This window comes from Aquarana catesbeiana, linkage group LG01 (assembly GCF_042186555.1).
Source record: "Aquarana catesbeiana isolate 2022-GZ linkage group LG01, ASM4218655v1, whole genome shotgun sequence".
Classification (NCBI taxonomy): Eukaryota; Metazoa; Chordata; class Amphibia; order Anura; family Ranidae; genus Aquarana; species Aquarana catesbeiana.
Genome location: NC_133324.1, coordinates 956604329 through 956892686, shown reverse-complemented (window position 1 = coordinate 956892686; position 288358 = coordinate 956604329). Strand labels below are relative to the sequence as shown.

The following is a 288358-nucleotide window of genomic DNA, read 5'->3' as shown; positions in this document are numbered from 1 at the left end:
GGGCAGGTACCCGGGCTTACAGGATGTCCTGAGGCAGGCCAGGAAAGTCTGTGTGCATTTCCGCTGGTCATATAATGCCAGTGCTCGACTGGTAGACCTCCAAAAGGAATTTAACCTGCCCAAGAACCGCCTAATCTGTGACATGCCCACTACGTGGAACTCAACGTTGGCCATGCTACAGCGGCTGCACACGCAGCAGAGGGCCATCAATGAGTACCTGTGCGACTATGGCACCAGGACAGGGTCAGGGGAGCTTGGTTTTTTCCCCACGCCAGTGGGCCATGATCAGGGATGCATGCACCGTCCTGTCACCATTTGAGGAGGCCACGAGGATGGTGAGCAGTGACAGTGCATGCATCAGTGACACTGTCCCCCTTGTCCACCTGTTGGAGCACACGCTGCATGGAATAATGGACAGGGCACTTGAGGCAGAACAGAGGCAGAAGAGGAGGACTTCCTTAGCTCTCAAGGCCCCCTTTATCCAGACAGTGTTCCTGCGTGCCCGCTGATCACACAGGAAGAGGACGAGGAGGAGGAGGATTGTGTCAGTATGGAGGTGGAACCTGGCACTCAGCATCAGCAGCAGTCTTTAAGGAATTAGTCCCAAGAAACACTTGGACTTGTACGTGGCTGGGAGGAGGTGGCTGCGGATCATGTCATCCTTAGTGACCCAGAGGACGCCGGACCAAATGCCTCAGCAAACCTACGCTGCATGGCCTCCCTGATCCTGCAAAGCCTGCGGAAGGATCCTCGTATTCGTGGTATCAAGGAGAAGGACCAAAACTCTCTGGCAACCCTCCTTGATCTAGGTTACAAGGGTAAGGTTGCGGACCTCATCTTGCCGTCGCAGAGGGAGCAGAGGATGAAACATCTTCGGGAGGCCTTGCAGAAAGGTCTGTGCAATGCGTTCCCAGAGACTGGGATGTTACAAACTCCTGTTTCTGGACAACGTGTTGCTGAGGCTTCGGTCAATCAAAGAAGGAGCGGTGGAGAAGGTGGCCGTCTGACCGATGCATTCAGACAATTTTTTAGTCCGCAGCCCCAAGGTATGATCGGTTCCAGCAACCATCGGCAGCGTCTGTTTTACATGGTGCAGGAATACCTAGGGGCAAGATCTGACTTGGACACCTTTCCCACCGAAAATCCTCTGGGTTACTGGGTCTTGAGGATGGATTATTGGCCAGAGCTTGCACAGTATGCAATTGAGCTACCAGCCTGTCCTGCATCCAGCGTTCTTTCGGAACGCACATTCAGTGCTGCTGGAGGCTTTGTAACCGATCACAGGGTGCGTCTGTCCACTGACTCGGTCGATCGACTGACCTTCATAAAAATGAATCAGTCTTGGATCACCACCAGCTACCAAGCACCTGATGCTGATGTAACCGAATCATTTTTTTTTTGAAATCTCAGATCCCTTCAAAGACTGCCTATGCTGATGCTGAGTGACTATCCTGAGTAATTATCTTCTTCCTCCTCAATGATCATGCTGATAGCTTGTAAGAACATTTTTGGTTCTGGGCGCCGCCACCAGTGCCTAAGGCCTAATTTTTCAGCCCCTGTTTAACAGGGGCGTGTAATTACAATTTTTGATGCAATACTTTGCAGCAGGGCTTGTTCCTGCGCCCACCAAGATTAACTTTGAGGACTTACAGTGTTGTGCCACCAGCACCACCACCAAAGGCCCAATTTTTCTGGCCCTGTTCAACAGGGGCATGTAATTACAATTCTTGATTGAATATTTCACAGCAGGGCCCGTTTCTGCACCCACCAAGATTAACTGTGAGGGGTTGCAGTGTTGTGGCACCAGCACCAGTGCCTAAAGCCCAATTTTCAGGCCCTGTTTAACAGGGGCATGTAATTACAATTTTTGATCTAATATTTCACAGCAGGGCCCGTTTCTGCGCTCACCAAGATTAACTTTGAGGACTTACAGTGTTGTGCCACCAGCACCACCACCAAAGGCCCAATTTTTCTGGCCCTGTTCAACAGGGGCATGTAATTACAATTCTTGATTGAATATTTCACAGCAGGGCCCGTTTCTGCACCCACCAAGATTAACTGTGAGGACTTATAGTGTTGTGCCACCAGCACCACCACCACTAAAGGCCCAATTTTCAGCCCCTGTTCAACGAGGACATGTAATTACAATTCTTAATCTAATATTTCACAGCAGGCCCCGTTCCAGCGCCCACCAAGAGTAACTGTGAGGACTTACAGTGTTGAGGCACCAGCACCCCCATTACCAAAGGCCCAATTTTTCTGGCCCTGTTCAACAGGGGCATGTAATTACAATTCTTGATCTAATATTTCACAGCAGGGCCCTGTGAGGGCTAACAGTGTTGAGGCCACAACAACACCTAAGGCCCAACTTTCTGCTGAGTATATAGGGCAGGCCCCTTCTTTCAAACATCCAACTTACAAACGACTCCTACTTGCAAACGGAAGGAGACAACAGGAAGTGAGATGAAATCTACCCCATAGGAAGGAAAGTTCTCTCCTGTAATGCCCCATACACACGGACATTGATCGGACATTCCGACAACAAAGTCCATGGATTTTTTCCAGCGGATGTTGGCTAAACTTGTTTTGCATACACACGGTCACACAAAGTTATCGGAAAATCAGATCATTGGAAAATGTGTAATGGAGCACACACACAGTCAGAATTTCCGACAACAAGGTCCTATCACATATTTTCTGTCGGAAAATCCGACCGTGTGTACAGGGCATAAGAGTTAATATGGGAAAAACTTTTCTCATTTCCCCTGATGCTTTATCACCAATCCTTGTTTCACTAAAAACCCCAAATTTTCAAAAAACATTTGTCATTGGGACAAAAAGTGAGGTGAAATCTTCTGAAGAGGAGCACAGACAGCAAAACAAATGTCACAGGGGTGATAACCCTTCCCTATGTTTTCCAAAAAGCTTAAAAACAGATTTTTTGGCTGGAGCTACTCTTTAAAAATGTACCAGTTCAAAATTACAAACAGATTCTACTTAACAACAAACCTACAGTCCCTGTCTTGTTTGCACCGCCTGTATACTGCTGTTCAGAGTATATAGGGCCTTGGGGCCCCACACCTTTCCTTTTTTCTATTTGGGTGCGGGGTTCCCCTTAATATCCATACAGGACCCAAAGGGCCTGGTAATGGACTGGGGGGTTACCCATGCCGTTTGTCTCACTGATTTTCATCCATATTGCCAGGACCCGACATTACATTAAAGCCGCAAGCAGTTTTAAATTACTTTTATTCCTTTAAAAATGTCATTTTGTGGAGGGACTGTTCTAAGCACGGGAAACACGCGCCACTTTACAGGCATACTATAGACACCCCCCAGGTACGATATTTAAAGGAATATTTCACTTTTTTTTTACTTTAAGCATCATTAAAATCACTGCTCCCGAAAAAACAGCCGTTTTAAAAAGTTTTTTTTGCATTGATACATTGAACCTGGGGCAGGACCCGGGTCCCCAAACCCTTTTTAGGACAATACCATGCAAATTGGCCTTTAAAATGAGCACTTTTGATTTCGAACGTTCGAGTCCCATAGACGTCAATGGGGTTCTAACGTTTGTGCAAATTTTCGATCCGTTCGCAGGTTCTGGTGCGAACCGAACCAGGGGGTGTTCGGCTCATCCCTAGTCATGTGTCTATAATATATTAACAGACAGTTTAAGCATGCAACCTTAGTGACAACATGAACAAATAACAACATAAATTGTTGATAATGAGTACTAGGGTTGTCCCGATACCGATACTAGTATCGGTATCGGCACCGATACCGAGCATTTGCCCCAGTACTTGTACTGGGGCAAATGCTCCCGATGCTTCCCCCGATACCTAGAGGACAGCTGTGATCGGCGCGTGGGGGAGTTACAAGATTCTCCCCCAGCGCCTTTCACCAGCTTTAGTGACATACAGCGGTGATCGCTCACCGCTGACTGTCACTGCATCCTCCTCCATGCCCCCTCCTTTCCTCTGTGCCTCTCCGCTGTCCCCTGCATTCCTCTCTCCTTATCTGTCCCCCTCCGTTCTCCCCCTCCGTTCCTCTCTCCTTATCTGTCCCCTCCTTTCCTCTCTTATTATCTGTCCCCTCCGTTCCTCTCTCCTTATCTGTCCCCTCCGTTCTCCCCCTCAGTTCCTCTGTCCCCCTCCTCCTTCCTTTGTGTATGGATAGAGTCAGCTGACTCTGTCCATTCACATAACTGAAACATTGTAATCTCCTGTGATTACAATGTGTCAGTTTATGAATGGAGAGGAGCCGCTGTCTTCTCTCCATTCATTCTCAGTGCAGCTGACGCTGCAGAGAAAGGGACTGGGGAATCTTTATCCTCTGTCTCTTTCTCTGTCTCAAGGGGGAGATATCAGAGGTCTGTTAAGACCCCCTGATATCTCACCAAAGCCCCCCAAAAGGGCTGATTAAAAAAAACAAAAACAAAAAAACAATAAAGAATAAAAAAATATTATTGTAAAAAATAAAAATTGTAAAAAAAAAACACACACACATACAACGTTCACCCCCCCCCCCCAAAAAAAAAATAGCAAAAAAAAAAACTGTCACGTGACATTAAAAAAAAAGTATCGGTAATCGGTATCGGCGAGTACTTGAAAAAAAGTATCGGTACTTGTACTCGGTCCTAAAAAAGTGGTATCGGGACAACCCTAATGAGTACATATGACATGTGTACTTACATGTTTTCTGAAACTCTCATATGCATAACATTCAAACAAGATATTAAAAACAACAAGAAAGTTGGTTGGAGTTGTGTCTTGGATCTGTCTTGCTACGTTTTTTGGTGTCACGCTAAGTGTGAATGTGCTTGCTGAAGAGTGGCCAGATGAACCCAGTAGTAGTTGTAGGTAAAGGTGTCTATGTAACACAGCACAACTAGGGTGACCACACTATTGGGCTCTCACCGCTGATAAATAGTGGTTACTTACTCCCTGCCGCTCCTCTGCTTAGGAGGCTCTAGCTGTAGCCTGTAAAAATGTGAAACAGTCCCTGGGAAAATCACCAGAGTGGACAACCCAGGGAAAAAGACGGCTACTAATGGTCAGAGAGGGCAATAAGAAAGAAGTGTGTAAAAAACAATACCAAATTTTTATTAATTTACCAAAACCACATTGTATGTAAAAACATGTTGCTTCTCAATGGAAGCCAAGAATTCTCGGTCCCCCGTCACCAACCATAAAATGGTACACCAGGAGAATCAATAACAGATGGTGCACCAATGAAACAGACAAACTAACAAAGACTAACAAGACAAATCATACACATTAAATAACAAACATAGAAAACATGCAGTGCAGGCGCCTGCAGTGATCCACACATACATAGGAACCCCAAATGGCTTAACGCCAATAAATGTAGTTACCAATATACATGAGAGAATACACAGGGGTGACTGTGCATGTGTGGCCCCCGGGGGAAGCAATGAAGCTAAATCTGGCTAGTGGGATAACCTCATGAAGGATAGGACCACAGAGGGTAATTCGTATAGGGGTAACAGATAGCGCAGACTAAAGGTCCTAATGGGACGTGCTGAAGTTGTTCAGAGTCACACTGGTTGCATGCTGTATGGCATATCCCAGGGCTAAATAATTCCAAAGAAAGGCTCCTATTGCAATGATGTTCCCCTAGCTGTAGGCGTGGATCTAGCCAGTAATTAGTCAGGCTGTGCCAAAGTGACAGTGGTTATTGGACAAGTTGCCTATACCAGAAAACAGTTCAAAATGGTATTATGCCATATAGCTTTTCGGGCCATCATCAACACAAGGTGTGCCCTAATAACATGTCCCTTTGGAGCAAGCTGTCACGGGATCTTGGTCAATCCTCAAGGCACACAGCTACTAACTAGCAGAGTTCCAATGCAGAGATACAATGAAATATGCATAGATGTTGCAGTGTAACGTTACCGCCTTCCTTCTCGGTGTGAGAGCGAACGCTTCGGAAGTATAGGGAGCTCATCACATTCCCATCCGTCTGAGGGGGGTAGGTATGTTGGCGTCAGTAGATCTAACGTCCTGGATGTCTACCCGCTGTCAGTAAGTTAGTCGGCCGTGCCGCGATGGAGTTCTGCAGCAGCTAGTAGCTTTACTCGTGACAGCTTCAGCTGTGTGGGTGAAGACGTTTTAGTAAGAGGCTTCTCCGCTTCACCACTTCCTAGGATGTTCGGGGGAATCACTGGAGCGGCGTGCGTGCACTGCAGTTACGTCAATGCGGTGCACGTACGCCGCTCCAGTGAACATACCTACCCCCCTGCTAGTTAGTAGCTGTGTGCCTTGAGGATTGACCAAGATCCCGAGACAGCTTGCTGATCTTTCCCCTAGCCTGACATGGAGACGAGTGAGGGGAAGATGGCCTCCACCTGTCTCCATATCATTACAGGGCGGAAGCGACGTCAAAATGTCACTTCCGCCCATAGCTCTTAAAGGGCCATTTTTTTGTATTTTTTTTTTTTGCATTTTAGTGTAAATATGAGATCTGAGGTCTTTTTGACCCCAGATCTCATATTTAAGAGGTCAAGTCATGCTTTTTTTCTATTGCAAGGGATGTTTACAAGGGATTTTTCTTCACTAAGCTATCGACTAGCCGGCTCAAATCAGTGTAGAAGGAAAGAGGGGCACTGACCCTATAAGAGTTTTTCCCAACTGTTCCTAAGCCCTTCTCCTGGGTCCTCAATGGCTGCCTCTCTACAGGCTCCCCCCACTTCACCCTGGCAGTCACCCCTTTGGCTAGGCATACATCTTCTTCCTGGAAGCAAACGGATATTTCTTCCTGCCATTCCAACAATACCCAGTCTTGGTCGAGGTCGTGCTCAGCTTCCATATCCACAATGTAGGCCCCCTGCCCTGGGGCTAGGGCTCTCATCCACTGCCAAATCTCCCTCTCAGTGCATTCACTTCATGGGATCTCTAGGACAATGCTTCTTTCCACATGAGCTCCCTGGGCTCTACTCAAAGCGACTGCAGTCACAGAAGCTGCCTCCTACATGGACTGTGGCTCTTGTCTAGGTTGACTAGAGCCGGCTGCAGAATAAATCCTGGATGAGACCTCAAATGTAGCATGGTCCCCTTAAGGACTTCTTGGATTTACCTGTTCATCTGCATCACCATGACCGAGTGAACCTTCCAACCCACCTGACACTCTGGGTTCAGACATCTTTCCACAAGCACCTTTAAATGACACATTACACAAGTCAATATATTTATGGCATCTCAGCTTTTACTGGAGTATCAAAGTAGTATTGGATTGTAAAGAAGGGCAATAGATCAAATGAGACCTGAATAACAGCAAAGACTCAGTAGAAGAATTTCCCCAAAGACAGCTTAAGAACAGAAAGATACAATATACATATATCAACAATGGTATACCACCTGTAGAATGACCTGAAGGACAATGAAGGTACAGTACACATGGAGGTACAGTAGTGGGGCAGATGAGAAAGGGGGAACATTAATGTGGAAGATGAGCAGGGGGTTACAGTGGTGGGACAGAAGAGCAGGGTGGTACAGTGGTGGGGCAGATGAGAAAGGGGGAACATTGGTAGGGCAGATGAGCAGGGGGTAACAGTGGTAGGAGAGAAGAGCAGGGGGGTATAGTGGTGAGGCAGATGTACAGGGGGTTACAGTGGTGAGACAGATGAGCAGGGGGTTACAGAGGTGGGGCAGATGTGCAGGGGGTTACAGTGGTGGGACAGTAGAGCAGGGGGTACAGAGGTGGGGCAGGTGTATAGGGGTTACAGTGGTGGGACAGAAGAGCAGGGTGGTACAGTGGTGGGGCAGATGAGAAAGGGGGAACATTGGTAGGGCAGATGAGCAGGGGGTAACAGTGGTAGGACAGAAGAGCAGGGGGGTATAGTGGTGAGGCAGATGTACAGGGGGTTACAGTGGTGAGACAGATGAGCAGGGGGTTACAGAGGTGGGGCAGATGTGCAGGGGCTTACAGTGGTAGGACAGAAGAGCAGGGGGTAAAGAGGTGAAGGCAGAGATCCACTGGGCTGAATGGCTTAAGTAGGCAGGACTGACGAGCAGGATATCATCAACAGTCGAGTAACTGTGGAGAGATAGGAGCTGGCAATTAGCCGACAGCTGAGTGGCCAGCTCTGAGAAACAAGGGCTGAGCCCAGCCCTGACAACTGCTCACTTCTGCACCTCCTGCACTCCTCTTCCAGCACTGTTCATCTCTGCACCCCTCTTCCAGCACTGCTCACCTCTGCACCCTTCTTCCAGCACTGCTCACCTCCGCACCTCCTGCAACCCTCTTCCAGCACTGCTCACCAATGCACACTTCTTCCAGCACTGCTCACCTCTGCACCTCCTGCACCCCTCTTCCAGCACTGCTCACCTCTGCACCACCTGCACCCCTCTTCCAGCACTGCTGACCTCTGCACCTCCTGCACCCCTCTTCCAGCACTGCTCACCTCTGCACCCTTCTTCCAGCATTGCTCACCTCCGCACCTCCTGCAACCCTCTTCCAGCACTGCTCACCAATGTACCCTTCTTCCAGCACTGCTCACCTCCGCACCTCCTGCACCCCTCTTCCAGCACTGCTCACCTCTGCACCAACTGCACCCCTCTTCCAGCACTGCTGACCTCTGCACCTCCTGCACCACTCTTCCAGCACTGCTCACCTCTGCACCTCCTGCACCCCTCTTCCAGCACTGCTCACCTCTGCACCTCCTGCACCCCTCTTCCAGCACTGCTCACCTCTGCACCCTTCTTCCAGCACTGCTCACCTCCGCACCTCCTGCAACCCTCTTCCAGCACTGCTCACCAATGCACCTTCTGCACCACTCCTCAAGCACTGTTCATCCCTGCATCTCCAGCACCCCACTTCCAGCACTGCTCACCTCTGCACCTCCTGCAATTCTCTTTCAGCACTGCTCACCTCTGGACCTCCTGCACCCTTCTTCCAGCAGTACTCTCCTCTGCACATCCTGCACCGCTCTTCCAGCACTGCTCACCTCTGCACCCTTCTTCTAGCACTGTTCATCCCTGCATCCCCTTTAACCCTCTTCCAGCACTGCTCACCTCTGCACCTCCTGCAACCCACTTCCAGAACTGCTCACCAATGCACCTTCTGCACCGCTTCTCCAGCACTGTTCATCCCTGCACCTCCTGCAACCCTCTTCTAGCACTGCTTACCTCCTGCACCCCTCTTCCAGCACTGCCCACCTCCTGCACCCCTTTTCCAGCACTGCTCACCTATGCACCTCCTGCACCCTCTTCCAGCGCTGCTCACCTCTGCACCCTTTTTCCAGCAGTACTCTCATCTGCACCTCCAGCAACCCTCTTCCAGCACTGCTCACCTCTGCACCTTCTACAACCCTCTTCCAGCACTGCTCACCTCTGCACCTCCTGCAACCCTCTTCCAGCACTGCTCCCCTCTGCACCTCCTGCAACCCTCTTTCAGCACTGCTCACCTCTGCACCTCCTGCAACCCTCTTTCAGCACTGCTCACTTCTGCACCTCCTGCAACCCTCTTCCATCAGCACTGCTCACCTTTACACCTCCTACAACCCTCTTCCAGCACTGCTCACCTCTGCACCTCCTGCAACCCTCTTCCAGCACTGTTCATCCCTGCACCAATTGCAGCCCTCTTCCAGCACTGCTCACCTCTGCACCTCCAGAACTGCTCACCAATGCACCTTCTGCACCACTTCTCCAGCACTGTTCATCCCTGCACCTCCTGCATCCCTCTTCCAGCACTGTTCATCTGTGCATCCCCAACACCCCTCTTCCAGCACTGATCACCTCCTGCACCCCTCTTCCAGCACTGATCACCTCTGCACCTCCTGCACCCCTCTTCCAGCACTGCTCACCTCTACACCTCCTGCACTCCTCTTCCAGCACTGTTCATCCCTGCAACCCTCTTCCATATAACTGCTCACCTCTGCACCTCCTGCACCCCTCTTCCATATAACTGCTCACCTCTGTGCCTCCTGCACTCCTCTTCTAGCACTGTTCATCCATGCAACCCCTGCACCCCTCTTCCAGCACTGCTCACCTCTGCACCTCCTGCACCCCTCTTCCAGCACTGTTTATCTCTGCACCCTTCTTCCAGAACTACTCACCTCTGCATCTCCCGTACCCCTCTTCCAGCACTGTTCATCCTTGCACCTCCAGGACACTGAACAATAGAGATTTTCACATTTGAAAAGTTACCATGTTTATCAGATATTAATAGAAGTTCACTGGTTGTAATTTATGTTGTCTGCAATTACCTTTTAACTTTTAATTATTATGGTTTGAAAACATCTCACTATCCTGCAGTCCTGACACTGAAGAGTACAGAAGCATCTTGGCGATGATCACAATTGTTAAACAGATCAACGAGGACCCCAATTTTCTGCCCAATCTTACCCTGGGCTATCATATATTTAGTACATGTAATGATCAAATGAAAACTTTGGGATATGCCATAAAGATATTGTCTGGAGAAAAGGAAGCTCCTAACTATTACTGTAAAGGACGTGGAGAAGTGGCTGGTTTTATTGGTGACAGCTCTCGCAATACAAATCAGGCGTTGACCCAGTTACTTAGTCTGTATCAGTATACACAGGTAAGTAATCACTTCATTATATTATGTATGGAACATGGAGGGTCCAATAGATGGCTTAGTACAGTCTAGGTGGATTTTTTGTAGCTTTCCTGTTCTAGAATGAGTGCAGGTCAAAATAAACAGAAATCTGAATATTTCAGGTCCACAGAACATTGTAATTTGGGGAAATTATTCAGTGACCATTATCCACAAATCCACTGGGTCCCAGAACTTTACTTAAAGCAGAGGTTCGTCGAAAAAAAATACTGCAGCTACTGACTTTTAATATATGGACACTTCCCTGTCCAGGGAGCCCGCGATGTCGGCAGCCGAAGCCGATCTGTCCGTCGACTCTCAGCTGCTTCCGCCACCATCCTCTGTAAGGGAATGACGAAGTGAAGCCGTGCGGCTTCACTTCCTGGTTCCCTACTGCGCATGCGCGAGTCGCACTGCGCATCCTCTCTGGTCCCTGCTGTGTTCTGGGACCTGTGTGTCTCCCAGAATACAGCGGGGGAGGACAGAGTAGGCGCCGGAAGTGGCGTAGGTCACCGCAAGTGCCGCGGTGATCTATGCCAGGAAGTGGGAGCAAATACCTGTATTAGACAGGTATCTGCTCCCTCCTCCCCCCTAAAAGGTGCCAAATGTGACACCGGAGAGGGGGAGAAATCCAAAAAGTGGAAGTTCCATTTTTGGGTGGAACTCCACTTTAGTTAAAATAGTGAATCGCAACCACGCCCAACTGAGCAGCGGGGTGTATTAATGAGTCAATTAGGTGAACATAATCAAAAGTGAAAACAATCTATATAATCTAGCAATATGCAAAGAAAATATATATATATATATATATATATATATATATATATATATATATATATATACACATAAATAGTGACTGTTGCTAGTAGATTCAAGTCATTAAATCCAAGAGAAAAACTCTTCTAAGTGCACATGTCTATATCTTCATAAGTGACAAATAAGTGATCAAGCACACCACCGTGTCCTCCACCGGTCTCTATATGTTCTCACCTCACATGAAGACCCACTATAGGGTCTAATGGCACCTTCCCCTCAGGGGTATAAATCCAGCAATCTGTTATTCCTCTATCCTCATAAGAACTCCCAATCACTCAGATGCTGTTCCTCGTAGTTATATGTCATAAGGGCAGGAAAAAACTCAACATTTTTTACCGTTTAAAAACAACTTTTAATAAAACCTCAGTAAAGAACTCACATTTACAGATGCACTGTTTCCTGATGCATGCAGATAAAGCACTTGTATGATAAAGATCGACAATCCCTGGATCACTGAAACATCTACAGATCCTCGGCTCTGTGTCCCCGGGCGGCTCGTGAACTGCTTCCTAGATGGATGTAATGATGTCACAGGCTCCGCCTCAACGCGTTTCCTCACTGTGCTTGTCATTATATCAAGAGGTCTAAGTGTGTTAAGCGGCAACTATTCACATGTGCATTAACTTATATAGTAGCGCAGAAGTCATTTTCAATTTACTCTACTTAATTGTTTTATTTGCTTTTTTTTTTATATCAAATCTTTTTTTATTCTTATAATGCATGTTCAATACAGATGAAAAGACAATAATCTTTGACCAAGTAAACAACTTAGAAAGAATTTACCATCAGAGACAAAGAGAGACATAAACAAATAGAAACAACATCAAGAACTCATATAAAATTAGCCACACACACCAACGTTAAACACTAAACATACACCTCACTTTAATTTCCGGTTGGTTTTACTTTGTTCAACTCTCATCATATTAATATATTATAGATCAATCTCCTCGTCCCTATTCTCCTCCCCCCCCTCCCCCTCATCAATCCCTCCACATGAACCATCATACAGTAGATTACTCGAATCAATCCAGTAATGCCAAATTCTACTGAATTTCTGGGGGACTCCTCTATGTTCATATGTTAATCTTTCTCTTTTTAATATATAGTTCATTTTATTAATCCATTGTTTATGGGTTGGTGGAACCTTATCTGTCCATTTTTGTAGGATACGTTTATGGGCTAGGTAGAGAGATCTAGTCCACATTATATGCATATCTACAGGTAAAATTCCATCTGGAATTATTCCCAGTAGTGATAATTTAGGAGTATTTATTATTTCTGTTTGCGAAATTGTATTTAGGGTCATAAAAACTTTTTCCCAATATCTACGAAGTTTGGGACATCGCCAAAGCATATGAACAAGGGAGCCATTCGAAACTAAACATTGCGGACACAAAGGCGATGCATTTTTTCCCCACACAAATAGTTTTTGTGGGGTATAGTGGGTTCTGTGTAGAATAAAAAGCTGAGTCAATTGCTGAGATGGTGAGATAGATACCTCAGGAAGGATCTCCATAGCATGAGTCCATTCATCTGCATTAAGATCTATCAGATCTTTCTGCAAAACATCTCTTATGCCCCGTACACACGGTCGGATTTTCCGATGGAAAATGTCCGATCGGAGCGTGTTGTCGGAAATTCCGACCGTGTGTGGGCTCCATCTGACATTTTCCATCGGATTTTCCGACACACAAAGTTGGACAGCAGGAGATAAAATTTTCCGACAACAAAATCCGTTGTCGGAAATTCCGATCGTGTGTACACAAATCCGACGGACAAAGTGCCACGCATGCTCAGAATAAATAAAGAGATGAAAGCTATTGGCCACTGCCCCGTTTATAGTCCCGACGTACGTGTTTTACGTCACCGTGTTTAGAACGATCGGATTTTCCGACAACTTTGTGTGACCGTGTGTATGCAAGACAAGTTTGAGCCAACATCCGACGGAAAAAATCCTAGGATTTTGTTGTCGGAATGTCCGAACAAAGTCCGACCGTGTGTACGGGGCATTAGCCTGTCCACCTGCCTTCACTGTATTTAATAAAATGTGGTAAAGGTCCCCTATTAGTCCTCTTTTGGTAAGCCTAACTGAAGTTGCTTTCAGTAGGATTTCTGATGGATTTAATTGAAATTGAAATGTTAAAGCTTGGCTTTGTAAAGCATGGCGAATCTGAAGGTACTGGTAGAAGTTAACTTTTGAAAGTTGGAAGCGGTCTTTCAATATACTCAAAGGCAATAAAATATCCCCTTCAAATATCCGATAAAGACAATTTATCCCAGCCCTTTTCCATTCTAGAAATTCTGGTATTTTATTCAACTCAGGTAAACAAGAATTCTCCCATATTGGCATATGTCTTGTGAATCCCTTATGCTGCGTAATAATGTGTATTGTCTCCCACAGTTTATGGATTAGATAAAAAGTTGGAAGTTTTCTCTTCTCATAGAATCTGTGGGAGACTATTCGCTGAACTAATGGTAGAGGTTTAAACTGAGTCAGTTTTATTTGCTTGAATGAGAGAGCAATCCAGGTGGCTTTAACTCACCACGGCCCTTTGGTAGGTTCTTATAGGGCGTACACACGGTCGGACTTTGTTCGGACATTCCGACAACAAAATCCTAGGATTTTTTCCGACGGATGTTGGCTCAAACTTGTCTTGCATACACACGGTCACACAAAGTTGTCGGAAAATCCGATCGTTCTGAACGCGGTGACGTAAAACACGTACGTCGGGACTATAAACGGGGCAGTGGCCAATAGCTTTCATCTCTTTATTTATTCTGAGCATGCGTGGCACTTTGTCCGTCGGATTTGTGTACACACGATCGGAATTTCCGACAACGGATTTTGTTGTCGGAAAATTTTATCTCCTGACCTCCAACTTTGTGTGTTGGAAAATCCGATGGAAAATGTCAGATGGAGCCCACACACGGTCGGAATTTCCGATAACACGCTCCGATCGGACATTTTCCATCGGAAAATCCGACCATGTGTACGGGGCATTAGAGTTATCTTCTGGTGATTTGGATCCAGTGCCCAGAATATAAGCTCAATAATCAGGAGCTGTAAGAAAACAAATTGTGCCATTTGTTTAAAGAATATTTTACCCCAACATTTTATATTCCTGATATGCACCTGCTGTACCATGTACTGGTATGAAAAATGTATCCTGTTCTCTTTGTATTGCTTCCTTTGTGTGAAGTCCCTGGTGTTCCTGCTGACCACACTAAGCATGATAGCACAGTGTGGTCAGTTCTCTAGCTGTGCCATTCACTGGGTTCAATGTGCTGCTGTTTCTCCTCCCCCAGCTCTTATGCAGCTGAAACACAGAGCATGTGATCACATAAAAAAAGGGAAAGTTTGTTTTTATATCTAATAAAAGTAAAAGACAAGAAATGGCGCCCTCTAAATGCAGCGAGTTTTAACTATTTAATGGTAAAAGGTCAAATTAAAAACACTCACAAACGAGCGACATTTTCAGGCATGGGTGTATGTACTACAATTTTCATCCGCACTGTTCCGGGATAGTGTTGGGCATCACTGGCTGGTGGAGGCGATCAGTTGTTCGGCTGTATACAGCTGCACTGTTGGCTTACACCGCCTCTGGAGAGCTGGAGCGTGGATCGGATATGCTCTGTGATGACGTCACTTTCAGGTACAGAGTCGGCGGGCGCTGCTTCGCGTTTCGGAGCATGCATGCTCCTTCCTCAGGCTTCCTCAAAAATCAGAAACATGTTCTTTTTTGGGTACAGAATTGGCCCAACAGTGGTCTACTATAGTAGAATTCTGTATCCAAAAATGGATGGAAATTGTCATTAAGCAAAGGGACATCTAATATATTGTACTTTTGTCCAAAGTCACAGACTTAATTCATAATCTTAAACCACATGTCACGTCTTTACCTATGTCCTGGTATAGAAAACTTAAGCTCAATACTAAGTTCCAAGAAGATTGTCTTATTAAGACAAAATTACAGAAGATTCATAGAGATTTCGATGATTATAACACCAATAGGATCTTTTGTTGGAAAAAGCCTAGATATAGCACACAGCATCCTGGTTCATATGAAGAAGATGATCACTACCATAACACACTTAGCCACGAAGGCCCTATCCCTTTGATGAACTTTGAACCAAGGCCAACCCTTCCTTTCCCTTTTCCCCACAAGCCTCCCCACCCCTCAGTTGATATGCATAACAATCATATGCTTAGTCACCCAACGGCCATCTCCATTGTCTGATAACCTCACTAACCTTCCCTGTTCCTCCATACAGAGTCATCCCCCTACCAAGCCAAAAATTCCAGCAAAAAAGACAGTTAAAAAGAAAACTGATAAAGGTAATCCTTTCCCTGTCCCTATATCTAATTCAGATACTGACACTGTTGCATTAGGAACAAATTTTGAATCTAGTTCCTTGTTGCCAGCTTTAGATTTTGGTATCTCAAATCTCAATATTATATCCATAACACCCAAAGAACATTACCGCCCACCCCAGTATTACTTCTGTTAGGCGCCTTTCACACGGACGGCTATTCTGCCGCAGTTAAAAGCATGTTTTTTTTCCTGTGAAATTCAAGACTCCAGGCACTGCGATCAGCTGCATTTGCACAGTGCGATTAGCTGCGGTTGCGGTTAGCTGCGGTTTGCCATTTCCATGGCAAGCCGACAGGGTACCGACTCGCACTGTTTGGTCTGAATCTTGAGGGGGAACTCTACACCAAATTTTAAATACAAAACCTGCATTAGTTCCCCCTTCAAGAGCATACCAGGCCCTTCGGTCTGGTATGGATGTTAAGGGTAACCCCCTACGCCGAAAAAACGGCGTGGGGTCCCCCCCAAAATCCATATCAGACCCTTATCTGAGCACGGAGCCTGGTCGGTCAGGAAAGGGGGTGGGGACGAGCGAGCGCCCCCCCCCCCCCCTCCTGAACCGTACCAGGCCACATGCCCTCAACATGGGGGGTGCTTTGGGGGAGGGGGGCGCCCTGCGGCCCCCCCACCCCAAAGCACCTTGTCCCCATGTTGATGAGGACAAGGGCCTCTTCCTGACAACCCTGGCCGTTGGTTGTCAGGGTCTGTGGGCGGCTTATCAGAATCCAGGAGCCCCCTTTAATAAGGGAGCCCCCAGATCCCGGCCCCCCACCCTATGTGAATGAGTATGGGGTACATGGTACCCCTACCCATTCACCTGGGGGAAGAAGTGTCAATAAAAAAACACTACACAGGTTTTTAAAGTAATTTATTAGACAGCTCCGGGGGTCTTCTTCCTACTTCGGGGGTCTCTCCAGTTCTTCTCCGCGCTCTCCGGGTCTTCTGCCGGGCTCCTCCGCTATCTTCTGCTCTTTTGACGCTCTTTTGCTAGCGGAGGGGCCCGGTCTGCTGCCTTCTGCCTTCGCTGGGCATGCTGGGACTGTGACATTTTAGAGGGTGTGGTCAACATCACCCGGTGACCACGCCCCCTAAAACGTCACAGTCCCAGCATGCCCAGCGACTGTGATGGCATAAGGGGGTGGGGACACCGCCTATATAAATCAGAGTGGAGCGCTCAGAGAGCATTTCAGCCGAAGAGAGCGTCGTGTCAACATCGGAAGACAAGAAGAGGGAAGAAGGCAGAAGGCAGCAGACCGGGCTCCTCCACTAGCAAAAGAGCGGCAAAAGAGCAGAAGATAGCGGAGGAGCCCGGCAGAAGACCCGGAGAGTGCGGAGAAGAACCGGAGAGACCCCCGAAGTCGGAAGAAGACCCCGAAGCCAGAAGAAGACCCCCCAAGCCAGAAGAGGACCCCCAGAGATGTCTAATAAATTACAATAGAACCATTATCCTCCACAGTCCACCCAAGTCCCAGTCCTACAGATGAACCTTCACCATCCACTTCCTCTTTGTTAGTGATCACCCCCCTAGCCTGCCCCAAAATAAAGCTCATTGAAGAGGCAGGAGAGGGGGGAGATGGAGACACAAAAAGGAGAGAGAAAGTGTGCAGACTATACAAATCTTTAATCTTTCTGATCATGTTTTGTCCAAGCCCGAACAGTCACTGTTTGCATGTGGTCTCACCATTGCCTCAACAGCACCTCCCAATCCATTCACCCTTTTCCTAGATCTAAACAGATTCATTAGAAAAATTACCGTTAAACGCTACTATAACATCCAAGGTGCTAAAACATGTAAGATGAATTCATATAGTGACATTAGCACCTCAGGGCCCAGCACAGTAGTAGGGGACCCATCTGTTCTTGAGCCATTAGAAATGAGGGCCCGAGAACATTTGGAGGATCTATACACTGAAGACCAAGATGATTATGTAGAATTACTAACCCAACATTTATCTACCTCCCCACCAATCCAACACACAGAATTCAAACTAAAATCCATTTTTAACCCCCCATTTGCCAAAGGCCATTATGTTCAAAGCTTTTATCAGGTCGTCTACACTGATATTATTCATATGTGTTAACAGTCCACCATACACACACATTCATCATCAAATCTGACTACTGCAGAACGCACAGCCTTAAAACAGTTCACCGACAATCATGGCCGGACTGGGAATGAAAACCAGCCCTGGAAAAAATGTCATACCAGCCCCATAGCATTATTATACCAGCCCAACAGCATAACGCCATTATTTTCTTGTTCATAAAATGGAAAACCATGCATTTTAAAGCACATTTAAAGAGTGCATTATATATAGATAAGACACATATAAAAGCACATAGGGCTTATACATAAGCAAATTACAGTTAAAAGTGGTAAAAGTGGAACAATCATCAAGAACAGTCCACTTATTGCTATGGTGATATATATTGCCAGAATAAGGAATAATCAAAGAACTTTACTTCAAAGTATGTAAGACGTAAACATGTTCAAAACTTTAACGTAACATAAAGAAATTACTCACCAAGACACAAAAATAGTAGTAGTTAATTACTACACATAAAAAAAGTGCAAAATGTTTTACTTAACAGTAATTAAATATTGTAACAGTTACAATAAACCGTTTGAGATAAAAAAAAAAGTGCAAATATGTTGCTGTTAATTCTGTAGCAGAACGGCGTGGGGTCCCCCCAAAAATCCATATCAGACCCTTATCCGAGCACGCAACCTGGCATGCCGCAGGAAAAGAGGGGGGGGGACGAGAGTGCGGCCCCCCTCCTGAACAGTACCAGGCCACTTGCCCTCAACATTGGGAGGGTGCTTTGGGGTAGCCCCCCAAAACACCTTGTCCCCATGTTGATGAGGACAAGGGCCTCATCCCCACAACCCTGGCCGGTGGTTGTGGGGGTCTGCGGGCGGGGGGCTTATCAGAATCTGGAAGCCCCCTTTAACAAGGGGACCCCCAGATCCCGCCCCCCCTGTGTGAAATGGTAAGGGGGTACTTACCCCTACCGTTTCACTAAAAAACTGTCAAAAATGTTAAAAATGACAAGAGACAGTTTTTGACAATTCCTTTATTTAAATGCTTCTTCTTTCTTCCTTCATCTTCTTCTGGTTCTTCTGGTTCTTCCTCCGGCGTTCTCATCCAGCATCTCCTCCGCGGCATCTTCTATCTTCTTCTCCTCGGGCCGCTCCGCACCCATGGCATGGGGGAGGCTCCCACTCTTCTCTTCTTCTCTTCTTCTCTTCTTCATTTTCTTCTCTGGGCCGCTCCGCATACATGCTGGCATGGAGGGAGGCTCCCGCTGTGTGACGGCATCTCCTCCTCTCCACCCGGTGACCCCGCCCCCCTCTGACGCACGGGACATGACGGGACTTCCCTGTGGCATTCCCCAGGATGTACCCCCTTACCATTTCACACAGGGGGGGTCCGGGATCTGGGGGTCCCCTTGTTAAAGGGGGCTTCCAGATTCCGATAAGCCCCCCGCCCGCAGACCCCCACAACCACCGGCCAGGGTTGTGGGGATGAGGCCCTTGTCCTCATCAACATGGGGACAAGGTGTTTTGGGGGCTACCCCAAAGCACCCTCCCAATGTTGAGGGCATGTGGCCTGGTACGGTTCAGGAGGGGGGGCCGCACTCTCGCCCCCCCCTCTTTTCCTGCGACCTGCCAGGTTGCGTGCTCGGATAAGGGTCTGGTATGGATTCTTGGGGGGACCCCACGCTATTTTTTTTTTTTTTTGGCGCGGGGTTCCCCTTAAAATCCATACCAGACCTAAAGGGAATTCCCATGCCGTTTTTATCAATTAACTTCTATGTGTATTGTCGGAGCGGCAATGCAATAGCCGCGAGTAGTTTTAAATGGGTTTTTTCCTTCGAAATGTCATTTTGCTGTCAGACTGTTCTAAACACGGGAAACATGCGCCCCTTTACAGGCATACTATAGACACCCCCACCACGAAATTTAAAGGGATATTACACTTTTATTGTTTGACTTTAAGCATTATTAAAATCACTGCTCCTGAAAAAACGGCCGTTTTTAAAACTTTTTTTTGCATTGATCCATGTCCCCTGGGGCAGGACCTGGGTCCCCAAACACTTTTTATGACAATAACTTGCATATAAGCCTTTAAAATTAGCACTTTTGATTTCTCCCATAGACATTTAAAGGGTGTTCCACGGCATTCGAATTTGCCGCGAACACCCCAAATTGTTCGCTGTTCGGCGAACTTGCGAACAGCCAATGTTCAAGTCGAACATGAGTTCGACTCGAACTCGAAGCTCATCCCTAATGGAGATCAACCAGCATTGTAATCCTCAGACATGCTTGTAATGTTATGTAAGCAACATCCCTTGTAGCAAGCTGCTTTTTGAACCCAAAACATCAATGATGGTTTAATTGCTTAGTCCAATCAAGGCCTCTTTTTCCATGGACATGAGCATAAAGGCCTCCAAATGTGGTTGGGAGAAGGAATTTCGAAGTCTGTTCAAGATATATTTCAGTTTTGAAAATGACCTTTCACATGCTACTTGAGAAGAGGAAAGTGTCAGTGTCAATTTGTATGCATAAAAAGTGAACCATACGTCAGACTGTATAAGTTGTAACGCAGTAACACATTGTAGCAGCATGCATAGTTCTTAGAAGTCTTGCACTTTCTCTTTTGATCACCAACAGTTGAGTATGGTTGTTCCTCAGTTTCAGTGATAAGATGAGAATGGATGGCGTCTTCATCTTGACCTTCATTGTTAGCATGAGTAAATTCTTCATCAAGAGACATTTTCAATCTTTGCCACTTTGATGAAAAATCAAGCAGCTCACTTTGCAGTTTCTCTTTAGTTGCCGTGGAGTCAAATTTAATTACAAGACTGCTCAGTCGTTCTAATGCATTGTTGGGAAGGTGTAGCAAAATGTCTTCAAAATTTCTGGGATCCAAACATGCCAAATCTGCAAATAGCTGACCATGTTTTGTAAATGGGCTCTGCAGACTATTAATAATCTTGTCTAAGGTCACTTTGTATACCTCCACCCTGAACTGATCACTTGCCAACAAGATTGGTTTGTCTACTGCAAGCTCACCAGCCATTCTTTTCTTTCGTTGTATTCTTTTAGTTGGTGGAAAGTCTTCCTCAATCATAACTTGGCAATCAGTTGTCTCCAACTTGCCATTTGCCCAGACTGCAAACTTCTTTGCAGCATCTATAATCATTTGAGAATCATGATCATGTGCTTGTAAGTTGTCAACGGTTTCTGACACCATTCGGTATGCCTGCAGTATATCCATACCCTGTGTTTGCAGGTACAAGGATAGTGGAGTGGTATTCTTGAAAATAAATAAGTACAGCTGTGCTGTTATACATGTTTTGAATTTCTTGAGGGAGTCTAAGAAAGTTCCAGCCTTGTATCTTATGTCAGCATTAAAATGATCAGAACATGATATCGCTGCCATGGTCTGGATCAAATTTACATACAAGGCTCGACTTGGATCAATAAGTGAACCAAACACCTTTGTAAGTGCTGCATCTGTGGACCACCATCTTGTTTCTCCAATCACAGAAAGTGATCGGAATCTTTCTTCCTGAGACTTATCCCGCCATACATTCATCCGGAGGTAAGATTCACGGATAAACACAGCACATGAATTTAAAAGGCCGAACAATGATATTGCCTGAACAGATATCTTTGTGACATCCATCATCACCAGATTTAGTACATGTGCATAACACCAAACATGAATCTAGCCAGGCGCTTTTTTACTCAGCCATGTGCTGAATCCGTTGTACTGCCCCTGCATATTAGAAGCTCCATCGTCTGTTAAGTTCCCAACACAGTTTGTAATTTCAATTTCCATGGATTCCAATACATCGCAAACCAGTTCACACAAAGCCTTCCCTGTCGTGGATGTGCAATTTACCACAGCAACTAGATGTTCATGGACCACATCCGTGACATATCGAATTATAATTGAACACTGGTCTGAGACATTTATATCCTGCGTTGTATCTAGCTGAATTGAGAACATGCCAGCATCTCTGATCTCTTGGGCAATACTTTTTTTTAAAAGTGTTGAAATTACACAGATGATATTGTTCACTGTCGTTTTAGAAATTAGTGTAACAAAGCTGCCACGTCCTTTGCTACTCGTTGCACCTTGATGCTTCTTTTTACTTTTTTTAATAACTGTATCAAGGTGATTTTTCAGCAAGGGATCAAACTTGCTTAGGAGTAGCAAAATCTCAAGGAAGTTTCCATGGTCCAAATTTTTATCTTCTAAAGTATATGCTGCTTCAGCTGTTGCCCTATAGCTTAGACCTCTTTTTCCAATCAGCTTGATGGTGTCAATCACTCTCTCTAGGATGGCACGTTTTCTCTTCACTTCCTCCTTTCTGGCTGTTGTTTGTTTCTCAAAGAAATGACTAGATATGTCTATATTCTTTGATCTTGGATCAAACTTGCTTAGGAGTAGCAAAATCTCAAGGAAGTTTCCATGGTCCAAATTTTTATCTTCTAAAGTATATGCTGCTTCAGCTGTTGCCCTATAGCTTAGACCTCTTTTTCCAATCAGCTTGATGGTGTCAATCACTCTCTCTAGGATGGCACGTTTTCTCTTCACTTCCTCCTTTCTGGCTGTTGTTTGTTTCTCAAAGAAATGACTAGATATGTCCATATTCTTTGATCTCATCAAGAAGGATTCAGAGCTATTATTGTGGAGGTTGCTTTTTTCGTGCTCTTCAATTCTCTGATACATATGTTTTTCATCAAAGCAACCATCAATAAAAGCACTGATGTCTGTCTTTCTACTGAAAGCAAGACACACCATGCAGAAAAAAACACCATGTCCATGTGAATAGGTCAACCAGTGACGCTTCTTTCCATCCCTCCTCTCATATAACTTTTTCAAATTAAAAGAATGGAAATCTGGTTGACATGGATGAAACTGGAAGAATGAATCCAAATTTTCTGATTTTGGTCTGATAAACCACATTTTATCATCAACTGTGTCGGGTATGCCCTCATTAATGCCCACTACTTCTGGAATCTCTTCTGGTGCTAATGATTCATCCACAATTTCTTCTTCCAATTCTTCATCAGTTTCTAGCTCAATAGGAGGTCCAATACTGCGGTGAATATCTTCACCTGCATCAGTATCCCTATCCACTTGTACAGTGCTAGGTATTGCTGTGCTACAGCTAGCACCACTGCCTTTAGGTGGAGATGCAAGTGGTAAGTCATGCTTTGTTGCCACTATCTTAAACAAGCTACTGACTTTTTGATACTGGTTTGCAGCTTTTTCTAAGAGTTTTTTTTTTTTTTCACATTCTTTTTCTGCTCCTCCTTTCTGTTTTCTTTTACCTTCACCCTTCTTATCCATTTCAATCACTAAAAAAAAAAAATAAAAAATACATGTTTCCTAAATCTCTCCTAGATCAAAACATGCTGTCAACAAACAGCAAAAACATCTAATAAGTCATACCCTAACTGGACATATTTCTAGACATGTGCACAACCAAAAAAATTTGTTTATTTTCGTTTTTGTTTCATTAGTTTATTATTTTTTTCGTTTTTCGGGTCATTCGTTATGATCGCGATTTGTAAATTCGTTCATTCGTAAATTCGTAAATGCGTTCATTCGTACATTCGTTCATTCGTAATTCGAACATTCGTTCAATCGTACATTCGTTCATTCGTACATTCGTACATTTTTACATTTGTACATTCGTAAATTCATACATTCGTAAAATCGTACATTTGTAAATTAGAAGATTCGGAAATTTGTAAATTCGAAGTTTGAAAATCCAAAAACCTGAAAATTCAAAAATCTGAAATAGTAACTAACTATTAAATTATAGGTATTGTAATTTCCTTTCAAACTTGACTGTCAGTGAACGTAACAAATACAAATTTAACCGAAGTTACGAATTATCCAAAGCGAATGCTGCATCTAACCAAATGGAACGGAACAAATTAATAATCAATAATAATAATAATAAAACGTTGTTATTATTATTATTGTTATTTATTATTATTAATTCATTACGTTCCATTCCGTTTTTTCGGATCATTCATAACTTCGGATACATTTGTATGTGTTACGTTCACTAACAGCCAAATTTAAAAGGAAACTACAATACTTATAAATTAAAAGTTACTAGTAATTACTAATAGTTAAGTTATTATTAGTTAACTATTATTTCAGATTTCCGAATTTTCGAATTTACAAATTTACGAATTCACTAATTTACAAATGTACGAATGCACGAATGTACAAATGTAAATTGCGAATGTACGAATGTACGAATGCCCGAATTTACGAATGTCCAATTTTATCGAATTTACGAATATTCGGAAAAAATTCGTTAAACGGGTTTTCGTTAATTCGGATATTCCCGAATTAACGAATTTGTCGAAATTCGTTAAAAAACGAATTCGGACCGAAACGAATTGCACATGCCTACATATTTCCAAATCCACCACTTTCTACATGACAGTAACTGTAATTCGACGGTTTCCTGGGCACTCTCCCCTTTCACTTTTGCCCACAAAGGCATCACTAAATGTCTCGATCCAGGAGAATAACTATAAGACCCTCACTAGATGTCATCACACACCTGTTATGCTTAATAAATACCATCCAGACACCCCCAACACTTGCTGGAGGAGCTCCAGGGAACCTGGATCACTACACATATTTGGTGGTCATGTTCACTAATACAACCTTTCTGGTCGCAGGTTCACAAAATAACGTCACTAATCTCCACCTACTCCCTGGAACACACTCTGGCCCAGTTTATCCTCCATCACTTCACTACACCTGTACAGTTTTACCGTAAGTCCCTGGTTATCAGGGTGGATAAAAATCAATGATTTAAAAAAAAAAAGATTTGTTTCATTTTTATCAAATTTATTTTAATAAAATTCTTTTGGAGTAAAAATCTAAAAGATAGATTTCTATTTAAAGTGGAGATCCACCCTGAAAAAAAAAATGCACCAAAAAATACCTAAAAAAATGATGGAAAAAAATTTTTTTTTTACTTACGTGAAATGGCTGTTGCTAGGCAGTCTTCCTAAACTGCCTCTTCCTACACCGCGGTGATCTTCAGTCTTCTGCTCCCCACGTTGTCTTCTGGGGAATGGGGCGCGGTGTGTTATGGGAACTGTGTGTGTCCCACAACACATCGCGTCCTATGCACAAAGCACCGCGCCGCTCGCGCATGCGCAGCAGGAAACTGGCAGTGAAGCCGCAAGGCTCAATTGCCTGTTTCCCTTACCTAGGATGGCGGTGTCGGGACCCGAGAGCCGAGCGACGGGTCGGCCTCAGGCAGCCGACATCGCGGGCACCCAGGACAGGTAAGTACTTATTTAAACTCAGCAGCTACAGTGTTAGTAGCTGCTGACTTTTAATTTTTTTTTTTTTTCAGGGGCGGAATCCCGCTTTAAGATGAAATAGGAAAAAAAAAAAAAAAAAGAGGCTGAATATTGTATATTCTGCAATATTTTCATTTTTGGTAAACTCATTCACTGAATCCAAACTCTGCAAGTTGAGATAACATGCACTGCATTGATGTCACAGTACCCATAAACAAAATTCTGGAATATTACTTATCGCATTGTTTAGCATATCTATATACACTACAAACTGTATGATTGAATTGGTTCTGATATCGCTGTTTTACTAACTTGACAGCTTATTATTCTAAATAGGAAACCTTCATTTTGTTTGCAAATATCAAAGATTCTAACTACCAGCAAGAATGGTTCCTTACATTTAAAGAGCACCTGTCATTTCAGATCCATCATGGCAGCGCCTGTTAGCGGGCATCCACTCGCCTGCTCCTGCCACGTCCCTCACCTTGTTGTGTCACTGCTGCTTTACCAGCCGTCCCATTAAAGTGAATGGGACTGTCGGTGAGTCAACAGCGGGTCAGAGGAGGAGCCGCTGCAGGACAGAGATGACAGTTGCTCTTTAACCACATCCCACCCGGCCACTGCACATATACAGCCGGGTTGTGGGGATCATGCGCGTGCGTGCGTGCCCGCGCAGCGGCGCGATCCCGATGCGCTTGTGTCACCTGGACACGGCGCATCTCCGATCAGCAGGAGGGCTCTGTGATTGGCCCTCCTGATCACATGACGGCTGTGTCGAATCACAGCCGTCATGTGATGTAAATAGAGAGCCGTTTTCTAGGCGATCGGCTCTCCTCTCCTCACACGAAAGTTGTCGGAGAGGAGAGCGGATCTCTGCAGCCGGCCAGTGATCAGTGAGTATGAGCTGTTTTTTACAGCTTTTTACACATTGATCACCAGCCTACTGTCCCCACACATGTCCCAACACAATGTAAACACACAAAGTCCCCAAAACACTGTCCCCACACAGTAAAAACACCTGTCCCCCACATATGAAACAGTAAAATCATATGTCCCAATGATCATCTGCACACATGTCCATGATCACCTGCGCACATCTGTACATGATCATCTGCGTACATATATCTGTGATCACACAAACCAACTATTATACACTTACCAGGATTTTTTTACCAAAGACATGTAGCAGAATACATTTTGGCTTACATTTATGACAAAATTAGATTTTATTGGATTTCTTTTAAAATAGAAAGAAGAAAATATTGTTTTTTTTTCCAAATTTCCGCTCTTTTTTTCCACTTATATCGCAAAAAATAAATAACTGAGTGGTGAATAAATACCACCAAAAGAAAGCTCTATTTGTGTGAACAGCGGTGCATGACCGCGCAATTGTCATTGAAAGTGTGAGAGCGCTGAAAGCTGAAAATTTGCCTGGGAAGGAAGGGGGTGAAAGTGCCCAGTAATGCACACAAAAAATAAAAAGAATTGCCTGCACACCACTCTGTCCCTTAATGCCCACCTCCTTTTTATAGGGCACACAGTGTATAGGAATGTATAATGTAAAACATGGTGGTATTTCCCCACCCAGCGGAAATACAACTGGGCAGTGGCGGTGCGTCCATTGCACCCGTCAATCTTTAATAGACAGATTCATGCATTGCATGAATCTATCTATTGTCGCTGCTGCCGCCCCCTATTCAGGTGTCCAGCCCCTTGTTGGGCATCGGGCATCTGAATTACAGCAGCGGGGGTGTTTTTAGAAGAGCTTGATTAGAGCCGTCGGCTCTAATAGGCTTCCAAATTGGTAAACAGCGGGCACACTGCTGTGCGTTCGCTGCTTACACAGTGCTGTGTTAAGAAATCAAATAAATAGCTTCCCTAATACTGACCCGCCTCTCAGCCAATCAGATGCACTGGGTCTGGTTACTGTCACCTGATTGGCTGAAGCGATAGGCGCTGTGATTGGATGCCTATTGGAGGGAGGGTGGAGCAACGCGCTAACATGAGACAGGTAAGTGCCGGGCGGGGGGGACACTGGCAGGATTTGATGGGCAAAGTGGTGGTAAGTGATGGGGCAAACTGGCAGCAGTTGATGGGGCAAATTGGTGGCAATTGATGGTTACAGTGGCTACGTTTGATGGCATAGTGGCTGCGTTTGATGGGCACAGTGGTAGCGCTTAATGGGCACAGTGGCGGCAATTTATGGGTACAGTGGCTGCGTTTGATGGCACAGTGGCTGTGTTTGATGGGCACAGTGGTGGGAATTTATGGGCACAGTGGTGGCAATTTATGGGTACAGTGGCTGCGTTTGATGGTACAGTGGCTGTGTTTGATGGGCACAGTGGCGGGAATTTATGGGCACAGTGGCTGTGTTTAATGGGCGCAGTGATGGCAAATTATGTATACAGTGAGCTGCGTTTGATGGGCACAGTGGCTGTGTTTAATGTGCACAGTGATGGCAATTTATGGGTACAGTGGCTGGGCTTGATGGCACAGTGGCTGTGTTTAATGGGCACAGTGGCTGTGTTTAATGGGGCACAGTGGCAGCAATTTATGGGTACAGTGGCTGCGTTTGATGGGCAGGGCACAGTGGTGGCAATCTATGGGCACAGTGGCAGCATTTGATGGTATACAGCTTTCCAAAGATAATCTGGCACTTAAACAAAACGAGAGAGAGAGAGAGAGAGAGAGAGAGAGAGAGATTTTTAGTACCTTAATTCTTGTGCTGCAGCTGCACGGCTGGCCGTTCACTTCTATTCTCCTCGTGCAGATTAGTGGGCGGTGCTGGCGCCGCACAGGACGAATCATGAAGGCAAAAATCAAGCAGCACGCCGTTCTCCTGCTCCTCCCCTCAGGCACACAGACAGAGGCATATATTACTCTTTAAAATATATATGAATAAGATATGTGAAATATTCTTATATCGATGTCCCAAAAACCTCTGTTAGAAAATTCATGTATGTATGTGAAACATTGCTATAATCAGAAAAATATATATAAGTCCATACATATAACTGTGAATCAAAAGGTGATGTCCATATGTGGTAGATGGAAATCTTTATATATGATAATTGACCAGAATCAGTCACAGAGAGAAGCCCATGAATGGACAGTTTAATAAAAAAAAGGTAGAAACTTACATAAGTAGATTGAAAACAGCAAATAGCCAGCCGGCATAGCGAGCACTCGTCCACAGACGTCATCACCATCCTAGTGTGGACAGGTGCTGGCTATGCCGGCCGGCTATTTGCTGTTTTCAATCTACTTATGTAAGTTTCTACCTTTTTTTATTAAACTGTCCTGCCAGTATTACACTATACTAATACTATACTAATACTGGCAGGACAGTTTAATAAAAAAAGGTAGAAACTTACATAAGTAGATTGAAAACAGCAAATAGCCGGCCGGCATAGCCAGCACCTGTCCACACTAGGATGGTGATGACGTCTGTGGACGAGTGCTCGCTATGCCGGCTGGCTATTTGCTGTTTTCAATCTACTTATGTAAGTTTCTACCTTTTTTTTATTAAACTGTCCATTCATGGGCTTCTCTCTGTGACTGATTCTGGTCAATTATCATATATAAAGATTTCCATCTACCACATATGGACATCACCTTTTGATTCACAGTTATATGTATGGACTTATATATATTTTTCTGATTATCGCAATGTTTCACATACATACATGAATTTTCTAACAGAGGTTTTTGGGACATCGATATAAAAATATTTCACATATCTTATTCATATATATTTTAGCGCGGTTATTTCTTTTTCTTTTGTCATTTTGGTGCACATCTCACTGTTTAACTGCTGCTTTTTGGGGGGTTTATCGATTTAGTGGTAGCGCAGTATTTTTTCTTGTTTTATATATTACTCTTTAGTTGAGTGTGGGCGGCGCGCCGGCGCTGGAACGGAGGAGGAGACACGGTGACACTGACACAGACATTGTATAGTGCGGCCGCCGCTGCTCTTTATATTGCTGACACAGGCAGCCAGCCAAGCTCTGAGGCAAAAGCGGCCCCAGCGGTACTTAGTGCAGCCAGCCTACCGGGATATTTCCCGGTATCCCGGTAGGCCAGTCCGGCGCTGCCGACAATCGACAACTTGTTATAAGGTTAGCAGATAAAGGGGGAGGAATTGTGGTCAAAAATTGTACTGACTATCATTCAGAATCGACTAGGCTTCTATCAGATAATTCAGTATATCATAAACCCCCAAAAGACCCATTGCCCAAGTTCACTATTGAAGCGCATGAACTAGTCAATAGAACTGCAGCAGATGGTATTGTCACAACATCTGAGGCTGCATTCCTCAAATATGATTTCTACAAAAGGCCCTATTTTTAAGCCCCATTACACCCCCCTGTTGGACCTATAGTTGCAGCTATGGAAAGTGTCACAAGCTAATTTTCCATATACATCGATCACTTTCTGCAACCCATGGTACAAAATTTACCATTGTATATTAAAGACAGTATTCATCTCCTAAATATGCTACAACACTATTCATGGGAACTAGGGATGAGCTTCGTGTTCGAGTCGAACCCATGTTCGACTCGAACATCGGCTGTTCGGTCGTTCGCCGAATTGCGAACAATATGGGCCGTTCGCGCCAAATTCCTGTGGCGCATCACGGCCCATAATTCACTGCGGCATCGCAGTGCATTGCTTGCTTATGATTGGCCAAGCATGCACTATGACCCGCATGCTTGGCCAATCACAGCGCCGCCTTAACAGAGAGCCGTAATTGGCCAAAGCCAAGGAGGCTTTGGCCAATTATGGCTCAGGGGATTTAGTACACGCCCCACACTATATAAGGCCGCCTGCGCGGCGGCCCTGTGCAGTGTGTTCCGGTGTGCTGAGAAATAGAGAGAGAGAGAGACAGTGTCATTTCATTTGAGTTAGCTAGATTAGGCAGGACAGTCAGTCAGTTAGCTGCACTTAAAGTGTATTGTGTATATATATGCATCCCATGTGTTGCATATATATATATATATACACACTGTAGTCAGTTTAGCTAGATCCGTTCCTGTTATCTTCTAGGCTATTTACATTTAGTGAAGTGCATCCTGCTCACAGTGTTCTGATAAAACTACAAGTTAGTGCAGTGCGTCCTGCTCACAGTGTTCAGCTAGATCCGTTCCTGTTATCTTCTTACTGACAGGCAGGCTTGTCTTGTTACAGTATTTTGAAGAAAATTACTGGTGTTCTTTTGATCCTATTAGTACCACAGTCAGGCAGCTAGACTATTTACATTTAGTGCAGTGCGTCCTGCTCACAGTGTTCAGCTAGATCCGTTCCTGTTATCTTCCTACTGACAGGCAGGCTTGTCTTGTTACAGTAAATACAGCTACCTGAAGAAAATTGCTGGTGTTCTTTTGATCCTATTAGTACCACAGTCAGGCAGCTAGACTATTTACATTTAGTGCAGTGCGTCCTGCTCACAGTGTTCTGCTAAACCTACAAGTTAGTGGGGTGCGTCCTGCTCACAGTGTTCAGCTATACCTACAAGTTAGTGGGGTGCGTCCACCTCACAGTGTTCAGCTAAACCTACAAGCTAGTGGGGTGTGTCCTGCTCACAGTGCTCAGCTAGATCCGTTTCTGTTATCTTCTTACTGACAGGCAGGCTTGTCTTGTTACAGGAAATACAGCTACCTGAAGAAAATTGCTGGTGTTCTTTTGATCCTATTAGTACCACAGTCAGGCAGCTAGACTATTTACAGTTAGTGCAGTGCGTCCTGCTCACAGTGTTCTGCTAAACCTCCAAGTTAGTGGGGTGCGTCCTGCTCACAGTGTTCAGCTAAAGCTACCTGTAGAAGGTTGGTGGTGTTCTCATACTACAGGCAGGCAGTTGATTTTGCTAGCTGCAGTATCAGTACATATATATATATATATATATATATATATATATATATATATATATATTCCAGCTTAGTGCAGCTACAGGCCATTAGTATGTCTGGAAGGCCAAGAAGGAGAGGCAGACAGTCACAAGCCAATAAGAGAGGGCAAGCAGGCTCTGTGTCTAGTGCTGGTCGTGGAGACGGTGCATCCTCGTGAGCACGTGGCCATGGGACGCGCTTGGCCTTTTTTTCGGCAGCTGGCCATGTTGAGCCGCAACATGCGGAAAACTTGGTCGAGTGGATGACCAAGCCGTCCTCATCCTCCTCATCCTCTCTCACCCATGCCCAGGGTACTTTGTCTGGCAAAGCAGCGGCCTCTTCCCTCGGCTCAATGTCATCAGTGACTCCTTCCCTAGCCCCACCATGTCCTCCTGAGGAGTCCCTCGAACTGTTTGACCACAGTGTTGGGTACATGCTCCAGGAGGATGCCCAGCATTTGGAAGGCTCTGATGATGATACTGAGCTCGATGAAGGCAGTAACATGAGCACGGAGAGAGGGGGTGCCGAAGAAGGACAGCAATCTGGCAGTCATATTCCCCCTGCTGCAGCATACTGCCAGGTTTGCTCCAGTGATGAGGAGGGAGGGGATGATGAGGTCACTGACTCAACGTGGGTGCCTGATAGGAGAGAGAAGGAGGAGGAGGAGGAGGAGGAGGCGGCACATCATCAACGAGGCAGGATGCCCTCCAGGGGCCAGCCTAAGGGCAGCACATTGACTGCATCACACCCCAAAGCTCCACATGTGCAGGGCGCTGCAGTCTCTGCGTGTTATTCAAAAAGTTCTTTGGTGTGGGCCTTTTTTGAGACGAGTGCATCAGATCGCACCGCTGCTATTTGCAACATATGTCTCAAGCGTATCTCACGTGGCCAAAACATCTCCCGCTTGGGTACCACATGCTTGACCAGACATATGTTGACCTGCCATGCAGTTCGTTGGCAAGCGTATCTAAAAGACCCACACCAAAGAACAAAGAGGACCTCTCCTTGCTCCTCATCAGCTGAGATGTCCAACCCCACTAGACCTTCAGTCCTCTCTGAGACCTGCACTGAGAGGAATGAAGGTGTAGAATTAGGTGTGTCACAGCCAAGTACTTGTGGGCAATCTGCTTTTGGTACACCGACGTCAGATTGTACCAGGCAAATTTCCCTGCCCCAGCTGCTGCACCGCCGAAAGAAGTTTGCTCCCAGCCATCCACATGCCCAGCGGTTGAATGCTAGCTTGGCAAAATTGCTAGCACTTCAACTGCTGCCTTTTCAGTTGGTAGACTCTGCCCCCTTCCGTGAGTTTGTGGAATGTGCGGTTCCTCTGTGGCAGGTACCCAAACGCCACTTTTTCTCACGGAAGGCGATTCCGGCTCTCTACCAGCATGTGGAAGGCAATGTCCATGCCTCGCTGGACAGGGCGGTCAGCGGTAAGGTGCATATTACCGCTGACTCATGGTCCAGCAGGCATGGACAGGGACGTTACCTAAGTTTCACGGCTCATTGGGTGACTCTGCTGGCAGCTGGGAAGGATGCAGGACAAGGTGCAGTAGTGTTGGAGGTTGTTCCGCCACCACGCCTCCAAAATGCTAATGATTGTGACACACCTCTCTCCTCCACCCCCTCCTCTTCTTCTTCCTCCATGGCCTCTTCCTCAGAACCAGCGGTGCTCCGTATTCGTTCAAGGGGCTACGCAAGTACGCAGGCCAAAAGATGCCATGCGGTGCTTGAGCTGGTGTGCTTGGGGGACAGGAGCCACACTGGGGCAGAGGTTCTGTCAGCTCTGCAAGGGCAGGTTCAGAGGTGGTTGACGCCACGCCAACTTAAGGCAGGAATGGTGGTTTGCGACAATGGCACCAACCTCCTCTCTGCCCTCCGACAGGGACAAATGACCCATATGCCCTGTTTGGCTCACGTCCTTAACTTGGTGGTGCAGCGGTTCTTGGGCAGGTACCCGGGCTTATAGGATGTCCTGAGGCAGGCCAGGAAAGTCTGTGTGCATTTCCGCCGGTCATATAATGCCAGTGCTCGGCTGACGGACCTCCAAAAGGAGTTTAACCTGCCCAAGAACCGCCTAATCTGTGACATGCCCACCAGGTGGAACTCAACATTGGCCATGCTGCAGCGGCTGCACACGCAGCAGAGGGCCATCAATGAGTACCTGTGCGACTATGGCACCAGGACAGGGTCAGGGAGCTTGGTTTTTTTTCCCCACGCCAGTGGGCCATGATCAGGGATGCATGCACTGTCCTGTCACCATTTGAGGAGGCCACGAGGATGGTGAGCAGTGACAGTGCATGCATCAGTGACACTGTCCCCCTTGTCCACCTGTTGGAGCACACGCTGCGTGGAATAATGGACAGGGTCCTTGAGGCAGAACAGAGGCAGAAGAGGAGGACTTCCTTAGCTCTCAAGGCCCCCTTTATCCAGACAGTGTTCCTGCGTGCTCGCCGATCACACAGGAAGAGGACGAGGAGGAGGAGGAGGAAGATTGTGTCAGTATGGAGGTGGAGCCTGGCACTCAGCATCAGCAGCAGTCTTTAAGGGATCAGTCCCAAGAAACACATGGACTTGTACGTGGCTGGGAGGAGGTGGCTGCGGACCATGTCGTCCTTAGTGACCCAGAGGACTCCGGACCGAATGCCTCAGCAAACCTACTCTGCATGGCCTCCCTGATCCTGCAAAGCCTGCGTAAGGATCCTCGTATTCGTGGTATCAAGGAGAAGGACCAATACTGGCTGGCAGCCCTCCTTGATCCACGTTACAAGGGTAAGGTTGCGTTCCTTATCTTGCCATCGCAGAGGGAGCAAAGGATGAAACATCTTCTTGAGGCCTTGCAGAAAGGTCTGTGCAACGCGTTCCCAGAGACTGGGAGGTTACAAACACCTGTTTCTGGACAACGTGTTGCTGAGGCTTCGGTCAGTCAAAGAAGGAGCGGTGGAGAAGGTGGCCGTCTGACCGATGCATTCAGACAATTTTTTGGTCCGCAGCCCCAAGGTATGATCGGTTCCAGCAACCATCGCCAGCGTCTGTTTTACATGGTGCAGGAATACCTAGGGGCAAGATCAGACTTGGACACCTTTCCCACCGAAAATCCTCTGGGTTACTGGGTCTTGAGGATGGATCACTGGCCAGAGCTTGCACAGTATGCAATTGAGCTACCAGCCTGTCCAGCATCCAGCGTTCTTTCGGAATGCACATTCAGTGCTGCTGGAGGCGTGGTAACCGATCACAGGGTGCGTCTGTCCACTGACTTCGTCGATCGACTGACCTTCATAAAAATGAATCAGTCTTGGATCACCACCAGCTACCAAGCACCTGATGCTGATGTAACCGAATAATTTTTTTTGAAATCTCAGATCCCTTCAAAGACTGCCTATGCTGATGCTGAGTGACTATCCCTGAGTAATTATCCTCTTCCTCCTCAATCATCACGCTGATAGCTTGTAAGAACATTTTTGGTTCTGGGCGCCACCACCAGTGCCTAAGGCACAATTTTTTAGCCCCTGTTTAACAGGGGCGTGTAATTACAATTTTTGATGTAATACTTTGCAGCAGGGCTCGTTCCTGCATTCCAACTAGGTGTCTGTGAGGGGTTGCAGTGTTGTGGCACCAGCACCAGTGCCTAAGGCCCATTTTTTATGCCCCTGTTTAACAGGGGCGTGTAATTACAATTTTTGATGTAATACTTTGCAGCAGGGCTCGTTCCTGCGTTCCAACTAGAGTGTCTGTGAGGGGTTGCAGTGTTGTGGCACCAGCACCAGTGCCTAAGGCCCATTTTTTTTGCCCCTGTTTAACAGGGGCGTGTAATTACAATTTTTGATGCAATATTTTGCAGCAGGGCTCGTTCCTGCGTTCCAAATAGAGTGTCTGTGAGGGGTTGCAGTGTTGTGGCACCAGCACCAGTGCCTAAGGCCCAATTTTTCAGCCCTTGTTTAACAGGGGCGTGTAATTACAATTTTTGATGCAATACTTTGCAGCAGGGCTCGTTCCTGCGTTCCAACTAGAGTGTCTGTGAGGGGTTGCAGTGTTGTGGCACCAGCACCAGTGCCTAAGGCCCAATTTTTCAGCCCTTGTTTAACAGGGGCGTGTAATTACAATTTTTGATGCAATACTTTGCAGCAGGGCTCGTTCCTGCGTTCCAACTAGAGTGTCTGTGAGGGGTTGCAGTGTTGTGGCACCAGCACCAGTGCCTAAGGCCTAATTTTTCAGCTCCTGTTCAACAAGGACATGTAATTACAATTCTTGATCTAATATTTCACAGCAGGGCCCTGTGAGGGCTTACAGTGTTGTGGCCACAGCAACACCTAAGGCCCAAATTTCTGCTGAGTATATAGGGCAGGACCCTACTTTCAAACAACTAACTTACAAACTACTCCTACTTGCAAACGGAAGGAGACAACAGGAAGTGAGATGAAATCTACCCCTAGGAAGGGAAATTCTCTCCTGTAAGAGTTAATATGGGAAAAACATTTCTCCTTTCCACTGATGCTTTCCAATCCTTGTTCCACAAAAAAACTTGTTCCCAAATTTTCAAAAAACATTTTTCATTGGGACAAAAAGTGAGGTGAAATCTTCTGAAGAGGAGGAAAGACAGCAAAACAAATGTCACAGGGGTGATAACCCTTCTGTCAGGAACGGTGTCATCTCCGGTTTCTCCTGCTGGTGGCACTATTACATTCAGCACCAAAAGGGTGTAATTCCAGTGGCCACCAGCGGGGGTCTCCCTGCCTGGACTGCAGACTTGCCATCAAGCACACCTGTCATGGTTTTGCTGGACTATATAAACCCGCCCTGAACTAACCTCCAGTGCTTCAGTATTCCTCTGCTAAGCCCTTGTCCCTGCCAGTACCTGCTCTTGTTCCAGCCTGTTCCTGTTTGTTCCTGAACCCCGTTTGTGTATCCTGACCTTGAACCCTGTTTCCTGTTCCCTGCTCCTTGGTCTGCTTCATTATTCCTGTTTTCTGTTCCCTTGCCGCTTTGGCCCATGCCTTATATTTTATTTCATGTTGGTTTCCTTGCTTGTGTATTATATTAGTTAGATAGATAGTTAGGTGGGTTTGGGGGTTTGCTGTGTTTTCACCATTTTCTTGTTTTTGGTTTGCTGTCTTGTTTTCACATGTATCTTTATCATTAATAATAAACATACTTTCTTTATTTACTCGTTTGTCCCTGATTCCTTGGTGCAGCCCAGCGATCTGATCACCTGCATTGGATGTTGTGTATAACATCCCCTGACAGAATACTGAAGCCATACAATCAGATCGGTTGCACCTGGGAATTGGGACCTGAGTCCCAGCTATTGTTGACATATGGATTTTGAAAGTATTTTGTATTTATCGCTCTTGGCAACTGATGACAGAGACCTTTGTTATCAGACATTGGCTGAATACACTAGGGAACAGTTGTTAGAAGGCATCCGCCTAGCTCATGTTTTTATTGAGCAAGGCAGTTTTTTTTTGAAGATGTGCAACCATTAATTTGGATCTGTACTGAGTTGGCCCTGTCTAATGTCGCTGAGGGAGGTGATGACTATACACCCCCTTTTAGTGCAGCTCAGGTTGAATCTTTAGTTTGGCTGTTGGAGGATGACTCAGCATTCTTTTTTGAACACTATTCAGCTTGTCCTCAGCAGGTGCTTGCAAAATGCATTGAATCAGTGCAGTCTCTGGTCAGACAAGCCAAGTGCAAACCTGATTCAGTGCAATCATTAATACAGGCCTGGTCAAGTCTGTTGCATTCAGCTTCTGTTAGCTCCAAATATACTTCTCTACCAATGAAATACCAGTACCCTGTTTCCTCCTGTTGCACCTACCCTGCCTTTAACTCCCCTGCTGCTTCTCAACTGCCTCCATCAGCTCCACTAAATCTCCCTTCAAAACCTACTCCCTCTGTCTTGCCATCCTTTCACTCTTCGCTTCTACCAGCTGCATTCCCTACCTACAGCCCTGTACCCACTTATAGATCCCCAGTGGCTAAAAGCAAAAAGAAGCGGAAGTTTTTTCCAACCCATACCATCATGCCAGTATCCAATCCTGCCTCCCCACCAGCTGATCTGTTCCAGCCTGATGTGCCAGCACCTGTGCCCACTGTCCAGTCTGAAGTTCCAGTACCAGCTGCCCAGTTTGAAGTTCCAGTACCTGCTATCCAGTCCGATGCACCTGCTTTTCAGACTGTTGTGCCAGTACCTGCTGTTCTGCCTGATGTGCCAGCACCTGTGCCCACTGTTCAGTCTGAAGTTCCAGTACCAGCTGCCCGGTTTGGAGTTCCAGTACCTGCTATCCAGTCCGATGTACCTGCTGTTCAGCCTGATGTGCCAGCACCTGTGCCCACTGACCAGTCTGAAGTTCCAGTACCCGCTGCCCGGTTTGAAGTTCCAGTACCTGCTATCCAGTCCGATGTACCTGCTGTTCAGCCTGCTGTGCCAGTACCTACTGTTCTGCCTGATGTGCCAGCACCTGTGCCCACTGTCCAGTCTGAAGTTCCAGTACCAGCTGCCCGGTTTGAAGTTCCAGTACCTGCTATCCAGTCCGATGTACCTGCTGTTCAGCCTGTTGTGCCAGTACCTGCTGTTCTACCTTATGTGCCAGCACCTGTGCCCATTGTCCAGTCTGAAGTTTCAGTACCAGCTGCCCGGTTTGCAGTTCCAGTACCTGCTATCCAGTCCGATGTGCCTGTTGTGCCAGTACCTGCTGTTCTGCCTGATGTGCCAGCACCTGTGCCCACTGTCCAGTCTGAAGTTCCAGTACCAGCTGCCCAGTTTGAAGTTCCAGTACCTGCTATCCAGTCCGATGTACCTGCTTTTCAGACTGTTGTGCCAGTACCTGCTGTTCTGCCTGATGTGCCAGCACCTGTGCCCACTGTTCAGTCTGAAGTTCCAGTACCAGCTGCCCGGTTTGGAGTTCCAGTACCTGCTATCCAGTCCGATGTACCTGCTGTTCAGCCTGTTGTGCCAGTACCTGCTGTTCTGCCTGATGTGCCAGCACCTGTGCCCACTGACCAGTCTGAAGTTCCAGTACCCGCTGCCCGGTTTGAAGTTCCAGTACCTGCTATCCAGTCCGATGTACCTGCTGTTCAGCCTGCTGTGCCAGCACCTGTGCCCACTGTCCAGTCTGCAGTTCCAGTACCAGCTGCCCAGTTTGCAGTTCCAGTACCTGCTATCCAGTCCGATGTACCTGCTGTTCTGCCTGATGTGCCAGCACCTGTGCCCACTGTCCAGTCTGCAGTTCCAGTACCAGCTGCCCAGTTTGCAGTTCCAGTACCTGCTATCCAGTCCGATGTATCTGCTGTTCTGCCTGTTGTGCCAGTATCTGCTGTTCTGCCTGACGTGCCAGCGCCTGTGCCCACGGCCCAGTCTGAAGTTCCAGTACCGACTATCCAGTCCGATGCACCTGCTGTCCTGCCTGTTGTTCCAGCGCCTGTTGTTCCAGCACCTGCTGTTCTGCCTGATGTGCCAGTGTCTGTGCTTGCTGCCCAGTCTAAAGTTCCAATACCGGCTGCCCGGTTTGAAGTTCCAGTACCTGCTATTCAGTCCGATGTGCCTGCTGTTCAGCTTGTTGTGCCAGCACCTGCTGTTCTGCCTGATGGGCCTACTGCCCAGTCTGAAGTTCCAGTACCTGCCGCCTTGTCGGATGTCTCGGTGCCAGCCCTCCAGCCTGATGTCTCGGTGCCAGTGTTCCAGTCTGAGGTGCCAGTGTTCCAGCCGGAAGTACCAGTGCCTGCTCTCCAGCTTGATGAGCTCGCTGCCCAGCTCGATGTGCTTTTGCCTGCTGCCCAGCTCAATGTGCTTTTGCCTGCATTGGATGTTGTGTATAACATCCCCTGACACCTTCCCTATGTTTTCCAAAAAGCTTAAAAAAGATTTTTTGGCTGGAGCTAAACACGTTAAAAATGTACCCGTTCAAAATTACAAAGAGATTCTACTTAACAACAAACCTACAGTCCCTGTCTTGTTTGCACCGCCTGTATACTGCTGTTCAGAGTATATAGGGCCTGGTGGCCCCACACCTTTCCTTATTTTAATTTGGGTGCGGGGTTCCCCTTAATATCCATACAAGACCCAAAGGGCCTGGTAATGGACCCATGCCATTTGTCTCACTGATTTTCATCCATATTGCCAGGACCCGACATTACATTAAACCCGCAAGCAGTTTTAAATGAGATTTTTCCTTTAAAAATGACATTTGGTGCAGGGACTGTTCTAAACACGGGAAACACGCGTCACTTTACAGGCATACTATAGACACCCCTCAGGTACGATATTTAAAGGAATATTTCACTTTTTTTTTTTTTTACTTTAAGCATCATTAAAATCACTGCTCCCGAAAAAACGGCCGTTTTTAAAAGTTTTTTTTGCATTGATACATGTCCCCTGGGGTAGGACCCGGGTCCCCAAACCCTTTTTAGGACAACACTATGCAAATTAGCCTTTAAAATTAGCACTTTTGATTTCGAACGTTCGAGTCCCATAGACGTCAATGGGGTTCTAACGTTCGTGCGAACTTTCGTTCCGTTCGCAGGTTCTGGTGCGAACCGAACCGGGGGGTGTTCGGCTCATCCCTAATGGGAACCAACGTATCATTGGCTCTCACTGGATGTTGTTTCTTTATATACGTCCATTCCACATAATGTAGGACTACAAGCTGTACAGTATTTTCTTAACAAAGAACCTTTGCTTTATTCACGTCAGATACATTTTCTGTTGGAAACTTTGGAATACTGTCTCACCCACAATTACTTTGAATCCAATGGGGAGTTCTTTATCCAGACCCAAGGCACAGCGATGGGGCAAATTTTTCCCCCAGCTATTGCAAACTTTACCATGGGGTATTGGGAACACTACCATATACAGAAAAACAATCCATACGCATCGCATATACTTTTATACGGACATCACATTAAAAACGTTGCCATCATTAGGGACGGTCAAGAGTCCTTCATCCCCACATTTGTACAATATTGCAATAATAATAATACTATGGGTCTATCATTCACTTTAGTATCTGACAGTAATAAACTTGCCTTTCTGGATCTAGAACTATTCCACCATAGTAACAATATCTGCACACAGAACTACATCAAACCCACTTCAGGTAACTCCTATGCCCCATACACACGATTGGATTTTCTGCCAACAAATGTTGGATGTGAGTTTGTTGGCAGAAAGTCTGACCATGTGGATGCTCCATCGGACATTTGTTGTCGGACTTTCCGCCAACAAATTTTTGTTGTCGGACCTTCCAATCATGTGTACACAAGTCCGCCGCACAAAAGTCCGCGCATGCTCGGAATCAAGTACGAGCCGGAAGCGCTCGGTCTTGTAAAACTAGCGTTCGTAATGGAGATATCACATATGTCTTGTATGTCACCACGTTCGTAATTGTTGCCCAACATTTGTGTGACCGTGTGTATGCAAGACAAGTTGGAGCCAACAACCTTCGAACAAAAATCCACGGTTTTGTTGTCAGAAAGTCCGATCGTGTGTAAGGGGCATTACTTACACTGTAACAGTTGTCATCATCCACGTTGGCTAAATAATATTCCCAAAAGCCAATTTTGTCGTCTAAAACATAATTGTGCTCGAGTCGAGGATTATAACACCCATGGTCAATTATTGAAAACTAAGTTGAGAGAAAAGGGCTATCCTAAAGATATTGTTGAGGACACCTTCCAACATTACCTTCACAAAAAAGTTGGGACTGTGAGAGAAGCTAAAATAGAGGATGCTATACAACCAGTTTGTTTCATTACACAATTTCACAACAGATTCAGGAAAATGGAAAAGATATTTGTTAAGCATTGGTCCATTTTGAATAAAGACCTAAAATCCACAATAAGTGATCGACCTCTAGTTGCATACAGATGAGCACAAAATATAAAAGCGCAATTAGCTCCAAGCAAAATAAAACCAGTACACCCAAGTTCCAGTGTCCCTTTAACTTTCTTTAATATTAAAGGAATGTACCAGTGTAAAAAATCCCTATGTCTCACATATTATCATTCGACACATAGGCAGAAAAAGTTCTCCCATAAAGGGAAACAGTACACTATACCGAATTTTTCTAATTGTGGATCCGAATATGTAGTGTACTGCTCGACATGCCCATGCAGCCTACTTTATGTAGGCCGCACCATACACACACTTCGGAAGTGTTTTGGGGAGCACCGGAATCTTGTGGAAAAGGGCATGGACAAACACCGTGTCCCAAGACACTTCAAAGAATTCCATAAACAGTCTTCCTTAGGACTGAGTGTTTGGGTGATAGAAGCTATCCCCAACACATTCCCCACCGCCGAACGTTATAAACGGTTATGTGAGAGAGAAAATGTTTGGATATATACTTTGGATAGTCTATCGCCTGGAGGTCTTAATGAGGGTATTGAAATCAATATTTTATTGTAACACCTCAATGTAATGTTTTACTGCAGTTTACTGTGATTTCGTTAACAGTGTTAAAAATCATGGTTTCTTTTAAATGATTGCAATAAGTCAAGATGAAAACTATGATAATAATAATAAAACCTGCCTACTACTAATATGAATATGTGGTATAAAAATAACTACCCCTATCCAATAACTATCCCCCATCCAACCCAGTCTAATGTTCACACTAGGAGATCATTTAGTCAGGTCCTGTCCAATATCTTTTCCCCCCTCCCCCCACCATTCTCCCACCTTAATTCAATAATAATAATATCATATTTATATGTCAAATTAATGATAATTAATTGATTCACTATTAAATTATTAAATCATTAGAATTTATGGGTTATATATATATATATATATATTTTTTCAACAAATGCCAATATAAATGCATGTCCATAGCATACATGCATATCTATAGTTAATACAGCCCCATATAGATTTTTATAAGTTTTCTGCATAATATTGTATATAATAGAAGATCCCCATTATATATACCTCGATATAGTCCCATATAGTTTATTACATTTTTATAGATTTTTAAAGGTCGTCTTCTTGTGCTCTCTTGTATAATATTGTATGTCTTTTCAAGGGGCGGTAATACCCTTGTATATTGCTGTTTTTTGAAAGGAACAGTATTGCCACAAGATAGTATTACTGACTCTGTAAGATAGAATTGTTATTGATCTGTGTTCCGTCAGTTACCATGGTTTCTGGGCGCACTAGTCGTCTACCCCTGTAAGGTATATTTAACCTTCTCCAAAATGGCCACCAGCAAAGCCTGAGGAAGGAGCACGCATGCTCCGAAATGTGAAGCACTGCCCGCTGACTCCGTTCCCGGAAGTGACGTCATCACAGAGCATCACCGATCCACGCTCCAGCTCTCCAGAGGCTCTGTAAGCCAACAGTGCAGCTGTATACAGCTGGACAACTGATCGCCTCCACCAGCCAGTGATGTCCAGCACTATCTAGGAACAGTGCAGGTGAAAATTGTAGTACATACACCCATGCCTGAAAATGTCGCTCGTTTGTGAGTGTTTTTAATATTACCTCTTACCATTAAATAATTAAAACTCGCTGCATTTAGAGGGCGCTGTTCCTTGTCTTTTACTATGTTCCAGAGTCTCTTCTAGCTTCTGAACTGGCAGCCTCCTAAAGACAGCAAACCACGCTCCTCACATGGTCATATTGTCATATATGGACTTATTTGATCATCCAGCCCACCCCCTTGTTGCCATTAGTATACAACCATATCCTGAGTGCGTCATATTATCCAATTGTTTGTAGTTTTTATATATATATACACAAATGCTTTGCTTTCATTTCTATTTTAAACTGTATGGGTTGTTTTGCAAGGTGAAGGTTTGCCTACACTTTAACCACTTCCCGCCCACCATATAACAAAATGACTGCCACAAAGTGCTTAAGTTATCCTGATTGGACATCTTATGAGTTCCAGCAGGATAAGCTGGTAGCTGCTCACCCATGGGGGGCACGCAGCGCGGCGATCAGTAGTGTGGTGTGTCTGTCTGACACACCGCATCTCCGAACCTGGTAAAGAGTCTCTGACATAGGCTCTTTACCATGTGTTCAGCTGTGTCCAATCACAATGTAAACAGGAAGAGCCGTTGATCGGCTTTTCCGCTACTAGCACTGACAGACATGAGTAGAGGAGAGCCGCTCGGCTGCTCTTCTGACAGGGGGTCTGCGCTGATAATCAACGCATTGATTATCAGTGCAGACCCATCAAGGACACCCACTAGAGACCACCAGGGATGCCAATCAGTGCCCATTAGGATGACACTCTGTGCCCATCAGTAATTGCCTGTCAATGTCTCCTGATTCGTGCTGCCCATCAGTGCCTCATCATCGGTGCCACCCATCAGTGCCCATCAGTCCTGCATATCAGTGCTTCATCATCAGTGCCACCAATCAGTGCCCATCAGTCCTGCATATCAGTGCCTCATCATCAGTGCCACCCATCAGTGCCCATCAGTCCTGCATATCAGTGCCTCATCATCAGTGTCACCTCATCAGTGCCAATCAGTGCTGCCTCATCAGTGAAGGAGAGAACGCCCTTTTTTACAAAGATTTGTAACAGAAATGGAGCTCAAAAAATAAAAACCCCAGAGGTGATCACATTTCACCAAAAAAAGCTCTATTTGTGGGTAAAAAATGATAAAAATTGAGTCTTGGTACAGTGTTGTATGACCGCGCAATTGTCATTTAAAGTGCCACAGCACTGAAGGCTGAAGACTGGACTGGGCAGGAAGGGGGTGAAAGTGCCCGGTATTGAAGTAGTTAAAGTGGTTGTAAACACACATAACAAAAATTAAACTGAACATATTTGCTAACTCAGCAAACCAACACAACTCACTAGACATGTGCAGAACGAAAAAATAGGATTTTTTAAAACAGCTTACCTGTAAAATCCTTTTCTTTCGAAGGACATCACGGGACACAGAGCCACAGTAATTACTGATGGGTTATATAGGTATCACTGGTGATTGGACACTGGCACACCCTATCAGGAAGTTCAACCCCCTATATAATCCCTCCCCCTTGCAGGGATACCTCCGTTTTGTAGCCAAGCAATATAGTGTATTAGAAGAGGGGTGGGACCTCTGTGTCCCGTGATGTCCTTCGAAAGAAAAGGATTTTACAGGTAAGCTGTTTTAAAAAATCCTATTTTCTTTCTCGAACATCACGGGACACAGAGCCACAGTAATTACTGATGGGATGTCCCAGAGCAATGCTACCTGAGGGGGGGGGGACCACGACCAAGTAGGGTGCAATCAGACCTGAGGACCCTGTACTGCTGCCTGCAGCACACTACGCCCAAAGGCGATATCCTCATGCCTTCTCACATCCACCTGATAGAATCTGGTGAATGTATGAACTGAAGACCAGGTTGCGGCCTTGCAGATTTGAGCCATAGAGGCCCGGTGATGCACTGCCCAAGAAGCACCAATAGCCCTTGTGGAATGTGCCCTGATCTGAAACGGAGGAATCTTCTGTTTCAAACCGTAAGCTTGAATGATCAACTGTCGAATCCATTTAGAAATGGTAGCTTTTGACGCTGCCTGTCCTCTATTGGGACCCTCTGGCAGCACAAACAAAACATCCGTCTTGCGGATCTGAGTAGTTGCCCCTAGATAGGCCTTAACTGCTCTTACTACATCCAACGAATGTAGAGATCTCTCTTCCGGAGAACAGGGATCTGGAAAAAAGGAAGGTAGAACAATGTCTTGGTTTAAATGAAAATCAGAAACCACCTTCGGTAAAAAACTAGGATGAGGGCGTAGTACCACTCTATCCTTGTGTATAATCAAATAAGGCTCCTTACAGGAAAGAGCTGCTAATTCTGATACTCTTCTAGCAGAAGAGATGGCCACCAGAAAAATTAATTTCCTTGTCAACAAGACCAAAGGAATCTGACTTATTGGTTCAAAAGGCCGTTTCTGTAACACAGCCAGGACCAAATTCAAGTCCCAGGGGTTTAGGGGCGCTTTAACCGGAGGATTAAGACGCATCACCCCCTGCATAAAGTTTCGGACCAAAGAATGCGAAGCAAGTGGCCGCTGAAATAATACTGATAAAGCAGAGACCTGGCCCTTGATGGTACTCAAGGCCAGCTTCATCTCTAATCCCATCTGTAGAAAATCAAGGATTCTACCTATGACATATTTCCTGGGATGCCAACCTCTGGATTCACACCAGGTTATATAAGCTTTCCAGACTCTATGATAAATCATCCTGGAAGCTGGCTTCCTTGCATTAATCAAGGTAGATATGACAGGACCTGAGAGCCCACGACTCTTCAGAACGTGGGTCTCAATAGCCAAACCGTCAAATTTAGCGTTTGTAAGGCAGGATGGAACACTGGACCTTGAGATAACAGGTCTGGGCGTTCCGGTAGTGTCCACGGGGAACCTACCGTCATCCTTACTATTTCTGCATACCAAGTCCTTCTGGGCCAAGCGGGGGCCACCAGAAGTACCGACTTCCTTTCCTGCCTGATCCTGCAAAGGAGTCGTGGTAGTAGCAGAATAGGCGGGAATGCGTAAATCAGTGAGAACCGATGCCACGGAATCACCAACGCATCCGTCCCGCATGCAAGAGGATCTTTTGTCCTTGCCACAAATCTGTCTATCTTTTTGTTGAATCGGGATGCAAAGAGATCTACATCTGGAACCCCCCATCTTTGGCATATGGCCCAAAAGACGTCGGGATGCAGAGACCATTCCCCTGGAAGTAACTGCTGGCGACTTAGATAGTCCGCCTGCCAATTCTCTATTCCCGGGATGAAAACTGCCGATATGCATGGCACATGCATCTCTGCCCAGACTAAGATCTGGTTCACCTCTTTTTGAGCAGCTCGGCTCCGGGTGCCTCCCTGATGATTGACATAAGCCACTGCTGTGGCATTGTCGGACTGGATCCTGACCGGACAACCCTGTAGCCTGATAGTCCAGGCTTTTAGAGCTAGATGTATCGCCCGGATCTCCAGAATGTTGATGGGTAAGGTCCTCTCTGAATTGGACCATACTCCTTGGACCGCAGCCTGTTCCAGAACTGCTCCCCAACCTGACAGACTGGCATCTGTTGTTACCACCGTCCAGGTAACCGGTAGAAAGGATTTCCCCTTCTGCAGGTTTTCGGGTATGAGCCACCAATTGAGGCTCTGACGCACCGCATGCGACAGGTGCATCGGAAAGTCTAATGCCTGAACCTTCTTGTTCCAGGTCGACAGAATACTGTGTTGCAGCATTCTTGAGTGAAACTGAGCATAGGGAACTGCTTCGAATGAAGACACCATCTTCCCTAGTAGCCTCATACAAAGGCGGACTGAGGGACCCTTCTTGGTCCTTACTGTCAGAATCAGCTCTCTCAAAGCAGTGATCTTTGCCTGGGGTAGAAATATTTTCTCCTGGCTTGTATCTATAATCAGACCTAAATATTCCAGTCTTCTTACTGGTTTTAGGAAAGACTTTTCTAAGTTGAGGATCCAACCCAGGTGTTCTAGATACCTGACCGTGGTCCTCAAGTTTCCATTCAAAGAGGCTACCGACCGGTCTATCAAGAGCAGGTCGTCTAGGTATGCTATGACAGCTATACCCTGAGCCCTTAATCTGGCCAGAGGAGGAGCCAAGATCTTTGTGAACACTCGAGGTGCAGTGGCTATCCCAAAGGGCAGAGCCATAAACTGGAAATGGCGCCCTCCTACCTCGAAGCGCAGAAACTTCTGATGAGCAGGAAAAATGGGCACATGCAGATATGCATCTCTGATGTCTATTGATGCCAGAAATTCTCCTCCCTGCAGGGTGGGAACTACTGTTCGAATTGATTCCATGCGGAAGGATTGAATCCTTAGGAATCGGTTCAGATCCCTTAAGTCCAAAATGGGCCTGACATCCCCATTTGGCTTTTGGACCGTAAAAAGGTTGGAATAGAAGCCCAATCCCTGGTCCTTTGCGGGAACTATCATAATGACCTCCTGCGACAAAAGTCGCTCTAACGCTAGAAGGAGCGACTGCTTCTTCTCTGGGTCTCTGGGAACATTTGATCTGAGGAACCGAGGAGAAGGGAATTCCTGAAACTCCAGCTTGTACCCTAAGGTTACCGTGGAGACTACCCATCTGTCCTGGAAGTCCTCCTGCCAGAGCTCTGAGAATTGTCGCAGTCTTCCCCCCACTCGAGTGAGCGGGGGCGCCCCCTCATGCAGAGGTCTTAGTGTTTTGCCTAGTAGGCTTCTTTCCCCAGGACTTCTTTTGTCCCTGGGGTTGACTCTTGTCTCTGGACCCCGATGGAGGCGGCCGTCGAGACTGCCTGGAGGCTGAAGCCCCCGGCGCTGGGGAAAGAGTCCGTTTGAAAGAGGGACGCTTACTCTTCTTCTTGACAGGTAAGAGAGTCCTTTTCCCACAAGAGATTCTCTTGATATAGTTATCCAAGTCCTCTCCAAACAACCTTGCACCACGAAATGGAAACCCAGCCAGTAGCTTCTTACATGGTGCTTCGGCTGACCAATTTTTCAACCATAGGATTCTACGTATATGCACCAACCCCAGTGAAAGACGGGAGGTTTGCACGATAGAATCTCTAATGGCGTCAACCACAAAGCATAAGGCCGCTGGAAGGTTAGCAAACCCCTGGGCCTGCTGTTCAGGTAATACTTTGATGACCTGCTTAACATGGTCTCTTAAGTATTGACAGACTCCAATCGCTGCTATTGCAGGTTGGGCCACTGATCCTGCTAAGGAGAAAACATCCTTCAATAGGGATTCCATCCTTTTATCTACAGGATCCCTGAGCATCTGAGCATTGTCTACAGGACAAGTCAGGCTATTATTTATTGAGGAAATGGCGGCATCAATAGCTGGAATTCCCCACATTTTAATAAACTTTTCTTCCATCGGATAAAGTGTTGAAAACTTTCTCGGCGGAAAAAAACGTTTGTCTGGGTGATTCCACTCAGAATAAATAAGCTTTTCAAGTAAAGTATGAACAGGAAAAGCATGTGCTGCTTGGAAAGGTTTCAGTGACCCCAAAGCAGAAGAGGATTCTTTAGCAGTTTCAGGTATGGGCAACTTAAATGTGGAGCGGACCAATCCAGTGAGGATCTGCACTAAGACTTTCTCCTCTTGGGAAGTCGCAGAGGGTCCCTCTCCACCTGAATCCTCCGAAGAGGAATCATCCATCCCATCCCGATCCTCTGAAAGGGATTCATCTCCTTTATCCCAGAGCTCCTCTGTCTGAGGGTCTTGGGGAACAGAGGAAAGCCTAGTGCATTTTCTTCCACTGAGTGAAGACGTAATCACGGCCATTAATCTTTCCTCTAGACCATTAACGGTTGAGGAAAAAACCTCTTGTGTAATATATACAGGGGCTGAAGTGCCAGAAGCAGGTGTAGCCCCTGACCCCGATGGCTCTCCCTGGCTAGCCGTCCCTGGCCCATCTTTAGGGGGGAAGGATGCTGCCGACAGGGGGCCCTCAGAACCTGAACGAGATCCCCTAGTGTCTCTGGTTCCTGGGGTGCTTGAACCTCTTCTACCCATAGTGCAAAGCAACAAGGTGTGAGGTATACAAATGAACACTGTCCGCTGAGCGATGTAGTCTGGCTAAAAGCCTTGCTACCCAATGCTCAGTCTGGTGTTACTTCAGTAAATGCTGCCTAGGAGAATGCCTGTGTCCCACCTTACATGCGACCGTCAGCTCTGTGTCTCTCAGAAGGCTGAGTGCACCTGTACAGAGTGCCTTTAATAGCCTGCAGCTGGCCTGAGTGGGAGTCTAAACACTCTGTGCTGACATCCCGCCCCCTCCTCTACCGCCCCCCCCCTCAAGTTTTGAAAAAAACGAGCGCTTCCCGCACTGCCGACTCTCCTGTCATGCTCTGGAGAAAAGGCTGGGGATGGGGGGGGGGAAGGAGGGAGACTGGTAACAAGATTTGCCTGAACGGCTATCTTCAGAGATGGTGGCCATTAGGCCACAGAGCCCGGGTGGTATAACCACTTTCTAGACCCCTGTGGCCCCTCTCTAGCCTGGGGGGGAACATTCAAACATGAGAAATCCCCCCATCCACCTTACCTGCTTGCAGCCTGCTTGATACGCTGGGACATACACAGCGATTACAACACCTGAGACAGACATTCAGCATGTGTAGGTTTGTGCTCTTGGCAGCCCCCGGTGGTCACAATAGGCATAGCATGCATTTACCTTAAAGGAGAAAAGCCACTAGAACTCAAAAATTCTTATCCAGCCGCAGGGTGCTGTTTACACAGACCCAATCTTCACCTCTCACGGTGGGCTCCGTTTGAAAAAACCGTCAGAGACTGGGGCCCCCATCAGTAGGGGGATCCAACAGTTCTGGGACCGTAAAGCACCTCGCCAGAAATTAGGAAGTTTAAAGCCATTTTCTGATCTGCGGGGTCCAGCTCTCTAAAAAGAGAAGCATTACGGGTAAAACCTTGTTTCTTCGGACACGAGGCCCAGGTACCATTCAATTCGGCCATGAAAAGACACTTTGAATGGATCCGGTTCGCCTGGCTTGCCCCAGTATAGGATCTTAGGATATTCCCTTTGGAGCTCAGCACAGGACATCTTTACACGTCCATCACCTAAGACACTGGCGTAAAAACTGAGGTATCCCTGCAAGGGGGAGGGATTATATAGGGGGTTGAACTTCCTGATAGGGTGTGCCAGTGTCCAATCACCAGTGATACCTATATAACCCATCAGTAATTACTGTGGCTCTGTGTCCCGTGATGTTCGAGAAAGAAAATGTGTTGTTTCAATTAATTATTTACATAAATTCGTTTAGTTAAATTAATTAAATTATTTCTGCTATTTTCAGTCATGTGTGTGAGGTCCATGTAATTCCTTGTTATCTATGGCGAGGCTTGGAGTTACCTGTGATGCGTCCCATCTCATGTGGAATGCATTGCGTTCCACACGAGACTAACTTCCGGTTTTGTTCTTACAGGACATTTCTGGTTAAGTTCCGCTCTAGCCTCAGCTATTCATAGCGAGGCTTGGAGCAGTCCATGTCACTTCTGGTCTCTGCCGTGATGTGTAATGTCCGCGTAGTTCCCCGCTGTTCTTAGCGAGGTTTGGAGCGGCCCGCGGTGCTTTCCAATTTATATGGAACGCACCTTGGCTTTTATGAGATTAACATCCATATTTTTTTTTCAACAGATTTGTTGACATTTTTGCAGATTTATTAAAAAAGAAAAACTGAAATATCACATGGTCCTAAGTATTCAGACCCTTTGCTCAGTATTTAGTAGAAGCCCCCTTTTGATCTAATACAGCCATGAGTCTTTTTGGTAAAGATGCAACAAGTTTTTCACACTTGAATTTGGGGATCCTCTGAAATTCCTCCTTGCAGATCCTCTCCAGTTCTGTCAGGTTGGATGGTAAACGTTGGTGGACAGCCATTTTTAGGTCTCTCCAGAGATGCTCAATTGGGTTTAAGTCAGGGCTCTGTCTGAGCCATTCAAGAACAGTCACAGAGTTGTTGTGAAGGCACTCCTTCGTTATTTTAGCTGTGTGCTTAGGGTCATTGTCTTGTTGCAAGGTAAACCTTCGGCCCAGTCTGAAGTCCTGAGCACTCTGGAGAAGGTTTTCATCCAGGATATCCCTGTACTTGGCTGCATTTATCTTTTTCCCTCAATTGCAACCAGTCATCCTGTCCCTGCAGCTGAAAACACCCCTACAGCATGATGCTGCTACCACCATGCTTCACTGTTGGGACTGTATTGGACAGGTGATGAGCAGTGCCTGGTTTTCTCCACACATACCGCTTAGAATTAAGGCCAAAAAGTTCTATCTTGGTCTCATCAGACCAGAGAATCTTATTTCTCACCATCTTGGAGTCCTTCAGGTGTTTTTTTTAGCAAACTCCATGCGGGCTTTCATGTGTCTTACACTGAGGAGAGGCTTCCGTCGGGCCACTCTGCCATAAAGCCCCGACTGGTGGAGGGATGCAGTGATGGTTGACTTTCTACAACTTTCTCCCATCTCCCGACTACATCTCTGGAGCTTAGCCACAGTGATCTTTGGGTTCTTCTTTACCTCTCTCACCGAGGCTCTTTCCCCCCCCGATAGCTCCGTTTGGCCGAACGGCCAGCTCTAGGAAGGGTTTTGGTCGTCCCAAATGTCTTCCATTTAAGGATTATGGAGGCCACTGTGCTCTTAGCAACCTTAAGTGCAGCAGAATTTTTTTCGTAACTTTTGCCAGATCTGTGCCTTGCCACAATTCTGTCTTTTAACTCTTCAGGCAGTTCCTTTGACCTCATGATTCTCATTTGCTCTGACATGCACTGTGAGCTGTAAGGTCTTATATAGAAAGGTGTGTGGCTTTCCTAATCAAGTCCAATCAGTATAATCAAACACAGCTGGACTCAAATGAAGGTGTAGAACCATCTCAAGGATGATCAAAAGAAATAGACAGCACCTGAGTTAAATATATGAGTGTCACAGCAAAGGGTCTGAATACTTAGGATCATGTGATATTTCAGTTTTACTTTTTTAATAAATTTGCAAAAATGTCAACAATTCTGTGTTTTTCTGTCAATATGGGGTGCTGTGTGTACATTAATGAGGAAAAAAATGAACTTAAATGATTTTAGCAAATGGCTGCAATATAACAAAGAGTGAAAATATTAAGGGGGTCTGAATACTTTCCGTTGCCACTGTATATACACAGTGGGACCAGCAGGACGATACCCCAGACGATATCTTAGCAGATGAAACGCGTCAGGTTGAGCCTACTGTTCCCATTGCGTCACCCTATTGGATCGATAAGCGCTTATTTTAATTCAGAAAATGTGAGTGTAACTATTCACTTTTTATAAATACATTTTTTTGTTATGTGGATTTATGCTATATGCGCTTTTTATTCCTTTTCGGCCATTTATGCATGAGTCCACACCACAATATACATCCTTGGAGCCTCCCTTCCCTTGTTGACTGTGGCTATAGTGAGGAGAGTGAGATCGATGTTTATCCAACTTTTCAATCGTTCATATTCGCTGAGGTGCTTCGCTCATTGGTGTGTAATCACCAACAAGTCTGAATGATTCATGGGGCGTAGGTCCTATTGAATCCATACACTCCGGTAAGCCCCAGTATTATCAGTGGCGGTGCTCTGTTCTCACTCTTTATGCACTTTTAGAGACGGTCCAAAATATTAATGTTGTGACCAGCAAGATTCACATATGCACTTTAAGATATATTCTTCTATCAACACTTTTTATCACCAAGTGGACTTTTTGGTTTATTTTATTTTTTTATTTTATAACACTACTGGTTTTTGTATTGTGTATAGTTCATTTCAAGTTGCTTCACTGCACATGGATTTTTCAATCATTATATTTCCATAGTTCCATATCTGAAATTTTTGAATTTTTGCACTTATACATTTATGTAATATTATCACTGTGATTCATTATTTATCATTATTATGGGTTTTATTTCAGTTTAAAATACCTATATATTTTCATTTCATTAATTTTAAATGATATTAGCGCTGCACCATTATATTTCTAAATTAGTTTCATTCGTTCAATTCGTTTTCGAGATTAGTTTCGTTTATTAATTTTCAAATCGATTCAAATAGTTTTCGAATCAATATCAAAACATTTTTGAATTCAAAATGTTTTCGAATACGACGTTTTCAAATTCAAATAGTTTTCCAATTTCCAAAAAGAATAAAATAGAATAGAAAATAAAGGAATAGAAAAGAAAATCTATTCTATTCCTTTATTTTCTATTCTATTTTATTCTCTTTGGAAATTGGAAAACTATTCGAATTTCAATTTCTTTCGAATTTCCTTATTTCAGATACTTTTAAATTCGGTACTATTCTAATTTGAAAATTCGGATACATCCGAATTTCGGAATAACGAAAGTTTGTCAGAATTTCAATTTGAAACGAAAGAACCGCACATTTCTACAACTCATTTGTGTACAATCTGGCAGGGAAACGAGCGGTCTGTCATCTGTAATTCTCCCTACTTTGCTACTAAAAAAAAAAAAAATCCAACACATGCAAAAAAAAAAAGTTGTTGCTGGGTGAGCTGGCCTGTAACTGGGACTTTTACAATATTGTGGATGTGTTGGCTGGGATGCTTAACATGATTTTAAAAGGTTGTGTTGTACTGATGAGCAGAGTTTCTTGTGTAATTTTGAGCTGTCAGTGAAGACATAGTCTGTCATTATTTTTCTGTTTTGCTGAATAAAGTGAACTTTAAGTTGACTGAAGCGTCTCCCAGCCCCTGTTTACCCCTCAGATCCCGACAATTGGTGGAGAATGCGGGCAGTTTGAGGGGTTCAGGCCTGCCCCATGTCCTGGGTTAGCGCTACACAGGCTGTGAAGATTTCTGAAAAAGCAATGGAAGAACTGATTAAACAATTAGCAGTGACTAATGCCCAGGCAGTTGCTGCTCAGCAAGAGACAAACCGCTTTCTGATGGAACAGATAGCAGGTTTACAGAAGGCACTGACCCAGCAGGCTGAAATGGTGAGAGGTGACCCCATTGTGAAGGGTGATCCGCGGAAGGCTGTACAGCGGACTCTGCAAAAGATGACAGCCACAGATAATGTTGGTGCTTACTTGGCGATGTTTGAGCAGATTACAACAAGGGAAGGACTGCTTGAGAAAGACTGGGTGTATGTGTTGGCTCCTTTCCTGACTGCAGATCCCCAACAGGCATACTGTGACTTGGCCCCAGAGTCAACAGGGGACTATAAATTGCCAAAGGCAGAAATATTAGCCAGGCTGGGAGTGACTGTTGATTTAAGGGCAAGCCGAGCTCATGGCTGGTGCTTTGACAGGGCTAAGCCTGCTCATGCGCAGCTGTATCATCTAATGCTCCTGTTTCAAGATTGGCTGAAACATGAGGAAATGACACCTGCTAAGATTTTGGATCGAGTTGCCAAAGACTGGTTTTTGCATGGTCTTCTCAAGGACCTGCACTGATGGCTGGCTCAGTCGGAGCCTCAGTCCCTGGATGAGATGGCTGCCGTAGTCGAACGGTACAGCTGCGCCGAAAGCTTATGTGAGCGACCTTGTGCAACCAGAGAGCTGCGCCAGACCAAGGAGTCGCCAGCGCCAAGATGGCACCTGTGGAACGCATAGTGTCTGCTCAGGTGCATGACACGCCCACCAGGAGCACCCCAGCATTAAAGCCTCCTGAGAGTTGGCGGGGGAAAGGGAACCCCATGAGGTACGCTGTTGGTCCTGTCACCAGCTTGGTCATATGACTGCCCAGAAGGAGGAGCCAATGGAATGCAACGTGGATCGACATGGCTCTATATATGCTTTTGCCACTGGTACTATAAACAATCTAAGCCTGCGTGAGTGTGCGGTGTGAGTTAATGGACAAGTGGTGGTGGCACTCCTCGACTCGGGGAGTGGGGTTACCCTGCTCTGATCGGACAGGTTGCAGGGAAAGCTGATACCCGGGAAAAAGATTGGGGTGGTGTCTGTACATGGGGTTGTCAAAGACAATCCAATGTTCCCTGTAATCCTGTCCACATCAGCAGGAACTGCTACATTAACCACTTGCTGACCGTCTCACACGGATATATGGCGGCAAAGTGGTTTGTTCCCACGAATCGCCATATGGGTACGTCTATACCCTTAAGGGAGATAGCAGGCGCGCGTGCCGCTGGTGCACACACGCCTGCTGCACGTGGCCGGCGGGCACGATCGCCTCCGGCCACACGCGATCGCGTGCACGAGAGCAGGAATAGGGATTTGTGTGTGTAAACACACAAATCCCTGTTCTGTCAGGGGAGAAGAGACAGATCGTTTGTTCCTACTAAGTAGGAACAATGATCTGTTTCCTCCTCTGGTCATTCCTATCCCCTCACAGTTAGAACATGCTGAGGGAACACACATTTAACCCCTTGATCGCCCCCTAGTGTTAAGCCCTTCCCTGCCAGTGACATTTACAGAGTAATCAGTGCAAATTTATAGCACAGATCGCTGTATAAATGTCAGTGGTCCCAAAAATGTGTCAAAAGTGTCCACTCTGTCTGCCACAAAATCGCAGATCACCGCCGTTACTAGTAAAAAAATAATAATAATAGAAATGCCATAAAAATGCCATAAATCTTTCCCATAGTTTGTGGACGCTATAACTTTTGCACAAGCCAATCAATATACAGTACCTGACCGCGAGATTGTGTTTCCAGCGCGATATCATCGCGCTGGTTCTCGGCGACAGGGTACTGTGCATGTCGTGCTGGCTCACACATCGGGAAAGGACAACTTTATTTCCCTTTCGCGATGAGTGACAGGCAGTGCTGACAGCTGTCTGGTATGAATCCTGAGGGGGAACACCGCGCCAAATGTTAAATAAAAAAAATGGCGTGGGTTCCCCCCCAGGGGCATACCAGGCCCTTAGGTCTGGTATGGATTGTAAGGGGAACCCCCTACGCCAAAAAATCGGTGTGGCGGCCCCCCAAAATCCATACCAGACCCTTATCTGAGCACGTAGCCCGGCCGGCCAGGAAAGGGGGTGGGGACGAGCGAGCGCCCCCCCTGAGCCGTACCAGGCCGCATGCCCTCAACATGGGGGGGTGGAATGCTTTGTGCGAGCTGCGGAGCCATTTATATAGACGGTGACCCCGCCCCCTTGTGACGTCATGGTCCCAGCATGCACAGGGACTCTGGGGTCACGCCCCCTTATGACGCCAGAGTCCCTGCGCATGCTGGGACCATGACGTCACAAGGGGGCGGGGTCACCGCCTATATAAATGGCTCCGCAGCTCGCACAAACCATTCCAGCCGGAGAGAGCGTCGTGTCAACATCGGAAGAAGAGAAGAAGCGACGAGACAGCGGCGGCGACGAGACAGCGGCGGCGACAAGACAGCGGCGACAAGACAGCGGCAGCAGACCCGGCCCCTCGCTGGCAATAGAGCTGGAAGAAGATAGAGGCGGGGCCCGGGAGAAGAGGCCGAACACACTGGGAGAAGAGGCCGAACACCGGAAGAAGAGGCCGAACACCGGGAGAAGTCGGAAGGAGACCACCTGAAGTTGGAAGACCCCGGAGCTGCCTAATAAATTACTCTTAAAACCTGTGTACTGTTTTTTTTTTTAATTTACGCTTTTCCCTAGGTGAATGGGTAGGGGTACCATGAATCCCATACTCATTCACACAGGGTGGGGGGCCCGGATTCCGATAAGCCCCCCACCCGCAGACCCCGACAACCAACGGCCAGGGTTGTCGGGAAGAGGCCCTTGTCCTCAACAACATAGGGACAAGGTGCTTCGGGGTGGGGGGGCCCCGCGGGGCACCCCCCTCCCCCAAGGCACCCACCCCCCTATGTTGAGGGCATGCGGCCTGGTACGGCTCAGGAGGGGGGGCGCTCGATGGTCCCCACCCCCTTTCCTGGCCGGCCGGGCTGTGTGCTCGGATAAGGGTCTGCTATGGATTTTGGGGGGACCCCCATGCCGATTTTTCGGCGCAGGGGGTTCCCCTTACAATCCATACCAGACCTAAGGGCCTGGTATGCCCCTGGGGGGGAACCCATGCCGGTTTTTTCATTTAAAATTTGGCGTTCCCCCTCAGGATTCATACCAGACAACTGTCACCACTGCCTGTCACTCATCGGGAAAGGAAAACATAGTTTTCCTTTCCCGATGAGTGAGCCTTATCGGCGCTGGCTCCTGCGACGGGGCTCGCAGGTGTCAAATCTAGCCGAGAAATGCGCCGAGATTGACACAATATCACGGTCACCTACTGTATGCTTATTGTGATTTTTTTTACCAAAAATATGTAGAAGAATACATATCGGCCTAAACTGAGGAAGAAATTTGTTTTTTAAAAACATTTTTGGGATGTTTATTATAACAAAGTAAAAAATATAGATTTTTTTTTCAAAATTGTCGTTTTTTTTGTTTATAGCGCAAAAAATAAAAACCGCAGAGGTGATCAAATATCAATTTTGTTTGGGTAGAACGTTGCACCACAGCGCAATTCTCAGTTAAAGCGGCGCAGTGCTGTATCGCAAAAAATGGCCTGGTCATTAAGCAGCCAAATCTTTCTGGTCTGTAAGTGGTTAAGAGTTGGAGTGATCCCAGGGTTGCCTCTTGACTTGCTAATTGGGTGAGACTGCCCCATATTTTGGTACTTGCTTATTCAAAAGCTCAAAGGTTCAGGGGCCTCCGCCAAAAAGGAGAAACCCCTAGATGAAGTGATTGATACTGTGTTGCAGAACTAGTATAATGATGATGTATGCCAAGAGCTGTGTTGAGTTGAATGCACAACCGGTGGTTGGGCCTACTGTGAAGAGCAGGTGTCTCATGAAATGGCAGGAACCCTCTGAAATAGTCAAGACGGTGGGTACTGTTGTCTGTGCCAATGAAGGTGAGATTTGTGTTGGTGACTTAATACAGCCAATGTTACCTAACAACCATATTGAGGACTTTCTAGGAGAATATGAAAATGTTGCTTCATTTAAAGGGTGGCCTAGAGGATGCTGGACTGGATTAGTACAGCTCTTTCTGCCAGTAAAAGTTCAGGAAGTGTACTGCTTAACCACTTGACCACTGGGTACTTAAACCCTCTTCCTAACCAGACCAATTTTAAGCTTTCGGTGCTCTCACATTTAGAATGACAATAACTCAGTCAAACAACACTGTACCCATATGAAATTACTGTCCTTTTTTCACACAAATAGAGCTTTCTTTTGGTGGTATTTAATCACCATTGAGTTTTTTATTTTTTGCGCTATAAAAAAAAAAACACTGAAAATTCTGTAAAAAAATTATTTTTTCTTTGTTTCTGTTATACAATTTAGCAAATTAGTAATTTTTCTTCATAAATGTTGGCCATAATTTATACTGCTACATATCTTTGGTAAAAATAAGTACAAATTGGTGTATATTATTTGGTCTTTGTAAAAGTTATAGAGTCCACAAGCTATGGTGCCAATATCTGAAAAATTGATCACACCTGAAGTACTGACGGCCTATCTAATTTCTCGAGACCCTAACATGCCAGAAAAGTACAAATACCCCCCAAATGACCCCTTTTTGAAAAGAAGACATTCCAAGGTAATTAGAAAGATGCATTGTGAGTTTCTTGAAGTTGTCATTTTTTCCCACAATTCTTTGCAAAATCAAGATATTTTTTTTCTCTTTTTTTTTTCCACAAAATTGTCATATTAGCAGGTTATTTCTCACACACGGCATATGCATAGCACAAATTACACCCCAAAACACATTCTGCTATTACTCCCGAGTACGGCAATACCACATGTGTGAGACTTTTACACAGCGTGGCCACATACAGAGGCCCAACATGCAGGGAGCACCTTCAGGCGTTCTGGAGCACCCAGGCCAATACTGACATTTCTCTCCTACATGGAAAAATCATCATTTATTTGCTAAAACATTACATAGAACAACATTATATATTTTTTTTAGCAAAGAACCTTGAGAAAACAGTGGCGGTCATTGCAACTTTTTATTTCGCACTGTATTTGCGCAGCAATTTTTCTTTTCTTTGTGCTTTAAAAAAAACACAAAACAGTAAAGTTAGCCCAATGTTTTTACATAATGTGAAAGATGAACTTACGTCGAGTAAATAGATACCTAACATGTCACCCTTCAAAATTGCACACGCTCGTGGAATGGCGCCAAACTTCGCTACTTAAAAATCCCCATAGGCAAGGCTATAAAATAGTTTACTGGTTAAATGTTTTGAGTTACAGAGGAGGTCTATTTGACGGCGAGCGGGAAGTGGTTAAAACGCTTTTTTTTTTAACACAAAGTTGTCAATTTATATGATATTTCTAACACATAGCATGTACATACCAAAAATGACACCCCAAAATAGATTCTCCTTCTCCTCCTGAGTATGGCGATACCACATGTGTGAGACTTCCACAGCCTGGCCACATACAGAGGCCGAGTACAGCCAAGTATGGCCGAGCATGGCCGAGTATGGCTGAGCATGGCTGGGTATGGCTGAATATGGCAGGGTATTGCAGAGTATTGCCGAGTATGACTGGGTATGGCAGAGTATGGCAGAGTATGGCTGGGTATCTCCGAGTATTGCAGAGTATGGCTGGGTATTGCAGAGTATGGCGGGTTATTCCAGAGTATGGCTGGGTATTGCAGAGTATGGCTGGGTATTGCAGAGTATGGCTGGGTATTGCAGAGTATGGTGGGGTATTGCAGAGTATGGCTGGGTATTGCAGAGTATGGCTGGGTATGGCTGGGTATTGCAGAGTATGGCTGGGTATTGAAGAATATGGTGGGGTATTGCAGAGTATGGCGGGGTATTGCAGAGTATGGCTGGGTATGGCTGGGTATTGCAGAGTATGGCTGGGTATTGCAGAGTATGGTGGGGTATTGCAGAGTATGGCTGGGTATTGCAGAGTATGGCTGGGTATGGCTGGGTATTGCAGAGTATGGCTGGGTATTGAAGAGTATGGTGGGGTATTGCAGAGTATGGCGGGGTATTGCAGAGTATGGCGGGGTATTGCAGAGTATGGCTGGGTATGGCTGGGTATTACAGAGTATGGCTGGGTATTGCAAAGTATGGCTGGGTATTGCAAAGTATGGCGGGGTATTGCAGAGTATGGCGGGGTATTGCAGAGTATTGCAGAGTATGGCTGGGTACTGCAGAGTATTGCAGAGTATGGCTGGGTACTGCAGAGTATGGCTGGGTACTGCAGAGTATGGCTGGGTACTGCAGAGTATGGTGGGGTATTGCGGGGTATTGCAGAGTATGGCAGGGTATTGCAGAGTATGGCAGGGTATTGCAGGGTATTGCAGAGTATTTCAGGTTATTGCAGAGTATTGCAGGGTATTGCAGAGTATTGCAGGATATTGCAGAGTATTGCAGAGTATTGCAGGGTATTGCAGAGAATTGCGGGGTATTGCAGAGTATTGCGGGGTATTGCAGAGTATTGCAGGGCATTGCAGGGCATTGTAGGGTATTGCAGGGCATTGCAGAGTATTGCGGGGTATTGCAGAGGATTGTGGGGCATTGCAGAGTATTGCAGGGCATTGCAGGGTATTGCAGGGCATTGCAGAGTATTGCAGGGCATTGTAGGGTATTGCAGGGCATTGCAGAATATTGCGGGGTATTGCAGAGTATTTTGAGGTATTGCTGAGTATTGCAGAGTATTGCAGGGCATTGCAGGGTATTGCAGGGCACTGCAGAGTATTGCAGGGTATTACAGAGTATGGAGGGATGGCAGAGCATGGATGGATGGATGGATGGATGTGACTGCAATTGTCACAGAGCAGCGCTGTGGGCACTACACATGCAGCCCACAGCGCTGCTGCCATCCTATCCCTCCCCCTCTTCTCTCACACTTTACCGATCGGTACACAGAGGGGAGAGAGGAACCGGCGTCATGACATGACGCCAGTTTGTTTACAAGTGATCGCTCTGTCATTTGACGGAGCGATCACATAGTAAACGGTCGCGATTAGCGGCCGTTTACCGTGATCCGTGATGCACCGGGTCCTCTGGACCCGGCGGTCATGGATGTTCTTGGGTGAGGACTGTTTTGCTATCAGTTATGAGGAGACCTGAATGCTGGATGCTGGATGGAAGCCTCCATTCGCTGTATTTAACCTGCTGGGTGAGCTGGCCTGTAACTTGGATTTTTGTAATATGCTGAGCATTATTATTATTATTATTATTATTATTATTATACAGTATTTATATAGCGCCAACAGTTTACGTAGCGCTTTACAACTTGAGGGTAGACAGTACAAATACAATACAATTTGATACAGTAGGAATGAGAGGGCCCTGCTCCTTAGAGCTTACAATCTAAGAGGGAAGGTCAAGAGATACAAGAGGTAATAACTGTGGGTGATGTGCTGATTGAGAAGATAAATGTACAGTTGTTAGGTGGTGGCCAGATAGGCTTCTCTGAAGAAATGAGTTTTCAGGGATCGTCTGAAAGTGGATAAAGTAGGAGAAAATCGGACGGATTGGGGTAGAGCATTCCAGAGAATGGGGGAAGCTCTGGAGAAGTCCTGAAGGCGAGCATGGGATGAGGTGACAAGGGAGTTTGAGAGCAGGAGGTCTTGGGAGGAGCGAAGAGAACGATTAGGTTGGTATTTTGTGACTAGGTTAGAGATGTAGCTAGGGGCCAGGTTGTGGATGGCTTTGTAAGTTATAGTTAGTATCTTGAATTTAATTCGGTGACTGAGTGGCAGCCAATGGAGGGATTGGCAGAGGGGTGTAGCAGACGCTGAGCGGTTTGTGTGGTGGATGAGCCTGGCAGCAGCGTTCATGATGGACTGAAGTGGGGATAGCCTATTTAGAGGTAAACCAATTAGGAGGGAGTTGCAGTAGTCAAGGCGGGAGATGACCAGGGAGTGGATTAGAAGCTTTGTGGTGTCATTGGTTAGGAAGGGGCGTATCTTGGAGATGTTGCGAAGACAGAGGCGGCAAGCTTTGGATAGTGATAGAATGTGGGGTCGAAAGGTTAGTTCAGAGTCCAGGATTACACCTAGGACCTTGGCGTGGGGAGATGGGTTGATAGTTGAGCCGTTGATCTTGACAGGGAGATCAGGGGAAGTGGCACCTGAGGGAGGAAATATCATGAGCTCGGTTTTGGATAGGTTGAGTTTGAGAAAGTGATGTGATATCCAGGCAGATATGTCTGCTAGTAAGTTGGTAATGCGTGAGGAGACAGATGGAGAGAGCTGGGGGGGTGGAGAGATAGATTTGGGTGTCATCAGCGTAGAGATGATATTTAAAGCCGTGCGAGGCAATCAACTGACCCAAGGAGGTGGTGTAGATTGAGAAAAGGAGAGGTCCAAGAACAGAACCTTGGGGGACCCCAACAGAAAAAGGAAGAGGAGAGGAGGAAGTAGAGTTGTAAGTGACACTGAAGGAGCGGTGGGATAGGTAGGATGAGAACCAGCGAAGAGCGCAGTCACGGAGACCAAAGGAGTGGAGTTTTTCGAGGAGGAGGGGGTGGTCCACTGTGTCAAAGGCAGCAGAGTGATCCAGGAGAAGTAGTACAGAATAGTGTCCATTGGCTTTAGCCATTAGTAGGTCATTTGAGAGTTTAAGGAGAGCAGTTTCTATGGAGTGTTGAGGGCAAAAACCGGACTGAAGGGGATCAAGAAGTTTATTCATGGTCAGATGGTCGCTTAGTCGGTTGTAGACCAGTCTTTCAAGAAGCTTGGAGGAGAAGGAGAGTAAGGAGATGGGACGTAAGTTGTTGAGATTGGTGGGATCCAGTGAGGGCTTTTTTAGTATGGGGGTGACTAGCGCATGTTTTAGAGAGTTTGGGAAGATGCCACGAGAGAGGGAGAGGGTGAAAATGTGAGTTAGAGAGCGTAGAATCGAGTCAGAGAGTGAGCGTAGCATTTGCGAGGGATCAGGATCCAGGGGGCAAGTGGTTAGATGAGTGCTAGATAAAAGTTTAGCAACCTCAGTAATAGTAGCAGGGTTGAATGAGGGAAGTAATGATTGTGTCTGTGGACATGGGGTGTTGCATGGGGGAGGTTTTTGCGCATTGGCGACCTCCTCATGAATTGTATCAATCTTAGTTTTGAAGTGATTGGCAATCTCCTGGGCAGTGAGTGAGTTGGTGGGTGGAGGCAGTGGAGGACAGAGTAGAGTGTTGAAGGTAGAGAAGAGTTGACGTGGACTGGATGAGAAGGTGTTGATGAGTGTGATAAAGTAGGTCTGTTTGGCAGTGTGAAGGCAGGAGTAGTATTTTAGGAGGGCAGATTTATATTGTGTGAAGTCTTCCTGGGTCTTAGTCTTATGCCACAGGCGCTCAAGAGCGCGGCTACGTTTTCTGAGACTTCTGGTGTCATCTGTTTGCCAGGGTTGTAGCAGTCGGGGCCTAATTCTGCGTGTAGTGAGGGGGGCAAGCTTGTCTAGGGAGGAAGACAGTGAGCTGTTGTAGATGAAAGTAGCTAGGTTGGGGCAGGACAGGGGGGAGATTTTGTCATAGATGTGATCAGTAGCAGAGTAGAGAAGAGAAGGGTTGAGGTGGCGAAGGTTTCTATGTGTAACTGTTAGGCGGTTGGAGGGAGAAGAGGTGGAAGACAAGGAGAGAGCAAAACTAATAAGGTGGTGATCAGAGAGTGGGAGTGGATTGTTGGAAAGGTTGCACGGAGTGCACAGATAGGAGAAGGCAAGGTCAAGGGTGTTGCCATTGGAGTGGGTAGGAGCCTGTATCCATTGCTTCAGGTCAAGCGATGAGGTTAGACTGAGAAGTTTAGAAGTAATAGTAGTGTTAGTGTTGACAGGGATGTTGAAGTCCCCAAGAATAATTGTGGGGATTTCAGAAGAGAGAAAGTAGGGTAGCCAGGCAGAGAAGTCCTCAAGAAAGGCTGATACTGGTCCAGGGGGCCGGTAGATGACAGCAATTCTTAGAGAAATGGGAGAGAAAAGACGAATGCAGTGTGCCTCAAAAGAGGAGAGTGTCAGAGAGGGAGGTGGGTGAAGAACCTGATAGGTGCTGCATGGGGCTAGGAGAATTCCCACTCCACCTCCCTTCCGTCCACTTGGTCTGGGGGAGTGAGTCCAGAGAAGGCCCCCATGGGAGAGGGAAGCAGGAGAAATAGTATCCGATTCATGAAGCCAGGTTTCAGTAATGGCAAGTAGGTTAAAGGAATTTGTGATGAAGAGGTCGTGAAGGGCGGTGAGTTTGTTGCAGACAGAATTTGCATTCCACAGGGCACAGGAAAAGGGGGGGCTGGTTATGGAAAGAGGAATAGAGACCAAGTTCTGTGGGTTGCGGCTCCTGCCAGAGGGTGTAGGGGGATGGGAGCGTTGGGCAAAGACAGATGATGGTGGCCCAGGGTTTGGGGATATGTCACCAGAGATTAGGAGAAGCAGGAGGGTGAGGGAGGTAATGTGGGACTGAGATTTATGTGAGGGGGCATGTCTCAGAGTACTGGAGGTTTTATCAGTGTGTGGATGTAGAATGAGCGAGAGTTGGTAGGAGCAGTAGTAGGGAGAAGACAGAAGGCAGGGTGATATGTATAAGCAGGCGGGTGGAGAGGGGGGGTGAAGGTAAGAGAGTTTGAGGAGAGAGGAGAGGAGTGTCAGAAGCAGTGGTAGAGAGTGCATGTTACAGAGTGGAAGGAGAGCTTAATAGAGAGACAGGGTCACCTGCAGTCTGTTAGCTGCTTTCCAGTGCAGATTTTTGTATTTGTTTGCTTCGTGCAATCGCTGAAGTGCAGAGAATGAAGTGCATATCACTTGTAGAAAGAATCACTTAGAGGAAGAAGCCTTAAGGATAGAAGCCCCATGCAATGTGCTCCCCCGAGCAATGTGCTCACCCCTTAAGGATGCTCAAATATATACTGTTATAAGGGTGGGGTTGAAGTTCGAGCATGATTTAAAAAGATTGTGTTGTACTGATGAGCAGAGTTTCTTGTGTTATTTTGATCTGTCAGCAAAGACAAAGTCTGTCATTAGTTTCCTGTTTTGCTGAATAAAGCGAACTTTAACTTGACTGAGGTATCTCCCAGCCCCTGTTTACCCCTCAGATCCCGACAATATTATATTAGGTGCCTCAAAAATTTCATAAGTGTCCTCATAAATAAATACCAACATTTTCATCCAGCAGTTCAAAGTGCCACAGTGCTGTGCAAAATAGGTTATAATAATCTTCACAGCACCCATTCCAGGGCTGATTTGTGACCACCACCTTGGGAAGTACTTACTCACCCAGAGATCACAGAACAAATCAATATTATTCCGGATGCAGCTGTAATGTCCTTGTGTACCCAGTTATCAGCATGTTAGCAAGTCAGTCTCCTGCAAAATCTCTCCTAGATGGTCATCAAGAGGTTACAGCATCTCCAACATTCCAGGTATTGTATCCACTTCTCTCTGAAGCCCCTTTCACATGGCAAGCCCGCTCGGATCCGCCTATCTGTTTTTCAGGCGGATCCGATTGGGCCATCCACTGACTTCTATGGGGAGATGATGTCAGTGGAGATGTGTCCACTGACACCCGTCTGCCATCCAATCCGTTAAAATCAGATGTATGGTGATACGTTTGCTATCCGTCTTGGCGGATCGTCTGAGAACTGATGAAAATGGACTTGCTGTCCGTTTTCGTCCGTTCTCTCCATAGGAATCAGCGGTGCTCTGACAGGCCCCTGCCTGCTCAGTGAGCAGAGATGGACCTGTCATCCGCTGGCTCAGCGGAATTCAACGGAGAGCTCTCCTGCTGAGCTGGCGGACTCTGCTGAGCGGATCCGCCTCATGTGACTGAGGCCTTACTCAATCCACATGCAATTTATACAGAAAACCATCAGATAAGAGATAATCCCATTATACCAGACAATGACCACCTCAGACAGTAGAGCTAATCCCATTATCACAGACAATGGCTACCCCAGACAGTTCAGTGCCCAATTGGAATACATTATACATGGGAATCCAAACGTCAATTAGTGACCAGCTCCTTCTGGATAACTTGAAAACACAGTGAAACACAGAGTAGTCTGTGAGAACACTCCCCCCTTCCATAGACTCAACTAGATCCGATACAATCAAAGGATGGTGTGCAGGAAAGTCCACCTGTGTTGTCGTTTTGTCATCCTGGCCTATACTGCACAGAAAAGTTGTAAGGCTGCAGGGCAAGACTCCACCTCAACAAGCATCCATTGTCCCCAGAGACTTAATTCAACCAGATTATGGGATTGTGGTCAGTGAGCACTGTGAAGAATCATCCATAGAGATACGGCTGAAGTTTTTTTCAGGGCCCACACTGGTGCTAAACATCCCTTTTTCCATGGCTGAATACCATGGCGATACCACATGTGTGAGACTTTTACACAGCGTGGCCACATACAGAGGCCCAACATGCAGGGAGAACCTTCAGGCGTTCTGGAGCACCCAGGCCAATTCTGACATTTCTCTCGACCATCCGCAGTAATTGCTTCAGCAGCATTCCATTGAACCGTTCACATAGTCCGTTAGTCTGGGAGTTTTGGGGGTAGAGCTCTGTAGAGGTTTAATTCCACAGAGCTTCCACAACTGCTGGGTCAGGTCCACAGTAAAATGAGTCCCTTGGTCCAAGATAATCTCCTGGGTGAAACCCCAAATATCGGGAGCAGGGCCTCTGCCACTGTCTCTGCATGGATGTCTGTCAGGGAAATTGCTTCCGGGTAATGAGTAGCATAACCTACCACCGTCAAGATATATCTTTTTCCAGTCCCTCACTGGGTCAGGGTAACGGTCCTACCAGTTCTACAGCTATCCAGCGAATGGGCTCAACTATGATCATTAGGTGGTACAAAGAAGCCTTAGATCAGTCGCCCTTCTTTCCCAGCCACTGACAGGTATCACAGTTATGACAACACTGTCTAATGTCCCCGGTTATCCTTAGCAAGAAGAATAGCCAAAGTCAAATGGTGAAGGGTTTTGCTCGCTCTGAAGTGACCACCTAGGGGAATGTATTCTCCAATGCTAAGCAGATCACGCTGATATTTCTGCAGTGGGACCAGCTGGCACAGGATGAGATCCCTTCTCTTTGGTCACCCGATATAAGTAATCCCCAATCCCACTCTATCTGTTCCATTTCTGATCCTACCTGCCCTCTCCCGATAACTAGATAAGGTCGGATCAAATAGTAGTTCCCGAGTAAAGTCAGTTGGGGTAGCCCAGGTAAGGGGTAGTACAGTCTGGTCAGGGTTAGGGGAGTTAGGACTTACCTAGGTCCTGTCATTGAGTGCCTCCTTTGCTCGCCTTGCTTGCTACCTGGTGGTCACAGGGCAGGCTTCCGTGGATAAATTCACAAAGAAAGATGAAGAAATATTAGTAGAGCTAATCTCATTACCATAGATAATGGCGACCTCCAGACAGTCCAGCGCTCCCATAGGAATACAATATACTTAGGAAGCCAAAGGTCAATTAGTGACCAGCTCCTTCTGGATAACTTATAAACACAGGAAAACACAAAGGTGGAGACACCAAGTAGGGATTTTATTCTACTGCATAGCTTGGTGTCATCTCCAAACACTGAAATTATACTTTTACTTCCAGACCCAATATCATTTATAAGTATATTAAAAAGAAAGGGTCACAACACTGAACCTTGAGGCACACCACTAATAACCCTAGACCATTCAGAGCATGAATCATTAATCACTACTCTTTGAATACGGTATTTTAGCCAGTTTTCTATCCATTTACAAATGGAATCTACAGCATAAATCTGATGCTGGTGGATACCATTTTTTAATTGTTGTATTAGTAGTATACCCATAGTAACCTCATAAAACTTAAAGTCTCTTCTCAAGCTCCTGTAGGTCCATCAGGTGTTTCCTGGATAGAGCACCAGTTTTTTGGTCAACTTTTTTTTTGTTTTTTTTTTATTTTGACACTGGTTTGGTGTATGAGTAGAGGTACTATGTACCCCAGAATCATTCACATATGAGATATGTGGGGTGCTGGGTGCCCCCTTGTTAAAGAGGGCTTCCAGACTCCGATAAGCCCCCTGCCCGAAGACCCCCACAACCACCTCCCAGGGTTGTGGAGATGAGGTCCTTGTCCTCATCAACATGGGCATAAGGTATTTTGGGGGGCACCCCAAAGCACCCTCCCCATGTTAAGGGCATGTGGCCTGGTTATTGATCAGGAGAGGGGGTGCATGCATGTCCTTCTTTCCTGGCTTCCCATCTTGCTTGCATGGATAAGGGTCTGATAAGGATTTTGATGTGGGAGGACCACACATGTTTTTTTTTTATTTTGGCATGGGGTTCCCCTTAAAATCCATACCAGACCCGATAGGCCTGGTATAGATTGGGGGGACCCCATGCTTCTTTTTTTAACCGCCATTTGTTTCATTTACAATCTCTGACAGCAAATGAGTCATGGTTGTTAATAATGCAGAGGCCATCGGGGTCCCTAACAACTAGCTATTCCAAGCTGTTTTTTCACATTCTGCTGTCAGCAGGGAACTGACAGCAGATGAGTCAAAGTTGTTAGAGACACAGCGGCCGCCCACTACTTAACAACAAGCTATTAACAAATCAATTCAGATCATTTGTTAATTCAGATGCTTTGAACATCTGAATGAAACAAATTAATTTTGTTGTTTCGTTATAATTTATTTCTGATTTGTTCTGAGATTTGGATACATCTGATTCTCCGAATAATAAAAAATTTGTATGAATCACAATTCATAAAAAAAGAACTGCACATGTAGTAATAATAATAAATAATAAAAAACTTTGTTATATACTGCCTTTAAATGTAGCTTCTCAATGCGCTTTACAAAGAAAACACAAGAAATATTCAGGATAAAACAAAAGAAAACATTTTTTAGATTTGATTGGAGTGAGTTTAGAGAAGATAACTCTCTATAGGTTTTTTGGAAGTGAATTTTAGAGTTTTGGAGCATAGCAGGCGAAGGCTCTGACTCCAGGATAGGGATAATATGGTCACTTGTACCAGACCTAGTCAGGATTCTGGTTGCAGAATTTAGCACATATTATAGTTGATTAATAATGATGTTAAACACACCAGCGAGCAAAGCATTGCAGTAGTCAAGTGGGGAGAACACAAATGTATGGATCAGCTTTTCAGCTACAGTGTATGATAGCATAGGATGCAGATGAGCAATGTGTCTCAAGTGGAAAAAAGATGATCTGATGAAATTTTGTACATGTGGATGAAAGGTTAAACTAACATCTATTATCACCCCTAGATTTTTCAATTTAGACTGAAGCTCAATAGGGACGAGCCAAACACCCCCCGGTTCGGTTCACACCAGAACCTGCGAACGGAAAGAAAATTTGCGCAAACTTTAGAACGTTCAAAATCAAAAGTGCTAAATTTAAAGGTTAATTTGCCTGGTATTGTCCTAAAAAGGGTTTGGGGACCCGGGTCCTGCCCCAGGGGACATGTATCAATGCAAAAAAAGTTTTAAAACCGGCAGTTTTTTCGGGAGCAGTGATTTTAATGATGCTTAAAGTGAAAAAAAAAAAGTGAAATATTTCTTTAAATATCGTACCTGGGGGGTGTCTATAGTATGCCTGTAAAGTGGCGTGTGTTTCCCGTGCTTAGAACAGTCCCTGCACAAAATGTCATTTTTAAAGGAATAAAAGTAATTTAAAACTGCTTGCGGCTTTAATGTAATGTTGGGTCCCGGCAATATGGATGAAACTCAGTGAGACAAACGGCATGGGTACCCCCCAGTCCATTACCAGGCCCTTTGGGTCTTGTATGGATATTAAGGGGAACGCCGCACCCAAATTAAAAAAAGGAAAGGCGTGGGGCCCCCAGGCCCTATATACTCTGAACAGCAGTATACAGGCGGTGCAAACAAGACAGGGACCGTAGGTTTGTTGTTAAGTAGAATCTGTTTGTAATTTTGAACTGGTACATTTTTAAAGTGTAGCTCCAGCCAAAAAATCTATTTTAAGCTTTTTGGAAAACATAGGAAAGGGTTATCACCCCTGTCACATTTGTTTTGCTGTCTGTGCACCTCTTCAGAAGATTTCACCTCACTTTCTGTCCCAATGAAAAATGTTTTTTGACAATTTGGGGTTTTTAGTGAAACAAGGATTGTTGATAAAGCATCAGTGGAGAGGAGACACGTTTTTCCCATATTAACTCTTACAGGAGAGAATTTCCCTTCCTTGGGGTAGATTTTATCTCACTTCCTGTTGTCTCCTTCCGTTTGCAAGTAGGAGTCGTTTGTAAGTAGGGGCCTGCCCTATAGTGCCACAACACTGTAAGCCCTCACTCTTGGTGGGCGCAGGAACGGGCCCTGCTTTGCAATATTAGTTTAAGAACTGTAATTACATGCATCTGTTGAACAGGAGCAGAAAAATTGGGCCTTTGGTGGTGGTGCTGGTGCCACAGCACTGTAAGTCCTCACAGTTACTCTTGGTGGGCGCAGAAACGGGCCCTGCTATGAAATATTAGTTTAAGAACTGTAATTACATGCATCTGTTGAACAGGGTCAGAAAAATTGGGCCTTTGGTGGTGGTGGTGGTGGTGCCACAACACTGTAAGTCCTCACAGTTACTCTTGGTGGGCGCAGAAACGGGCCCTGCTATGAAATATTAGTTTAAGAACTGTAATTACATGCATCTGTTGAACAGGGGCAGAAAAATTGGGCCTTTGGTGGTGGTGGTGGTGGTGCTGGTGCCACAGCACTGTAAGTCCTCACAGTTACTCTTGGTGGGTGCAGAAAGGGGCCCTGCTGTGAAATATTAGAGAATTGTAATTACATGTCCCTGTTGAGCAGGGGCAGAAAAATAGGGCCTTAGGCACTGGTGCCACAACGCTGCAACCCCTCACAGATACTCTAGTTGGAGCGCAGGAATGAGCCCTCCTGCAAAATATTCCATCAAAAATTGCAATTACACGCCCCTGTTAAACAGGGGCTGATCATTGAGGAGGAAGAGGATAGTCACTCAGCATAACAGGATAGTCACTCAGCATCAGCATAGGCAGTCTTGAAGGGATCTGACATTTCAAAAAAAATTATTCGGTTACATCAGCATCAGGTGCTTGGTAGCTGGTGGTGATCCAAGACTGATTCATTTTTATGAAGGTCAGTCGATCGGCCGAGTCGGTGGACAGGCGCACCCTGTAATCGGTTACAAAGCCTCCAGCAGCACTGAATGTGCGTTCCAAGAGAATGCTGGATGCAGGACAGGCCAGTAGCTCAATTGCATACTGTGCAAGCTCTGGCCAGTGATCCATCCTCAAGACCCAGTAACCCAGAGGATTTTTGGTGGGAAAGGTGTCCAAATCAGATCTTGCCCCTAGGTATTCCTGCACCATGTAAAACAGACGCTGGCGATGGTTGCTGGAACCGATCATACCTTGGGGCTGCGGACTAAAAAACTGTCTGAACGCATCAGTCAGATGGCCACCTTCTCCACCGCTCCTTCTTTGACTGACCGAAGCCTCAGCAACACGTTGTCCAGGAACAGGAGTTTGTAACCTCCCAGTCTCTGGGAATGCATTGCACAGACCTTTCTGCAAGGCCTCCCCAAGATTTTTCATCCTCTGCTCCCTCTGCGACGTCAAGATAAGGTCCGCAACTTTATCTTTGTAACATGGATCAAGGAGGGTTGCTAGCCAGTAACGATCCCTCTCCTTGATATCACGAATACGAGGATCTTTCTGCAGGCTTTGCAGGATCAGGGAGGCCATGCAGCGTAGGTTTGCTGAGGCATTCGGTCTGGTGTCCTCTGGGTCACCAAGGACAACATGATCCGCAGCCACCTCCTCCCAGCCACATACAAGTCCATGGGTTTCTTGGGACTGTAAATGATCCCTTAAAGACTGCTGCTGATGCTGAGTGCCAGGCTCCACCTCCATGCTGACACAATCCTCCTCCTCCTTCTCTTCCTGTGTGATCGGCGGGCACGCAGGAACACTGTCTGGATAAAGGGGGCCTTGAGAGGTAAGGAAGTCCTCCTCTTCCTGCCTCTGTTCTGCCTCAAGTGCCCTGTCCATTAATCCATAGACATGTGCATTCGTTTTCGTCCAAATGCATTTTCGTCCAAATTTAAGGTATTTTCGTTATCGTTTTAACAAACGTTAACGAACGTGCAGAATCTGAAAAACGAAAGATCTGACATAAACACATGCTTTATTTTCGTTTTAGTTGCTACAACAGTTCGATATAGATAGGAGATTCGACATGATGCTGACAATAACAATCTGTGTCCATCAAACCTGTGGTCGAATGTGCCTAACCTTAACTCTGTTAGTCCCAGATTATTCTACATAGAGAGAAAAGATTCGACGTAGAGAGAAAAGATTCGACGTAGAGAGAAAAGATTCGACGTAGAGAGAAGAGATTCGACATAGAGAGAAGAGATTCGACATAGAGAGAAAAGATTGCTGCTGGAATTGGGTGGGGGAAGAAAAATAAAGATAATGATGATGATGAATGTTATTGGCTGATTGTAACCAAAGAGGAGGGGCAGTAAAATAGCTAGAACTAACACGTACAGCCAACTTACTTTCATTTATGATTATGGTGTCTGTTGAAAGTTCTAAGAGGATTCGACGGAGCAGCTAAACTATACGGCGTCGTGCAGTTTAGCTGCTCTGTCGAATCTTCTTTGAACATTCGACAGACACCATAAGCCTTCAATGACAGATTCCACCTTACTTAATTTGGATTTTCGGACGAATGCAAGTTTTTAAAGAAAAACAAATTTTGGGAGTAACTAAATACATTTCTTTTTCGGACGAAAACGAAATTCCGAAACAAAATATTTCAGTGTGCATGTCTATTATTCCATGCAGCATGTGCTCCAACACGTGGACAAGGGGGGCAGTGTCACTGATGCATGCACTGTCACTGCTCACCATCCTCGTGGCCTCCTCAAATGGTGACAGGACAGTGCATGCATCCCTAATCATGGCCCACTGGCGTGGGGAAAAAAACAAGCTAACCTGACCCTGTCCTGGTGCTATAGTCGCACAGGTACTCATTGATGGCCCTTGCTGCGTGTGCAGCTGCTGCAGAATGGCCAACGTTGAGTTCCACCTGGTGGGCATGTCATAGATTAGGCGGTTCTTGGGCAGGTTAAATTCCTTTTGGAGGTAAGCCAGCCAAGCACTGGCATTATATGACCAGCGGAAATTGACACAGACTTTCCTGGCCTGCCTCAGGACATCCTGTAAGCCCGGGTACCTGCCCAAGAACCGCTGCACCACCAAGTTAAGGACGTGAGCCAAACAGGGCACATGGGTCAGTTGTCCCTGTCGGAGGGCGGAGAGGAGGTTGGCGCCATTGTCGCAAACCATCATTCCTGGCTGAAGCTGGCGTGGCGTCAACCACCTCTGGGCCTGCCCCTGCAGAGCTGATAGAATCTCTGCCCCAGTGTGGCTCCTGTCCCCCAAGCACACCAGCTCAAGCACCGCATGGCATCTTTTGGCCTGCGTACTTGCGTAGCCCCTTGAACGCCTACAGAGCACCGCTGGTTCTGTGGACAAAGCACAGGAAGAGGCCATGGAGGAAGAAGAAGAGGAGGGGTGGAGGAGAGAGGTATGTCAGAATGACCAGTAGTAGCATTTTGGAGGCGTGGTGGTGGAACAACCTCCAACACTACTGCACCTTGTCCTGCATCCTTCCCATCTGCCAGAAGAGTCACCCAATGCATTGTGAAAGATAGGTAACGTCCCCGTCCATGCCTGCTGGACCATGAGTCAGCGGTTATATGCACCTTACCGCTGACCGCCCTGTCCAGCGAGGTCAAGACATTGCCTTTCACATGCTGGTAGAGAGCCGGAATCCATGAGAAAAAGTGGCGTTTGGGAACCTGCCACTGGGGAACCGCACATTCCACAAACTCACGGAAGGGGGCAGAGCCTACCAACTGAAAAGGCAGCAGTTGAAGTTCTAGCAACTTAGCCAAGCTAGCATTCAACCGCTGCGCATGTGGATGGCTGGGAGCAAACTTCTTTCGGCGGTGCAGCAGCTGGGGCAGGGAAATTTGCCTGGTAAAATCTGACGTTGGTGTACCCATAGCAGATTGCCTGCAAGTACTTGGCTGTGACACACCTAATTCTACACCTTCACTCCTCTCAGTGCAGGTCTCAGAGAGGACTGAAGGTATAGTGGGGTTGGAGATCCCAGCTGATGAGGAACAAGGAGAGGTCCTCTTTGTTCTTTGGTGTGGGTCTTTTATATGTCTGGTCAAGCATGTGGTGCCCAACCGGGTGATGTTTTGGCCACGCAAGATACGCTTGAGACATATGTTGCAAATACAAGCGGTGGGATCTGATGCACTCGTCTCAAAAAAGGGCCACACCAAAGAACTTTTGGAATAAAGTGCAGAGACAGCAGCGCCCTGCACATGCGGAGCTCTGAGGTGTGATGCGGTCGGTGTGCTGCCCTTAAGCTGGTCCCTGGAGGGCATCCTGCCTCAATGATGATGTGCTTCCTCCTCCTCCTCTTTCCTATTAGGCACCCACGTGGAGTCAGTGACCTCATCATCCCCTCCCTCCTCATCACTGGAGCAAAGCTGGCAGTATGCTGCAGCTGGGGGAACATGACTGCCAGATTGCTGTAACACTTGGGCACCCCCTCTGTCTGGGCTCACGTTACTGCCTTCCTCTAGCTGAGTATCATCATCGGAGCCTTCAAAACGCTGGGCATCCTCCTGGAGCATGTACCCAACACTGTGGTCAAACAGTTCGGGGACTCCTCAGGAGGACATGGTGGGGCTAGGGAAGGAGTGACTGATGCCATTGAGCCGAGGGAAGAGGCTGCATTGGCAGCTGCTTTGCCAGACAACGTACCCTGAGCCTGGGTGAGAGAGGATGAGGACGGCTTGGTCATCCACTTTACCAAGTCTTCCATATGTTGCAGCTCAACACGGCCAGCTGCCAAAAAAAAAGGACAAGCGTGTCCCACGGTAACGTGCTGATGAGGATGCACCGTGTCCACGACCAGCACTGTTGCCTCTAGACGCAGAGCCTGCTTGCCCTCTTTTATTGGCTTGTGACTGTCTGCCTCTCCTTGTTGGCCTTCCAGACATATTAATGGCCTGCACTGCAGTGAGATGTAGCTGCACAAAACTGGGATGTATATCTCTACTGTTTATACAGCAGCTTCCAGAATGCCTGCCTGTGGTATTAATAGGATCAGAAGACGCACACCAGCACTTGTCTTCAGGTAGCTATAGGTGCAACTGTGCAGGGTACACAGTACACTAACTGTAAATACTTCAAGAGCCTGTGTCATGTACCTGGTAGGTTGTGAGCCTGAAGTGCAGGAAAAGACCTCCCTTACAGCTCCCACTCCCGTTCCCCTGGAATGGAGACAGAGGGCCAACAGTGAAGAGTGGTATGGGTGCCTGGCAGGATCAACAGTTGCTGGAAGTCCAGTAGTGGTGGCACCCTCTGGAGTCAGTAGTCTGAGGTGTAGACTGAGGACAGAGACTGGAATGCAGGACTGGAACCAGGAACAATAGCAGGTAATAGCAGACTGGAAGCTGGACTGGAACCAGGAACAACAGCAGGTAATAGCCTGGAATGCTGGACTGGAACAACAGCAGAAGATAGCCTGGAACGCTGGACTAGAACCAGGAACAACAGCAGGTAATAGCAGACTGGCAGCTGGACTGGAACCAGGAACAACAGCAGGTAATAGCAGACTGGCAGCTGGACTGGAACACAGCAGAAGGTAGCCTGGAATGCTGGGCTGGAACACAGCAGAAGGTAGCCTGGAACGCTGGGCTGGAACACAGCAGAAGGTAGCCTGGAACGCTGGACTGGAACCAGGAACAACAGCAGGTAATAGCAGACTGGAAGCTGGACTGGAACCAGGAACAACAGCAGATAATGGCAGACTGGAGGCTGATGAACACAGCGGAGGGTCAACAAGCCAGAGGTCAGTAACATTCGGACAGCAGAGGTACCAGGGGTAATGCAGAGGGATGGTCAGGCAAGCCAAGAGGGTCTGGTGCAGGCAGATAGCAGGATCGTCAAACAGGAAGCCGGGTCAGATAACAGGATACACAGATCAGATCAGGTAACACTCACAGAACGCTGTAGAGCAGACAGCGGGGATGGAGTGTGACAGGCAGGTTTAAATAGCCCGCCTGACACCAGCGGGAGTGCGCGCGTGCCCGTGCGTGACCGCATCCATGAACGCGCGCGCATGCGCAATGGGACCCGTGGCCGGGTTCCCGTGCGCCTGGGACGCCGGTTACTGGCAGGATCTTCATGACATTGCCCCCCCCCAAGGGGCAGCCTCCGGATGCCCCTTTGAAAAAATTTCTCTGGATGAGAAGGCTTAAAGGCTAAACAGGTCTTCAGCATTAATATTATCCTCTGGTTCCCAAGAATTCTCCTCTGGGCCAAACCCCTTCCACTTTATTAAGAATTGATTTTGGTTACCTCTTTTCCTGTGGTCCATGATAGCCTCCACCTCAAATTCCTCTTCCCCATCTACCAGGATTGGATCAGGAGGATCCGTACTTCGACCTGGAAATGGGTTGGTAATAGATGGTTTAAGCAAGGACACGTGAAAAACTGGATGTACCTTTAGTGAATCCGGGAGTTCAAGTTCATATGCAACTTCATTAATTCTCCGTTTAACAGGGAATGGTCCAAGAAATTTGGGACCCAAAGTCTTGGAAGGGCAGGCCAACCTGAGGTTTATGGTGGACAACCATACCTGATCCCCAGGTGCAAGTAAGAGCTCACCTCGCCTCTTTTTATCGAAGGTTGCTTTGTTGTACTCCTGGGTTCTGGTCATGGTGTCCTGTAAAACTTGGTTGTTAGAGGTAAAGAAATCCAATTTCTCCTGGACTGCGGGTACTGTGCATTCTGGAAGAGAATTTGGTAAAAATGAGGGGTGGAAACCATAATTCGCAAAAAACTGAGTTTGCTTGATAGCAGAATGAATAGAATTGTTATAAGCAAATTCGGCCAATGGTAAAACAGCAATCCAATTATCTTGGGCAAAGGAAGAAAAACAGCGCAAATATTGTTCAAGGGTCTGGTTTGTTCTTTCTGTTTGCCCATTAGTCTGGGGATGATAAGCCGATGAAAATGAGAGTTCAATGTCCAAGGTTTTACACAAAGCCCTCCAGAATCGAAAGGTAAATTGTACCCCTCGATCTGAAACGAAATTCACTGGTACCCCATGGAGCCTGACGACCTCTTTAATGAATGCTTGTGCTGTTTCTGTAGCTGAAGGGGTGCCCTTCATTGGGACAAAGTGCGCCATCTTCGACAACTGGTCCACTATGACAAAGATTGAAGTGAAGCCCCCGGCCGGGGGTAGTTCTACAATAAAATCTATAGAGAGCATTTTCCAGGGTCTATGTGGGACAGGCAAGGGTTTTAGTAGACCCCATGCCTTTGTTTTGTGCCCTTTGTTCCTAAGGCAGGTGGTACAGGACTCTACAAACTCTTTACAATCTTTGCGCAGCTGAGGCCACCAGAAGGTGCGTTGAACCAAATCAGTGGTCTTAGCCACACAGAAATGCCCAGCCAGCGCATGATCGTGACAAAGCTCTAGTACTGGAACTCGTAGTGTTTCAGGTATAAAGATCCTACTCTCATGCCACAATAACCCATCCTTAACCTGGAGCTCTGTCTTAATGAAAGATTCTATTCCTGCGGAGGCCTGTTTAATCTGGGAAAGCAGGTTTCCCTGAAGTAGAAGAAAGTTCCCCGGAGACAAAATGGTGTCTGGAGAGGAAATCTCTTGAGGTTTGTGAAACATCCTAGACAGGGCGTCAGGTTTGGTATTCTTGGAGCCAGGACGGTAAGTGACATGGAAGGAGAACCTGGAGAAAAAGAGAGCCCACCTGGCCTGACGTGGTTTCAACCTCTTTGCAGACCTCAAATACTCCAGGTTCTTATGATCTGTAAAGATTAAAACTGGATGAGCGGCACCCTCCAACAGATAGCGCCACTCCTCCAATGCTGACTTGATTGCCAACAACTCTCTGTCACCTACAGCATAATTTCTCTCTGCCGTGGATAATTTACGAGAAAAGAAGGCCACGGGATGCAGCAGGGCCTTGGTTCCCTCTCTTTGGGATAATACTGCTCCTACAGCAATTTCAGATGCATCCACTTCTAGAATAAATGGCAGAGAGGAATCTGGATGCTTTAGTACAGAGGCGGAGGTGAAAAGGCCCTTGAGAGTCTCAAAAGCCTTTTGAGCCTCGGCCGACCAATGGAAGCGTGTACCCTGTTTGGTAAGCTGTGTGATGGGTGCAATGATGGCTGAGAACCCCTTAATAAATTTGCGGTAAAAATTAGCGAATCCAACGAATCGCTGGATTCCTTTCTTATCAGTCGGGACTGGCCAATCTAGAACAGCCGTGACCTTCTGGGGGTCCATCTTAATGCCCTTACTGGAAATGACTAACCCTAAAAATGGAATACTTTCCTGTTCGAATTCACATTTTTCAGCCTTTGCATATAGACCGTGTTGTCGAAGTCGGCCCAATACACTTTTGACATGCCTGCGATGGGATTCAAGGGAACAAGAGAAAATCAATCTGTTGTCTAAATAGACGATGACAAACAGGTCTAAAAAGTCACGTAACACATCATTAATAAAGTATTGAAATGTGGCAGGGGCATTACACAGGCCGAAAGGCATCACGAGGTACTCAAAATGTCCATAATGGGTACGAAAAGCGGTCTTCCATTCGTCTCCATCCCTAATACAAACTAAATTGTAGGCCCCACGGAGATCAAGTTTGGTGAATATGGTAGCCATCCCCAGTCTCTGAAACAACTCTGGTAATAAGGGGAGAGGGTACCGATTCTTCACAATAATTTTGTTTAGTTCGCGGTAATCCACACACGGCCTGAGGGTTTTATCTTTTTTCTGCACGAAGAAGATGCCAGCACCTGCGGGGGACGTGGATGGACGAATGAAGCCTCTTTTGAGGTTTTCGTCAATGTATTCCTTCAATGCCCCTTGCTCCACCACAGTCAGGGGAAATATTCTTCCAAAAGGAATTTCAGCACCAGGAAGTAACTCAATGGGACAGTCATAGGCCCGGTGAGGGGGTAACACCTCTGCCCTCTGTTTACTAAATACGTCCAGGAAATCATGATAGGCGGAAGGAATGGATTGAAGTAGACTAGGATCTGTATCTAGGCATAACAGAGTAGAGTTCTCCTGGATGTTCTGGGTTCTGCAAAACTGTTGGCAGTAAGGAGAGGAAAAGGTCACCTCACACGTGATCCAATTTATGTCCGGATTATGGGCCTGTAACCATGGCATGCCGAGTATTATGGGGAACAGGGGTGAAGCGATAATGTCCAGGCGCAGCTGTTCCTGATGGACGTTGGAAATGAAAACAGGTATTGGCATAGTCTCTTGGGTGACAGGTCCAGACTTGATAGCGGTCCCTTCAGCTAGATGGATAGAGAGTCCATGGGCTTTAGGTGACAAAGGTATTTGGTGTTGGATGGCAAAACGAGAATCCATGAAACAGCTACAAGCTCCTGAGTCAATAATGGCGGTGATTTGTAGATCCCTCCCTGGAAGCTGTAGCAGAAGAGGAAGAGCAAGGTGAGTGGTATTTTTAACTGGAGATGTCACATAGTCAGTAGATAGGGATAAACACTTACGGAGTTTAAGGGGACAGTTCCTGACATAGTGCCTGGGTTCCCCACAATACAGGCACAAGTTATTTGCTCGACGACGTTGTCGTTCCTCTGGGGTGAGTGAAGGCCGCAGGGCTCCTAATTGCATTGGTTCAGGTAAGTTAAGCGTGGAGGTAGGTGGTGTTGATGATGGGTGATGGGGAACCTTAGGGGTAACCCAAGTTGGACGAGAAGACCCCATAGCTCTCTCAGACCTGCGCTCTCGTAGGCGTCGATCGATCTGGATAGCTAGATCGATTAAAGCATTTAAAGTCTGTGGTGTACCCACCCTGGCCAGTTCATCCTTTAGAAGATCAGAAAGTCCCAACCGGAATTGATAACGGAGAGCCGCATCGTTCCAGTTAGTATCCGCACTCCACTTCCTGAATTCAGCCACATAATCCTCTGCTGCTCTGCGACCTTGTTGAAGGGTGTGTAGAGCCGCCTCTGCAGTTACAGATAGCTGGGGGTCATCATATAACTGGCCTAGTGCGTCAAAGAAAGTGGAGAGGTTGGTCAGAGATATGTCCTTTTGCTCTAAGAGGCGATGGGCCCAGGTTTGGGGGTCACCAGAGAGTAGAGAGATTACGTAGCCCACCTTTGTAGCCTCCAGGGAAAAGGTACGTGGCTGAAGAGCAAAAAATAGTTTGCAGGAGTTGCGGAAGGCTCTGAACTTATGGCGATTTCCGAAGAAACGTTCAGGTGTGGGAACCTTAGATTCCGGAGGGAGCATCACCACCGTTGAGGAAGGCCCAACCGAAGGAGCAGGAGCAGAGGAAGCTCCCTGGGCCCCAATGGGGTTAGACAGGGTTAACACTCGTTCCTTCAGTCTGGTGTATCCTTGCTGCAGATTTTTGACTGCTTCAGTCAATCCTGCCAGGTGTGCACAGAGTTCCTCCATGGGAGACATTCCCTGCTCAGGCTCAGACATGGCTGTCTGCTACTGTCACGTACCTGGTAGGTTGTGAGCCAGAAGTGCAGGAAAAGACCTCCCTTACAGCTCCCACTCCCGTTCCCCTGGAATGGAGACAGAGGGCCAGGAGTGAAGAGTGGTATGGGTGCCTGGCAGGATCAACAGTTGCTGGAAGTCCAGTAGTGGTGGCACCCTCTGGAGTCAGTAGTCTGAGGTGTAGACTGAGGACAGAGACTGGAATGCAGGACTGGAGCCAGGAACAATAGCAGGTAATAGCAGACTGGAAGCTGGACTGGAACCAAGAACAACAGCAGGTAATAGCCTGGAACGCTGGACTGGAACAACAGCAGAAGATAGCCTGGAACGCTGGACTGGAACCAGGAACAACAGCAGGTAATAGCAGACTGGAAGCTGGACTGGAACCAGGAACAACAGCAGGTAATAGCAGACTGGCAGCTGGACTGGAACACAGCAGAAGGTAGCCTGGAACGCTGGGCTGGAACACAGCAGAAGGTAGCCTGGAACGCTGGGCTGGAACACAGCAGAAGGTAGCCTGGAACGCTGGACTGGAACCAGGAACAACAGCAGGTAATGGCAGACTGGAGGCTGATGAACACAGCGGAGGGTCAACAAGCCGGAGGTCAGTAACGTTCGGACAGCAGAGGTACCAGGGGTAATGCAGAGGGATGGTCAGGCAAGCCAAGAGGGTCTGGTGCAGGCAGATAGCAGGATGGTCAAACAGGAAGCCGGGTCAGATAACAGGATACACAGATCAGATCAGGTAACACTCACAGAACGCTGTAGAGCAGACAGCGGGGATGGAGTGTGACAGGCAGGTTTAAATAGCCCGCCTGACACCAGCGGGAGTGTGCGCGCACGTGCCCGTGTGTGACCGCACTCGTGAACGCGCGCGCATGCGCAATGGGACCCGTGGCCAGGTTCCCGTACGCCTGGGATGCCGGTTACTGGCAGGATCTTCATGACAGCCTGCCTGTGCTATTAATAAAATCAGAAGAAGCACGCAAGCACTTGTCTTCAGGTAGCTATACTGTAGGCGCAACTGTGCAAGGTACACAGTACACTAACTGTAAATACTTCAAGAGCCTGCCTGTGCTATTAATAGGATCAGAAGAAGCACACAAGCACTTGTCTTCATGTAGCTATACTCTAGGTGCAACTGTGCGGGGTACACTAACTGTAAATACTTCAAGAGCCTGCCTGTGCTATTAATAGGATCAGAAGAAGAACACAAGCACTTGTCTTCAGGTAGCTATAGGTGCAACTGTGCAGGGTACACAGTACACTAACTGTAAATACTTCAAGAGCCTGCCTGTGCTATTAATAGGATCAGAAGAAGAACACAAGCACTTGTCTTCAGGTAGCTATAGGTGCCACTGCGCAAGGTACACAGTACACTAATTGTAAATACTTCAAGAGCCTGCCTGTGCTATTAATAGGATCAGAAGAAGAACAAGCACTTGTCTTCAGGTAGCTATACTGTAGGTGCAACTGTGCAGGGTACACTGTACACTAACTGTAAATACTTCAAGAGCCTGCCTGTGCTATTAATAGGATCAGAAGAAGAGCACAAGCACTTGTCTTCAGGTAGCTATACTGTAGGTGCAACTGTGCAGGGTACACAGTAAACTAACTGTAAATACTACAAGGGCCTGCCTGTGCTATTAACAGGATCAGAAGAAGCACACAAGCACTTGTCTTCAGGTAGCTATAGGTGCAACTGTGCAGGGTATACAGTACACCAATTGTAAATACTTCAAGAGCCTGTCTGTGCTATTAATAGGATCAGAAGAAGAACACAAACACTTGTCTTCAGGTAGCTATACTGTAGGTGCAACTGTGCAGGGTACACAGTAAACTAACTGTAAATACTTCAAGAGCCTGCCTGTGCTATTAATAGGATCAGAAGAAGCACACAAGCACTTGTCTTCAGGTAGCTATACTATAGGTGCAACTGTGCAGGGTACACAGTACACTAACTGTAAAAACTTCAAGAGCCTGCCTGTGCTATTAATAGGATCAGAAGAAGCACACAAGCATTTGTCTTCAGGTAGCTATAGGTTCAACTGTGCAGGGTACACATTACACTAACTGTAAATACTTCAAGAGCCTGCCTGTGCTATTAATAGGATCAGAAGAAGCACGCAAGCACTTGTCTTCAGGTAGCTATACTGTAGGTACAACTGTGCAAGGTACACAGTACACTAACTGTAAATACTTCAAGAGTCTGCCTGTGCTATTAATAGGATCAGAAGAAGCACACAAGCACTTGTCTTCAGGTAGCTATACTGTAGGTGCAACTGTGCAGGGTACACAGTACACTAATTGTAAATACTTGAAGAGCCCGCCTGTGCTATTAATAGGATCAGAAGAAGAACACAAGCACTTGTCTTCAGGTAGCTATACTCTAGGTGCAACTGTGCAGGGTACACAGTACACTAACTGTAAATACTTCAAGAGCCTGCCTGTGCTATTAATAGGATCAGAAGAAGCACACAAGCACTTGTCTTCAGGTAGCTATAGGTGCAACTGTGCAGGGTACACAGTACACCAATTGTAAATACTTCAAGAGCCTGCCTGTGCTATTAATAGGATCAGAAGAAGAACACAAGCACTCGTCTTCAGGTAGCTATACTGTAGGTGCAACTGTGCAGGGTACACAGTACACTAACTGTAAATACTTCAAGGGCCTGCCTGCGATATTAACAGGATCAGAAGAAGCACACAAGCACTTGTCTTCAGGTAGCTATAGGTGCAACTGTGCAGGGTACACAGTACACTAACTGTAAATACTTCAAGAGCCTGCCTGTGCTATTAATAGGATCAGAAGAAGAACACAAGCACTTATCTTCAGGTAGCTATACTGTAGGTGCAACTGTGCAGGTTACACAGTACACTAACTGTAAAAACTTCAAGATCCTGCCTGTGCTATTAATATGATAAGGAGAAGCACACAAGCACTTGTCTTCAGGTAGCTATAGGTGCAACTGTGCAGGGTACACAGTACACTAATTGTAAATACTTCAAGAGCCTGCCTGTGCTATTAATAGGATCAGAAGAAGCACACAAGCACTTGTCTTCAGGTAGGTATACTGTAGGTGCAACTGTGCAGGGTACACAGTACACTAACTGTAAATACTTCAAGAGCCTGCCTGTGCTATTAATAGGATCAGAAGAAGAACACAAGCACTTAACTCCAATGTAAAAATGCATATAAAAGCAAAGGAGAAGGCCTTCAAAAAATACAAGGTTGAGGGATCATCCTCAGCATTCAGACTTTATAAAGAATGCAACAAGAAATGTAAGGGTGCAATTAGGATGGCTAAGATAGAACATGAAAGACACATAGCGGAGGAGAGCAAAAAAATCCCAAGAAATTCTTTGTAAGTATGTAAACAGTAAAAAAGGGAGGACAGACCATATTGGCCCCTTAAAGAATGAGGAAGGACAACTGGTTACAAAAGATGGGGAGATGGCGAAGGTATTGAATTTATTCTTCTCCTCAGTCTTCACGAGGGAATCGGGAGGCTTCAGTAACCAAAACTGCAGTGTTTATCCTTATGACACAACACAGGAAGCACCTCCATGGTTAACAGAGGACAGAATTTAAATTATACTTGAGAAACTTAACATTAATAAATCACCGGGACCAGGTGGCTTTCATTCGAGGGTACTTGGGTAACTCAGTCATGTGATTGCCAGTCCGTTGTTCCTAATTTTTACAGACAGTCTACTGACTGGAATGGTATCAGCTGATTGGAAAAAAGCCAATGTAGCAACAATATTTAAAAAGGGCCCGAAATACATCCCTGGGAATTACAGACCAGTTAGCCTAACATCAATAGTATGTAAACTCTTGGAGGGGATGATAAGGGACTATATACAAGATTTTAGTAATGAGAACGGTATCATTAGCAGTAATCAGCATGGATTCATAAGGAATCATTTTTGCCAAACCAATCTTCTAACCTTCTATGAGGAGGTGAGTTGCCATCTAGATAAAGGAAGGCCCATAGACGTGGTGTATCTGGATTTTGCAAAAGCTTTTTGACACAGTTCCCCATAAATATTTACTGTACAAAATAAGGTCCGTTGGCATGGACCATAGGGTGAGTACATGGATTGAAAACTGGCTACAAGGGCGAGTTCAGAGGGTGGTGATAAATGGGGAGTACTCGGAATGGTCAGGGGTAGGTAGTGGGGTTCCCCAGGGTTCTGTGCTGGAACCAATCCTGTTTATTTTGTTCATAAACGACCTGGAGGATGGGATAAACAGTTCAATCCCTGTATTTGCAAATGACACTAAGCTAAGCAGGGCAATAACTTCTCAACAGGATGTGGAAACCTTGCAAGAAGATCTGAACAAATTATTGGGGTGGGCAACTACATGGCAAATGAGGTTCAATGTAGAAAAATGTAAAATAATGCATTTGGGTGACAAAAATATGAATGCAATCTATACACTAGGGGGAGAACCTCTGGGGGAATCTAGGATGGAAAAGGACCTGGGGGTCCTAGTAGATGATAGGCTCAGCAATGGCATGCAATGCCAAGCTGCTGCTAACAAAGCAAACAGAATATTGGCATGCATTAAAAAGGGGATCAACTCCAGAGATAAAACGATAATTCTCCCACTCTACAAGACTCTGGTCCGGCTGCACCTAGAGTATGCTGTCCAGTTGTGGGCACCAGTCCTCAGGAAGGATGTACTTGAAATGGAGCGAGTACACAGAAGGGCAACAAAGCTAATAAAGGGTCTGGAGGATCTTAGTTATGAGGAAAGGTTGCGAGCACTGAACTTATTCTCTATAGAGAAGAGACGCTTGAGAGGGGATATAATTTCAATATACAAATACCGTACTGGTGACCCTACAATAGAAATAAAACTTTTTCGCAGAAGAGAGTTTAACAAGACTCGTGGCCACTCATTAAAATTAGAAGAAAAGAGGTTTAACCTTAAACTACATAGAGGGTTCTTTACTGTAAGAGCGGCAAGTATGTGGAATTCCCTTCCACAGGCGGTGGTCTCAGCAGAGAGCATCGATAGCTTCAAGAAACTATTAGATAAGCATCTGAATGACCGCAACATACAGGGATATACAATGTAATACTGACACATAATTACACATAGGTTGGACTTGATGGATTTGTGTCTTTTTTCAACCTCGCCTACTATGTAACTATGTAACTATGTAACTTGTCTTCAGGTAGCTATACTGTAGGTGCAACTGTGCAGGGTACACAGTACACTAACTGTAAATACTTCAAGAGCCTGCCTGTGCTATTAATAGGATCAGAAGAAGCACACAAGCACACTTGTCTTCAGGTACAGTACCTGACCGTGAGATTGTGTTTCCAGCGCGATACCATCGCGCCGGTTCTCAGCGACAGGGTACTGTGCATCTCGCGCTGATTGGGAAAGGAAAACTTTTTTTTCCTTTCACGATGAGCGACAGGCAGTGCTGACAGCTGTCTGGTATGAATCATGAGGGGGAACACTGCGCCGAATTTTAAATGAAAAACCGGCGTGGGTTCCCCCCCAGGGGCATACCAGGCCCTTAGGTCTGGTATGGATCTTAAGGCAAACCCCCTACACCGAAAAACCTGCGTGGGGGTCCCCCAAAATCCATACCAGACCCTTTTCCGAGCACGCAGCCCGGCCGGTCAGGAAAGGGGGTGGGGATGAGTGAGCGCCCCCCCTCCTGAACCGTACCAGGCCGCATGCCCTCAACATGGGGGGGTGGGTGCTTTGGGGGAGGGGGGCGCCCTGCGGGCCCCCCCACCCCAAAGCACCTTGTCCCCATGTTGATGAGGACAAGGGCCTCTTCCCGACAACCCTGGCCGTCAGTTGTCAGGGTCTGCAGGCGGGGGACTTATCGGAATCCGGGATCCCTCTTTAATAAGGGGCCCCCAGATCCCAGCCCACCACCCTATGTGAATGAGTATGATGTCACAGTCCCGGGGCATGATGGGACTGCGACATCATAAGGGGCGGGGTCACTGCCTGACAGCACCCGTGACCACGTCCCATGCCTATATAAGTGATCGCGCACCACTCACACAGCATAACAGCGGGAGACAGCGTTGTGTCAACATCGGAAGAAGAGAAGAAGAGAGGGAACAAGACGGCGAAGACCGGGCCACCGCTAGCAAGAGAGCGGCAAAAGAGCAGAAGATAGCGGAGGAGCCTGGCAGAAAAACCGGACACCGGGAGAAGAGGTCGGAGAGAGCGGAGAAGTCGGAAGAAGACCCCAGAAGTCGGAAGAAGACCCCTGAAGTCTTAAGAAGACCCAGAAGTTGGAAGAAGACCCCCGAAGTCGGAAGACCCCCAGAGCTGTCTAATAAATTACTTTAAAAACCTGTGTAGTGTGTTTTTTTATTGACACTTTTTACCTAGGTGAATGGGTAGGGGTACAATGTACCCCATACTCATTCACATAGGGTGGGGGGCTGGGATCTGGGGGCCCCCTTATTAAAGGGGGCTCCCGGATTCCGATAAGCCCCCCGCCCGCACACCCCGACAACCAACGGCCAGGGTTGTCGGGAAGAGGCCCTTGTCCTCATCAACATGGGGACAAGGTGCTTTGGGGTGGGGGGCCCACAGGGTGCCCCCCTCCCCCAAAGCGCCCACTCCCCAATGTTGAGGGCATGCGGCCTGGTACGGTTCAGAAGGGGGGGGCGCTCGCTCGTCCCCACCCCCTTTCCTGATCGGCCGGGCTGCGTGCTCAGATAAGGGGGCAAGGAGGGTACAGCACAGTACAGGGGGATAGGGTGGAACAGCACAGTACAGGGGGATAGGGGGGCACAGTACAGGGGGCCGGGAGGGAACAGCACAGTACAGAGAGCCAGGAGGGAACAGCACAGTACAGGGGGATAGGGGGGAACAGCACTGTACAGGGGGCCAGGAGAGAACCGCACAATACAGGGGGCCAGGATAGAACCGTACAGTACAGGGGACCAGGAGAGAACAGCACAGTACAGGGGGATAGGGGGAAAAGAACAGTACAGGGGCCATGTTGTGGATTAATTAAAGCTTCTCCTATAAGCAAATAATTCCATGCGCTAATAAGCACAATCATAGCTCTCTTGTATAATGCTGGGAAAGCGTGCTTGTTTATCTCCAAGTAACACAGACGCTGGTATCACGTTGAGCGTAGAAAAATCCTCTCTACCATGATATGCTGCTTTTATTTATACTGTAAATATGAATAACAAAAGAAGGTGGTTGCTTCAGAATCAGCCAATCAGACACTTGTATTCTTTCAAAAGAACCAATTGCACACATGTATATATTCAAATAGAATTCCAGTAGTGACGTGTGCAGATAGTCGTGTGCAGAGCCATGCGGCAAGAACACTACTTGCATGGCTCTGAACACGATCGGGTGCACATTCTCACTGCTACCAATGACCCGAGCCGTACTCTATCATGGCTCAGTGAACCATGATTTTTGTATGGTTATGCTATGGTTCCCATGTACGCAGATCTGTTTGCTAGGAGCGTCTCTTGGTGAGGCATAAACGAATATCCCTAAAAGAGCAAACAGATCTGCCATGTCCACAGGAAGGTTTCTGCAGCCAATGGTCTTCCACCAACATCTGTATGTGCGAATACGCTTGCAGGAGCATATTACAGCAAAACTGACACTGGGGGACATCTGACAACATACATTAATACAAATTTCCACAACAGCCAGGAGAGAATAGGATAGTACAGGGGTCCAGGAGAGAACAGGACAGTACCGGGGGCCAGGAGGGAACCGCACAGTACAGGGGGCCAGGAGAAAACAGTACAGGGGGCCAAGAGAGAACAGTACAGGGGGCCAAGAGAAAACAGCACAGTACAGGGGGCCAGGAGAGAACACATTACAGGGGGCCAAGAGAGAAAAACACAGTACAAGGGGCCAGGAGGAAACAGGACAGTACAGGGGGGCAGGAGAAAACAGTATAGTTTAGGGGAGCAGGAGGAAACTGTATGGGGGGCCAGGAGAGAACAGCATAGTACAGCGGGCCAGGATAGAACAGAATAAGGGGGCCAGGAGGGAACAGTATAGTTCAGGGGGCCAGGAGGGAACAGAACAGTTCAAGGGGGGCCAGGAAGAAACAACACAGTACAGGGGCCCAGGATACAGCGGCACAGTACAGGGGGCCAGGAGGGAAAAGCACAGTACAGGGGGCCTGGGGGGAACAGTACAGTGCAGGGGGCCAGGGGGGAACAGCAGAGTACAGAGGGCCAGGAGGGGAAAGCACAGTACAGGGGGCTGGGGGAACAGCACAGTACAAGGGGTCAGGGGGAAACAGCACAGGAAAGGGGGCCAAGATGGAACAGCACAGTACAGGGGGCTAGGAAGGAACAGCACAGTACAGGGGGCCAGGGGGGAACAGCACAGTAAAGGGCGCAAGGAGGGAGCGGCACAGTACAGGGGGCCAGGAGAGAACAACAAGGTACAGGGGGCCAGGAGAGAACAACATGGTACAGGGGGCCAGGAGAGAACAACACAGTACAGGGGGCCAGGAGAGAACAACACAGTACAGGGGGCCAGGAGAGAACAACAGTACAGGGCGCCAGGAGAAAACAGTACAGGGGGCAGAAGAAAACAGCACAGTACAGGGGGCCAGTAGGGAACAGCAGAGTACAGGGGGCCAGGAGGGAAAAGCAGAGTACAGGGGGCCAGGAGGAAATAGTTTATTTTAGGGGGGCAGAAGGAACAGCACAGTACAGAGGGCCAGGGGGGAACAGCACAATACAGGGGGCCAGGGGGGAATAGCACAGTTCAGGGGCTAGGAGGGAAAAGCACAGTACAGGGGGCCAGGGGGGAACAGCACAGTAAAGGGGGCCAAGAGGGAACAGCACAGTACAGGGGGCTAGGGCCAGGAGAGAACAGCACAGTACAGGGGGCCAGGAGGGAAAAGCACACTACAGGGGGCCAGGGGAGGAAAAGCACAGTACAGGGGGCCAGGGGGGAGCAGCACAGTACTGGAGGCCAGGGGGGGAACAGCACAGTACAGGGGGCCAGGGGGGAACAGCACAGTACAGGGGGCCAGGGGGGACAGCACAGTACAGGGGGCCAGGAGAGAACAGCACAGTACAGGGGGCCAGGAGAGAACAGCACAGTACAGGGGACCAGGAGGAAACCGCACAGTACAGGGGGAGCAGGATGAAACAGTATGGGGGGCCAGGAGAGAACTGCACAGTACAGGGGGGCAGAAGGAAATGGTATGGGGGGCCAGAAGAGAACAGTACATTACAGGGGGCCAGGGGAGAACAACACATTAAAGGGGACCAAGAGAGAACAACACATTACAGGGGGCCAGGAGAGAACAACACAGTACAGGGGACCAAGAGAGAACAACACAGTACAGGGGGCCAGGAGAGAACAGCACAATATAGGGGCCCAGGAGAGAACAGCACAGTACAAGGGGCCAGGAGGAAACAGGACAGTACAGGGGGGCAGGAGAAAACAGTATAGTTTAGGGGAGCAGGAGGAAACTGTATGGGGGGCCAGGAGAGAACAGCATAGTACAGCGGGCCAGGAGAGAACAGAATAAGGGGGCCAGGAGGGAACAGTATAGTTCAGGGGGCCAGGAGGGAACAGAACAGTTCAAGGGGGGCCAGGAAGAAACAACACAGTACAGGGGCCCAGGATACAGCGGCACAGTACAGGGGGCCAGGAGGGAAAAGCACAGTACAGGGGGCCTGGGGGGAACAGTACAGTGCAGGGGGCCAGGGGGGAACAGCAGAGTACAGAGGGCCAGGAGGGAAAAGCACAGTACAGGGGGCTGGGGGAACAGCACAGTACAGGGGGTCAGGGGGAAACAGCACAGGAAAGGGGGCCAAGATGGAACAGCACAGTACAGGGGGCTAGGAAGGAACAGCACAGTACAGGGGGCCAGGGGGGAACAGCACAGTAAAGGGCGCAAGGAGGGAGCGGCACAGTACAGGGGGCCAGGAGAGAACAACACGGTACAGGGGGCCAGGAGAGAACAACATGGTACAGGGGGCAAGGAGAGAACAACACAGTACAGGGGGCCAGGAGAGAACAACACAGTACAGGGGGCCAGGAGAGAACAACAGTACAGGGCGCCAGGAGAAAACAGTACAGGGGGCAGAAGAAAACAGCACAGTACAGGGGGCCAGTAGGGAACAGCAGAGTACAGGGGGCCAGGAGGGAAAAGCAGAGTACAGGGGGCCAGGAGGAAATAGTTTATTTTAGGGGGGCAGAAGGAACAGCACAGTACAGAGGGCCAGGGGGGAACAGCACAATACAGGGGGCCAGGGGGGAATAGCACAGTTCAGGGGCTAGGAGGGAAAAGCACAGTACAGGGGGCCAGGGGGGAACAGCACAGTAAAGGGGGCCAAGAGGGAACAGCACAGTACAGGGGGCTAGGGCCAGGAGAGAACAGCACAGTACAGGGGGCCAGGAGGGAAAAGCACACTACAGGGGGCCAGGGGAGGAAAAGCACAGTACAGGGGGCCAGGGGGGAGCAGCACAGTACTGGAGGCCAGGGGGGGAACAGCACAGTACAGGGGGCCAGGGGGGAACAGCACAGTACAGGGGGCCAGGGGGGACAGCACAGTACAGGGGGCCAGGGTGGAACAGCACAGTGCAGGGGCCAGGAGGGAAAAGCACAGTACAGGGGGCCAGAGGGGAACAGCACAGTGCAGGGACCAGGGGGGAACAGCACAGTAAAGGGGGCCAAGAGGAAACAGCACAGTACAGGGGGCTAGGGGGAGCAGCTCAGTACAGGGGGCCAGGACAGAACAACACAATACAGGGGGCAAAGGGAGAACAACACATTACAGGTTGCCAGGAGAGAACAGCACAGTATAGGGGCCAGGGGAGTACAACACATTACAGGGGGCCAGGAGAGAACAGCACAGTACAAGGGGCCAGGAGAGAACAGCACAGTACAGGGGGCCGGGAGAGAACAGCACAGTACAGGGGGGCAGGAGGAAACAGTATGGGGGGCCAGGAGAGAACAGCAAATTACAGGGGGCCAGGGGAGAACAACACATTACAGGGGGTCAGGAGAGAACAACACAATACAGGGGGCAAGGGGAGAACAACACATTACAGGGGACCAAGAGAGAACAGCACAGTACAGGGGGCCAGGAGAGAACAGCACAGTACAGGGGACCAGGAGGAAACCGCACAGTACAGGGGGAGCAGGATGAAACAGTATGGGGGGCCAGGAGAGAACTGCACAGTACAGGGGGGCAGAAGGAAACGGTATGGGGGGCCAGAAGAGAACAGTACATTACAGGGGGCCAGGGGAGAACAACACATTAAAGGGGACCAAGAGAGAACAACACATTACAGGGGGCCAGGAGAGAACAACACAGTACAGGGGACCAAGAGAGAACAACACAGTACAGGGGGCCAGGAGAGAACAGCACAATATAGGGGGCCAGGAGAGAATAGCACAGTACAGGGGGGGCAGGAGGAAACAGTATGGGGGGCCAGGAGAGAACAGTATAGTGCAGGGGGGCAGGAGGAAACAGTATGGGGGGGCCAGGAGAGAACAGCACAGTACAGGGTGCCAGGAGGAAACATCACAGTACAGGGGGGCATGAGGAAACAGTATGGGGGCCAGGAGAGAACAGCATAGTACAGGGGGGGAAGGAGGGAACAGTATAGTTCAGGGGGCAAGGAGGTAACAGTACATGGGGGCCAGGAGGGAACAGTACAGGGGGGCCAGGAGGGAACAGCACAGTACAGGGGGCCAGGAGAAAGCAGGATAGTACAGGGGGACAGGAGAGAACAGGACAGTACAGGAAGCCAGGAGAGAACGGCACAGTACAGGGGGCCAGGGGAGGAACAGCACAGTACAGGGGGCCAGGGGGGAACAGAACAGTACAGGGGCCAAAATAGAAAAGCACAGTACAGGGGGCCAGGGGGGAACAGCACAGTACAGGGGGCCAGGGGGGAACAGCACTGTAAAGGGGGGCAGGGGGAAACAGTATGGGGGTCAGGAGAGAACAGCATAGTACGGGGGGCAGGAGGGAACAGTACAGGGGGCCAGGAGAGAGCAGGATAATACAGGGGGACAGGAGAGAGCAGGATAGTACGGGGGGCAGGAGGGAACAGTATAGTTCAGGGGCAAGGAGGGACAGTACAGGGAGCCAGGAGGGAACAGTACAGGGGGGCCAGGAGGGAACAGCACAGTACAGGGGGCCAGGAGAAAGCAGGACAATACAGGGGGCCTGGAGAGAACAGCACAGTGCAGGGGGCAAGGAGGGAATGGCACAGTACAGGGGGCCAGGAGAGAGCAACACAGTACAGGGGGCCAGGAGAAAACAGTACAGGGGGCAGGAGAAAACAGCACAGTAAAGGGGCCAGAAGAGAACAGCAGAGTACAGGGGGCCAGGAGGGAAAAGCACAGTACATGGGGGCAGGAGGAAACAGTATAGTTTAGGGGGGCAGGAGGGAACCGTATGGGGGCCAGGAGGGAACAGAACAGTACATGGGGCCAGGAGAGAACAGGATGATACAGGGGGCCAGGCGGGAACAGTATAGGGGGCCAGGAGGAAACAGTATAGTTCAGGGGGCCAGGAGGGAACAGTACAGGGGGGCAGGAGGGAACAGAACAGTACAGGGAGGCAGGAGAAAACAGCACAGTACAGAGAGCAAGGAGAGAACAGCACGGTACAGGGGGCCAGGAGAGAACAGCACAGTACAGGGGGCTAGGAGAGAACAGGATAGTACAGGGGCCAGGAGAGAACAGGACAGTACAGGGGGTCAGGAGGGAACGGCACAGTACAGGGGACCAGGAGGGAGCAGTATGGGGGCCTGGGGGGGACAGCACAGTGGAGGGGCCAGGGGGGACAGCACAGTACAGGGGGCCAGAGGGGAACAGCACAGTACAGGGGGCCATGAGGGAAGAGCACAGTACAGGGGGCAAGGAAAGAATGGGATAATACAGGGGGCTAGGAAAGAACAGGGAAGAACAGGACAGTACAGGGGGCCAGGGGGGAACAGCACAGTACAGAGGGATGGGGAACAGCACAGTGCAGGGGGCCAGGAGAAAACAACACAGTACAGGGGGGCCAGGAGAAAACAGCACAGTACATGGGGGCAAAAGAAAACAGCACAGTACATGACGCCAGGAGAAAACAGTTCAGGGGGCCAGGAGGAAAGAGCACAGTACAGAGGGGCAGGAAGAAACAGTATAGTTCAGGGGGATGGAGGAAACCATATGGGGGCCAGGAGACAACAGCATAGTACAGGGGGCCAGGAGGGAACAGTATAGGGGGTCCAAGAGGGAACAGTATAATTCAGGGGGGCCAGGAGGGAACACTGTATGGGGGCCAGGAGAGAACACTATATGGGGGCCAGGAGGGAACAATTTAGTTCAGGGGGGCCAGGAGGGAACAGTATATTTTAGGGGGGCCAGGAGGCAATAGTATAGGGGGGGCCAGGAGAGAAGAACACATTACAGGGGGCCAGGAGAAAACAACACAGTACAGGGGGCCAGGAGATAACAGGACAGTACAGGAAGCCAGGAGAGAACGGCACAGTACAGGGGGTCAGGGGAAGAACAGCACAGTACAGGGAGCCAGGGGGGAACAGAACAGTACAGGGGCCAGGAGGGAAAAGCACAGTACAGGGGGCCAGGGGGGAACAGCACAGTACAGGGGGCCAGGGGGGAACAGCACCGTAAAGGGGGGCAGGGGGAACAGTATGGGGGGCCAGGAGAGAACAGCATAGTACAGGGGGGCAGGAGGGAACAGTATAGTTCAGGGGGCCAGGAGGGACAGTACAGGGGAGCCAGGAGGGAACAGTACAGGGGGCCAGGAGAGAGCAGGATGATACAGGGGGACAGGAGAGAGCAGGATAGTACAGGGTGACAGGAGAGAACAGCACAGTACAGGGGGCCAAGAGAGAACAGCAGAGTACAGGGGGCCAAGAGAGAACAGCAGAGTACAGGGGGCCAGGAGTGAAAAGCACAGTACATGGGGGCAGGAGGAAACAGTATAGTTTAGGGGGGCAGGAGGGAACTGTATGGGGGCCAGGAGGGAACAGAACAGTACAGGGGGCTAGGAGAGAACAGGATGCTACAGGGGGCCAGGAGGGAACAGTATAGGGGGGCCAGGAGGAAACAGTATAGTTCAGGGGAACAGGAGGGAACAGTACAGGGGGGCAGGAGAAAACAGCACAGTACAGAGAGCAAGGAGAGAACAGCACGCTACAGGGGGCCAGGAGAGAACAGCACAGTACAGGGGGCTAGGAGAGAACAGGATAGTACAGGGGCCAGTAGAGAACAGGACAGTACAGGGGTCAGGAGGGAACGGCACAGTACAGGGGACCAGGAGGGAACAGTACGGGGGCCTGGGGAGACAGCACAGTACAGGGGGCCAGAGGGGAACAGCACAGGGGGCCATGAGGGAAGAGCACAGTACAGGGGGCCAGGAAAGAATGGGATAATACAGGGGGCTAGGAAAGAACAGGGAAGAACAGGACAGTACAGGGGGCCAGGGGGGAACAGCACAGTACAGGGAGCCAGGGGGGAACAGAACAGTACAGGGGCCAGGAGGGAAAAGCACAGTACAGGGGGCCAGGGGGGAACAGCACAGTACAGGGGGCCAGGGGGGAACAGCACCGTAAAGGGGGGGCAGGGGGGAACAGTATGGGGGGCCAGGAGAGAACAGCATAGTACAGGAGGGCAGGAGGGAACAGTATAGTTCAGGGGGCCAGGAGGGACAGTACAGGGGAGCAAGGAGGGAACAGTACAGGGGGCCAGGAGAGAGCAGGATAATACAGGGGGACAGGAGAGAGCAGGATAGTACAGGGTGACAGGAGAGAACAGCACAGTACAGGGGGCCAAGAGAGAACAGCACAGTACAGGGGGCCAAGAGAGAACAGCACAGTACAGGGGGCCAGGAGAAAACAGCACAGTACAGGGGGCCAAGAGAGAACAGCACAGTACAGGGGGCCAGGAGAAAACAGCACAGTACAGGGGGCCAGGAGAGAACAGCAGAGTACAGGGGGCCAGGAGGGAAAAGCACAGTACAATGGAGCAGGAGGAAACAGTATAGTTTAGGGGGCAGGAGGGAACCGTATGGGGGCCAGGAGGGAACAGAACAGTACAGGGGGCTAGGAGAGAACAGGATGCTACAGGGGGCCAGGAGGGAACAGTATAGGGGGGCCAGGAGGAAACAGTATAGTTCAGGGGAACAGGAGGGAACAGTACAGGGGGGCAGGAAAAAACAGCACAGTACAGAGAGCAAGGAGAGAACAGCACAGTCCATGGGGCCAGGAGAGAACAGCACAGTACAGGGGGCTAGGAGAGAACAGGATAGTACAGGGGCCAGGAGAGAACAGGACAGTACAGGGGGTCAGGAGGAAACGGCACAGTACAGGGGACCAGGAGGGAACAGTACGGGGGCCTGGGGAGACAGCACAGTACAGGGGGCCAGAGGGGAACAGCACAGGGGGCCATGAGGTAAGAGCACAGTACAGGGGGCCAGGAAAGAATGGGATATTACAGGGGGTTAGGAAAGAACAGGGAAGAACAGGACAGTACAGGGGGCCAGGGGGGAACAGCACAGTACAGGGGGCCGGGGAACAGCACAGTACAGGGGGCCAGGAGAGAATAACACAGTACAGGTTGGCCAGGAGAAAACAGCACAGTACAGGGGGGCAGGAGAAAACAGCACAGTACATGATGCCAGGAGAAAACAGTTCAGGGGAAAGAGATCAGTACAGAGGGGCAGGAAGAAACAGTATAGTTCAGGGGGATGGAGGAAACCATATGGGGGCCAGGAGACAACAGCATAGTACAGGGGTCCAGGAGGGAACAGTATAGTTCAGGGGGGCCAGGAGGGAACACTGTCTGGGAGCCAGGAGGGAACACTGTCTGGTAGCCAGGAGGGAACACTATATGGAGGCCAGGAGGGAACAGTATAGTTCAGGGGGGCCAGGAGGGAACAGTATATTTCAGGGGGGCCAGGATGCAATAGTATAGGGGGGCCAGAAGGAAACTGGTGGGTGCATTACTGGCATCTTTAGTAATTTTCCTCTTGCAGAGTAGCTCAGGAAAGCTGCTGAAATTATTGGAATATCACTGCAATGCCCAGAATGCCAATGGAATGTTCAGAATGCTGCTAGAATGCCCAATTCCCATCCGCTCTCCTCTCTTGTCCCTCCCGAGTGATGTCACACATTCACATGCAGACACCTGGGATGGAGGGGAGGTGCGGCTGTGATTGGTGCGGGACAGTGATGTCAGTTATCTCTTTACTGCTGCCTGTCAGCTATGCGGGGATGCGATCCACCATTCATCATCTTGTGATGAATGGCAGATCGTGGCGGAACCCCTGGGGGCCTCTCGTGGAACCCCGGTTGAGAAACACTGCTCTATAGAGTTACAGTGTGAAGGCACAACTGTTGTGGAATTTTTTTTTTTATACGGACCCGTGAGGACATTTTATTCTAGGATGTGTGTTTTTTTAGATTGCCATCTATCTTCCTTTTGTCTGATTTAACCGAGGAGCGCTCTAGCAGAGTGCACTTGGATTGAATCGGGACCAGAGGTAAAACCCTCAATATTAAAACCTTCTCATGGGCTTGAAAGCACGTTCTCTGTTTGTGTGGGCTTTGCCGGTTTGTAAGTATCAAGCACAATGCGCTGGGTTTCTTGCATTCAAATGTCTATGCACATTAGAGAAGCGAAGTCGGCATAACGAGAGAAAGATATTATACTGTATCTCTGTTGTGGCTACGCTATCCCTTTTAGATACATATCTGCTTTTATAAGAGGACATTGATATCTGCCTTGTTGATATACTTGTACCGTATATTAACAGCAGAAGCAATGTCCCCACAGATCTTCTCAAGCCTGTAAGAACAAGTAGAATGATCTTACAGATACTGGTTACTCTGAGCAGTATTGAATAGGCTTCATGCTGACCAAGATGGTGGATGTGCATGCATGTGGCTGGGCGGGGGGCAGTGTATATGCCTCAAGTGGATGGGACATGTGCACTTCCCCCCCACTCCTGTGGATGCCCTCCCCTGTACTGTTGTCATTTCCTGTGTTGTCATTTCCTGTGATGTCATTTTGCATGGAGGAAGCGATTGGCTGTTGGGGCCATGACTTCCTGTTTGTCATTCCTTTTGTTGCTGATTAAAGATGAGCTCCGGCGTGTTTGCATGCTGCATGTGCCGAGCCCGCCAGGAACTCGGCACTGCACAGCGCTAATCACAAGCAGTGAGACATTTCCTGATGTGCAGCTGCAGAGATCGGGAAATGTCTCACTGCCTGTGATTAGCGCAGCGCATTCCTGACTTCCTGGCGGGCTCGGCACGTGCAGCATGTGAACACGCCGGAGCTCATTCTTATTGCTGATAAATAAAAACGAAGCCCCTGTGCTGGTGAGGGCAGACAGTCGAGCTGTGGAGCTAAGGATGTAAGAATGGTGGTCATGTCTGTGTTACTTGGGAAGATATGGCAAACAGGGTCATACTAAGATGCATTATACCAAAAGGCTGAAAGTGACATGGATTATGCACAGCGTATATCCACGTCAGTGATGGCGGGCCAGGAAGTTATGGAGCGAACATAACCTCCTACGCATCAGATAAGGAGGAGGGGAGAGCGGATCTCAGTCCAGGACAAACCGTTTGAAATACTTTGTTGTCCTGAGACAAAGGGGTTTGTTTTCTCTATCCGATGTGTTGGGTAGGTTCTGCTTTGCAAAAGAACTAATTTTTCATCTTTTGGTATAATGGCGGGATATTAATTGTATGTTTGTCATTGTAGATAGGTCTATTGTTTGGGATACTTACCTCCGCTAAAGGACCCATTTAATACAACCTAAAATGTTTCTGTAAGAAACTGTATGTTGTGTATGACTGAGCAGGCTGATAAGAATGTTACGTAATAAGTTTGGGATGTATATGAGAAATAGAAATGTATGAATTGTGATTATTACCTATGTATGGGAGCAAACCAGCTGTGTCTTGCATCAGTTAAACACTATACACATGTCCCCACAAATGTAATAATATTTTTCACCTTTAAATGATTTAGTGAACTTTGTGTTTGAAGTTGCTTTTGAAAATGGCGGCCTCATATTCAAGTGGCCATGTGGCCGAGGAGGGAAGAGCGGCCATGCATTGCTGGGACATCACTTACAATAGGAGCTGTTTCTTGAAAGGGCTATGCCCTGTGGATGGTCGCAGGTTTCTAGGCAATAGCATGGGGGGAGTTCTGTTGACCTTCCAACTTTCAGAGCCAAGTATTGTGTTGTATTTGGGAACAAGAGTGTATGTTTGAGCCGTGTTATTTTGAGTTTTATGTAACTTTGGCGTTTTCGGATGTGTTGTTTGATTGGAGATCCTGTGTTTTAAGCCTCCTATAGGCCCCATTTGATGTGGCCTAAAGTGTTTGTCTACGGTTAAGTGTTCATTTGGTGCCTCAATTGTGTAGTCAGTTTTTGTGTTGAGAAATTTTGTTTTTCTAGTGAAGAAATCTTGGTTTTTGTTGGTTTTGGCAGGATCAGCGACTGCATTTCATGTGTTAATGCTACCATTTTGCCATGGCCCGGCTTTTGTCTGCCATTTTGCTGTAGTCAAGATTTCATCTACCATGTGGTCGTGGTCCGATTGTCGTCGGCCATTTCATTGTAGTCCAGATTTCATCACCATGTGGTCATGGTCCAATTGTCATCAGCCATTTTGTTGTAGTCCGAATTTCATCACCATGCGGTCGTGGTCCGATTGTCGTCGGCCATTTTGTTGTAGTCCGGATTTCATCACCATGTGGTTGTGGTCCGCTTGTCATCGTCCATTTTGTTGTAGTCCAGATTTCATCACCATGTGGTCGTGGTCTAATTTTTGTTTGTTGCAACTGCCATTTCGTGTCTGCTGTGTTTTGGTTTTGGGTGAAATTGCTCTGCTTTTGGGCCAGGTTTCAGCATTTAGTGAGGGTGAGACAACTTTTTGCAGGAGTTTCAGTTTTTGGCTTTAGTTGTGTTCTGTGGTATTTCAGTCTCAAAACTTGTGCTTTGATTGCCCAGGGGATATGGGAGTTGAGGGGGATTCCCTCCCATTTGCAATATGGGGGGTTTATCCCACCTTTTCCTGGACAAAAGTGTTTTTTAGACATGTTGAATTTTCCTATATGATGTTATAAAGTCCAGAGGGGGTAGCCATAGCTACTTTTTGTGTAAAAGACATAATATGAAGTTCAGAAAAAACTAGGCTTCCCCTCCCCCTTCCTGTCCATTGATATATAAATAAACCAGTTAGATGGGTTTTTAGAGCTGAGAAGTGATCTATCAACAGGAAGTTGGTGGGAGGAGCTTGGGATCTTTTGAAACAAGCATGTGGACAAAGGGACTTGTGTTTGGAAGGAAATTGAATTTCAGTTGTTTTGCAAAGGTTTATACTGTAATACAGTTTTGGGTAGAGAGTAAACGGGAGGCATCCACGTTATTGTTGTAACATCTAGATACAGGTAGAAAGAAGCCATAATATTGTTTTGAATAGTGTAGGATTTCATGGTGTTTTGTAGTTTGTCTGACAAATACATTTATAGGGCTGCCGATAATTGATTGGAGAGCATGTAAATGTGAAGAGTAGATTCTAGCATACCGGGAGGCCGTGTATAATAATCGGAAAACGCCAAGTGCCAGTACTGTAAAAGTAGGCACTAGGCAGTACTGCTCTGAAAGTTAGCGCGAGGGTGCCCTGGACACAGGGACACGTCATAAGTAGGGATGAGCCGAACACCCCCCGGTTCGGTTCGCACCAGAACCTGCAATCGGACCGAAAATTCACGCGAACTTTAGAACCCCATTGAAGTCTATGGGACTCGAGCATTCGAAATCAAAAGTGCTAAATTTGAAAGGCTAATTTGCATGGTATTGTCCTAAAAAAGGTTTGGGGACCCGGGTCCTGCCCCAGGGGACATGTATCAATGCAAAAAAAAGTTTTAAAAACTGACTTTTTTCAGGAGCAGTGATTTTAATGATGCTTAAAGTGAAAAAAAAAAGGTTAAATATTCCTTTAAATATCGTACCTGGGGGTGTCTATAGTATGCCTGTAAAGTGGCGCGTGTTTCCCGTACTTAGAACAGTCCCTGCACAAAATGACATTTTTAAAGGAATAAAATTAATTTAAAACTGCTTGCGGCTTTAATGTAATGTCGGGTCCTGGCAATATGGATGAAAATCAGTGAGACAAACGGCATGGGTACCCCCCACCCCCCAGTCCATTACCAGGCCCTTTGGGTCTTGTATGGATATTAAGGGGAACCCCGCACCCAAATTAAAATAAGGAAAGGCGTGGGGCCCCCAGGCCCTATATACTCTGAACAGCAGTATACAGGCGGTGCAAACAAGACAGGGACTGTAGGTTTGTTGTTAAGTAGAATCTGTTTGTAATTTTGAACGGGTACATTTTTAAAGTGTAGCTCCAGCCTAAAAATCTATTTTTAAGCTTTTTGGAAAACATAGGGAAGGGTTATCACCCCTGTAACATTTGTTTTGCTGTCTGTGCACCTCTTCAGAAGATTTCACCCCATTTTCTGTCCCAATGACAAATGTTTTTTGACAATTTGTTGTTTTTAGTGAAACAAGGATTGGTGATAAAGCATCAGTGGAGAGGAGACACGTTTTTCCCATATTAACTCTTACAGGAATGAATTTCCCTTCCTGGGGTAAATTTCATTGCACTTCCTGTTGTCTCCTTACGTTTGCAAGTAGTCGTTTGTAAGCGAGTCGTTTGCAAGCGAGTCGTTTGTAAGTTGGATGTTTGAAAGTAGGGGCCTGCCCTATATACTCTGCAGAAATTGCGGCCTTAGGTGTCAGTGTTGCCACAACACTGTAAGCCCTCACAGTTACTCTTGGTGTGCGCAGGAATGGGCTCTGCTGTGAAATATTAGATCAAGAATTGTAATTACATGCACCTGTTGAAGAGGGGCAGAAAAATTGGGCCTTTGGTGGTGGTGGTGGTGGTGGTGCCACAACACTGTAAGCCCTCACAGTTACTCTTGGTGGGCGCAGGAATGGGCTCTGCTGTGAAATATTAGATCAAGAATTGTAATTACATGCCCCTGTTGAACAGGGGCAGAAAAATTGGGCCTTTGGTGGTGGTGGTGTTGCCACAACACTGTTAGTCCTCACAGTTACTCTTGGTGGGAGATGGAACAGGCCCTGCTGCAATATATTGCATCAAAAATTGTAATTACACGCTCTTGTTAAACAGGGGCTGAAAAATTGGGCCTTAGGCACTGGTGCTGGTGCAACAACACTGCAACCCCTCACAAATACTCTAGTTGAGCGCAGCAACAAACCCTCCTTTCAAAATATTGCATCAAAAATTGTAATTACACGCCCCTGTTAAACAGGGGCTGAAAAATTGGGCCTTAGCCACTGGTGGCGGCGCCCAGAACCAAAAATATTCTTACAAGCTATCAGCATGATCATTGAGGAGGAAGAGGATAGTCACTCAGCATAACAGGATAGTCACTCAGCATCAGCATAGGCAGTCTTTGAAGGGATCTGACATTTAAAAAAAAATTATTTGGTTATATCAGCATCAGGTGCTTGGTAGCTGGTGGTGATCCCAGACTGATTCTGATTCTGAATGACTGCAACATACAGGGATATACAATGTAATACTGACACATAATCACACATAGGTTGGACTTGATGGACTTGTGTCTTTTTTCAACCTCACCTACTATGTATTTTTATGAAGGTCAGTCGATCGACCAAGTCGGTGGACAGGCGCACCCTGTGATAGGTTACAAAGCCTCCAGCAGCACTGAATGTGCGTTCCGAAAGAATGCTGGATGCAGGACAGGCCAGTAGCTCAATTGCATACTGTGCAAGCTCTGGCCAGTGATCCATCCTCAAGACCCAGTAACCCAGAGGATTTTCGGTGGGAAAGGTGTCCAAGTCAGATCTTGCCCCTAGGTAACCCTGCACCATGTAAAACAGACGCTGGCGATGGTTGCTGGAACCAATCATACCTTGGGGCTGCGGACTAAAAAATTGTCTGAACGCGTCGGTCAGACGGCCACCTTCTCCACCGCTCCTTCTTTGACTGACCGAAGCCTCAGCAGCACGTTGTCCAGGAACAGGAGTTTGTAACCTCCCTGTCAGAGGACGGCTTCTGCCTCTGCTCGCCAGTCTCTGGGGCACATGCGCGGTGGACTGGCGCTTCGGCGCACACCCGTTCGCGGCCCAATGGTGCGGCGCGTGCGGGTGCACAATGGTTCCTGAGTGCGCTCCGTCGCCCGTGCGGGTGCGTGGTAGTGTGTCACGCCGACGCGCGCACAGTGTGGCTATTTCAGACGGCTCCAGCACCCAGCCGGGTTGCTGGTTTGTCGTCAGCTGTTCCTGTTTCTTCATTCGCTGTGTACTCTGCTTACTACTTGATAACCTGTGCTCGACCCCTGGCTTCCCAAAACGGACTTTGCTAAACGATCTGATTATATGTGCTAGACCCTTGGCTTCCCAAAACAGACTTTGCTAAACGATCTGATCATATGTGCTTGACTCTTGGCTGCCCAAAACGGACTCTGCTTTAACTACTTGATTACCTGTGCTTGACCTCTGGCTACCCAAACGGACTTCGCTACAAACTCTGATTACCTGGTTGAGACCCCTGGCTAGTTTTACGGACTTCCTGTTTTCTCCGGGCCTGATCCTCTGACTCCGTATTGCACCTCCAGTCAGCTCCTGGTTACATCCACCCTGTGCCCAGTTCTTCTACCGTCGGAGTACTCACCTGCTGGTAGCCCATGCCTCTGCGTGCCCTCGGCTCCCTGTATCATCTCCGGGGAACAGAATGCGCGTGGTCGTAAGGGCGAGCCGCTCTCAGCATCTTGGCCTCGGTAAGTACTAGTCGCGACACTCCCAGTCTCTGGAAAGGCGTTGTACAGACCTTTCAGCAAGGCCTCCCAAAGATGTTTCATCCTCTGCTCCCTCTGCGACGGCAAGATAAGGTCCGCAACCTTACCCTTGTAACGTGGATCAAGGAGGGTTGCCAGCAAGTATTGATCCTTCTCCTTGATACCACGAATACGAGGATCCTTCTGCAGGCTTTGCAGGATCAGGGAGGCCATGCAGCGTAGGTTTGCTGAGGCATTCGGTCCTGGGTCCTCTGGGTCACTAAGGACGACATGATCCGCAGCCACCTCCTCCCAGCCACGTACAAGTCCATGGATTTCTTGGGACTGTAAATGATCCCTTAAAGACTGCTGCTGATGCTGAGTGCCAGGCTCCACCTCCATGCTGACACAATCCTCCTCTTCCTCCTCCTTCTCCTCGTCCTCTTCCTGTGTGATCGGCGGGCACACAGGAACACTGTCTGGATAAAGGGGGCCTTGAGAGCTAAGGAAGTCCTCCTCTTCCTGCCTCTGTTCTGCCTCAAGTGCCCTGTCCATTATTCCACGCAGCATGTGCTCCAACAGGTGGACAAGGGGGACAGTGTCACTGATGCATGCACTGTCACTACTCACCATCCTCGTGGCCTCCTCAAATGGTGACAGGACAGTGCATGCATCCCTGATCATGGCCCACTGGCATGGGGAAAAAAAACAAGCTCCCCTGACCCTGTCCCGGTGCCATAGTTGCAAAGGGACTCATTGATGGCCCTCTGCTGCGTGTGCAGCCGCTGCAGCATGGCCAACGTTGAATTCCACCTGGTTGGCATGTCACAGATTATGCGGTTCTTGGGCAGCTTAAATTCCTTTTGGAGGTCAGTCAGCCTGTGGAAATGCACACAGACTTTCCTGGCCTGCCTCAGGACATCCTGTAAGCCCGGGTACCTGTCCAAGAACCGCTGCACCACCAAGTTAAGGACATGAGCCAAACAGGGCACATGGGTCAGTTGTCCCTCTCGGAGGGCGGAGAGGAGGTTGGTGCCATTGTCGCAAACCACCATACCCGCCTTAAACTGTCGTGGCGTCAACCACCTCTGAACCTGCCCCTGCAGAGCTGACAGAATCTCTGCCCCAGTGTGGCTCCTGTCCCCCAAGCACACCAGCTCAAGCACCGCATGGCATCTTTTTGCCTGCATGCTTGCGTAGCCCCTTGAATTCCTACGGAGCACCGCTGGTTCCGAAGACAAGTCAGCACAGGAAGAGGCCATGGAGGAAGAAGAAGAGGATGGGGTGGAGGAGAAAGGTGTGGCAGAATCACCACTAGTAGTATTTTGGAGGCGTGGTGGCAGAACAACCTCCAACACTACTGCACCCTGTCCTGCATGCTTCCCAGCTGCCAGAAGAGTCACCCAGTGCGCGGTGAAAGATAGGTAATGTCCCTGTCCATGCCTGCTGGACCATGAGTCAGCGGTAATATGCACCTTACCGCTGACCGCCCTGTCCAGCGAGGCCAAGACATTGCCTTCCACATGCCGGTAGAGAGCCGTAATCGCCTTCCGTGAGACAAAGTGGTGTTTGGGAACCTGCCACTGAGGAACTGCACATTCCACAAACTCACGGAAGGGGGCAGAGTCTATCAACTGAAAAGGCAGCAGTTGAAGTGCTAGCAATTTAGCCAAGCTAGCATTCAACCGCTGGGCATGTGGATGGCTGGGAGCGAACTTATTTCGGTGGTGCAGCAGCTGGGGCAGGGAAATTTGCCTGGTACAATCTGACGTCGGTGTACCGATAGCAATTTGCCCCCAAGTACTTGGCTGTGACACACCTAAATCTACACCTTCATTCCTCTCAGTGCAGGTCTGAGAGAGGACTGAAGGTATAGTGGGGTTGGAGATCCCAGCTGATGAGGAGCAAGGAGAGGTCCTCTTTGTTCTTTGGTGTGGGTCTTTTAGGTACGCTTGCCAACGAACTGCATGGCAGGTCAACATATGTCTGGTCAAGCATGTGGTGCCCAAACAGGAGATGTTTACGCTTGAGACATATGTTGCAAATAGCAGCGGTGGGATCTGATGCACTTGTTTCAAAAAAGGCCCACACCAAAGAACTTTTGGAATAACGCGCAGAGACAGTAGCGCCCTGCACATGCGGAGCTCTGCGGTGTGATGCGGTCGGTGTGCTGCCCTTAAGCTGGCCCCTGGAGGGCATCCTGCCTCGTTGGTGATGTGCCTCCTCCTCCTCCTCTCTCCTATCAGGCACCCACCTGGAGTCAGTGACCTCATCATCCCCTCCCTCCTCATCACTGGAGCAAATCTGGCAGTATGCTGCAGCTGGGGGAACATGACTGCCAGATTGTTGTCCTTCTTGGGCACCCCCTCTCTCTGGGCTCACGTTACTGCCTTCCTCTAGCTGGGTACCAACATCAGAGCCTTCAAAACGCTGGGCATCCTTCTGGAGCATGTACCCAACACTGTGGTCAAACAGTTCGGGGAACTCCTAAGGAGGACATGGTGGGCCTAGGGAAGGATTGACTGATGCCATTGAGCCAAGGGAAGAGGCCGCGTTGGCAGCTGCTTTCCCAGACAAAGTACCCTGAGCCTGGCTGAGAGAGGATGAGGAGGATGAGGACGGCTTGGTCATCCACTCTACCAAGTCTTCGGCATGTTGCGGCTCAACGCGGCCAGCTGCCGAAAAAAAGGACAAGCGTGTCCCACGGTTACGTGCTGATGAGGATGCACCATGTCCACGACCAGCACTATTGCCTCTAGACACAGAGCCTGCTTGCCCTCTTTTATAAGCTTGTGACTGTCTGCCTCTCCTTGGTAGCCTTCCAGACATACTAATGACCTGCAGTGAGATGAAGCTGCACAAAGCTAGGATGTATATATATACTGATACTGCAGCTAGCAGAATCAACTGCCTGCCTGTAGTATTATTAGTATAACACCAGCAATTGTCTTCAGGTAGCTTTAGGTGCACACTGTGCAGAGGACGCAGTAAACTAACTGTAAATACTATAGCTGCCTGCCTGTGGTATTAATAGGATCAGAAGAACACCACTAATTTACTTCAGGTAGCTTTAGGTGCACACTGTGCAGAGGACACAGTACACTAACTGTAAATACTAAAGCTGCCTGCCTGTTGTATTAATAGGAGCAAAACAACAGCAATTTTCTTCAGGTAGCTTTAGGTGCACACTGTGCAGAGGACGCAGTACACTAACTGTAAATACTGTAGCTGCCTGCCTCTGGTATTAATATAGGATCAGAAGAACACCACCAATTTAATCCAGGTAGCTTTAGGTGCACACTGTGCAGAGGACGCACTACACTAACTGTAAATACTGTAGCTGCCTACCTGTGGTATTAATAGGATCAGAAGAACACCACTAATTTTCTTCAGGTAGCTTTAGGTGCACACTGTGCTGAGGATGCACTACACTAACTTGTAAATACTACAGCTGCCTGCAGTACTAATAGAGTCAGAAGAGCACCACCAATTTTCTTCAGGTAGCTTTAGGTGCACACTGTGCAGAGGACGCACTACACTAATTTGTAAATACTGCAGCTGCCTGTGGTACTGTACTAATAGGATCAGAAGAACACCACTAATTTTCTTCAGGTAGCTTTAGGTGCACACTGTGCAGAGGATGCACTACACTAACTTGTAAATACTGCAGCTGCCTGCGGTACTGTACTAATAGGATCAGAAGAACACCACCAATTTTCTTCAGGTAGCTTTAGGTGCACACTGTGCAGAGGACGCACTACACTAATTTGTAAATACTGCAGCTGCCTGCGGTACTGTACTAATAGGATCAGAAGAACACCACTAATTTTCTTCAGGTAGCTTTAGGTGCACACTGTGCAGAGGACGCACTACACTAACTTAGAAATAATGCAGCTGCCTGCGGTACTGTACTAATAGGATCAGAAGAACACCACCAATTTTCTTCAGGTAGCTTTAAGTGCACACTGTGCAGAGGACACACTACACTAACTTGCAAATACTGCAGCTGCCTGCGGTACTAATAGGATCAGAAGAACACCACCAATTTTCTTCAGGTAGCTTTAGGTGCACACTGTGCAGAGGGCGCACTACACTAATTTGTAAATACTGCAGCTGCCTGCGGTACTGTACTAATAGGATCAGAAGAACACCACTAATTTTCTTCAGGTAGCTTTAGGTGCACACTGTGCAGAGGACGCACTACACTAACTTGTAAATACTACAGCTGCCTGGGATACTAAAAGGGTCAGAAGAACACCACCAATTTTCTTCAGGTAGCTTTAGGTGCACACTGTGCAGAGGACGCACTACACTAACTTGTAAATACTACAGCTGCCTGTGGTACTGTACTAATAGGATCAGAAGAACACCACTAATTTTCTTCAGGTAACTTTAGGTGCACACTGTGCAGAGAACGCACTACACTAACTTGTAAATACTGCAGCTGCCTGCGGTACTGTACTAATAGGATCAGAAGAACACCACTAATTTTCTTCAGGTAGCTTTAGGTGCACACTGTGCAGAGGACGCACTACACTAACTGTAAATACTGTAGCTAATAGGACTAATGGGATCAGAAGAACACCAGCAATTTTCTTCAGGTAGCTGTAAATACTGTAAAAACACCTGTCTGTCTGTCAGTAGGAAGAGAATAACAGGAACCGATCTAGCTAAACTGAATACAGTGTATAGGCTGTGGGTCATAGTGCATGCTTGGCCAATCATCAGCCAGCAATGCACTGCATTGCCGCAGTGAATTGTGGGCCGTGACGCGCCAATTTGGCGCAAACGACCCATATCGTTCGTAAGTCGACGAACGGTCGAACACGCGATGTTTGAGTCGAACCCATTCAACACAATGTTCGAGTCGAACATGGGTTCGACTCAAACACAAAGCTCATCCCTAGTCATAAGTGATTTGAATCATCATGGGTAATGTGCCGTCCATGCATTGGGGGAAAAAAATTAGGCTCCATACCAGTCAGACAGCTGCACTGTACATGAGGTCTGGGTTTGGGGCTCCAGACATGAGCCCCCGTGGCATATATGGTCAGAGGGTACAGTAAGGTGTATTCCTTTGGAAGGTATTTTTGATGTCTGCAGGTACGAGACCCCAGAATAAAAATACTTTGGAAGTAGCATGGCTGTGGCTTCAGAAATCTGTAATGATGAGTGGGTTGATGGATGTGTAGTACATGCTTGTGTGATTAAAATTCTCATGGTTGTTTTTGAACTTTGTGTGGCTGGTCCATGCAAGGTTTTCTAGCTGCTCTCGTGTTTTTCCCATTGTATTTTTTTCTATTGCTGTAAGAGTGAAGGCAGTATTCCGTCTGGTTGTTTTTGTTTTAATTTTTGTTTTGGAAACTATGAAAGATCTCCCTCACTTTTGTATCTAAATGTTTGTCTCATGTCTTGTCTTCTGATTGTTTGTATGTAGTAACATGAACATGCTAGAACCCACCGCGGCAGCCCTACGCATCGCGGCCGTTGTATCTGTGTAGGAACGTGAAAGTAATGGCGCATACAAATGATGAGATTTTCTGACTGGAAATTTTGGATGTCAGGCTGTTGGCAGAAAATCCGACCGTGTGTATGCTCCATCGGATAATTGTTGTCGGACTTTCCGCCAACAAATGTTGGCTAGCATGTTCTCAAATTTTCGGCCAACAAATGTGTGTTGTCGGACTTTCTGATCGTGTGTACACAAGTTTGTCGGACAAAAGTCCAAAGTACAAACATGCATGCTCAGAATCAAGGACGAGCCAGAAGCACTCGGTCTTGTAAAACTAGCGTTCGTAATGGAGATATCACATCGGCTCGCCGTACGTCTTGGGGAATATCAGTGACAATTTACCAATGTACAGGAATATTGTATTGGTTGCCTTTGTTTGCAGGTTAAAGCGGAGGTTTACACAAAAATGGAACCTCCGCTTTTTGGAACCCTACCCCCTCCGGTGTCACATTTGCCACCTTTCGGGGGGGGGGGGGGTGCAGATACCTCTCTAAGACAGGTATTTGCACCCACTACCGGTATAGACTCCCACGGAAGTCTATGCCCCCTCCCGTCCCCACCGCGCTGTCTGCTGGGACACACACAGGTCCCAGAGACAGCGGGAACCAGTAAGGAAGCACAGTGCGACTCGCGTATGCGCAGTAGGGAACCGGGAAGTGAAGCCACAACACTTCACTTCCTGATTCCATTACAGAGAATGGCAGCGGTTCGGTCTCGGGTGCCGACATCGCTGGACCCTGGGACAGGTGAGTGTCCTTATTTTAAAAGTCAGCAGCTGCAGTTTTTGTAGCTGCTGACTTTTAAAAAAAAAATTTCCTCCCTCCCTCTTTAAAGATGAAGGATAGAGTAATAACTTTTGTTTATAAGTATCTTTTTAGGTCTAGTGAGTTTCTGAAGGTGTATGTAGATTGTTGTACACATGCATAAATACACACGCCTAAAAGAAGGTATAATGGGCTGTTTCATTTTTTCATTGTTTTTTTTTTTTTCTGCACCATTCTAAACCCTGCGTCGCTTCCTCCAGTTTGTAATGAGGAAGAAAAAGGGGGGATAATTGTGAGAATGACAGTTTTCAAACTAATAATACTAACCGCTCTAATTCTAATTAAGTTTGTGACCTAGTAGGATGAAATGTTCCATGACTGTCTTTCTTTGATGGAATTTGAATCAGCAAGCAGCAATCTGGTGAAGAAGTCCTATCCCAGATGCTAAGAACCTTTTTGTCAATAGTTCTAGGTATTACACCCCAGATGGTACGCCAAGCACAGATTATGAAGTGACCACGGTCATTGAGTTCTCACATGTCTGGGTTATCGCCATATGGAGGTTTGTTTGGAGGTCAACCGAAAACAGGGTTGTACTTTCCTCAGCAGCTGTCGCCTACATTTTCAGCTGATGGGGTGGGTGCAGTCACTGTAATGTGAACCTCAAAAGGTCCACCACAGGGTTCATGAGTCCCTCCTGGACCCTGACACAATAACCGGTTTACATTTATTTCCAACCAGGTGACTGAGTCATTGTAAAGAAGCTTGAGGGGGTGAGGCAACTGGATCCATGCCAGCCACTGCAAGAAGCTGTTCAACTACACCAAAGGATGATTAGTATCTTTATTTATATTTTTAGCTTGGTGTATTCTCCAACTAGCTAAGAAAGTGAACAGGACCCATTGCTGGGTCTACTCTGAATCTCAACCATAGTAAATACTGTAGCTGCCTACCTGTGGTATTAATAGGATCAGAAGAACACCACTAATTTTCTTCAGGTAGCTTTAGGTGCACACTGTGCTGAGGATGCACTACATTAACTTGTAAATACTACAGCTGCCTGCAGTACTAATAGAGTCAGAAGAGCACCACCAATTTTCTTCAGGTAGCTTTAGGTGCACACTGTGCAGAGGACGCACTACACTAATTTGTAAATACTGCAGCTGCCTGTGGTACTGTACTAATAGGATCAGAAGAACACCACTAATTTTCTTCAGGTAGCTTTAGGTGCACACTGTGCAGAGGATGCACTACACTAACTTGTAAATACTGCAGCTGCCTGCGGTACTGTACTAATAGGATCAGAAGAACACCACCAATTTTCTTCAGGTAGCTTTAGGTGCACACTGTGCAGAGGACGCACTACACTAATTTGTAAATACTGCAGCTGCCTGCGGTACTGTACTAATAGGATCAGAAGAACACCACTAATTTTCTTCAGGTAGCTTTAGGTGCACACTGTGCAGAGGACGCACTACACTAACTTAGAAATAATGCAGCTGCCTGCGGTACTGTACTAATAGGATCAGAAGAACACCACCAATTTTCTTCAGGTAGCTTTAAGTGCACACTGTGCAGAGGACACACTACACTAACTTGCAAATACTACAGCTGCCTGCGGTACTAATAGGATCAGAAGAACACCACCAATTTTCTTCAGGTAGCTTTAGGTGCACACTGTGCAGAGGGCGCGCTACACTAATTTGTAAATACTGCAGCTGCCTGCGGTACTGTACTAATAGGATCAGAAGAACACCACTAATTTTCTTCAGGTAGCTTTAGGTGCACACTGTGCAGAGGACGCACTACACTAACTTGTAAATACTACAGCTGCCTGGGATACTAAAAGGGTCAGAAGAACACCACCAATTTTCTTCAGGTAGCTTTAGGTGCACACTGTGCAGAGGACGCACTACACTAACTTGTAAATACTACAGCTGCCTGCGGTACTGTACTAATAGGATCAGAAGAACACCACTAATTTTCTTCAGGTAACTTTAGGTGCACACTGTGCAGAGAACGCACTACACTAACTTGTAAATACTGCAGCTGCCTGCGGTACTGTACTAATAGGATCAGAAGAACACCACTAATTTTCTTCAGGTAGCTTTAGGTGCACACTGTGCAGAGGACGCACTACACTAACTGTAAATACTGTAGCTAATAGGAATAATGGGATCAGAAGAACACCAGCAATTTTCTTCAGGTAGCTGTAAATACTGTAAAAACACCTGCCTGTCTGTCAGTAGGAAGAGAATAACAGGAACCGATCTAGCTAAACTGAATACAGTGTATAGGCTGTGGGTCATAGTGCATGCTTGGCCAATCATCAGCCAGCAATGCACTGCATTGCCGCAGTGAATTGTGGACCGTGACGCGCCACTCGAATTTGTCGCAAACGGCCCATATCGTTCGTAAGTCGGCGAACGGTCGAACACCCGATGTTTGAGTCGAACCCATTCAACACAATGTTCGAGTCGAACATGGGTTCGATTCAAACACAAAGCTCATCCCTAGTCATAAGTGATTTGAATCGTCATGGGTAATGTGCCGTCCATGCATTGGGGGAAAAAAATTAGGCTCCATACCAGTCAGACAGCTGCACTGTACATGAGGTCTGGGTTTGGGGCTCCAGACATGAGCCCCCATGGCATATATGGTCAGAGGGTACAGTAAGGTGTATTCCTTTGGAAGGTATTTTTGATGTCTGCAGGTACGAGACCCCAGAATAAAAATACTTTGGAAGTAGCATGGCTGTGGCTTCAGAAATCTGTAATGATGAGTGGGTTGATGGATGTGTAGTACACGCTTGTGTGATTAAAATTCTCATGGTTGTTTTTGAACTTTGTGTGGCTGGTCCATGCAAGGTTTTCTAGCTGCTCTCGTGTTTTTCCCATTGTATTTTTTTCTATTGCTGAAAGAGTGAAGGCAGTATTCCGTCTGGTTGTTTTTGTTTTAATTTTTGTTTTGGAAACTATGAAAGATCTCCCTCACTTTTGTATCTAAATGTTTGTCTCATGTCTTGTCTTCTGATTGTTTGTATGTAGTAACATGAACATGCTAGAACCCACCGCGGCAGCCCTACGCATCGCGGCCGTTGTATCTGTGTAGGAACGTGAAAGTAATGGCGCATACAAATGATGAGATTTTCTGACTGGAAATTTTGGATGTCAGGCTGTTGGCAGAAAATCCGACCGTGTGTATGCTCCATCGGATAATTGTTGTCGGACTTTCCGCCAACAAATGTTGGCTAGCATGTTCTCAAATTTTCCGCCAACAAATGTGTGTTGTCGGACTTTCTGATCGTGTGTACACAAGTTTGTCGGACAAAAGTCCAAAGTACAAACATGCATGCTCAGAATCAAGGACGAGCCAGAAGCACTCGGTCTTGTAAAACTAGCGTTCGTAATGGAGATATCACATCGGCTCGCCGTACGTCTTGGGGAATATCAGTGACAATTTACCAATGTACAGGAATATTGTATTGGTTGCCTTTGTTTGCAGGTTAAAGCGGAGGTTTACACAAAAATGGAACCTCCGCTTTTTGGAACCCTCCCCCCCTCCGGTGTCACATTTGCCACCTTTCGGTGGGGGGGGGGGTGCAGATACCTCTCTAAGACAGGTATTTGCACCCACTACCGGTATAGACTCCCACGGAAGTCTATGCCCCCTCCCGTCCCCACCGCGCTGTCTGCTGGGACACACACAGGTCCCAGAGACAGCGGGGACCAGTAAGGAAGCGCAGTGCGACTCGCGTATGCGCAGTAGGGAACCGGGAAGTGAAGCCACAACACTTCACTTCCTGATTCCATTACAGAGAATGGCAGCGGTTCGGTCTCGGGTGCTGACATCGCTGGACCCTGGGACAGGTGAGTGTCCTTATTTTAAAAGTCAGCAGCTGCAGTTTTTGTAGCTGCTGACTTTTAAAAAAAAAATTTCCTCCCTCCCTCTTTAAAGATGAAGGATAGAGTAATAACTTTTGTTTATAAGTATCTTTTTAGGTCTAGTGAGTTTCTGAAGGTGTATGTAGATTGTTGTACACATGCATAAATACACACGCCTAAAAGAGGGTAAAGGTATAATGGGCTGTTTCATTTTTTCATTGTTTTTTTTTTTTTCTGCACCATTCTAAACCCTGCGTCTCTTCCTCCAGTTTGTAATGAGGAAGAAAATGGGGGGATAATTGTGAGAATGACAGTTTTCAAACTAATAATACTAACCGCTCTAATTCTAATTAAGTTTGTGACCTAGTAGGATGAAATGTTCCATGACTGTCTTTCTTTGATGGAATTTGAATCAGCAAGCAGCAATCTGGTGAAGAAGTCCTATCCCAGATGCTAAGAACCTTTTTGTCAATAGTTCTAGGTATTACACCCCAGATGGTACGCCAAGCACAGATTATGAAGTGACCACGGTCATTGAGTTCTCACATGTCTGGGTTATCGCCATATGGAGGTTTGTTTGGAGGTCAACCGAAAACAGGGTTGTACTTTCCTCAGCAGCTGTCGCCTACATTTTCAGCTGATGGGGTAGGTGCAGTCACTGTAATGTGAACCTCAAAAGGTCCACCACAGGGTTCATGAGTCCCTCCTGGACCCTGACACAATAACCGGTTTACATTTATTTCCAACCAGGTGACTGGGTCATTGTAAAGAAGCTTGAGGGGGTGAGGCAACTGGATCCACGCCAGCCACTGCAAGAAGCTGTTCAACTACACCAAAGGATGATTAGTATCTTTAATTATATTTTTAGCTTGGTGTATTCTCCAACTAGCTAAGAAAGTGAACAGGACCCATTGCTGGGTCTACTCTGAATCTCAACCGAGGTTTAGTACCCCAGCGATGACAGAGGTACATGCTATATATGATGTCCATATTGGTATGAGGAGTTTTGACAAACTATTAAAAAAAAACAAACAGACACTCGTCAATAGAACTTAACGATACATTTCTAGAGGGTAAAATTAGTTATAGTTTTAACAATAGCTCTGGTTCTTGCCAGTTTGGATATCGGGAAAACTAGGTAGCCCACAAGTGTGCTTCAACTTTAGTTTGGTATTCATGCGGGTCTACAGCTTAAAAGGTAATTACCCCTAATGCAAGAGGTTCATGTGTCCTGGTGAAACTCGTTCCAGCATCTTATGTCACAGCCGATCGTGAGGATGTAATGGTGCGAGAGAAGGTAGGAATGTCAGGGACAGCTAGAAGGGAATTGTTCACCAACCCCGACCAGGTTTGGGCATGAATTCCTGCTTGTACATGGTGGGGGCTTGAGCTAATGAAAGCTGCTGGGCTTCTTGCCTTCAAATGTCTATGCACATTAGAGAAGCGAAGTCTGCATAACGAGAGAAACATATTGTGTCAAACCTGCCGCTGTTAGCAGCGAGATTCACACTTGCAAGCCCCGTCGCGGGAGCCAGCACTGAGCTCTGTTGCTCCTCCCGCTCGCCGCCCCCAATGGATTCCTATGGATGCGCAACATCTCGTGGGGGCGGCGAGAAGCACAGGCTTGCAGGGGTGATTTCCAGTGCGATCCCAGCGTGCTGGAAACACAATATTGGCGGCAGGTACTGTAAGAGGACATTGATATCTGCCTTGTTGGTATACCCATACTGTATATTAACAACAGCAGTAGCAATGTCCCCGCAGATCTTATCCACCCTGTGAGAGCAAGTAGAATGATCTTACTAGATACTGGTTACTCTGAGCAGTATTGAATAAGCTCCATGCTGACCAAGATGGTGGATGTGCATGCATGTTGCTGGGCAGGGGGGCAGTGTATATGCCTCAAGTGGGTAAGACATGTGCACTTCCCCCCACTCCTGTGGATACCCTCCCCTTTACTGTTGTCATTTCCTGTGTTGTCATTTTGTATGGAGGAAGCGATTGGCTGTTGGGGCCATGACTTTCTGTTTGTCATTCCTTTTAATCCCGATAAATAAAAATGAAGTGCCTGTGCTGGTGAGGGCAGACAGTCGAGCTGTGGAGCTAAGGATGTAAGAATGGTGGTCATGTCTGTGTTACTTGGGAAGATACAGGAAACAGGGTTGTACTAAGATGCATTATGCACAGCAAAATTTCCACCTCACCACCGACACTCAAAGACCAATTTTTCCACACCTGTTACTTCTATCCAAAGTCTGCAGTCCCAGTGCACTAAATTGTGGCCTCATCATACAGACTGGCTCCGCAAGTCGTTGCTTACAAAATAAAGAAAGGTTGCAGGGAAAATGTAATTTTTTGGGGGCTTTATAAATGCAATTATTGCTGCAGCAGCTTCTGTACACAGTACAGATGTGCCACTTTACAGGTAGACTAAGGGGACCCCTCCCTCCAAGGAACTATGAAAGGCATTTTTCATTTTTATAATTTCACTTTAAGGATCAATAAATCACTGCTCATTTAAAAATGATGAGGGCAGTATACAAACCAAATGGTTTGGTAGATACTTGCAAAAGGAGCCCTGACAGACAAGACACTGGCATGTGTTATACTTTGCCTTGTCTGACAGCAGGAGATTGAGGAGGAGGTCTGTGCCTCTCCACTCCTAGACATAGAGGCCATGTACAAATCACCCCTCTACCTGGCCACATCTGAGTACATACTCAACTTATGATTTTATTACTAGTAAACTTATTTATTGCACTAGAACTTCATCTCTTTCACTTTTGTTTTATGTCCTACATCAGGGCTATTGAATTAAAATTCATGGAGGTCCAAATTGCTTGTTTGTGCAATGACTCTGTCCTTTACATGACAGCCCCCTCTGTTATATCGTTCTTACATCCTCAGTCCCACTGCATAGCACAATCCCTCCATCACAGCAGTATCCTCTGTCACCCCTTAACATCAACCCCCCCCCACAGTAGTGCCCTCTGCCCCCTACACATCACTCCCCCCCCACAGCGGTGTCCTCTGCCCCCTTCACATCACCCCCCACAGTAGTGTCCTCTGCCCCTTCACATCACCTTCCACAATAGTGTCCTCTGCCTCCTTCACATCACCCCCCCCCCACAGTGGTGTCCTCTGCCCCTTCATATCACCCCCCACAGTAGTGTCCTCTGCCCCTTCACATGACCCCCCACAATAGTGTCCTCTACCCCTTCACATCACCCCGCCACAGCTGTGTCATCTGCCCCCTTCACATTACCCCTCACAGTGGTGTCCTTTGCCCCCCCCAACATTGGTGTCCTCTGCCCCCATTCACAGCTCTGCCCCCCAATGTAGTGTCCTCTGCCCTTCACATCACCCCACCACAGCTGTGTTTCTGCCCCCTTCACAGCTCTGTCCCCTGAAACAAATTTTCAGTTGCTGTTATCTCGTGTGTCGGAGAACTTGTCAAAAGTGACTCCGACTTGTGAGTGCTGATAACAAAGGAACGGAGCAGCAGAAAGACATGGCACTTAGAGCTTTGGAGAGAGATCAGTAAACATTACAGATATATGTGCCTAGGTCACATTTAATGAATGGGGTTTACAACCACTTTAAGAGCTGGATGTGAGGCTGGAGGAGGTAAGTAGGCATTGTGCTGTCATATACTTAGATCTCTATGATATAAATTCTGACAAGTACTTCTTGTATTATGACAAGAGATCATTGTGTGCCATTTATATATTTTATTTCTCATATTTACATTGTTTGAATAATAACATCCCTTTAAAATATTTCCTAACATCTTATCTAGATCACTTATCGTGTAATTTACACTCCCCAGAGTGACGGTAAAATATTTCCAACTTTATTTCATATTACACCAGATGACCGGGCCCGTCATGCCGGTATTTTTATGTTATTGCAGCATTTTGGGTGGAATTGGGTTGGAATATTCTCATCAGATGATGGCGGCAGCGATGAGGAGTCCCAAGAACTGAGTAGGATGATGAGCCAACATGGGATCTGCACAGAATATATTATTCCACTCATTGAGAATATTGAAAATGATATTCAGAAATTAAAGATTATTAGTGAATCAAAAGCTAAAGTTATCATAGTGTGTGGGCCTTACACAAACCAATTACAACAGTTTGCATCTCGTATACGCTCTGTTATAGAAACTATCACATTTATTTTTCCACCATCATGGAGTAAAATAAGTAATATGTATTATGTTGACTTTACATTAATCAACTGCAGCTTCATATTTTTATGGCCATCAAAATTCAAGAATGATAACATTTTATGTAATCATAGCATGTTTCATAAACGCTTACATGACCCAATACTGGAAGATATTTCGATTTTCCGTTTTAAGTGCCTCTCCCCAAATATATACAAAAATGATGTTTTTGAAATATTCTTTAAGCATCTTTGCAAACCTTGTCCTAATTCAACATATCATGACAGATGGTCAAACATGTTCAGAATTTATACAACTATACCTTCCTATGCATACATGGGTGTATATGTTCTGGCCAGAGCTCTACATGACATCTACATGATGGACATTAAATCTAAACTGAATGGCTTCCAGCACAAAGTAAGTTAAATAATAAGTGTTTATATTATTATGATCCTATCCTATATTATATAAGAATTATGTGAATGAAGTAAGATCCCTCATAGCGTCCATTCACACTTGTGCGACTTCAAAATCGTGTGATTTCCATTGCGACTTTACAGTGCGACTTGACGTGACTTCAATGCAATTTTGATGAGACTTTGAATGAGTGCAACTTTGGCTTTGACCAATGTGATTGTTTGTGCTCTACAGAGTCATATACAAGTCGCATGTGTAACATGCAGGTGCGGCTTTAATGCAACTTGAGGGTTTACATTGAAGCCTATGGTACTCAAGTCACATGACAGTCTGACCAAAACAGTGCAGGAACTACTTTGAAGTCGTTGCAAATTTAAGTCACACAGATATGAATGGTGCTCATTGGGAAACATGGGGTGCGACTTGTCATGCGACTTTGAGGTCCAAAGTCACACAAGTGTGAATGTGGCTTTACTGTGTAGGTGATCATGAAAACTGCAATCACCTTTTTTTGTAATTTATTGATTTTTTTTTACAATTTTTATATTTTTAATAAAGAGAGTAAGTCTCTTTAAAGATTTTGTGCATCTTGATTATGAGCCCCTGTCTCTAGGACTAAACCCATAAGGGTGAAACATCTCAGAGAAGGGTGGTCTTCAGGTGAGCACAGCAGCGTGTCTTTGGTTGGCTCAACAAAGTTTTAGCTAGAAAGTGATGTCACCATTGTTCAGTCATATGTGTTCTTTGAACAGGTACAATCTGGTATTTGAGAACACAGCAGCCATTGCTACATAAATTCATATATGTGTGACACCATGATAACTCCACCCATCACCCTGTGCTTTACACTAAAAACATAGCTGTGGTTATCAGGTTATCAACAAAATGGTGTCCACGGGTGCAGTAAAGTAGAGATTGGCTGAACACCCCTGGGTTAAGTTTGCGCCAGATCTCTCAAACATCGCAAAAGTTTTGGCCTGAGCAGCGAACCCTATTAAAGTCTATGGGACCTGAAATTGAAAAATCAAAACTCCCCATTTTGAAGGCTTATATGCAAGTTATTGGCCATAAAAAGGATATGGGGGCCCGGGTACTGCCCTAGGGGACATGTATCCATGCAAAAAAAGTTTTTAAAAAAGATTGTTTTTGAAGGAGCTGGAATTTTAATGATGCTTAAAGTGAAACAATGAAAATAAAAAAAATATTTTAAACAAAGTGCATTGGAGGTCCCCTTAGTCTGCCTGTAAAGTGGTGCATCTGTACCATGTATAGAACCTGCTGCAGCAAAATGGATATTTATAAAGAAAAAAAAGGAAATTTAAATTGATTTTCCCTGCAAGCTTTCTTTATTTTGTAAACAACGGCCTGAGGAGTCAGTCTGAAGGATGAGGCCACATTTTAGTGCACTCGGAAAAAGATTAGAGATTTTTGGATACATTCTGGTGTTTCTTTGGCAGACTTTGGATGGACATAACAAAGTTTTGCCAGACAGGGAGTAAGCAAGCCTTATGTTAAGAAGCCAAATTATAGTACACTCATTTAACAATATTGTTTCACTTAGAGCTGAATCGGGGTTACCATCATCCCTGTTATTTTTGTCTACAACAGCAATCTCCACCAACATAACAATCATATAATAAAAATATATGGTTTTATTGAAAAAACTTGTAACATTCCCACATGGGATAATTTAAAAACAATGCAATACATACAATGACATGGAAATGAGAAGTGGTGATACCCAACCTAATATACTGACTGATCATACTACAGCAATAACATAGATCGGATGCTACAGGGATATCCATCGACGTTTCAATTATCTTCTTCAGGGATGTGTTTCACCACTCTGAAATCAGAGAATTCCACTATAATATAACATTCTTTTTACCTATTAGCATGCATTGCATCACATCAATACAGCTGTATATACAGTTGTACTCATAAGTTTACATATCCTGGCAGAATTTATGACTTCTTGGCCATTTTTCAGAGAATATGAATAACACAAAAAACTTTTCCTACACTTATGGTTAGTGTTTGGCTGAAGCCATTTATTATCAGTCAACTGTGTTTACTCTTTTTAAATCATAATCACAACAGAAACTACCCAAATGACCTTTATCAAAAGTTTACATACCCTGGTGATTTTGGCCTGATAACATGCACACAAGTTGACACAGAGGGGTTTGAATGGCTATTAAAGGTAACCATTAGGGATAAGCTTTGAGTTCGAGTCGAACATCGGCTGTTGGATCATTCGATGGAGATCAAACATTATGGGGCGTTTTCTCCAAATTTGAGCGACGCGTCATGCCCCATAATGCATTGCGTAATTGCAGTGCATTGCTGGCTGATGATTAGCCAAGCATGCACTATGACCCGCATGCTTTGGCCAATCACAGCGCTGTCAGCAAAGAGAGCCATAATTGGCCAAAGGCAGGGTGCCTTGTGTAGTGTGTTGCTGGCGGAGAGAGAGAGTGTCATTTCATTTACTTTGAGCAGGCAGTTTATTCATTTAGCTAGATCTCACTGCAGACCGTTCCTGCTGTACTGTTTCTAATATACTTCAGGCAGGCAGTTGATTCAGTTAGCTGCAGTGTATTTAATATATATATATATATATATATATATATATATACACACAGTCAGACTGGTATATATATATATATATATATATATATATATATATATATCCACTGCATACAGTTTAGCTAGATCTCACTGCAGACCGTGCTTGCTGTACTGTTTCTAATATACTTCAGGCAGGCAGTTGATTCAGTTAGCTGCAGTGTATTTAGTATATATATATACATCCCGGCTTTGTGTGTATATATATATATATATATATACTGTATCCAGTTTAGTTAGCTAGATCTTACTGCAGACCGTTCCTGGTGTACGTATTTAAATACACTTTCAGGCAGGCAGGCCAGGCAGGTTATTCAGTGATCTGCAGTGCATAAAATATATATACTGTCTCCTACATATATATCCACTGCATTCTAGTCTAGCCAAGCCTATATCTGACTGCAGGTAGTTCCTGGTGTACGTTTTCAAATACACTTTCAGGCAGGAAGGCAGGTGATTCAGTGATCTGCTGTGCATAAAATATATATACAGTCCCCTACATATATATATCCACTGCATTCTAGTCTAGCCGAGCCTATATCTGACTGCAGGCCATTGCTGGTGTATGTTTTCAAATACACTTTCAGGCAGGTGGGCAAGTGATTCATTGCTCTGCAGTGCATTAATTATATATACAGACTCCAACATATATATATCCACTGCATTCTAGTCTAGCCAAGCCTATATCTGACTGCAGGTAGTTCCTGGTGTACGTTTTCAAATACACTTTCAGGCAGGCAGGCAGGCAGGTGATTCAGTGATCTGCAGTGCATAAAATATATATACAGTCTCCTACATATATATATCCACTACATTCCAGTCTAGCCAAGCCTATGTCTGACTGCAGGCCATTGCTGGTGTACGTTTTCAAATACACTTTCAGGCAGGCGGGCAAGTGATTCATTGATCTGCAGTGCATTAAATATAAATACAGAATCCAACAAATATATATCCACTGCATTCTAGTCTAGCCAAGCCTATATCTGACTGCAGGTAGTTCCTGGTGTACATTTTCAAATACACTTTCAGGCAGGCAGGCAGGTGATTCAGTGATCTGCAGTGCATAAAATATATATACAGTCTCCTACATATATATATCCACTGCATTCCAGTCTAGCCAAGCCTATATCTGACTGCAGGCCATTGCTGGTGTACGTTTTCAAATACACTCTCAGGCAGGCAGGCAAGTGATTCAGTGATTTGCAATGCATTAAATATATATACAGTCTCCAACATATATGGGGATGGTAAGTATTCAGACCCCCTTACATTTTTCACTCTTTGTTATATTGCAGCCATTTGCTAAAATCATTTAAGTTCATTTTTTTCCTCATTAATGTACACACAGCACCCCATATTGACAGAAAAACACAGAATTGTTGACATTTTTTCAGATTTATTAAAAAAGAAAAACTGAAATATCACATGGTCCCAAGTATTCAGTCCCTTTGCTCAGTATTTTGTAGAAGCACCCTTTTGATCTAATACAGCCATGAGTCTTTTTGGGAAAGATGCAACAAGTTTTTCACACCTGGATTTAGGCATCCTCTGCCATTCCTCCTTGCAGATCCTCTCCAGTTCTGTCAGGTTGGATGGTAAACATTGGTAGACAGCCATTTTAGGTCTCTCCAGAGATGCTCAATTTTGTTTAAGTCAGGGCTCTGGCTGGACCATTCAAGAACAGTCACGGAGTTGTTGTGAAGCCACTCCTTCGTTATTTTAGCTGTGTGCTTAGGGTCATTGTCTTGTTGGAAGGTAAACCTTCGGCCCAGTCTGAGGTCCTGAGCACTCTGGAGAAGGTTTTCATCCAGGATATCCCTGTACTTGGCCACATTCATCTTTCCCTCGGTTGCAACCAGTCGTCCTGTCCCTGCAGCTGAAAAACACCCCCACAGTTTGATGCGGCCACCACCATGCTTCACTGTTGGGACTGTATTGGACAGGTGATGAGCAGTGCCTGGTTTTCTCCATACATACCGTTTAGAATTAAGGCCGAAAGTTATATCTTGGTCTCATCAGACCAGAGAATCTTATTTCTCACCATCTTGGAGTCCTTCAGGTGTTTTTTTTTTAGCAAACTCCATGTGTCTTGCACTGAGGAGAGGCTTCCGTCGGGCCACTCTGCCATAAAGGCCCAACTGGTGGAGGGCTGCAGTGATGGTTGACTTTGTACAACTTACTCCCATCTCCTGACTGCATCTCTGGAGCTGAGCCACAGTGATCTTTGGGTTGTTCTTTACCTCTCTCACCAAGGCTCTTCTCCCCTGATAGCTCAGTTTGGCCAGATGGCCAGCTCTAGAAAGGGTTCTGGTCATCCCAAACGTCTTCCATTTAAGGATTATGGAAGCCACTGTGCTCTTAGGAACCTTAAGTGCAGCAGAAATGTTTTTGTAACCTTGGCCAGATCTGTGCCTTGCCACAATTCTGTCTCTGAGCTCTTCAGGCAGTTCCTTTAACCTCATGATTCTCATTTGCTCTGACATGCACTGTGAGCTGTAAGGTCTTATATAGACAGGTGTGTGGCATTCCTAATCAAGTCCAATCAGTATAATCAAACACAGCTGGACTCAAATGAAGGTGTAGAATCATCTCAAGGATGATCAGAAGAAATAGACAGCACCTGAGTTAAATATATGAGTGTCACAGCAAAGGGTCTGAATATTTAGGACCATGTGATATTTCAGTTTTTCTTTTTTAATAAATCTGCAAAAATGTCAACAATTCTGTGTTTTTCTGTTAATATGGGGTGCTGTGTGTACATTAATGAGGAAAAAAATGAACTTAAATGATTTTAGCAAATGGCTGCAATATAACAAAGAGTGAAAAATGTAAGGGGGTCTGAATACTTTCTGTCACGGAACGTCCCACACTCTGCTTGAGTGCTTCCGTCATATACCACTTCCTCCCAGTCTGTATACAGATATCCCAACCTCTCTGAGCACAAAACAAGGTGACACTTGCTTGTTGCTACCAAGAACTCACTTTATTTAGAATCAAAATTACAAGACTATATGCCGTTGGAACCTCCTCTAACAATACAACTGTAACTTAATTAACATGAGCTAATTATCTAATCCTTTATACAGCCTAGGTGACTGAGACATGACCTTTCGCCCAGACTTGTGGTCACCGAGCTTCACACAGTTATATCAACACAATAGCAGTCGTCCCGTCTCCTACATTGTATAGAGGACAATGTCATTAGCTCATTCAATTAACATAAACACAGGTAGTTGGAATTGATGACACCAGCATCTCCTCACAGGATGTGTCCCAACAGAATGAATCAGTCTTATCAGCAGGGGGCTGCTGGAGGAATCCCCCCTCCCTCTTCAGGGACACAAATCTACAGTAAGGAGTCCCCATACAATATATACATATATACACGACTGAGTCCGATTAGTACAGTTCAGCCTGGATTTCTCATTCACCTCACAAAGAGTATTGTTCCATTGAAAATCCAGGGCCCATAATCAAAAGGCAACAGGCTTGCATACAGTCCTCTCCAACAGCCTCTGTTCTGGCTAGGTCTGTCACACTTTCCGTCCCCACTGTATATATCCACTGCATTCTAGTCTAGCCAAGCCCATACCTGACTGCAGGTAGTTCCTGGTGTACGTTTTCAAATACACTTTCAGGCAGGCAGGCAGGTGATTCAGTGATCTGCAGTGCATAAAATATATATACTGTCTCCTACATATATATCCACTGCATTCTAGTCTAGCCAAGTCTATACCTGACTACAGGCCATTCCTGGTGTATGTATTCAAAACACTTTCAGGCAGGCAGGCCAGGCAGGTGATTCAGTGATCTGCAGTGCATAAAGATATATATACAGTCTCCTACATATACCGTATTTATCAGCGTATAACATGCGCCGGCGTATAACATGCACCCCAAGTTTAGGAGGGAATTTTAAGGAAAAAAACTTTTAGGAGTAAAGTTTAAGGAAAAAAACTTACATTAAAATGCCCATCAATGCAGCCTTATCAGTGTCCATCTGCAGCCTTTTCAGTGTCATTGCAGCCTTGCCACAGTGTCCATTGCAGCCTTGTCAGTGCCGCTTTGCCCCAGTGCAGCCTTGTCAGTGCAGCTTTGCCCCAGTGCAGCTTTGCCCCAGTGCAGCCTTTCCCCCAGTGCAGCCTTTCCCCAGTGCAGCCTTGCCCCAGTGCAGCCTTGCCCAGTGCAGCTTTGCCCCAGTGCAGCTTTGCCCCAGTGCAGCCTTACCCGAGTGCAGCTTTGTGTGATCGCCGCGATCGCGCCGACATACACAGCCGTGTGTAGATTCAAATATGGCGCCGAGACTGCAGGGACTCGGCGGAGCCGAGATACACATAGACGAGTGTTCTCGGCTCTTCTCGGCGCCGATCACAATCACGCCCAGTCCCGCCCTATGATGGACATAACACAGGTCCAATGGCGGGACTGGGCGTGACTGTGAGCGGCGCCGAGAAGTCTCGGCGCCATATTTGAATCTACACACGGCTGTGTATGTTGGCGGTGATCACAGCGATTGCTGCGATCGCTCCGATCAAACAAAATTGGCGGGGGATCGACCTATAACACGTACCCACGATTTTCCCCTGATTTTAAGGGGAAAAAAGTGCGTGTTTTACACCAATAAATACGGTATATACTACTGCATTCTAGTCTAGCCAAGCCTATACCTGACTATAGGCCGTTCCTGGTGTACTTTTTCAACGACAATTTCAGACAGGCAGGTGATTCAGTGATCTGCAGTGCATAAAGATATATATACAGTCTCCTACATATATATCCACTGCATTCTAATCTAGCCAAGCCTATACCTGACTGCAGGCCACTCCTGGTGTAATTTTTCTAGTAAACTTCAGATGGTGTATTGCTAATCCAATTTTACAGCATGTCTGGAAGGCCACCAAGGAAAGGCAAACGCTCGCAGGCCACTAAAAGAGGACAAGCAGGCTCTGTGTCTACAGCCAACAGTGCTGGTCATGGACACGGTGCATCCTCAGCACGTTACCGTGGGGCACGCTTGTCCTTTTTTTGTCAGCTGGCCGTGTTGAGCCACAACATGCAGAAGAGTTGGTAGAGTGGATCACAAAGCCGTCCTCATCCTCTGTCACCCAGGCTAAGACAAGTTTGGCTGCCAATGCGGCCTATTCCATTTGCTCAATGGCATCAATCACTCCTTCCCTAGCCCCACCATCATGCTCTGAGGAGTCCCCCGAACTGTTCGACCACAATGTCTGGTACATGCTGCAGGAGGATGCGCAGCATTTTAAGTCTCCGATGATGGTACACAGGTTGTGGATGAAGGCAGTAACGTGAGCCCAGAGAGAGGGGGTGCCCAAGAAGGACAAGAAACTGGAAGTCATGTTCCCCCAGCTGCAGCATACTGCCAGGTTTGCTCCAGTGGTGAGGAGGGAGGGGATGATGAGGTCACTGACTCTACATGGGTGCCTGATAGAAGAGAGGAGGAGGAGGAGGCGGCACATCTCCAATGAGGCAGGATGCCCTCCAGGGGCCAGCTTAAGGTCAGCCAACCGACTGCATCACACCGCAGAGCTCTGCATGTGCAGGGCACTGCTGACTCCACACATTTTTTCAAAAGTTCTTTGGTGTGGGCCTTTTTTGAGATGTGTGCAGCAGATCGCACCATTGCTGTTTGCAACATATGTCTGAAGAGTATCGAGCTCCCATGCAGTCCGTTGGCAACAGTACTTAAAAGACCCACACTAAAGAACAAAGAGGACCTCTCCTTGCTCCTCATCAGCTGGGATCTCCAACCCCACTATACCTTCAGTCCTCTGAGAGACCTGCACTGAGGGGAATGAAGGTGTAGAATTAGGTGTTCCAAGCACTTGCGGGCAATCTACTAGCGGTACACCTAAATCCGATTGTAGCAGGCAAATTTTCCTACCCCACTTGCTAAACCGTCAAAATAAGTCATCCACACGCTCAGCGCCTGAATGCTAGTTTGGCTAAATTGCTAGCACTCCAACTGCTGCCTTTTCAGCTGGTAGATTCTGCCCCCTTTCGAGAATTTGTGGAATGTGCAGTACCTCAGTAGCAGGTTCCCAAATGCCATTTTTTTTCTCGGAAGGCCATTCCGGCTCTCTACCAGCATGTGGAAGGCAATGTCTTGGCCTCGTTGGACAGGGCGGTCAGCGGTAAGGTACATATTAACGCTGACTCATGGTCCAGCAGGCATGGGCAGGGACATTACCTTTCTTTCATGGTGCACTGGGTAACCCTTCTGGCAGCTGGGAAGGATGCAGGACAGGGTGCAGTAATGTTTGAGCTTGTTCCGCCACCACGCCTCCAAAATGCTGGTAGTGGTGATTCTGCCACACTCTCTCCTCCACCCCCTCCTCTTCTTCTTCCTCTATGGCCTCTTCCTGTGCAGAGTTGTCCTCAGAACCAGCGGTGCTTCATAGGTGTTCTAGTGGCTATGCAAGCACTCAGGCAAAAAGATGCCATGCGGTGCTTGAGTTGGTCTGCTTAGGGGACAGGAGCCACACTGAGGCAGAGATTCTGGCAGCTCTGCAGGGGCAAGTTCAGAGGTGGTAGACACCACGCCAGCTTCAGGCAGGAATGGTGGTTTGCGACAATGGCACCAACCTCCTTTCCACCCTTCGACAGGGACACTTGACCCATGTTCCCTGTTTGGCTCACATCCTTAATTTGGTGGTGCAGCTGTTCTTTTGCAGGTACCCGGGCTTACAGGATCTCCTGAGGCAGGCCAGGAAAGTCTGCGGGCATTTCCGCCAGTCATATAATGCCAATGCTCAGCTGGCTGACCTTCAAAAGGAGTGCAAACTGCCCATGCCCACCTGGTGGAACTCAACGTTGGCAATACTGCAGTGGCTGCACACACAACAGAGGACTATCAATGAGTACCTGTGCGAGTGTGGCACCAGGATAGGGTCAGGGGAGCTTGGCTTTTTTTCGCCAGTGGCTAATGATCAAGGATATATGCACTGTCCTGTCACCATTTGAGGAGGCCAGGAGGATGGTGAGCAGTGACAGTGCATGATACTGTCCCTCTTATCTTCCTGTTGGAGCACACGCTGCGTGAAATGGACAGGGCACTTGAGGCAGAACAGAGGAAGGAAGAGGAGGACTTCCTTACCTTTCAAGGCCCCCTTTATCCAGACAGTATTCCTGCAGCCTATCACACAGGAAGAGGAGGAGGGTTATGTCAGCATGGAAGTGGAACCTGGCACTTAGCATCAGCAGCAGTCTTCAAGGGATCGTTTTCATCTCCAGAAACCCATGGACTTGTATGTGGCTGGGAGGAGGTGGCTGCGGATCATGTCATCCTTAGTGACCCAATGGACTCCGGACCGAATGCCTCAGCACACCTATGTTGCTTGGCCTCACTGATCCTACAAAGCCTGCGAAATGACCCACGAATTTGTGGTATCAGTACTGGCTTGCAACCCTTCTTGATCCACGTTACAAGGGTAAGGCTGTGGAACTTATCCAGCCTTCACAGAGGGAGCAGAGGATGAAACATCTTTGGGAGGCCTTGCAGAAAGGTTTGTGCAATGTGTTTCCAGAGCCTGGGAGGTTGCAATTTCCTGGTCTTCCTGGACAACGTGTTGCTGAGGCTTCGGTCAGTCACAGAAGGAGTGGTGGAGAAGGTAGCCATCTGACTGATGCGTTCAGACAATTTTTTAGTCCGCAGCCCCAAGGTCTGATCAGTTCCAGCAACCATCGTGTCTGATTTACATGGTGCAGGAATACCTTGGGGCAAGAGCAGACTTGGAGACCTTTCCAAACGAAAATCCACTGGGTTACTGGGTCTTGAGGATGGATCACTGGCCAGAGCTTGCACAGTATGCAATTGAGCTACTGGCCTGTCCTGCATCCAGCGTTCTATCTGAATGCACATTCAGTGCTGCTGGAGGCTTTGTAACCGATCACAGAGTGCGCCTGTCCACAGACTCGGTTGATCGACTCACCTTTATAAAAATGAATCAGTCTTGGATCACCAGCTACCAAGCAACTGATGCTGATGTAACTGATTCATTTTTTTATGAATGTGAGATTCCTTGAAGACTGCCTATGCTGATGCTGAGTGACTATCCTGTTTGCTGAGTGACTATCCTATTCCTCCTCAACTAGAGTATCTGTGAGGGGTTGCAGTGTTGTGGCACCAGCACCAGTGCCTAAAGCCCAATTTTTCTGCCCCTATTTAACAGGGGCGTGTAATTACAATTTTTGCTGTAATATTTTGCAGCAGGGCTTATTCCTTCGCTCAACTAGAGTATCTGTGAGGGGTTGTAGTGTTGTGTCACCAGTGCCTAAGGCCCAATTTTTCTGGGGCGTGAAATTACAATTTTTTCTGTAATATTTCGCAGCAGAGCCTGTACCTGCGCCCAACAAGAGTATCTGTGAGGCTTTACAGTGTTGTGTCACCACCACCACTCCCGCCTAAGGCCCAATTTTTCTGCCCATGTTTAATAGGGGCGCGTAATTACAATTTTTGATCCAATATTTCTCAGCGCTCAACAACAGAATCTGTGAGGGGTTACAGTGTTGTGGCACCACCACCACTGCCTAAGACCCAATTTTTCTGCCCCTGTTTAACAGGGGCGTGTAATTACAATTTTTGTTTGAAAAGCTTTTATTAAGATAACACACATGAATACAGATATTTCATCATCATAGGTACAATGCAGTGGGAAATCAGCAGAAATAATAACAAGAGGTAATAATCAACATAGTAAGTCAACTATAAACGCTTGGTATATATAATAACAGTAGAGGAAAAGTACTTTGGATAAGTACAGTGGAAATGCCGAAAGATGTCATAAGGATGTGTCCTTCCATACACAGATAGGGTCTAACTGCGAACAACCACGTGAGAGGACAGTATAAAGTAGTTTTCCCTTCTGACTTAATAGATGGGAGTACCAAGTAGATCGATTGTCCTATTAACATCGGTACATGACCCATGCGTAATCGTCAAAGTATTAACTAATATCCGATTTACTTCTAATTGGAGGACAATTTGTACTAATGTAAATGCCGTGGAATGTAGTGTTCCATATCACCTTGTTTTCGGCCTATAAAAAACCGAGGACCTTTGCGTAATAAAGCGTAGGTAGTTTGTCTTCTATCTTTCTGTAGGGTATCTGGAGGGGTCTTAATGATAGGTTCGTAGTTATTGGGCTTCTTGAATAGAAGCCCATTATGATAGCAACTTTCATCAATATTGGTGGTAATCCCATCTCTGTCTACATATGGATGGGGTTAAGTGGCATAAGGAGGGAAGGATAAGGGTGAAAGAGGGATCTCTACCTAAGAAGTTGGGTATATTCAGGTGTCGATTTGAAATGATGCCAGCTTGCCCAAGTGTTCCTATATACTTTGGAAGAGTCATGGGCTTGATGGATGAGTTCTTCCATGGATTCTATTTTGTTAACTCTTCTAAGCCAATCCGCTAATGTCGGAGGATTGGGGAATTTCCAGAGAACCGGAATACATAGTTTGAGAAGATGAAGGGTTAAAGATTTATGGTAAGTTTTCATTGGTAGAGTAGAGTGATGGAGCAAGGCTTGGGCTGGAGAAAAATCCAAGCGAAGAGTCGTAATTTGGGCAATATACCTTTAAATATCAGTCCAAAATTTTATGATCAAGGGACATTCCCACCAGATGTGGAGAAGTGAGCCTACTTCTTTACTACATCTCCAGCAAGTGGAAGGGATCCTCGGATTAATTCTACATTCTTCCTCTGAGAGGTTGATAGAGAGATCCGTAATCCTAATCCTAGACCACCTTTCATTTTTTGCAGAGTCAGTCTATCATAGCTTAGCCTAGCCCGCCCTCCCCCCCAAATGAACTCCAAACAGGATCTACAAAAAGATGTAAAAAATGTTTGTGGTAATTTTACAGGAATCGTTTGGAGTAAATATAGTATTTTCAGTAAGACTGCCATTTTATTAATAGAGGATCTGCCGAACCAAGAAAACAGACCAGTCGACCAAGCCTTGAGATCTTTCTGGATATTTTGTAAAATCGGGAGAAAGTTTTTGCTATATAGATCCATAAGATTGGTCGGGATATGTATTCCTAGATACTTGATGGAGTTTGGTTTCCATTTGAATGGGAAGTTAGCCTGGCAAAGGGTTTTGATATCATGTGGGAGGGAAATATTTAGTGCTTCAGATTTAGAAAAGTTAATTTTAAGATTAGCTAGGGTATCGAATAAGGTTGGTTCTTTAAGGAGATTGGGTAGCGTAACATGTGGGTCCTTTAGAAATAACAAAATATCATCTGCAAACGCAGCCAGCTTGTAGGTGGATTGTGCTATGGAAATATCTTTAATGTCTTGATTATCTCTTAGACGTTGGAGATAGGGTTCTAGTGTTAATACAAAAATTAGTGTGGAGAGCGGGCAGCCCTGACGAGTCCTATTGGACACGGAGAAGGCATCCGACAGGTGTCCGCTGACCCGGACCCTGGCCGTGGGTTTTGAATATAATGCAAGTATGAATTGTAGCATACGATCCTGTATGCCAATCTGTTTAAGTACTTCTGTTAGATAGTCCCAGGCCACCCTGTCAAATGCTTTTTGCGCGTCCAAAGAGAGAAAAAAAACATGTTGGTGTTTTGAGGTTAGCCATTTATGTATATTGATCGCTTTCAGAGTGTTATCTCTTGCCTCTCTTCCTGGAACGAAACCTACTTGGTCCAGAGATATTAGATTTGGTAGAAGGGGCAAGAGTCTATTGGCTCGAATTTTTGCATATATTTTTAGATAGGCCTATAATTAGATACTGAAGTTGGGTCCTTATCAGGCTTTGGAATGACAGTAATATGTGCAGTGAGTAGGTCTCGGGGTGGAGGGTTGTCTGGGGAGAGGGAATGGAATGCTTTTAAGAAGTGAGGATGTAGGGTGTCGATAAACGCTTTATAATACCCCACTGTCAGACCGTCCGGTCCAGGGCTTTTACCAGGTTTCAATTGCTTAAGAACAATTTCCAATTCATCTTTAGATAAAGGTTGTTCCAATGTGGACACTTCAGCGTCTGAAACTGGCTTAGGGCCGTGTTGGGCCAGGAATTCTTTGACCAAACCCAATCTTTTTTCAGTGTCTTTCTGGGTGGGAGTTGCCTCAATGTTGTACAGTTGTGTATAATACTGGACAAATTGGTCTGCTCTTTGGTTATTAGAAGTAAATTTGGTTCCCTCAGAATTGTTCATTTAATGAATGATTGTAGTCGATTTTTTTGCCCGTAATGCTCTAGCCAGTAGTTTACCGGTTTTGTTACTGTATTCATAAACTAATTTTTGAGACATAATATAGTTACGTTTTGTTATCTTGTTTAGTTCTTCTATCAGATCAGTTCCAGCCTGGGTGAGGTCTTGGAGGGTAGAGATCGCTTGTGTTTTTTTGTGCGATTTTTCTAAATCATGAATATGACAGGCGAGATTTGAGATGTGTTTTTGTCTTTCACGTCGTCTTTTGGATGCAATCGCTATTAACTCCCCACATATCGTGCATTTATGGGCTTCCCATGTTAGCATTGGGGAAATGTCAGTTGTATCGTTATCTTTGAAGTATTGTATGAGCCTGTCGTGGATAGAGGATGCTATCTGGGTATCTGTAAGTAAGGATGGGTCTAAGCGCCAAATCTGAGAACATGATTGAGTGGACGGAAATGCAATGGACATGGTAATGGAGTGATGATCCAATAAATACATTGGTTCTATGGTGGTTTTAGGGGCATGGGAAGGTCTCTCTGTGTTAGGAAGATATAGTCAAGTCTGGAATAGCTGCCATGTGGAGTGGAGTAAAAGGTGTAATCTTTGGTTGTAGGATTCATTGTGCACCATGAATCATGTAGTGTTAAGTCTTGGAGGCATTTCTTAATCGCACGTAGTGCCTTAAATGTTAATTAAGATGAGCCCGAGGAGGTGTCCTGAATAGGATTCAAAGGAACATTAAAATCTCCTCCTACGATCACGATACCGTCTTGAAAGGATGCGTGTGTTTACATTGTATTTTTAGAAAAAGGGAATTTGCTTTACATTAGGAGCATAAATATTAGCCAAGGTTAAACATTTGTCAAAAAGGGTGCCTTTAATGAACAGGTAGCGGCCTCCTTCATGAATCTGTAATTTGAAATGGACAATTTTTCGAGAAAATAATAGACACCCCTTTTGTTTTGGAGTCCTTAGTCGTGGCGTGTATTTCTGTTGGGTAATGTTGGTATGAGAGTTTGGGTATATTATCAGTTTTGAATTGTGTTTCTTGAAAGAATATAATGTCAGCTTTTAATTTACGCATGGATAAGAGGGCTTGCGATCGTTTTTAAGGTAGGTTAAGGCCTTTAGCATTTAGTGAGACTATTTTAGTTGTGGCTTTGTGATTGGTTTCAGGGTGAGCGTCATTCTTGGTAGAGGACATTGTATGGGTTTGGACGTACCTAAATGTTTATTTGACTGTCTGAGACCGGTAGTAATTGGTATGGGAATGGGATAGCTTGAGAGAATAAAGCTATTGTGGCGTGAACTGGCAGTTGGGATAGAAGGGATCTCTGAATATGTGTCAAGATGGAGGTAAACTAGGAGGTGAGTATATTTGAAGGGTAAGAGAAGCAAAATGTTTTTCAGGTAAAAGGTTAAAGTACGCTGGTCTTTGGTAATTGAAGGTGATGGAGAGTGGGTATATAGGCAATTTCCTGGTGATTGGCAAGGCCTGCTTGCTAATCCAAGTATAGTGCACACCTGAAATAAGGTGTTACCGGGTCGTGTCAGTGGTATGTGGGTAAAAATAGATTACAGGATGCAGATAGTTAAAAGGAACCACTGTGTTGAAGGGTGAGTCGACACTGGAGTAGAAGATAAACTTTTCAAAATGGGTGGCGTCCCGCTGACAAGGGAATATAACAAATGAGGAGAACCATGAGGATGGTTTCGGTAATCTCATGGTACCCTGAGAAGTGGGAGTGGATGGTCAATAAGCAGTTTGTTTGTAAGCTTTCGGTTATTTATGAATTCATTTACTGTGGTACAAGACATAAGCTTGTCTTAAAGATCATCAGTTACCAGGTGGTGACTAGCGAAAGTGTGACAATAATTCGAAATTATTCCGGATGTGGGGAAGTGAATTCTGTCGTGTATGATTTGTCAACTAAAAAAGGGTCAAAAGACACCAAACTAAGTAATAGCAAACCACATTGCAGAAAAGGCTCTGTGAACATAAGAAATCATAACATGCAACCATAAACCATATGATTAAGAACAAAGAGAGAACTCAAGAAGATGGAAAGTAGCGAGTTAGCAGCGACTTAGAAAGCCTCACCGCTTTACAAAAATAACCTGAGGTACCCCTGTCAGTAATCTTAATGCTCAGGTAATAAACCATTATAGAACCTACTGGAATCAAGCACCGTGTGTATAATAGGGGGCTAAGCTAGTGCAAAGGAGCAGACCGTGAGAGAAAAAAAAAAAACAACTCCCTGTTGAGAATGTGTCTCTATCAGTTTATGTGACGAGATCAAAATGACTCAGCCGTGGGGATTTAACTCCTTAGGTATAAGCCCCAGGGATCTGCGTATGTCTGGAAAAAATAAAGTTTATAACATTTCCAAAGCCCTGAATATTCTCTGCTCTGTAGTTCAGCTTACAACTTGGACTAGCAAAGGAGCCTTTCTCCTCCCAGGTAGATGTTAGTTGAAGGGCTGTTAGAACCATTAAGAAAATTTGGGGGTATAATATGGTAGGATCAATTACATAGTATATTGTATTAAGCAAATGCGAGATATCCTGTCCTAATGAATAGTCATCTGATTCCTACGCGGCATTTAGATATCATGTAGGCATTTATAATATCCTAAAATTGCACGCAAACGAAGCAGGTGAGAGGCAGCAGGAGATGACACACAAGTGATATTTAGAGGAGGTAAACCAAGCCAAGGAGGAAATAATGTAAATGCGCCCAGGGTCTAGACCTAGGTACTTATTACATCTCCGACTGCGCTCTGATTGTGTCCGTTATAATTGAGAGAATTGTCAAGGCCGAGACCTGGTAAAAATCAATAACTGCAGATAAGGATCTGAACAAGTGGGGTCCTTAAGATTAATGCAGCGTAGACACGAGCGGACTTTACAGCAGACTTTGCTCGGCGGACTTTTCGCCGGACTTTGTCGGCTCCTTGCGCCAGACTTAAAAACGGATGGACTTGGACACACACGCTCACTGCAAAAGTCCGCTGGTTTGGAACGCGGTGACATATAGCACGTACGACGGGACTATAAAAAGGAAGTTCAAGCCCCACTACGGCACCCTTTGGGCTCCTTCTGCTAATCTCGTGTTTATCTCGTGTTAGTAGAAGTTTGGTTAGAGACGATTTGCGCTTTTCACACTTCAGGTTATTTCGATCGTTTTCTGCGGTTCAGTTTGTGCTTGTGAGGTTTGTATGTGCTTTTCAGTGCGTGTTGGTCAGTTCGTACCCTGCCTTGCAGGCCGTTCTGGTCCGCTCGTTCCTGATTTTCAGGTCGTTCTTCATAGGCCTTGCTGTTGTTCAGTGCGTTTGTTATAAGTTTGTTTGTTTGACCAGCCGACCGTTTTGAAGCCATGTCACATGGACGTTCTTGTTCTTGAGTTCGTGCTGCGTGGGGACTTGGTGTTGGGGTTAATACTTTGACCCGAGTCCAGTCCATGAACAGGGCGAGGAGGAGTTCATGGATGAAGAATTGGTTGCGCCAGTGTGACCAATTCTCTCATATGCCTTTGCTCCGTGAGCTCCGTGAGAGTAATCCTGAGTATTTCAGGAATTATCTCCGGATGAGCGTCTGCTGGCTATGCTGACCCCCTATATCAGCAGGCAGGATACCTGCATGAGGCAAGCCATCAGTGCGGAGCAGAGACTAGTTGCCACGTTACGTTACTTGGCAACAGGGAGAAGTCTTCAGGACTTGAAGTTCTCGACAGGCATCTCCCCCCAGGCTCTGGGGATCATTATCCCAGAGACCTGTTCTGCTATTATTCAGGTCCTGCAGAAGGACTATATGAAGGTAAGTTTTATCCTTTAACATAACATGATATGTATAAAATGTTTTTTGATGTATTGTATAAATGTCCTCCTTACCTAATTGCCATGCTTTCAATATGCTGTGAATATCCCCTTTATCTTCATGCATGACTGTTTTTGGACATTAATCATTTATTGCCCTACATGCATATTTTCCTTCATTAACCTCCCCACCATGCAATCCTGTGTCCATTTATATCTCTAGCCTATAGTCCTTTGAACAATGTATATTGTCTGCTCCATTGTCTTGTTTGACCCTCCCCCACCCCACAAATGTTTGAACCAGTCAGGTGTGTTTGTTAACCTAATTAGAACCCCTCCCCCACCCCACAAATGTTTGAACCAGTCAGGTGTGTTTCGGGCCCTAATTAGAACCCCTCCCCCACCCCACAAATGTTTGAACCAGTCAGGTGTGTTTGTTACCCTAATTAGAACCCCTCCCCCACCCCACAAATGTTTGAACCAGTCAGGTGTGTTTGTTAACCTAATTAGAACCCCTCCCCCACCCCACAAATGTTTGAACCAGTCAGGTGTGTTTCTGGCCCTAATTAGAACCCCTCCCCCACCCCACAAATGTTTGAACCAGTCAGGTGTGTTTGTTAACCTAATTAGAACCCCTCCCCCACCCCACAAATGTTTGAACCAGTCAGGTGTGTTTGTTAACCTAATGAGAACCCCTCCCCCACCCCACAAATGTTTGAACCATTCAGGTGTGTTTGTTAACCTAATTAGAACCCCTCCCCCACCACACAAATGTTTGAACCAGTCAGGTGTGTTTTTTAACCTAATTAGAACCCCTCCCCCACCCTACAAATGTTTGAACCAGTCAGGTGTGTTTGTTAACCTAATTAGAACCCCTCCCCCACCACACAAATTTTTGAACAAGTCAGGTGTGTTTGTTAACCTAATTAGAACCCCTCCCCCACCCCACAAATGTTTGAACCAGTCAGGTGTGTTTCGGGCCCTAATTAGAACCCCTCCCCCACCCCACAAATGTTTGAACCAGTCAGGTGTGTTTCCGGCCCTAATTAGAACCCCTCCCCCTACATTCAAATGTATTAATGGGCCATCAGAAGGGGTGATTAATCTTATAAGTGGGCCTTATGTTTTTTAACATTTCAATTACAAACACACATATTAATAATGTTTGACTGCTGTTGTTCACTAATGTTTTGGTGTAATCTGATATACAATTTAGGTTTCAAAGTCCTTATCTTAATTTTTTTAATTTTTTGCACTCCACAGTTTCCTTCAAGTACACAGGAATGGCAGACTGTGGCCTCCCAGTTCGCTGACCGTTGGGACATTCCCAACTGTGTCGGGGCGATTGACGGGAAGCATGTCCGGATTGTGCCACCACCGCATTCGGGGTCTTATTTCTATAACTACAAGGGGTTCTATAGTGTAGTTTTGATGGCGGTGGTCTCGGCACATTTGGACTTTCTGTTTGTGGATGTGGGAAAGAACGGCTGGATGTCTGATGGAGGAGTCTTTGCACAGACCGAGCTGTGCCATCGTCTCCAGACCGGTGGCCTGGGATTGCCACCTGATGATGAGAATGTGGATGGACTCCCCTCAGTTTTTATCGCTGATGAAGTGTTTGCTCTCGGTGAGCACTTGATGAGGCCATTCCCCCAAAGGACACTCACCCCTGAGAGGAGGTTATTTAATTACCGGCTGGCCAGAGCAAGAAGAGTTGTGGAGAATGCCTTTGGGATTCTGGCCAGCCTGTTCCGTTTATTCCTTTCTTCAATTAATTTGGCGGACTATAAACTAAACTACGTCATCCTTGCTTGCTGCATCTTGCATAACTTTTTAAGGAGACATTCAGCAACATATATATCCTCTGTTGTGCCTGAGGCCGGACTGGAACAGGATACCACAATGACAGGCCTAGAAATTGGCCGTATTGGCTTGGCCCCCCGAACCGCACGTCAAGTGCGTGACCGTTATGTAAATTATTTTAATGGTCGGGGGGCCATTGCTATTCAGCAACAGCTGTAATTTTAGCCAAAAAAAAAATAATTTTTTTTTTTTAAAATATCTTGTTTTTATTCTTGTTTGCATTTAGTTATGTCTGTCTCCTAGTGCACTTGTAGTAGTGGCAAGTGCATTTACCTTTATTTAATCAGGCCCCAAAAAAAAAAAAAAAATTTGTCTGCAATAATCAGCCACACACATTGTATTATTAACAAAATTTTACTTTGTGCACATTGAAAGGTGCATTATTGAATATTTTTTTGGTTTTTATTTTTTTTAAAGATTTTTCGTTGTGTAAAAATATGTTTTTAAAACATTATTAAAGGCATATTTTAGCAAAAATAGACCTTTCTATAAAAATTTACATTCACAACAGTGTTTTTATAAACATAACAAAACATTAAAGAACTTACAAAGTTCAACATTTAAAGAACGGTGCATGTGATGTCACCCTTGGAAATCGTTCCTTTAGAATATGCTCAAAATTGAGATTTACGAAAGGGTCACGTCAACATGTGCTATCTCCTATCATGGGTGAGCAATGTACGTGTTTTGTGTGTGCAATCCCTTTTTTGGTTCCTATCACCACAAAATAATTTTCAGGATGAAGGGGTTGCAAACACAAAACAAGTACATTGATAACCCATGATGGAAGATAGCACATGATGAGACACCGTGTGCATCATAATGTCAATTGTGGTATCCCAAATAAATTTAAAAAACATTTTTTTGAAAAAACAAACTTCACAAGGAAATGAAGAACATGATTGATGTTTTTAGGCCAAACGTTATTATATTCTGCCCAAAACATCAATCATGTTTTTCATTTCCTGTTGCATGGAGTCCAGGCGAAGTTGCATGCTGTGAATTTGGTCACGCATTTTATCTAGTTGGCCATTCCACAGCAATATCTGGCCAATCAGTCTTTGCTCACTGTCTGTGGTGAATGGCTCTGCCGCTTGGCCTTCCACAACCAGAAACTCACCTAAAATGAGTGAATAAAAACAAGGTTTACAATATGCACGCCAAAATACATTAACTTAAGCTGGGGTGTCAGTCACTCACTTGGTGGGCTTGAAACCTCGCACGCTTCCTCCACCTCTCCTTCCTCCAGGTCGTTGGGTGGGCGTGGTCTTGGGCTGGGGCTTGGGGTGTCTTCTGCCTTAGGCTGGTGACTTGGGGGGGTCCTGGGATCCTTGGACTGTTGTCTGAGTCTTTTCTCCCCTATGAGAATTGAACAAAAGGTATAGTTAAAACACAGTGATATTTTAGATTTTATTAAATAAACTTAAACGTTGGTTATGAGTTGTGGCCAATTGCCTTTTTTTGATCATAAAAAATTTAGAAGACAGGATGAACATTCCCTCTGAACAACAATTATAAACAATGCACATTTTCTGGCAAGTTTCACAGATGCAGACACCTCAATTATCTCCTATGTGTATTACCCCTCTAAAATGTATTTATGGTCACATAGTACACTAGTGCTCGTGAGTCCAGATGTGTAAACAGCTGATGTGTCCTGTCCCTACATTACACTGAATCATTTTGGAAGAAGCATTATATTTTCCAACACATCTACACCACATCAACAAATTGTGGTAATTTGACAAATTATCAAGACATAAATGTATGTCCAACCCTGTCCCATCGTATTTGGCGAAAAAATAACGTCATTTTCTAAAGTATCATATGTATTTTACAAAGAACGGTCTTTACGAACGATGCTGTATAAAGTCCAAAAATAAGGATCAGCATGCACGTTAAGTATCTCAATAGTAAAACACAACAGGTACTTACTTTTTTTAAGCAGCTTCTTTATTCGCCAATATTGTTCTGGCTCTCTACTTTTGATGTCAGACCACCACTTCCCCAATTGTTCTTTCGACCGTTATGTGCCAAATTTTGCTTCTAGAGCGGTGACAACTGAGGACATTATTTTGTCCTTATGCATATTGGGTCGTGTGTACGGTCCTTTTTTGCCATCGTAGTCCTCCCTTCTCAATATGGACACCATCTCCACCATCTCTTCAAAAGCCATGTTGGTGGCCTTATATCTCCTCCGGGATGTGGATGTTTGGAGCTCTGGGCTTTCCTCCGCGCTACTTCCACTGATTCTCTGCGCCATCTTTAGCTATCTACTCCCACTGCGCAACAAAGAGTGAAGGGGCGGGGCCAAATCGTACTAAAGAATGTCAGGGGTGGGCGACGCAGGCTGAGCATGACACATGCGCAGTGTATATAAAGTTATTACGATGGCCTACGTATGTCCGTGCGGAAGTAGCGAGCGTCAGAAACGAAGGTAAGATTAAAGTGGGGGTGTGTGTGTGTTTGGTGTGTGTGTGTGTGTGTGTGTGTATGTACCGTATGTGTCCCCTAGATTACAACCAAAAATAATCCTGTGATTTGTGACTGACATTAGTTTGGATCTTGTGTCTTGTCTTTCAGAAAAAATGAATCCCTTTAAAGAGGAAGAATTTTTGTGCCAATTTATTGAGCTCTATTAGGAAAAGAAAAACCTGTGGGAGGTCAAACACCCCCTATATTATAATAGGGATGTTAGGAAGGCAACACTGGGCACACTTTTAGAATTTGTGAAGACTCGAGTCCCCCAGGCAGACCTCAAGTTTGTGGACAAGAAAATTGGTATCTTGCGAAACATATATAAGCGGGAACACAATAAAATCCAGGAGTCGCTCAGATCCGGTGCAGCAGCTGACCAAGTATATGTACCCAAGTTGTGGTACTACAACAAAATGCGATTCCTGGATGACCAGACCGAAGCCAGGCAGTCACTTTCCACCCTTCCCCCCACCCTTCCCTCCAGCCTTCCCTCCACTCTTCCCTCCAGCCTTCCATCCACCTCCACCCCAGCTGAGGAGTCCCAGGAAGAACTGGGCCTTTTCATCATTGATGAAGTTGATGTTCCCAGCTTCAGCCAGGTATCCTTTTTTTTTAAATTTGTGATTGTGTAAATGTTATTAATGATGTTAACGTGTTAATTTTTAAAGTGCTTACTAAAAAATGACTTCTGCACCAAGATTAATATGTAGACATATCACTAGACAGTAGTGGCCAAAAATATACTTCTGCATAGGTGTGCGCAGCCTCTTGCATTAGGGTGTGCACCCCAAAGCTCAAATACATATGCATGGGTATATGTACTGATGGTGTCAGTAGGGCAATGGACAGTGTAATTTTGTTAATTTTCTTTTCCCCAAATTTTTGGGCTTGGGTAACATTTTTTGGGGGGGGGATGAAATATCAGTGGTCAAAACAGGGGGAAATATGCAGCACACAAGGCAATTAGAGTATGCCTAGGCACACCTGGCACACCCTGTGCGCACGCCTATGTACTTCAGATATTGTTGATCAGCTGAAATAATGGTGGTGTCAAATAGATAGCCTTTACTATTTTGTGTAACTTATATTTGAAAGTCATGAGCTGAAAATTGTGTGTGATTGCATAACACAAAATTACAACTATGTCCCTTTTTTTGACACAGGATGACCTCAGCCAGGAGGAGGCCTTGACCAGTGGGAGAGAGGAGGAGGCCTTGCCCAGTGGGAGAGAGGAGGAGGCTGTGGCTGGGCCAAGTCGAAGCCGCACAGAGTGTCAGGTGCCTCCCCTCCGCATTCTCCACAAAAGGCCCAGGAGAATGACACCAACTGAGGAGGAATCCCTAGCCCTCATACGGGAAGCAAGCCTGATCCTGAGCAAACCACCCAATGCAGAGGAGGCGTATGGCACCTATATAGCCAGAAGATTGCTGGAGTTGGAAAAGGGCCAACGCCTCCTCTGTGTCACGTACCTGGTAGGTTGTGAGCCTGAAGTGCAGAGAAAGACCTCCCTTACAGCTCCCACTCCCGTTCCCCTGAACTGGAAACAGAGGGCCAGGAGTGCAGAGTGGTATGGGTGCCTGGCAGGATCAACAGTAGCTGAAAGTTCAGTAGTGGTGACACCCTCTGGAATCAGGAACCTGAAGAGAAGACTGAAGACAGAGACTGGAATGCAGGTAGGACCAGGAACCCAACAGGTAAGCAAGCCGGATAGTGGAGCGCTGGACTGGAACCAGGAACAACAGCAGGTAGGAGCCTGGAACGCTGGGCTGGAACCAGGAACAAGCAGTAGGTAGCAGACTGGAACGCTGGACTGGAACCAGGAACAAGCAGCAGGTAATAGCCTGGAACGCTGGACTGGAACCAGGAACAAGCAGCAGGTAATAGCCTGGAACGCTGGACTGGAACCAGGAACAACAGCAGGTAATAGCCTGGAACGCTGGACTGGAACCAGGAACAAGCAGCAGGTAGCAGACTGAAACGCTGGACTGGAACCAGGAACAACAGCAGGTAATGCGTTGGAAACGCGTTGGAAATCTGCTATCAGGACGCCATCACACCTATCGGGGGTGGTACTTGTAACTAGCAGTAGGATGCATCATATGTTTCCATATATCTGATGTTTTTATAATTATTCTTAACCATAGATCAATGTGTATGTTCATGTATATCCTATTCGTTTTTGTATCAATAAACTTCTTTTTAACTATAATTCAACACTGCCAATTTCTGCATTGCCCTTAAAATACCATTTTGAGGTACACATTTAGTTCTAAAAATTACAAGGGATGCTGGCAATGACACGGCCAACCCTCTGAGTCATACATTTATGTAAACAACAGCAGGTAATAGCCTGGACTGGAAGCAGGTATACACAGCAGGAGGTCAACAAGCCGGTGGTCGGTAGCGGTCGGACAGCAGAGGTACCAGGAGTAATGCAGAGGGATGGTCAGGCAAGCCAAGAGGGTCTGGTGCAGGCGGATAGCAGGATGGTCAAACAGGAAGCCGGGTCAGGTAACAGGATACACAGATCAGATCAGGTAACACACACAGAACGCTGTAGAGCAGACAGCGGGGATGGAGTGTGAAAGACCGGTTTAAATAGCCGCCTGACACCAGCGGGAGTGCGCGCGCGTGTGCCCGTGCGTGGCCGCACCCGTGAACGCGCGCGCATGCGCGGTGGAACCCGTGGCCGTGTTCCCATGCGCCTGGATCGCTGGTTACTGGCAGGATCTTCATGACATTGCCCCCCCACCAAGGGACAGCCTCCGGATGCCCCTTTGAGAAAATTTCTCTGGGTGGGATCTTTTAAAGGTTTGTAACAGATCTTCAGCATGAATATTATCTTCTGGTTCCCAAGAATTCTCCTCTGGACCAAACCCCTTCCACTTTATCAAAAATTGATTCTGGTTACCTCTTTTCCTATGGTCCATGATAGCATCCACCTCGAATTCCTCCTCCCCATCTACCAGGATTGGATCAGGAGGATCTGTACTTCGACCTGGAAATGGGTTGGCAATAGATGGTTTGAGCAAGGACACGTGAAAAACTGGATGTACCTTTAGTGAATCCGGGAGTTCAAGTTCGTATGCAATTTCGTTAATTCTCCGCTTAACAGAAAACTTGGGACCCAACTTCTTGGAAGGGCAGGCCAACCTGAGGTTTACTGTGGACAACCATACCTGATCCCCAGGTGCAAGTAAGAGCTCACCTCGCCTTTTCTTGTCGAAGGTTGCTTTATTATACTCCTGGGTCCTGGTCATGGTGTCCTGTAAAACTTGGTTGTTGGAAGTAAAGAAATCCAATTTCTCCTGGACTGCGGGTACTGTGCATTCTGGAAGAGAGTTAGGTAAAAATGAAGGGTGGAAACCATAATTCGCAAAAAACGGAGTCTGTTTGATAGCAGAATGAATAGAATTGTTATAAGCGAATTCGGCCAATGGCAGAACAGAAATCCAATCATCTTGGGCAAAAGAAGAAAAACAGCGCAAATATTGTTCAAGGGTCTGGTTTGTTCTTTCTGTTTGCCCATTAGTCTGGGGATGATAAGCCGATGAAAATGAAAGTTCAATGTCCAAGGTTTTACACAAAGCCCTCCAGAATCGAGAGGTAAACTGTACCCCTCGATCTGAAAGATATTAACTGGTACCCCATGGAGTCTGATGACCTCTTTAATGAATGCTTGTGCTGTTTCTGTAGCTGAAGGGGTGCCCTTCATTGGGACAAAGTGAGCCATTTTCGACAACCGGTCCACTATGACAAAGATTGAGGTGAAGCCCCCAGCCGGGGGTAATTCTACAATAAAGTCTATAGAGAGCATTTTCCAGGGCCTATCTGGGACAGGCAAGGGTTTTAGTAGACCCCATGCCTTTGTTTTGTGCCCTTTGTTCCTAATGCAGGTGGTACAGGGCTCTACAAACTCTTTACAATCCTTGCGTAGCTGAGGCCACCAGAAGGTACGCTGTACCAAATCAGTGGTCTTAGCTACGCCAAAATGCCCAGCCAGCGCATGATCAAGGCAGAGCTCTAGTACTGCAACTCGTAGTGTTTCAGGTATAAAGATCCTACTCTCATGCCACAGTAACCCATCCTTAACTTGGAGCTCTGTTTTAATGGAAGATTCCAATCCTACGGAAGCCTGTTTAATCTGGGAAAGCAGGTTTCCCTGAAGTAAAAGAAAATTCCCCGGGGACAGAATGGTGTCTGGAGGGGAAATCTCTTGGGATTTGTGAAACATCCTAGATAGGGCGTCAGGTTTGGTATTTTTGGAACCAGGGCGGTAAGTGACATGAAAGGAGAACCTGGAGAAAAAGAGAGCCCACCTGGCCTGACGTGGTTTCAACCTCTTTGCAGATCTCAAATACTCCAGGTTCTTATGATCTGTAAAAATTAAGACTGGATGAGCGGCACCCTCCAACAGATAGCACCACTCCTCCAATGCTGACTTGATTGCCAACAACTCTCTGTCACCTACAGCATAATTTCTCTCTGCCGTGGACAATTTACGAGAAAAGAAGGCCACAGGATGCAGCAGGGCCTTAGTTCCCTGTCTTTGGGACAACACTGCCCCTACTGCAATTTCAGATGTGTCCACTTCTAGTATAAATGGCAAAGAGGAATCTGGATGCTTTAGTACAGAGGCGGAGGTGAAAAGACCCTTGAGAGTCTCAAAAGCCTTTTGAGCTTCAGCAGACCAATGGAAGCGTGTACCTTGTTTGGTTAGTTGTGTGATGGGTGTAATGATGGCTGAGAACCCTTTAATAAATTTACGGTAAAAATTAGCGAATCCAACGAATCGCTGGATTCCTTTCTTGTCTGTCGGGACTGGCCAATCTAGGACTGCAGTGACCTTTTGAGGGTCCATTTTAATGCCCTTACTGGAAATGACTAACCCCAAAACTGGAATACTTTCCTGTTCAAATTCACATTTTTCAGCCTTTGCATATAGACCGTGTTGTCGAAGTCGGCCCAACACACTTCTGACGTGCCTGCGATGGGATTCAAGGGAACAAGAAAAAATCAATATGTCGTCTAAGTAGACGATGACAAACAGGTCTAGAAAGTCACGTAACACATCATTAATAAAGTATTGAAATGTAGCAGGGGCAGTGCACAGGCCGAAAGGCATCACGAGGTACTCAAAATGTCCATAGCGGGTACGAAAGGCGGTCTTCCATTCGTCTCCATCCCTAATACGAACTAAATTGTAGGCCCCACGGAGATCAAGTTTGGTGAATATGGTGGTCGTCCCCAGTCTTTGGAACAGCTCTGGTACTAGGGGGAGAGGGTACCGACTCTTCACAGTGATTTTATTTAGTTTGCGGTAATCCACACAAGGCCTAAGGGTTTTATCTTTTTTCTGCACAAAGAAGATGCCTGCACCTGTGGGAGACGTGGATGGACGAATGAAGCCTCTTTTAAGGTTTTCATCAATGTATTCTTTCAACGCCCCTTGTTCCACTTCAGTTAAGGGAAAGATTCTTCCAAAAGGGATTTCAGCACCGGGAAGTAACTCAATGGGACAGTCATAGGCCCGGTGAGGGGGTAACACCTATGCCTTCTGCTTGCTAAATACGTCCAAAAAGTCATGATAGGCAGAAGGAATGGACGGGTGGAGACTAGGATCTGTATCTAGGCATAGCAGAGTAGGGTTCTCCTGGGTATTCTGAGTTCTGCAGAACTGTTGGCAATAAGGAGAAGGGAAGGTAACCTCACCCGTGATCCAATTAATGTCCGGATTGTGAGCCTGTAACCATGGCATGCCGAGAATTATGGGAAACAGGGGTGAAGCGATAATGTCCAGGCGTAGCTGTTCCTGATGGGCGTTGGAAATGGAAACGGGTATTGGGATGGTCTCTTGAGTAACAGGTCCAGAATTGATAGCAGTTCCATCAGCTAGATGGATAGAGAGTCCATGGGCTTTAGGCGACAAAGGTATTTGATGTTGGGTGGCAAAAAGAGAATCCATGAAACAGCTGCAAGCTCCCGAGTCAATAATGGCGGTTATTTGCAGGGTCTTTCCTGGAAGCTGTAGCAGAAGAGGGAGAGCAAGGTGAGTGGTATTTTTAACCAGAGGTGTAACATAGTCAGTAGATAGAGATAAGCACTTACGGAGTTTAAGGGGACAGTTCTTGACATAGTGCCCAGGTTCCCCGCAATACAGGCACAAATTATTTGCTCGACGACGTTGTCGTTCCTCTTGGGTGAGCGAAGGCCGCAGGACTCCCAATTGCATCGGTTTAGGTAAGTTAAACGTGGAGGTAGGTGGTGTTGGTGATGAGTGATGGGGAACCCTAGGGGTAACCCAAGTTGGACGAGAAGACCCCATAGCTCTCTCAGACCTACGCTCTCGTAGGCGTCGATCGATCTGGATGGCTAGATCGATTAAAGCATTTAAAGTCTGTGGTGTACCCACCCTGGGCAATTCATCCTTCAGAGAATCAGAAAGTCCCAACCGAAAATGATAGCGGAGAGCCGCATCATTCCAATTAGTGTCCGCACTCCACTTCCTAAATTCAGCCACATAGTCCTCTGCTGCTCTGCGACCCTGTTGAAGGGTGTGCAGAGCCGTCTCTGCAGTTACGGACAGCTGGGGGTCATCATACAACTGACCCAGTGCGTCAAAGAAGGTGGAGAGATTGGTCAGAGACATGTCCTTTTGCTCTAAGAGGCGATGGGCCCAGGTTTGGGGGTCACCAGAGAGTAGAGAAATTACGTAGCCCACCTTTGTAGCCTCCAGGGAAAAGGTACGTGGATGAAGAGCAAAAAATAATTCACAGGAGTTGCGGAAGGCCCTGAACTTATGGCGATTTCCGCATAAGTTCAGGTGTAGGAAACTTAGGTTCTGGAGGGAGCATTACCACCATTGAGGAAGGCCCCACTGAAGGAGCAGAGGGAGCCCCCTGGACCCCAATGGGATTAGACAGAGTTAACACTCGTTCCTCCAGCCTGGTGTATCCTTGCTGTAGATTCTTGACTGCTTCAGTCAATCCTGCCAGGTGTGCACAGAGTTCCTCCATGGGAGACGTTCCCTGCTCAGGCTCAGACATGGCTGTCTGCTACTGTCACGTACCTGGTAGGTTGTGAGCCGGAAGTGCAGAGAAAGACCTCCCTTACAGCTCCCACTCCCGTTCCCCTGAACTGGAAACAGAGGGCCAGGAGTGCAGAGTGGTATGGGTGCCTGGCAGGATCAACAGTAGCTGGAAGTTCAGTAGTGGTGACACCCTCTGGAATCAGGAACCTGAAGAGAAGACTGAAGACAGAGACTGGAATGCAGGTAGGACCAGGAACCCAACAGGTAAGCAAGCCGGATAGTGGAGCGCTGGACTGGAACCAGGAACAACAGCAGGTAGGAGCCTGGAACGCTGGGCTGGAACCAGGAACAAGCAGCAGGTAGCAGACTGGATCGCTGGACTGGAACCAGGAACAAGCAGCAGGTAGCAGACTGGAACGCTGGACTGGAACCAGGAACAACAGCAGGTAATAGCCTGGAATGCTGGACTGGAACCAGGAACAACAGCAGGTAATAGCCTGGAACGCTGGACTGGAACCAGGAACAAGCAGCAGGTAGCAGACTGGAATGCTGGACTGGAACCAGGAACAACAGCAGGTAATAGCCTGGAACGCTGGACTGGAAGCCGGTATACACAGCGGGAGGTCAACAAGCCGGTGGTCGGTAGCGGTCGGACAGCAGAGGTACCAGGGGTAATGCAGAGGGATGGTCAGGCAAGCCAAGAGGGTCTGGTGCAGGCGGATAGCAGGATGGTCAAACAGGAAGCCGGGTCAGGTAACAGGATACACAGATCAGATCAGGTAACACACACAGAACGCTGTAGAGCAGACAGCGGGGATGGAGTGTGACAGACCGGTTTAAATAGCCCGCCTGACACCAGCGGGAGTGCGCGCGTGCGTGCCCGTGCGTGGCCGCACCCGTTAACGCGCGCGCATGCGCAGTGGAACCCGTGGCCGTGTTCCCATGCGCCTGGATCGCTGGTTACTGGCAGGATCTTCAAGACACTCTGTGAGGGTCTGATTTTTGAGGCTTACCAGAAGGGCTTGAGAGGGGAGCTTACTGCTACCACATATCTGGCTGATGAAGCCACTCCTCCTCCTCCTCCTCCTGCCCCAAGTACACCACCAGAGGCACAACCTCCGAGGAAGGCTGCAGAGAAGCGTGGAGGGAAGGCTGCAGAGAAGCGTGCAGGGAAGGCTCCACGGAAGAGTCGAAAGTGATTGCCTGGCTTCTGTCTGGTCTGACTGTGCTCCTTGTGCTCCCTATAGTCGCAAGATACCAATTTTCTTGTCCTCAAACTTGATGTGTGTCCTGGGGGACGAAAGGCTTCCCAGATTCTAAAAGTGTCTCCAGTGTTGCCTTCCTAATTTTTTTTTGAAAAAAAATAAATGTATTTTTTGGTTACCTTTCATTATTGCCTATGTGTTTTGATTAAAAAACGCCATTTTGTTTGGGAGTAGGCAGGTACAGGTAAAAAAGACTATGGGGTTGATTTGAGAAAAGCAAATAGACTGTGCACTTTGCAGAGGGCAGTTGCCCTCTGCAAGTGCAATTGCTCCAGAGCATCAGAAATAAGTTAAAAGCTTGACTTTGCAAAGAGTACCCAATCCTGTGCAAGGAAAATTCTAAAAACAGCATTTTTGCTTGCACATGATTGGATGATGGAAGTCAGCAGAGCTTCTGCTCATTTACTAAGCTCTGGAGCAACTGCTCTTGCAGAGGGCAACTGCACTTTGCAAAGTGCACAGTCTTTTTCCCTTAAGTAAATCAACCCCTATGTGTGTTTTTGACAAAAGGCTAAATCATTTCGAATATCAAGTGAAAAGTACTAATGAAAAGTTCACTTGAGAAATTGCACAGCAAGTGCACTTGTTGGAAGTGCAGTCGCTGTAAATCTGAGGGGAAGAGCTGAAATTAGGGGAAGCTCTGCTGATTTTTTCATAAAATCATGTGCAATAAAAATTATTTTTATTTTTTGGGCTTCCTTGCATGTGCCCCTCGGATCCACGGCGAAGGCACTTCAAAATGTTCTTTCTGTGGAATTCCAAGTAGAATTAGCACTTGTAGTGAAAAATGATTTTGCCTTTGTTAAATACACCCCCCTATGTCTAATGAACAAGGGACACCAACCTCATTAAGGTTCATTAAAACAACACAAAATATTAAGGTTATTGTGGTAACTTGAAAATACACACAAAAAACATCAAAAAAATGTGGTTATCATTTAACACACATTGTAAAATAGATAAGTGTTGAAATCAATCCAAAAAATAAAGATGAGTCCAAAATCTAATTTAATTTTTTTTATTTATGGAGATCTGGCTTTTTCAAAATATTATATTAGTCATGGCATGAGGATAAATCATGAAGAAAGTAGTTTGTGAGAACTCTGTGTGAATATAAAGCACAAAAACAACTTCATTCCTCTCGCATTATCAATCCTACAAAAAGCGCTGTATTAAAAGATCACAGAAGAGAAATGTGCTAGCTTCAATACGAAGGCTAGTTTTACCAGACTGAGCGCTTCCATCTTGTAATTGCTTCAGAGCATGCGTCAGTTTGAGTTCGTCGGACTAGCACACAGACGACCGGTTTGTCCGCTAGAAAGAAGAGTCCGTCGGATAGATTTAAAACATGTTTCAAATCTAAGTCCGTCCAACTTTTGAGCAAACAAAGTCCGCTGGAGCCCACACACGATCGAATTGTCCGACGAAAGCCAGTCCGCCGGGCAAAGTCTGCCGTAAAGTCCGCTCCCGTGTACGCGGCATAAGCATTTGCCCTATCCGTTACGTGTAAGGGGTTGGATTAACTGTATGTCCTCACTGTATGCAGATTCTTGCTTACTAGGATAAGTATTGCAGTGTCTATGGACCAGTTTAATAAAGGGCGTGTCAATGTAGATTCATATCCCAGCCTCCTTCCCTTACAATGCGAGGTTAGGGAGACCAGAGTGCAGTAATGTTAGAAAAAGGTGTCAGTGAATGTGTCATCCCAACCCTCCTGCTCTCTGTGACATATTATGACTTCAAAGCCATTAACCCCATTATAGCCCTGTGTCTTGTGTATAGTAGTAACATGTTATTTGGTTTAGTAGCTGGTCAGGCGTAACTAACGTGGAAACAGCTCTCAAATAAACCTGCACATCATTTCCTCAGGGAAAAAGTGCCTGCCGTGGCCGCAATCTACTTACTGGGATTCAGCTGAATTGTATGTATGAGACATGCCTTATTCTTACAGAAGAGAGAAGGAGAAGAAAGAAAAAGAAAGAAAATAAATAAATAAATAAATAAAAACCTGAAATAAAGAAGAGATTCCACAAAACGTATAGCAGTATTTACCTCAGTTCGTGAGTAAAAAGAGTCCAGTCCAGTTTATATGTGGACATGAGGGAGATCAATTTCCCGCCACAAAGCAGTCTGAGGGTTGGATGAGCACTCAATTTCAGGGCCCCTTAAAGTTTCAGTATAAAGAGGAGAAAATCGCTAATACAGAGACATGCATAAGAGTGAATTCATAACTGGAGTAACTAAGCTTCCAGAGAGAAGAGAGTCAGGAGCGGGGTAGGATCAGGCAAATATATTATGTAAATGTAATACATAACCTGTGCCTGCTGTATAGAATTCATACATCTACCGATCCCATCTGGCTCTACGAGTGTGCAGAGGATGTGATGGGCTATTGATTGCAGGGGACTGTGGACCATGATGGTATGTCCTCCGCGTTGATGGGGAACGGTGTCTGCGGTAGCGGACTTCCTGGATCTCCATCGGTTCAGTTCTGGTGTGGAGCTTGGGGGTCTGAGAGGGGCGGAATTCTGCGTACCAGTCTGGTACCTCCGTGAGCGGGATGTTGAGTGTTTCGCAGAAATGGGGGGGTCTTCAGGGATTCTGAGGAGAGCCGAGCGCCCTTGTGTTGATGCCGCTAGACCGAAAGAGAACTTCCAGCGGTATACTATGCCTTTGGAGCGGAGAACTTCCAGAAGGGGCTTCAGTTCTCTCCTGCTCTGTAAAGTGATGCTGGAAAGGTCTTGGAATCAGCGGAGCTCTTTTCCCGGTGTACTAATGGCACCACAGGGCATGCTCTTCTCAATATCTCCTCTTTGAGTTGGTAATCCACAATACAGCATTCCACATCTCTAGGCGGTTCTGTGTCTTTTCCTTTCGGTCGTAGGGCTCTATGAAGTCGCTCCATGATAATTGGTGTTCATGTCGGTTTGTTCAGTATACCGTTGAAGATGCAATTAACTTCTTCTTGAAGATGTTCAGCATCCACGTTTTCTGGTAGACCTCTTAAGCGAAGGTTGTGATGTCTGCCACGGTTATCCAAATCCTCTAGGTGTTGGTTCATATCCCTGAGTTGCCATGTGTAAGTGTCCACAGTAAGGTGGGTCTTACTGATTGCTGAGGGATGTAAAGCCTTTGTTTTTTCCTTGTCAAAAGAAGTTTATTGAGTATACAATATTATAAAGATACATAAAGTAAGTTTACAAGGATCTATAAAATAAGCTCATTGTTTTACAGTAGGGTTTATATAGGTAAATATCATGACATTTCAAATATTAAACATTGGGTTCACGTAAACCTAAATTAAAGATATATGTAATTTCCTTAGTTACTTTTGTAGGTAATTAAATGATTTATACCTACTATACATATTGTTTACAGGTAGAGTGTATATAGGTCAAATAAATTCTGATAATGAGCTTTAATCGTAAGGTGGAGAAAAGGAAAGAGAAAGAAGAAAAAGGGTAGAAAGGTAGAGGTATGGTCCACAAGGTTGTCCCGCTCATCAGTTTATTAAGCCTTTGTTTTTTCAACTGCCTGTAGAATAGCCTGGATATCGATTCTCAGTTCTTTAATGGCAGCTGTCAGGGTGTCCTTAATGTCTGCTGCCACAGACCTGAGATCATTTAGGCTTGGTTGTTGGTGTGGAGTGAGCACTATTCCTCCCTCAGCATTCTCGGGTTGTGAGGAGAAAGCCATGTCACTAGTGCCTGTCACTTGACGCTGAGAATCCTATGAGGCAGGAGCCGGCGCCATATTACTTGCCTGAGATCTGAACATCTCCGGGATGGTAGGGGGTGTTTGATTGTGTAAAACGTGGGGCGAACGTGATCAGGATGTTGAGGAGGCTCTGGAGGATGTTACCATCATTTTTCGGGTATCTAGGCATTCAATAACAGTCCGTGATAGTCAGGATTCTATCCCTGTCAGCTGGAGCTCAGCAATTAGGCAGCAATCATCTCTGCGGTCAAGCCTTGCCCCCCCTAATTACAATTTTTGCTGTAATATTTTGCAGCAGGGCTCATACCTGCGCTCAACTAGAGTATCTGTGAGGGGTTGCAGTGTTGTGGCACCAGCACCAGTGCCCAAAGCCCAATTTTTCTGCCCCTATTTAACAGGGGCGTGTAATTACAATTTTTCTGTAATATTTTGCAGCAGGGCCCGTTCCTGCGCTCAACAAGAGTATCTGTGAGGCTTTACAGTGTTGTGTCACCACCACCACCGCGGCCTAAGGCCCAACTTTTCTGCCCATGTTTAATAAGGCCGCGTAATTACAATTTTTGATCCAATATTTCACAGCAGGGCTCGTTCCTGTGCCCACCAAGAGTAACTGTGAGGGCTTACAGTGTTGTGGCAACACCACCACACCACCACCAAAGGCCCAATTTTCCTGCCCCTTTTCAACAGGGGCATGTCATTAAAATTCTTGATATAATATTTCACAGCAGGGCCCGTTTCAGTGCCCACCAAGAGTAACTGTGAGGGCTTACAGTGTTGTGGCACCACCACCACCACCAAAGGCCCAGTTTTTCTGCTCCTGCGCTCAACAACGTTCCTGCGCTCAACAACAGAATCTGTGAGGGGTTACAGTGTTGTGGCACCACCACTGCCTAAGACCCAATTTTTCTGCCCTTGTTTAACAGGGGCGTGTAATTACAATTTTTGATCTAATATTTCACAGCAGGGCTCGTTCCTGCGCCCACCAAGAGTAACTGTGAGGGCTTACAGTGTTGTGGCAACACCACCACACCACCACCAAAGGCCCAATTTTTCTGCCCCTGTTCAACAGGGGCATGTAATTAAAATTCTTGATATAATATTTCACAGCAGGGCCCGTTTCAGTGCCCACCAAGAGTAACTGTGAGGGCTTACAGTGTTGTGGCACCACCACCACCACCACCACCAAAGGCCCAGTTTTTCTGCCCCTGTTCAACAGGTGCATGTAATTACAATTCTTGATATAATATTTCACAGCAGGGCCTGTTTCAGTACCCACCAAGAGTAACTGTGAGGGCTTACAGTGTTGTGGCACCACCACCACCACCACCACCACCAAAGGCCCAGTTTTTCTGCCCCTGTTCAACAGGGGCATGTAATTAAAATTCTTGATATAATATTTCACAGCAGGGCCCGTTTCAGTGCCCACCAAGAGTAACTGTGAGGGCTTACAGTGTTGTGGCACCACCACCACCACCACCACCAAAGGCCCAGTTTTTCTGCCCCTGTTCAACAGGTGCATGTAATTACAATTCTTGATATAATATTTCACAGCAGGGCCTGTTCCAGCGCCCACCAAAAGTAACTGTGAGGGCTTACAGTGTTCTGGTACCACCAACACCTAAGGCCCAAATTTCTGCAGAGTATATAGGGCAGACCATATAGTATATACAGGCAGTCCCCTACTTTCAAACATCCGACTTACAAACGACTCCTACTTACAAACGAAGGGAGACAACAGGAAGTGAGAGGAAATCTACCCCTAGGAAGGGAAATTCTCTCCTGTAAGAGTTAATATGGGAAAAGGGTGTCTCTACTGATGCTTTTTTAACCACTTAAGGACCGCCTAACGCCGATTTACGTCGGCAAGGCGGCACGGGCAGGCAAAATCACGTACATGTACGTGATTTGCCTCTCGCGGGTGGGGGGTCCGATCGGACCCCCCCCCCGGTGCCCGAAGCGGTCCCGTTCTGTTCCCCGGCGATCCGAGATGAGGGGGAGGCCATCCGTTCGTGGCCCCCCCCTCGCGATCGCCGCCGGCCAATGGGAACACTCCTTTGCTGCTGTATGCTAAACAGCAGCAAAGGAAATGATGTCATCTCCCCTCGGCTCGGTATTTTCCGTTCCAGCGCCGAGGGGAGAAGACATCAATGTGAGTGCACAACACACACACACACAGTAGAACATGCCAGGCATACAAAACACCCCGATCCCCCCCCCGATCGCCCCCCGATCCCCCCCCAATCACCCCCCCCCCCCTGTCACAAACTGACACCAGCAGGTTTTTTTTTTTTTTTTTTTTTTTTTTTTCTGATTACTGCATAGTGTCAGTTTGTGACAGTTACAGTGTTGGGACAGTGAGTATTACCCCCCTTTAGGTCTAGGGTACCCCCCTAACCCCCCCTAATAAAGTTTTAACCCCTTGATCACCCCCTGTCACCAGTGTTGCTAAGCGATCATTTTTCTGATCGCTGTATTAGTGTCGCTGGTGACGCTAGTTAGTGAGGTAAATATTTAGGTTCGCCGTCAGCGTTTTATAGTGACAGGGACCCCCATATACTACCTAATAAATGTTTTAACCCCTTGATTGCCCCCTAGTTAACCCTTTCACCACTGATCACCGTATAACCGTTACGGGTGACGCAGGTTAGTTCGTTTATTTTTTATAGTGTCAGGGCACCCGCCGTTTATTACCTAATAAAGGTTTAGCCCCCTGATCGCCCGGCGGTGATATGCGTCGCCCCAGGCAGCGTCAGATTAGCGCCAGTACCGCTAACACCCACGCACGCAGCATGCGCCTCCCTTAGTGGTATAGTATCTGTACGGATCAATATCTGATCTGATCAGATCTATACTAGCGTCCCCAGCAGTTTAGGGTTCCCAAAAACACAGTGTTAGCGGGATCAGCCCAGATACCCGCTAGCACCTGCGTTTTGCCCCTCCGCCCAGCCCACCCAAGTGCAGTATCGATCGATCACTGTCACTTACAAAACACTAAACGCATAACTGCAGCGTTCACAGAGTCAGGCCTGATCCCTGCGATCGCTAACAGTTTTTTTGGTAGCATTTTGGTGAACTGGCAAGCAAGCACCAGGCAGCGTCAGGTTAGCGCCAGTACCGCTAACACCCACGCACGCACCGTACACCTCCCTTAGTGGTATAGTATCTGATCGGATCAATATCTGATCCGATCAGATCTATACTAGCGTCCCCAGCAGTTTAGGGTTCCCAAAAACGCAGTGTTAGCGGGATCAGCCCAGATACCTGCTAGCACCTGCGTTGTGCCCCTCCGCCCGGCCCAGCCCAGCCCACCCAAGTGCAGTATCGATCGATCACTGACACTTACAAGGCACTAAACGCATAACTGCAGCGTTCGCAGAGTCAGGCCTGATCCCTGCGATCGCTAACAGTTTTTTTGGTAGCATTTTGGTGAACTAGCAAGCACCGGCCCCAGGCAGCGTCAGGTTAGCGCCAGTACCACTAACACCCACGCACGCAGCATACGCCTCCTTTAGTGGTATAGTATCTGAACGGATCAATATCTGATCCGATCAGATCAGATCTATACTAGCGTCCCCAGCAGTTTAGGGTTCCCAAAAACGCAGTGTTAGCGGGATCAACCCAGATACCTGCTAGCACCTGCGTTTTGCCCCTCCGCCCGGCCCAGTCCAGCCCACCCAAGTGCAGTATCGATCGATCACTGTCACTTACAAAACACTAAACGCATAACTGCAGCGTTCGCAGAGTCAGGCCTGATCCCTGCGATCGCTAACAGTTTTTTTGGAAGCTTTTTATTGAACTGGCAAGCACCAGCGGCCTAGTACACCCCGGTCGTAGTCAAACCAGCACTGCAGTAACACTTGGTGACGTGGCGAGTCCCATAAGTGCAGTTCAAGCTGGTGAGGTGACAAGCACAAGTAGTGTCCCGCTGCCACCAAAAAGACAAACACAGGCCCGTCGTGCCCATAGTGCCCTTCCTGCTGCATTCGCCAATCCTAATTGGGAACCCACCACTTCTGCAGCGCCCGTACTTCCCCCATTCACATCCCCCAACGAAATGCAGTCGGCTGCATGAGAGGCATTTTTATGTGCTCCCGAGTACCCCTACCCAACGAACCCCCCCCAAAAAGATGTTGTGTCTGCAGCAAACGCGGATATAGGCGTGACACCCGCTATTATTGTCCCTTCTGTCCTGACAATCCTGGTCTTTGCATTGGTGAATGTTTTGAACGCTACCATACACTAGTTGAGTATTAGCGTAGGGTACAGCATTGCACAGACTAGGCACACTTTCACAGGGTCTCCCAAGATGCCATCGCATTTTGAGAGACCCGAACCTGGAACCGGTTACAGTTATAAAAGTTAGTTACAAAAAAAGTGTAAAAAAAAAAAAAATATATATAAAATAAAAAAAAATAGTTGTCGTTTTATTGTTCTCTCTCTCTATTCTCTCTCTCTATTGTTCTGCTCTTTTTTTACTGTATTCTATTCTGCAGTGTTTTATTGTTATTGTTATTGTTATTGTTATTATGTTTTATCATGTTTGTTTTTCAGGTATGTAATTATTTATACTTTATTGTTTACTGTGCTTTATTGTTAACCATTTTTTTGTCTTCAGGTACGCCATTCACAACTTTGAGTGGTTATACCAGAATGATGCCTGCAGGTTTAGGTATCATCTTGGTATCATTCTTTTCAGCCAGCGGTCGGCTTTCATGTAAAAGCAATCCTAGCGGCTAATTAGCCTCTAGACTGCCTTTACAACCCGTGGGAGGGAATGCCCCCCCCCCCCACCGTCTTCCGTGTTTTTCTCTGGCTCTCCTGTCTCAACAGGGAACCTGAGAATGCAGCCGGTGATTCAGCCAGCTGACCATAGAGCTGATCAGAGACAAGAGTGGCTCCAAACATCTCTATGGCCTAAGAAACCGGAAGCTACGAGCATTTTATGACTTAGATTTCGCCGGATGTAAATAGCGCCATTGGGAAATTGGGGAAGCATTTTATCACACCGATCTTGGTGTGGTCAGATGCTTTGAGGGCAGAGGAGAGATCTAGGGTCTAATAGACCCCAATTTTTTCAAAAAAGAGTACCTGTCACTACCTATTGCTATCATAGGGGATATTTACATTCCCCGAGATAACAATAAAAATGATTTAAAAAAAAAAAAATGAAAGGAACAGTTTAAAAATAAGATAAAAAAGCAAAAAAATAATAAAGAAAAAAAAAAAAAAAAAAAAAAGCACCCCTGTCGCCCCCTGCTCTTGCGCTAAGGCGAACGCAAGCGGCGGTCTGTCGTCAAACGTAAACAGCAATTGCACCATGCATGTGAGGTATCGCCGCGAAGGTCAGATCGAGGGCAGTAATTTTTGCAGTAGACCTCCTCTGTAGATCTAAAGTGGTAACCTGTAAAGGCTTTTAAAGGCTTTTAAAAATGTATTTATTTTGTTGCCACTGCACGTTTGTGCGCAATTGTAAAGCATGTCATGTTTGGTATCCATGTACTCGGTCTAAGATCATCTTTTTTATTTCATCAAACATTTGGGCAATATAGTGTGTTTTAGTGCATTAAAATTTAAAAAAGTGTGTTTTTTCCCCAAAAAATGCGTTTGAAAAATCGCTGCGCAAATACTGTGTGAAAAAAAAAAATGAAACACCCACCATTTTAATCTGTAGGGCATTTGCTTTAAAAAAATATATAATGTTTGGGGGTTCAAAGTAATTTTCTTGCAAAAAAAAAAAAACTTTTTCATGTAAAAAATAAGTGTCAGAAAGGGCTTTGTCTTCAAGTGGTTAGAAGAGTGGGTGATGTGTGACATAAGCTTCTAAATGTTGTGCATAAAATGCCAGGACAGTTCAAAACCCCCCCAAATGACCCCATTTTGGAAAGTAGACACCCCAAGCTATTTGCTGAGAGGCATGTCGAGTCCATGGAATATTTTATATTGCGACACAAGTTGCGGGAAAGAGACAAATTTTTTTTTTTTTTTTTTTTTTTTTGCACAAAGTTGTCACTAAATGATATATTGCTCAAACATGCCATGGGAATATGTGAAATTACACCCCAAAATACATTCTGCTGCTTCTCCTGAGTACGGGGATACCATATGTGTGAGACTTTTTGGGAGCCTAGCCGTGTACGGGACCCCGAAAACCAAGCACCGCCTTCAGGCTTTCTAAGGGGCGTGAATTTTTGATTTCACTCTTCACTGCCTATCACAGTTTCGGAGTCCATGGAATGCCCAGGTGGCACAAAACCCCCCCCAAATGACCCCATTTTGGAAAGTAGACACCCCAAGCTATTTGCTGAGAGGTATAGTGAGTATTTTGCAGACCTCACTTTTTGTCACAAAGTTTTGAAATTTGAAAAAAGAAAAAAAAAAAAAGTTTTTTCTTGTCTTTCTTCATTTTCAAAAACAAATGAGAGCTGCAAAATACTCACCATGCCTCTCAGCAAATAGCTTGGGGTGTCTACTTTCCAAAATGGGGTCATTTGGGGGGGGTTTGTGCCACCTGGGCATTCCATGGCCTCCGAAACGGTGTTAGGCAGTGAAGAGTAAAATCAAAAATTCACGCCCTTAAAAACGCTGAAGGCGGTGATTGGTTTTCGGGGCCCCGTACGCGGCTAGGCTCCCAAAAAGTCCCACACATGTGGTATCCCCATACTCAGGAGAAGCAGCTAAATGTATTTTGGGGTGCAATTCCACATAGGCCCATGGCCTGTGTGAGCAATATATCATTTAGTGACAACTTTGTGCAAAAAAAAAAAAAAAAAAAAAAAAGTGTCACTTTCCCGCAACTTGTGTCAAAATATAAAATATTCCATGGACTCAATATGCCTCTCAGCAAATAGCTTGGGGTGTCTACTTTCCAAAATGGGGTCATTTGGGGGGGGGTTGTGCCACCTGGGCATTCCATGGCCTCCGAAACTGTGATAGGCAGTGAAGAGTGAAATCAAAAAGTTACACCCTTAGAAATCCTGAAGGCGGTGATTGGTTTTCGGGGTCCCATACGCGGCTAGGCTCCCAAAAAGTCCCACACATGTGGTATCCCCGTACTCAGGAGAAGTAGCTGAATATATTTTGGGGTGCAATTCCACATAGGCCCATGGCCTGTGTGAGCAATATATCATTTAGTGACAACTTTTTGTAAATATTTTTTTTTTTTTTTTTTTTGTCATTATTCAATCACTTGGGACAAAAAAAATAAATATTCAATGGGTTCAACATGCCTATCAGCAATTTCCTTGGGGTGTCTACTTTCCAAAATGGGGTCATTTGGGGGGGTTTTGTACTGCCCTGCCATTTTAGCACCTCAAGAAATGACATAGGCAGTCATAAACTAAAAGCTGTGTAAATTCCAGAAAATGTACCCTAGTTTGTAGACGCTATAACTTTTGCGCAAACCAATAAATATACGCTTATTGACATTTTTTTTACCAAAGACATGTGGCCGAATACATTTTGGCCTAAATGTATGACTAAAATTGAGTTTATTGGATTTTTTTTATAACAAAAAGTAGAAAATATCATTTTTTTTCAAAATTTTCGGTCTTTTTCCGTTTATAGCGCAAAAAATAAAAACTGCAGAAGTGATCAAATACCATCAAAAGAAAGCTCTATTTGTGGGAAGAAAAGGACGCAAATTTCGTTTGGGTACAGCATTGCATAACCGCGCAATTAGCAGTTAAAGCGACGCAGTGCCAAATTGGAAAAAGACCTCTGGTCCTTAGGCAGCATAATGGTCCGGGGCTCAAGTGGTTAACAATCCTTGTTTCCCTAAAAACCCCAAATTTTCAAAATCCAATTATCATTGGGACAGAAAGGTGAGGTGAAATCTTCTGAACAGGGGCACAGACAGAAAAACAGATGTTACAGGGGTGATGATAACCCTTCCCTAAGTTATCCAAAAATCTTAAAAATAGATTTTTTTGGCTGGAGCTACAATTAAAAAATGTACCTGTTCCAAATTACAATTACAGTAATTTTGTGCAGGGACTGTTCTAAACACAGGAAACACGCACCACTTTACAGGCATACTATAGACACCCCCCAGGTACGATATTTAAAGGAATATTTCACTTTTATTTTTTCACTTAAGCATCATTAAAATCACTGCTCCCATAAAAATGGCTGCTTTAAAACTTTCTTTTGCATTGATAAATGTCCCCTGGGGCAGGACCCGGGTCCCCAAATACTTTTTAGGACAATAACTTGCATATTAGCCTCTAAAATGAACACTTTTGATTTTTCACGATCGAGTCCCATAGACTTTAACGGTGTTCGAACGTTCGCGTGAACTTACGGTCCGTTCGCATGTTCTGGATGCGAACCGGACCGGGGGGTGTTGGGCTTATCCCTAGTAACCATCCTCACCTGTGATCTATTTGCTTGTAATTAGTGTGTGTATAAAAGGTCAATGAGTTTCTAGACTCCTGACAGACCCTTGCATCTTTCATCCAGTGCTGCACTGACCTTTCTGGATTCTGGTTTAAGGGTAAAGCAAAAGAATTGTCAAAGGATCTGCAGGAAAAGGTAGTTGAACTGTATAAAACAGGAAAGGGATATAAAAAGATATCCAAGGATTGGAGAATGCCAATCAGCAGTGTTCAAACTCTAATCAAGAAGTGGAAAATGAGGGGTTCTGTTGAAACCAAACCACGGTCAGGTAGACCAACTAAAATTTCAGCCACAACTGCCAGGAAAATTGTTTGGGTTGAAAAGAAAAACCCACAGGTAACTTCAGGTGAAATGCAGGACTCTCTGAAAACATGTGGTGTGGCTGTTTCAAGATGCACAATAAGGAGGCACTTGAAGAAAGATGGGCTGCATGGTCCAGCCGCCAGAAAAAAGCTATTACTACGCAAATGCCACAAAGTATCCCGCTTCCAATATGCCAAACAGCACAGAGACAAGTCTCAAACCTTCTGGTACAAAGTCATTTGGAGTGATGAGACCAAAATTTAGCTTTTTGGCCACAACCATAAAAGCTTCATTTGGAGAGGAGTCAACAAGGCCTATTATGAAAGGTTCACCATTCCTACTGTGAAACACAGAGGTGGATCGCTGATGTTTTGGGGATGTGTGAGCTAAACAGGCACAGGAAATTGGGTCAAAATTGTTGGCAAGATGAATGCAGTATGTTATCAAAAAATACTGGAGGAACATTTGCATTCATCAGCCAGGAAGCTGTGCATGGGACATAATTGGACATTTCAACATGACAATGATCCAAAACACAAGGCCAAGTTGACCTGCCATTGGCTTCAGCAGAATAAAGTGAAGGTTCTGGAGTGACCATCTCAGTCTCCTGACCTCAATATCATTGAGCTTCTCTGGGGAGATCTCAAAGTTCATGCAAGACAGCCCAAAAATTTACATGAACTGTAGGCTTTTTGCCAAGAAGAATGGACAGCTTTACCATCTGAGAAGATAAAAAGCCTCATCCACAAATACCACAAAAGGCTTCAAGGTGACATTGATGTAAAGGGGGGGGCAGTACACGGTATTAAGAATTGGGATTTGTAAACTTTTGATCAGGGTCATTTGGGTAGTTCCTGTTGTGATTATGATTTAAAAAGAGTAAACACAGTTGACTGATAATACATGGCTGCAGCCAAACACTAACCATAAGTGAAAGAAAAGTTTTTGTGTTATCATTCATATTCTCAGAAAAATGGCCAAGAAATCAAATTCTGCCAGGGTATGTAAACTTATGAGCACAACTGTATATACTCACAAACATTTGAAAGGTATGTCAGATCTCCTGCAGAGCTCCAGTATCCTGCACCCAGGGAACCACATGGGGGGATTTTCAACAAAATCACACAGATCAATGTATATAAGGATTTTTAGATGTTTTTTCCACATATGTGGGGTTGCAAGTTGAACCAAGCACACAACAATGGTTCCAAGTCGGCACTGCAAACTGAGGGCAATTATAATACACTCAGGCCAAGATTAACATTTTTTTATACGTAAAATCTGGTGTCTCTTTTGCAGATTTTGGATAGAAGTAACAAGTGGAGAAAAATTGGTCTTTGGGTGTTGGTGGTGCCTTCACATCGCAATCATATAGGGGTACTCTTGCTGAAAGCAAGAATTGGCCTTGCTGTCAAAAATTGAAATTATATGCCCCGGTCAAACATGTGCAAAAAAATTGCTCTTTGGCTGCTGATGGTGCCTTGACACTGTAACCCTTTGAGGGTACTCTTGATGAAAGCAAGAATTGGCCTTGCTGCAAAACATTTAAATTACATGCACCTGTCAAACAGGTGTGGAAAAACTGGTCCTTGTGTGTTAATTGTGCCCATAAAATCTTTACCAAACAATTACTTCAAGATAAAATCAACACCAACAAAGCTAGGCAGCCTAGACAGTCTTGCACAGTATTGAAATCCCAAAAACACTTAAAGCGGAGTTCCAGACAAAAATGTAACTCCTTTTTAATCATATGTACTCAGCTCCCCCCCCCCCCCTCATTTTTGAATATTGTTTTTTCTTTTCATATCTTTTAGGTATGTCTCTTTGGGACCTCCGTCCCACGGCACCGTGGGGTGGTATTTCACTTCCGAGGTTTTTTTGGTGCCCTCCTCCTTTCCCCATCACCATCTGGGACAGCATGACCGTGCCCGCAGGACTGGTGGACTTGATGTCTGCCGGTCTCCCGGCAATTGTGTCACGGAGCCTCAGAACAGAGAAGCGCCTATGTAAACAAGGGGTGACTCAGACGGGGGAGTTCCTGCACCTATTCCTGCACCTATTCTCCAAGAAAAAAAGCCCTGGTCACACTACACTAACACTCTACACTCTGAGTCACAATAACACAACTCGCTAGCAGTGACGAAGCTAGACATTCTTTCACCTGGGGCAAAAACGTAGTTCTACGCCCCCCGTTCCCGAGCAGGATGGTGTTAGAAGGATAGAGGTCAGAAATAATAGGGCAGTGGACAGTGCCAGTTTTTACATTTTTTATTATTTTTTTTAAATTATCTTTTTACAATTGTATTATTTTTTTACAATATTATTTTTTATTATTTTTTAGAAGCTCTGTTGAGAGCTTTGGTGCAATATCAGGGGTCTAAAAAGACCTATGATTCCTCACTTTTAAGACCAGAAAGGAATTGTAGCTTAAGGGGGATAAGTCAGGTATTGTACAGACATATTTACATTGGTCCAGGTACACTCTTCCCAGGTATGGAGCCCGACCTGAAAACATCTAGGGGCCAAACAGCAAACAAGCGGAACTGCATAGAGCTATGCACAGACCACACTTCCTCCCGACACTCTCCTCCTTGCTCCCAGGGCTGAGCTGACAGATGCCGCTGTCACTCATTCTGCCAGTAGGCGGCGCCCCTCTCTGTGTGGCGCCCGGGGCAGGTGACACCCCTGCCCCCCACCCCCTAGTTTTGGCCCTGCTCACTAGTAGCAAACTGAGCCCTGCTCTATCTATCTCCAACTACACACTGCAAAAGGTTCCACTGGGAAGGAATCTTTTATAGTGTGGGGTAGCACAATGAGCACTGAGCCATAATTGGGCAAAGTCATCATGACTTTGTCCAATTGTGGCTCTGACAGTGCTCTGTGCTCTGATTAGGCAAAGCCCTGCAACTGACCTGACCTGACCTGACCGGACACCCGGCAATTTGTGCCCAATCCCTTTTACTACTTTACCTCTTGTGAGTACCTATACCCGTTTGTGTATTGAATTTACTTTTATACTGTTTTTACTTTTAAAAACTTATACTAAGTTTTTATACTTAGAGTGGCACCTGTGTTTTATCTTTAGCTGTTCCAGAAGTTACTTCCTAACTTCCACTGGGCTGCCTTCCAGGTGCTATCACATGGACTACATGGATTTTTATTAGTAATTTTCTTAGTAATTTCTTAGTAAAATTCCTCTTGACCATCCCCCATGATGTCAAACAGGCTGGCGTGCTAACACTTAGCTTGTCGCAAGTGCCAACTTATCTCTATGTGTGTTGCTATATCCATTTCTACCTACCTTCCATCATATCTTACACACTCCTCTCCTGCATATAATGCTTGCTGTAATAAACTCCTCTCCTGTACATACTGCCCTCTTTCACACCCTCTACACTCATCTCAAGTACATACTGCCCTTTGTCATACCTTCCACACTCCCCTCCTGTACATACTGCCCGCTGTCATACCTCCCACACTCCTGTCCTGCACATACTGCCTTCTGTCATACACTCTACACTCCCCTCCTGTACATATTGCTCTCTGTCATATCTTCCACACTCATCTCCTGTACATACTGCCCACTGTCATACCCTCCACACTCATCTCCTGTACATACCACCCAGTCATATCCTCCTCACTCATCTCATGTACAGACTGCCCACTGTCATACCCTCTACACTCACCTCCTACACATACTGTTCACCTTCATACCCTCCACACTCTTCGCCTACCTTGGTCTACATGACACGGTATATTCCCAGTAGCAGTAAACTTCATATTGATAATAAATCAATATCACATATGCACCAGCATCTTTAACTCTTGCATCCTCACTAAACAACACATTGTAAAGAGGCAAGTGTCTCTCAAGGTAACATTCAGTGGGTCTCCAAACTGGGGTGACCTCTACTTCACAATGGGCAGTCTCACAGTCAGTCTCTTTAATCACTGCATTAGCAATTCCAGCATTTGAGTCATGAGCAAGAGTTTTTCGAATCAGCATAGAAGGCATCACCATTTTCATTTGAGTGTGTTAGAACGAATCCATCCATGCCATGTCATGGATCCACATCCTTGTCCTTGCCATGTCCTTTGCTTTACTTATACCTGCTATTTCACCCAGGTGGCCATAGAACAAAACTACAGCAGGCATCTCAGGCTCTTTGACACCCCATGTAGGCTCAAAGGAACTTCCGCACTGTTGCCAGGTATGAAAGCAGACATTTTAGATATAAGATTGGGCTTGCAAGTAAAACCCCCTGCCCAGCAATTTTATCTTTAGCCATATTCCAACACCTGGAAAATTTTCAGGCCATATTCTCCAATCACCAGCCATATTCCAAAACCTAGTCAGGATATCCTACCCCAATTGATCACATTCCAATCACAGTAACATATAACTTCTCACCAAATATTTTCCCTCCTGGTGACTCCCAAGTAGGGTAGGATGCTGAGCCACATCTCCCCTGAAGTTCCTCCTTCCTGGCAAGACACTTTCATTGCCATGGGAGATGACTCTCTCTCAGCTAAACCTTGCTGACTCTTTCAAGCATGCTGAATTCTCTCTGAATTCCTCTTTGCTTTGCCTTCATCATCTGTAGGCAACATCTTTAACATAAAGTCAACAGGCCTAACCTCACCAGCATTGCTACGGGACACCTCTTAAACGTCTGGTCAGCCTCCTGCCTCCTGGCACTCAGAGCAGGCTTTCCAAATGCCTGGCCATGTCACCTTGTGCTGTAAGTTGGAACAAAAGAGACTTGGAGACAGCATGCCCCCACTCAATGCACCACAAACAATGCACTTGCCTCAGTGTCTTGTCTGGGCTTCCCACACTAAATCCCCTTTCATGCTGAGAACTTTGTAAATTGATAGCTGGTCTACTTGCACCAGCATTGCCAAGGGCAATAGCATGTACCTCCTGGATATGGACAGCCACTGGCTGGCCTGCCTTCCTCCATAGCTGTGGTTACTGCTCCCAACACATGTTGACACTATTCCACAGCAGGCTCCAAAGCAGGAGGATTCTCTTGATAGCCACCTCCAGGACTTGAACAGGTGAAGACAAGACACTGAGGGAAGTTCAGACATGCAATAAATGTACAGAAATAATTTTACTTTTGGAAAAAGCAATTGGCCGCAGCCTTTACTGTTGATTTATTTACATTTTTTTTTAGATATTACATCTCATCAATAAAAATGCATGTATAAATTAAAATGCATGTATAAATAATAACTCCAACCACTTAACAACTCAACAACTCGGCTTTTATAGCTCAAGCTGTATTAAAAATAACCATGAATCAAATAATATTAAATGATATCCCCAAAAAAACACCCTTTAGGTCCCGGTGGCAAAAAGTAAAGACATACCCTAAAGACATACATTTTTCCAACATCCTATTAATTTGTTTAGGAATTTCCTCAAATGGCTTCAACATAGCAAAATTTATCCAAACCAAACGAGGTATGATCGTAGAGAAAACAATGTCAGTACTGGGAGATAATGCTTTAAATTGCTGAATTGTAGTACACATGTAAAAGATTAAATCTAAAGTCTTTCTTTTTCCAATGTCATTACCACCTAAATGGATGATTAAAATATTTGAGAGTGGCCAATCATATGACAAGGACATCAAGTATTTACAAAGCATACCCCGCTTACCAAAAAATACTAAAAAGCAGCAGGTCCAAATTTTCCGTGTAGATCCTGCAATCTGCTCTTTGTTTCGCCCATAACACATAGGAATGCCAGACAATTCATATAGTCAGTTGTTTACCTAGAATTCAAAAAGACAAAGGACTAATAAACAAAGTACAAGCATTCGACTTCCATCTACCTATTTTTTTAATTACTGCAGAATATAAACCGATTCTGGCTGCCTCTGTTGCAGCCCCTATACAGAATGAATGGGATGAAATTGGGAAATCTCCAAACTGGAGAAACCATAAACATTTCTGAAGTACTTTAATAAACTGGGATTTTGTCAAAGGTAAACCATTTGTGTGAATAAACAAAAACTCACCAACGGGAGGCCTCAACGTAAGATATTGCCTTACCGGTAAAACAGAACAAATATTAGTGTCTGCACAGGAATATAGTGTGATCCAAGATCCTTTACCTAACTGGTCAGTATTTGACCGCCTGATAAATATTTTAACTTTATTATTCCATAATATAATATCTTAAAAATTGTAGACCACATTTACCATTCAAGAGAACAATTTCAGATATATGCAAAGCAGCAAAGCAAAAGCTAATAAAAAAAAAATTGTAAATTTGATAAGTGATTGTTTTTTGTAAAACTGCAGAGTAATAGGAAATCTGTCCACTGCTGAAAAGTTAGATTTGTTTGTTTCTTTTTTTATCATATCTTTATTAATTTTCCATATATTAAATACAAAGCATTTAAAATTGTTCTCTTTGACATTTTGATAATTACTCAATCCCACCCCCATCCTTTCTCTTTTCTCACCCCCACCTGTCGCCTCTTTTCTCAATCAATTATTTCTATGTTCATTTCCTTCTTCCTCCTCCTTCGTATTTCTTATGTTTCCATCATTACTGCATATTTCTTTTTTTTTTCAAAACTTTCCATACATCAGTGAATTTTTCAATCTCATCCTCCTCACTGCATTGCAAGTATTTCATATTGTATGTATCCTCCACTCTTTGGACCCAATCTCCCCTGATTCTTGCCAGTATCGTGGTATCTGACGTTTTACTGCATTCATTAACCATTTTGCTGCCAGGCCCTGTGCTCCATTTTGTACACTCAGGTGGCCAGACCATTTCTGCAATTTTTCCTTTGCTTTTTTATTTTTCACTTATAGCGTTCAGAGTTTGTAAAAGACCCACCAAACCATATATTTTCTGAAAGAACATGACCAGTATAATAAAAAGAAGGCGCTACTGATTTCTAAGGTTCCACGATATTTGCACAAATGTTTATCAAATAAATATTCTTGCTAAAAATCCACTAAAATCATGATTAGCATATAAATACACAACAATTTTTACAAAATTCCTACTAAATATAAAAGCTTAACCTATATTAAGTTAATAAATAACAAATAATTGTGACTTTTAACCGGTCCCCGACCGGCTCCTGTACATTTACGTCGGCAGAATGGCATGGCTGCGCAAAGTAACGTACCCATACGTTACTTTGAATTTGCCGCCGTGTGTGCGTGCGCGCCTGCCGCGAGCTCCGTGAGTCGGGTTGCGTGTCGGGTCGCCTCACGGAGAGGACGAACGGGGAGATGCTGATGTAAACAGCATCTTCCCGTTCTGCCTAGTGACAATGTCACTGGATCTCTGCTCCCTGTCATCGGAGCAGAGATCAGGGACGTCACATACACAGCCCATCCCCCCTACAGTTAGTAATCACTCCCAGTACCGATTTAACCCCTCCCCGCCCCCTAGTGGTTAACCCCTTCACTGCCAGTATCATTTATACAGGAATCAATGCATTTTTATAGCACTGATTGCTATATAAATGACAATGGTCCCAAAAATGATGTAAAAAATGTCCGACATGTTCGCCATAATGTCGCAGTTACAATAAAATTCGCTGATCGCCGCCATTACAAGTAAAAAAAAAAATTAATAAAAATGCCATAAAACTATCCCCTATTTTGTAAACTTTTGCGCAAACAAATAAATAAACGCTTATTGCGATTTTTTTTTAACCAAAAATATGTAGAAGAATACGTATCGGCCTAAACTGAGGGAAAAAAATGTTTTTTTATATTTTTTGGGGGATATTTATTATAGCAGAATGTAAAAAATAATGCGATTTTTTCAAAATTGTCGCTATGTTTTTGTTTATAGCGCAAAAAATAAAAATCGCAGAGATGATCAAATACCACCAAAAGAAAGCTCTATTTGTGGGAAAAAAAGGACGTCAATTTTGTTTTGGAGCCACGTCGCACGACCGCGCAATTGTCAGTTAAAGCGACGCAGTGCCGAATCGCAAAAAGTGCTCTGGTCAGGAAGGGGGTAAATCCTTCCGGGGCTGAAGTGGTTAAATTGCACCTTTTTGCAAAATGATGAAAATTGAACAGATGCAAAAATCCAAATTTCTCTACAAATCTGAAGGTTTTAATTTTTCCCTTACAGCTTACAGAATTTGTGAAAGACCCCCAAAACCATATATTTTCTGAAAGCATATGACCTCTAGAACAAAAAATAAGGTGCTACTGATTTTTTTAGACCATGTGGTTGTTGCGCAAATGTTTATCAAACCAATATATTTGCAAAAAATACACTAAAACCATTATTAGCAGATAAAAACACAGCTAATTTTACAAAATCCATGCTAAGTTCCTACTAAATATAAAAGCTTAACCTGTATTGAGTTAATAAATAACAAATATTTGTCAATTTTAAATTGTGCTATTTTGAGAAATAGTGAACATCGGACATACGCAAAAGTTTCTTAGAAAATCTGGAGGTTTTCCTTTTATTCACTTACAGATTTCAGAATTTGTAAAACACCCCCCAAACCATACATTTTCTGAAAGTACATGGCCAGTAGAATAAAAAGAAGCTGCTACTGATTTTTAAGGCAGTGTGATATGAAATTTAAGCACCGCGGAATGCCCCATAATGCACTGTGAGATCACAGTGCATTGCTGTATGATGATTGGCCAAAGCATGCACCTAACTTGCATGCTTTGGCCAATCACAGTGCTCTCTTCTGAAAGAGCATTAATTGGCCAAAGGCAGGGTGCCTTTGGCCAATCATGGCTCAGGGGGACTAAGTCCACACTCCACACTATATTAGGCTGCTTACACGGTGGCCATGTGTAGTGTTGTTGGCGTGGACAGAGAGATAGCTTGAGTTAGATTAAGCAGGTAGGTTAATTAGTTAGTGTATTTGATATATATATATATACATACATACAGTCAGTCTAGTATATATATATATATATATATATATATATATATATATATATATATATATACTCTGCATTTAGCATAGACTATATATATACTCAGTGTTTACTCTATAATCAGTGAGAGCAGGCAGTGTATTAATATATATATATATATATATATATATACAGTCTAGTATATATATATACTCTGCATCCAGTGTAGCCTAATCTACAGTGCATTCCGTGGTTCTAATACAATGTGAACAGTTGCTAATACACTTGAGGCGGTGTACACAGTATCTAATACAGTGTAGTGTGGTGCAAAACAAAAAATACATCATGTCCGGAAGGCCACCAAGGAGAGGCAGACGCTCACAGGCCACTAAAAGAGGGCAAGCAGCCTTTGTTTCTACAGTCAACAGTGCTGGTCGTGGACATGGTGCATCCTCTGCAGGTGGCCGTGGGGCACGCTTGTCCTTTTTTTCTGCTGCTGGCCGTGTTATTGAGCCACAACATGCAGAAGAGTTGGTGGAGTTTATAACAAAGCCGTCCTCATCCCCCTTATCCTCTGTCACCCAGGCTCAGAGTAGTTTGCCTTCCGATGAAGCTGCCAAAGCTGCCTATTCCACCGGCTCCTTGTCCACAGTCGCTGCTTCCGTAGCCCCACCATCATGCACAGAGGAGTCCCCAGAATTATTCAACCACAGTGTCGGTTATATGCTGCTGGAAGATGCGTAATTTGCTATGGATGTGGGATCCCTTGAAGACTGCCTATGCTGACTATCCTACTCCTCCTCAATCTTGATGATGCTAGCTTCCAACAATATTTTTGGCTTAGGGCACCACCACCACCAGCCAAGGCCCAATTTTTCCGGCCCTGTTTAACAGGTGCATGTAATTACAACTTTTTATATAATATTTCACAGAAGGGCCCGTTTCTGCGCCCAACACGAGTATCTGTGAGGGGTTAAAGTGTTGTGGCGGCACCACCACTACCCAAGGCCCAATTTGTCTGCTCCTGTTTAAAAGGGGCATGTAATTACAATTCTTGATATAATATTTCACAGCACGGCCCGTTCCTGCGCCCAACAAGAGTAACTGTGAGGGCTTACAGTGTTCTGGTACCATCAACACCTAAGGCCCAATTTTCTGCAGAGTATATAGGGCAGGCCGTAAAGTATATATACTGCTGTTCAGAGTATATAGTGCCTGGGGGACCCCCATGCCATTTTTTTTTTTAATTTTGGTGCGGTGTTCCCCTTAATATCCATACCAGACCTGAAGGGCCTGGTATGGATTTTGGGGGGGACATCCGTGCCACTTTATTTGGTATTTTTATCTATATTGCCGGGTCCGGCAATAATTACTCCCGCAAGCAGTTTTAAATGCCATTTTTTCCTTTAGAAATGTCATTTTGCTGTGGCACTGTTATAAACAAGGGAAATATACTCTACTTTACAGGCATACTAAGGACACCCCCCAGGTATGATATTTAACCACTTCAATACAGGGCACTTATACACCTTCCTGCCCAGACCAATTTTCAGCTTTCAGCGCTGTCGCAGTTTGAATGACAATTGCGCGGTCATGCTACACTGTACCCAAACTAAATTTTTATCATTTTGTTCCCACAAATAGGGCTTTCTTTTGGTGGTATTTGATCACCTCTGCGGCTTTTATTTTTTGCTAAACAAATAAAAAAAGACCGAAAATTTTGAAAAAAATAAAAGTTTTGTTTCTGTTAAAACATTTTGTAAATAAGTAAGTTTTCTCTTTCACTGATGGGCACTGATAAGGCAGCACTGACAGGCACTGATGAGGTGGCACCAATAAGCGGGCACTGACGATGGGCACTGACGATGGGCACTGATATGTGGCACTGATGGGCACTGGTAGGTGGCACTGATGGGTGGCACTGATATGCAGCACTGATGGGCACTCATGGGTGGCACTGGGTGGCACTGAAAGGCTGCAAAGATGGGTTCGTATGGGTGGCACTGATAGGCGGCACTGCTGGGCACTGATAGGCGGCACTGCTGGGCACTGATGGGCACTGATAGGCGGCACTGATGGGCACTGATACGTAGCACTGGTATGAGGCACTGTTAGGCATCCCTGGTGGCTTTGGCAGTGGTAGGCATTGGAGTGGGCACTGATTGGCAGCTGCCTGAGCACAGATTGGCAGCTGCCTGGGCACAGATTGGTATTTCCCTGGGGGTCTAGGGGGCATACCTGGTGGTCTAGTGTGGATGGCCATCCTGGTGGTCCTGGGTGGCTTCCCTGGTGGTCCTGGGTGAGATCCGAGGAGGGGCTGTGCTGATAAACAATCAGCACAGACCACCCCCCTGTCAGGAGAGCAGCCGATCGGCTCTCCTCTACTTGCGTCTGTCATTCGCGAGTGAGGAAAAGGGGCGCGCGGCAGGTTAATATACTGATCACGTCATATGACGTCCGATCAGGATATTGAAACCACTTTGCCGCTGTCATTTTGCTATATGGTGGGCGGCAAGTGGTTAAAGGAATATTTCATTTTTATTATTTCACTTTAAGCATTATTAAAATCATTGCTCCCAAAAAACAGGCAATTTTAAAACTTTTTTTTGCATTGATCCATGTCCCCTGGTGCAGGACCCAGGTCCCAGTACACCTTTTATGGCAATAACATGCATATAAGCCTTTAAAATAAGCACTTTTGATTTTTCGCGTTTGCGTCCCATAGCCTTTAACGGTGTTCAAATTTTTTTACCTGTTCGCAAGTTCTGCTGGAAACCTGTTTGGCTCATCCCTAGTAGCATACTAAAGTGTACGCCCATGGGGGAGCCATGTTTACCTGCACAGGGATGCACAGGTATTCCATGGATCCCCGTACAGGCAGTCCCATTTATGTCAATCGTGTGTCAAGAGAGTACATTTGGGTGTTTTTATAGAGTTTGTAACACATATATTTTCTCTTTGTATTTTGTTTATTATGTCTTTGCAAAATAGATGTGTTTTTTGGGGGGGGCGCATATTTTTCAGTGAAATATTTTTGATGTTGTCAATCTGTGTTGTTTGTAGGTTGGTAGTTTCAATTTGATTTAATTGTCTGTGCTGCATTATTTTGCAAAATCTACCTCAAGCTGTTGTGATTACTAAATGTTTAAATCCTTAAGAGACTGTCCATTTGTGGGCGCAGGCCTTTTAACTCCTGTTCATTTCCTCTGCAAAATGGTCAGACCTCAAAACCATATTCTGTTAGTGTCTCAAATTCACATACATGTATTTTTTCCTTTCCTTGCTCTTTTCCAAGTCCTGTTTTGTTGACCAATAAAGTTTGTAGCAAATGTTTATGTTTTATGTGTTTTTTTTTAAATTTGTTTTGCAGATGAATGCTCAATCCAAGTAATGCATTTTACACTCCCCCACCCCCCACCCAAACAATTTTCATGCAACAGATTTCCCAGCTGCAGCTTAACTAGGCTGATTGGCATGGCAAATCAAAAAAAGGTGTCCAAAAGCTACTTTCCTGGTGGCTTCATGGTAGCATATGTACAATCCATGCATATGCTACCATGAAGCCACCAGGAAAGTTTGTGGGCATTTTAGGGAAAGCAAGTGAGTGTTAGAACCCCTGCTTGTCTTTTAGGTTGGGCTTTGTGTCCCTTTTATGAAAATTGGCTTCACTTCCTGTCACATAGCCAAACAGGAAGTGAGGGTAAAACCCAACCAATGATTTTCCTTAGGGACACACAGGTCACTCTAACTAGTGTCCCCATTAGGCAAATTTCACTCTAGCACTGTGTTGTGTACACCCCAAAATAGGTATTTTGGGGTTTATTTAAAGGCAAATCCACTCTGCAATACAAGTGTACTCGCTGTAAATATGAGGGGAAGCACTGATGATTTTATCATCCAATCATGTAGAAGCGAAGATGCTGTTTTTTTATTTACCTTGCATGTCCCCCTCGGATCTCCAGCAACGGCACTTCCAAGTGCACTTGTAGTGCAAAGTGGATTTGCCTTTAGTAAATAAACCCCAAAGTCCAAGATACCTAATAATTTGGGGTGTACACAGGAAAGTGATAGAGTGCAATTTACCTAATGGGGACACTAGTTAGATTGACCTGTGTGTCCCCAAGGAACGACATTGGTGGGGTTTTACCCTCACTTCCTGTTTGGGTATGTTACAGGAAGTGAATAAATTTGAAGGAGAAACCGGCAAAATTTGGGGGGGTGTCTTCACCCTATCAGGGGTGCAGACATCCCCAAAAACTGACAAGACTTCTAATCCCTCTGCACTCTATCCCCAAGCAAAAATAAGAAAGAATTTCATTTAGTCTAACTTTGCAAAGACACATTCCTAAGTTCAACTGTGATGCATGTCAATGGCCCATTTAGACCTTGTTTAATAGAAAACACCAGTTGCCTTTCACTAGAAACATTTGTTAGTCCAGTCCTGGAAATCTGCATCTGCTTTCCTATAAATTTTCATAAAAATTGGGTTCCTGCAGCTAGATGCGTGACCGCTGTGTATGTGAGATGCGCAACTGCTGTGTGCGTGGAGGTGTGTACCCGTGGCGCATATCTGGTTCCTGGAAGCGGTGGCCAGCACACAGGAATGACATCACACAGGAAGTTGCTTGTACTGCTACTAATTTCTTCCCACCCCCATGCCCCGCTCACTGTTCTCTGAGGAAGAGATGATCCTTATTTGCAAATTAAGATCATTTTTTATTTATTATTGGTGTATTGTTTGTGTGGGTCATGTGTGTATGTCTAAATGCTTTTCATTTGCAGGCTTTGCAGCAAGCAAAAGAGGAAGTAAAACCCATCAGGGTTTATTTCCTCTTTAATGGCTGTATGTTCAGTTATTTTGAGGGGACAGCAAATTTACACTGTTATACAAGCTGTACACTCACTACTTTACATTGTAGCAAAGTGTCATTTCTTCAGTGTTGTCACATGAAATGATAGAAAATATTTACAAAAATGTGAGGGGTGTGCTCACTTTTGTGAGATACTGTATACTCTGCAATGTATTATATTGACTACACTGACTGCACTATATACTCTGCACTGTATTATATGTACTACACTGACTGCACTATATACTCTGAACTGTATTATACGTACTACACTGACTGACTGCACACTACACAAACTACTTGCCTAACCTCCATTCATATATACACACTATATACGGCCGCCGTGTAAGCAGCAGCCTTATATAGTGTGGGGCGTGGACTTGACTGAATATAGAGTCTACACTGAATATCTAGTCTACACTAAATGCAGAGTGGATAGATAGATAGATAGATAGATAGATAGATAGATAGATAGATAGATAGATAGATAGATAGATAGATAGATAGATAGATAGATAGATAGATAGATAGATAGATAGATAGATAGATAGATAGATAGATAGTAAATACACTGCCTGCACGCAACTAACTAGCACATCGCGTTGTGATTGGTCAAAGCATACAGTGCATTCTGTGGCCACTCAGCAGCTGTCAATGCACTGCGATCTCACAGTGCATTAGGGGGCACCCCACGGCGGGAAAACTTCCCCCAAGCGCCCCATATATTTGTTTGTTCTACGAAGAAATGAACAGTCGGGACCACCCCTACTGCAGATTACTGACATTAAACCCAGTTCAAAATTAAAATATGAATATAAAAAGAAATCAAATAAGTTTCGAACTCAGACCCAACCCAAGTGTAGAGTTATTTGTCAGATGAATGGCGGAGGAGATGGAGAATATGGCCTTAGGATCTATCCCATGAAAACTGACTGTTTAACAATATTATGCTCTTAGAAGTCTAAAAGAGAGGGATGATCTAGCTATGCAATCCTCAAAGAAGGTAACATTGTGGTAATGATTAATGAACAATACATAATGATGGGTTTGAATATTCTTAATAACAATCAGTGCCAATCACTCCATATGAAGCCGTCTGTGTCCTCTGCTTATCTCCCTTCGAGTAATAGCCTGAGAGTTATAGACAGAAAAATTAATTTTTTTATTCTAAATATCTATCTATCTATCTATCTATCTATCTATCTATCTATCTATCTATCTATCTATCTATCTATCTATCTATCTATCTATCCATCCATCCATCCATCCATCTATCTATCTATCTATAGATATATCTATAGATATATAGATATATATCTATATATATACAGTGGGGGCGGAAAGTATTCAGACCCCCTTAAATTTTTCACTCTTTGTTATATTGCAGCCATTTGCTAAAATCATTTAAGTTAATTTTTTTCCTCATTAATGTACACACAGCACCCCATATTGACAGAAAAACACAGAATTGTTGACATTTTTGCAGATTTATTCAAAAAGTAAAACTGAAATATCACATGATCCTAAGTATTCAGACCCTTTGCTCAGTATTTAGTAGAAGTACCCTTTTGATCTAATACAGCCATGAGTCTTTTTGGGAAAGATGCAACAAGTTTTTCACAAATGGATTTGGGGATCCTCTGCCATTCCTCCTTGCAGATCCTCTCCAGTTCTGTCAGGTTGGGTTCAAGTCAGGGCTCTGGCTGGGCCATTCAAGAACAGTCATGGAGTTGTTGTGAAGCCACTCCTTCGTTATTTTAGCTGTGTGCTTAGGGTCATTGTCTTGTTGGAAAATAAACCTTCGGCCCAGTCTGAGGTCCTGAGCACTCTGGAGAAGGGTTTCGTCCAGGATATCCCTGTACTTGGCCGCATTCATCTTTCCCTCGATTGCAACCAGTCGTTCTGTCCCTGCAGCTGAAAAACACCCCCACAGCATGATGCTGCCACCACCATGCTTCACTGTTGGGACTGTATTGGACAGGTGATGAGCAGTGCCTGGTTTTCTCCACACATACCGCTTAGAATTAAGGCCAAAAAGTTCTATCTTGGTCTCATCAGACCAGAGAATCTTATTTCTCACCATCTTGGAGTCCTTTAGGTGTTTTTTTTAGCAAACTCCATGCGGGCTTTCATGTGTCTTGCACTGAGTAGAGGCTTCCGTCGGGCCACTCTGCCATAAAGCCCCGACTAGTGAAGGGCTGCAGTGATGGTTGACTTTCTACAACTTTCTCCCATCTCCCGACTGCATCTCTGGAGCTCAGCCACAGTGATCTTTGGGTTCTTTACCTCTCTCACCAAGGCTCTTCTCCCCTGATAGCTCAGTTTTGCCGGACGGCCAGCTCTAGGAAGGGTTCTGGTCGTCCCAAAAGTCTTGGATTTAAGGATTATGGAGGCCACTGTGCTCTTAGGAACCCTTAAGTGCAGCAGAAATTTTTTTGTAACCTTAGCCAGATCTGTGCCTTGCCACAATTCTGTCTCTGAGCTCTTCAGGCAGTTCCTTTGACCTCATGATTCTCATTTGCTCTGACATGCACTGTGAGCTGTAAGGTCTTATATAGACAGGTGTGTGGCTTTCCTAATCAATTCCAATCAGTATAATCAAACACAGCTGGACTCAAATAAAGGTGTAGAACCATCTCAAGGATGATCAGAAGAAATGGACAGCACCTGAGTTAAATATATGAGTGTCACAGCAAAGGGTCTGAATACTTAGGACCATGTAATATTTCAATTTTTCTTTTTTAATAAATCTGCAAAAATGTCAACAATTCTGTGATTTTCTGTCAATATGGGGTGCAGTGTGTACATTAATGAGGAAAAAAATTCAAGGGGGTCTGGATACTTTCCGTCCCCACTGTATATAGGGATGGGCTGAACATCCCACCATTCGGTTCGCACCAGAACATGCGAACAGGCAAAAAATTTGTCTGAACACGCAAACACTGATAAAGTCTATGGGACATGAACATAAAGAATCAAAAGTGCTAATTTTAAAGGCTTATATGCATGGTATTGTCTTAAAAAGTGTTTAGGGACCTGGGTCCTGCCCCAGGGGACATGTATCAATGCAAAAAAAGTTTTAAAAACAGTAGTTTTTTCGGAGGAAGTGATATTAATAATGCTTAAAGTGAAACAATAAAAGTATAATATTCCTTTAAATTTCATACCGGGGGGGGGGGGGGTGTCTATAGTATGCCTGTAGCACATGTTTCCAGTGTTTAGTACAGTCTGACAGCAAAAAGACATTTGTAAAGGAAAAAAAGTCATTTAAAACTACTTGCGGCTATAATGAATTGTCGGTCCCAGCAATATACATAAAAGTTAATTGATAAAAACGGCATGGGATTCCCCCACAGGGGAGCCCTGAACCAAAATGTAAAAAAAAAATGTGTGGGGGGCCCCCCAAATTCCATAACAGGCCCTTCAAGTCTGGTATGGATTTTAAGAGGAACCCCGCGCCAAAATTTAAAAAAAATTCATACCAGACCCTTGTCCAAGCAAGCAACCTGGCAGGCTGCAGGAAAAGAGGGGGGATGAGAGAGTACCCCCCCCTCCTGAACCGTACCAGGCCACATGCCCTCAACATTGGAAGGGTGCTTTGGGGTAGCCCCCCAAAGCACCTTGTCCCCATGTTGATGGGGAGAAGGGCCTCATCCCCACAACCCTTGCCCGGTGGTTGTGGGGGTCTGCGGGCGGGGGGCTTATTGGAATCTGGAAGCCCCCTTTAACAAGGGGACCCCCAGATCCCAACCCCCCTGTGTGAATTGGTAATTAGGTACAAATGTACCCCTACCATTTCACAAAAAAAGTGTCAAAAGTATTAAAAAAGGCAATAGACGGTTTTTGACAATTCCTTTATTAATGTCTTCTTCTTTTCCCACTTCTTCTTCCATCTTCTTCTGTTCTTCTTTTTCCTGGGTCACCTGTTTTCATAAACGGGTGACCCCGCCCCCCTCTGTAAACATGGGGAAAGCCATTCAGTGTTCTTCTTCCTCCATCTTGTTCTTCACCGCTTCTTCCTCTATCTTCCTCCGCTTATTCCTCTGGTCTTCTCGTCCGGCATCTTCCTCCGGCTTCATCTTCCTCTGGCTTCTTCTTCTCCGCTTCGTGCTCTGGACGATCCGCCTCAATGACAGTCTCCCGCTGTGTGACGCTTCTGTCCAGATGACAGCTCTTATATAACGGAGGGCAGGGCCACCCAGTGACCCCGCCCCGCTCTGATGCACGGGGACTTCCCTATGGCTTTCCCCATGTTGTCAGAGGGGGGCGGGGTCACCCATTTTGTGGCAAGTGACATCTCCATCTGGTGGCAGGCAGTGTGGCAAGTGACATCTCCATCTGGTGGCAGGCAGCGTGGCAAGTGACATTCCCATCTGGTGGCAGGCAGCGTGGCAAGTGACATCCCCATCTGGTGGCAGGCATAGTGGCAAGTGACATCCTTATCTGGTGGCAGGCAGCGTGGCAAGTGACATCCCCATCTGGTAGCAGGCAGCGTGGCAAGTGACATCCCCATCTGGTGGCAGGCAGCGTGGCAAGTAACATCCCCATCTGGTAGCAGGCAGCGTGGCAAGTGACAGTCCCATCTGGTGGCAGGCAGCGTGGCAAGTGACATCCCCATCTTGTAGCAGGCAGCATGGCAAGTGACATCCCCATCTGGTGGCAGGCAGCGTGGCAAGTGACATCCCCATCTGGTAGCAGGCAGCGTGGCAAGTGACATCCCCATCTGGTGGCAGGCAGCGTGGCAAGTGACATCCCCATCTGGTAGCAGGCAGCGTGGCAAGTGACAGTCCCATCTGGTGGCAGGCAGCGTGGCAAGTGACATCCCCATCTGGTGGCAGGCATAGTGGCAAGTGAAATCCCCATCTGGTAGCAGGCAGTGTGGCAAGTGACATCTCCATCTGGTGGCAGGCATAGTGGCAAGTGACATCCCCATCTGGTGGCAGGCATAGTAGCAAGTGACATCCCCATCTGGTGGCAGGCATAGTGGAAAGTGACAAGCGATGGTGGCAAGTGACACGCTTAAGGCTCCCAATGATTCTGCATTATGAGTTATTATGAGTTGAACTATTTTATTATATATTACAATGTAATGATAGAAATAATGCGTTTCAATCATCCTGACACCATACCAACCATAGTGCCAGGATGATTGAAGCACTAACACCAGCCATTGCCCTGAAAAATTGCCCGTGAAAAATCGCTTACCCCCCGCGTGCTTTTAACCCCCCCCCCCCCGGGCCTTGGCACAATTTTCTTGCACACAACCGGTCCCCGGTGCCGAAATAGATATATAGATAGATAGATATATACAAAATTATCCAATCTGAAAATAAAACAAATGGTTGATGATTCTCAGGATTAGTGGGATGGAGGATTCTTTTCATATCTGAGAGATGTACATGGAGACATTGCACGATAATTAAAAAATAGAGAATGCGTGGTTCTCTTGATTCCTTCATTTCTATTCACATTTATAGAAATACCAACTAGCACATTGAATCTGACCACTTTGTATTTTAGCTTAGACTTTGTATAACTGTATATGATAATGTGTGTATTTCTGTCTTCCATTAAAAAGCTGCACAAATATGTGAGAAATGTTCATCACACAAACGGAAAAAAGTTCCATTTTAATCAGAGGAATGTAATGCCAACTAATCTTACTTTACACATCATGGGTGTTGGTGAAAGTAGATCTTTTTATCATGCCACAATTTCCATTCTTTCTGCCCCAGACTTTGTGCCTATATCATTTCTCAATATGACTGGTCCCCTCTTCTGGAAAACCGGCAAAGTAAGTCATGACTTGATGTTTTCTGTTTATATTGTTTGCTGAGGAGGTTCATCATTTAGATTTATTGGGATCTTTTAGCCTTGTTTTAAGATACACTAGCAAATGTGGATGTCCATGAAAGGGGTTATTTTTCCGAGTCAGTGAAGATTGTTGATTGCGGTGATTTTGTAGATGTAGAACATTTCTTACAAGATACAGTAATTATATTCTATTTTGTGTATAGATGTGTTATGGAATAAAGTTAGCATAGAAGGTAATGGGGGCTGTAATTCTTTGGAATATGTGAGATGAGATATAATTATTAAAGAGAAACAGCAGCACTGAAATCAAGAGATTGTCATTAATACATCCAATGGGGCCCTCAAGAAGTTTAGTCCTTACATGTTCTTAGCACTTCTTGAAATATATAAAAGAAATATAAATGGAAAGAAAATAATTCTAACTGGGTGCCTCATTGTGTTTTCTATGTTGCCGGTCAACATAAATCACATAGGAACCCGCAGAGCTCCTAGAGGTGTCTCCTGGATACATGGTGCCTGATATAATGTGACCATACAAGAATACTTCTGCTAGTTGGTGACAGATTATATACAGTGACATTAGTAGGTGTGACAGTTGTGGGATAGATTATTAGATGTGAAAGTAATACATTAAATTCAGTGACATCAGTCATTATGACAGTTGATGGGAGATTCAGAGCAGTGACTGATGTCATTATGGGATAGATTTAGATACAGTGACCCCAGACACTTGTGAGGGCCAACCTGTCATGAACCTAGTGCCACCGACAATTAGAGTCCTCAAGACATGAGCAGAATATGGCTCTAGGAAGATCAGTGACACAACAGGTGCAGAGAAGTTTAAGCTGGACAAGGCCAGAGAGGAGGGCTACACATTTGCCGCCTTCCCTTTCCTGGTGGCCCAGGGTGAATGCAAGGATAAGGGTCTATTTTGATTTCTTAGGAAGACCCCATGCCATTTTTTCTTGTTTTACAAAAATGTGTACTGTCTCATCTAAAGAAAATGGCAAGGGCCCCCCCCTTAAAATACATACCAGACCCTTATCGAGACTTGCAGCCTGGGTGCCCAGGGAAGGGGAAGCAACAAGTATTCAGCCCCCTTTCTTAACCATAAAAGACCACATCTCCCACAATATACCCTGTGCCCATGTTGGGAGGCAAGAAACGTATCTCACATCCTGCTTCCCAAATGGGATGTGGGGGTTTGCAGTTGCACTTATCAGAATCTGATAGCCCACTTTAGAATACGAGGCCTCCGAAACATTCCAGCCCCTGTGGGTGAATGACTACGGGGTACATAATATCACTTATTACTCATTGATAAAGAAATACAAATGCCCACACCATGAAAAAGTCTATTATTAACCATTTCACCTCCAGGAGGTTTTACTTCATGACCAGAGCATTTTTTGCTATTTAGCACTGCTCTAATTTAACTGCCGATTTCTTAGTCATGCAACACTGTACACAAATGAAACTTAAATCACTTATTTCACACAAAAAGAGCTTTCTTTTGGTGGTATTTGATCACCACTGTTTTTTTATTATTATGAACCAAAAAAGACCAAAAGTTTTTGAAAAAAAATGATATTTTCTTCTTTCTGTTATAAAACATATCCAATAAAATCAAATTTCTTCATACATTTCGGCCAATATGTATTCTGCTACATGTTTTTGGTAAAAAAAAGTACATATACTGGAATTTACACAGCTTTTACTTTTTGACTGCGTATCGCTAGAGATGGGTGAACAGTTCAAGCCGAGCAAACGTTTGGTCCGCAATTCACCTTGTTGCCTAATCCGAATTTGTGGGTACTGTAGCTCGGAGAGATGTTTGCCCCCCAGAGCGCCCCACAATGCACTGCGAGCTTCACGGTGCATTCAATTGACCTAATTGGATGAAGCCTTGCACCTGACTGCTGGTCAGATGCAAAGCTTTGCCAATTAGCACTGACAGAGCTCTGATTGGACAAAGTGATGATGACTTTCTCCAATTACCGCTTAGTACTCATAGTCCCACCCCACACTATAAAAGGCACCTTCCTATAGGAAGTGTTTGCAGTGTGAAATTGTAGATAGATAGAGCAGGGCTCATTTTGCTATTAGCAGTTATTGTTTTCACTTATTGCAAGTGTAGAGTGTTAGTATATTGTGTTAGTGTAGTGTGTTAGTGTGGTGTGTTAGTATAGTGTGTTAGTGTAGAGTGTAATGCCGCGTATACACGAGCGGACTTTCCGGCAAACTTTTCCGACGTGCCGGAGTCCGTCAGACAATTCGATCGTGTGTGGGCTCCAGCGGACTTTTTTTTTTTTTTTTTTTTTTTGAAAGAATGAAGTTTATTAAGAAGATAATAGAATACATCAATCGTCAAAATAAAAAGGGAGCACATCGCTCATCGAGTACAAAATATATAAGTAATACAGCAGTCGTAAAAGATGATAACAATAAATTGTAGGCAGATATAGGCTTGTAATACATCCGGATATCTTGTTATGGGCATTGGGAGTCCCGGCGTCGGAGAGCCTTCTGGGTGCTAACTGCTCCTACGAGCCGGGTCTCCCCCATCCCATCTCGCCTCTAACAAGTGAATAACTGTCTAGAGTACAGACACACACCTACAGAAACCGGAAACTGATAAAAGGGATAAAACCAAAAGGAGTTTGTATCACTGTAACCTTGGAAGACCATGTCAATAACGCATTTAAACATTCGTTATTGGAAAAAAATAAAAATAAGAAGGGAAGGAAATCAATTGGTCTGTCTATCTCTCATGATGGGTTAAATTTTGGTTGGATGATCAAGTCCAAAACATGTTATGTTTGGAGGTTAGAAGGGTGTTACCTTTGATAATCTGCCCTGAGGCATATAGCTAAGGTAATTAAAAGTACTGAGAGCCTGATAGACCAATATAGATTTGTATAGAAAACAGGAGAGTGAAAGGAGGAAAGGAAGGAAATAGAAGAGGCAGAGGGGATAGAAAGAGTGAAAGGGGTAGTTGAACTTCAAGAATTATGGGGGGGGAGTGCACAGGAGACCTCAAAGGAGGGGGGGGTCCGAAAGCCCCTCAGCTAAGGACCACTCCGGTGTACTATCTATCTCACATACAAAGGATGCCCTACTAATGTTGCCCAGGGTTCCCAAATAGTGTTAAATTTATCAGTGGTATCTAGGATGGTGTTGGAAATTTTTTCTTGCAGCATGATCCACGTGATTTTTTGCTTGGCTAACCGAATGGACACTTTCGGTGATTTCCAGGCCCTGGTGATGGTCATTTTGGCCCCCACTAGAATAAACTGGATCAGCTTCTGTGTATGTTTAGAAATTTTTGGTATGGGACCATTCAGCAATGCAACAATTGGATCTTGTTGCAGAGTGCAACCGCATGTTCTGCGGATAAGGGAGAAGATCTTGTTCCAATACATTCTGATTTTAGGGCATTCCCATAGTATGTGTAAAAGAGTCCCCACATGACCGCATCCTCTAAAGCATAGAGGTGACGTTAGCGGATAGATTTTGGCAAGACGTGACGGTACCAGATACCAGCGTGTGAGAACTTTCAGCCCTGCTTCGCTAATTGTAGTATTAACCATACCTTTAAAGGAGCGGGGAAAATTGATATGCCACTTATCCAGGTCCCAGCTGAAGTCAAGATCTCGCTCCCAGCTTGTCATGTATGCTGCTTTTTCCGTGGGTTCCGCCAGGGATGAGTAGATGAGAGAGATACCCCCTTTGGTGTCCGAGGCTGAGGCACACCATTGTTCATAAGGCGTTACAAAGAGATGGTTTTCATTGTCCTTCCATACCCGATTTAAAAAATGAGAGAGTTGAAAGAATCTAAATTTTTCGGTTGGGGGCATTTCGAGTTTGGAGGTACAGTATGCTAGAGTGAGGGGACCATTGGAGTTGAAGAATTGACCAATTCTATAAAGGCCTTTGTCCAGCCACCATTTAAAGGCCCGAATCTCCAGTCCAGGAGGAAAATTATGATTTCTGAAGATATGTGCCAGGGGGTGCCATGTGGAGATGAGAGGTTTGAACTTATGAAGTGCATCACAAAGTTTCATTGAGTGAGATAATGTTGGTGCTAAAATAGGGGGGCGTTTTTTGGGGATATTCCAAAGCAGAAAGTCTAAGGTGACACCGGGAACCGCTTCACGCTCCATGTTCACCCAATCTGGTTTGGGTCCTTTCATATAGATAGTTGAGAATTGGCTCAATTGTGCTGCCTGATAATACCACCACAGATTTGGGACCCCTAGTCCTCCTTTTTTTCTGGGCCTAAAAAGCACCTCTTTAGAAAACCTGTGGCCTTTTTTATCCCAAATAAAACGGATTATGGCAGATTGTAGGCGTTGAATGTGCGATTTGGGGACTGGAATGGGTAAGGAACGAAAGAGATATAGTAGCCTAGGTAGGAGTGTCATTTTAACTGCGTTCACTTTACCCAACCACGAGAGCTTATATAGCGACCATTGGGTCAGGTCGTCCGTGAGCTTTTTGATCATGGGGGGAAAATTATATTTATAGAGAGTATCTATGCCAGAAGTAAGGTTAATGCCAAGATAAGGGATAGATGTGGAATTCCATGAGAATGGAAATTTGCTCCTTAGGTTATTTACGATGTCTGGAGGAGTGGAAACATTGAGAGCGACTGATTTGGAAACATTAACCTTAAGTCCGGAGGCTAATTCAAAGTCTTGTAAAAGTTGCAATATGTTGGGGATGGAGGTCATGGGAGACGTGACGAACAGGAGGACATCATCCGCAAATAGAGCGCATTTGTGGTAATTTTGCCCGCAGCGAACTCCATGGATGTCTGGGTGTTGTCTAATCGCGATGGCCAAGGATTCTATAGCCATCGCGAAGAGAAGGGGAGAGAGAGGGCATCCCTGCCTTGTTCCTTTCTGTATGGAAAATTTATCTGATAGGTGTCCTTGTAGTCTCACCTGTGCCTTAGGTTGATAATAGAGGGCTCTTAATATATTGATAAAGTTTGGGCCGAAACCCCATTTACCTAAAATTGTGAAGAGGTAGGGCCAAGCCACCGTATCAAACGCTTTTTGGAGATCTATGGAGAGGAGGAGGCCCCCCTGGGGAGATCCCCCATCCCACCCCGATCTCATTAGGGAGACTGCATTTATCGCTCTCCGCACCTGGTCCGGTCCCTGTCTCCCTGGTATGAACCCTACTTGGTCTTTATGTATGTAGGTATTTATAAAAGAGGCGAGTCTATTGGATAATATTTTTGTCATAATTTTTAGGTCGTTATTAATTAACGAAATAGGTCTATAGTTACTGACATCACTGGGATCTTTACCTGGCTTAGGTATGACTGAAACAAAAGCCAAATTGGCATTTGGGTCTAACGGAGATGCTTTAGCTAAGGAGTTGAAGAGGCGGACCAGGTATGGAGAGAGGGAATCTATAAAAGTTTTGTAATAGTGGTTTGAGAAACCGTCTGGGCCTGGGGCTGAGTCTTTTCTAAGCCCTTTTATGACTGCTCGGATTTCAGATTCTTGAAATGGGGATTCCAGAATGGAGCGGTGAGATTCAGAAATTTTAGGCAATGGTGTTTTGTCTAGAAAAGCATCTAACTTTTGTTGAGAAATTGGGCAATCGTCAGAATACAGGTTGGCATAAAAGGATTGGAATGATTTAAGAATTTTACTTGGGTTTTGGGTGTACGATCCTGATTGGGTTTTTATTTTAGGTAGGGCAAAAGACCTGTGTTTCGGGGTGAGTTTGGCCGCCAGCTGGGGGCCAAATTTGTTCGCTCGTAGATAGAAACTGCCGCTTAGCCAATGGAGGTGCTTTTCTGCGTTGGAGGTCAAAGCTGAATTAAGGGATAGCCTAATAGTATCTAGTTTAGATAGAGATGTAGGATTGGGGTTCAGTTTATGGGACTTGCTGAGATTTTTGTATTCTTTCTCTAGTTTCTTGATATCAAATTGCCGTTCTCTCTTTAATTTGGCTGCAAGTTGGATCAATTTCCCTCTGATTACTGCTTTGTGAGCATTCCAGAGCGTGCTAGGGGAGATGTCTGCCATGTCGTTCAATAGAAAATACTCTTTAATATCCTTTTCTAGTATAGTACAGTGGACGGGATTAGCTAGGAGTTTCTCATTTAGGCGCCAAGTGCGTGGGCCAGGTGGTGATAATGAATTGGATATTCCTAATATTACTAGGGAGTGGTCAGACCACGGAACATCGTGGATAGAGGCGTGATTAGCAATTTGTATGTCAGAGTTCAATAAGAAAATGTGGTCGATTCTAGCATATGTCTTGTGGGGTGCTGAGAAGTGTGTATAGTCCCTTGTTGCGGGGTTTAATTCCCTCCATGAATCAATGAGTCCCACCGAATGAATAAGTTTGGCAATCTGGAGGCTTTGTTTGGGGGGTCGTTTAAGGCGAGGGATCCCCTGAGCTGCTTTATCTAAGATCTGATCAAAGGTAATATTGGAGTCCCCTCCCATAATCACCCTACCCTCGAAATGGGGTGAGAGAGTTGCCAGTAAGGAGGAGAAGAATTTAGCTTGGCCTTTGTTGGGGGCATAATAGGAAATGAAAGTGTATAGATTACCTTCAATCAGTCCTTTGATTAGAATGTATCTTCCATCATTATCTCGCACAGTTAAAGTGTGAGAGAAAGGGGTTTGTTTGGAGATTAGGATGGCTACTCCTCTCTTTTTCTCGCTAGCATTTGCAAGAAAAAAAGTGGGGTATTTGTTGTGTAGAAAAGAAGGCGAGTAGTTTGAGGGGAAATGTGTTTCTTGGAGGAGCACTACATCTACTCCTCTTGAGTGATAGCTCTGGAAAGCTTTGCGTCTCTTGACGGGTGAGTTGAGCCCTTGGGTGTTATGTGAGGCAACTTTAAGTGTCCTCTGTAAGGTAGGTGGGTCAGTCATTTTTACATAGGGAGTAACCCTGGTGCGTTAGGTGTGTTCCTACCAGGTTCCTTGATGATGCAGCATGGAGTCTGGGAGAGAGATCTTGCTGTCGCAGCGGAGGGCTCTGGGTAAGGTCGGTCTCCTGTGCACCTCCCTGAAATATAAAAAAGGGGAAGGAGGAGAAGAGAGGGAAGAAGGGAGAGAGAAAAGAATGAAAGAAGAGAGGAAGAATCATTAAATAATACATTCTAGTAACTTCAAAAAAGACTAGGCGTAAAAGCCCAGAAAATCCAGGAACTGGACTGAAAAGTTCAGTTCGAGTCTGAGACCCACAAACAAAAGGGTCTCAGAAAAACAAGAACAACCTCAGCCGAGGCTGTTAGTCTGGTGTAATCAGTGGGAGGATCTCCCCTGATCACAACAGAGGAAGTGGCAATGCTAGCCCAGCCGAGCCACCGGGGCCCCATCTAATGGGGAGCAATGGAACCTAATAAGTGTGAGCACGAAGAATTTGAATAATATACCCATATAAAAGACACGGATCAAAAATGATGAGTTGAGCCCAAACACTAAGAGGTACAAGGGCAAATCACTGTTTTAAATAAAAATAACATAACAAGACCCTCCATAGGGTAAGGTCAATTAGTAACCGGGAGGGGGGGTGGAGGGTAGGAGCAGGGATGTGGGAGGGAGGGGGGGAAGGTGAAGTGAGGTATAAACTTATGCCCTGGTTTCCGCGGAAGTCAATATAACCTCAAGTGCGGTCCCTTATGAAAACCGAGGATAGTTGTTGAAAAAAAAAAAAAAAAAAAGGGGGGGGGAGGGAGAAGAAGGAAAACAACCCGGAATCATCTTCTTCCATCTTCATTGCAGTGAGGAGAATGGGGGGAGATCAGGTAAGTGCGACCACCCTCACAGATGGATAAGTGGGGTCTGATGGGGTGTATGCAATGTACACCATAGCCCCTCCTCAGAGGGTACAACCTTAGGGAGAAAAGGGAGTCACAAAGTCCTTATAAAGCTGAGAAGAGATGACTTCATCTTGGAGGAAAGGAATCGCGGTGACGCTTCGTTTGCTGTTTGTTCCAGAGGGGGGTGATGGGGCTGCCTGGAGGGGGTCTCTTAGAGGAACTTGACTTGGACGGAGGATCCTGGGGGGAAGCTTCTTGAGAGATGAATCCAAGTCGCAGGAGTAAGTGTTCGCCTTCTTGGAATGAGGAGAATCCATACGATCTTTCCTTATGTTGGAACTGAAGACGGAAAGGGAAAGTCCAGCGATATTTAATTGATTTCTGAGAGAGGATTTCAAGCAGAGGTTTTAAAGCTCTTCTCTTTAGGATTGTAGTTTTGGAGATGTCTGCGAAGACTTGAATCTTGTTTCCTTGGAAGGATAAGGCGTCTAGATTCCGAGATCTTTTCATGACCTCCTCTTTGGTCTCGTAATAGTGGGGCTTCACCACTATATCCCTCGGGAGCCCGTCCTGTCTGGGTGGTTGCAGCGCTCTGTGAGCCCTGTCAATCTCTAGTTTGCAGTCAGAGATATCCGGGATCAGTTCTTTCATGAAAAGCTGCACTGTGTCATGAATATTAGTTACAGACTCAGGGATACCTCGAATACGGAAGTTTCCTCTCTGATTACGATTTTCCAAATCGTCAATCTTCCCTAAAGCTGTTTCAAGTTGATCTTGCATCAATTGAATGCAGTCGGTATTCTGATTGGTGCACGCAACAGTTTGATCAACTGCTTGTTCGATCAAGTCAATGCGGGCCCCCAAGCTCTGTAGGTCTGCCTTAAAAGACGTGGTGATTTGTGCTGCGTTTTGGGCCAGGCCTGTGGCCAGCATGTCTGAAAAGCAATTCAGAAGTTGTGCCATGTCTGACTGGTTGGGAGAGTTCAGCGATGCTGCCTGTTGTATAGCAGAGGATGGGGCGGGAGCATGCAGTGAAGGGATATGGAGCATTTCAGTTAGGGTCCTGTTAAAAACGGAGTCTTTGCTGGTAAGATAGGCATTCTTGGGGGAGATGTTACTCACAGAGGATCCCAGTGTGATGTTGGGGAGCTGATCCTCCTCTGGGATGTTAGCCATGCTGACTCCGTCTCCTGTGTCTGCCTGTGAGGAGGTAGCGGCCGCCATCTTAGATGTAGTGGGGTCGGGTAGGCCAAAGGAGAGTTTCCTGCTAGCCGCTGGGCGCTGTAATCGGTTGGGCATATAGATTTGTGCCCGCTAGCCTCCTCTACCAGCGGGTGTTAAGCAGGGACGGTTCCGCTAAGTAATCCGGCGTCTGGGGACCGCGGAAGGCTCGGCTGTGACGGAGCTCCCGTTCAGAGCGTCTTCCCGGGAGTCCCGCGCATGCGCACTGGACTTTTTTTTCTCAACGTTTGACGGACTTAGATTTGAAACATGTTTCTAATCTATCCGACGGACTCGAGTCCGGTCGAAAAGTCCGCTCGTCTGTATGCTAGTCCGATGGACAAAAACTAGCTAGGGCAGCTATTGGCTACTGGCTATGAACTTCCTTGTTTTAGTCCGGTCGTACGTCATCACGTACGAATCCGTCAGACTTTGGTTGATCGTGTGTAGGCAAGTCCGTTCATTCGGAAAGTCCGTTGTAAAGTCCGTCGAAAAGTCCGCCTGGCAAAGTCTGCCGTAAAGTCCGGTCGTGTGTATGCGGCATTAGTGTAGTGTGTTAGTGTAGAGTGTTAGTATACTGTGTTAGCGTAGCGCAGTGTTAAACACAGCATTACATAACATTTAGTGCTGCATTCCCCCTTTTTTTTGGTTGCTGCATGTTTTTGGGTTTTTTTTGTCTTTTTTTGTCCCCTGCCTGCGCCCAGTTATTCTGACTGTGATGCTGGTGTTCCCCCTTTTTTATTTTTTTTTATAGTTTTTACATATCTGTCAGCGTCATTTCTCAATTTAAGGTGCACCAAACACCCCTTTTTATTGCATAAAGTGCATCCAATCACACATTTCCCAGTATCTAAAAAATTTGCGAAATAAGCTCCCCCCATCATGTCTGGGAGGTGAACAAGGAGAGGCAGACGTTTCCATGCCACTATGAGGAGACCAGCAGTGTATGTGTCCACAGGCAAAGGTGGATGTGGTGAGTCCTCAGGCAGGGCACCTTTGTCTCTGTTTAGTGAAGTTGCCCGTGCTATCCAGCCACAGCATGTAGAGGAGGTGGTGGACTGGCTTACTAAACCATCCTCATCCTCCTCATCCTCCGTCACCCAAGCTGACACTAGTGCGCAGTCCACCACAGCTGCCAGACCGGATTATTCTGCCTCCTTGTCCACAGCTATTCCTGCCATAGCCCCAGCATCATGCATGGAGGAGTCAGCTGAATTATTTGAACACAGCATCAGCCACTTGCTTCTTGAGGGTGCACAGACATTACTTGATTCTGATGTTGGTTCTGAGGTAGAGGAAGGGACTAACATGAGCCTACAGAGAGGGGAGAAGACTGATAAACAACGTGATCTTAAATACAAAACAATGGTAATCAACTGATATAAAATTGCATAAAGAATGAAATTAATTACAATCAACACATCCCATATTTCTTAAAATGTCCAAACAAAGGTATCATGTGCAAATTGTATCAAAGAGAGTCCATATATTAATATAAGTCCATATATGTATCACCGTGATGGCTGTATCCAGTCAGGTGTGAATAGTGCCACAAAATGGCCTATCGTGATTCCACGCGGTGTAGTGCTCCTCCACCACAATGCACTCACCACAGCTAATGACACAATGCACCTATAAAGCAAAACCTCTGGTCTTGGTCTCATCTCTGAACCCTCATAAGTCAATCAAATGTAGTTGGGCGACACATCTTAAGAAAAGAAGAGCTCACCACAAGGTGCCCAAATGTAGTACACTAGTGTAGTATTTATTGGAAGTTAAGTAAAATACACAGCATAAATATCCATGTGGAGACAATAATACACAAGCCAGCTAGACATATCAAGATGATCGCTGCTCTGGAACCCAGATGTGGTGGTGTGACGTCAGCGTGTAGTGCTCTTCCCTACGCATTTTGTGCACCTGCACATTATCAGGGGACAGTGCAGTCACTTTCATCTCCTGCACCTCTTAATGCCTGCTTAGGATGAGTCTTCCAATGTACCACCGGTCCTCTGCAAGTGTTCAAAGAGACTATACAAATGCCAAAGCAAACAATGCCATGCAGGGCTGCAGCTTGTTCCTAGTAGATAGGAGCCACACTGGCGAGGAGATTCTGTCACCTCTGCAGGATCCAGCCAAGAGGGGGTTACCCCCATGCCATGTTGTGCCCAGAGGTTGTGTGTGACAATACTATCCACTCTTCCACAGGGAAAGTTACCATGCATGTCATCCTCAGTAACCCAAAGAACTCAGGTTCCTCAGATTCAGGTAACTTGTGGCAGATGGGTTCATTCATACTCCACAGCCTGTCAAAGGACCCTAGGATTTGTGACATCAAGAAAAGGCACCCTTATATTATGCCACCCCTTTGATTATTGGGTAATAAAGATGGAACACTGGCCAGAAAATGTGCAGTATGCAGTTAAGCTGCTGTGATGCCCTGCAGCCAGAACCCTCTCTGAAGATATATTTAGTCTAGGTTCACATTTATGTGGGCTGCTCTTGATGCATTTTCCGGCTCCTTAATGCATTTTGTGTTTGTTTTTCCCTTTAAAAACACTGTACATAGTTGGTTGCTAAGGAATGAGCCAGAAAGCTGGATGCTGCAGCCTTAACAACTAATAAGTAGTCAGCTGTCAGCGGGGTTGCCCGCTGACAGCGGAGTGTAAAAGAAAGAATTGCCGGCAAAAAAAAAGGAAAAAAATGGCATCGGGTCTGGTATGGGTTTGGAGGGGAACCCCATGCCAAAATAAAAATAAAAGAAAATGGCAAATGGCTCTCCCCTAATCCAAGCCAGACCCTTATCCGAGGATGCAGTTCGGCAGGTCAGAAAAGGCAGGGGACGAGCAGGCATGCCCCCAGAACCATACCTTTGGGACAGGGTGATGGCTGTGGAAGTTTGTAGACTGGGAGTGTATCAGAATCTGGAAACCCTTTTAACAAGGGGGCCCCCAGATCTTGGCCCCCCATCCGAATGAGTATGGGGAACTTAGTCCCCCTACCCATTCACCAAAAAATTCAAATAGGGCGTACACACGGTCGGACTTTGTTCGGACATTCCGACAACAAAATCCTAGGATTTTTTCCGACGGATGTTGGCTCAAACTTTTTTTGTCTACAGTCGCACAAAGTTGTCGGAATTTCCCATCGCCAACCACGCGGTCACGTACACCACGTACGACGAGACTAGAAAAGGTCGGTCCAGAACCAAGCGCGGCACCCTTTGGGCTCCTTTTGCTAATCTCGTGTTAGTAAAAGTTTGGTGAGAGACGATTTGCGCTTTTTCAGACTCGTGGCTTTCAGATCGTTTTCTGCCGTTCAGTTTGTGCTTGTGGGTTTGTATCTGCTCTTCAGTGCATGCAGCAATTTCCGCGTGACTTTAGGTAGTCATTGTATTCTTGTTCGTTTGTTACTGGTTTTCAGGTCACTCTTCACAGGCCTTGCTGTTCTTCAGTGCGTTCTGTTACTTCGTTCTGAGCAGCCGACCGTTTTCTAGCCATGTTTCGTATGCGTACTCCTCATAGAGTTTGTGCTGTGCGGGGGCTTGGTGTTGGGGTCCTGACCTTGACACAAGTCCAGTCCATGAACAGGGTGGGGAGGAGTTCATGGACCAAGAATTGGTTGCTTCAGCGTGACCAGTTCTGTCATATGCCTTTGCTCCGTGAGATCCGTGAGAATAATCCTGATGATTTCAGGAACTTTCTCAGGATGACGGACCCCGTGTTTCACCGTTTGTTGGCTTCGCTGACCCCCTATATCAGCAGGCAGGATACCTGCATGAGGCAAGCCATCACTCCGGAGCAGAGGTTGGTCGCTACCCTGCGGTATTTGGCGACAGGGAGAAGTCTGCAGGACTTGAAGTTCTGGACAGGCATCTCCCCCCAGGCCCTGGGGATCATTATCCCAGAGACCTGTTCTGCCATCATCCAGGTCCTGCAGAAGGAGTATATTAAGGTAAGATTTTTATCCTTTTATATCACATTTTATTGTATTGAATGTTTGCTAATATATTGTATTTCTTTCCTCATTCCCTAATTACCATGATTGTAATATGCTGTGAATGTCCCCTTTGTCCTCATGCATGCTGGATTTGTATGTAATTATTATTTTAGGTCCTTCATACATATTTGCCCTTCACTAACCTCCCCAGCATGGTGTCTCCTGGCCTATATTCACCTCATGTAGTCACTTAACAATGTATTTTATCAGCTCCATAGTAGTGCTTTACCCCAAACACCCCCTAAAATGTTTGGAAATGTTATTTTTTATTTAAATTCAGGCAGAGTGGCAGAGGCTTTTTTTTGTGGTGTCCCCAAATAATTTTTAGTAACCCTCCCTCCCCCAACTGCTAAGTCAGCTGATCCCAATTCTCTATCTATCCTCAATCATCTATCTGCTGACTTTGCCAAACCCATACACACTATACCCACCTCTTTACTGGTCAAATTTATGGATGAATTCCCCAAAGCATGTAGTGCAAGGGCCTGCCTGTATACTTTCAAATGGTACTGTTTAAAGTTTTTGTATCCTATTATTATCTTGATAGGTAATAGCAGAATGTCCAAATGTCCTCAAATGTGTACAATGTGTATTTATATCTTTGTATTATGACACTTCTTACCTGTCCAGTGGGCTGCCAATAGTGTAACTAAGGAGGGGCTGTTCCAAGTAATACCCATTATTTAGGCATTCATCTCTCAATGAAGTGAAGAGGGTTACCTGTCCAAGATTTCCACACACCCCCTATAATGTTAGAAATGGCCCATGAGAGGGGGGGGGGGGAATATGATAGGTGTACCTTTTACTTTGGCCTTGTTAAATTCCCCTTAATAAATGCTATCTGGAGGTTACCCCAGAATGTTTGTGTCTAATCTGCTTGCCATGTTTCAGAGTAAAAATAGTAATGTTTATTTTTTCCTCAACAGTTTCCTTCCACGCCACAGGAATGGCAGACTGAGGCCTCCCACTTTTCCCAGTGGTGGGACTTTCCTAACTGCGGAGGGGCAATTGATGGGAAACACGTCCACATCGTCCCACCACCCAACTCGGGGTCGTACTATTATAATTACAAGGGGTTTAATAGTATAGTGATGTTGGCGGTGGTGTCGGCTAATTATGACTTCTTGTATGTGGACGTGGGGAAGAATGGCCGGATGTCCGATGGTGGAGTCATCGCCCAGACAGAGTTCTACAGGTGTCTCCAGAATGGCAGCTTGGACTTGCCAGCTCCAGAGGACAATGTGGAAGGACTCCCATTTGTGTTCGTTGCTGATGAAGCGTTTGCGCTGGGGGACCACCTGATGCGGCCATTCCCAATGAGGACCCTCACCCCGGAACAGAGGGTTTTTAATTACCGGCTGGCCAGAGCCCGAAGAGTGGTGGAGAACACATTTAGAATCCTGGCCAGCCGGTTCCGACTATTTCTGACACCCATCCATATGGCGGACTATAAACTGAACCATATTATACTTGCGTGCTGTGTTCTCCATAACTTTTTAAGGAAACATTCGGCCAACTATGCTGGCTCAGTTGGGCCTGAGGCCGGAATCCTACATCAAATCACACTGACGGCACTTGAAAGTGGCCGTCCTGGCTTGCCCTCCCTGAGTGCCCATGATGTCCGGTTACGCTACCTGGAGTTCTTTGCGGGTAGGGGGGCTATCAATATGCCAGACAATCTGTGAAGCCTTTTTATAATAAAAAAAAAAAAGAAATTCTTGGTGGACATTTACTGCTTGTGTTTGTTTTAGCTGACCCTGTCAGAGATGTGTTGAGTCCGGAAAATGTCGTGATTGTGTAACCTTATACAAAGCACTGTTGGCTGTTATTTCCTAAATGCAAAAACACATTTCACTACAAGTGCACTTGCAACTGCACTGAAACTGCACTTGTAGTGCAAAGAGGATTTGCCCTTAGGAAATAACCCCCATTTTCACAGAAAACAGCAATTACATCACCCCAAAAGTGTTGTATTGTAGTGTTGAGACAATAATCCACACATTCTTGACTAAGCCACTTTTTTATACCTGCACAATCACATGTGCATTTACCAAAGGTTTTTAAAACTAACCAACATGTTTGTTGTATAACAATTTTTGCAGTAGCATTATCAAAAATCGAAAATGTCCATTTCAGATAAAACAGGCCTGTGTAAAACCAACAAGAAAGCCAAAAAACTTGAACTTACAAAGTTCACATTAGGTAAAACCTGAAGGCTATATCAGACATGAGTATTTAGGAACTGTGTTTGATATAGCGTTCAGATGGGGGGAAATCACCCCTGGAAAAGCCAAATTTGGAAGATGCACACCAATTTACGAATGTCAACATGTGCTATCTGCCATCAGGGGGGATCAAGGGACGTGTTTTGGGGGAGCAAGCCCTTCCTCAACGCTACTTTATAATTGAGGAAGGGGTTGCACCCCCAAAACGCGTCCATTGATCTCCCGTGATGGCAGATAGCACATGTTGGCACACTGTGTGCATCCTCCAAATTTGGCTTTTCAAAACATTGCAAAATGTTTAAAAAGATTGGACCACAATCCAAAAATAGATTTTGTGGGGTTTTAAATTCGCCCCAAAACATCAATGATGTTATTATTTTTTTTAATCACATCATTGATTTTTTGCTGTATGTTTTGCAGTTCTACATTACACCCCATGATCTCCCTGATCAGGATCTGGGCACTTTCTGATGTGAAACGTTCTGGATTCCTCACATCACGATCACCTAAAAAGAGAGAAAGAAAACAAAAACAGGTATCAAAAATCTGCCACCATCCATCTCTTTTACCTGAGCCTGTGGTCGCAGACACTCACCTGTTGTGGTGCCAATCTCCACCACGTCTTCTTCTTCCTCCTGCTCTTCTTGGGTTGGTGTTAGTTCCCCTTCTTCCAGAGGTGGGGGGTCTGTGGTCTCCTCGGATGAGGGGTGTCCTCCGAGTCTTTTCTCCCCTATGAAAAACAAAAATGGTATAATTAGCACACAGATATTTGATGGCAGAACTAGAAATAGGAAACTTTGCTTGGAAGTGGGGTACAATTGTCTATTTTAGCCGAGTTCCAAGATGTCTTTTTTTTAATGCCCTTTGTCAAGCTGCAATACTTTACCTGTTTGGTACAAGCTTCACAGATGGAGACCCCCCTATAGTATACACTGGAGCACCTGTGTGGCCCCCTAATAAAAATGGTGTTCTTGTGTCCCACACTAGTGCTCCAGTGTCCAGATGTGAAAACAGCTGCTCAGTGTCCTCTCCTTACACAGAATCTAGTTTGCATTTCATTCTAGTAACAAACCCATCTACACAAACAAATATTTGGCATCCAAGTAGGCCCAAAAAAAATGTGGGAAAATGCATATGGCATAAACAATGGTGTTTTAGAGGCCGAAAGAAAAATGTTTGATACGAACGAATAATGGGCCCATGAACATTAAAGTTGCCCTTTTAAACGTTACAATTGATAAAAGCATATGGAGCAGAACGAACGGAATAAAGACAGAAAGAATAGGAACACAGCACAACTACTTACTTTTTTGCAACACTCTCCGGATCTTTCGGTACTGCTCTGGCTCTCTCAATTTCAGGTCCGACCACCGCTTCCGGAGCTGATCTTTTGATCTTCGTACCCGGAAATTCCTCTCAAGACTCCTGACCACTTTCGCCATGATCTTGGCTTTTCGGATATTGGGGTTGGGGTAAGGCCCATACTTTCCGTCATAGTCGGACTTCTTCATGATGTCTACCATCTCCAACATCTCCCCAAAGGACATATTTGTGGCCTTAAAACATCTCCTTCTGGATCGGGACGTGTCCGGATCCGGGCTTTCCTCCTCCTCGTTCCTGCAATTATCACGCACCTGCTGTGACTCCGCCATGTGCTCTTCCCCCACTGCGCCAAACGAAAAGGGGCGGGGAATAGACTATAAAGAACGTCAGGGGCGGGCGGAGTTACACGCATGCGCAGTGTGTATAAAGCGTAACACGCGTGCGTATTACGTACGATCTGTGAGCGGAGGAAGGAGCATTGGACGTGCCGATCGTAAGAACGAAGGTAAGAGACAAACTTGTGCCTATACTGCTTCTAGATTGAGGCCTATATTGTAACAAGATTAGGAGAGTTTTGTCTGACATTAGGCTTTGTCTTGTGCTGTGTCTTGCAGTGAACATGGATAATATGCTACTGAAAGATAATGACTTCATGTCAGTATTCGTAGATATGCTAAGGGAGCTGCCATGTCTGTGGGAGATTAAACACCCCCATTACAAGAACCAAGCAAAGAGGAAGGCAGCACTGGAGCAATTGTGTGAAATTGTGAAGCAGGTCATCCCCACGGCAGACATCACCTATTTAAAGATCTTAATTGGTTGCCTGAGGAGTACATATCTGAGGGAGCGCAAGAAAGTCCTGGATTCGCTGAGATCCAGAGCAGCAGATGACATCTATGTCCCCAGGATGTGGTACTACGACAGGCTGCATTTTTTGGCAGGCCAGACTGAACCCAGGCCATCCCTCTCCAGTCTTCCTTCCACGCTTCCTTCCCCCCTGGCTGAGGCTTCTGATGCCCAACCTGGGCCTTCCAGGCCACATGTGGAGGAGCCCAGATTGAGCTAGGTATAGCATTCTTCTAAATATTTCTGCTTGTCCAATCAATGATGTTAACTAGATGTTAGTTGGGAGTACTAATTTAGGATTGTGATTGATGATGCAAAACATTATAACCATGTCCCTTTTTCATACACAGGGAAGTCTCAGCCAGGAGGTGGCCGGGCCTAGCCGGCTGGCTGATCTGCAGGTCCCTCCACCCCCCCGAAATAAGAAAGTGGCAGGAGGAGTGCCCTAGAGGAGGCTGGCAGAGGACTCTTTTGGAGGGCTACAGAGGTCCTGGGAGCACAACAGACTGTGGAGGAGGACATTGCTGCCACCATTGCCTATAAAATGCAGAGGGTGGAGGAGGGCCAACAAGTCATGTGTGAGGCCCTCATATTGGAGGCTCTTGAGAAAGGTATGAGGGGCCAAATTACACCTCAGACACACCTTTGCAATGGTCCTCCTCCTCCTCCTGCAGGTACTCCTCCTTGTCCTCCCTCTCCTCCAGGTCCTCCCAGTCCTCCTCCAGGTCCTACTCCTCCTCCTGCCACATCTCCAACTGCACAGCCACAGCCGGGAAGGAAGCGTGTAAGGAAGACCAGAAAGTGAGGACCCTGGATCCAGTCTGGTCGGCCAAAAAATGCAGCCTCTTGTGGTACCACAGCCTGGGGACACAGATGTCATCTGCTGCTTTCCGGATCTCAGCGAATTCTGGACCAGACTGCCCTCCCTTACATATGGACTCCTCAGGCCACCAATTTTGATGTTCAAGAATTGATGTCTGCCGTGGGGGTCCCAGGCTTCACTAATTTCTCCTGTTGATCCAGTGTTGCCTTCCTCTTTGTTTGGTTCTGATACCTTAATAAAGGATTTTTGTTTGGAATTATACTCTCCTATGTGTTTTACTTCAAAAATGACAGTTTGTGAGGATTCAGGTACATTTCAAATATACAATGTGAAATGAACAAGGGACACCAACAACAAACAATCTCCTGGAGATTAAATAATAAAAGATATCAATGGTGTTGGGGTAACTTGACACCCAAAAATATTCTGGAGTAAAAATAAAAAAAACATTGAACAAAGATCAGCCTTTGAAAAAATCCAAACATTAAAGAAAAAAAAAGGCTTAAAATCCAAAAAAAAATAAATCAAAAAAATAACTAAAACTGTCAGATGTGACAACTAATAACAATATATTCAGGGAATCCCAATAAAAAAACACAAATAAAACTTTGTGAGAAGTGTGTGTGAATATGAGCAGCAAAACTACTTAATTCTTGTCACATTATAAAGAAGAAGAGAGTGCGCTGTATTAAACCATTTTTAACATTGCAGCGTGACGAAAGTGCTGTATCCATTGCGAACGCTAAGTTTACCAGAACGAGCTGTTCCGTCTTGGAATTTCTTCTGAGCATGCGTGGCACTTTGTGCGTCGGAACAGGCCACACACGGTCGGAATTGACGCGATCGGATTTTGTTGTTGGAAAATTTTATCTCCTGCTCTCCAACTTTGTGTGTCGGAAAATCCGATGGAAAATGTCCGATGGAGCCCATACACGATCGGAATTTCCGACAACACGCTCCGATCGGACATTTTCCATCGGAAAATCCGACCGTGTGTACGGGGCATAAAAGTGAATAAAAATAAGAAAAATAAGTGAATAAAAAAATAAGTGAATACAAAAAAATGTGCCCCCATGTAGATCCATCGTCAATCATGAAAGCGATGCTTTTCCGAAAAACAATTAAAAAAAGCTTTGCTCACCACGAATGCTCCAACGGTCTGCCTGCCCCATCGCCTGGAAGAAAAGAACGGCTGCACACCACAAGAACGTTCCAACAATTTTATTCCAAAAATAGCAAATGATAGCCAACAAAGGCAGAGTGAGAAGTATGTTCTGGGTTCTGCAAAACTCACAATATCCTTTAGATCTACCATCAACTACACTATATACCATTTGGAATGTTGCAGAAGCAAAGTACACTCTATTGTTAAAAGTATTGGGACGCCTGCCTTTACACACACATGAACTTTAATGGCATCCCAGTCTTAGTCCGTAGGGTTCAAAATCATTTGGTGGAGGGGGGATTATGGTGTGGGGCTGCTTTTCAGGGGTTGGGCTTGGCCCCTTAGTTCCAGTGAAGGGAACTCTTAAGGAGTCAGCATACCAATATATTTTGGACAATTTCATGCTCCCAACTTTGTGGGAACAGTTTGGGGATGTCCCCCTCCTATTTCAACATGACTGCGCACCAGTGCACAAAGAAAGGTCCATAAAGACATGGTTGAGCGAGTTTGGGGTGGAGGAACTTGACTGGCCTGACCTCAACCTGATAGAACACCTTTGGGATGAATTAGATCGAAAATTGCAAGCCGGCCTTCTTGTTCAACATCAGTAACTGACCTCACAAATGTGCTTCTGGAAGAATGGTCAAACATTCCCTTAGAAACACTCCTAAACCTTGTGAACAGCCTTCCCAGAAGAATTGAAGCTGTTATAGCTGCAAAGGGTGGGCCAACTCAATATTGAACCCTATGGACTAAGACTGGGATGCCATTAAAGTTTATGTGTGTGTAAAGGCAGGCGTCCCAATACTCTTAACAATAGAGTGTACTTTGCTTCTGCAACATTCCAAATGGTATATAGTGAAGTTGATGGTAGATCTGAAGGATATTGTGAGCTTTGCAGAACCCAGAACATACTTCTCCTATTTTCAATATTACAGCTCTATCCACACAGGCTGTTATCTGATCGCTCAGCTCCTGCACACTCTACCAAATGAACAATCTATGGCTGTGTATTTAGTGACAATGGTATTCACTGATTGCATAGGAAAACCGTGCACCTGATGAAGGGTGGTAGCGATGTGGGGGAGTAGGAGGGTAGATGATGCAGGGTGTGTACTAATGAGATCAGCTGGTAAACTCCTTCCTGGGTCATGTCCCAAGGTCTGTCCAGGAAGTAATGGAGAAATGTTTTTATACATCCAGCTAGACACTGAGGTAAGGGGTGTGTAAGATAAATAGAAAGCTTTTTATTTCTGGAAAAGTAGTACCGTATATACTCGAGTATAAGTCGTTCCGAGTATAAGTCATGGCCCTAATTTACCACAAAAGAATGGGAAAAACGTATTGACTCGAGTATAAGATGAGGGTGAGAAATGCAGCAGCTACTGTAAGTTGAAAAAGAGGGTCAACAATGCCCATCTGCAGCTGTATACCTCCCTGTGTCCTGTGCATGTGTCCTGTGCATGTGTCATGTGTCCTGTGCATATGTGCATGTGTCATGTGTCCTGTGTATATGTGCATGTGTCATGTGTCCTGTGTATATGTGTCATGTGTCCTGTGCATATGTGCATGTGTCATGTGTCCTGTGCATATGTGCATGTGTCCTGTGTATATGTGCATGTGTCATGTGTCCTGTGTATATGTGTCATGTGTCCTGTGTATATGTGCATGTGTCATGTGTTCTGTGTATATGTGCATGTGTCATGTACCTGTGTATATGTCCATGTGTCATGTGTATATGTACCTGTGTCCTGTGTGTATGTGCATGTGTCCTGTACCTGTGTCCTGTGTATATGTGCATGTGTCATGTGTATATGTACCTGTGTCCTGTGTATGTGTGCATGTGTCATGTGTATATGTACCTGTGTATGTGTCCTGTGTATGTGTGCATGTGTCTGTGTGCATGTGTCTGTGTGCATCCTACCTGTGTCCTGTGCATGCCTCCGTGTGCCGCTCTGCACCAATCAGCGTGTGCTATTATTATTCGGCGGCCATTCACTGTTCAAAAGCCGCGCCTTCTCCTCGTCTATGGTAGGCAGAAAACTCTAATTTCCAGCAGTCAGCGGTCAACCTATCACAGACATTCTCTCATCCTCATACCACGGACCAGGATGAGAGAATGTCTGTGATAGGCTGTACACTGACTGCCTATCACAGACGAGGAGGCGGGGCTTTTAACAGTGAGAGTCTGCCGAGTGGTATGTAGCACACGCTGGCCGCCATCTGCCTGCATGACACGCTGATCATGTAGGCAGACGGTGGTGACTCGAGCATAAGTCGAGGGGGGCACTTTCAGCCCCAAAAAAGGGGCTGAAAATTTTGACTTATACTCGAGTATAGGTACATGGTATATTGGTACATAGGGGAGCTGGAATTTAGAAGAAAAAAGTGAACTTTAATTAAAAATAGAGGCCCTATCAACATACAACAGAAATCAATAAACACCACAAATGAATGAAAACCCACAATATACCGACCCCTGAATGGATCTCAGACCTACAGAATTCACCTTAAATCCATTGGGGAGGAAAACCTGAACCTCATTCATATTTGTAACACTTAGTTTGTATAGCCTCATGAGAAATGATCAACATTTATATTATAATAATAATTAATATCTGATTTCAGGCTCCGGTATCTCGGTGCTCAGATCCCTGTTTACCTGGCAGCAGAAAAATGTTTGGATCTTCCATTTATAAATGCTGCTATGAGTGCATCCCATGTCCAGAAGGAGAGATCTCCAACATTTCAGGTACAGTTTGTACACATTTTCCCATGTTTGTACCACTTTAAAGGTTGCTGCAAGTAAAGAAAGATACCTATTTATCCTGTCAGGAATGTATTTAGCCCCTAAGTCCTTTTGTTGGCTGACTGCACACAGGATTTTGTGGACTGAAATCAGAAGAATGGTATCAGCCCTGCCCAGTTATATTTTGCTCTTGCTACTTATTTATAACAGGTACTTATATAGCACCATAAATATACGCAACACTTCACATATACACTATATTGGTGGTATGTAGAGGGCGCTGGTGAGTTAACTATTGGTGATGACATTAATGAAAAAAACAAATTATATACGTAACATCTTATAAGACTAAAAATGTAAACACCAAGTGATAAAGAATAATGGTTGCCAAAAACACTAAGTATATGTGAAAAAAATGATTGCTCACAAAAATAAACAATAGTGATAAAAATAAAGTCCCAAATGTGAAGAAGAACAACAGTTCTAATGTAAACAGAGTGGTCTTCTAGGTGTATAGACTCTTCTGTGTAGATAGTGGGAGTTCCTTCACCAAGAAGCAAAACGACACCCCACAGTGCTGAGTAACAAATCTGCTTACCAGATACAATTGACTTCTTTAATTAAAAAGAAAGTCATAAAGCGCTTATGCAGGGTTGTGCCTGCTCACATATGGAGACTGGAGATCAAATGGAAAGCTTCCTCCCCGGATTATTAGACATGGGATATATAAAAAAACAATGGACAGATCCATAGCGTAATACAGTTTAATAAGAAAGATTAAAAGCATAAAACATAGCCAAATGTCCACTTACATGTGTTGGTGCCTAGTCAGCACTGGGGCTGCTCACTTATCGGTATTAGGGCTGTGCATGGATGCCGTGTACCACCTCCGTGGTCGGCGTGCATTCCACCCGATGATATCAACAACCAGAGGAACCGGATATGGCGTAGAGTAACGTGACCAGGTACCGCTCCGACGTACGTTTCGTAATAACGTCTTCAGGAAGCGTGGTCACTAGGAAACAGTCCTTTGTAGTGGAAGGAGGCGGGCTAGTGGGCGTGATAATTACACACCAGGGAAAAAATGGTATTATCTAATCGCAATGCAAAAGCATTACTTGCGGCTAGGAAAACATTCAATGCACTTAAATGTATTCATTCCTTTATAGGTATAATTTTCAGTACATCAAATTAATTAAAATGGCGTAAATATAAAAATAAAGAAACATTTGATTCCAAAGCACTTTTCTGATGAAAGACAAAAGGGGCTTTTGATAAGCAGCCACAGTGCCGGTTCACATTCATGGCTAGTAATGTTTCCATTACATAAAAACACAATATTAGGTTGGCTTAGAATACTCGTGTGTACAAGATTAAATATAGCCAAATTGGACACAATGAATAAGAAAATTATATATATAATAAAAATATATATAAAAAAATACACTAATGCCGTGTGCACACGACCGGACCTTTCGTCGGACTGAACTCCGAAGGACTTTTCGCCGGAGTTCTGATGGAGTTCCAATGAAACGGACTTTGGATCACACCAAAGTCAGATCGTTTCGAACGTGATGACATACGACCGTACTAGAATAAGGAATAGCCAGTAGCCTATAACTGAAGAAAAGCATCCCCACAACATGATGCTGCCACCACCATGTTTCAGGGTGGGGATGGTGTGTTCAGGGTGATGTGCAGTGTTAGTTTTCTGCCACAAATAGCGTTTTGCTTTTAGGCTAAAAAGTTAAATTTTGGTCTCATCAGACCAGAGAACCTTCTTCCACGTTTGCTGTGTCCCCCACATGGCTTCTGGCAAACTGCAAACTGGACTTCTTATGACTTTCTTTCAACAATAGCTTTCTTCTTGCCACTCTTCCATAAAGGTCAGATTTGTGGAGATCACGACTAATAGTTGTCCTGTGGACAGATTCCCACCTGAGCTGTGGATCTCTGCAGCTCCTCCAGAGTTACCATGGGCCTCCTGGCTGCTTCTCTGATGAATGCTCTCCTTGCCCAGCCTGTCAGTTTAGGTGGACGGCCATGTCTTGTTAGGTTTACAGTTGTGCTATACTCTTCTCATTTTCAGATGATGGATTGAACAGTGCTCCGTGAGATGTTCAAAGCTTGGGATATTTTTTTATAACCTAACCCTGCTTTAAACTTCTCCACAACTTTATCACTGACCTGTCTGGTGTGTTTCTTGACCTTCGTGATGCTGTCGGTTCACTAAGGTTCTCTAACAAAGCTCTGAGGGCTTCACAGAACAGCTGTGTTTATACTGAGATTAAATTACACACAGATGGACTCTATTTACTAATTAGGTGACTTCTGAAGGCAATTGGTTCCACTAGATTTTAGTTAGGGGTATCAGAGTAAAGGGGGCTGAATACAAATTCCCCCCCCCCACACTTTTCACATATTTATTTGTAGAAAAAATTGAAAACCATTTATAATTTTCCTTCCACTTCACAATTATGTGCCACTTTGTGTTGGTCTATCACATAAAATTCCAATAAAATACGTTTTTTGGTTGTAACATGACAAAATGTGGAAAATTTCATGGGGTATGAATACTTTTTCAAGGCACGGTAGTAGGAAAGAATCATAGATCATGATGAGAATCACAACAGGAAATCTAATGGTAACCAATACAGGTGGGAGCATCCCACAAGGTCGGGGTGGACAGGTATTTCTAGTAGGAACTAAGAAGTGTGGATGATAAGGGTGTCTCCGCCTCACACCGTACCACGGCGAGAGAGAGAAGAACAAAATCTACACGCTAAGTACGATATCAGATAACTTTTTTTTTCACTAAACATATTGAACAAGAAAAAACAAGTTATCTTTGAGCTCCAGTCAGTGTATTTTCCGAGGCTAAGATGATGTCATTGGTCTGCTGCAGGCAGGAGGAAGCATTTCCTTAGTCTCCTCTTCCCCAACATTGTAGATTCATAGAAAGTCACACGGTGAGAGTCTGCAGCAGGGGCTGATCTGTGTCAGGGATTCAAGAACACAGCCAAGAGCTAAACAGGCACCAGGATTTCCATGATTGTGTCATCTCTCAGTTCAGGAAGTAAATGGTGACCCTGTATGATGCCAGATCTCTGGTACTAAATACCTGGAAGTGTTATTCTCGCACATTACTCATCATACATCACATTTAAGCGTATCAAAACTCCAAACTAAAACTCTAATATATTGCACCTTACCAATCTTTATTTCGTTTTTTGGGATTTTTTCTCCTTTATTTTTACCTGGTGATCCGACCAGTAACTCACTTCCTGTCTTAGAGTGTCTCCACTCTGGATGAAGGAGCAATGGGGACACCTCTGTACAGTAGCATTGTCAGTCTAGGGGGAGGGGAGTGGTTAGGACACATGCACACCGGGCGTTTAGCTAACCTCTAAAAACATTTCCTCTTGTCAGCTGCGTTTTTGCTGAAAAAACAATTGAGTTGTATAACGTGTTTAGACCCATTTAGGCTCATCAAGCATTTGGAAATGGATTAACACTTAAGCATTTGACACGCCTAGCATTAATGTTTGCTTAGACCCGTCTACACGCATGAAGCATTTTTTTTCTGCCAAAACATGGCTGCTCCTGGACACGCTGATGGACATGCCTCTGCCCACCTCCTTCCTGACTCACACCTGCTCAGGATTTTTCCTCGCTGCCATCTGGTGAGCTTCCTAGGCTCATATCACATTGGGCCACACAGCTCGTAGGGCACTGCCCCGGACACACCGCAGGGCAAGTCCAGGTTCTTTAACATATTCATGCCCAGAACAATAGGCACTGCTGAGCTTACTGGCCTGCAAACAAGTTACTGCTACTCCACCTTGGTCCACCACTTGATTGACAGTCTGGATCCTCACCCAGGTGACACCTTCTACTAGTGTAGGGGCGCTGATTCTCCACCCCCCAGCCCACTCAGCCAGTCACCACTGAGGAACAGAGCCACTCCCAGAGGGTGACTGGAGCAGCTGCAGGCTATCCCCCCCCCCTCCCTCTCCAATGGAGCAAGCCATGCATGCTCTGGAACAGTGGGATGTGCCAGAAGCCCAAAAGAAACAGCGCATCAGTGAACGTTTGCAAGGAGCTGCTGCAGAAGCCATCAGAAACCTCAAATTCAACAAAACAACCCATGACTACCTCATTATGCTACAGGAAAGGTTCGAACAGACAGAGAAAGTGGCAGGCTTGATTTGCCAGTTCAAGCATGATCAACAAAGCCATAGTGAACGCCTGTCTGAGTATATGAGACATTTGAACAAAATGCTGAACCAAATCGTGTTGAAGAAGGGAATAGAACCCTCTGCCATAGATCAAGCTAGAGTGTGGCAGATCCTAAGAGGGGCTCTATACTCACATCCAATCTGGATCCAGCTGAAGGCCTCAGCAGATGTCATGTTGAAATATTGTGAGCTCATTAAGGTAATGAGGGAGAAAGAAGCCATGTTTGAGGGCAAACAAGCTTCAGTCAGGCCAGCATCGGCACCTTTAGCTGACGTTGGATCAGTGGGGGCAATGGAGCTCAATTTGGAAATAGCCATCAGAAAGTCACAGGTGATGGAGATGATAAACCTACTGGCAGCTAAAATCACCACAATGTCTGGTGAGAGTGTCACAGGATCTAACCTATCTTAGACACCTTTTGTCATCTCTACCGAGAAACCAGCAAGTCAAGGGGTCTGTTTCAACTGTGAAGGAGTAGGACATTACCAACGTGATTGCCCAAGCCCATCAAAGTCTGAAAGAAAATGCCCAAAGCCAGAGGGCCCCGGTAAAGGCGCAAACTGGGTGCCCGCCTACCATAGCTAGTCAACAACATGAGGAGACCACAGCGGTAGTCCAAACCTTCGCAGAGGGTTTTTGCTGTTATCTCTGAGCGACCCGAAATCCCGCTCACCTTGCCTAGTCTCGGAAATTCTGTGCACACCAACCCTCAGGGGCTCAACGGAGACCCAAGCCAAAACAGGATCCTCACAGGAAGGGGGCACGGATACCGGCCACAGGACAAACTAATTCTACTACTACTTCTTGCAAATTCCAGGTTGAGCTAGTGGGATCTTCTCCTGTCATGTCAATTCAAGTGGAAGGAGTCTACACAAATACCCTTCTGGACACCGGGACCTAAGTGACCCTTCTATACTGAGACTTCTGTGACAAACACCACAAACACTTGCCCCTGCTGAAGTTGGATGAATTAGAAATAAGGGCTATCGGGACCCAGAAATTTCCCTATAACAGCTACAGTTAACCTTTGACCTCTCTGTGGCTGAAAAAAACAGAGACGTTCGACACACTAGCTGTGATATGTTACATAGTTACATAGTTACATAGTAGATGAGGTTGAAAAAAGTCCATCAAGTCTAACCTATGTGTGTGATTATGTGTCAATATTACATTATATATCCCTGTATGTTGCCGTCATTCAGGTGCTTATCTAATAGTTTCTTGAAGCTATCAATGCCCCCCGCTGAGACCACCACCTGTGGAAGGGAATTCCACATCCTTGCCGCTCTTACAGTAAAGAACCCTCTACGTAGTTTAAGGTTAAACCTCTTTTCTTCTAATTTTAATGAGTGGCCGCGAGTCTTGTTAAACTCTCTTCTGCGAAAAAGTTTTATTTCTATTGTAGGGTCACCAGTAGGAATGAGCTTCGAGTTCGAGTCGAACTCATGTTCGACTCGAACATTGGCTGTTCGCAAGTTCGCCGAACAGCGAACAATTTGGGGTGTTCGCGGCAAATTCGAATGCCGCAGAACACCCTTTAAAAGTCTATGGGAGAAATCAAAAGTGCTAATTTTAAAGGCTTATATGCAAGTTATTGTCATAACAAGAGTTTGGGGACCTGGGTCCTGCCCCAGGGGACATGGATCAATGCAAAAAAAAGTTTTAAAAATGGCCGTTTTTTCAGGAGCAGTGATCTTAATAATGCTTAAAGTCAAACAATAAAAGTGTAATATCCCTTTAAATTTCGTACCTGGGGGGTGTCTATAGTATGCCTGTAAAGGGGCGCATGTTTCCCGTGTTTAGAACAGTCTGACAGCAAAATGACATTTCGAAGGAAAAAAACCCATTTAAAACTACTGGCGGCTATTGCATTGCCAGTCCGACAATACACATAGAAGTTCATTGATAAAAACGGCATGGGAATTCCCCACAGGGAAACCCTGAACCAAAATTTAAAAAAAAAGACGTGGGAGTCCCCCTAAATTCCATACCAGGCCCTTCAGGTCTGGTATGGATATTAAGGGGAACCCCGGCCAAAATGTAAAAAAAAAATGACGTGGGGTTCCCCCTAAATTCCATACCAGACCCTTCAGGTCTGGTATGGATATTAAGGGGAACCCCGCGCCCAAAAAAAAAAAAAAAAAAAAAAAAACGGCGTGGGGTCCCCCCAAAAATCCATACCAGACCCTTATCCGAGCACGCAACCTGGCAGGCCGCAGGAAAAGAGGGGGGGACGAGAGTGCGGCCCCCCCTCCTGAACCGTACCAGGCCACATGCCCTCAACATTGGGAGGGTGCTTTGGGGTAGCCCTCCAAAACACCTTGTCCCCATGTTGATGAGGACAAGGGCCGCATCCCCACAACCCTGGCCGGTGGTTGTGGGGGTCTGCGGGCGGGGGGCTTATCGGAATCTGGAAGCCCCCTTTAACAAGGGGACCCCCAGATCCCGGCCCCCCCTGTGTGAAATGGTAAGGGGGTACTTACCCCTACCATTTCACTAAAAGCCCCCCGCCCGCAGACCCCCACAACCACCGTCCAGGGTTGTGGGGATGAGGCCCTTGTCCTCATCAACATGGGGACAAGGTGTTTTGGGGGCTACCCCAAAGCACCCTCCCAATGTTGAGGGCATGTGGCCTGGTACGGTTCAGGAGGGGGGGCGCACTCTCGTCCCCCCCTCTTTTCCTGCGGCCTGCCAGGTTGCGCGCTCGGATAAGGGTCTGGTATGGATATTTGGGGGGACCCCACGCCGTTTTTTTTTTTTTTTTGGCGCGGGGTTCCCCTTAAAATCCATACCAGACCTGAAGGGCCTGGTATGGAATTTAGGTGGAACCCCACGTCATTTTTTTTTTACATTTTGGCCGGGGTTCCCCTTAATATCCATACCAGACCTGAAGGGCCTGGTATGGAATTTAGGGGGACTCCCACGTCATTTTTTTTTTAAATTTTGGTTCGGGGTTTCCCTGTGGGGAATTCCCATGCTGTTTTTATCAATGAACTTCTATGTGTATTGTCGGCAATGCAATAGCCGCGAGTAGTTTTAAATGGGTTTTTTTCTTTCGAAATGTCATTTTGCTGTCAGACTGTTCTAAACACGGGAAACATGCGCCCCTTTACAGGCATACTATAGACACCCCCCAGGTACGAAATTTAAAGGAATATTACACTTTTATTGTTTGACTTTAAGCATTATTAAAATCACTGCTCCTGAAAAAACGGCCGTTTTTAAAACTTTTTTTTGCATTGATCCATGTCCCCTGGGGCAGGACCCGGGTCCCCAAACACTTTTTTATGACAATAACTTGCATATAAGCCTTTAAAATTAGCACTTTTGATTATTCATGTTCGTGTCCCATAGACTTTAACGGTGTTCGCGTGTTCGAGCAAACTTTTTTCCTGTTCGCATGTTCTGGTGCGAACCGAACAGGGGGGTGTTCGGCTCATCCCTAGTCACCAGTATGGTATTTGTATATTGAAATCATATCCCCTCTCAAGCGTCTCTTCTCCAGAGAGAATAAGTTCAGTGCTCACAAGCTTTCCTCATAACTAAGATCCTCCAGACCCTTTATTAGCTTTGTTGCCCTTCTTTGTACTCGCTCCATTTCCAGTACATCCTTCCTGAGGACTGGTGCCCAGAACTGGACAGCATACTCCAGGTGCGGCCGGACCAGAGTCTTGTAGAGTGGGAGAATTATCGTTTTATCTCTGGAGTTGATCCCCTTTTTAATGCATGCCAATATTCTGTTTGCTTTGTTAGCAGCAGCTTGGCATTGCATGCCATTGCTGAGCCTATCATCTACTAGGACCCCCAGGTCCTTTTCCATCCTAGATTCTCCCAGAGGTTCATTATTGCATTATTTTACATTTTTCTACATTGAACCTCATTTGCCATGTAGTTGCCCACCCCATTAATTTGTTCAGATCTTTTTGCAAGGTTTCCACGTCCTGCAGAGAAGTTATTGCCCTGCTTAGCTTAGTATCGTCTGCAAATATAGAGATTGAACTGTTTATCCCATCCTCCAGGTCATTTATGAACAAATTAAATAGGATTGGTCCCAGAACAGAACCCTGAGGAACCCCACTACCTACCCCTGACCATTCTGAGTACTCCCCATTTATCACCACCCTCTGAACTCGCCCTTGTAGCCAGTTTTCAATCCATGTACTCATCCTATGGTCCATGCCAATGGACCTTATTTTGTACAGTAAATGTTTATGGGGAACTGTGTCAAATGCTTTTGCAAAATCCAGATACACCACGTCTATGGGCCTTCCTTTATCTAGATGGCAACTCACCTCCTCATAGAAGGTTAATAGATTGGTTTGGCAAGAACGATTCTTCATGAATCCATGCTGATTACTGCTAATGATACTGTTCTTATTACTAAAATCTTGTATATAGTCCCTTATCATCCCCTCCAAGAGTTTACATACTATTGATGTTAGGCTAACTGGTCTGTAATTCCCAGGGATGTATTTTGGGCCCTTTTTAAATATTGGTGCTACATTGGCTTTTCTCCAATCAGCTGGTACCATTCCAGTCAGTAGACTATCTATAAAAATTAGGAACAACGGTCTGGCAATCACTTGACTGAGTTCCCTAAGTACCCTCGGATGCAAGCCATCTGGTCCCGGTGATTTATTAATGTTAAGTTTCTGAAGTCTAATTTTAATTCTGTCCTCTGTTAACCATGTTGGTGCTTCCTGTGTTGTGTCATGAGGTTGTGTCATGAGGACTGCAGTTTTGGTTACTGATGCCCCCCGATTCACTTGTGAAGACTGAGGAGAAGAATAAATTCAATACCTTCGCCATCTCCCCATCCTTTGTAACCAGATGTCCTTCCTCATTCTTTATGGGGCCAATATGGTCTGTCCTCCCTTTTTTACTGTTTACATACTTAAAGAATTTCTTGGGATTTTTTTTGCTCTCCTCCGCTATGTGTCTTTCATGTTCGATCTTAGCCGTCCTAATTGCACCCTTACATTTCTTGTTGCATTCTTTATAAAGTCTGAATGCTGAGGATGATCCCTCAACCTTGTATTTTTTGAAGGCCTTCTCCTTTGCTTTTATATGCATTTTTACATTGGAGTTAAGGACTTTTGCTCGCTCTTTTAAATTTATTACCCAATGGGATACATTGGCTAATGCCCTTATTTAATATGCTCTTAAAGCAAACCCATCTCTCCTCCGTATTCTTTGTTCCTAATATTTTATCCCAATTTTTTTTTTTAGCAGGGTTTGTAGTTTAGGGAAGTTGGCTCTTTTGAAATTCAGTGTCTTTGTATTCCCTTTAGGTTTCCTATTTGTGTGATTTATACTGAAACTAAATTGCCCCGTATTTCCACATCCGTGATCAAGTCTGTATTGTTGGTAATCAGTAGATCCAGTAATGTTTTATTTCTAGTTGGTGCGTCTACCATCTGACCCACAAAATTGTCCTGCAAGACATTAACCACTTAAGGACCGCCTCACGCCGATTTACGTCGGCAAGGCGGCACGGGCAGGCAAAATCACGTACATGTACGTGATTTGCCTCCCGCGGCGGTGCCCGAGGCGGTCCCGTTTTGTCCCCCGGCGATCGGAGGTGAGGGGGAGGCCATCCGTTCGTGGCCCCCCCCTCGCGATCGCCGCCGGCCAATCAGATTACTTCCTTTGCTGCTGTATGCTAAACAGCAGCAAAGGAAATGATGTCATCTGTCCTCGGCTCGGTATTCCGTTGCAGCGCCAAGGAGAGAAGACAGGTATGTGAGTGCACCAACACTACACAAGACAGTAGAACATGCCAGGCACACAAAACACCCCGATCCCCCCCCCCGATCGCCCCCCGATCCCCCCCAATCACCCCCCCCCCTGTCACAAACTGACACCAGCAGTTTTTTGTTTTTTTTTTGTTTTTTTTCTGATTACTGCATTGGTGTCAGTTTGTGACAGTTACAGTGTTAGGGCAGTGAGTATTACCCCCCTTTAGGTCTAGGGTACCCCCCTAACCCCCCCTAATAAAGTTTTAACCCCTTGATCACCCCCTGTCACCAGTGTCACTAAGCGATCATTCTTCTGATCGCTGTATTAGTGTCGCTGGTGACGCTAGTTAGTGAGGTAAATATTTAGGTTCGCCGTCAGCGTTTTATAGCGACAGGGACCCCCACATACTACCTAATAAATGTTTTAACCCCTTGATTGCCCCCTAGTTAACCCTTTCACCACTGATCACCGTATAACTGTTACGGGTGACGCTGGTTAGTTTGTTTATTTTTTATAGTGTCAGGGCACCCGCCATTTATTACCGAATAAAGGTTTAGCCCCCCGGTCGCCCGGTGGTGATATGCGTCGCCCCAGGCAGCGTCAGATTAGCGCCAGTACCGCTAACACCCACGCACGCAGCATACGCCTCCCTTAGTGGTATAGTATCTGTACAGATCAATATCTGATCCGATCAGATCTATACTAGCGTCCCCAGCAGTTTAGGGTTCCCAAAAACGCAGTGTTAGCGGGATCAGCCCAGATACCTGCTAGCACCTGCGTTTTGTCCCTCCGCCCGGCCCACCCAAGTGCAGTATCGATCGATCACTGTCACTTACAAAACACTAAACGCATAACTGCAGCGTTCGCAGAGTCAGGCCTGATCCCTGCGATCGCTAACATTTTTTTTGGTAGCATTTTGGTGAGCTGGCAAGCACCAGCCCCAGGCAGCGTCAGGTTAGCGCCAGTACCACTGACACCCACGCACGTACCATACACCTCCCTTAGTGGTATAGTATCTGATCGGATCAATATCTGGTCCGATCAGATCTATACTAGCGTCCCCAGCAGTTTAGGGTTCCCAAAAACGCAGTGTTAGCGGGATCAGCCCAGATACCTGCTAGCACCTGCGTTGTGCCCCTCCGCCCGGCCCAGCCCAGCCCACCCAAGTGCAGTATCGATCGATCACTGTCACTTACAAGGCACTAAACGCATAACTGCAGCGTTCGCAGAGTCAGGCCTGATCCCTGCGATCGCTAACAGTTTTTTTGGTAGCATTTTGGTGAACTAGCAAGCACCGTCCCCAGGCAGCGTCAGGTTAGCGCCAGTACCACTAACACCCACGCACGCAGCATACGCCTCCTTTAGTGGTATAGTATCTGAACGGATCAACATCTGATCCGATCAGATCTATACTAGCGTCCCCAGCAGTTTAGGGTTCCCAAAAACGCAGTGTTAGCGGGATCAGCCCAGATACCTGCTAGCACCTGCGTTTTGCCCCTCTGCCCGGCCCAGCCCAGCCCACCCAAGTGAAGTATCGATCGATCACTGTCACTTACAAAACACTAAACGCATGACTGCAGCGTTTGCAGAGTCAGGCCTGATCCCTGCGATCGCTAACAGTTTTTTTGGAAGCTTTTTATTGAACTGGCAAGCACCAGCGGCCTAGTATACCCCAGTCGTAGTCAAACCAGCGCTGCAGTAACACTTGGTGACGTGGCGAGTCCCATAAGTGCAGTTCAAGCTGGTGAGGTGGCAAGCACAAGTAGTGTCCCGCTGCCACCAAAAAGACAAACACAGGCCCGTCATGCCCATAGTGCCCTTCCTGCTGCATTCGCCAATCCTAATTGGGAACCCACCGCTTCTGCAGCGCCCGTACTTCCCCCATTCACATCCCCAACCAAATGCAGTCGGCTGCATGAGAGGCATTTTTATATCCTCCCGAGTACCCCTACCCAACGAACCCCCCCAAAAAAGATGTCGTGTCTGCAGCAAGCGCGGATATAGGCGTGACACCCGCTATTATTGTCCCTCCTGTCCTGACAATCCTGGTCTTTGCATTGGTGAATGTTTTGAACGCTACCATGCACTAGTTGAGTATTAGCGTAGGGTACAGCATTCCACAGACTAGGCACACTTTCACAGGGTCTCCCAAGATGCCATCGCATTTTGAGAGACCCGAACCTGGAACCGGTTACCGTTATAAAAGTTAGTTACAAAAAAAGAAATTGGGAATGTATCATCGCATAGTGGTCATGCGGATACAGGGTACGTATATGTGCCGCGTCTAATATAAATTGTTTAGAGGACATAAAAGTGTGGGCAGGCACCAAGACTTTGTAGGCACAATAAGGATACTAAGATCATAAAAAGTCTGATTTTTATTTCAAAAATAATATATTAAAAACGGGGAAAGACAAAAATAGGATAAAAACTGAGTATAGTATACATCATTTACAGAATATGCACTCCATACACAATATATCAAGAGACAACGGAACTATAGGATCAGTAAGGGACACACAGACAACTTATTGATCTATATAGTTACAGTACATATCGTTGAATCAGACGCCATGTGATGGTGGTGGTCAAAAATTCTGTATAAACTTATAAGCTCGACATGTTGCGCGCCTTAGCGCTTCCTCAGGAGCATGCAATACGATAACTGTAATGAATAGTGCATTATTAACATCATTTCCAAAATATTTTTGTATATGTATAATTGATGTGATTGGTTTTCGGGGCCCCGTACGCGGCTAGGCTCCCAAAAAGTCCCACACATGTGGTATCCCCATACTCAGGAGAAGCAGCTAAATGTATTTTGGGGTGCAATTCCACATAGGCCCATGGCCTGTGTGAGCAATATATCATTTAGTGACAACTTTGTGCAAAAAAAAAAAAAAAAGTGTCACTTTCCCGCAACTTGTGTCAAAATATAAAATATTCCATGGACTCAATATGCCTCTCAGCAAATAGCTTGGGGTGTCTACTTTCCAAAATGGGGTCATTTGGGGGGGGGTTGTGCCACCTGGGCATTCCATGGCCTCCGAAACTGTGATAGGCAGTGAAGAGTGAAATCAAAAAGTTACACCCTTAGAAATCCTGAAGGCGGTGATTGGTTTTCGGGGTCCCATACGCGGCTAGGCTCCCAAATAGTCCCACACATGTGGTATCCCCGTACTCAGGAGAAGTAGCTGAATATATTTTGGGGTGCAATTCCACATAGGCCCATGGCCTGTGTGAGCAATATATCATTTAGTGACAACTTTTTGTAAATATTTTTTTTTTTTTGTCATTATTCAATCACTTGGGACAAAAAAAATAAATATTCAATGGGTTCAACATGCCTATCAGCAATTTCCTTGGGGTGTCTACTTTCCAAAATGGGGTCATTTGGGGGGGTTTTGTACTGCCCTGCCATTTTAGCACCTCAAGAAATGACATAGGCAGTCATAAACTAAAAGCTGTGTAAATTCCAGAAAATGTACCCTAGTTTGTAGACGCTATAACTTTTGCGCAAACCAATAAATATACGCTTATTGACATTTTTTTTTACCAAAGACATGTGGCCGAATACATTTTGGCCTAAATGTATGACTAAAATTGAGTTTATTGGATTTTTTTTATAACAAAAAGTAGAAAATATTATTTTTTTTCAAAATTTTCGGTCTTTTTCCGTTTATAGCGCAAAAAATAAAAACTGCAGAGGTGATCAAATACCATCAAAAGAAAGCTCTATTTGTGGGAAGAAAAGGACGCAAATTTCGTTTGGGTACAGCATTGCATAACCGCGCAATTAGCAGTTAAAGCGACGCAGTGCCAAATTGGAAAAAGACCTCTGGTCCTTAGGCAGCATAATGGTCCGGGGCTCAAGTGGTTAAGGAACTGGCAAGCCCTAAAAGAATGCGCGGTTCCCTCCGCCCAGTCTATGTCTGTATGGTTAAAATCCCCCATTAAGATAACACTTCCCATCCTTGCTGCTAATCCAAATTGTGATAGGAGATCTGTCTCCACTTTCTTCCTCAGGTTAGGGGGCCTATAGCATACTCCCAGTATTATTTTCCCCTTAACTTTATCGCTTTGGAGCTCTACCCATAAGGATTCCACCTCCTCCCTAGCTCCCTCAGTGATGTCATCTCTCACATTCACTTGTGCATTATTCTTGATTAATAGGCATACCCCTCCCCCTTTTTTACCCTCTCTATCCTTGCGGTAAAGGGTATACCCTTGAATGTTTGCCAGCCAATCATGAGAGCTGTTGAACCAGGTCTCTGAAATTCCCACAAAATCCAAATCCTCCTCGTACAACAGTATCTCTAGTTCACCCATCCTGTCCGCCATGCTCCTGTCATTGGTGAACATGCCACATAGTTTAGACCGGTCGCATATTGTCCTCGTATTGGGTGTTTCGAGATTGCAACAAGGACTTGCTACTATACTTACCTTGTGTTTTTGTGCTTTGGTTAACCTACCACTAATGCCCCCAATACTACCCTCTGGAATATCTTCCGCGTTGGCTATCTCTACCTCTGGACCCTCCCCCCCATTGCCTAGTTTAAAAATCCCTCTAACTTTATGGCCATCTTCATTCCCAGCAGATCTGCACCCTCCTCATTTAGGTGCAGTCCGTCCCTTCTATAGTACCGGTTATCGACTGAGAAGTCGGCCCAGTCCTCCAGGAACCCAAACCCTCCCTTACTACACCAACTCTACAGCCACTTGTTTACTTCCCTAATCTCCCTCTGCCTTTCCGGTGTGGCTTTATGTACCGGTAGCATTCCTGAGAATACTACCTTGGAGGTCCCTTTCCTCAATTTAGCTCTTAAGTCCCTAAAATCGTTCTTTAGGACACTCCATCTGCCTCTGACTTTGTCATTGGTGCCAATGTACTCACCTACCGGGAGCCAACAAGAGTTCCCTTATCACAGGAACCAACACTGACCTCAGGAGACTGCTTACTCCTCTTGTCTTGGAACCTGATACTTCAACCAAGGGTATACACACCATGCTAAGCATAGCATCGTCTAGTTCAAGAACAGAAAGCCCCAGCTGAAGGAGTCGGGAAGATATGGCGACTAAACAGATGTGAAAAGATACTACAACCTGGAGAGGTGGCGTGTCCACAAGCTTCAGTCAAGCTCAATTGGGAACAACTGGGGCCCTTTGTTGTCCTGGAAGCTCACTCTCAAGGAGGGGACACGGGGGTGGAGATAATCGCAGAAGTGATATTGACTAGGGCTTTGCAACAAAGCCATGGGAAGATTCCAGTCAATGTTTGGAATGTTACGGCTTCCCCGCTGAGATTGCGTATGAATGTTACTAGGACAAGTGAATCCAGCCACCCCAGTCTCACTATCTGATTTGGTTTGGGGAGTAAAGGATGCATTCCCATACAGAAGATCTACCCACAAATTACTCCACTGTTACTCGAGTGGAAAGAAAGAGTCAAAACCCAGCTCCTGAGATGGCAGAATATGTTTTCGAAGAATGAGTTCAATGTGGGGTGTGCAAAAAGTGCTCAACACCAGATCAGCCTTCAGGAAAGACAAGCCATTCAGGGAGGTGAGTCCAAAAGAACTCATTGGGAGACCTGGAGGAAATATGCGAACAGCTGGCAGAACTGAAGAGAGCAGGTATCATCCTATAGTGATGGTACAAAAGAGGAATGGTTCCCCTAAGGTTGTGTCCCTATTGGAGAGCAGCATTTGCTGTAATCACCTCCCGCCCTGCTGTTCCTTCCCCTCCCTCCCCATTGGCCATGAGAGAGAGACAATTAGGAAGACCAGAGGAGGGTTTTGGAACATATTTTCCCAATTGACAGGCAACTCATAAGACTATTGTTCCTAGCCTGCTGAACTAAAGGAGGGGAGCAAACCTGGCGCCATAAAGGGAGGAAGGGCAGAGTTACTGGAGAGAGGAGACCAGGAGGTGACTGGTTGGAGAGAGGGCCATGCTTCTCCACTACTGCACCGTGAGGATGCCACCAGAGGGAGAGAGAGAAACCAGGCACTGCACCGTGACCTGCTGTCAGGATCACTTAAGAGCTCCTGCTCCTCATTCCAGCATCCGGGTTTTGGCTATTGCATTCTCCCTGTCTGTGTACACCTGCAAGGTGATTGATATTGTCAGTCACCTGTTATAAGCAAGCCAAATGCTCTCTCCCTTGCTTGTGATGGAGACAGTGATACCTGCATTGTTCCTGAGCGAGCCCCCCCCATTTGTCTGCCCTGTTTTGCTAGTTTGGATTTCCCTGTGTATGACCTAGATCAGATATTGGACTATTCCCCAAACTCAGCCTGCCTTTTACCTAGACTGTCATTGATCCACGCTATCTGTATTCTAACTGCTAGTAGTCTGTTTGTTTGCTCAGTTCGCATCTGCCCTGGCATGGTGGCCAGGCACTATAGCATTGTGTATAAGTCCTGGGGGCAACCAAGTACTGGTAGGCCTGCTAGCCTTAAGGGAAAGGGTGCTGCTATAGGTGAAGCACATAGTAGCTAGCTATAGTGTCTGATCACCTGCGTTGGGGGTAGGTGTGATACCTGCGAATCAGAGGACTAAGCTTCTGCAAAAGACACAACCCCCGCAGTGCCGGTTGCTGGAGTTGTCACAGGCAACCAAGTGTGAGGGTGACATCTGGCCGAAAGGACACAGTGGTTGCTGTGTCGCTGGAATTGGTTATAGGCCCTTGAGGCTATTATCTGTGACTGCCACTTCTTGCAATAGGACTTCATAGCCAGCCACATATTAGCTTTACCACTGTCTGCAAGCCTGAGAGACTGCCTTAAAGTGCGCCAACAGTAAAAGAGCTTCAACGACCTATCCAGCTGAAGAGTTAGGACCAAAGACTACCCATAACTCTTATAAAATACAAAATTGGTGCAGCGCTAGTGATATTGAAAATTTTCAAGTGAAAAAAGGCTTAGAATAAAATACTAAAGAAGAGTCCCAAATATGCAGTCCATAGGTGAAAGTAAAACAAATATCCGTGTATTGTATAGATGAAAAGGCTGTAGGTGAGGAGAAAGTGATAATCTGTCACATTAGAAACATCCAACTCCACACCCAAGTGAGAGTAAGTAGTCTGCTTACTAGCTCTCCGTGACCACTAGAATAATGGTCTCACCAAGTACAGGGAAATAGGTCTCCCCAGGAACCTTAGTAGTAACTGGAATCACCACTTTACAGATGAAACTCGGAAAAATAAAAAAGAAATGCTCTCATAGTGCAGTACTGTTAAGTTTCCAAATTTAATAATATAAATGGATTGCACTTACAAGATAAAAGCAGAGTAAAAGCATCAGAGGCGGCATGTCATGTAACAAAACCGTGGCATCTCCACGAGTTTCACTTAACTTCTTGGTTTGCTTGTCTGTCAACCTCCTGAGAGGAGAAGCGTGATGACATTACTGTCGTAGGCCTCACCCTACGCATTTCATCACAAAAAAAGTTGTCTGGGCATTGGCCAGGTGATCGTGTCACCACGCATATCGTTTTTATAATCCAACGGCGCCATCTTAACTACTGGCCGCTGGATATTGTACAACATTAGCTGCAGGGCGGTAGCGCCATTTTAACTGCTGGCCACCCATTCAGACAATAAGAGAAAAACAAGGAAGTAATGGAGCCGCATGTGAAAACAAAAAACCCCGCCATCTAGTGGCAGAAGTATAAAATGACCAAATGAAAAGGTATCTGCGATTTTTATTGTGACTGCGACATTATGGCAGACACATCGGACACTTTTGACACTATTTTGGGACGATTGTCATTTATACAGCGATCAGTGCTATAAAAATGCACTGATTACTGTGTAAATGACACTGACAAGGAAGGGGTTAAACACTAGGGGGCGATCAAGGGGTTAAGTGTGTCCTAGGGAGTGATTCTAACTGTGGGGGGATTGTCTCTCTACAACATAACAGAGATCACTGCTCCCGATGACAGGGAGCAGTAGATCTCTGTCATGTTGCTAGGCAGAACAGGGAAATATAGTCCAAAATGCAGCGCTTATTCAAACAGAAAAAGTTCATTCATTGAAGATGTAGACAGTATGAAGAGCCCTTCACTGCTTCCAGTGTATAAGGAAAAATGCACTCAAGACCCAGGTGTGTCAAATCTGCTTACCAGATAATGATTTAAGATGAGCATCAAATCACTAATCGCGGGCAATGTAGGTGTCACTCTCCAATAGGTAAAATGAATCCTCTAAAAAATCAATCATCCAACAGGAGATAGCCACCATTCAAATAGTTTCCAAAGTCAGGGCAGAAGTTGTTGAATATCAAACCTCAGCATTTCAGCAATACCCAAGACATAGAGAGAAAAAGCAAAGCGGCAAAAAATAGCGAAGCCGTAAGGTAAAAAGACACAAATTTATTTGTAGTTCACTTATAATTATGTGGTAAAAAAGGTCATCATGATAAGTATAAAATCTGCGGTTCTCAGCGTGCTTGCATCAGCCAGCCTGACATGTTTCATCCAAAGGGCATATCATCAGAGGCGCTAAATGTGCGCCCAGCCTAACCAATTTGTTTATGGCCCATTGGGAAAAAGAAGACTGCATATTTGGGACTCGTCTTTAGTCTTTTATTCTAAGCCTTTTTTCACTTGTAAATTTTCAATATCACGAGTGCTGCACCAATTTTGTATTTTATATCTGTTGAGTTTGTATTAGACTTTGGGGTGCTAGCAGCTGTGTTTATATCCTTTTAACTATTTTTCTAGTGCAGCGTTAGCCTTTGGGCTGTTTTTTTGCATACCCATAACTCTTGCTGCCCCTAAGCCCTTGCCAGTTTACTTGTTTTAAAGAATGACCACACTTTGGGCCCATTTCCTTAGCGTGCAATCCAAGCTAGTGTAGCTTAACTGCTTACGGACCGCCGCACGCCGATATGCGTCCTAATTTTGAAGAGGAGTATCGTTGTTATGGCAGCAGCTGCCATAACCCCGGTATCCTCTTCTTCAGGCCGGCGGTCCACTTTCCGATAAGAGTGGTCTCTGCGGCGGATTCGCCACAATATCACTTTTATCGGCGGCGGGAGAGGGCCCCCCCTCCCGCCATGCTCCGGTGCCCTCCGCTGCTTACCGGAGGCGTCGGCAGTGGCGGAGGCGATCGGATCTTCACCCTTTCTGGGCATGGAGACGAGTGAGGGGAAGATGGCCCCCACACGTCTCCATAACAATGCAGGGCAGAAGCGACGTCAAAACGTCACTTCTGCCCATAGCTCTTAAAGGGCCTTTTATTTTTTTATTTTTTTAAATTACAAATTTATTTATTTATTTTTTTATTGCATTTCAGTGTAAATATGAGATCGGAGGTCTTTTTGACCCCAGATCTCACATTTAAGAGGTCCTGTCATGCTTTTTTTTCTATTACAAGGGATGTTTACATTCCTTGTAATAGGAATAAAAGTGACACAATTTTTTTTTTAAAAAAACAGTGTAACAATAAAAAAATAAAAAGGTAAAATAAATAAGAATTTTTTTTTTTTAAACACGCCCCGAGCTTGCGTGCAGAAGTGAACATACTTGAGTAGCACCCGCATATGAGAACGGTGTTCATACCACACATGTGAGGTATCGCCGCGATTAGTAGAGCGAGAGCAATAATTCTAGCCCTAGATCTCCTAACTCAAAACATACAACCTGTAGAATTTTTTAAGCGTCGCCTATGGGGATTTTTAAGGGTAAAAGTTTGTCACCATTCCACGAGCGGGTGCAATTTTGAAGCGTGACATTTTGGGTATCAATTTACTCGGCGTAACATTATCTTTCATAATATAAAAAAATTGGGCTAACTTTACTGTTGTCTTATTTTTTTATTCAAAAAAGTGTATTTTTTCCAGAAAAGTGCACTTGTAAGACCACTGCGCAAATATGGTATAACAGAAAGTATTGCAACGACCGCCATTTTATTCCATTTTCCATCTAGATGGAATTGTGGGATCCTCAGGTGTTCCAAAGTAGGAGGAACATCTGTCATGGAACGGATCAAGAATGTATCCGTACCCTTCCGGACTATCAGGTGTAGTGGTTACCCCCACTGATAAGTAGCACCAATCTCACAAAGCTTATCCAAAAGGGGTTTCAGGATCACCTGCTATCGTTGGGTATTCGTGGACAGGTCTGGGAGGATTTGCAAGGTGGCTGCTTCAAAGTCAATCCTTTGCATTTGCCAAACCTTATGGAGCACTTTTTGTTGCGCAAGAAAATGAACGTGGCATAAAATGTTGCGAGGACGACGATGGAAATCCCATTGACAATTTGTTGCTAACATGTAAGGTATAGTTTATAGGCCTAGAAAAATCAGTTTGTAAATGGATAGAAAACTGGCTAAAAGACCAAATTCAGAGAGTAGTGGTTAATGATTCTTACTCTGAATGGTCTAAGGTTATCAGTGGTGTACCCCAAGGTTCAGTATTGGGACCCTTACTTTTTAATATATTTATAAATGATATTGGGTCTGAGATTAAAAGTAACTTTTCTGTCTTTGCAGATGACACTAAGCTATGCAGTGGAATAATGTCCTTACAGGATGTCTCCAACTTACAAGCCGATCTCAATGCTCTGTCTAATTTGGCAACTATGTGGCAAATGAGGTTTAATGTTGATAAATGTAAAGTAATGCACTCGGGGGCTAAGAATATGCATGCATCATACATGCTAGGGGGAGTACAACTGGGGGGATCAATGGTGGAGAAGGATCTGGGGGTTTTGGTAGATCATAAGCTTAATGATAGGATGCAATGCCAAGCTGCAGTTTCCAAAGCGAGCAAAGTCCTTTCTTGTATTATTATTATTATTATTAATAAACAGTATTTATATAGCGCCAACAGTTTGCGCAGCGCTTTACAACATGAGGACAGACAGTACAATTACAATAAAAATCAGTACAGGAGGAATCAGAGAGCCCTGCTCATTAGAGCTTACAATCTAGAAGGGAGGGTCAAGTAAAAATAAAAGGTAATAACTGTGGGGGGGTGAGCTGATGGAGAAAATTAAAAAAAAAACAGTTGTTAGGTGTGGGTAGGGTAGGCTTCTCTGAAGAGAAGGGTTTTCAGGGATCGTCTAAAAGCTAATAGAGAAGGAGATAAGCGGACAGATTGGGGTAAGGCATTCCATAGGATTGGAGAGGCTTTGGAAAAGTCCTGGAGGCGAGCATGGGAGGAGTTGATGAGGGAGCTAGAGAGCAGAAGGTCTTAAAAGGAATGAAGAGAACGAGTAGGTTGGTATTTAGAGACTAGGCTAGCGATGTAGCTGGGGGCTAAATTGTGGATGGCTTTGTACGTAGTTGTTAGTAATTTGAATTTAATTCTTTGGCTGACCGGAAGCCAGTGGAGGGATTGACAGAGAGGGGTAGCAGAGACAGAGCGATTGGTAAGGTGGATGAGTCTGGCAGCAGCATATTAATAGAGGTATGGACTCCAGAGAGAGAGATATAATTTTTCCCCTGTACAAATCATTAGTAAGACCTCATCTGGAATATGCAATTCAGCTTTGGGCACCAGTTCTCAAAAAGGATATCAAGGAACTGGAGAAAGTGCAGAGAAGGGCAACCAAACTGATAAGAGGCATGGAGGAGCTCAGCTATGAGGAAAGATTAGAGGAACTGAATTTATTCTCTCCTGAGAAGAGAAGATAAGCGGGAATATGATCTCCATGTATAAATACATAAGTGGCCCATATAGTGAACTTGGTGTTGAGTTATTCAGTTTAGGTCATCACAGAGGATAAGGGGGCACTCTTTACATCTAGAGAAAAAGAGATTTAATCTCCAAATACAGAAAGGTTTCTTCACAGTAAGAGCTGTGAAACTGTGAAATAGCTGGGTTTGGCCAGCTCAGTAGATTGCTTTTAAAAAAAGTCCTGGATTCTTTCATAAATGCACAAAATATAACATTTATAGGTAAAGTTGATCCAGGTAATATCTGATTGCCTCTCGAAGGATCAGAAAGAATTTTCCCCCTGCTGAAGCAAATTGGATCATGCTTTCCTTGTGTTTTTTGCCTTCCTCTGGACCAACTGTGGGTATAGGATTGTACCAACCAGACTAACTATGTTTTCTCAGAAGCTCTGATCCAGATGTTCATTGTGTTTGTATTGTTCTTCCTGCAGACAGTGAAAACTGCGTGAAATGTCCCGATGATAAATTTCCAAATGAGAAGAAGGATCGGTGTGTTTCAAAAATGGTGGAATTTCTCTCCTACACTGATGATACAATTGTTGCAATATTTTCAGCTGTCTCCATACTCTGTTGTCTTCTGACTGGTTTAATATTGGGGTTATTTATACATTACCGGGACACCCCCATTGTTAAAGCTAATAACCGGAACCTGAGCTATCTTCTCCTGGTCTCCATCATGCTGAGCTTCCTCTGTGTCTTCTTGTTCTTTGGCCGCCCAGTAGATGTGACCTGCATGCTGCGTGTAACCTCTTTTGGAATCATCTTCTCAGTTGCTGTCTCTTCTTTACTTACCAAAAGTATCATGGTGTGTATTGCTTTTAAAGCCACCAAACCTGGGAGTCCTTGGAGGAAATGGATGGGATCAAAACTGCCCAATTGTATCATTTGTGTCTTCTCACTGGTTCAAGTAATAATCTGTGTCTCTTGGTTGTCTATTTCTCCCCCCTTCCAGGATCAGGACACTCACTCTTATCAGGTTAAGATCATCATTCAGTGTAATGAGGGTTCGGTTATCGGCTTCTACTCTGTCCTGGGATATATGGGACTTCTGGCAGCTGTGAGTTTCATTATAGCTTTTTTAGCCAGGACATTACCGGATAGTTTTAATGAGGCCAAGTACATCACCTTCAGCATGCTGGTGTTCTGCAGTGTCTGGATTTCCATGATTCCGGCCTATCTGAGCACCAGAGGGAAATACATGGTGGCTGTGGAGGTGTTTGCTATAATGGCATCAAGTAGTGGACTTCTTGGCTGTATATTTTTCCACAAATGTTACAAAATTCTGTTCAGACCTGACCTGAATAAAAAAATAGTTATCCACTAATATTTAAGGAGGAACACTGGGTTACCAGTAGTTATAGCTTTACCTCTATTATTGTTACTTTTAGTATTTTTTTAGCATATTGAGAATGAACATTATTACATTTAAACTTTTTAATCTACCGGAGAGGTACCGTGAGTTTTTGCTCTCTTGAAGAACCTTGTCCCCTGCTGGGTGTAGTGGTTCCTCCCACCGGCTGTTACATCAAAACAGAACAAAGTAGTCACTTAGTGAGGAGGAACCACAGAGTCCAGAGGGGAACAAAACCATCACAAAGTGTCAGATACCAGCACCACCCATCGCTCTTTAAGATGGTAAAATTTTTACTCACCACCCTCCAGAAAGGTAAATATTAAACACGTTCTTTTATAAACTGCTTGTAATGTCATAGTTCATATTTATTATTGTATGCAGATGTATCCAGCTATATTAATACATTCATTTGGCTTGGTGTATTCTCCAATTATTTGTAACATTAGTTGAAGTTGATGAGAACATGTTCTCAGTAAATTCACATTTTAAGTGATGAGTTGACCTCATTTTATTTCCAATAGTTTTTATTGACTTTATTAAACAGTAGAGGGGTACAGAAGGATGAAGCCGTACAAATTACAGCAGCATGAATGACAAGAGCAGAATTATGAAGAAGAACAATCATTCAATCAGCAGGTGAGGTCAGATAGAATTAGTAGATTGAAATTAAGCTTACAGCCAGTAGTGTTGGTGTAGAACCAATGTCTTCATCCTGGGGATGTAGGCGGGAAGGGGGGTATGGGGAGGGAGGATTAAGGATTAGGGTTAAGCCTGGGTAGTAGAGGGAGACAGCGGGGGAAGGGAGGGTAATCAAATAAGGAAGTGAACTAATAAAACAAGGAAATAGTTCCAGTCAGTAAGAGAAGGCAATGTAAGTACATGTCATCAATCTTATACAGTACAGTTTGGGTTATTTAACCATATGGACCAAGATAGAACATATTTTTGGTAGTAGTGCATTTTTTGATGCTAGTAGTTTTCCCTTTTCAGACTGATAGTTTAAGTCTCTAATGCCCTGTACACACAGTCGGACTTTCCGACGCAAAATGTCCGATCGGAGCTTGTGTGGGCTCCATCAGACATTTTCCATTGGATTTTCCGACACACAAAGTTTGAGAGCAGGCTATAATATTTTCCGACAACAAAATCCGATCGCGCCAATTCCGACTGTGTGTGGACAATTCCGATGCACAAAGTGCCACCCATGCTCAGAAGAAATTCCAAGATGGAATTGCTCGGTCTGGTAAAATTAGCGTTCGGAATGGATACAGCACTTTCGTCAGGCTGCAATGTTTTAAATTGTTCAATGCAACGCACTCTCTTCTTCTTTATAATGCCAGAAGAATGAAGTAGTTTTGCTGCTCATATTCACACAGACTTCTCACAAACTTCTTTCTTTATTATTTATCGTGATTTCATCAATATATTTAGATTTGTCACATCAGAACAAAAAGATTTTTATTTTTATTTTTTTATTTTGTATTGTTTTCAAGCTTTTTTTTTCTTTTGGTTTGTATTGTTTTCAAGCCTGATCTTGTTGTTAATTATTTTTATTTTTTGATTTTACATCCTGAATATTTTTGGGTGTGTTTTGTGTGTCAAGTTACCACAACACCATTATTATCTTGTATTATTTAATCTCAAGGAGATTGCTTGGTGTTGGTGTCTCTTGTTGATTTCACATTGTAGTTTACAAATGTACCTGCCTCCTCACAAACAAACTGTCCTTTTTAAAGGAAAACACACACAGGCGAGTCTAATTGAAACAAAAAATCCTTTATTAAGGGCTCAGAACCAAAGAGGGAGGCAACGCTGGAGAAACAGCAGAAATTGGCGAAGCCTTTGGCCCCCTGGGCACACATCAATTATTTTCCTGCAAAATTGGTGGCCTGAGGAGTCCTTATCTAAGGGAGTGCAGTCTGGTCCAGAAGTCCCTAGAGATCATGAAAGCAGCAGATGACATCTGTGTCCCCAGGCTGTGGTCATACAAGAGCCTGCATCTTTTGCCAGACCACACTGAACCCAGGTCATCATTCTCTGGTCTTCCTTCCACGCTTCCTTCCACGCTGTGTCTGTGGTGTTGGAGTTGTAGGAGGAGGATGGTCCAACTCACACAGGTGGGTTTTGTGGTGGGTTTTGTGTGTGATTTCGCCCCTCACCCCCTTAGTTAGTGTTTTGTAAAGAAGATCCTCACACAGCTGGCGTTGACCCTACTGCATGCCCTGCAGTTTTGTGGCAGCCATGCAGGCAAAGGCCTCTTCAGGAGTGGGGGTGGCTCTGAGGGACGCAGAAGCCTCCTGAATCAGCCTGAGTGCTGAATCCTCCACGTTACTCCCCTTCCTGGGTCTTATGGTTGGAAGGCGGAGGGGAGGAACCTGTGATTCTGTCAGGCTCCTACTGGGCCCGGCCTTCTCCTGGCTGCCACTAACCCCCACCTCCTCCTGGCTGCCACATTCCACAGCCTCCTCCTCTGTGGCACATTCCAGAGCCTCGTCCTGGCTGCCACATTCCACAGCTTCCTCCTGGCTGAGGTCTTCCTGTGTATGAAAAAGGGACATAGTTTGAGTTTTTTATTCATCAATCACACACAATTTTCACCTCATGATTGTTGCAAATTGAATGTTAACAAATATAACAGATTATCATTCTGAGCCCAGCATTTTTCATTCTTGTCTAGTGATCAATAATAACATCTAGTAAACATCATTTATTTATTGACCAGAAATCTATAGAAGAATTCTATACCTGGCTCCAGCTAGGCTCCTCCACTTCTTCCTGGCTGGAAGTCCCAGGTTGGACATCGGAAGCCTCAGCTGGGGTGGAAGATAGGGTGGAAGGAAGAGTGGAGAGGGATTCCCTGACTTCAGTGTGGTCTGACAGGAATCACAGTCTCTCATAGTACCACAGCCTGGGGACATAAACATCATCTGCTGCAGCTCCTGATCTCTGGGAATCCGTGACCTTCTTGCGCTCCCTAAGATAAGTGCTCCTCAGGCCACCAATTTTGGCTTTTAAATAGGGGATGGTTGCCGTGGGGACCACTGGCTTCACCAACTCCAGCAGTTTCTCCAGCGCTGCCTGCCTCTTTTGTTTATTGTTGTATTGGGGATGTTTGATCTGCCACAGACAGGGCAGCTCCCTGTATTTGTCTATGTACAGGGGGAGGAAGTTGTGGTCATTGAAGCCATCCATTTTATCTGCAAGACACAACACAAGACAAACCCTAATCTCAGGCGAAGCTCTCCTTGTTACAATATAGGCCTCAATCTAGAAGCAGTATAGGCCCAAGTTTAGATCTTACCTTCGTTATCACGATCGGAGCCTCCGACACTCCTTCCTCCGCTCACAGATCGTACGTACTATGCACGCGTGTTACGCTTTATATACACTGCGCATGCGTAAAACTTCGCCCTCCCCTGACGTTCTTTCTAGTCTATTCCCCACCCCTTCTCGTTCGGCGCAGTCAGGGAAGAGCACATGGCGTAGACACAGCAGGTGTTTGTTAATTACAGCAACAAGGAGGAGGAAAGCCCGCAGCCTGAAATGTCCCAATCCCGGAAGAGACGATTTAGGCCTCAAATATGTCCTTTGGGGAGATGTTGGAGATGGTCGACATACTGAAAAGGACCGACTATGACGGGAAGTATGGGCCTTACCCCAACCCCAATGTCAGAAAGGCCAAGATCATGGCGAAAGTGGTCAAGATCAGCTCAGGAAGCCGTGGTCGGACCTCAAATTAAGGGAGCACGAGCAGTACAGAAAGATTAGGAGAGTGCTGCAAAAAAGTAAGTAGTTGTGCTGTGTTCCTATTCTTTATTTTTGTTACGTTTGTGCTGCTCCATGTGCTTTTCTTTACTGTTGTACAGTTTAAAATAGCAACTTTCATGTTCATGGGCACATTATTCGTTCGTATGAAACATTGTTCATTCGGCCTAGAAAACACTAGTGTGGGACACAAGAACACCCTTTTTATTAGGGGGTCCCACACAGGTGCTCCAGTGTATACTATAGGGGTGACTCCATCTGTGAAGCTTGTACAAAACAGTAAGTATTCAAGCTTGACAAAGGACAAAAAATTTTCTTCATCTTGGAACTCTGACAAAATAGACAATTGTACCCCACTTCCAAGCAATGTTTCATATTCCTGTTTATGTCATCAAATATCTGTGTGCTAAGTATACCTATTTTTTTTTTACATAGGGGAGAAAAGACTCGGAGGACACCCCTCATCTAAAAAGACCACAGACCCCCCACCTCAGGAAGAAGTGGAGACCCACCAAAGACAAAAGGAGGAGGAGGAGGAGGAAGGAGATGTGGTGGAAATAGTCACCACAACAGGTGACTGTCTGCGACCACAGACTCAGTTAAGAGATGGATGCCGGCATATTTATAATACCTTGTTTTTTTTTTTTGGTTTCTCTCTTTTTAGGTGATCGTGATGTTGTGGATCCTGATCCTTTCACCTCTGAAAGTGCCCAGATCCTGATTGGGGAGATCATGGGGTGTAATGTTGCATTGGAAAACATCAAGAAAAATTTTGTATAGAATGAATTCGAATTTGATAAGAAAAGATTAGAATAGAAAATAATAGAAATAGAATAGACTAGAAAAACAATAGAACAGAAGAGAATAAAATATAATATATATATTATATTTTTTTCTATGCTATTCTTTTTTATTCTATTCTAAACTTTTCTATTCGAATTTGAATTCATTCTATACGAAATTCGAATTTCGGAAGATGGCTTCTGAAATTCGAATTTCGTATAGAATGAATTCGAATTTGAATAGAAAATAATAGAAAAGAATAGACTAAAAAAACAATAGAACAGAACAGAATAAAATATAATATATATATTATATCTTATTCTATTCAGTTCTATTGTTTTTCTAGTCTATTCTACTCTATTCTAATCTTTTCTATTCAAATTCATTTTATACGAAATTCAAATTTCGGCAGATGGTTTTATATATATATATATATATATATATATATATATATATATATATATATATATATATATATATATATATATATATATATATATATATATATATATAAAATGTTTTTTCTATTCTGTTCTATTGTTTTTCTTTTATTTTCTATTATATTCTAATCTTTTCTATTTGAATTCAAATTCATTCTATACAAAATTCGAATTTCGGAAAATGGTTATATAGAAATAGAATGAAATCAAATTCTAATAGAAAAGAAAAGAATAGAAAAACAATAGAACAGTAGAACAGAATAGAAAAAAATATTATATATATATCTATATATCTATATATAGATATATAGATATATATATCTATATATCTATATATAGATATATATATATCTATATAGATATATATAGATATCTATATAGATATAGATATCTATATATATCTATATATATCTATTTATAAATAAAACCATCTTCCGAAATTGGAATTTGGTACAGAATGAATTTGAATAGAAAAGATTAGAATAGAATATTTTATATTTTTTTCTATTCTGTTCTATTGTTTTTCTATGCTATTCTTTTATGTTATTTTCTGTTCTATTCTAATCTTTTCTATTTGAATTCATTCTGTACCAAATTCCAATTTCGGAAGATGGTATTTTATATATATATATATATATATATATATATATATATATATATATATATATATATATATATATAATTTTTTTCTATTCTGTTCTATTGTTTTTCTGTTCTAGTCTTTTCTATTAGAATTCGATTTCATTCTATTTCATTCTGTTTCTGTATAACCATTCTCAGAAAATCAAATTTCGTATAGAATGAATTCGCATTCAAATAGAAAAGATTAGAATATAATAGAAAAGAATAGAAAAGAATAGAAAAACAATAGACCAGCAGAGAAAATAAATAAATAAATAATAAATAAATAAATAAATATATAAATATGAATTTATGTATATTTATATTGCATTTCTTATAAAAATGAATTCGAATTTGAATAGAAAAGATTAGAATAGAGTAGAAGAGAAAAGACTAGAAAAACAATAGAACAGAATAGAATAAAATATATATATTATATTTTATTCTGTTCTGTTCTATTGTTTGTCTAGTCTATTATTCTCTATTCTAATCTTTTCTATTTAAATTCGAATTCATTCTATACGAAATTCCACTTTCAGAAGCCATCTTCCGAAATTCGAATTTCGTATAGAATGAATTCAAATTCGAATAGAAAAGTTTAGAATAGAATAGAAAAGAATAGCATAGAAAAGCAATTAAACAGAATAGAAAAAAATGATTTATATATATATATATATATATATATATATATATATATATATATATATATAAATAAAATATCTTCCAAAGTTCGAATTTCATATAGACCGAAATCAAATTTGAATATAAAAGATTAGAATAGAATAGAAAATAATAGAAAAGAATAGACTAGAAAGACAATAGAACAGAATAGAAGAAAATATAATATATATATTATATTTTCTTCTATTTTGTTCTATTGTTTTTCTAGTCTATTCTTTTCTATTATTTTCTGTTCTAATCTTTTCTATTCAAATTCAAATTCATTCTATACGAAATTCAAACTTCAGAAGCCATGTTCCCGAAATTCGAATTTCGTATAGAATGAATTTGAATTTGAATTGAAAAGACTATTATAGAATATAAAATAATAGAAAAGAAAAGCATAAAAAAACAGAAGAGAATAATAAAAAAAAATTATATATTCTATTGCTTTATTATTTTATATTCTATCTTATTGTTTTTCTTAGAAAAACTTTTCTATTTTTTTCTAATTCGATTCGAATATGTTTTCAAATTCAAATTCGAATTTGTCTTTGAATTCGATTCAAATATGTTTTTGAATTCGTTCGTTTTTTTTCGGATTCGTTTAAATTCTTTACTTTTGTAATTCGGAAATTCAGATGCATCCGAATTTCCGAATAATGAAAAATTTGTCCGAATTTCGATTCGGAACGAAACGAACTGCACATGCCTAGGCGTTGCATGGCGGGGGACCCAATGCGCGTGGTCGGCGGCCGAGATGTCTGCCGGGCACCTGTGATCTTGAGAAAGAGAGTCAGAATGGGTATCTGTTAATGTAAACAGGGGAGGAGAAAGAGATCTGCTGTTCCTAGTGATTAGGAACAGCGATCTCTCTCCTCCTCCAGTCAGTCCCCTCCCCCCACAGTTAGAATCACCTCCCAGGGAACCCATTTAACCCCTTGATCGCCCCCCCTAGTTTTAACCCCTTCCTTGCCAGTCACTTTTACACATTAATCAGTTAATTTTTATAGCACTAATCGCTGTATAAATGTCAATGGCCCCAAAAAGTGTCAAAAGTGTCCAATCTGCCGCCGCAATGTCGCAGTCCCGCTAAAAATCTCAGATTGCCTCCATTACTAGTAAAAAAAAAAAAATAGATAAATAATACAAATGCCATAAATCTATCCCCTATTTTGTAGACACTATAGCTTTTGTGCAAACCAATCAATATACACGTGTTGCAATATTTTTTTACCAAAAATATGTAGAAGAATATATATTGGCCTAAGCTGATGAAGAAATTTGTTTTTTTGGCATATTTATTATAGCAAAAAGTAAAAAATATTGTTTTTTTTTTCAAAATTGTCACGCATTTTTTTGTTTATAGGGCAAAAAAACAAAAACCGCAGAGGAGATCAAATACCACCAAAAGAAAATATATATATTAATATTCCGCGCTCAGGACAGGCTCCTATATGAACTGCAGCCCCCCCCAAAAAAAGAAGAAAACACCTAGGTGAAATCCAAATGCTATAAACTATACAAAAATAGGGGATTGGCGCTGTTCACTGATCAACAAAGTGTGCTTCAATATGTATGAATAAATATCCACAATTGAAATTAAGGGTACCAATAAATGTGCAAACTGCTTGAAGTGAAAAAAATATATAATAAATAATAAAAAATAAAAATAAGATTATCTTCAAACCAATAAATAAAATTAATAATCGACCAAGTGTACAAAGATGACGAAAAATTGTTAATATAAAGTAAAACAATTTGATATTTTTTGGGGGGTCAATGACGTTATGAACCAGGTGATTTCTGAGGGTAGGTGCCCTCCTGTAGATGAAACGTGGTTTTTTTGGTGAGGATGCTCCCCAGAGTTCTATCAGACTTTAATATGGGCCAATACTTCCTCACTATGTGTTCTATATTCCTATATTGTTTATTAAAACCTGTGATAAAAGCTACATCCCCTGGAGAATCCTTTTTTTGAAAATATGGACTACTATGCTGGAGTTTAGTATTTTTAATTTTCTAAATTAATTTTATACATTTTTTTGCTTTACTTGGTATGTGATCACCACATTCAAACGCACATGTAATATAATACATTTTTTGTTTTTTTTTACTTCCATCTGATCACCATCTAGATTGCCATTACACAGAATTGGTAAAACACCACTTTGGATTGGATAGCATTGTTTTTTTTCTCAGGAAGCTATTTACATATACTTTAGATTAACAATTTTTGGTCATCTTTGTACACTTGGTCGATTATTAATTTTATTTATTGGTTTGGAGATAATCTTATTTTTATTTTTTATTATATATTTTTTTCACTTCAAGCAGTTTGCACATTTATTGGTACCCCTAATTTCAATTGTGGATATTTATTTATACATATTGAAGCACACTTTGTTTGCTTTTAATTTATTCACTCAGATATGTAGCGAAGTCCTTCCCTTGTGGTGAGAGTTTGTTAAGAGTATATTATTTGATCAGTGAACAGCGCCAATCCCCTATTTTTGTGTAGTTTTTACCACCAAAAGAAAGCTCTATTTGTGGGGGGGAAAAAAGACATCAGTTTTGTTTGGGTACAGCGTCGCACGACCGCGCAATTGTCAGTTAAAGCCACGCAGTGCCGTATCGCAAAAAATGGCCTGGTCATTAAGTGGGAAAATCTTCCGGTCTGTAAGTGGTTAAATACCACCAAAAGGGAACTCTAGCTGTGTGAACAAAATGATAACAATTTCATATGGGATACAGTGTTGTATGACCACGGAATTATCACTCAAAGTGTGACAGAGCTGAAAGCTGAACATTGGCCTGGGCAGGAAGGGGGTAAAAGTGCCCGGTATTGAAGTGGTTAAAGTAAAACAATAAAAATGCAAAACTCCATTAAATAACATGCCTGGTGGTTGCTCTGATCCTGCCTGTGAGGTGGTGTATCTGCACAATGTATACAACCTACTACAGCAACACTGACATGATGTAGATGGATTTGGGACCCCCAAACAAAAAAAGACCCTCTGGTCTGGTCTAGGTCTGGATTTAAAGGAAGAACCCCACACAGAAATCAAGAAAAAGTGTCTGCGGGAACAGGTTGGGGGGGGCTTATTGGAATCTGGAAGCCCTCTTTAACCACTTACGGACCGCCCGCCGTTGTTATACATCACTACTATGGGCGGCACAGTGGTGTAGTGGGTAGCACTCTCGCCTAGCAGTAAGAAGGGTCGCTGGTTCGAATCCCAACCACGGCACTACCTGCCTGGAGTTTGCATGTTCTCCCTGTGTCTGCGTGGGTTTCCTCCGGGTAATCCGGTTTCCTCCCACACTCCAAAGACATGCTGGTAGGTTAATTGGATCCTGTTTAAATTGTCCCTAGTATGTATGAATGTGAGTTAGGGACCTTAGATTGTAAGCTCCTTGAGGGTAGGGACTGATGTGAATGTACAATGTATATGTAAAGCGCTGCGTAAATTGACGGCGCTATATAAGTACCTGAAATAAATAATAAATAAAAATAAATAAAGATGAATATCGTTGTTATGGCAGCAGCTAGCTACTATAACCCCGGTATCCTCTTCTTCAGTGGGCGGTCCGCTTCAAGATAAAAGTGGTCTCTGTGGCGGATTCGCCGCAAGATCACTTTTATCAGTGGCAGGAGAGGGCCACCCCCTCCCACCGCGCTCCGGTGCTGGCAGCGGCGGAGGCGATCGCGTCCTGTCCCTGGCTTGGTATGGAGATGAGTGAGGAGAAGATGACCCCCACCCGTCTCCATATCATTGCAGGGTGGATGCGACGTCAAAACGTCACTACCGCCTATAGCTCTTAAAGGGACTTTTTTTTTTTTTAATGACAAAATTATTTTTGTTTTTACTGAATTTTAGTGTAAATATGAGATCTGAAGTCTTTTTGACCCCAGATCTCATATTTAAGAGGTCCCGTCATGCTTTTTTTCTATTACAAGGGATGTTTACATTTTTTTAAAAGAACAGTTTGAAAATAAAAAGGTAAAATAAATAAGAAAAACATTTTTTTAATGCGCCCCGTCCCGCCGAGCTCGTGTGTAGAAGCGAACGCATACGTGAGTAGCGTCCACATATGAAAACGATGTTCAAACCACACATGTGAGGTATCGCCGCGATCGGTAGAACGAGAGCAATAATTCTAGCCCTAGACCTCCTCTGTAACTCAAAACATGCAACCTGTAGAATTTTTTAAACGTCGTCTATGGAGATCTTTAAGGGTAAAAGTTTGTTGCCATTCCACAAGCGGGCGCAACTTTGAAGCGTGACATGTTGGGTATCAATTTACTCGACGTAACATTATCTTTCACAATATAAAAAAAAAATTGGGCCAACTTTACTCTTGTCTTATTTTTAAATTTAAAAAAGTGTATTTTTTTCCCCCCAAAAAAGTGTGCTTCTAAAACCGCTGCGCAAATACGGTGTGGCAAAAAGTATTGCAACGACCGCCATTCTATTCTCTAGGGTGTTAGAAAAAATATATATATAATGTTTGGGGGTTCTAAGTTATTTTCTAGCAAAAAAAAAAACAGATTTTAACTTGTAAACAAGAAGTTTGAAAAATAGGCCAGGTCCTTAAATGGTTAAGCTCTTCCCACTGTTGATGCGATCTGACCACACCCACAGTGTTGGCATGGCGCCGCTACAAAAAAGTCCAGCCCCGGGTACGAGATGTGCTAGAAACGCCACTGGTGGAATGAGACAACTTATACTTTTACGTCACTTTCTCAAAAAGCACCCATTGATTTCAATGGACAGGGGTAGGGGAGGAGTGGTGTGTACAGCGATCCCGCACCGCCACAAGGACTTTTCTTCCTGTCCCACATCGCCTCTCAAGCCACTGGGGGGTGGCTTGAGAGGCGATTTACAGGCACTATTTTTAGCGTTAAAACGCCAAAAAAGCGCCTTCATTGTGAAAGGGGTCTTAAGCACAGAGCTGTCTTCAGGCAGAACTGGCTACATGCTGTGTCCAATCACAGTGAGAGTGAGAGCGGGTCTCCAGGGGCGTCTTTACCTCGTTTTCCATTGTTTTCAATGGGAAGGTGCGTTTTTTTGTGCATTTTTATTTATTTATTTTTTAACTCTCCGAACATGCTTCAAAAATGCTGCAAGCAGGATTTAATTTTCCCGCCGCAATGGAAGCGCACCGCCCCAGTGTGAACACATTCATTTATTTTAACCACTTTCCCCCCGGCCGCCGTCAAATGACGGCTGGGCGGTGCGGCTCTCGTTCTGGGTGGACGTCATATGACGGCTTCCCACAACGACCGCTCTCGTGCGCCCCCGTAGGCACGCAGTGCAGCGATCGTGGCTGCACGGCTGCGGCTCTTTAACCATGTGATCGGCTGTGTCCAATCACAGCCGGTCACATGTAAACACGGAGATGCCGGTAATCGGCGCTCCTCGCCTCACACTGATAGAATGTGAGGAGAGGAGAGCTGATCAGTGGCATCTCCTCACAGGGGACATCTAGGCATGTAATCAGGGCACTGAGCATCAGTGCCCTGATTACAATTAGGTGCCAGCAATCAGTGGCCATTAGCGATGCCAGTCAGTGCTGCCCATCAATGCTACCTATCAATGCCCATCAGTGCCGCCTATCTGTGCCACCTATCTGTGCCCAGTGGCCACCAGTGGCATCCATATCTGTGCCCAGTGCCCACCAGTGCCATGCATATCTGTGCCCAGTGCCCACCAGTGCCATGCATATCTGTGCCCAGTGCCCACCAGTGCCATGCATATCTGTGCCCAGTGCCCACCAGTGCCATGCATATCTGTTCCCAGTGCCCACCAGTGCCATCCATATCTGTGCCCAGTGCCCACCAGTGCCACCTATCAGTGTCGCCTATCAGTGCTCATCAGTGCCACCTCATCAGCGCCCATCAGTGAAGGAGAAAAATTACTTATTTACAAAATTTACTGACAGAAACTAAGAAAAACTTTTTTATCAAATTAAATTTTTTTAGGAAAAAATAAAAACCCCCAGAAGTGATTAAATACCACCAAAAGAAAACTCTATTTGTGTGAAAAAAAATGATAAAAATTTCACATGGTTACAGTGTAGTATGACCGTGCAATTGTCATTCAAAGTGTGAGAGCGCTGAAAGGTGAAAAATGGCCTGGGCAGGAAGGGGGTAAAGTGCCCGGGATTGAGGTGGTTAAAGGGAAGCATTTTTCTTGAGCTTTTCAGGTGTTTTTTTTTTTTCTTTTTTCTTTAACGCAAAAGCGCTTGAAAAACTCCGCCTTATGATCGGCTCACACCTATGCAGTTTGCTGTTTTTTTTAATATCGGTTTCTGCAGCGCTTTTTTGCGGTGCGTTTTGTGTTCTTTCGCACGTGTTTTTGACGCTTTTTTTTTTTTTCCCTCGTGTTTTTTAATGCGTTTTGCATTTGATTTTTTTTTTGGTTTTTGGCCAATTTGTTGTTGGGCAGATTCAAAAACGCAAAACTCAAATTGTTGGGGGGAAAAAAAACGCACTACATGCTTTTCCGCAGCTTCTCCGTTAAAGTCTATTGAAGCAAAAAAAAAAAACACAGTTTTGCGTTGAAATAAGTTCCCTGACCCTTTCCAAAAACGCAGCGGCTGAAAAAAAAAAAAGCATAGATGTGAACGTGTCCCATAGGGAGACCACGTTAAATGGAACGGTAGTGCGTTTCTGCAAAAAAGCACCAGAAAACGCCTGAGACCCCCCCCCCCAGTCACACAGGTGCGACTTGTCATGCAATTTGGTCGTTTCAAATTGCATAATACAAGTCGATCCCCCTATTGTTCGTAATGGAAGAGATCCAGTCAGTGCGACTTCAACTCCATCGGAGTCAATCAGATTTTGAAAGTTGTTCCCGCACTACTTTTTTGCAAGTTCAGGTGTGACTTGCAAAGACAAATGTGCAGGAAGTCGCACCGATGTCAGCCAAAGTTGCAACTGAAGTCGCACCGATGTCTGCTTGTCACCGACATGCAACTTTGAAAATTGGGTGGCTTCAAGTGAAGTCACGCGATTTAAAAGTCGTATTCAGCGCGACCCGAAGACTAACAATGCAATTTGACTTATATAATTATTTCTTTTACATTTTTTATTAATTTTTTTTATTTGTATTCAATAGTTTTATTGGTTTTCAAAAAGAAGACATCATTACAGGCATGATTACAATTGATTGATGCTAAAACACAAGTTTGTTAAAAAGAAAAATCAATGTTTGAAAAACACATTTTGAAAAAAAAAACGGTGATGGGGGAAAAAAAGGTTTTGTATCCAAATATCAATTTGTTTTATCAATAAAAAACACTTTTTGTATTCAGAAATAAAAAAAGTAAAAACAAAATACATGCCTGTGAAAAATCAATGCTGTAACATAAAAATGGTTAAAAAAATATTAAACATGTGCAATTAGTTTTGTTCCGCATTTTTTTTTTAACTAATTTCGACAAATTCGTTAATTCAGAAATATCCAAATTAACGAAAACCCGTTTAAAGGATTTTTCCCGAATATTCGTAAATTCGAAAATCTGAAAATTTGAAATAATAACTAAGTAATAATAACTAACTATTAAATTATAGGTATTGGAATTCCCTTTCAAATTTGGCTGTTAGTAAACGTAACGAATACGAATTTATCTGAAGTTATGAATTATCCGAAATAACGAATGCCGCATCTAAACGAATGGAACAGAAGTAATTAATAACAATAAATAACAATAATAATAAAAAAAGTTTCATTATTATTTTTTAATTAATTTGTTCTGTTCCATTGGTTTAGATGCGGCATTTGAAAGGAAATTCCAATTCCAAATTTGAAAGGAAATTCCAATACCTATAACTTAATAGTTATTCTTTCGAATGTTCAGATTTTCTTTCTTATTTTCGGATTTTTTTTTTTTTCACAAGAAATTATTTTCGGATGTTTGAATTTACAGATTGCGATCATAACGAATGAGCCGAAAAACGGAAAAAGAAAAGAAAAAAACAAATGAAATGGAAATGAAAACGATCAAATTTTTCAGCAGTGCACATGTCTGAAAATTATATCATGTTAATATCTAAAAAAAAAAAGACTTTGCAGTAACGTTAAATTAATGTATTCATTTTTTTTTGGTCACTATTGATATTTTATGTTCTGCGGTCGATTATATAATAAATTAAAAAATATGTTGTAATCAATAATCTCTATTGTGTTTGGTAATATATTGCTTTATGTGTTCCTGTTCTCTAGTATTTTTTTTGGAGGGGGAACATTTCATGAATAGATCTTTTTCTAACATAAAAAGCTGATTTTCCTATCTTTGTGTATGAAAAATGTCAAATTTTCCCCGGTAGGTAAGTGGTTAATAGGTGTGGTCCTCCCCTCCCCCCTCCTGAGTTCATCAATAAATCCACAACACTCGATTTTATATCAAACACAATCTGATCTCTTCTATAGATAATTTGTGCTGTACCTGAAAACACAATCCTCTCCTGGGATCAGGGCGGGGTTCTCGCTGTAACCCATAGCAACCACAAATCTCCCCAATCCTCCTGTGCAGATTCAGAATAAATCCCGGGGTTTCTCTATGGAAGAATCACCAATCAGAGATAAGAGAAGGGTTGCTGTATCCTATAGCAACCACACGCATGCGCAGGAGTTCACCCCGACACACCGGATCTGTGTGGGGATGTAATCAGCACATTCTAATGTAACGGGACAAATTATTTTATTACAGAAGTGACATTGTATGTGTTTTCTACAATAAACTGCCTCATAGTTTTCTAAATGAAAGTGTTGTTCACATGGGGAGTACATACCTGTGACATGGGGCGTACATACCCGTGACATGGAGTGTACATGCCTGTGACATGGGGCGTATATACCTGTGACACGGAGTGTACATACCTGTGACATGGGGCGTACATACCTGTGACATGGGGCGTACATACCTGTGACATGGGGCGTACATACCTGTGACACGGAGTGTACATACCTGTGACATGGGGCGTACATACCTGTGACATGGGGCGTACATACCTGTGACACGGAGTGTACATACCTGTGACATGGGGCGTACATACCTGTGACATGGGACGTACATACCTGTGACATGGGACGTACATACCTGTGACATGGAGTGTACATACCTGTGACATGGAGTGTACATACCTGTGACATGGGACGTACATACCTGTGACATGGAGTGTACACGCCTGTGACATGGAGTGTACATACCTGTGACATGGGACGTACATACCTGTGAAATGGAGTGTACATACCTGTGACATGGAGTGTACATACCTGTGACATGGGACGTACATACCTGTGACATGGGACGTACATACCTGTGACATGGGACGTACATACCTGTGACATGGGGTGTACATGCCTGTGACATGGAGCGTACATACCTGTGACATGGAGTGTACATGCCTGTGACATGGAGTGTACATACCTGGGACGTACATACCTGTGACACGGAGTGTACATACCTGTGACATGGGGCGTACATACCTGTGACATGGGACGTACATACCTGTGACATGGGACGTACATACCTGTGACATGGAGTGTACATACCTGTGACATGGAGTGTACATACCTGTGACATGGGACGTACATACCTGTGACATGGGGTGTACATACCTGTGACATGGAGTGTACACGCCTGTGACATGGAGTGTACATACCTGTGACATGGGACGTACATACCTGTGACATGGGACGTACATACCTGTGACATGGAGTGTACATACCTGTGACATGGAGTGTACATACCTGTGACATGGGACGTACATACCTGTGACATGGAGTGTACATACCTGTGACATGGAGTGTACATACCTGTGACATGGGACGTACATACCTGTGACATGGGACGTACATACCTGTGACATGGGACGTACATACCTGTGACATGGGGTGTACATGCCTGTGACATGGAGCGTACATACCTGTGACATGGAGTGTACATGCCTGTGACATGGAGTGTACATACCTGGGACGTACATACCTGTGACACGGAGTGTACATACCTGTGACACGGAGTGTACATACCTGTGACATGGGGCGTACATACCTGTGACATGGGGCGTACATACCTGTGACACGGAGTGTACATACCTGTGACATGGGGCGTACATGCCTGTGACATGGGGAGTACATACCTGTGACATGGGGCGTACATACCTCTCACATGGAGTGTACATACCTGTGACATGGGGCATACATACCTGTGACATGGGGCATGCATACCTGTGACATGGGGCGTACATACCTGTGACATGGGGCGTACATACCTCTCACATGGAGTGTACATACCTGTGACATGGGGTGTACATACCTCTCACATGGAGTGTACATACCTGTGACATGGGGTGTACATACCTCTCACATGGAGTGTACATACCTGTGACATGGGGTGTACATACCTGTGAAATTGGGCATACATACCTGTGACATGGGGTGTACATACCTGGGACATGGGGTGTACATACCTCTCACATGGAGTGTACATACCTGGGACATGGGGTGTACATGAATATAGTGACAGTGTAGCGCTACTGGGCCAGCATTTCTTGTATCCCACATTGATTTTATCCTATTTTATACCCATTTTTGTGATCACTTTTATTGATTGGCGTTTACCATCTGACCTTTTATTATTAATAAACCCTATTGGTTTTGCTCTGCACCATTGGAGTCCTTCTCCTTCCTTCTATTTTTATATGATTTTTCCCCGGAGCCTTCACGGAACATCTTTGAAGACGGCTATCTGACGGGGGAGCACTTGGAGCCTTTATGAACCAGGAGCTGAGGATACCATCTTGAACTGGTTCTATTTACCTGTGTCCAGTACCTGAGTAACATCTGATGAATATAACATAAGATCTCAACATCCGGAGTCCATCACAGCTGGTAAGAGTACTCATTTATCTCTTGAGTTTCGCTGTTATTGACTACAGACAAGCCTTACACCATTATTTTACGATTGGGATTACCTTCACCTGAGGGATTTACCAATTGACATTTCTTTTTGTGGACATTGTTCTTACACCCTCACTGGGTTATATTGAATATAGCCAATATATATTGCCTTTTGGTTTTATTAGATGTGTTATTTAGTTTTAGTTGTTTTTTTTTTTTGTGATTTATTTTCACTTTTCAGTAGCGCTACACTGTCACTATATTATCCATTTGAACTTTGTATGTTTGAGTGTCAGCAGCTTGTGTTCACCTATTTGATTAAGTTTAGCGCAGTCTTTTCCCTCACCACCACCATGGAGTGTACATACCTGTGACATGGGGCGTACATACCTGTGACATGGAGTGTACATACCTGTGACATGGGGCGTACATACCTGTGACATGGAGTGTACATACCTGTGACATGGAGTGTACATACCTGTGACATGGAGTGTACATACCTGTGACATGGAGTGTACATACCTGTGACATGGAGTGTACATACCTGTGACATGGGGCGTACATACCTGTGACATGGAGTGTACATACCTGTGACATGGGGCGTACATACCTGTGACATGGGGTGTACATGCCTGTAACATGGAGTGTACATACCTGTGACATGGGGCATACATACCTGTGACATGGGGCGTACATACCTGTGACATGGAGTGTACATACCTGTGACATGGAGTGTACATACCTGTGACATGGAGTGTACATACCTGTGACATGGGGCGTACATACCTGTGACATGGAGTGTACATACCTGTGACATGGGGCGTACATACCTGTGACATGGGGTGTACATGCCTGTAACATGGAGTGTACATACCTGTGACATGGGGCATACATACCTGTGACATGGGGCGTACATACCTGTGACATGGGGCGTACATACCTGTGACATGGAGTGTACATGCCTGTGACATGGAGTGTACATACCTCTCACATGGAGTGTACATACCTGTGACATGGGGCGTACATGCCTGTGACATGGGACGTACATACCTGTGACATGGGACGTACATACCTGTGACATGGGACGTACATACCTGTGACATGGGACGTACATACCTGTGACATGGAGTGTACATACCTGTGACATGGAACGTACATACCTGTGACATGGGACGTACATACCTGTGACATGGGATGTACATACCTCTCACATGGAGTGTACATACCTGTGACATGGGACGTACATACCTGTGACATGGAGTGTACATACCTCTCACATGGAGTGTACATGCCTGTGACATGGGGCGTACATACTTCTCACATGGAGTGTACATGCCTGTGACATGGGGCGTACATACCTGTAACATGGAGTGTACATACCTGTGACATGGAGTGTACATGCCTGTGACATGGGGCGTACATACCTGTGACATGGAGTGTACATACCTGTGACATGGGGCGTACATACCTGTGACATGGGGCGTACATACCTGTAACATGGAGTGTACATACCTGTGACATGGAGTGTACATACCTGTGACATGGAGTGTACATACCTGTGACATGGGGCGTACATACTTCTCACATGGAGTGTACATGCCTGTGACATGGGGCGTACATACCTGTAACATGGAGTGTGCATACCTGTGACATGGAGTGTACATACCTCTCACATGAAGTGTACATACCTGTGACATGGGGCGTACATACCTGTGACATGGGGCGTACATACCTGTAACATGGAGTGTACATACCTGTGACACGGAGTGTACATACCTGTGACATGGAGTGTACATACCTGTGACATGGAGTGTACATACCTGTGACATGGAGTGTACATACCTGTGACATGGGGCGTACATACTTCTCACATGGAGTGTACATGCCTGTGACATGGGGCGTACATACCTGTAACATGGAGTGTGCATACCTGTGACATGGAGTGTACATACCTCTCACATGAAGTGTACATACCTGTGACATGGGGCGTACATACCTGTGACATGGGGCGTATATACCTGTGAAATGGGGCGTACATACCTGTGACATGGAGTGTACATGCCTGTGACATGGGGCGTACATACCTGTAACATGGAGTGTACATACCTGTAACATGGAGTGTACACACCTGTGACATGGGGTGTACATACCTGTGACATGGGGTGTACATACCTGTGACATGGAGTGGACATGCCTGTAACATGGAGTGTACATGCCTGTGACATGGGACGAATATGCCTGTGACATAGAGTGTACATACCTGGGACGTACATACCTGTGACATGGGGCGTACATAACTGTGACATGGAGTGTACATACCTGTAACATGGAGTGTACATACCTGGGACATGGAGTGTACATACCTGGGACATGGGGCGTACATACCTGGGACATGGGGCGTACATACCTGTGACATGGAGTGTACATACCTCTCACATGGAGTGTACATACCTGTGACATGGGGCGTATATACCTGTGACATGGAGTGTACATACCTGTGACATGGAGTGTACATACCTGTGACATGGAGTGTACATACCTGTGACATGGGGCGTACATACCTGTGACATGGGGCGTATATACCTGTGACATGGAGTGTACATACCTCTCACATGGAGTGTACATACCTGTGACATGGGGCGTATATACCTGTGACATGGGGCGTACATACCTGTGACATGGGGCGTATATACCTGTGACATGGAGTGTACATACCTCTCACATGGAGTGTACATACCTGTGACATGGGGCGTATATACCTGTGACATGGGGCGTACAAACCTGTGACATGGAGTGTACATACCTGGGACATGGGGCGTATATGCCTGTGACAGAGTGTACATACCTGGGACGTACATACCTGTGACATGGGGCGTACATACCTGTGACATGGAGTGTACATACCTGTGACATGGAGTGTACATACCTGGGACATGGAGTGTACATACCTGTGTACAGTTTTTAGTAAAAGTTTAGGAACCCCTGACAATTTCCATGATTGTCATTTATAAATATTTGGGTGTTGGATCAGCAATTTCATTTTGATCTATCAAATAACTGAAGGACACAGTAATATTTCAGTAGTGAAATGAGGTTTATTGGATTAACACAAAATGCACAATATGCATCAAAACGAAATTAGACAGGTGCATAAATTTGGGCACCTTTGTCATATTGTTGATTTGAATACCTGTAACTACTTAGCACTGATTAATTGGAACACACAATTGGTTTGGTGAGCTCATTAAGCCTCGAACTTCATAGACAGATGCATCCAATCATGAGAAAAGGTATTTAAGGTGGCCAATTGCAAGTTGTTGTTCTCTTTGACTCTCCTCTGAAGAGTGGTACATGGGGGCCTCAAAAGAACTCTCAAATGACCTGAAAACAAAGATTGTTCTACATTATGGTTTAGGGGAAGGCTACAAAAATTTATTGCAGAGATATAAGCTGTCAGTGTCCACTGTGAGGAACATAGTGAGGGAATGGAAGACCACAGTCACAGTTCTTGTTAAGGCCAGAAGTGGCAGGCCACATATAATATTGGAGAGGAGAAGGATGGTGACAACGGTCAAAAATAGCCCACGGACCACCTCCAAAGACCTACAACATAAACTTGCTGCAGATGGTGTCACTGTGCATCCTTCAACAATTCAGCGCACTTTGCACAGGGAGAAGCTGTATGGGAGAGTGATGAGAAAGAAGCCTTTTCTGCACACACCACAAATGGAGTCGCTTGAGATGTGCAAACATTGGACAAGCCAGCTTCATTTTGGAATAAGGTGCTGTGGACTGCTGAAACAAAGATTGAGTTATTTGGTCATAACAAGGGGTGTTCTGCATGGCGGCAAAAGAACACATTCCAAGAAAAACACTTGCTACCCTCAGTAAAATCTGGTGGAGGTTCCATCATGCTGTGGGGCTGTGTGGTCAGTGCCGGGACTGGGAATCTGGTTAAAGTTGAGGGTCGCATGGATTCCACTCAATATCAGCAGATTCTTGAGAATAATGTTGAGGAATCCGTCACAAAGTTGAAGTTATGCCAGGGCTGGATATTTTAACAAGACCACGACCCAAAACACTACTCAAAGTCTACTCGGGCATTAATGCAGAGGAACAAGTACAATGTTCTGGAATGGCCATCCCAGTCCCCAGACCTGAATATTATTGAACATCTGTGGGGTGATTTGAAGCGGGCTGTCCATGCTCGGCAACCATCAAACCTAACTGAACTGGAGATGTTTTATAAGGAGGAATGGTCCAAAAATACATTCATCCAGAATCCAGACACTCATTACAGGCTATAGGAAGCGTCTAGATGGAGAACCTTGGCACCCCAGATGTTTTGGAACTACATTTCCCATGATGCTCATGCATTCTTCAGTGTAGTTGAGCATCATGAGAAATGTAGTTCCAAAACATCTGGGGTGCCAAGGTTCACCATCACTGGTCTAGAGGCTGTTATTTCTGCTAAAGGAGGCTCTACTAAATATTGATGTGATTTTTCTGTTGGGGTGCCCAAATTTATACACCTGTCTAATTTCGTTTTGATGCATATTGCACATTTTCTGTTATTCCAATAAACCTCATTTCACTACTGAAATATTACTGTGTCCTTCAGTTATTTCAGTTATTTGATATTTCAAAATGAAATTGCTGATCCAAACAGCCAAATATTTATAAATGACAATCATGGAACTTGTCAGGGGTTCCTAAACTTTTGCATACAACTGCATGTCACAGGTGCGGGTAAACATGTCCCTGTATGTCTGTGGAGGGGCGTGTTTACCCGCACAGAGATATATAGGAGTTCTCGTCACCCATGCACAGCATTATAACTGATCTCTATATTAGTGTCACTAGTAGTGTCAGTCAATGTCGGATTGCCCACCACCCTATCAGTCACACCTGCAGTCGCTGATCTCCGCCATCATAGTACAGCGTCTATAGAGGTGTAAATTCCCGTATACATCCCATACTTTTTAGAAACCATAACTTTCACACAAATCAATCAATAGACACTTATTGGGATCGTTTGTTACAATAGACATGTAGCAGCATATATTTTGGCTTAAATTATTGAAATGTGATTTTATTGGGAATGTTTTATAGCAGAAAGTTTTATATGGCCTGGTCATGAAGGGGGGTAAAACTTTCCAGAGGTCAAATGGTTAAAGTGCGTTTTTAGTGCACTTTGTATTCTATTACCATACACAGTGATGTGCGTTGTGGTGTCTTCTGAACGCCGTGTATTGATGTGTTCTGTGATTTCAGTGGAATTCACATCAAACAGAAATGTAGAGGAGGAAGGAGGAGATGAGAGATAAAGACTTCATTCATATCAGCGTGTCTCCAAAGTCGCACCATTTCCAGTGTGACTTTGGAGAGACTCTTGGTGCCACTTTGATGCAACTTTACATTCTGTGAACCAAAGTAGTATGGGCAACTGTTCAAAATCGCTGCCACTTTAAGACCCCTTTCACACTGGGGAGATTTTCAGGCATTTTAGTGCTAGAAATAGCCTCTGCTAAGCAAGGGAAGGAAGGGGTCAAGAGGAGATCCCCCCAAAAAAAAAAAAAAAAAAGATGGTCCGCTCAAGAACAAACAGTTGAACCTACAAAAACTTTATTGTGTCACAATATGTAGAAACATAATCCAACAACCATGTGTATTTAAAAATAGGGCAGATAAAGGTCCTATTGTGTGCTGGTGGCCACCACAGACATTACACATATATCTCATGCATTCATGCACTCACACTCATCAATTAAAGTCACTAGAGACCCGGGTCTATACTGTTTCACTGGAATTCCAGAGCTGGATTGGCTACATAAGTGGGTAGACTAGGTCCTTGTAGGTAAAGTGCAAGTGCTAATACACAACAAAAGTCCCCTCGGATGTGAACCAATGGCTGGTTAGACATATGTATGTGTCATTCAACCAGAGCCAAGGAAGGAAACGGTGTCCTGATTGTGTGGTGAACAATTGCAACTCAAGCAACCTCACATAGAGGGCTTTTAAGGATGGACGGAAAATGGCCATAAACAAAATGCCTCATGAATGTGAGGGTACATTTTAGCTCACCGTCTGACGTCTTCAGTGAAGAAGGAGTAGAGCCCAAAGGAGTTGCTGATGGCCGCGTTCGTGTGGGTTTGAAAACACGTTCATGCGGTATTAGCTTGTTGTGGGCATGAGCGGGTTACTTCCGGGTATCCTCCGGCAGAAAGTAAGGTGAGTCACAAGGGTCAAGATTGTTAGTGTCTCATATCCAATGGTATAAACAATCCGGAAAGACGCTCGGCGTCCGTGTTCACCGCAGAGGTTTCACCTGATATCCCAAATCTTGATTGATCCGATCAGGATCGTTAGGGATGTTCACATCCAATTTGGAAGGATATTGTAGTTAGAGTGTGAGAGTCTGTGTGCCACCTGCACATGGGTCAAATGCTGAGCGCTTTCGCTTGTTGCCAAGCTTCTTCAGAGCTAGTGTGGTATCGGAAAGCGCTCAGCATTTGACCCATGTGCAGGTGGCACACAGACTCTCACACTCTAACTACAATATCCTTCCAAATTGGATGTGAACATCCCTAACGATCCTGATCGGATCAATCAAGATTTGGGATATCAGGTGAAACCTCTGCGGTGAACACGGACGCCGAGCGTCTCTCCGGATTGTTTATACCATTGGATATGAGACACTAACAATCTTGACCCTTGTGACTCACCTTACTTTCTGCCGGAGGATACCCGGAAGTAACCCGCTCATGCCCACAACAAGCTAATACCGCATGAACGTGTTTTCAAACCCACACGAACGCGGCCATCAGCAACTCCTTTGGGCTCTACTCCTTCTTCACTGAAGACGTCAGACGGTGAGCTAAAATGTACCCTCACATTCATGAGGCATTTTGTTTATGGCCATTTTCCGTCCATCCTTAAAAGCCCTCTATGTGAGGTTGCTTGAGTTGCAATTGTTCACCACACAATCAGGACACCGTTTCCTTCCTTGGCTCTGGTTGAATGACACATACATATGTCTAACCAGCCATTGGTTCACATCCGAGGGGACTTTTGTTGTGTATTAGCACTTGCACTTTACCTACAAGGACCTAGTCTACCCACTTATGTAGCCAATCCAGCTCTGGAATTCCAGTGAAACAGTATAGACCCGGGTCTCTAGTGACTTTAATTGATGAGTGTAAGTGCATGAATGCATGAGATATATGTGTAATGTCTGTGGTGGCCACCAGCACACAATAGGACCTTTTATCTGCCCTATTTTTAAATACACATGGTTGTTGGATTATGTTTCTACATATTGTGACACAATAAAGTTTTTGTAGGTTCAACTGTTTGTTCTTGAGCGGACCATCTTTTTTTTTTGGGGGGATCTCCTCTTGACCCCTTCCTTCCCTTTCTTACATATGCTTTATGGTCCATTGAACAACCGTTTGACAGCTAGTCAGCTACATACCACTGAGTTATATGATTAATGATACGGGTGACATGAGAGACATATTAATCTGATTAATTACCACAGTGGGAGGGAATTCCCCTTCCCCCGTTTGTCACCCTAGAACCTACTATTGGACGACTTTAAGGTGTCCTTCCCCCCCTTTTCTTTTCATAAGCCTCTGCTAAGCGCCTGAAAATCGCCTCCCATTCATTCCAGTGTGACTTTTCCCACTCGGGCGGGGCGCTCGTGGAACGTTCAGAAAAGTCCTGCAAGCATCATCTTTGGGGCGGGTTAGGAGAGATGCATTTAGTGCTTCCAAAATGCCCCGTTCATTGGAATGAATGGGCAGCGCTTCCAAAGTGTCTTAAAAGCACCACAAAGTGGGAGGTTTTTAAACCTTTTTTTGGGGTTAAAACTGCCCAGCTAGCGGGCAAAAAGTGCCACTAACACAAGCAGTGCTAACAGGGGCCACTGTCATTGTGAAAATGGTCTTAGTCGCACCGATCAGAACAGGTGCCATTGCAAACAATGGGCTGCAACTTGTCATATTCAAAGTCACACAAGTGTGACTGGGTCCTTATGGGGAATGGTGTGTGTGTGCCGCCATTACATCTCCTCCACATCCAGCACCCAGGGGATGACAGACACATACTACCACTGTATGTATGTGTGTATGTATGTGTGTGTGTGTGTATATATATATCTAGCGGTAGTACTCCTAAAATATACCTGTCAGCCAGGAGGACCAGCAGGTGGAACGAAACAACCCTAGAACATGGCATCTGCCCCATAAATTCCCTCTCCCAAAATGCAACTCGGAGGACCACCTCCACCGAGTTATCTCCGGGACAGAAGAGCACTCATACGCTTTAACGTGTTGCTTTTCCAACTCTGACCCATGGCGACAACGACACCCACCGGCACAGTGTGAAACTACATGCAACACAGCCAAACTGGAACAGAGGCTAAATCTGACTGTGTATAAAACGAATAACCCACTAAATTTACCTATAAGCGATAGATTGAAAATCTACCAGCGCTACATAATATATATTCACTATATATGTATAGAAGGTGATATGTCTGAGGTGATGGGTAGTGCACACAGCCTATTATATATCTCTATCTGGGTATAGAAAATGTTCCCGCCATTTTCTTCCCACCTACATCCCTGAGGTGACCTCAGTAAAATGGCGCCTGCCAGGAGGAGCCTCCTCAGAGAAGCTTGTTTCTCTAGTGTCTGGGAAATCTCCTATTACATGCAATGCATTCTGTCTTCTCCAAAATGGCCACCGCCACCAGACGGAGCCCTGTTATGGGACAGATCGTCCTCTAGTGTTGAGGGAGGTGTATAAGAAAAGCGTGGGGGATGATGGGAGAGGAAGCCTTGTGTGTAGAGACATGGAGGGGATGTTGAGCTGATCAATATCATTATATGAGGAGGGTCTGTCATAAAGTATGGTGGGAATGTAGGCCTCAGTCTGTCATAAAGTATGCTGGGAGCATAGGCCTCAGTCTGTCATAAAGTATGGTGGGAGCATAGGCCTCAGTCTGTCATAAAGTATGGTGGGAGCATAGGCCTCAGTCTGTCATAAAGTATGGTGGGAGCATAGGCCTCAGTCTGTCATAAAGTATGGTGGGAGCATAGGCCTCAGTCTGTCATAAAGTATGGTGGGAGCATAGGCCTCAGTCTGTCATAAAGTATGGTGGGAGCATAGGCCTCAGTCTGTCATAAAGTATGGTGGGAGCATAGGCCTCAGCCTGTCATAAAGTATGGTGGGAGCATAGGCCTCAGCCTGTCATAAAGTATGGTGGGAGCATAGGCCTCAGCCTGTCATAAAGTATGGTGGGAGCATAGGCCTCAGTCTGTCATAAAGTATGGTGGGAGCATAGGCCTCAGTCTGTCATAAAGTATGGTGGGAGCATAGGCCTCAGTCTGTCATAAAGTATGGTGGGAGCATAGGCCTCAGTCTGTCATAAAGTATGGTGGGAGCATAGGTCTCGTGCACATGGGATGTTTTTCAGTTGCTGTTTTTGGCTTCAGAGGTATTTTTCTACAGCCAGTAATTTCCCAGCACGTTCTCCTGTGTGTGTCCACGTCGGCTGTTATCAGCGTTTTCTGGCTGGAAGAAGCCCCCCAGAACTTGCAATGTTTAGAGGAGTTTTTGAACCTTAAAAATGCTCTGACAATAGTAAACACGCCTAAACATGGTATTTTTGATCCCGTAGCTTGTGTTTTCTTGATAAAAAAACAAAACGATGCCAATGAAAAAAAAATGAAATAACGCTGAAATCGTGTTTTTAACGCAGCAACGCTACTGGCGGTTTTATAAGGTCCAGTGAGTTTGAGGCCATAGAGTGGATGGAGGAGGGGAGCATAGTCTGATCAGATTATACAGGATGCAGGAAATCCACACCTGATGGAAGTAAAGATCAGGTTGGGTTGTAGTCGCGTTCTCCATGTAGGAGATGATGGGGATTATGATCCTTCCTGCTCTGAGATATGAAGATGATGATTGGATCTCTCGGGGTTCATGTAGATGTCTCTGAGGGGCCAACTGAGTACATCTGGGTGTCCATGTTTTCCGTATATCCCGCTACACCACGTATACAGAAAATGAGGGGTCCATCACCCCCTTCAGCCCTCACACTTTTTGTATTTGCTATCTATAGGGAGGGAGGGGGGGAGGGGGGGGGGTAAATCGGCAGCCATTTTATTTTCCAGGTCCTCTGCTTTCAGAAAACAGATGATGTTTGGGGGCTCTAATGGTGGCCATACACTACTAGACAAAATCTTCTCAGCTGTGATTTGAATAATGAAAAAATCATTCGATAGAACTCGTAGTACAACCATCATCCAATTTCCAATGAGAAATCGTTCAATGGGCAGAAATGAATAGATTTCTCATTTTGGTTTGTTCACATAGAGAAGTGTCACAATCGATCTGAACTTTTTAGAATACAATTCGACTTCTACAATAATTGATACTAAAACTAAAGTTTATTAGGAAAAAAAAAAGAATGAATGTTTGAAAAAAGCCTTTTTGGGTGGAGAAAAAAAAAAATCAGTGATGGGGGAAGTTGTGTATCAAAATATCAACAATGTTTTCAAAAATTGTTTTATGAATAAAAAAAGAAAAAAAGAAAACTTTGTGATTGAAAACACCTGTCTGTGAAAAACCCACGTTGTAACATAATGTGTAAATCATGATATTAAAAAAAAAAAAGTATGTATAAATCCTGTATAATAATAAATATAATATTTTTTTCTATCCTGTATAATAAAAATGATGTGTGTGTGTGTGTGTGTGTATATATATATATATATTCGTCTATCGTAATAATGGTGTATGTATATATAATCTATATCCTGTATAAAATAAACACATGCATATATCCTGTATGATATTATAAATATATTGGTGTGTATCAAAATATCAACGCTTTATGAATAAAAAAAAACACTTTCTGTAATCCCAAAAAATAAAAACACCTGTCTGTGAAAAACCAATGTTGTAAATTTAAACCATGATGATATTAAAAAAGTACTTTACATTAAAGTTATATTAATACATTCCTTGTCATTATGAATATTTTATGATATTTGGTCGATTATATAATAAAAAAAAAAATCGTAATTGTGTTGATAATTTTGGCGGGGTGGAGATTCCATGAATAAACAATCTTTCTTTTATAATTGAACGTTTTGATCGAACATAGTTTTTTTTTTTCTCCCATATAAAGGTTTCTCACACGTGTAATACAAATATTGCGATTTTTTTAATGTCCGGTAAACTAATTATCCTTTCAGTGTTTTGGTAATTTAGCAAACATTTTCCAACTTCTTACTTTTTGATTATTTTTTATTTTTTGCTCTCCACGGTTAAAAACTATTTTTGATTTATGCTCACAAATTGGATGAACGCTCAAAACACAAAATTTTTGAATGATTTTTTTTTTTTTTTTGTCAGTGGAATGCCCTGTACATACGTGATCTGAAAATTGGACCACATACTGACTTTTTTTTACTTGCTTGTAGAAAATGGAGAGGATACTAAAGTTATGAAAATTCTCCTACCGCAGGATAAAAATGTGGATTTGATGTCATGTGATGTCATGTGTTGTCATGTCGTGTATTTGTACTGTATTTTCAGATGACAACTGTAGCGATTTAAGGCCTGATTCTCACCTTTACATTTTTCGTGCTCTTTGCAGATCTGCACTACAGTCCATATAATATGGTTTCCTATCGATCACGTTCTGAGGTGTAAATTTGCAAAATGCAGAAAAAAAATGCATAAGTGTGAATCCGGCCTAAACGAAAGCCGTACGATCTGGTATCATACAAGAGGAAAGTTTTCACGCTTGCACCATAAGAGAATATCAGATGAACTGTCGTGGTCGGCTATCGAAACTGTACTGACGATCAGAGTATCGTATGATCGCTTCGAAAGCGGTATTTTTCCTACGATTTTTGGATCGTGTGCACGAGGCCATAAGTCATATTCTAGTAAAAAAAAAAAAAAACAAAAAAAAAAAACTTGATTTTCCTATATGTGTGTGAGATGTCATTTTCCCCGGTAGGTAAGTGGTTAATAGGTGTGGTCCTCCCCTCCCCCCTCCTGAGTTCATCAATAAATCCCCAACACTCGGCTTTTATATCAAACACAATCTGATCTCTTCTATAGATAATTTGTGCTGTACCCGAAAACACAATCCTCTCCCGGGATCAGGGCGGGGTTCTCGCTGTAACCCATAGCAACCACAAATATCCCCAATCCCCCTGTGCAGATTCAGAATAAATCCCGGGGTGTCTTTTCTCTCCTTCACATTGAAGCAGATCAAATCACATGACAAGTTTCAGCCTATTGCCAGCAATGTCACTGTTCCGCAAAAGTCGATTTTTAAAAAAAAATTTTTGGGTGCGACTTTAATAGACATCTGTGGATGAAGCCGCACGATTGTCTCTAACAACGTAAGGACCAGCCACTGTCGTTATACGTCGCTACTTTGACGTTTAAATATCGTTGTTATGGAAGCAGCTCGCTACCATAACCCCCGGTATTTTATAAAAAGGGACGGCGGTCCTCTTGCAGATAAGTGGTCTCAGCGGCGGATTCACCGCAAGATGAGGGTGGGAGAGGGGCCCCCTACCCCCTCCTTCCGCACTCTGGTCCTCTCCGCTGCTTACCGGAGCCGTCCGTAGCGGCGGAGACGATCGCGTCCGCTCCCCTCACTGCATGGATGCCGAGTGAGGGAAAGATGGCCCCCCCGTTCGGCTCCATAGCATTGGAGGGCGGAAGAGACGTAAAACGTCACTAACGCCCAATGATCTTAAAAGGGGGATTTTTAATTTTTATTTTTTGTAAAAAAAAAAAAAGACATTTCATTTTTTTATATGTATTTATTTTTTATTGCATTTTAGTGTAAATATGAGATCTGAGGTATTTTTGACCCCACATCTCATATTTAAGAGGTCCTGTCATGATTTTTTTATTACAAGGGATGTTTACATTGCTTGTAATAGGAATAAAAGTGACCCAAATGTTTTTTTTTTAAAAAAAGAACAGTGTAAAAGTAAAAACTAAAATAATATAAATAAGAAAAACAATAAAATAATTTAAAGCGCCCCGTCCCGGTGAGCTCACGCGCAGAAGCGAACGCAAACATAAGTCGCGCCCATATATAAAAACTGTCTTCAAACCACACATGTGAGGTATCGCCGCGATCGGTAGAGCGAGAGAAATAATTCTAGCCCTAGACCTCCTCTGTAACTCTAAACATGCAACCTGTAGAAATTTTTAAATGTTGCCTATGAAGATTTTTAAGGGTGAAGATTTGTCGCCATACCACGGGCGGACACAGTTTTGAAGCGTGACATGTTGGGTATCAATTTACTTGGCGTAACATCTTTCACGATATAAAAAAAAAAATTGGGTTAACTTTACTGTTGTCTTATTTTTTAGGTCAAAAAAATGTTTTTTTTCCAAAAAAAGTGCGCTTGTAAGACCGCTGCACAAATACGGTGTGACAGAAAGTATTGCAACGACCGCCATTTTATTCTCTAGGCCAGTCATGCTTGTGGCTGTCAGTCTTGCTATGGCTCATGGGAGTTGTAGTTCTGCAACAGCTGGAGGTCCGCTAATTGCATATCCCTGCTCTAGAGTGTTAGAACCCCCAAACATATTATAATAAATATATATATATATATATATATATATATATATATATATATATATATTTTTTTTTTTTTTTTTCCTAAGTGATTTTAACTTGTAAACATGGAGTCTGAAAACTAGGCCCGGTCTTTAAGTGGTTAAAAGGATAATTCACCTTTACAAACAAATCCTGCCTATGCAGATAAGGGGAGTCTGTAGATGAAAACAAACTGTGCGGCTCGGACTAAAGATGAATAATACCCTCTCTATAGGTGGAGGCCATTCACATACCTTATGAAGCCTGACTGGAATACTCCTCAGGACGTTGCTAAGTGAGGCCTGGTCATCACGGCTCACCTCGACCATCACAGGAGTATTTTTTTGTACGATTTTCGGATCAGGCGTACGGGCCATAAGTCATTTTCTAGCAAAAAAACAAAAGAAAAGCTGATTTTCCTATGTCTGTGTGTGAAAAATGTCATAATTGCCCCTCGTAGGTAAGTGGTTAATAGGTGTGCTCCTCCCCTCCCCCCTCCTGAGTTCATCAATAAATCCCCAACACTCGGATTTTATATCAAACACAATCTGATCTCTTCTATAGACAATTATGCTGTACCCCCCCCCCCCCACACAATCTCCTCCCTGGGATCAGGGCGGGGTTCTCGCTGTAACCCATAGCAACCACAAATGTCCCCAATCCTCCTGTGCAGATTCAGAATAAATCCGGGTGTGTCTCTATGAAGGAATCACCAATCAGAGACGAGATATGTGTTGTATAGCAGTCACACGCATGCATGGGCGTTTGGTTCCCTCGGCACACAGGCTCTATGTGGGGATGTAAACTGCGCATGCTGATGAAGACGGCCAGCGGGGCGGTTCAGTTTATTACAGAATTAATGCTGCATTTATTTTCTACAATAAATTGCCCGTCTGCTCCAAAGTTTTCTACATTGAAGGATTGGTTCACATGACGCCCCCAACACAGGGATATACAGGAGTCGTGTTCATCCCTAATACAGGCGTCCCATTCATGTCAGGACATCGCCGCCCCCAAATGTGACATCCATTGTGGGTGCACAGCCCCCAACATACACATGGGGGGTGGGGGGCTTTTTTTTTGGCGTTAATGTTTTGCGCCAATTCATGAAGAGTTTGTGACCGTCTCTAATTCTGACAGTGACTCTCTGCGCCAAATTCAGGTGATTCTAAGACCCCTTTCACACTAGGGGCCGCCTGTGCGTTCGTGGGAAAACGCTGCTAGTGGCGCTTTACCGCTGTTTAAGCGGGGCTTTTTTGGCCGCTAGCGGGGCGCTTTTAACCCCAAAAAAGGGTCTAAAACTCCCGTGTTGCGGCGCCTCTGAATCGCTTTTCAGGCACTTCGGTAGCGCTGCCCATTCATTGCAATGTGCGGGGTGTTATAGGGGAGCTAAATACATCGCTCTCCAAACCGCCCCAAAGACGCTGCTGGTAGGACTTTTTCTAACGTCCCGCAAGAGCCCCGCCCCCGCAGTGTGAAAGTACCTGGGTGACATGGGAGGCAGTTTTCTTCTTTTTACAATCAAAGGTGCTTTATTGTTGTCATATAAAGTAAATCCAGTATATCAGATGACATAGTACAGAACACTTCATGCTAAATAACCACATACAAGTACAGGACAGGGAGTTTTCAGGCGATATTTCTAGCGCTAAAACGCCTGAAAACTGCCTCAGTGTGAAAGGGATCTAAAATACGCCACTTTTACATGCAAGAAATAAAAAATTACAACAGCTCGTATATTATGAAAGTGGAGCTAATTAACCACTTCAATACCAGGCACTTAGACACCTTCCTGCCCAGACCAATTTTCAGCTTTCAGTGCTGTCGCAGTTTGAATGACAATTGCGCGGTCATCCATCACTGTACCCAAACTAAATTTTTATCATTTATTTCCCACAAATAGAGCTTTCTTTTGGTGGTATTTGATCACCTCTGGGATTTTTATTTTTTGCGAAACAGATAAAAAAAGACAGAAAATTTTGAAAAAAATAAAAGTTTTGTTTTTGTTTAAAAATTTTGTAAAAAAGGAAGTTTTCTCTTTCACTAATGGGCACTGATAAGGCGGCAGCGATGAGGTGGCACCAATGAGCGGGCACTGACGGGCACTGACATGCAGCACTGACGGGCACTAACATGCAGCACTGATGGGTGGCACTGATATGCAGCACTGATAGGCATTGATAGGCGGCACTCATGGGTGGCACTGGTGGGCACTGTTAGGCAACACTGGGCACGGAAAGGCTGCACAGATGGGTTCTTATGGGTGGCACTGCTGGGCACTGATAGGCGGCACTGCTGGGCACTGATAGGCGGCACTGATGGGCACTGATACGTGGCACTAATGGGCACCGATACGTGGCACTGATGAGCACTGATACACGGCACTGATAGTGCCACCAGGGATGCCTGACAGTGGTAGGCATTGGAGTGGGCACTGATTGGCAGCTGCCTGGGCATTGATTGGCAGCTGCCTTTGCACAGATCAGTATTTCCCTGGGGGTGTAGGTGGCATACCTGGTGGTCCTGGGCGGCTGGTTTCCCTGGTGGGCCTGGGCGGCTTCCCTGGTGGTCCTGGGCGGCTTCCCTGGTGGTCCTGGGTAGGATCCGAGGGGGGGCTGTGCTGATAAACAATCAGCACAGACCCCCCCTGTCAGGAGAGCAGCCGATCGGCTCTCCTCTACTCGCGTCCGTCAGACGCGAGTGAGGAAAAGCCGATCAACGGCTCTTCCTATTTACATTGTGATCAGCCATGATTGGACACGGCTGATCACGTGGTAAAGAGTCTCCGTCAGAGACTCTTTACCTAGATCGGTGTTGCGGGGTGTCAGACTGACACCCTGCAACAACGAGCGCCGCGATGCGCGCCCCCGGGGGCGCGCAGCGGCTTAATATCCTGCGGACGTCATATGACGCCCAGTCAGGATGTTGAAACCACTTTGCCGCCGTCATTCAAGTGGTTAATCACTTGACCTACAGAAGATTTACCCCCCTCCCTGCATAACCAGGCCATTTTTTGGGATACAGCACTGCGTTACTTTGACAATTGTGCGGGCGTGCGACTTCTGCGGTTTTTATTTGTTGCGCTACAAACCAAAAAAAAGGCCAACAATTATGAAAAAAAACTATATTTTTTATTTTCTGCTATAAAACACATCCAATAAAAAAAAAAGAAAATCTAATTTTTTCATCAATTTAGGCCAATATGTATTCTACTACATATTTAAAAAAAAATCCCAATAAACGTATATTGATTGGTTTGCGCAAAAGTTATGGGATATTTAATTTTTTTTACTAGTAATGGCAGCGACTTATAGCAGGATTGCGATATTACGGTGGACAATCAGACACTATCTGACACTTTTTTGGGACCAGTGACACTAAGAGCCCTTTCACACTGGGGCGGTGCGAGCGTCGGTGGTAAAACATCGCTATTTTTAGCGCCGCTTTACGATCGTTTTAGCGGCGGTATTCGGCCGCTAGTGGGGCGGTTTTACCCCCCTGCTAGTGGCCGAGAAAGGGTTAAAATCACCGCAAAGAGCTGCAGCAGCAGTGTTATGCCGGCGGTATAGTCGCACTGCCCCAGTGATTGGTGTATACACCGCTCCTTCACCGCTCGAAAGATGCTGCTGGCAGGACTTTTTTTTACCGTCCTGCCAGTGCACCGCTCCAGTATGAAAGCCTTCGGGGTTATCACACTGGAGTGTGAGGAGCGCCTCTTTCAGGGCGCTTTGCAGGCGCTATTTTTAGCACTGTAGCGCCTGCAAAGCGCCCCAGTGTGAAAGGGGTCTAATACAGTGCTAAAAATATGCACTGTCACTGTGCTAATGACTCTGGCTGGGAAGGGGTTAAACATCTAGGGTGATCAATGTTGGCACGGAGCTTGACCTCCCTGAAATGAGCTTGTCACCTCCCTGAAACTTAGTTTTTGCAGGTTGGGATGTCTGATACCGTGTGTGTGTATATATATATATATATATATATATATATATATATATATATATATATATATATATATATATATATATATATATATATATATATATATATATATATATATATATATATATACTACGTGTGTGTGTGTATATATGTATATACTGTGTGTGTATGTATATACTGTGTGTGTGTGTGTATATATGTATATACTATGTGTGTGTGTATATACTGTGTGTGTATATGTATATACTGTGTGGAGCTATATTATAATACAAAATTTCAGGATTTATATGTATATACATCTTTATTGCAATATGTATTTACTTTATATGTAGTATATGAGGGGATAGATGGTGTACACCGCCCATTATTTATCTTTATCATTACACAGAAAACGTGCCCGCCATGTTTTCCCCCTGTACAGCTACATGAGGTGATTTTGTCCTCTGTATCATGGCGGCCTCCGGCCGGAGCCTCAGCATGGAGGATTTCGTTCTCTAGTGTCCGAGAAATCTCTCCCATTACATACAATGCATTCGGTCATCGACAAAATGGCCGCCGGCCGGAGACCGGATATGAGGCAGATCGTCCTCTAGTGTTTTAGGAGGAAAACAAGGAGGATGTTGGGAGAGGAAGTAGTATGTGCGGAGACGTAGTGAGGAGCAGATGCTGGAGAGAAATGGCGATCTGATTATCTGTAATATATGAGAGAGAAGACAGGAAATATACAGTGTGGAAGATGGAGGAGAGTCAGGGAGAGATAGTGCGACCTTCTATACGAATCTTTTATAGAGGATGGCCGAGATACAGAGCGGATAGAGGAGGATTACCATAGAGATCTATAGGAGGAGAGCTGAGATAGGATTGTATTATAGATGATGAGGAGGATTACCATAGAGACAGTGCGATCTTCTATAAGATTCTATTGTAGATGATGGAGGAGGATTACCATAGAGACAGTGCGATCTTCTATAAGATTCTATTAGAGATGACGGAGGAGGATTACCATAGAGACAGTGCGATCTTCTATAAGATTCTATTATAGGTGATGGAGGAGGATTACCATAGAGACAGTGCGACCTTCTATAAGATTCTATTATAGATAATAGAGGAGGATTACCATAGAGACAGTGCGATCTTCTATAAGATTCTATTATAGATAGAGGAGGATTACCATAGAGACAGTGCGATCTTCTATAAGATTCTATTATAGGTGATGGAGGAGGATTACCATGGAGACAGTGCGACCTTCTATAAGATTCTATTATAGATAATAGAGGAGGATTACCATAGAGACAGTGCGATCTTCTATAAGATTTTATTATAGATGGAGGAGGATTACCATAGAGACAGTGCGATTTTCTATAGGAATCTATTATAGATGAAGGAGGAGGATTACCATGGAGATAGTGCGATCTTCTATAGAAATCTATTATAGATGATGGAGGAGGATTACCATTAGGGATGAGCTTTCTGTTCGGGTCGAACATTGGCTGTTCGTCGAAAACCGAACATTTTGGGCCGTTTGCGCCAAATTCGAGCGTCGCGTAATAGCCCATATTGCACTGCGGGAGTGCAGTAATACTGTATGATGATTGGCCAGAGCATGCACCATGACCTGCATGCTTTGGCCAATCACAGCGCCCTCAGCTAAGAGCCATATTTGGCCAAAGGCAGGGTGCCTTTGGCCAATCATGGCTCAGGGGGACCAAGTCCATGCCCCACACTATAAGGCTGCCTGCATGTTGCGCTCGTGCAGTGTGTCGTTGGCGTGGACGGAGAGAGAGTGTCATATAGATTGAGCAGGCAGGCAGGTTATTCAATTAGCTGCAGTGTATTTAATATATCTATATAGATATACAGACAGTCTCGTGTGTATGTATGTGTGTATATATATATATATATATATGTATATATACACACAGTGGGGATGGAAAGTATTCAGACCCCCTTAAATTTTTCGCTCTTTGTTATATTGCAGCCATTTGCTAAAATCATTTAAGTTAATTTTTTTCCTCATTAATGTAAACACAGCACCCCATATTGACAGAAAAACACAGAATTGTTGACATTTTTGCTGACTTATTAAAAAAGAAAAACTGAAATATCACACGGTCCTAAGTATTCAGACCCTTTGCTCAGTATTTAGTAGAAGCACCCTTTTGATACAGCCATGAGTCTTTTTGGGAAATATGCAACAAGTTTTTCACACCTGGATTTGGGTATCCTCTGCCATTTCTCCTTGCAGATCCTCTCCAGTTCTGTTAGGTTGGATGGTAAATGTTGGTGGACAGCCATTTTTAGGTCTCTCCAGAGATACTCAATTGGGTTTAAGTCAGGGCTCTGGCTGGGCCATTCAAGAACAGTCATGGAGTTGTTGTGAAGCCACTCATTCGTTATTTTAACTGTGTGCTTAGGGTCATTGTCTTGCTGGAAGGTAAACCTTCAGCCCAGTCTGAGGTCCTGAGCACTCTGGAGAAGGTTTTTGTCCAGGATATCCCTGTGCTTGGCCGCATTCATCTTTCCCTCGATTGCAACCAGTCGTCCTGTCCCTGCAGCTGAAAAACCCCCACAGCATGATGCTGCCACCACCATGCTTCATTGTTGGCACTGTATTGGACAGGTGATGAGCAGTTCCTGGTTTTCTCCACACACCGCTTAGAATTAAGGCCAAAAAGTTCTATCTTGGTCTCATCAGACCAAAGAATCTTATTTCTAACCATCTTGGAGTCCTTCAGGTGTTTTTTTTTTAGCAAACTCCATGCGGGCTTTCATGTGTCTTGCACTGAGGAGAGGCCTCCGTCGGGCCACTCTGCCATAAAGCTTCGACTGGTGGAGGGCTGCAGTAATGGTTGACTTTCTCCCATCTCCTGACTGCATCTCTGGAGCTCAGCCATAGTGATCTTTGGGTTCTTCTTTACTTCTCTCACCAAGTCTCTTCTCCCCCGATAGCTCAGTTTGGCTTAACTTCCAGCTCTAGGAAGGGTTTTGGCCGCCCCAAACGTCTTCCATTTAAGGATTATGGAGGCCACTGTGCTCCTAGGAACCTTAAGTGCAGCAGAAATTTTTTTGTAACCTTGGCCAGATCTGTGCCTTGCCACAATTCTGTCTCTGAGCTGTTCAGGCAGTTCCTTTGACCTCATGATTCTCATTTGCTCTGACATGCACTGTGAGCTGTAAGGTCTTATATAGACAGGTGTGTGGCTTGTATAATCAAACACAGCTGGACTCAAATGAAGGCGTAGAACCATCTCAGGGATGATGTCACAGCAAAGGGTATGAATACGTAGGACCATGTGATATTTCAGTTTTTCTTTTTTAATAAATCTGCAAAAATGTCAACAATTCTGTGTTTCTGTCAATATGGGGTGCTGTGTGTACACTGAGGAAAAAAATGAACTTAAATGATTTTAGCAAATGGCTGCAATATAACAAAGAGTGAAAAATTTAAGGGAGTCCTGGTGTACTGTTTCTAATATACTGCAGGCAGGCAGGTGATTCAGTTAGCTGCAGTATATTTAATATATATATACAGATAGTCTCCTATATATATATATATCCACTGCATACAGTTTAGTTATATCTCACTGCAGGCTGTTCCTGGTGTACTGTTTCTAATATACTTCTGGCAGGCAGGTGATTTAGTTAGCTGCAGTGTATTTAATAGTCTCGTGTGTGTGTGTGTATATATATATATATATATATATAGATCTATCTATATCCACTGCATACAGTTTAGCTATATCTCACTGCAGGCCATTCCTGGTGTACTGTTTCTGATATACTTCAGGCAGTGTTCACAGTACCGTGCACCCCTAGTGCAGTTGCTTCTACTTTTCTGGTGATGTACACAATAGTGCACCCATAGTTGCTATTAGACTTCTGGTGATGTACACAGTACCGTGCACCCATAGTGCAGTTGCTACTACTTTACTGGTGGTGTACACAATACATACAGTGCACCCATAGTTGCTATTAGACTTCGGGTGGTGTACACAATACCGTGCACCCATAGTGCAGTTGCTACTTCTTTTCTGGTGGTGTACACAGTACAGTGTAGTGTTGTGTTGCAAAACAAAATCCCCATCATGTCCAGAAGGCCACCAAGGAGAGGCAGATGCTCACAGGCTACTAAAAGAGGGCAAGCAGGCTCTGTGTCCACAGAGCTGGTCATGGACATGGTACTAAAGTCCGTTCAAAAGTCCACTGTTTTGAACGTGATGACGTACGAAGGGACTAGAATAAGGGAGTTCATAGCCAGTAGCCAATAGCTGCCCTTGCGTCCTTTTTTGTCCGGACTAGCATACAGACGAACTGATTTTTCGACCGGACTCGAGTCCGTCGGAAAGATTTGAAACATGTTCCAAATCTAAAGTCCGTCTGATTTTCGACAGAAAAAGTCAGCTGAAGGTCCGATGAAGCCCACATATGGTCGGATTGTCCGACGGATTAGTTCCGTCGGATCAGTCCGGTCGTGTGTACACAGCTTTAGGCAGTGGTGGTGGTGCCCTAAACCAAAAATATTGTATTGTTGGAAGCTAGCATTATCAAGATTGAGGAGGAGTAGGATAGTCACTCAGCATAGGCTGTCTTCAAGGGATCCCACATCCATCGAAAAATCAATCGGTTACATCAGCATCAGGTGCTTGATAGCTGCTGCTGATCCAAGACTGATTCATTTTATGAATGTGAGCCTATCAAGGGAGTGAGTCTGTGGACAGGCGCGCACTCTATGATCCGTTACAAACCCTCCAGCAGCACTGAATGTGTGTTCAGAAAGAACGCTGGATGCAGGACAGGCCAGCAGATCAATTGCATATTGAGCAAATTCTGGCCAGTGGTCCATCCTCAAGACCCAGTAACCCAGTGGATGCTCTGTTGGGAAGGTCTCCAAGTCTGCTCTTAACCACTTCAATACAGGGCATTTATACACCCTTCCTGCCCAGACAAATTTTCAGCTTTCAGTGCTCTCACACTTTGAATGATAATTACTTAGTCACGCTACATTGTATCCAAACAAAATTTTTATAATTTTCTTCTCACAAAAAGAGCTTTCTTTTGGTGGTATTTAGTCATCACTGGGTTTTTTATTTTTTGCAATATAAGCAAAAAAAGAGAGAATATTTTGAAAAAAAAAACATTTTTTTTTAGTTTCTATCTTAAAATTTTGCAAAGAAATTATTTTTCTTCATAAATTTGGGCCAAAATGTATACTGCTACATATCTTTAGTAAAAATAACCCAAATTAGTGTATGTTATAGAATCTACAAGCTATGGTGCAAATCATTGAAAATTGATCACATCTGAACACACCTGATATACTGACGGCCTATCTCATTTCTTGACACCCTAACAAGCTAGAAAAGTACAAATACCCCCCAAATGACCCCTTTTTGGAAAGTAAATATTCCAAGGTATTTAGTAAGAGGCACGGTGAATTTTTTTGAAGTTGTAATTTTTTCCCACAATTCTTGGGAAAATTAAGAATTTTTTAATTATTTTTTTTTACACAAAATTGTCAAAATAACAAGTTAGTTTTTTCACACAGGACATGCATACTTACGACACCCCAAAATACATTCTGCTACTCCTCCTGAGTATGGCGATACCACATGTGTGATACTTTTGCACAGCCTGGCCACATACAGAGGCCCAACATTTAAGTAGCATCTCCAGGCATTCTAGGAGCAGAAATTATTATTATTGTTATTATTATTATCATTTCTCAATCACCTATTACACTTTTGAAGACCCTGGAGCACCAGTATAATGGAAACGTCCACAAAATTACCCCATTTTGGAAAGCTAACACCCCAACGTATAATCCACGAGGCATAATGAATCTTTTGAACGGTTCATTTTTTTTAACAGAAGTTTTTGGAAAATGTGGAAAAAAAATGAAACCGCTTTTTTTTTACGCAAAGTTGTCCATTTATAAGATATCTCTAACACATAGCATGTACATAGCAAAAATGACAGCCCAAAATACATTCTGCTACTCCTCATGAGTATGGTGATACCACGTGTGAGACTTTTACACAGCCTGGCCACATACAGAGATCCAACATCCAAGTAGCACCTCCAGGCGTTCTCGGACCATAAATTACACACACAAATTCCTGCCAACCTATCACATTGTTGAAGGCCCTTCATATTTCTAACCCATAGCATGTACTGTACATACCAATTACAAACCAAAATACATTCTTCTGAGCAAAGAGTAAACAAAAGATTACCTGCGGTTTTAGTAGTGCAGTGGTCCACAGAGTAGAGCATCGGTCCAGGTAGCAGGCAGGGATGTGGTCAGCAGCAGCGAAAGGATCGTCCATGCAGCAGGCAAGAATACTGTCCAAGTACAGGCAGCAGGCAGAGATATGGTTAGTGCAGCCAAAGTATTGGTCCAGGCAGCAGGCAGGACCATCAAGTTTAGGGCCTCGGTCAGGAAAGAATGGGGACAGGGGTAGAGGCTTCTCCCACCCAAATCCCTTTGAAGCCTCCAGGCAACCAGACCCTGTTCTGGGAACACCGAAAGCCCAAAACTGGTTTTCTCAACTCAGAACACTATTCTGGAGCCCCTCACATATGTGAGACCCCTGTGTAGCAGGGTGAAAGATCAGTCCAAGGGGCAGGCAAAAACTTGGTCAACAAGCCGAGGTCAGTGCAGGTAAAAGGCAGAAATAGACGGTAGGTAGAGGCATAGTCGATACAGTCCAGGGTCAGTTCACGTGAAAGGCAGAAACATGGTGGATAAACAATGCAGATGGCAGGCAGAGGCATAGTCAATAAACAGACCATGGTCAGTTGAGTTGAGGCAGCAGGGAAATAATCAGCACAGAAATTGAAACCGGGTAAATGACGGTGTATTCGAAATTTGGGCTAATAGTTTTCGAGAGCGTGATAGCGCTTGAAGTATTCTCCGATGCATAGGCCAGGTTGGGAGGGACATTGGGGACAATGGAAACTGGTGTCTTTCCTGACTCCTCTTTTGCTGTACACCCGACATTTTTTTTTGGCGTCTTCTTTCGGTTGCTGATGGTGGAATATTGTCAGGAAAGTGGCGCTCATGCAGTCTGCTAACACAATCGGAGCGAATGCTTTCTGGGGGGGATCCTTACTGATAGATCAGGGCAGTGACAATATTTTTGATAAATCTGATAAAGGGGTTGGGCATGTCCATTGATTTTTGGTAAGTGACGTATGCATTATAAATGGCCAAATGGAAGAAGTATATTGCAACTTTTTTGTACCAGAAGAGGGACTTTCGTGTTGAAAGATAGGGCTGCAGTATTTGATCGTTAAAATCCACCCCCCCATGAACTTATTGTATTCGTTGATACAGCAAGGCTTTTGAACGGTACCGCATCTTTGAAGTTCCACTGAGGTGTCATTGTGGATAGTGGACATGATGTAAACATCTTTCTTATCCCTCCACTTCACGGCCAACACTTCCTCGTTCCTCAGGCTTGCTGATTCCCCCTTTGTAGCCTTGTGGTGACTAGATGCTGTGGGAAGCCCTTCCTGATTTTTCTTGCAGTACCACAGGCCAAAGTTTTCTTCAGGAATAGGTGGCGAAATAGGGGCAAACTGGTGTAGTAGTATTCCATGTAAATATGATACCACTTTTGGAGGAGTGGGAATGCCAACTCTCATACAATCTTCCTGCTTATTCCCATGTACAATGGACACTCAGGGTGCTGGAGCTGGAAGTCTTTGCCTACCTACACACGAAAGGCATTCACATATCCGGTGGCGCTTTCACATAGCTTGTTGAGCTTCAAGCCATACCTCGCCCTCTTACTGGGAATATACTGCTTGATTCCCAGCCGGCCTGTGAAATGGACCAGGGATTCGTCCACAGAGATGTTCTGGTCAGGGATGTAAAGTTCAGCAAACCTCTTATTAAAAAAATCAATTAGGGGCGAATTTTATACAATTTATCAAAGTCCGGATGATTTGGGGGGGGGGGCACTGCGAGTTATCACTGAAATGCAGTAACCGCATGATCATGTCATAGTGGGACCTGGACATCACAGCTGAAGAAACTGGCATATGGTGGATGGGCTTGGTAGACCAATATGAATGCAGTTCATTTTGTTTGTGCGTAAGGCCTAAAAACAATCTAAGCTCCTCCACTGTTAGGGTTCTCCATTCAAAAGGGGCGTTTGTATGTAATGACGGGCAAAAAGATTTGTTTGGTCCATGATGCTTTGAAGTAACTCATCAGGGAAAAATAAATAAAAAAAAATTCAGAGAGAGAAACCTTCGGTGTTGGCCTGCATACCCGGCTGTGCTGTGAAAGGGGGGATTGTGGCTGACCCTGTGCTAGAAGGCAGCCACAATGAGTTGGCCAAGGCATCCGGAAGATGGGTTTGGACCCTACTTCTTCGGCATGGAATTCCAGAGCTTCCTCCTTTGGGACTAGTGGGAGCGGGATTATGGTTAGGGCTTTGGGACTATTGGGAGCGGGATTGGGATATATATACTTATGTTGCAATGGTCATCCGAGTGTAATTTCTGAACTTGTCAGGGTGCACTCTCAAGTCCTCATATAGCAATGCAAATTGTCCACTTGAGGTGTGTGCTTGGAAGATGGGATGAACCCAATAGCGACGTTGTTGCCTCTGTTGGTGGATATTCTCCCAATAGAGTAGCACAAACAGCAAAAAGCTCCATAAACTCAATTTTTCCTTCTGTACCATCTCTCACCTCCACGAGATACCAGGAAGTACACAGGAAGTGATGTAGGGAGGTGGGTTTGACGCCCATGTTTCAATAAAGCTTGAAAAACGCCCGCAGCGTTGCAGTAATTTTACCGCTAGCGCCCCAAAAATGCGGTAATAACGCTAAGGCTTTTTAAGGCGTTTTTGAAGCGCCTCAGTGTGAAAGGGGTCTTAGGGTCCAGATCTTGTGGTTACTCATGGCCTTATCTTGTTCTCTCAGAGAATCAGTAATGAGAACTAAACCTTGATCTTCTTAGCCCTGCTTTTTGTTGCTTCTTTTTGAGAATATAGCTGTCTTTCACACTTGGAAGTGTGCCATAATCTAGCGACAGGAGCCCAGTAGTGTTGTCAGCCTTTCAGTCATGTTCAGAAAGGGCATCTTTTACGAGATTGAGCAAATTGGCTGAACCGTGCACACCCACATATCTCCCATCCCATACAGCTTTTAGTATATAGGCACCACTGACCATGACCACAAAGCTCATCTCGGCCTCTGTATCTGCCTGCTCCCCCAACCACTGTGCCACCATCCTCAGTGATTGTCGTATGTTGTGGGAGGTGTGTTGATCATCTGTGACCTCAGCATGAAGGAGGAAGGAATGGTGGCCTTGCTTAACTAATGCGGCAGAGCTTCTTGCCCCTGAACATGTCTTGCGGCATGTTGGGCTGTCACAAATGTGCCGTCAAGGATACAAAGGCATGCTGACCACTTGGAGCTCTCCATAAGTCTGTGGTGAAATTCACTGACTGACCAGCAGCCTTTCCAAGCTCCTCCTTCAACACTCCAACACACAAAGCATACAGGGATGGGACTATAGTACGGCTAAAAGTAGTTTGAGAAGGTACTTGGTAACTGGGGGCCAGAGCTTCCATGAGTTGTTTAAAGGTCTCCCCTTGAACCCAATTAAAAGGAGCCCCTCCAACTGCTAGGAGCTATGCTATTAAATGTGCTATTTTACGGGACTGCTGGTGGGACATTTTTGAATGAAAGCCACCAAATTGTTTGAGGATCATCTGTGTGAATGTGGAATGGTGGGGATATGACCACTGAGGTGATGATGCTGTGGCTGAGGTAGTATGATCAATCTGTCCCTTAGCTTGGGTACTACTAGTGGTAATAGTCACAGTTGAACTTCCCTGAGTGGTGCATAGTGGAGGAGCCACATCATGTTCTTAAGCAGGACAGGTTTGTGGTGAGTGTGCATATGTTGAACCATGCCTGAATTTGTCAGATGTCCTACCACTTGCCTGCAGTTCACCTCCCTACTGCTTAATTTACACTTGGCTAAGCGACCATCACCAAGCGCAATAAAGTTCCATATTTGGGAACGCCAAGTGGAGGAACCGCTGGGTGCTGATGATGAAGACTGCTCTGCTGAAGTTTCAGCAGCCTGCTGGGCTGGGACACCTGGCTGCTGGCTAATATCCACCACTATGCCAAGTCACAGACCCTGCTGTGGTCTGTGACTTGGCAGAAGGGTGCCTAAAGACACGGGGGATGATGTGTAGTAGAATTTCATATTAACCAATTTATTTTATATTATTCATATTTTATTTATAATATTATTATTATTATTATTATTATTATTATATAGTAGTGGTCTTATCAATATTATTATTCAATAGTAAAGCAATAGTTATTAATCTCTATTAATGTATACTATGTTATCCCATAAATATAGAAGGTCTTCATTTTTTAAATGTTGAACTCTAGATGACCTCTCTGCTGGTATTTTTTTCTAAGACAGTCACAAGTTTACTGGGTGAAAGGTTATTGGGATAGTTCATTTTAAGAGAAACACTTTGACAGCAGTTGAACTACAGCCTGATAAGATAATATTCCTTAAGGGTAATAAATAAACATTGTCAAGAATAAGTGATACCCCTTCTTATACTGGTAGTTAAGACGTTTTTCAACCTCTCCTGAACGATTTAACTTGACAGCTACAAACCAGTGTTTTTTTTTTTTTTTCTTAAATGACTAAAAACGAAAAACGCTTATAAACTAAACGCGGGTTACCGTGTTTGGCATCTGAAATGTCGGCGTATGAACTCACTTTTTCCCTTCAAAAAAAGGCCTATAAACGCTACTGCCTAAAAACGACCGTAAACGGGGCGTGTCCAAGATGGCCACCGGAGCAGACGTGCACTGAGAGAGCTCTGCTCGGCCTCCACCTTTCAACCCTGTTACCCTGCAGTCCGGAACCAATAAACGGCCGAAAACGAGAGGGGAAGCGACGGTGACCGGTATGACCAAAGGGAAAGGCACCCTGTCTGCCCGCAAGCCCCAGAAAACCGCTTCAAATTCCGCCGCACGGAACGCCCGTCCCGCCAGAGCTCTCAATATGACGTCTCAGGCTGAGAGCGATGTCCCGGACCCAGCAGAAAGGGAACAGTCCAACTTTGAAGCACTGATGCACGCGATTCATACCTGCCAATTGACCTTGACGGGTAAGATAGAACATATGCAGCTGGATATCAGTTTAATACGCAGAGATATGGACAGCTTTCGCTTCCGTCTCACTGAAGCTGAACGCAGGGTGGGGGACACAGAGGACACGCTGCAGGAGCACACAGTCTCACTCCGCACGCTGCAAACCAAGATAAAAACTCTGGAGACACGTGCGGAGGAGGCCGAGAACCGCAATAGACGGAATAATCTCCGCATAGTGGGGCTACCTAAAGGGGCGGAGGGCAAGGATCCCACAGCGTTCACAGAACACCTGCTGAGAACCCTTCTACCAAATGCGGCCTTCTCTAATTTCTTTGTGGTGGAGAGGGCACACAGAATGCCTGCTACCCAGGGGCCCCTGGGAGCTCCTCCACGCACTTTCATTCTAAAACTGCTCAATTTCAAAGACCGTGACCTGGTCCTGCGGGAAGCTAGACAAGTTGAGCAACTGCGTTATGAAGGAGCCAAACTGATGATATTCCCGGATTTCTCAGTAGACACTCAGAAATTGCGCCGATCCTTTGACCACGTGAAACTTAACCTGCGCAATAAAATAATCAAATACAGCATGCTTTATCCGGCGAGGCTCCGAGTACAAGATGGGGAAGCTGTTCGTTTCTTTACATCACCCAAAGACGCATCGCAATGGCTGGAGTCTCTACCCAGAAGATAAATGAGCTACTAGGTGGTCCTGATATGGTCCAGTTATCCTATCCACTCCTATGGTACATAACTTTACGGGTAAGCGTATTTTTTGTATGCACAGACTGGCAGTATCCTTCATTGTAAATGCTGCAGGAAATGCAACTTGGACATGACATGCTGTTACAGCCCACAGTGAGGCTGGCATGTCTGCTAAACCAGTGCACTAGACTGCTACTCCCTGATGTATGTACACGATACCCCTGCATTGGAGTGGGACATTAGCAACCTTTTTTTTTCTTGTTACCTATAAGGGTTTGCAGGGGTTTTGTTTCCCCCCTTTTGGGTTTTTTTTTCCCCTTTTTTCTTTTTGTTATTTCTCTTTTTGAAGCTTTGTACCCCCAGAGAGGGAGGAGGGAAGGGGTTTTTTTTGCTTCTCTCTCTTTCCCAGGAGCTCACATGATCTGCAGGGCCCGTCTATCCGCCACATAACATTGGAGGACTCAGGAAATGTACTGTGACACTCGGGTGTCCCTCTGTTCATTTCCCCAGTGGCAGTTGCCATGACTGTTTTAGGGAAGGAGGCACACCAAAGTTTGGGGGGTGGTGCGGGGAGGGGGGTGGGGGATGGTTGCGGGGGGCTGTTTTTTGCTCCCTTTTTGTTTTTTTAATTTTATGTTTTACTGTGGTACTCTATATATATGGTCTTCTCCCTAGGTATATCTGTGGTTCTGATATTTTTCCACCGGGTGACACAGGGGATCCCCCTGGCGAGGTTATTAGACAAAAGCATGTTGCGCGATTATATACAGTGCCTTGCGAAAGTATTCGGCCCCCTTGAACTTTTCAACCTTTTGCCACATTTCAGGCTTCAAACATAAAGATATAAAATTTTTATTTTTTGTGAAGAATCACCAACAAGTGGGACACAATTGTGAAGTGGAACAAAATCTATTGGATTGTTGAAACTTTTTTAACTAATAAAAAAATGAAAAGTGGGGCGTGCAAAATTATTCGGCCCCCTTGCGTTAATACTTTGTAGAGCCACCTTTTGCTGCGATTACAGCTGCAAGTCGCTTGGGGTATGTCTCTATCAGTTTTGCACATCGAGAGACTGAAATTCTTGGCCATTCTTCCTTGCAAAACAGCTCGAGCTCAGTGAGGTTGGATGGAGAGCGTTTGTGAACAGCAGTTTTCAGCTCTTTCCACAGATTCTCGATTGGATTCAGGTCTGGACTTTGACTTGGCCATTCTAACACCTGGATACGTTTATTTGTGAACCATTCCTTTGTAGATTTTGCTGTATGTTTGGGATCATTGTCTTGTTGGAAGATAAATCTCCGTCCCAGTTTCAGGTCTTTTGCAGACTCCAACAGGTTTTCATCCAGAATGGTCCTGTATTTGGCTGCATCCATCTTCCCCTCAATTTTAACCATCTTCCCTGTCCCTGCTGAAGAAAAGCAGGCCCAAACCATGATGCTGCCACCACCATGTTTGACAGTGGAGATGGTGTGTTGAGGGTGATGAGCTGTGTTGCTTTTACGCCAAACATATCGTTTTGCATTGTGGCCAAAAAGTTCGATTTTGGTTTCATCGGACCAGAGCACCTTCTTCCACATGTTTGGTGTGTCTCCCAGGTGGCTTGTGGCAAACTTTAGACAAGACTTCTTATGGATATCTTTGAGAAATGCCTTTCTTCTTGCCACTCTTCCATAAAGGCCAGATTTGTGCAGTGTACGACTGATTGTTGTCCTATGGACAGACTCTCCCACCTCAGCTGTAGTTCTTTGCAGTTCATCCAGAGTGATCATGGGCCTCTTGGCTGCATCTCTGATCAGTCTTCTCCTTCTCTGAGCTGAAAGTTTAGAGGGACAGCCAGGTCTTGGTAGATTTGCAGTGGTCTGATACTCCTTCCATTTCAAAATGATCGCTTGCACAGTGCTCCTTGGGATGTTTAAAGCTTGGGAAATCTTTTTGTATCCAAATCCGGCTTTAAACTTCTCCACAACAGTATTACGGACCTGCCTGGTGTGTTCCTTGGTCTTCATGATGCTCTCTGCGCTTTCAACAGAACCCTGAGACTATCACAGAGCAGGTGCATTTATACAGAGACTTGATTACACACAGGTGGATTCTATTTATCACCATCAGTCATTTAGGACAACATTGGATCATTCAGAGATCCTCGCTGAACTTCTGGAGTGAGTTTGCTGCACTGAAAGTAAAGGGGCCGAATAATTTTGCACGCACCACTTTTCAGTTTTTTATTTGCTAAAAAAGTTTAAAATATCCAATAGATTTCGTTCCACTTCACAATTGTGTCCCACTTGTTGGTGATTCTTCACAAAAAATTAAAATTTTATATCTTTATGTTTGAAGCCTGAAATGTGGCAAAAGGTTGAAAAGTTCAAGGGGGCCGAATACTTTTGCAAGGCACTGTATATGCATGTTGACGACTTCTTTGCTAAAATTGCTGCTTAATTGCCCCCTGGGATATGTGGAGTTCGTGAGATGGCCCCCTTAACTATATTATCTTGGAAAGTCCGAGGACTAAATTCCAAGATTAAAAGGTCATTGGTGTTCAACTATTTGAAAAAATATAGTCCTCATATATGTATTTTGTATTTTGGTGGGGAGTAGGACACTGGCCCTCAGGAAACCCTGGGTAGGGGCGTGTTACCATACTACTCATTCTTCATTTTCTAGGGGTGTCAGTGACCTGGTCTGCAAGTCTCTTGGGTTCACCCTTCTGGACCTCCACCTGGACCCAGAGGGGAGATATGTAGTTATACATGCTCTATGCGATAGGCTAGAACTATTGATTGTGGGACTTTATATACCCCCCCTGCCACAATGGACGTCCTCCGTAAGCTTACCCCACTGCTGGCACAGTATCCCTCAGCGGGTGTTATACTAGCTGGAGACTTTAATATGACCCCCAACCCTGCTCTAGATAGACTCAGTACCGTGCTCCTGGACACCTCCCCACTCTCGCAATGGGCAGACATTTACAGGTTTACTGACATATGGAGACTAAGACATCAGACGAGAAGGCATTGTACGTGTCACTCAGCCACGTTTGCTTCTTTTTCTAGAATTGACCTGATTTATACCAGTGACTCCCTGCTCTTGCGGATGCAGGAGGTGGAGATCTTGCCCCGGGGCATTTCAGATCATGCGCCACTTCTATTAAAGTTACAAACTGACTTGCCGGCCGGGTCGGTAATGTGGAGGTTGTCCGGTATGTGGATAACAGATGAGAGAGTGGCCCCTCTTGTTGAGGGAGAGCTGGGGATCTACTGGGAACATAATACGGACACTGCGACCCCCCCGATGATCTGGGATGCCTTCAAGGCGTACACTAGAGGGCAGTATAAAATGGCCATTGGGAGGGTCAGGAAAGACACGGGTCTGGCACTGGAGGAAGCAGAGAGGAAAGTTGCAGATTTGGAGGATAGCTATGTTACCAATAAAGACGCTGTGACGTATGCGGCTATGCAGTCTCTTCACAGGGAGATCTCCTTGTTAAGAGTGGAGAAAACTAAGAAACAACTGCTCTCACAGACACAGAGAATTTTTGAACAGAGGGAAAAGACGGGTTGGCTGTTGGCATGGTTGGCTAGAGAACGCTCATCTACACCCCATATTGCACATATTAAGGATGAAAACGGCATAATATATGATGACCCTGTTGATATCAATGCCCAGTTTGTCAAGTTCTATGAGAGTCTCTATACATCCAGAGCTGACTACACTCCTGATAATTTACGTCATTTTTTGGACAAGATAGAGTTCCCACAACTTTCAGAAGAAGCTCGTAATACCTTAGAAGCCCCCATCACGATTAAAGAGGTACAGCTTGCGGTAGCGTCACTCCAACCAGGTAAAACACCTGGGCCGGATGGCCTTCCGTCTGAATTTTACAAAACTAACTCTGAACTCTGAACTTGTTTTTCCTAAATTCCATGGCCATGTCAGAGGCGATAATTGTGGTATTGCCTAAACCCAACAAGGACCCTGCAAGCTGTGCCTCGTATCGCCCTATATCGCTCTTGAATGTAGATGCCAAGATCACCACCAAGATCCTTGCTACTAGACTAAATTCAGTCATATTATCACTGGTGAATGGTGATCAAACGGGATTTATGCAGGGTAAAGGTACCGACATAAATCTGCGGCGTCTGTACACCAACATATCACGGGCTAGCGGGGTTGACTCTCCGGGTGTGGTGGCCTCATTGGATGCCGAGAAGGCCTTCGACTCGGTGGAGTGGGAGTTCCTATGGCAAGTACTTGACAAATTTAACTTTGGCCCCAAATTTATTTCCTTAAATTAATCTATAGACAACCCTCTGCAAGGATCCGAACAAATGGGGTGCTCTCCCCATCCTTCTCCCTGGGCAGGGGCACAAGGCAGGGGTGCCCACTTTCTCCAGGGCTATTTGCGCTGGCCTTGGAGCCTTTGGTCATCCTCCTCAGATCTTCACCCACAGTTAGAGGGATTTAAATTGGTCCTCTAACTGAGAAACTCTCATTATATGCTGATGACACCTATACTTACCAGACGCCTCAACATCCCTGTCAGCAGCACTTGAGTTTATAGACTCTTACGGCTCCTTTTCGGGAGTCAAAATTAATTGGTCTAAGTCTACCCTTTTTTCACTTTCTCAGACTGCCCCCCTCCTTGATCCACAAACACCACTGACTATGGTATCCAAATTTAAATATCTCGGGATTGAGATACAAAGGGACCCCTTACTATACCTGATAGATAATGTATATCCCATTTTACATAAGCTGACAATTAAATGCCAGGCCTGAAAATCACTCCCTCTCTCCCCGGTAGGAAGGATCAATCTCCTTAAAATGACATTTCTGCCTAAATTCCTTTACGTTTTTCATAATACTCCTGTCCCCATCCCTAACTCCTTTTTCCTGAAGCTAGATCGGGTGGTTATGGCTTTTGTTTGGGGGGGGGGGAATGGCCCCTAGAGTTGCGAAGTCAACCTTGCAGCTCCCTCTCTCGCTGGGTGGACTGGCACTTCCCTGCTTTAAATGGTACTACTGCGCAGCGTTCATGGTTACAGTCAGGTGGTGGTTCATCCAGGCAAGATCTAATCCCGCGGTTAATCTAGAAGCAGCTATACTAGGGTCGTACTCGGCGCTAAGCAATTTGGTATTCAGGGGCCCAAAGGCACACTCTGACATCACGACATCTATGAGGACGACTGTGAGAGTCTGGGAGCAAATTTTGGGTAAAATAGGAGGTTCAGGGATAATCTCTCCATACACTCCACTATGGGGCAACCCCAAGCTACATCACTTATTGATGGTTCCTGATCCGGCACTGTGGGCTAGGTATGAAATTAAGGTGGTGCAACAGGTCATGTCACAGGGTAGAATAATTCCTTATGACACACTCAGGGATACCTTCCAGCTCCCCTCCAAGATGTTCTTCAGATATTTACAGCTGCGACATGCAATACAGGCACAGTTTCCAGAAGGGGTCACAGTGCAATCGCATGGGGTAGAGAAACTCCTGATCTCACAAAATGTTGACCGCACCCTCTCCTCCCTTTATTTTGCGATAGCAGGTGTGGGCAGTGATGAAGGGAGTAGACTGTATAATAAATGGAGGGGGGATATACCTGACCTTGCTGAGGACGACTGGGAAGAGGGGATCCAGCAGTACATCCCACTAATGATCTCGGCAAGGGATAGCTATATCCAGCTTAAATTTCTACATAGAGCATATTACACACCGCAGAAACTCTCCAACATATATCCAACACAATCGGATAGATGCCCTAAATGTAAGACTGAACTAGGCACTTTTATGCATGTTGTGTGGTCCTGCCCTGTCATACAACATTTCTGGTCGCAGGTAGTGGATAATATCAACACAGTGAGCCATTTGCAGATAGGGATGAATCCGATCGTTCTTCTTTTAGGAATTTGTGACAATATCACACCCAACACGCACAAGAGACTATTTGTATTCTATGCCTCCTTTTATGCTAGGAAGTCTATCCTGCTTAAATGGAAACAACCTGACCCTCTCACGGTTTCCCAGTGGAGGGCCCTGGTGAACTCCACACTCCCGCTATATAAACTAACGTATATGAATCGTAAGTGTCCCAAGAAGTTTGCAAAAATATGGGGAGAATGGACCAAGTAATGATAGCAGAAGCAACTAGATGATGGTTTAGGTGCCCCCCCCTCTTCCTCCCACTGTACGCCCCCCATTGGGTCTTTGTTCTTCTGTGCTCCCGCCCCCCCCCCCCCATATGAATAAAATGTTGGCAATAAAATGAGTAGACAATATAGTAACATGACACTGTAAGATAGAACAATTTATTCATTTGATGTATAACCACAGTATGTTGTTGTTGTATGCATAAATTTCTCCGTTAGGAGACAAATAAAAACTTTTCTGTTAAAAAAAAAAAAAAACGACAGTAAACAAACCCGTGTACATGTCCACATAAGATAACATTGAATGAGTTCAGGGGCAGTTGGAAAAAGTTTCCAACTGCCTCTGAACGTCCGTTTAGCAGCATCAGTGTACATGGGGCCTTAAAAGTAATTATGTAGAATTTGGGAAAGTTATGTACATTAAGTTTGACAGGGTCAAAAAGGTCTGCTTATGCCCTCATTAAAACTGTTAGATATACATCCGTGTTCTCTTATTCAGTGTATTTTATGTATGTATTGATAATTAGACAATATTGAATAAAGCGGTTAGCTGTGTGTGTGTATGTATATATGTGTGTGTGTGTGTATATATATATATATATATATATATATATATATATATATCTATATATATAGTAAAACTGCGTATATCAAGTTTAAAAATCACAAGCAAAAGAAAGTATGTGACCCAGAGGGCGCTATCACCATTATCAGCCGTCCAGGATGGAGCGAGCGTTTCCTTGCAGATAGCTGCAAACATTTCCGGGTAGGTGGTGGAGGACGGTGGAGCGCACAGCATCACTTCCGGAATGTTGCGTTGGTCACGCCCTGACCGGTTTTGTCATTACAGACTTCCACAGAGGGCGTGGCCACACGATGGAGCAATGAACTTAAGTATCCTCGACCCCACCCAGCCAACCAATCAAATTTGCCCGGCAACTGATGACACAGTGTGTCTCTGTCATTTCATTGGGTGCAAGCGGTTCACATGCTGTGTGGGGAACGAAGCACATTGAAACTGGACTATATGAAGATCAATTAAAATCTAGACATAAGTGACTCATATCAAAAACAAACAAATATACGGATTGGTGGAAAATAAGCACCCAGAACAGCACAAAAAAGGCTGAGTGACATAAAATGAATGAGTCCTCAGTCACAATGGATAAATTGTTAGATAAATATAGATGGGAAGCGGACTAATTTAATTACCTAAACTAGTATGACAGATATTTAAAATTTAGTTCATATAATATGGGCAAAGTAGAAACAGTGGGGTAATACTAATTATAAAAATAGTAGTGGGTATGTTAAAAAACAAAGTATAAAAATACATATAAAAAATGGCAGAGAGAATGAAATGACTTAACCCCTAAAGAGGAAGATATAGGACACTGGTCTAACCCTGGGACAGAGAAGGGGTAGCATGCATGTATACATATATCAATCATTATTGGAAAGTTGCTAAGATTAATAGCATTAAAATTATGAAAACAATATAATGGGATATGTATACATCAAATGAATATGTAATGTATAAGTAGCTCCCTAGTGTATATATGATTACATAGCATAAGGGCAAAGTAAATAAGCACAGCAAAAGACCACATAAAAAGATGTATACAAAATTATACTCAAAAGACCTAATAAATAAATATAAACATAAACCTAAAAGCAACCAAATCTTCTAACCACATAGAAGGCACTAATATAGATGGTAGAGATCACATGGAGAGGGAATGAGTCAGCAAGGGTCGCAGGAGAATGTAGGAATATTAATAATCGCTAATAAAAGAGTTTATGTCTAAATCAATGTTTAACCCATTAGGTGATAGTGTCGACAAAAAAAATCCAGTGGGTTTCTCGTTTAGAGAGTTCCCTCACCAAATTAGCACCCCTCCAGAAGGGTTTCGGATGGTCGATACCCCAGAATTTCAGCCCAGAGGGATCCTGATTATGATGTGTCTTAAAATGCAATGACACATTGTGGTCCTTGAAGCCTATTTTAAGATTAGCTATATGCTCAGCGATACGTATTCTGAACAATCTTTTTGTGCAACCTATGTAGATTAACCCACAAGGGCACTGGAGAGCATAGACCACATATGCCGTATTACAGGTAATAAACTCCTTAATCGTAAACTCTTTATTATTGGAGGAAGAAGTGAACTTATCCAGGGCTCTTATCGGTGTTCTGACATCTTCGCATGCACGGCATCTTCTGAAAGCATAAAACCTGTTTTTGTTCCAAAAGGATGGGGGTCTGCCTGGAGGGTCCAGTACCTTTTTTACGACTTTATCTGTGTAACTGGGGGCCCTTCTATATATGAACCCAGGTTTAGACTGTAATACTCGTTTAAGTACCTTGTCCATAAGGAGAATGTGCACCAAAGATTTTTTCAACTTCCCTGTATTGCGAGTGGAACCTTGATAAAAAACTCAATTCCTAAATATTGCTCACTGCAAGGTGAGGTATATCCTTTAGGAGCTCTTCCCTTGGCACTAAGGCGACATCATGAATGATAGAGTCCAGATTTTCCCCAGAGTAGCCTTTTTCCACAAAACTCTTCTTAATAACCAGCGCTTGTGAGTGGAAGTCATCAATTTCTGTGCAATTTCTCCTCACTCTGGTAAATTGTCCCTTAGGGATATTCTTCAGCCACATGAGATGATGTCCACTTTGAATTGGTGTGTAGCTATTGGAGTCAGTAGGCTTAAAATAAACCGAAGTGGCCAGTTTGTTACCTTGTCTGTAAATATTGACATCAAGTAGTGGATACTGCTTGTAAAATGACTTGTTAATTTAATATTGTTGGTATTGGAGTTTAAAAATTCTAAAAATTGTTGCAATGAGGTGCTCGTTCCTGACCAGATAAAAAAGAGGTTGTTGATATATCTTCTGTACATCAGGAGTTGATCCCTTTTCACAGAGAATATTGTTTTGTCCTCCCACTTGCCCATAAAAAGGTTTGTAATACTAGGAGCAAACTTGGCACCCATTGCAACACCGCGTCTCTGAGAATAAAACTCACCATTGTACCAGAAATAATTGTGCCCTAGACAAAAGTCCAGGGCATTCCTTATAAACATCTTCTGGTTATGGGATATGTCTTCCTTCTGACTGAGGGCCCAGTTTAGGGCTAGCAGAGCATCGTCGTGTTGGATGATGGTGTACAAAGAAGAGACTATCAGCTGTCACCAAATATACTTCTTCAGTACCGGATAGGTCAATTTCTTGTAAGAGCTGTAACAAATTTTTGTATCTCTTAAATACGCTCTGGTTTGTATTACTCTTTTTTGTAAGAAATTAAAGTGGTTGTAAACACTCCCGACAACTTTGTCCCATGTAAATCAGCATAAAAAACCCTAATGAACACTGCTTGTAGATATCTCCTTACTTGCTTAGTATTGTTATCCTTTTTGTTCTTTAGAATGACTTCACTGACCATGCCCAGATCTCCCCTGATTTACGGCACACTCTGTGTACTTGTCTGTCTATTATCAGATCTTCCTACAGCACAACACTGAAATCCCACAAGACTGCATAATCACTCAGAGCTTACTACTACACCCTATGTGACCATGCAACATCACATGGAATGTAAACTTGGACAATGGACAGCATTACTGCAGCCCTATCAGCTGAAGCTGATAAGACTGACACAGGTAAACAATAGATAATAGGCACAAGTAAATACTATGAAATACTATGAGCAGTGAAGCAGGGTTGCCATAGAAACGTTAGATTGAGAAGGAGGCTTGGTTAACCGTACAGGAAGTGCTCAATGTAAGGGCAGAAATACACTCTACTGTGGACTCAGAAAACAATACTTAAGATGACGCTGCCTTAACCCTTGGAAACAAGTTTTTTAAAGTTTCTTTAAAGTAATATGCGATTTGGGCTGGTTTACAGTGGCTATAGTTTGATAATTACTTATAATGGACTAAATGAAAAGCAGCATCAGAGTGGGAGGGTTTACTTCCTCTTTAACAATGGGTCTCCCGGGAGAGCAGTGTAAATCCTTATAGATTTTCGGCAACGTGTATATAGTCGGGATTCTACTGAAACTTGGAATGAGATATTTCTTCTCTTTAGTGGATAGAACTCCTGTTTGGTATCCTGATTCAACCAAGACCTGTAGTTCCTTTTCATATTGCATAGTAGGATCTCTGTCCAATGTTTTATATGTATCTTCATCCATGAGCATCTCATTTAGTTGATTGTGATAAAAATCTTTCGTGAGTATTACAACTCCACCCCCTTTATCCGCTGGTCTTATGGCCAGATCTTTTCCTTTTTCCAATGATGGAATTCCCTGTTTGAATATATCGAGGGTTCACGTCTTTCTTTGGTATTAGGCTGTCAAGATCTCGTAGAACGAGCCCTTTAAACACGTCCTTTAAACACGTCCACTTGCTGGTTAGCCCCCATTTAGGGGATTAAAAAGTGATTTGTTGCATAATTCACTATCAAAAGTAGTTGACGATAGACTAGTAACAGGTTGTGAGTTTTTGTTTAAGAAGTATTTTTTCATGTTGATTGTTCTCATATATTTGTGTACATCTATAAACATAAACACATCAAATTTATTAATAGGTCTTTTTAAGCCGCACTTCAGTCCCAAATTTAGAATGGTAGTCTCCTTATGTGTTAAATTGACGTCCGTCAGGTTGAAGATACCCCCTAGTCCTGTTCTCTCCTTTTTCTGGATCCTTCGTCCAGCTCTACAGCCCCTTGTTCTTCTCTCCTTAGGTCTTGATATTGGACTGGCTCTCTTTCCCAATATGCGGGATCCCTCCATTGTGGTCCCCTGTTCTCCAGTGTTTGCTGAGGGTACATTGGAGGTCTTCCTCTTCGTGGGGGAAACCCTCGACCCCGCTTCTGCCATCCTCTCCCTCTCCCTAAAAAAGGACGTGGGGATTGGTATCTCTCCCTATCATCATATTGTCCCAGAATATAGCATTTATTATGTACTGGAACATGATATTGACTGTTGTTTGTAGGATGGTAATGAGAATTGGGGGGGCCCCCTCTAGCCAGTCTATCTCTCCCATAGTCACTGTTACTCCTAATTGGAGTGGACTGCCCTGTCGGGGGGGAGGGGGGGTCCCTCACTTCGTTGAAAATCTCTTACCAGAGGATCATTGGTAGTGGGGTGCTGAGATCTCTCTATAGGATTTTCCACTTGTGCCATCTCAGTATTCCTATTGTTCACTACAGGACTTTTGAGTTGCTGCCAGAGATAAATAGAGTTAGAGCGAAAATCGCCCATATCATTTATGTAGTTTCTTGAAATTTTTTCTCTGTGTATCTTCGTCTACTTTTTCAAGTTTCTTTTTGATCCGAGTATTAAAGTCGGTCACTTGTTGTGAATCTTTAATGGGTTTGAGTTGTGTCTGAAGTTCAATAATGCGTGTTTCTAAACGTGCCATTTTAATGCGTTTCCTTTTTAGAATAAGTTCTTGTAGCTTAAGCCCCATCCCATTAAAGAATACAAGCCATTCCTTGGTTGATTCAGGACCATCAAGGCCGTCTTGTGGGACTACTTCCCATCTCAGACTCCTGAAAATAATGTTTTCTTTCATGTACTGTTCTAAAGTGCAAATGTCCCACCAAGTTCTCACCTGTTTTTCTAAGACATTACCGAGAGCATTGATAGCTCCTTTTAAAATAAGCTTGTGCTGTAGTCTGTTCATTAATGGTGAACACATTGTTAATATCAATATTTCTGCTACTTAGAAATTGTAGGGCATCCATGGCAGCCGAGAAACCAGAAGCAAAAATCTAAAAGGATGAGGTGCATAAAAAAAAAGGCCTAGACACGGCACCTACTCAGCGCCAGATCAATCCCACAAATCTGTTAGCAGAAATCAGTATAATCCTTGAAATATAACTATCCCAATATTTACAAGGTACTAAGCAGCTATTAAAAAGAGCAGGAAAAAAATACCGAACAGTAGTATAAAAATAAGTAGTTCAAGCACTAGATTATTAAAATACTAAAACAGCGCTAAAATTAAACGTGATAAAAACACAATATCACAGCATGTGGTCTTCCCCACACATAAAAGTCTATAGGCAGTAGATGGTAAAGCAGACAGTTCAAAAAACGTTTTGATTGGAGAATGTAAGTGGTCAAAATGTGCACCTTTCACTAGAAAACGTGAACAAATTCCACCTTGTGCAGCACACTCCCCAGGGGGTCAAACTCACCAGAATCTCAATATAAGTCAGCGTTATGGTGGAATAAACAACCGCCACTCAGATTCTAAGTCCACATCACCATCAAGATCCACCAGTACAGGGGCTCCAGAGTTGTGTCATAAAATACAAGTCGGCACATAGCGTAATCTCATTTATTTTTAGACAAAACCCCCCATATACAAGCGGACCCCTTAGTAAAACTGCATACATCAAGTTTAAAAATCACAAGCAAAAGAAAGTATGTCACCCAGAGGGCGCTATCACCGTTATCAGCCGTCCAGGATGGAGCGAGCGTTTCCTTGCAGATAGCTGCAAACACTTCTGGGTAGGCGGTGGAGGACGGTGGAGCGCACAGCGTCACTTCCGGGATGTCGTGTTGGTCACGCCCTGACCGGTTTCGTCATTACGGACTTCCACAGAGGGCGTGGCCATGACAGAGCAATGAACTTGTATATCCTCGACCCCACCCAGCCAACCAATCAAATTCGCCCGGCAACTGATGACGCAGTGCGTCTGTCATTTCATTGGGTGCAAGCGGTTAACAGGCTGTGCGGGAAACGAAGCACATCGAAACTGGACCATATGAAGATCAATTACAATCTAGACATAAGTGACTCAGCATATCAAAAACAAACAAATATACGGATTGGTGGAAAATAAGCACCCAGAACAGCAAAAAAAGGCTGAGTGACATAAAATGAATGAGTCCTCAGTCACAATGGATAAATTGTTAGATAAATATAGATGGGAAGCGGACTAATTTAATTACTTAAACTAGTATGACAGATATTTAAAATTTAGTTCATACAATACGGGCAAAGTAGAAACAGTGTGGTTAATACTAATTATAATAATAGTAGTGAGTAGGCCATCCGGTGTATTGCTAATATGTTAAAAAACCAAGTATAAAAATACATATAAAAAATGCAGAAAGAATGAACTGACTTAACCCCTAAAGAGGAAGATATAGGACACTGGTCTAACCCTGCAACAGAGAAGGGGTATCATACATGTATACATATATCAATCATTATTGGAAAGTTGCTAAGATTAATAGCATTAAAATTATCAAAACAATATAATGGGATATGTACACATCAATTGAATATGTAATGTATAAGTAGCTCCCTAGTGTATATATGATTACACAGCATAGGGGCAAAGTAAAAAAGCACAGCAAGAGACCACATAAAAAGATGTATACAAAATTATACTCAAAAGACCTAATAAATATAAACATAAACCTAAAAGCAACCAAATCTTCTAAGCACATAGAAGGCACTAATATAGATGGTAGAGATCACATGGAGAGGGAATGAGTCAGTAAGGGTCGCAGGAGAATGTAGGAATATTAATAATCGCTAATAAAACAGTTTATGTCTAAATCAATGTTTAACCCATTAGGTGATAGAGTGTCGACCTAAAAAAATCCAGTGGGTTTCTCGTTTAGATCTGGCGCTGAGTAGGTAGGTGCCGTGTCTAGGCCTTTTTTTATGCACCTCTTCCTTTTAGAAATAAATATATATATATATATATATATATATATATATATATATAATACAGTATGTTTTTGTGAAGCCAATATATGAATACATACATATAGGATTGTATAGTGAAAAACTATAAGACTTATAACACATAAGGTGGGGTTATTGCAAGTTCATTTTCCCAAAGTCGTAAATCTGTTATCCATGAGTTGGTGAAGTTTTTTCAGGACAAGAAGGGTTTGATTTAACATGACTGGGTGCCATACTGTCTCTACACAAGTATTATAATGGGTAAAACCATAGTTGAAACCAGTTATAAAAAATTAATAAACATATAGGAATTCTGGGAATGAATAATTTTTTTTTTGGTTGTATGACAGGTGTCAGATTTATGGTTATACCGCGTACACACGATCAGACTTTTCGACCGGACTGGTCCGACGGACTATCTGACGGACTTCCGACGGACTTTGCGAATGAACGTAGTTGCCTACACGCGATCACACCAAAGTCCGACGGATTCGTACGTGATGATGCCCTAGCGTCGGTTTTTGTCCGTCGGTCTAGCATACAGACGAGCGGATTTTTCGACTGGACTCGAGTCCGTCGGAAAGATTTCAAACATATTTTATTTCTAAGTAGGTGGTAGGTGGTGTGTCCTAATAGATACGGCACCTCATCCCAGTTGAAAGAATTCTCAAGATGGGGAAAAGAGGGGGGATGGGATTATTGCGGTGCCACCTATAAGATAGAACAATTTTATTGTAAAATCATCTTATTTATTGTATTTAGTATCAAAGAAAGCTAAAAATTGTACATTAAACATACATACATAGAAAAATCTCAAGAACACAAAAACAAAAGTGCAGTTCAAGATATTGACCGTCACCAATGATGTTGAAGGGTGATCGTAGTCATTTTTTCCCAACTAGTTTCGCCAAAACATTGGCTTCATCAGGGGAGTATATAGATATAATGCAGAGAATAAAACCACTGAAACAAAGAAAAAAGGGGTGTATTATTAAATATTTTATTTTTAGGTCCGTCTGAGCCCACACACGATCAAATTGTCCGACGGAGTCCGGTTCGCCGGACCAAGTCTGCCGGAAAGTCCGCTCGTGTGTACGCGCCATTAGTTACATTGACGTAGATCTTAGCAACCAATCATGTTGTACCTAATATGCTTGCATTGTAAGAAACTGTATAAATTATGCCTGCATCTTGTAATACTTTGAACATGAACCGTGTATGATCCCAGCTATTGTTAATAAACCTGCATCACTGGTTCGATTCGTCATTATTCTACTTCAGGTGACAATGTCAGATTTTTGGGACATATCAAGAATTGTGCCACTGGCGGCAGCACATTTAGATACAAGGGCAGGAGAATCCAAAACTGAAAGTGGAGATGATGGAGAATCCAGTACAGGTGACATTTTGTGGTGATGAATACAGTAGTGGTGATTTACTGCTGTAATTTGCAAATGGATTATCCCTCGTCTCCCTTTTAAGGTTGAAATCTACCATGAGAAATTGCAGAGCTCATAGCAACTGTGGTGGTGGCAATGTCAGTGCAGCCCTTCTTCAAGTATAACACTTCCATTTTTGGCTGCATGTGTGCCTTTAAACCAGAAAAACAGTGCACAGTTATGGCATGGTCTTTGCTGTAGAACTCTGCAGTTGGTATAGTCATGGTAGAAGTGTTTTGGAACACTGATGATAATCTTTATAGGGTCGTTAAACAACTGGTGCTTAGTACAGTCATGGCCAAATATATTGGCACCCCTGCATTTCTGTCAGATAATGCACCACTTCACCCAAAAAATTGTTGCAATTACAAATGTTTGAGCATTCTCATGTTTATTTTTTTTGTTTGTATTGGTATGACACAAAAAAGTGAGAAACAAAAAGCTAAATCTGACACATTCCACGCAAAACTCCAAAAATGGACTGGACAAAATTATTGGCACCCTCAATTTAATAGCTGGTAGCACAGGCCCTGGAAAAAAAAACCTGAAATCAATCACTTCCTGTAAACATCAATGAGTTTCTTACACCTCTTTACTGGAATTTTGGACCACTCATCTTTAACCAACTGCTCCAGGTCTCTCAGATTTGAAGGGTTCCTTCTCCCAACTGCTGTTTTGAGATCTCTCCACCGGTGCTTTATGAGATTTAGATCTGGACTCATTGCTGGCCAGTTCAGTACTCTCCAGCACTTTGTCTTAAACCATTTCTGGGTGCTTTTTGACGTGTGCTTTGGGTCATTGTCCTGCTGTAAGACTCATGACCTCTGACAGAGACCCAACTTTCTGACACTGGGCCCTACACTGCATCCCAGAATTCTTTGGTAGTCTTCAGATTTCATAATGCCATGCACACAGTCAAGACATTCAGTGCCTGCAGCAGCAAAGCAACCCAAAACATCAGTGAACCTCTACCATGTTTTACTGTAGGGACTGTATTCTTTTCTTTTGAAGGACTCATTTTTTTCTGAAAACACTAGACTGACAGCTTTACCAAAAAGCTGAAAATTTTATTTAGTCTGTCCACAGCACATACTCCAAAAAGGATTTTATCTTCCTCAGTTAAGTTTTGGCAAACTCTAAATCTGGGCCTTTTCTGTTTCTGTGTAGCAGTGGGGTCTTCCTGGGTCTCCTACCATACTGTCCCTTTTCATTCAGATGGAGACGTATAGTGCGAGCTGACACAGTTGTACCCTGTGACTAAAGGTCAGCTTGAATTTGTCTGGAAAGTGGTCAAGGTTTTTTATCCACCATTCGAACAATCCTTTGTTGCAATCTTTGATCAATTTTTCTCTTTCGTCCACGTCCAGGGAGATTAGCTACAGTGCCATGGGCTGTAAACTTTTTCACAATGGTGCGCCCAGTGGACACAGGAACATTAGGATCTCTGGAGATGGACTTTTTACCTTG

The 288358-nt window shown here is 44.8% G+C and overlaps 1 protein-coding gene across 1 annotated transcript; it reads left to right on the top strand.

Moving 5' to 3' along the window:
- The first annotated feature begins 54063 nt into the window (after window positions 1–54063).
- LOC141128471 (vomeronasal type-2 receptor 26-like) lies at window positions 54064–224928 on the top strand. The gene is made up of 6 exons (XM_073615776.1): window positions 54064–54173; window positions 57173–57296; window positions 116791–117552; window positions 179556–179771; window positions 201820–201943; window positions 224036–224928. Exons 1-6 carry the CDS (start codon window positions 54064–54066, stop codon window positions 224926–224928), a joined length of 2229 nt encoding a protein of 742 aa, XP_073471877.1.
- The last annotated feature ends 63430 nt before the right edge of the window (window positions 224929–288358 follow it).

Coding starts and splice junctions, on each gene's coding strand:
- LOC141128471 (XM_073615776.1), top strand. CDS start 54,064: ATGGCACCTGTGGAACGCATAGTGTCTGCTCAGGTGCATGACACGCCC. Junction 54,174..57,172: donor GGGAAAGGGAACCCCATGAG/GTACGCTGTTGG, acceptor ACTGTGTTGCAG/AACTAGTATAATGATGATGT. Junction 179,772..201,819: donor TCTTCTGGAAAACCGGCAAA/GTAAGTCATGAC, acceptor ATCTGATTTCAG/GCTCCGGTATCTCGGTGCTC.